This window comes from Genypterus blacodes, unplaced genomic scaffold, assembly GCF_046128005.1.
Source record: "Genypterus blacodes isolate CSIRO-AG114 ecotype Tasmania unplaced genomic scaffold, CSIRO-AGI_Gbla_v1 ptg000033l_1, whole genome shotgun sequence".
Classification (NCBI taxonomy): Eukaryota; Metazoa; Chordata; class Actinopteri; order Ophidiiformes; family Ophidiidae; genus Genypterus; species Genypterus blacodes.
The window spans coordinates 2,329,486-2,591,327 of NW_027466846.1; the positions used below are offsets into that span (position 1 = coordinate 2,329,486).

A 261,842-nucleotide genomic window follows, 5' to 3' on the forward strand; every position below is an offset into this window, starting at 1 on the left:
TGGCAAATTTGGACCCTGTCAGCCTGGATGGTCAGACTGATTGACAGCAGCCATCACGGAAGCCTCAAACAAATTGAAAATTATATTTTTGTGTGTATTTATATTTTATGATATTGTTTTGTTTACAGCGTGGAGTAATAGGGGCAAGTAACTTCATGTGTCAGAAGATGTCTTGCTGCCTTCTATTTAAAGTTGAATCTGACCTCCAGGTGCTCCACAACTCAAAATACTAAATGTAAACAGGAAACATGGATGAACAAGAGAATCTCATCTTCACGTGGCAAGTGTAGTAGAGCGTTTACTGCATATTACAATGAAATGATGGAGGAAAAATGAAGGATTAAATAACAGAAGTTATTACACATTTCTGTTTTGACCGCAAATCTGGAACACAGCATAAAAGTTGTGTGCACATAAACTTTTGAAAGCAGTTGTAATTGCCAATAGAGAAACACACACACACACACACACACACACGCACATGCACTAAGCAGTTTCGGTGAGACAATAGCAATTCTCTCCTCTATCTTTTGCTGCTGAAGGATCAAATACATCTGCTTTGCTTGCATTTGTAAATACTTTGCCAGACAAAATATTTACAAATCCCCAAATTGCATAGAAAGAAGCATTGCAAGCAAACAATCTAACTAAAACTAGCTACTGTTTAGCAGGCTAGCTACCTTGCAATGTGAGATCAAAGTAGATTAGCAAGTACAGAAGTAAATTAGACTTTTCTGGGCATGTGGAAGCCACAAAAAGATTCAAGATTCTTTTTATGACATTCATGCTTTGTTATTTTTGTACAGAGTGGAGTTATTGAAGAAATTAGCTAGTTTGAGTTACCTTTTAGGTTATATAATACACCTTTTGGCCACCACATGTGATGTCAGGTAACTGGCTGTGAGCATGTAGTTTTGGTTTTAAATGATACACATCAATGTATTCAATGAATTCTTACCGACATGCACAGTTTCTTTTGTTGTTTTTCTGAAGGGAACTGTGACTTTATCAGTGGACCTAACTGTTCTATTTGTGATTCCACTGTAAGGCCTTTATGCAGAGAGAGTTTTATGTGACAAGGACATACTATTAAAAAGAGCCAATGATATAAAAGTATAAAAGATATTAAGCTCCTGTCTTCACTTATAGAAACACAAAATAGTGTTGTTTAAGGCTGCTTAGAACTGCTTATTACCTGCAAGTGAACGAATTGATTCCAGCGTTTCTGAAGCCTGTCAAGGTGTTTGACATGCTCACACACATATTTGTCTCCCTTCATTGTCAACAGGCTGGAAAATTATGATGATTAAAACCGCTGTAATGCTAATGAGCATGAAATCTCAGAAATTCCAGGCAAATTAGACGAGATTCAATGCCGGATGTTCTAATTTAATTTGGCTATCTTCTCATTTACTTCTGTTGTGCAAATGAGAAGATTTCCGTTACCTTCCTATGAATATTTCAAACGGGCACTCAGACACCCAGGGGTACAGAGCCCTGTCTGCTTTACTCTTTAGCTCACAGTTACAGACAACTTCATTCACTCAGAATTGGTATGATTGCTACCACTGCACCCTCTTATCTAAGAGACGCATCACTGATGTGGCGTATTTGCAAAGCTATGCAACATGTCATTTTCTTGAAAAGGGGAAGATTCTTGTGGATATTTGTTATAAATGGTTCAGTGGCAGGTAACCACCAGACTACTACTACTATGTATCTACTTCATTTGTATCAACGCAACACAATTGCCAAATTAAATCAAACAAAGGGTAGCATGTAATTAAACTAAGATGTTATTTCTAAAGGGTCTTTGTAAAGCGTAGTCCATTAGGAAAGAACTTGCACATCAATTGTTTTCCCTGCTGGAAGAGGAGATGAGAAGAGCTTGATGTCTTGAAGAAAAGAAAGTTCCCTCGCTGTCCATGTTCAACAGACATTTATTCAGTTATTAATACATCAGTGTAAGGGCCTCGGTCCCTACAGACCTCCATCACAGTTCTTTAAAGTCATAACTTTTAACTGAATACATTTGGACTTTAAGCAGTGAGTACTTCAAGGACAGCCACAGTGGCTGGAAATAGATGTTTTGCACATGTGTGAAGCTGTTCTTTGTCGACCTGTTAGTAGGAATCTGTATTTTTCGTCTGTTACAGCTACAGGCTATGGAGGCTATATCACATGCTGAAAAGAGAACAGATCTGTTTCCGGTAACGTAGTTGCAGCTGTTGCTGAAGTTCCTCATGGCTTCAGAGCAACAGCAGAAAACTTGTTTTCTCCTTTTTTTGTCCATAAAAGACACACACAGTCAGGTATGGATTTTAGCTTCATGACATTGACAATTTGGTGGCGGTGGAGAACTGCAACCAATCAGAAAAGTAATTATTTTGTTTTTAATAGAAAGCAGGAATATGTTGCTACAGATTGATGCCATGTTAAAAGACCCAAAATGGATTTGGAATATAGCGATTCTGTTTTCATATAGGATGCAAGAAGGATTTTCTTGATGATGAGCAGGGTTGGAACTTTTGTTTTGGCTATTTATTTTTCTGTCTCCTTACTTGCCTGAAACTTAGAAACCTGTCAGAATGTGTGGAGGGATGAAGGTCTTGCAGTACTTCTCCCCTCTTGTCTCTTTGTCCACACATTGTTTCTCGTACATTCATGTTCTCACCAGTAGCAGTGATGATTGGTCTCCATTTCTTTATGCTGGGGGAAAAACTCATTATCTGCCTCCGCCGACCTTTGATGAGTGCTGATTTACGCATTAGAAGACTTTCTTTATTTTTGACTTGCAGCTATATTTTTTATTGCTTTTTCTTTTCTGACTTTTCTGACTGTCTTTAAAGCAGTTAGAGGGCCTCTTCTCTCCATCACATTTGAAAACGTCTCTTTCCAGTCTTCCTTGTTCCTTTCTATCCTCACCTCTCTGATCCTCCTTTCTTTCCTTTGCTTTCTCTTTGAACTCCTCTCCTATAACTCCATCACAGCCTCCTCTTCTCTGCATGCTAATAATGTTCAAACTGACACTCAGAAACTATCAATTCACAATGAATCTCTGGGGACGTGGGCACGACCAAGGGGCTCCATTTATAAAAATTTCCATTTGACTTGATTCGATTCATTGTGTTGTAGATGACATGAAAACAAATGGAAGTTATTTCCTTGATCTTGATAGATTCATTTATCATTTTCATTTATTGAGAACTGACTCAACCTGCAGGATGATTTTCATCTCTCATCTAATCATGTCTTTAACACCAAAAGGTTTTATAAATGAGGCCATTCGGAAGTCATTGACTACACATCATCTTTATTCCACTGGAATGTAATCCAATTTCTACTCTGTTGTCCAAAAGGTAGGGAGCAGCTCTATAATCCCACAACGACTCATCTATTGTTTGCAGTTGGACATCTGAACTGTACAATCTGAACAATAAACACGTCTGGGATTCTCTCCTCTCTCTTTCAACAAACCTTTGACCTCTCCCTAACCTTTCCCTTGGTCAACAGTGTAGCCTAGTAATAATGATCAAATAGTAACTATTATAATTCTGTTAAGTAAAAGATATCAAGTGCTGATGGAGCAATCGGATATTTTTCATAATGTCTGTAAGAAAGTTCAGATTTAAGCCCCAAGTAAGCTTATCTGGTCAAACTCTGCAACTGTCCATCCCTCAGAACAATGACAGGACTTGCACTTACACCTTTACATCAGCACGTGTCCTCAGCACTGGGATCGAAGTAGATGGTCCATTATGCTGTTCAAGCTATCTAACCCTCTCATTACATGGACCATTCATCCATTTTTTTTTTAGAATAAGCAACAACTTTTTTACATGGGCTGCCACTTTCCACATTCCAGGTGCTGATTCTTATTCATGGAATGTCACAGCTCCCATTCAAAACAAGTGTATCAATGCCAGTAAGCATTGGCAGATTTTATTTCATGAGTGTGTCCCAGCTGTATGGATTGCAGTTATATCTGGCTGTTTATGACAGAAATCCATAAAGTGAGCCAGACCAAATAAATATGTGGATTGTATTCTGATCAGTATGTTTAGCAAGCTTCTTGCACTATGAAGCATTTTTCATAATCCAGATAATGTATTGAGATACAGATTGCATGATAGTCAAAGTTGTAAAAAGGTTTCTTAAGGATGAAGTGGTGAAACAATGGTCAGAAGTGACATTTCACAAGGGTAAGAGGTTGAGTTTTAGTTCACCTTTTCACAGGTTTCTATTCTCATTACACTAACTATACTGCTTGTGCGTTCAGTGTAACCTTTTCAGAATCCGTGGTAATATTAATTTCTCTACCCCTCTCATTTTTTCCACCTCTCTCCTCTTCATCCTCTCTGTGACTCTCTTTCTTTATCCCTGTGACCAGAATACTTATCACATGCTTCTCTCTGCTGCTTTCTAAGAGGATCAGTGCCATTTGGAATCATCTTCATTCTCATTTTAACACCAACCAAATCTCGTTATGCTCCTCTAGGGAACCCAATGGTACATCTTTGTGGAATACTAAAGGAAATAATTAAGGTTTCATTTTCTCCCCCAAAACTGACTTTAAAACAGGGAAGGAACCTCACCTCACAGGAATGTGATAATGGACTGTTATCTTGCCATAATAAAATCATCAACTCACATCTAGACAGAATCTATCTGAACTTCCTCTCACCTTTAGGGTGGATAGGATTTGTGAAACCTTTCCAGACATTTTTCCAATCAAGAATAATCAGAATTCCAAATCTTTTGACTTTCCCTTTTTGGAGAGAGATTGCTATTGAACAATGTGACATCATCAAATTATTCCAGCAAGAGTAAGAAAAATTGTGTCGTCATATTTTCCTCATATTTTTGTCATCTTGTACCGCACACATACATTCCTCTTCTTCCCAGTATTGTCTCCATAGATTACCTCTGATAACGTTGCAAATGTTATCACATTCCTGAAGAATATCTCTCTAACTCTTTCTCTCTTTCACAAGTCCAATCAGACCTTGTAATAAGGATGTGTGCCATCTTGTAAAGCACATATTATTATTCAGTAAATGATGCACACAGAAATAATCCAACTCTGATGTTCACAACAAAAATCTGCCAAAATGTGTTTTTAACAAATTCATTCTACCATAGATCCACACTGCCCCCTTTGGAATGTTTCATGTCATACTATGTGTCCCTCATTTGCCATCTTCACTGACCAATTCTTGTGTTATCCACATGTAGATAAATTAGTTTGTGTTACAAGGAATTGTATTAGGAAAGTGTGTTAATGACATCCAATAATCAATTCTTAGAATTTTTTCAACATTGAGAATAGTCCAGTTACAAAATGTAGGTTAACACAGATCCTATCGTAATTTCGACATCTGAAGTCTCCATTCATGTTCATTCATTTCTTTCTTGTGTTTCAACATTTAAAAGGGTCATGGTGAATTTTGGATATGCAAGATTTGATTATGTAGGTTTTGTAACTTTGTAAATAAAGTAATAAGTAATGTGTGAGTGACAGTGACAGGACTAAGGACTAAAATGGTTTTTGCTACTAATACACCCTTGGGTCCAGCCTCTTGCCCTATTGTGAGAGCAGATAAAAACAGCTGAGACTCCCCTCTGGATCAGGTTTTCTCTCAGTTGTACATTTTCTCTCAGTCCTCTTTTTCAATTTTAGTCTTCTTTCTTCTTTCCTTTTTCAGTTCTTTTCAGTTCAGCTTTAGTTTCTCAGTTTTAACATGCCTGTAAGACTTCTTTTACGTTACCTATATTTGTTTTGCCAAGCTACGCACTGTACTTTCATTTTGTTCGCACTTAGTAACATGAAGTTTAGTTTCATTCGGCTGATGAGAGTATCCTTCATTGTTGTTAACTTAAATAATAAATAATTTCCTGTAATTCAGAGCCCGAATTACCAACCTTAAAGACCTTCTGAGATCTCAAACTGCCTGCTGCTCAGGAATCCTGCCACAGGCATTCCCATCCAGATCAGTGGTGAAAAATCTATTGAAACCTGCGTTTAGCGCTCTCAAGCAGGAATAATCCTCGCTGGGTGAATTGAGTAAGAGAGACCTGCTGACCCCCGTCACCTGCTACGCTGTGTTCAGAGAAGGACAACATTCTAGGAATACAGGTTTTAAAATCAACTGCATGCAATTCCTCCAGAGATTATCTTAATAGTTGGTGTCACTCAGCACTGATCAATAGGAAATTCAGACCACTTGATCATTTACTGACTGCGTTGAACTATTTTTCAATTCATTAATTTAATTTTTAAATTTTCTTTCCATCATTCGCCATTGTTAATTTCATCGTTATAATCTGCCTTAAATGTTCTGATGTGTTGATGTTACATTCACCCCTGCAGTGGCAAACGGTGAGTGTGACAGAGAGTGCACTACTTTCTTTCCCCTACACTCTTTGAGTAGTTGTGAGATGTTTGCTGCCTGGTATGGGTGTTACAAGCTATTGAAATTTCTGCTATTGCAGCTTTCAAAGAGGCTGATGTCATGTTTGCCCCTGTGTCCATTCACCTGTCCAGCTAATCTAATCAGGCATTTCTGTGACATTAAGGGTGGTTTGTGGTGTGAAAGGCTCAGAGTCTCTGCAGCCAATTACAACTCGACAGCAGAATTATCATGGTTAGTTTCCCACTGATGGTGTCTACTGATGCAACGCCAAATAGAAATAGAGAGAAGAAATTAGCCTGTCAAGACATGGCTGCTGCTCCAGCTGGATCCACCTGCGGCTCGACCCGGACACATGAAACCTCCCCGTCTCCAAAATGTAATAGCTGAGCTTATTTTGGTGCCAAGATGGAGTACATGCTCATCCCCATTAGCGTCTCCTCACTGCTCCTGAAAATATAGAAGAAGAGACATTCTTTTGCTCGGACTGACACCCATCCAGCCTGGGATACGCAGACAGATTTCTGGGGAAAACAGATTTAATTGCTGCTTCAAACATGACACATCTGTAGGATTTCCATCACAAGTTAGTTGTTAGAGCACCGCAGTTTGAAATTCTGAAGTAAAATTATGCTGGTGGTCATTTACAACAGAATTGGTTCTTTTTAGTGTCAATCAGGAAATATTTTCCTAGTTTCTTTGTCTTTAAGTTTATTCAATTTTATAGCCAATTCAAGCATCTTTCAAAGACAAGCTGAACTCTGTCACAAGTTCTTTTAAATCGGACTGACATATCCCAAATCCCAAATTGTACTGTAGCTGCGGATGTTTTAGCATTTCTTCAGAATTTTACATTTTGAAGGACTTAAAATTGGATCTCATGTTCGTGTGGACATTTCTTCCACAAGATTTGTGGATCAGTTAAAAAAAAACATTTTATTTCATTTGTAGCACTTTATTTTGAGTTTGTGAATCACATCGTAAATCAAGTTGTAATTTATTCTTGTTTTGTGAAAATTTTAGAAGTTTAAAGTTTTTCCCAAAGATTTGTCCCGGAATTTTTCAGTGCAATGTTTCAGATGTTAGATGAAAGGAAAATAACAAAAAAAATGTCAAAACTTCAGAGGATTGAATATGCCTTATCCGTTTGTGGAATTGATTATGTACGGTATCAGTTGCTCTGATGTTACTTTACGATGTTACTGCTTTTCTAGAGAGAGAGAGAGAGAGAGAGAGAGAGAGAGAGAGAGAGAGAGAGAGAGAGAGAGATCCCAAGGTCATTTTATTCCATTACAGTTTTCTTACATTGGGAAGTGAAGTTTGTCTTACATCTTTGCAGGGTTAATGCACTTATGTAAACCGTTTTCTACATGTGTTAAAACTGTGGAAATCACAGGTTCTCTGTGTGGGGATGAGTAATTACTTGTCACATTTTTTACTGCTTTATATTGGGATTATGTAATAACTAAACTCCTGTCTTTTATCTCCAGCAGAGTGTGAAGGCTTGCGTGAACAACCACAGCCCCTCACTGTTCACGATATTTAAAGATTTGTTATGATATGCTTACATTCTGAATCCAGTGGGTGATTTGTGCATCCAGGAAAATCTGTTCAAAACTAGTGGAGGGAATGTCTGCATACCTAAAGAACAAGTACTAGTAGTAAAATGTACTCAAGTAAGGGTGAAGGAGGAATGCTTTAATGTTTTTGTATGTATAACAAGATTATTGCAGAGGGCAAATTTGACAATAATAGAATATAAGGAGGGGAAATCTGAATCAACAACTACTCGCATAACTAAACAAATGAAGGGTAAAATTGATAGTACAGAAATACTCAAGTCAATACTAAATCAGGCACTTACGGTTCCCAGAGCTCAAAATATTGTACTTTTTACTGCTTTCCACCTAAAAGCGAGCAGGAAACTAATAAAATATGACTTCCAATTATTCTTTTTCATGGTTCCACTGTGGAAAAATGCTGTGTGTAGAACTTTCTGCCAACAAAGCAACTTCATCAATCAATCTTCACCCACACCGCCCCGTCATATTCTGTGTCAACCATAATAAAGGTTATAACGATCTCAAGCACTACCTTAGTCCCTGGAGAAATCATAACCCTGCTGTGGCTTTGACATGGGAGTCACTGCTGTTTTCCTTACTCCATCCGTCCCCACAGATCCTTTTCTCCACCCTTGCTTTCTGCAAGTGCGACTCTATAATTCATAGCTGCAGATGGAACCTGTCAGGCGGTGACAGCAGAAGGGGATCACCTGTCTTTAATCCCAAACTACAGTTCATTAGTGAGGTAGTATTGGCAAACTGACCCCATGTCACTGATCCATTGCACTGTAAATAGAGGGAGGAGAGGTCGGGGAAGCCTTAATATGTTGTTTTACATATATATTTTTATTTGATCTTATCGAAGTAAATGAATCTTATGAAGCCTTGTATGCATTGGATTATATGATTTATTTCAATAAATACAATTATCTTGAGTTTTGACAAAATGATTCAGAGACTAGGTAAACTGCTGCAAGAAGATGAGCACACAATAAAATATTTTTTTACTTTTTACCTTATATTATTTACCTATATTATTTACCTATTCAATTATTCATTATCATCCATCTATCATATTGTCTACTACTTAATCCAGGTCTGCCTCACGTAGGCAGCATGTGAAACAATGTAGCCCAGGTGTCCCTCTCCAGGTCCTCCTGAGCGATTCCAAGATATTCCCAGGTCAGATGGGATATACAAGTTCAAGTTCAAGTGAATATGTCATTTGCACAGTAAAACACAGGGTCATTCTGTACATTGAAATTCCTTGTGACATGGCAACAACAATAGCATATTGAAATGTTTGTGCAAAATGGAGTTTAAGTGCAGACCAGACGGAATAACAACAGAAAAAGATATACAGTATAAACTATTACAAATAAATATAAAGTGGCATGAGTGCTGCTACAGTATGATCCCTTCAGTGTATTCTGGGTCAGCCTTTGGTCTCCTCCCAGTTGGACATGCCTCCACCCCCCTGCGGTGAGCCACCCAGTGATATCAGTGATAATCCGTCCGTCACTGATTTTCCATGTTTATATTTTTTCACTGTGGCCTGCCAGCTTGCGGTTTGTATGTTGTAACCTGTTAACATGGGCGAGGAGCTCAGCACCGCTTCAGTGATGCATACACAGCCAGCGTGAAAAGTGACTTTTAACTCATGCAACGGTTGCATCCCACGTGCAATTATGGGAGTATGTGTGTTCTGCACTACCCACTACTGTTAGATATCTGTCATGAGACCAAAAGAAAATGGAAATAATGTACATTACTTTAACAATAAATCAGTGTAAGTCATGGTATTATTTGCACTACATGCCTACAGTCTACTCTGATATAAATTATCCTACCAATAAGTGTCACTTGTGTACATTGTGCTGATTGACGTATTGAGTATTGAAGCAATTAGCAACACAATTGACTCACTGCTTCAGAGGGCCTCATTTTTTACCATCACAACCTCCCACTTGGACACACACACACACACACACACACACACACACACACACACACACACACACACACACACACACACACACAGCTTGAGCAGGAAGTGGTAATGTCACTAATGATTAGGTCATTGGGTTACAGATTCCCCTGTCAGAGCTGTTGAAGATCTCAGAAATCCCTAGAAAACCACAAGCAAGACAGCTAAAGTTGTCCTTCTCTTAACCTCTCCATTTTCATCTTCTCTCTGGCCTCTATTTGCCTCTTCAATCCTCTAAAATCGCCACTAAGTAAGCCTGTTTTCCCCCTATGATTTTTTCCAGTATAAATGAGGTCTACGGTACTTCTATATCCTCTTCCCTAATTTATCTCCAAAATGTCTATCTACGAGGTTTTTCAATATCTGAGCAAAGTAAGGCATGATAAAGGCACGTTAACTAAAACTTCTTGGACAGCATTGTGTATCTGTCTATACATCCAAACCTCCTCCAACACACAACGCAACTGTAGACCCTCTGTGGTGGAGAGCAGCAAAGACAGCATTGTAGACTAGATCTCTGGATGCAACTCGTCTATGGGCCCCAATACTCATATGCAAGTGAGGGGCCCCAGAGAAGACAAGAGAGGGCTAAATAAGAAAGTAAGAGGACAGTGTGAGGAACAGTGGTTCAGCTGCTGTGCCCCATCCTGTGGTCTACTCATACTAGCAAGGCTAAAGTCTTTACTCTTTAGCAGCAAATCACAGTCTGAATATAGTGAGAATGTGTGGGTTTTAAAGATTGCAAGAGATCTGCTGTCTGACATTGGCCCCTTTGGTGGTTGTGTTGAAGTTTCCAGATATAAGCAGTGCAGTAGGATCTTTTGGTAAGGTTGAGAGATTGGTCATAAATAAAACCCTTTTGGATGCAACCAGCATTATCAAAAGTGTAGCAAAAAGTAGAGGCTTCATTTAGTGGCAAATCATTGTTACAGTCCAGTTGAAGGTGAAATGTTTTGGTGAGGCTTCCATTCCAATATACATGAGGCCAAAAACTAGACTTGACATGATACATGGACTTGAACACTCAACTTGACAAGCCTGTTACAAGACAAACAGGCCCAGGACAAGGGACTACTACATGAGGTAATGAGACACAGGTGACAACAATAAAGGGCGAGGCAGACGATCACAAGACATGAGTGACAGTACTTAACATAACGTGAGACAAGGACCAGACATTAAACACTGAACATGAACTAAAGTTAAACTATAACATGGCGAGACATGACATTTACTTGAGTTGGAACTTCTAAAAAAGCCTCAATCAATGGCTGCCTATACTTTTCCGTGCATTAAAGAGTTTACTTCAGTGTCATTAACTGTCCCTAACTGTATTGGCTTCAGAAGGGTGTCCAGTAAGTCACCCAGCTATTTCAGTTGGACAGATTTTTATCGGCAAGAACCACCAATTTAGAGCAGAATCAATATCGGATAAAGATCTATCTATACACTAACTGACACTATGTCGGTCAGAATGAACACATTCTCACTTAGTTGTACTCTTTTAAATGGCTTCCTGGTTAGAGAGTGTCCACTGACTGAAGGTCACAGGTTTGATTCTTTAAACAAAAAAAATTGTGAGTATTGATAGTATTATTTCGAAGGGACAAAATGGCTTCATTAAGGGTCGGCAATTGTTTCACACCCTCTTAAATATTATACAGTCCACTCACTCTGAAATCTCACCAGAGATTGTACTTTCCCTGGACGCTGAAAAAGCCTTTGACAGGGTAGAATGGGAATACTTATTTGCAGTATTTAAGCCATTTGGCTCCAGAAACGCTTACACTTGGTCTTCTCAAAAGTAGATCCCGAGCTGAAAAAGTGTGGGCACCCCTGCTGTACGCAGATGATTTGAACTGCTGATTGAACTGCTGCTGAGAAGGCATGATAACTTCTTAACATAGACCCATGGTGGTCAAAGTATTCAACAAATTTGATCTTGCTCACCCTAGTTAATGAAAGAATTATCCTGGTTGTGTGCCAGGCTCTTTATTTTTGTTTTATTGGTGTTTATTGGAATTTTTCATTGGATTTTATGAATATCATTTTGCAACTAAAAGCAAATTAAACCACTGAAATTGTTGAAAACTCAATAAATGAAATGAAAAATACCAACGTTGCTTTTTCAGAATAGAAAGAAAACCTTTCTAACTTTATGAGCTGATTTTTACTTTCTAACCCGAATAATGTAAACTATTATTTTGTAAAGGGTCCCTCAAAATAGCTTCTTAATAAATGCAGCAAAGAGGCAGAATATTTTACAGGTAAATAATAACTTTATTGTCAAATATAACAAGAACAGTTCTGAACAATAAAATTCACGTCACTGGACATTGAAAAATTAAACGATAGCTGAACAGAAAAAAACTGAAATTTTGTCAAACGTACCCAGAAAAATGTGTGCAAAATATGCAACCAGTACATCTGTTACAAGCTGAAATCGGTTGATAATATCAGCTTGTCAGTATATCAGTTAGACTCTAATTTTGACTGTGAATGGATCCAGAAACAGAGAAGAGAGAGTTGATACAATGGAGGATTGTTTTCTACCCTCTCTCTTTTCTCTGTTGTATATTCCAACATCTGTGAGTGTCTGGGCTCAAACAGTGGCCTGCGGCCCCTCAGTGACACATGAGGCAATGCACTGATTACATAAGATCTCTCCTTCAGAATAATGCCCATAACAACACTTAGTGTGGGATATTTTTCTGCCGTGCTCTCATCACTTACCAGCAGAAAATTTGGCTTTAGAGCTGAAGTTGGTTAATTAAGCGCTAACGAGTGGTCACATCATTACGCAACCATCAAAGATTAATTATTCGCTGTCAAATTACACCGGCTGCAATGGTCGAACTGATTGCTTGGATTATTATGGAATGTCCTCATAGCTGATAAAAGAAATTGCTAATCATGTTAATGTTTGTAGCATATTTAAAATAGATACTACTACTATTTAAAATAGATATAATAAGCATTACAGGTTTGTGTATGGAACAGCATTTTGCATTTACAGCATAACAGACAAGATTACAGTGTCAAAAGTTTTAAAATGATTAGAAATTCTCCAAACTCCATTCTGGAATTTCACAACCACATTAAAATTCCAAAAGCAAACCATGACACACATTCCTCCACATGAGAGATACTGTGTTGGATTTACATACCTGTCACATTTCTCAGGCAAAACAAACGCAGAATAATTTATCAAACAGGAAATAAATCCATTCCTTAGACTAGTTGCTCTGATAGATTATTCCCACTTATTTTAAGACTTTTAACTCATTAATACACATAATGACTCTACTCAGCATGCAAAAGTCTGCACTCTGCAGATACACAGCAGTCTGCTATCAATAACAGTGACTTAAATGGTTAATATTTGTGCTCACTCTCTCTCTCTGATTTTACAGATTACAATATGAAATCTTTATATTGTCACACAGATGTGATGCATTCAGTGGTGCTGGTCACACACACTCCACAGTCACATCTCAGAGCCACAGGGTACGTGTACGTTGGGTCGATGTTTGGCAGGCAGTTAGGCAGTGTCACTGTAACCTGGTGAGTCTTGTTGTAGGTGCAGACACGCTGGTAAGACTCAACGAAAGGAGGGTCCAGGACGGGCTTCTGAAGAGAAAAAATCTTATTTCCTGTGCTATATTTCTCAAACAAAAGTGATTAATAGAGGGTTGAGTCCATTTTAAACATCGCTTGTCATATCACATTTCACAAGGTGCAGATTTTTTGCCAGGAGAGGATATGTGACTCATACATATTTGGAAATTGCTGGCACGGCATTGCTATGGTGCGATACATCAGCCCAGGGTGATCATGTTGTCCTCTTGTTTCCCTTAAACAGGATAAAGTTATAATTTGCTCACTAAAGGATACATTACTTAATCATCAGCAAACAAGCAAACCTTTAGCTGACTTTCCTCGGCGCGTCGTTTTATTTCCTTGTCACCAAAGTGTGAAAAATAGAAAATGAGTATAAAATCAGAAATTCAAGCCATATTTCTGAAAACCACAGTCTGTGTCAGGAAACGCTTTGATATCATTTTTTTTCTGATTGGACAATCAAACCGTTTTTGAAAACAGATGGTAAAATTCATCTTTCAGTATTTGATTTGAAATGGAAATCCAATAGAGAGAAGATACGCAGACCTGAAATATTTTGATTTATGACAATGGATTTTCACAATAACCTATAGAGCTGTGCAAATACACATACAGTACAAACAATGTTTATGACTCACAATGGTTGTACAATTAAATTAATTTTAGAGATGTGTCTGATTTATAGAGAAACATGTATTCTTTCTACTGATTGGAGTTGCACATATTTTTATATTAATACTTGTAATACTCCAGAAGGAAGGCTTTCATTAGCTATTGTATCACAGACTCCTGTATCTGCAAGTTTAGGGATTTGACCCCTGACCTCCCTCAGTCTGTCCCTAAAGCAAGACACCGCGTTCTGACCTCCCTCTGAACAGAACAGACAAAATAATGAGTTTCCTCGTGGGGGATGAGGTGGATCGGAAAACAAAGCCTGAGCCTGCTGCCTGCTCACAGGCTGCAATAGTAAAGCCAGGAGAATCATGAACTTCCTTAAGGCTCATATCATTTTTGTAATCAGTATATAGCAACTTATGAGATCCAGCTGTCTATTTCATACAGAAGGTATTTGGAAAAAGAAACGACTACTGTTATTTCAATTTCTGCATCCCATGCTGCTTTCCATTCCTGCACGAGTGAACTCAATCTCATAACACTGTACTATTTGAATGCAACATTTACACTTCAGACTGCCATCATCATGTGACCATGATTACATCTCTGTGTGCTATTATAAACACAAATTGTATTTTTCTGCGGCATTAGATCACATGTCTATTTATTCATATATTTGTCTGTCTTGGGTATTTGTCAACTGAGCAGCTCAATCCCTGACTGGTCGACCTTGCACTGACCTCCCTGTGGAGAGAGGAAAGCAAGAACAAATTTTCTCCATGGGGAGAAGCCCATTTAGCTGCCTGCACACTGTAAAAAACACCCCTCTCCTGGTAACAAGCTTAATATTCTGTGAACCAGCCACATTTTCTCCAGTACAAAAATCTATTAACCACATATCTGATGTAATCCTGTTTATATTAGCAAAGAGATTAGGTCAAATCGCAATTATGACGATATCACTTAAAAATTGAAGGTAAGAATTGTTCAGGTCCGAGTCTGGTTTTCTCATAATACACATTTGTAAAATGACTGCATCCAATCCAATGTTTCTATTCAGCTACAGCGGAAAAACAGGCCGAACTAGACAGGAACGCATTAGGGCGTATGCATATCTCCGCCGAGGATCAACAAAACATTACCAGATCACTAGATCATACCAATTAGGAGATCACCTTGGGAAGATGCCTGAATTATTTTGCCGAGATCTATTTACTGTTGTTGGACAAATCAGTCAGAATGTCAAACACCCTATCTCATAGTTTAAAATGTCCTGAATTCAAATACAGATCTGGATCACTGTGTAGGTTTCTGGGGTTCCTCCCTGGAGCATGTCTAACAAGCCCACAAAGTTTCATGAAAATCAGTTCACAATTTATCAAGTAATCCTGCACATAAAAAACCAACATGGATGGAAACATAAGCTTTTTGGTGGAGGTAACTGGTATATTTTATTGTAAATCAAGCTCAATTACCTTCAAAAGTCAAATATTGTGCAGATTGTGATTTTTGGAAAGAGATGGAGATGGAAAACTAATATTGGATCAATATTTGCATTCTAGCTTGCGGTCTTTTTTGTTACGGTGTCATCTCCCTCTGTATCTACGTCTGAACCATCTCTTTAGATTTATTACACTGCTGCCCTGACTGTGCTGCTGTTCAGTAGTAACAGCTGCCTCTCAACAACTCACCTCCCAGGTCTCACAGCGCCCCCAGCAGGCATCGGTGGTGATGTGCAGACCCCCACAGCCGGGCTTCCTGGCCAGGAAGGTGAACTCCCGCACAGCACAGCCGATGAAGCGACCCAGGTTGACGGCAGAGGCCTCAGGTTGGACAGATATCCACAAAAGCAAACAGCATAGTAACAGCCAGGACCTGCTGGTACAGAGTGACATAAAAATATCACCAGAACCTTTAATGTGCCATTACTTTGATCCTTTTTTTTTTCATTTGAGCCTAAGTTCCAGATGCACCCAAGGCTCTGTGATCTGCTGAGTCTGTACTTGCTGACTTCTCACCATGCTCACCTGATTTGCACTCCTGAGACTTTCTCGTTAGGTGATGATGTCATTTTCTATTGAAGTTGTTTAATTTGGATTTCTATGAAAGTAGAACAAAATCCCTTCAGCATCATAGGCAGAAGTGGAGGAGTTGGAAGATTAAGGAATATGTCCGCTTTCAGACTTGAGGTTTGGAACTTCTGTAATGCTTCACCTCTATCTATGGTTCTGCTTCAGAGCCATGAATGAATACTTGAATACTCCAAAAGAAAGAACAGAAATAAAAAGAACAGCAGTGTCGTCATTGGTGTGGTCATTTGTCTTGCCCTTCTATTTGAAGGAAAAAGGCAACACCTGGAACATGTTAAGCATCAGATGACAATGACATTTCCTGTGGAGGATGTTTTAAAAACTGGGATAAAATCCATCCTGTCAGGTGGGAAGGAGATTTTTATATCTTAATAAATAACTGCAGCACATCTAAGTTTCGGCGTTAAACATACACATCACGTTTCTTATTCATTAATGAAATTGTCAGGGCACAGGATGGAGGATCTGTGGCTCAGAGTTCAGAGTGAGTGCTGAAAACCATTTTCAGACAAAGAACCAAGGTCATTTTACTTAAATGTCGTATAAGTTATTTCAATATCACATCAGTTTAGTTTCAGTTTAGCTATATGAGTTCAATTTTTAATTTCTTTTTGTTGACCATCACCATTTCTTTTTTTTTTAAATTCTATTAAGTTTTAGGGTTAGGGTCAGGGTTAGAGTTAGGGTTTAAAAAGGGAAGAACAAGACTCCCAAATGTCTGACAACAGAGCACAGAAATTATTATAAATAGTGGCAAAGCTATAATACATATTGAAAACCCTAAAGCATAATCATAAAAATACACAAAAAACATAAATACACCCTACCATAGAATATATTAAATCATCATCCCTCTTTAATGATACAGTATTCTCTTTCGGCTTTTCTTGTCTCCGTTTTCACAATTTCAACTTGAAATACATGTAAATGTAACACTCTCATCAACTTTTGAAAACGTTGCACTTTCAAGACTTCATGACTCAACTTTTAAGAGTAGGTGATTGATTTGAATAAGGAAGTATTTTGACCTAAAGTGAAAATTGTCTTTGAAAACCAGTCTAATATCTAAATCTAACATGTCCTGCTGTCTGCCTGAGCAGTTTTTCAGTATCAGACTCCACGTGTACCCTCAGTGTCAATCCTGATATTTCCCACTGACTTTGCAAGATGCAACAGATTTTCGATTCCAACCATTTTGATTTGATTTCAGTTTGTTTTGGACCTCTGCCCAGAGACCCTGATGTGACCTGCTGTAACTACATCAGAAAATACAACAAAACACGAGTCTGGATGCTCGGCCTTATTCCTTACTCACCACTGTGACCTTTTCCTCTGCAGGGTCATCTCAGCTGTGAGCAGATAAAGGTTGGTCACTGTGGAAACAGAGGTCAGACTAGACTACAGTGTAACCCTTTACAAACAGGAGGCTTCCCTTGGGGTTTTTAGTGCTCAGGCTAAGCATCCATCTCTAACATGAACCTCAGTTCCCCCTCAGTGTGTTTCACTCAGATCAGAACCACCTTTTTATCATCCTGCATCCTGCCAATCAGGCTCTAGTCTCTCTTTACCCCTGACTATGTGAATCCCTTTAGGCCCTCAAACCTGTCTCAGCCCATCGCTCTCAGCCACTGGCTTGTTCTCACGCCATTAGCTTGATTAGGGAAAGAGTCTGGCCTTTTGTTCATAGTCATCCGCACGGAAGAGGGGGAACAACATTGTCAAACAGAGGACCTGTGCCTGTTCTCACTCATCTGAGCCCAATTATTTGCTGCACACACAGACCTGAGCTCCTGTTCACACATGCACTCTACAATAATGAAACTCTTCATCTGCTCGTTATTCTTTCCACCCATTTTCTTTCCATTTCAGCTTTGAGCCTTTGGTTGCCAATAACATCACATGACACACACAGTAAATAAAGAAGTGCATTAATTTACATAGTGTGCTTACTGTAAGAGCAATTTCAAGGTACTTTGTTATCTCCCATTGTAAACTTTCCCCACTACATTTGACTTTATAGATTAGATATTGACATTACAACGTTATCTAAATGTAAGCAGAAGGAAACTGATTCACAGGATTGGAAGCTGCTATCACTTTTAAGTCTAATCTGAGGAAATGGAGGGCAACTTTACCTGTCTGTGGAGCAGTGGGAGGTCATTTGTATGTGCAACAGTAAGTAAGTTCCCGCATTTAAGTTTAAACAGGCTTTTTTTTCTGTAGTTCAGCACAAAAAAAACAGAAAACTGATAATGTATATTTAATGAAGCAAATCCTTTTACTTTATATGGAGCTGGACCTCCATTGCCATCCCGGAAACTGTTTCATGCAAAGATCTGGAGAATCTTGAGTGGAGATGAAAGAAAAATACCTCTTTATTTAAATTTAATTTGAGAACTTAGAAAGAAAAGATTTGTGGAGTTCTTAGATGAATAGACTATGTTAGACATTCCGTGGTTTTCTTTTTGATTGTTATTTTGCATGTGTTTGATCTGATTTTCCTCTCTGGTTTAACCTAAAATTTCCGTTTTGATTAGTAAAACAGGACGATATTTACACCTACCTTCATAACTTTTAAACTGTATGTCAGAGATTGCAAATTGTATTCCTATGGGTCTACCTGCATCCATTCCTGTGGGTCTATCTGCCCATTGCACCTTAATAGATTTTGCGCCATTCTTACACAAAAGTTTACATGTAGAATGTCTGGCAGTGGCAGCATATACGTTTTAATATTCATTCTTTTATATTCCTCAACCATTTTGTCACGGTGTTTCGCCATAATTGAGTGGTTGTGGCGCATTCATTAAAAACTGATATACACTATTGATTAATTGGTCTGTTGTAACCATACATGCATATTTGTGAAAAAATAATCAGTTGACCTGATGGTGGCATTATGATAGCGCCAGTTATTATATCACTTTGTCCATAACCTCTGAACCTGGCACCTTTTTCCTTCTAATCCTTGATATTTACACCTATTTTGAACGTGCTCTGATCCTTTCGTCAAATCCTGCAACATGACAAACTGACAAGACCATTCCACAGCTGAGAACAAGATATTTAGTTTGGTGTTTACTGCCTCCCTTATATGTGCACATCTACTTTGTCATTGGTCCAGCTGTTGTTTATCTACAGGCATTTGTGTGTGTGAGCGTGTGTGTGCTTTCAGTAGACATTGGTGTGGCATTTAGATTTTAATCTCCAGGCAAAAAAAGCATCTCGATTATGTATGTGACTGTACCTCAGACCTTTATGGTAAAAACAAATACGGGTACTTAGGGTATTTAAGTTAACACAAATTCATAAAATAGTGTGTGTCATCCTTATTTGAGCTTGATCACCCAATGACATTATCGGTTTTATCTCAAGCGGTTTAGAAGTTAAAGAGATCAGGTAATATAGGAGATCATGTAATATAATATAAACTATTCTTTTTCTTTTGTATCTTTATTGTAGTCCTTGATTTTATGGATTTTCATTACTGATCCTTTGCAGTGCTATAAGATGTATGTTGATTTCATTGATTTGTATTGACTTCAAATGAATAATTTGAGTTCTTTTTCTATTTTACCCACAGAAAGAAACTTGATAACTCATGTCATGTTTTCTAGGCTTAGAGCAGGATTCTGCACTTAGAGACGGGATTCCTTTTGTGAAATACATCACTCCTCACTGCAGACAATGACAGGAGGAGTAGGGGAAATGTGAAGAAGAGGGGGAATTGATTTAAGTGAGTAAGCAGCGCATCATGAAATTACTAGCATCAGAATCCCTGAGGGCAGTGTGCTGAAGAGCAGAGCTGCTCTCAAGTAGTTTGGGGGAATGAATCTTTAAAAGTAAAGTTACAAGTTAAAGCCAAGGAATTAAAGTTAGATTAGGCAAAATATGGGAGAGGATAAGCAGGGGCAGGCTCACATCCCTCTCACCCTCCTCACCCTTTCCTCCTCCCTGCTGTTAATATACAATGTGCATGGATATGGTTTCTGTGGGAATAACACACTGCGTGTAATTGGATAACGGTGATGATCACAAAAAGGTTTAATTGTAATCCAGTCCATGGGGAGTAAGACTGGACCTCCTCATAATGGACTGTTGCTGCTGGATTGTTTAAGGTTTACATTTGAGTACTGTAATGTTGGTATGTATTTTTCTGTGGACAAAGTACCTTAAATAGACGTATAAGGGTATGTTGAATGAACAAATATTGTGTAACTTAGCTGTGCTCCACCTCTCTTTTCCTCACCCCTGTGACCCCTGTGTGTGTGGATAACAAACTGAAGCATATAAGTGATTATTAAACAAATTACTATCACTGTAAACACTGTTGATCATCATTTATTTCACACAGCAGACACACATGTTGGGGGGAAATTGTCTTCTCACGGTTCTCTGTGTCTGTTTGGGCAGGAATCACTGATGTGTTGGAAACAGCATTTGATTGTCTTCAACCTCGTGTAACTGATGTGTTTGCAAGCCCATCACATCACATATTATATCATTTCATAATGAAATAGGACTTTAATAAATATAACTTAAAAAGCTCACACACGGCCACTCACGTTTGTACAAAGAACAACTCAAAATAGCTGAGCTCCCTTAACTTCAACCTGCGGCCAATCTGACTAACGTGGTTGTATACTGCCCTCTGCTGCTAGTAAGTAGTATTAATAATTTTCAAGGATCACTGAATGCACCATTGGCTTTGCTGAGCATAAACATACTGTATATATTTTTAGTTTTATGTTATCATTTTAAGCAATCTTTAAATACGATTCATTATTTTCATCATCATTAATTTTTTGCATTTTTGTCGTACAATTACAAACAACCCTAATGTTACATACCCAAAGATGAATAAGATACTAAAATATGAATACAATTACATAAGATTTGAAAAATAATGAATGTGTCAGCGAAAAGTTTTCATATTCTGAAGATATGAAAGATGTAAGTAAGTTGTGAAGACAAGAACTTCCTACAGCTTAGCAACGCTTTTGATATTGATATTTATAGATATTATACAGCTCCAGCCCCAATGGCCCGATTATACGGTCAATTATTTTCTGACACTAATAACACTGCTGAAAGTAATAACGGCCTGAGCAACTTGACTGTTGGCTGCTGTAATAGATAGCTAAGCTACCTTGTATCACAACAACAACAGTTAGTAGCTTCTTGACTGCATTCCTAGTTAGCTACAAACTAGAGTTGCAGGAAAACAATAAAAACGTGAGCATTTTAAACTGAAACCCGACGCCAAAGCACAATATCACACAATACGTCCCGTTCCCCTTATCCCATTTCACAGTAAATGGAAATTCAGTTTAACTTTAACTCTGAATAGGCTGATACGTTCAACTCTGTTGCCATTGTTTAAGCTAGCACAGAGGAAGGTAATGGGACTATTTTTCTAAGTGGGAGTACTGTGTAAAATAACTAATTGTGCTGCTATGTAGCTCTATAATCGTACATATTATATGGCTACAATATACAGTATCTATCTATCTATCTATCTATCTATCTATCTATCTATCTATCTATCTATCTATCTATCTATCTATCTATCTATCTATCTATCTATCTATCTATCTATCTAGCAATATTGTCATCCCTCTTCACGAACACGTTTTTTTAAATTGAACTTGCCCCATGTCTGCTTATCATATTGAGGTTCTCTACTTTGTTTCACTCATGACTGCTGATATCTTCACAGATTGTTAATTAAATGTTAAAACATTCTTGCAATTGTGTTTACTTTAGATTAAAAATAGCTTTGGCTCATTAAATAATCGCTCTCCAAACTCTCTCTCTCTCAACTCAACATATCTCTTTGGTGTAAAATGATGATCAGTTCTTTAAATGAGGTGAAGGTGCTGAATTCCAGCGATATCACAGTGTCTCTCTGGATTACATTTGAAATGAAAACTGTATCTCACTAGTTATAGCTGGACCTTTAGCCCAGGAGGGACAGCCAGTGCCAAATTGGTGGAGGGGGTGCGTGTGTGTGTTTGTGTGTGTGTATGTGTACATGTGAGACTGTTTTCTATTTTTAGCCCTCCAGTGAGTTTGCTGCTTGGTCTCAGCATGGCTCTGGCTTCTCCAATGTCAGTCCGGCCTGACCTGCAGCTCTGAGGACCTCGGTGCTTAGAAACAAACTTCAATCTTTCATCTGAAACAAACACCCGGCAGGATCTGTTCATCCAGAGTCCACGTATTTGACAGAACCTGCAGCTGCACCCTGCAACTCCATCTACCTTTCCTACATGTAAGTGAATATTATACATTTATCATATACTGGAGTTTGTTTTGTTGCTGTATTTGTGTGCTGGTTGACCAAATCCTGTTTCTTTGCGTGTTATATTTTTTAAAATTACAATCAGACAAAGCATGGATTCTTCTTAGCTCACTATTGGACCTGTTGGTCAAGCGGCTTGTTATCTGCTTTATAAAAAAAGTCGTGTGGTTCTCAAGGACTAATTCTGTGTCTCAGAGCTGATCTGAAAGGAGAGACGTCCACCGCTTCTATTTTTGGCCTCTGAAGCTTCATCACAGAGACACTATCTGACATTCCTGCACTCACAATTTGTACAACTGGCTTTGGCTTTAAATGAGTCAAAACAAATGTTTGTATTTGTAAGTAATGAACTAAATGTTGTATCAGACCATTCAGAATTAAATCAGAAAGTGCTCCACGTAGAATAATAAACCGTGAAACAGGAAGTTAAATACATCTAAGTATGTAATAAGTAATTTGCAGATACAAAGTTTTATTTACAGAAACCAATGATTTCTACGTTGCATTACATGTATTTCCTAAATCTCAAAATTTCAAAATCAGACTCAGTATGTCTGAATCATGTGATTGTATCCATAAATCAGATTGTAAATGACTGCACTCAGCACCATCTCTGACCCAGATTGATGTTTGTGTTGTGTTTGCATTAAAACAAAAGCAGAGGTTGCCTCGCCCGTTTGTTATTGTCACAGGTGCTGCAGGGTGTGTCGATGAACATTCTCAGGTTTTTTACTAAGCCTCTGTAATAAATCAACAGTAAGTGTTGCTTAACCAGTCAGACAGAAATCACCTGATGAAAATTCACAGGACGATGAAGAGTTGCCCTTTGAGTGAGGATCAGGAGAGGAAGATGTTAAGATATAAACACAATCATTAGACTTAACGATCCAAACGTGTCATCAATACATATAGACAAAATATCCATAGTTGTTTGTAGCAGATGAAAACAGAACGTAAAGAAGTCTTTTGACAGAGAAATGGAAAAATGCGTTGTGCTACAGAGGTAAAGCAAATACAAGGATCTTAACAGACAACAGCAACAGTTTAAGAAATATGGAAGGAAAGAAAATGTAAATAAGGAAGAACAGAGGGAAGGAATCAACCAAGCAAGGAAAGGAGGGAACAAACAGACAAAAACAAAGGAAAGCAGAAGGGAAGTAGGAGAGTGAGAAAGGATACATAAAGACAGGGATGCTGGGAAAAGGAATGGAAAAATTAAAGAAATAATGGAAGAAAGCAATGGAGCTACATTGGAAAGAAAGAAAGAAAAGGTAGAAGGAAAATGGGAAGAATGTAAAGAAAACTGAGATAGAAGGATGAAAGACAACAAAACTCTCTCTGTAGGTGTGTGTGCCAGACACTGCTCACTTCAGCAGCTGATATGAAGCCTGAGGATAGCTCAGATTACAAGCAATAGTTGAACACCCATACACACACACACATACACACACTTCCCAGTGTAGTTTTATTTCTGTATGCCCACATGCTCACATTAACGTTGGAGGGCAGCGTTCATTGTGTTTTTAGAAGTCACGTGCATGTTGTGTCTCTGTGAAGGTTGCTGAGCTCAAGAGGACAAACTTTGGCCAAACACTATTTAGGAACAGTCAGGTGACAATTTATGGTTTTGTTTTCGTGAACCAAATGGAAAACCCAATATTGATTGTGAGTTTTGGTTTGTACAAGGTAGCTGCTGTGTTATGAAACTATGAAAATGGGCACCCCATTTATTTAAATGCAATAATTCTGAAACATCTACTTAACGTAAAATATTTGATATTGCAAATATGGTTTGCAAATTTACAATGGTGTAGCACACAAATCTGCAGCATCTACTCATACCAGATTGCATTTTGTGTTTTTGTTGTGTGTTTATGTTTTGTTGTTGTTTCTTTCCATATTATCTCCATCAATCCATTGCTTTCTTCCACTAATGTGAACATTTTCATAACAACAAGAAAAGAAAGTCAGCATGATTGTTGTTTGTTTAATAGAGTCGTCTTCTCAGCAGTGCCTTGTGTTGAGACATTACTGTACATGTAAAATGGGCAAAAAATTCCGTTTGCTTTGTACAAAAACATAGGGAAACTGCAGCTGACCAAGTGATTTTGGTCAAATCTTCACGCAACTGTTCCTGAGCTGCTGTAGAGTTCCTACCCTAAAACTGTTGAGGAACTACATTTCTTTGTTTTACAGTAGTTTCTTGGTTGCTGGCAATATTTTTGTCGTGTGAAATTGCCTAAACATGGATCTGAATTTAAGACATGAGAGAATTTGATCATGGAAACAGGCTCTTTTCATTTAACTTTTTCTCTCTTCCATCGCTCCTATTTCTTCTTTTCCCTGACAGTTTAACTAAATTGTATGTTTTTAATTTTTTGTACTTGAGTATATGTTGCTGCTAAGCGGTTATGTAAATGTAATTTAAGTAAACATGGACATTCTGTGACCTTTATCTATCAAATCCTCTTTGTTTATGTTTACTGTGAAAATCAGATGGGACACGACTGAACTGTCATTGTGAATTAAATCAACTGGTACAGAAGGTGAACACAAACACTGGCTCTTACTAATACGTGACCTCTTCTGACATATTGGCGAGGTCTTGTTCTATTTCCGTTGTGTAATTTTGGCTTCTCTCACCTGTCCACTCTCCAAAGCTGTCAGTCATTTTTGTGAGCGGCCAACATAAAGGACCAAATCAAAGGCACCTTCCTGTTTCTACAGTATGATTTGTTTCAACAGGCACAAGTAAAAAAAAAAAAAATGTTTAAAGGCCACATTTTTTCACTGCAATTAGTTATATCCCAGGGCCAGACGAACAAGATAAAACAGAACCCATACGCTTCTATACACATTCTTGCCTATTTATTCTTGACATGGAGCTCAATGGGGCTAAATAATCTTACCAGACTGAACCTCTAACTAAGCAAAAGCTGGCTTTCCCAACTAAACTCTGGCCACTCAACTTCTGCCTGTCAGCATACCTGGCAGGGCTTGTAAAGTTCTTTGACACACTGTATGTTATATTGTGCCATATGAATAAAGTTGATATACATCCTGTGGGCAGCAGCCCTGCAGTCTCTCTAGAAGCAGCATGAGCCATTAATGAAGCCTCCCTCCACTGTCACACCCTCCTGAAAAGCCTGCTCTGTTATGATTGGTCAACTGCATCAGGTCTGAGGTAATCAAACAGAGAATTCCTGATAACAACCTCTGACCTTTCCTGAAGTGAGAATCTGTGCTGCTATCCTCATTTGTTTGATTAATCATGTTGAGATGCAAGCAATTTCTCACACACACACACACACACACACACACACACACACACACACCAGTCCCTCCCCTCCTGGTGACAAGAGGCCCACCATCTACATTACATTACATTACGGTCATTTAGCAGACACTTTTATCCAAAGCGACTTACATTACATTACATTACATTACATTACCACCCATTACAGAGGGGGGAGCAGTTGGGGGTTCGGTGCCTTGCTCAGGGGCACCTCGGCAGGGACTCGAACCGGCTACCCTCCGGTTCCCAAGCGGAAGCCCTACCAACTGAGCTGCTGTCTGCCACATCTAAACAGGGCATGCCAAAAAACTTAAGTTTACACAGTTAGTTTCCAACATGATCTACAACAAAACATGGTGGGATGAAGTATACTGCAGCCTTCAGTGAGTAACATCTGTCTAAGATCACACAAAGACACACTACAAGCCACCATAATATTTAAAATGCAATCAAATCCTTAACCCTGCAGTGATAATGATGTGGATTACATTTAAAGCTGACACTTTTTCTTCTTTTTCTGTGTTATGCAGAGCAGTGCCATGCTGTCAGCAGTCTGTGGATGAGACAGAAAGCATGGCGTCAGACTTCTACTCCAGAGATGATGTGGTGGAGAGGGGGTCTATCCCTCTGGACATTGACAATGTCCTCATGCTGCTGCAGGGTCAGTGTTTACTTCAAAATGTATTTATTTCCACAAAGAGTTTACAGAGGTGGTTAAAGGTCTTGGTACCGTTTAGAAAAAAACCTAAAGAAAATACAATTTTCTTTGAATTAGGTTGAAACGTACAAAAGTCGTTGGCATTATTTATACCATATTTGATAGAGGTGACTTTGTTATTAATTTACGATGTAACATATTATTTAAGATAATATATTAAGTGAGAATGGCATTGACAAAATGATGTATACCCCTTAGAAGTGATAAGAAATACATCATTGTGACATTTCAAGCAGACTATTTTCGTTAATTAGTACAACAGGTGTCTTCAATCAAACAATTAGTCTTTCAGCCCTAATGGCGAAAAGTTCTGCCTGTGCTCTTTGGTATCAATGTGTGCACCACACTGAACATGGACAAGAGAAAGAGAAGAATGGAGTTGTTTTAGAAGATAAGGAAGAAAATAATTGCCCCAGAATTGTCAAGGTGAAGACTATAAGAGCATTTCTAATTAATTTGATGTTCCTGTGACCATGGTTACTGCTATTATCAGGAAGTTTAAGGGCCATGGTACTGTAGCCAATCTCCCTGGTTGTGGCTGCAAGAGGAACATTGACCCCAGGTTTAACAGATATATAGACGAATGGTGGCAAAAGAAGCAAAGATGACTTCAAAACACACAAGTTGACCTCTAAGATTAAGTTACAGTACAAGTGTGGGGTTGCACCATCCATCACTTTTCTGACAAAAAGTGGGCTCCTTATCCTTTGGACAGATTGAACTAAATGACACATCAGCTGTATGTTTTAAAAGAACACCATCCCTCCTGTGAAACATGGTACAAAGGCGTTATGGGGTTGCTTTGCTGCGTCTTGAATCCGAGCAGGGCACAGTGAAATCAGAAGATTACCCAGGCATTCTGGAGCCAAACATACTGTCCAGTGTCAACGCTTTCTCTCAGTCGCAGATCAGGGCTCCTCCACCAGGACAATGTCCTTGAGAATGGAACAAATGAGCTCAGAAGTCTCATTCAGAGCAACAGAGCGAGCTTGATTGCAGCGATTGCCTCAAATGGTGAGCTCCAAAATATTACGGTCCAAATAATTTCCAGGCCATTTTCATTTGTTTATTATTAAAACAATATTTTAAATGAAACTCAAATCAAAAGTAAAGTGTCAGTTGTTAAATATAGAATAAGGAATGATCGATGCCAAATACTATAATCAGTTTCAACTTTTGTCAATGTTTGTATTGGAACAGTAGTTTGGTAGTAATAGTTTAGCCACATCCATATATGCACTTCAAAGAACACAGGGAAGGAGAGATACTTTTCAGGTAAATTGAGCTGAAGGTTAGAGTTCATGCAAGTGTAAAAGAAAAATCTCACTTACTGCAGCAATGTAACAACCAGTAAGGTTATCTGTCTCACTCATGGGGGGGGGATGGGAAGGATTACCTCATCTCTCCACTGCTGGCTCTGTCCACCTACAGGTTGTCCACACTTTTTCTGAGGTCATGTTCAATCTGCTGAAACTGAAACCATCTTTTTTTCATGAGTCATAGTGCAAAGAATCATCCTGAGTGAGAGCACAAGGGTGTGGAGAATAAAGCGTGACAGAGAAATGCTGCTCAGCTGTCTCTCATGGCATTTCTTAACATTTCTGTACTCAACAACACTCACAACTGTGCTAAACTGGATTTGTTATCCGATCTTGTGTTCTCTGCCTGCATGATATTTACAATCGTTGATGAATATTGCAAATTAAGTCTACTACTACCTACATATTACTTTTACACTGTCTGCATGTTTCTATGCTGAACTGGCTCTGAGCATTTTTGTTGTTATTGACCAGTCTCCCATTTCCATTAATGCTGGTTGGAAAGCAGTATTTCCGTGAATCAGCTAATTTCAAACCTATATGACTTCCATCTATTTTTTAATTTTTGTTATGCAATACCTGTATGCAACCACCAATCAGCATCCAGCTTAACTCCTCTCAAGTGAATTCCACAAAGACTGCTAGAACACGTTGCTTCAGTCTCTCGGTCATGCAAATTTGCCCTGTACAACGTCAGAAAAACCAGACCTGTCTGAGTGCGCAGCTGGTCCAGGCTCTTGTCATCACGCTTTGACTACTGTGACTGCAAAGCCTTACTGGCAGGTCTACCACCATGTGCATTTAAACTGTTTCAAATGATCCAGACTGTGGCAGCTTCTCTTGTCTTCAGCCAACCCAAAGCTGCACACAACGCTTCAGTGTCCATATCCCTCCATTGGCTCCCAGTCACTGTTTGCATCAAGCTCATCTCCTTGATGTTCACTCCAATGGCCTAGGAGTGTCTTGGGTTTACCAGGTAGGGCTGCCACTGAGAGCGAAATCTGTGCTACGTTGCTTAGCGTGCTGCCTGTATACCCAGACCAGAATAAGTAGTGGAAAAGGGATGGCTAACGTATCAGCACAGACATCTCTGCAGACATTCATACAGTTATTGCATCATCAGCTGGTTGTAATAACATAAACAAAACATCACAACTCTTCAACTTCTGGAAACATTTTTGGAAAAAACATTGTAGTCTAATGGAATCTGAAGATAGCAGTTGGGTCGACCACACTGAGACCCCTTTGGAGTGGTCTGGGTCTGGACTATGATTAGAAGAGGGGGGTGGCTGTGGCCCTTTAAAAGTACTTTGGTGGTTCCTTGAGGTGAAATATGAAATTTGAGTTAACCTTTAATGAGCAATGCGCTTTTGCTGAATAAGGTGCCCATGATGCAGCAGGAGCTCTAGCTTGTTGCTGTTCTTGTTTGGGCAAGTCTGAAGCCTCTGTGAGACAGATTTGAAAGAGGCGGAGCTGAGCTGAACCTACCTGCTTCTCTGCAGGCTGGAAGCGCAACCTGGTCAGACCAGAATTACTAACAAATCAGTTTATGTCTCTCTAACCATGGATCTGCAGCGCTCTGTTGTAGTTCTGGAAAATGTATTTAAAGGAGAAGGAAGTTTGGTTCAAACTGCTCTGCATTAGAGTTTCTTGTTCTGGAAATATTCTCTGCTGATTCATCATTCATCATTCCAACATGGGTGAGTTTTTTTCTCCGTCTTCACAGTAGTATCATGTATCTACATAAGATGGCGTATTACATAGTTGCAGTGGAGATACAGCAATGTTTTCTAGGTAACTGATTTTGCATTCTGTGCATTTGTTAGAGACAAATGTAAGATTGATCTATATTTAAAGTATTGAGTTAAACTGAAACCCATATTCGATCGAAATTTGTCATTAGGATCAAACATGGCTATTGTTTGATGTTTCTGGTTTACATTTTGTGTGTACTTTAATCTAAAACTACAGTTTTCTAATTTCTCGCCAATTACACTTGAGGCTGTATATATTTGTAGATGTATGTTTAATGATATATCACCTATTCTCCAGGGATATAGGAAATAGGTGCTAACTGCTTATTAGTGGGTCAGTTGGTTTTATTTGATTTGCAGTCAGTTGTTTTGTTCCCTGTTATGTTACGTAAGTAGAGTGCAGTAATTATGGATCAAAACACTAAGTGAGAGTTTGGCTGCCATCCAGTGATTCACTTGCAAAAACAATATCACAACAATTGCTCATCCAAGGTTTAACCCTTGTAAATCCACCATTGTCACTGGCTCTTAGATGTTAAATGTTGTTGTACTGAGCTCAGCCTTTCATTCAGCATCAAATACAATAAATATACAGTGTTGATATATACACACCATCATGAAAATGATGCACTTTTTACTGAAAGTTCAGCCTCTAGGGTCAAAAAGTTTTGTTTTACAGAACAGTTAGGTGCTTTAACATGCATAACTTAATAAGCAAATTTATATTGATCAAAATGAATGAATATATTCAGTAAAAACTCTTTTTAGAGGCATATTCAAAACTTAAAATGCTTTTTGTCTTGTGTTGCTGTTGTATGCATTTATATAAGGTATTCTCATGGTATTTGCATACAAGGTGAGGTTATGGTCCACTGCCAACCACAAACCTATAGCAGTGCAGTGGAGAGGAGAGGGGAGGAGTTTATACAAAACAGATTATTCGCACTTTCAGGGGCAGCAGAGTACGCTACAAACAATTAACTACAGTAATTGTTTACGTAAACTACTCAAGCATCCATTGCAGGGTTTTGGGGGTAATCTATATTCTATATTCTTCTCTTCATGTAGAATGTGAATGGTTGTGTTGAGATGTTTGTAGTCCACACCAGCAGTGTTATGTTTTCTGGGATGACTCAGATAAACATTCATCTTCATAAAGCTTTATTCTCATTCTTTGGCTTTGTCCTTACGCTCAACCTCCTTGTGCTCTGCCTTCAATCCATTTACGCATTGTACTTCAAAGGCTCATTTTCTTGCAATCTCTTTCCAGTGTTATGTTCCTCAAAGCTCAAACATCCTGCCATGCTCCTCCTTTTCCTTCATGGGTGAAATACCTATCCTTGTAACTTGTTGGGAAGCATAACGAAACCTACGTCATATCTTGTATATCCCAGGCTACTCTCAATCACATTATCTCATTTAAGTTTTCCTTTATCACTGCTGATTTCATCCCACTGGAACTCCAAATATCCATTGAAAAAGTGATTAGAGCAACGCTGTCACAGATAAGGTTGTAGATTTGTGTATACATGTTTTGATTCAAGTTTAGTAGAGCAATGCCCTTGAAATATTTGTTCCTGGCAGTATCTTGTACACACATTAGTGTCTGGTTCTCCATGCCAATACACTCTATTATTTTTGGTTGTAACATCTTCTGCTTTCTTACCATCCATACTGTAAGGCTCAACTCTTTTCTTTGCAGTCAGTGTTGATGGCAGCTCTTGTGCAGGTAGCAAACAAACTTTGAACAGCAGAGACATGATCAAACTGCCTGGACATGTTGGTTGTTCTGTTTTCTGCTCTTTTCCCTCGAATCGATCCTTTTCCTCTATCCAACTCACGACATCATTGATCCTTTTGGCCACCATTGGGTCTTGTACCTTCTGCTGTTCTGCTCTGCCCCTTTGGTATTCTCTCTCACAATATCAACTCTCTTTCCACCTTTAAATCCCGTCTCAAAACACACCTTTTCAAACTGGCTTATCTGGTCTGATGATGTTCTTATACCTTTATATTTTGATACATTGTTGCTTGTTTTTGCTGTGTCATGTAAGGTGTCCTTGAGTGCTTTGAAAGACATCCATTTCCTCCCACACTCAACAGTTGCTATAGTTTCTGGATAAAACAGTTTCAAGGGGAAAAGGTTGAAACTAATTGGTTTTTAGATGTCATTAGACTCAAAATAAAAATATGGATAATGTGTCTTCCTCTAGTGAAAGTATACATTTCTGCCTACGAGTCCAAAAAGTAAAGGGCATCTAGTGATCCATGAAATGACTGCTTCATTAATGAGACTAGGGGTCCTGGGGGCACATTTGTTGTCGTGAGAGGTCTTTAAACTGCCAGGGATGCAAAATATTGTGTTGCCATAATAGTTCTGTTTAGCAGAGTATTCATTAACACTTTCTTTTCTTTTGTGTTACCACTGTTACCTATGATAAAATGGACCAGAGTTACCTGCTCTGCGCCCTGTGTCTATCTCTCTCTCTCTATGTATACAATGAGTACCACAAGGTTTAGACCTTGGTGAAGCGCAATGCATGCAGGCTCTTCATAAGGTGTCTGCCTGACTGAGGAAATAGCAATTACAGATCAACTCCGCACACAAAGAATTAATTATTGAAGACCTCTGGAACTTATGAAAGATCACCCTGGGAGATTTAAGGCCATTCGAAAAACATTTAAACTAAGCATGTGACAAGATCAAGGCTATGAATCAATTGAAAAATCAATATATAATATATTTATGGCCAAATGCTTCCCTGGGAGAGCACATTGAACTAATTAAAGAGTCGAAGAGGGGAGAGTAATACATTTATTTAATTGAATGTAATGTTGCTGCACTGTGATCTATCACAATAGAATTTTATCTGATCTAACCTGTCTCTGTCGCTTTTTCTCTGTGTGATCAAACTGTCTTCCACGAGTACCACACAGTTTCTCCCTCCTTATCCCATGAGCTAAATGTCTGGCACCATTTCCTGTCCTGCAGCCATGATAAATCCTTTGAACTGTGAATTTTAATGAATCCCCATTCCCTCCTCCAACATTTTTGCGGTCATACATAAGGATGATTTACCAGAAGCACAATGAATGAAATAAGACAACAAGCAATAAATTCCATGAAAACAGAGATTTCACATGATATCATGAAGCAGTATGGAAAAATAATTGAAAATGTATGGGAAAAGGTCTTAGAAGTATATTTGCGACCTGTAAGTACTAATGGTGTTACATCTGAGCTCCTTTTCTGATTGTTGGGGTAGCAGAGATGTATTAATAGAGGCTACATGACAACTAAAATAGTAGCCCTGTCAAACCCTAATTAAAGCACCATGGTTGTGGTGGGGTTTGTTTAAAGAGGTTTTGGCAAATCCTCAAGTGTGTTGCGGCTCTCCAATTTCTACAACTACTTTTTTACTAAAATGTGCATTGTACATCTGGATGTAAAACATCTCAGAGGGTCTAATGGAAAGCAGCCACTCCCCACCTTCTCCGTTTGTGGGATCAGATTCGCTTTAATGAGGAAAAGCCCCTCTGATGCTGTGACTCGGATGTCCTATTAAGATTAGACTGAAGTTGTATTGAGGCCAGGGGTGACCTGCTGCTAAACACATTAAGGAAGTAAATAGACAGTATAACATCCCTTCATGCATCCCACAGCCTGAAAAGCAGACAGACAGACCAAAGGACGACTGAAGCTCAGAATGGAGGATGTCTGGTACCTTACTAGCTGATAGTCTCTTCATAGATTTAGAGAGGAACTTAGATTGAAAAGCAAGAAAGGTATATAGCTATTATGATATTTGCGGTGTTATTCGACTGGATGTGTTGTTTCAAAAGCTCTGGCTGTGACTCTCATTGAGTCAGAATTGAAGATGGAGATTGAGAACTGGATTATATGTGAGACTCTTCATACTGTGGATGACCTGAATGACTTTTTAGAGGTCTTTAATGGTGAGTGATGCCTGTTGTTTATAACTGGTCGAAACAAATTTGAGTGATGATGCAGTTTGTAGCTTAACAACTTTACAACCAGGGTGCTCACCGCTGTTCCATTGTAATTATGGCTTGTTCAAGCAACGTATTGTTTACTTCTCAACCTTAAAATAGAAATTATCAATATATTTTTGGTTGAACAGGGTCACATGTATGGTGTTTCTGTAAATTTGGCAGATAGGCAGCTAATATCAAGGTGCTGAAGATGATGCCTGCAATTTAGCTGTACTAAATTGTTTAACAGATCTAAACAGTAAAAGCGCAAAATGTTATATTGACAAATGCAAAGAAAGACATCAGATGACAGAGCTATGTGCCGTCTCTTTGCCTTGCAAGAGGTTTGGGCCAGGCTCTGTCAATAATAATTATGTACTAATGACCCTATCAATCACTCCTTCATATAGTTCATACAGTGTCTTATCAACAACACTTGAACACTTGAACCATGGTTGACATGCTGAGTGAGCCTCCCTATACCTCAAGTTGTATCTATGTGTGTCTCTTCTTGTTTAGGCAATGCACAGACTGAATGGCTTTGTTTGTAAGAATGAATGCAATGGATGCTTTTCCAATCTTTTCCACCAAAAGCTTGTGTTTTCAGTTAATGACCTGCAATTTAAAGATAAATCCATTTGTAGATTTAAACATTTGCATCACTTCACACGTAGTTGCCATGTGTCACCTGAAGTCTTGATGAGATGAGATGTCTAAATGACTTTCTTTTGTCAAGTTTGACAGCTTGAAGCCCAGTTTAACCTGTCTCTTGTTGATCACTGAGGTGTGTTATGTCCTCAGGGCTGTACGAATGCACACTGACTTTGTGAAACTGCGCTGCTGTGTACCTGTGTACCTGGCTGAACCCAGGGGTTCTCATTTTTTGTTTACTTATACTTAGATAGAGCACCATTCTGGCTAGAAAGTAATAATCTCAGATTTTGTTACAGCAGCCAGTATTGATTGATAATTTATACATATCACATTCTTCTGCTGATTCAGCAAATCCTCCTGGTTCTCCCTGAAATGTGAATTATTTTGCACGTACAGTTAAGTAAGCAAAAATTTGCAACATCACCAATCGGTGGAAGCCAGTCAAGGTCTGGTGTGTATCTGGAGCCAGGCAGAGACACAACCATGCAGTATAAAAATAGCATCTCCAGATTTGAGTGTGTATGACTCAGTGAAAATGATTCAGTATCAGAGAATGAGCTTAATGCCCAATTTACTGTGATTTACTGTTAGCATGTGTGCAGATGTATGATTAACTTGTCTTTTGTGTTTTATCTTTTAACAGTGGAACACGAGCAAATCCAGAAGAGGACCTTTACCAACTGGGTCAATGCTCAGCTAGCAAAGGTGAGTCATGGCTCTGACCTTTGACCTCTGTATCTCCAGTTGCCTGTAATGTTGCTGTACTGTTATCCTCACTATGAGCCTCAAAAAGCACAACTACATATGTCTACGAATACATGTAAAGGATGCCTCAAAGTTATACAGGTTCTTGCTTTATTTCTGCTGAATCTCTATTAAGTATCAGCACAAACAATAATCCTTATGATCGGTAACACACCAAATTCATGATGACACCGTGAATAGATACAAACAAAACAGAAACACATCAATAAACTGTAACATTCAATCCTGCCAAAAAGGAGTTTGACGTACTTTTCTTTTCACCCATAGTGTGCTTCTTCAACAAACTTCAACAGCTTTAGTTATACATTTTAATTTATTCAGTATCATTGCAAGGTTCCCCTCAGGTGTCAATAAACATATTTTTAAAAAGGTCATCTAAGCATAAATTCACTCTCCTAACCTCAGTTAACACAGCTGTATGTCAAAATGCAGGTGTGAGCAGAAACATGTAAGAGCACGATATGTTGGATCAGCTCTTGTGCTCACATGCATTTGGGATATTAAGGTATTGACACCATTTCCCAACTGCAGTCACACAGATTTAGTACAGCGTCAATGATGGTAAGATGAGAAACTGAAATACAATATGAACAACACTCCATTCTATTCAGTTAAACCAATAAAAATAACTTTGATGTCATGTCTATGGCTTTGGTCCATCCCTTCACATATGACATTTATTACCACTGGCAGGCTTTTCCCAGTCAGCAGGTTGTGTTCACAGTCAATTCAGTAGGATGTGAATGCATCACACAAAGGTCTCTTTCTCTTTCTAAAGTGATGACTTTGTTGATGAGGCTGTTGTGATGTGAGTTTTTTTTTTCCTAAGCTCAAGAACTAGACCCAACCTAATTGGCCATTTGTTGATGTGTTGACTGATGAGGCAATATGTGGTGTTCCCCACATTATCTGAAATTGACTCCATTTACATTACATTACGATCATTTGGCAGACGCTTTTATCCAAAGCGACTTACATTACATCCCTTCGCAGAGGGGGGAGCAATTGAGGGTTCGGTGCCTTGCTCAGGGGCACCTCGGCAGGGGCTCGAACCGGCTACCCTCCGGTTCCCAAGCAGAAGCACTACCCACTGAGCCACTGCCTCCCTTTAGGACAAGAGATGACGAGACGTATAGAGAGAACAAGTAACAAGACGGCTGAGAGTTTGATTATGGTGGTGGTGTATTTGGCCAACTCAGTGAATTAACATTAAAAAGTCTGATTTAATCTGTCAATGAAAGCTGATCATCAGTAGTGACCAATTCAAATAAACACAAGTATATAGTGACATAATCCTGAGACATAATCTTTGTGTTGCCGAGCTGTATTCATTGTTTGATATTTTATTTTATCAGTGAGGACCCGTTTTTCCAATTATATTATTTTAGTCATATCAACATTTTCTTGGAAATTCTGATTTGAAAGGTGATTTGGAGGACTGGCTGCTATAACCACAGTGACTAAATCAGCACAGACAGTTGACAGTCAGCTCTCGTTCTGCGTCATGATAGAGGTCGACTGTGTCAGAGGAGAACTTTAGGGTGGGTGTTGGTGGGTTGGGGGAGGGTGGTGTCGCAGGGAACCATGCAAAAATAGCATTGAGGAGCAAGGTTTACAGCACAGACAGACAGCAACAGACGGGTGCCCCCTCCCCTTTTCCACTGTTCACCCCCCCAACACTCACTCAGCATGTTGGACGTTCACTCAGCATTTCTCTCTCACCAGTCAGATCTGGATCCTTATCTGCCAGAGTCTCTGCCTGTAAACACAATAGTGGAGATATTTGTGAATCTCTGGGTGGTTGTTTGCATAGTGCATAAGAAACGTGTATAAGCATGTGTCCACTTATGGCTGGCTCGTATTCATCAGTCAATATTTGAGAAATCACAGGTTTTTGGGAAACACCTATAAGGCTTTTTGGGTGCAGACTAACCACACATTGGTCCCTGGTCCTTTTTGCTTACTCGTGGAAGGCTATTTTATTACAGACTGTGCCAAAGCTTCCTGCCCTTTGCCTTCACTGTTTATGTTTTAGTTCATACTCCACTATTAATAAATGAATATACAGTATGTCCCAGTATCATGATACAATACATGATCTAATTTTCCACGTTTATACAAACTATGCTTAACCGGCACTTGGCCCCCTCCCATGTTGACCTCCTCTTACACACCATATGAGGTGATGATGTCATCTCAGCTATGGGGGATTTTGTGTAATTCTATGAAACTGGGATAAAATCCTGCCATCATTGTTGGAAGATGAAGATTATTTCAAGGTTTTTAAACAAGGCTTAGACCACAGTCAACCCTAGCATAAAACATGGCAAAGGACATACTTGAACTAATACTAAAATGTGTGTGTTGTTGTGACAGAGGAGACCCCCATGTGTGGTCTCAGACCTTTTCAACGATTTCCGTGATGGCTCGAAATTGCTGGACCTGCTGGAGGTGATGAGTGGTCAACACATAGTGAGTTCTGCTCAGCACCCATCATGCAACAACTGTACCAGCCAGCAGTGTTAATAAGTCCCTGTGATAATTCTTGCCGTCTTTTGCAGATTCGAGAGAGAGGCAGAGGGATGTTCCAGCACAGGAGCAACATTGAAAAAGCCCTGGCCTTTTTAAAGAAAAAATCGGTATGCTTGTGCGCTGTTGTGTGCTAATCTATGTTGATGGATCAGCATTCTGAGTTTTAAATTATTCTTTTATATCTTTGACTCAAATGACAAATCCACGGGCAATTATCACCAAACTCTATGTGCTCATAGGCTCTCCAATGCTTTGAGACTGCATCAGCTTTTACTTTTACATTCCACATGCTTGCAATGTTCATTTATCGGGCCTCTTTCAAGTAGTACAAACAGCTATTTTCAACACCAACCAACTGACAGATGAAATGAATGACTAGCTGGTGACACATCCATAAAGATAAAAACAAAGATAAGAAGATTAGAACAAATATATTTACTGTATATAATCAACAAACCTATCTATAAAAGTACTCACTAGGATTATGTTGTGGTCCAATTCCTGGGGAAAAATATCTGGTTCTTCACAGATGCTTTATTTCTGTGCTAGCTTCTACTGTACCACTCTGTCATCCAGTGTTGGACAGGTAGTTCCTTGTGGTTTTACAGTGCATCTTGGTAAAAACCATTGAGAGGATAATATACAGTATATGATGTCTTTGTTACGTGGCACATGGTTCACTGCTTTTTTCTCTTCAGATCAAAATAGTCAACATACACATTCCTGATATCATTGATGGCAAACCTTCCATCATCCTGGGCCTCATTTGGACAATCATTCTACAATATCATGTGAGTTATTAAGGCTTTATGGTTTCACTTCTCACATAATTTGATTTGTTGTTGTTGACCATTATTTTTTAGCTTTAAAAGTTTAAATATACCAGAAATGTGACAGATGTGTTCATGGTGCTTTTAGATTGAGGAGCTAGCCAGCAGCCTCTCGTTTAGCTCCCGTCAGTCCTCCATGGAGTCACTGGCCAGTATAGACTCACGCTCCACCCTGTCGAGCCGCTCGGCCAGCAGCAGCCCTCTTCCTCCCAGAGGCTCACCGCTACACAACCGCTTTAAAGTGTCTGCCAAGAAGGCTCTGCTGCTCTGGGTCCGGGAACAGTGCCACAAGTAAGCACCCTAGCTAATTCAATAGCATATGTGAGCCAGCATCCATGTGAAGTATTCAGAAGCCTCACTTATTGATCTGGTCTTATTTGTGGTCTATTGTGGTCCAAGCCTGCAAGTGATGTATCCTTACACAGGGACCTCTTGGCCATTCTGTGGTCAGGGCAGAAGCCCGCAATTTGTTGTTGTCAGAGCCACTTAGGCTCCCAAAATCTATGCTGTCTTAGAATCATGTGACACAACACATTCCTGTAGACAGGCAAGACTTTTTCTTATGTAAATTCTTTGGTACATGTGAGTATTACCAATACAATAAATACATTTTTGTCTTTATGTTTCTTTGTTCAACGAAACAAAAAAAAGAGCCTATAAATAAGATAGAGATAAATAAAACAAATGACTAATTAGATAAATGTCAACTCATGTGGGTATAAGGGGAGCAAAGTTATCAAATGTAAAAGAAGATGATGAGTGACTAATAGTAGTAATGGAAGAAACTGTGATAAATTATTATTATCACAGAGCTGGGTGCACACTGAACGTGAAAGACTTCAAGGCCAGCTGGAGGAGTGGCGTGATCTTCCTGGCTGTCCTGCATGCTCTGCGACCTGACCTGGTGGATCTGTCCAAGGCAAGAACCAGAACCAACAAGCAGAACCTGGAGGAGGCCTTCCGCATCGCAGAGAGAGAGCTGAGGATCCCCAGACTGCTGGAGCCTGATGGTGAGCAATATGTTCTGCATTCTGCCCACTATATGCACCATGTGTACATATTGAGTTGCAACATCACTTCCAAAATTGAAAAACATTGATAAGGGGTCCAGCATTTACATAAAAGTTGTATCAATAATTGTAGTGGGGACATTAGTGGCGGGGTGACGCGTCGACTACCGGATTACGTAAATACGTCGATTTGCATAACCGTGCGCCGACGCGTCATAATGACGTAAGAAGGCTGCGCCAGGTGGCAGCACGCACGCAAACGGAGAACAAGCTGCGGCGAAAAGTCCCACGGTCTAAAGTGAAAGCATTGCGGAGCGCGTTGTCAAGGCGGCAGCACTTTGTGTCCCCGCCCACCAAGCGTGAGACACTAGGACTTGGGTGGCGAACACGCGAACAAGCGGGTCTTTGCCGGCTGACGTGCAGAAGCGTAAACTGACCTGCGTCTCCCCACCCTCCGTCAGACCGACTGATCGCGGAGCAAACTCACCTGCGTCTCATGTATTTTTGTTATTGCAGATTGCGCTCGATCACTTTTACTTGAACTGAATAAGCAATATGTTGGATTGCGAAACGGAGATTATCATTCAAAAGCTGGCTAGTTGTGGAATAATGCACTGCAAGTCTTTGTTACATTTGTTTGTTTTCAAAAGAAGAAAATATTGAAATATTAATGAGATAAATTTTGATATTTATTTTGGGGGAAATCATTGTTATATTGCGTAATAAATATAATCTGTAGATTAATCGACTAATCTGGAAAAAAAATCTGTAGATTAAAAAAATAATCGTTAGGTGCAGCCCTAGGGGACATGAATGGATTCACCCTAGCACACCATCAAGAGGACATTATGAATGGTTTGCCATATCAATGTTGAATTTGTTGGTCCCTTCCATACAATCAAGTATTTCTAAGAGTATGTCGATAAGGGAGTTGTCACCATTGAAGTGTGATATCGCCACATTCATCAATGCAAGGACAATTGACACTCGCTCATTGCTCACTCATTGCTCACTGGAGAAAGATTGAATACAAGATTCAGGACAGGTTTCTATGGTGACCAATCTTGCGATCGCAGAGGGCCAACAGAATATCATTTTCGGAGAAGGCCATGCAAAAGAGAGTCAAAAACACTACATTGCTGGGCTTCTTCAATCTAAACTTCTGTTGAATGAACAGAAGCAGGAGTGGAAAAGAAAAGTGAGGCAGGCAGATGAAGGACAGATTTCAAAGATGATAGGAACAATGTGCAACCTGTCAGTTGTCCAGGAAAATAAATTCTATTTGAAGCTGCTGCTGACTCATAACAGGTGTCCACTGAGCTATGAGAACCTTAATATCAATGAGGGCAATAAGTACAAGACTTTTAAAGCGAAAGCCTTTAACCAAGTTCATCTAGTTTTTCTTGTGATGTTGTTGTTCTTGAACTAGTCTATCACCATGTGAATCTAAATGAGTGTGTGCAGTGGAGCTGATTACTGACCAATAGATGGCAACACTACCCAGTGAGCCTGAGGGCAATGGGATGATGATGATTGGACAGTCTGGTGATGCTCTTAGTGGTTGTTCGGTTCAGTTTGATATAAAGTACTTTCTTGTTCAGACTCTATGTGCCTGTTAGGTTTTCATTTCAATAGCTGACTTTAAGAGGTGGAGGGATGCTTTAAAAAGCGGTTTGGCAGTTGTGGCAGTGGTGTTGTAATGTCAGACGGATCATGGAGGACTGTTGTGTCAATGCAGATGTGGATGTTCGAGACCCTGATGAGAAGTCCATCATGACCTACGTGGCCCAGTTCCTGCAGTATTCCAGAGACATGCCAGTGCCAGACGAGGACGTGCAGGTCTGTGTAATTTTTCGTTTTGCTTTGTTGTTTCATTAGACAAACAAATCGCCTTAACTACACAGCATTCCAAACGTTGTTCTAAGGGGTGGCAATCAGTGCGTTAATGAACTTCTACACGCCCTTCTTCTAACTTCTAAGACACACACTTAATAAACTGGTCTCCAGTGTCAAAGCAAAAATCTGAAAATGTCTCCCTTGAGTCGTCAACAAGTCGTATAAAATGTGCTGTATGAATAAAGTTAGCCTTGCCTTGCCTTAACATGTTAAATCTTGCCACTGAGAGCTCTGTCTGTTCCCGTCTTCCTCTTCCGCTATTCACTATGCTAATGATCCCGTTTATTAGAGTTGGACTTATTCTGGCATATGTTTGCAGATGCTAACAGAGATATGTACGTATAGATGTTTCAGATTATCAACTGTTTTGTAGAAAGGCTTCATAATCTCCCAGATGAAGATCACATGCTCTTTAAATTTGGTCATGGGAGAGTTATGACCAGAGGCAGGGTATTTTACAGATGAATAATAAACTCATTCTTCTCAGGAGCATCTGCTTAATGCTTTTTTAGATCCCTTCCTGCGGAGGACGTTTCAGTTCAGTGTACAGCCTGTAAAATGATGTTACTTCAGTCAAGTTACAGTTAGTCAATCTATTTTGCAAAGTCTTTGCAATCTTTGCTTTTTATTCAAAATAAATTATATTTAGATCCATCATATATCTTGATATACGCAGGCTTGAAAATCAAATATTGTGATTGATGTTGTATTATGATTACACCAATCTCCACCACATTAATATTGTTTCACATTATAAAATACATTCTGTTCTGTTTAGGTTTTTCTGTCTTTGTTATCTCCTCTCCTTTCCTCTCCTCCTCTCCTTTCAGACACATTACTTGTCAGCTGCTAAAAGTCCTTCTCCTATCAACCTGCCTGTTCACTACACTCCTGCTATTTCTGCCTCGCCTCTTCGCCAGGTAGTCCTCACCCTCAACTGTCCACCACTCCTTGTTTCTCTTGTCCTTTGCCTTCGTGCTTGGCAAAGGGCATCACCAGATGGATTAAACAGCTTAAAGAACTAATAATATAAATAATAACACAGCAACTAGTATCAGTGAAACTTACAGACGCCCAATGAATTACTGTATGAAATTATTAAACCATTCACTTGCCCTTTCGCAAGGCTTTTTGTGGACTGCTGCTAACTTATTAATGAGAGCAGACTTTGCAACGTTCAGTTAGGGCTTCATTTGTGTCTGTTACAATTAAAATCCATTGAAGTTATGCAGTCCTTGCACATTTCACCTGAATCAGAATATGAAAATTCAAGGAGCTACTATGGTACAAAATGAAGTGATTCTAGTGGCTAAAAGGTAAAACTTTTACATTTCTTCAGGTCTATTCTGGTTAAAATTAACTGGTGTTTTTTTGGTTTTTACTGTTGTTTTTGGAGGAATTTTAGTTTGTTGGTTGGTAATAGTGCTGCAATATTAAACAGCGTAAATGAGTAATACGAAAACCAGCCACAAATAAGTTTAGGTTTGATTGCAGCTCATTATGTCTGATACAGACGAGCAAGATGGTGCTGCATTGACGAAAGACTCAAAGCCAAGATTACCTTCAAATCACGTGGTGTTTACAAACAGGACTGATCATGTAATAAATGGCTGTTCAAATCTAGTTTGTCCTGCTTTCTGGGAACAAATCCAGAGCCAACGGGAGGGTGTGTGTTCCTCTGCAAGCCTCCCTGAGATGAATAAAGGGCTCACGGGGTGACTGGAGTGCAGCGATTCTTTCCACTGAGACCCTGCTATGTCGCCTATCACATGCACAACTCATGCCGGATCAGTCACACAACACCTGTCAACTCAGGCTCCTGATTAGATATCACGCACGTACAGATGTAGCTGTTGTTGACATTTGAGTTTGGAATATACTTGTTGCAATTCTAATTCACCCCCAGGGAAATTATTTTGGAAATGAAGAATAATCCCAGAGGCATTTTTAAGCATAAGAGGCAGGTTTGGGGACACGGAAATTAGAGTCTCAAAAGCGTTTTTGCTGTGTTTGATACTATTTCTCTATTTTGCCAAACCCTTTTGTTTTTCTCAGTGATTTAGAAAGATATTTCAGAGGACAGATCTAGATTCAAATGTATGTATGCATTTTGTTTACTAAAAAGACATAATTAACCTTTAAACAATTCAATTTACAGTGTATAGTATTGTGCCCATGTGTTGGCTCATGGAACATATTTTGGCACGTTCTTATGAGAACTGACAATGAAGTTGTTCCCAAAACAAACTGCGGTCTGGGCTTGGCACTTCCTTGTGTGTGACTTGGTGATCTAGAATGCTTTTGTCAAAACATTGGGAGTGCATGTGAACATCTCACTATTGTTCTCCAGAAACATGTGACCTCATTGTGATGAAGAAATATTAAGCTGTCCTTAAAATTAATATAATTCATCCACTAAGACTTTGGATGGAACGTTCTGGAAAGATAGTGTGACCGACCAATCCCCATCACACATCACGAAATACCACCAAAAATTAGAACCAAACATTGTTAAAGTAAATCTGCAATTTATTCTTACATTTTGTCAATAATGTGATGTGTGTCCTTAAATCCATGCTGCCAGGCAACACCCCACAGGAAGGTACAGGAAGTGACACGCTGGCTGGTTCAGGCCTACGATGAGCTGCTGGAGGGATGGGATTCAACAGAGGGAGAAAGTTACTCAGAGAGATACCATGTATGTATTCAGATTCTCTCAATAACCATTCAAACATTGTAACACTTTATATGTAGTATCTGTAACATTTTATGTGGTGTGGCCTTGCATAATGTTCATGAGGAAGTGGTGGAGATGATTTGTAACCTATTCCCTCCTCCTATTTTGTGCCATTATGCAACCTTCCTAACAAAATTAGATTGTAATGTAAATCCTTGATGTCCTGAAAACAGGTTCCTTTGTCGCTGTTTGCAATCCTTTACAAAAATGATTGTACTAAAGATGACATTTTCGTATGTCAGGTGTTTCAGACTTTCCTGGTGTCCTTCAATGAGCAGCGGCGTCCCATCATGCCGTTGTTGACAGCAATGAGACGAACATCCAAACTAAGCGAGGAGCAGCGTGCTCTCAGAGGGGCATGGGACAGCCTCTCTGAAAAGGTCAGTTCTACTCAGTTCCACCAGACAAATTACATTTAATAATGTCATTTACATTTAGTAATGTACGTTGTCCAATTTCTTTTAAAACAAGTATAAATATATAAAATGACTCACTGGTGATATGGGTCAAAACGTTTTTACCTGCAGTACTTGCCCATCTACAGACTTCTCAGTTTATTGAGACAGATTCTTCTCTTTCTTGAACCCAGATGCGCGAATATAAGCTCAAGCTAGATATGAGTCTCCCAGCCCCTCTGGACACAGTCGCTCGCTGGCTGCTGAGAGCGGAGGGTGTGCTGGCCGAGGAGGAGGGCGACCCTCGGGACCACGGCCGTGCCGCTGATGATGCCAGAGACAAACAGGAGCTTCTCAAAGTGAGTGTTGAAGTGCTAATAGATTGATTTTGTTTATTGATTCCAAACTGACTGAGGTACTGCAGATTTATAGTAATTAACTCGTGCAGAATATAATGTTATTCAAAGAATTATCTCTCTTCAAGGAATTTTGTATCCCTGTTGAAATATAAACGCATGCATGGACCTTTGCTCACTGCTGGATGTTACAGGTTTGCCTGGAGGAGATGCCCGAGCAACAGAAGGCCTTCCAGATGTTTCCGAACCTGGACGAGTATGGAAACATGCTGATTCCCACAGACAAGATGGAGGAGATGAAGAGGAGGTAAGTTAACACAGTTTGTAGGTCAAAAACAGGGTGTGCATCCATATATGTGTGTCTGTGGGAAATTGCGTGTGTGTGATCAGTGACAGGGAATATTTTTTTTAAATCCCCAGACAATTCTCAATGTATGACAGAACATTAGGGCCAATGCTGGAAAGGTTGTTGAGAAGAAAATTTAAAAAAGTAATAATATTACAAGCATTATGTCATAATGTACTGACAATTCCTCCAAGCCCCAGTAAGAGGGTTTCTAATGTCCTCATAAAATACTCTGTTATTCAGTATTTCCTTTCCTGAGAAGCACATACTTAAGTAAAACTTCACACACAATTCCATAGCGTTTATTTTTATATAATCTCACAGACTGCTATCTATCCGTTTTTTTTAACAGTGACAGTGGCAGATTTCACATCCCTCATGTTTAACTTTCATGTTTTTTTTCCAACAATTTGGTCGTTCACATTTCTTTTTCAATAACTTCAAATTAAACAATGCACGCAAACTAAAGTGACCCCTTTGAGACATCTCTGCCATGCCACTGCAGTAAGCTAAACCTAAACAATCCACTAGGAGTCACTGTCGTACAGAGGTAAAGACCTCTTCCTGTTCATGTTTTTCATACCAAGGCAATGCAGAAGCACTCTGCATTGTTGCTATGTACATTATTTGTGTGGAAAATACATTGGTAAGCTCATATATTTGGATGCACATGGATGCAGAGATGTTGATGAACAGCATGATATCAAGTTATTTTCTAAACATTATTTAAAAATGTAATCATCAAACAGTTGAAATGTATCAAACTGTATCAAACTGTATTGATTAAACATTTTTAATTACTTTCTCGGTGAAAATATTATGTAAGCTGTAAGCATTGGCTTAGAAATGCGAGCAATTCATTTCTAATTTGCAAATTGTTTGTATTTAAGCATTGAAATATTCTTGTGACCTAGCATTCTTGTGACAAAGCACTCTTGTGACCTGAAGTTCTTTTACCTACCTATGTTGAACGCACTTATTGGAAGTCGCTTTGGATAAAAGCGTCTGCTAAATGACCGTAATGTAATGAAATGACCTCACCAAGTTTCTTTGTGGATGTCTGCCAGGTTTACCAGTATTAGAGTGACTGCTAAGTACCATGGTATCAAGCTTGAGTACCGGGAGCACCGAAGCACAGTGCTGGAACTACTGGGTCAGATCAGGACTAAGCTCCGGGTCTGGAAGAGGCCCTACATCTCCCAGGAGGCTGTCAGGGTGCTGTTGCAAGAATGGCATGTAAGTGGTTTTTGTTTAGCTTCAGTGCTTTGAAAAAGGCCTTCCTTTGGACATAGTGATTATTGTTCCCAAGAAGGGTAGGCCTTTCTGTATTGTACACGTCATTTGCTTCAGATACAGTAATGGAAGACATACATATACTGTATAACAAGTATAAAAAAACGAGAGTTACTACAGCCAAAAGGACAAAACCCCTGCTCTAGTATTACCATGGCTGTGCAATGTCCAGGGAAACAAGGTTGCCATGGTGAGTGCAATCTACCTGATGACTCTGAGGGAAAAAAATCTGATCAGGTTTAAAAGAGTTGATTTTGGAGACCACATAAAGCAAGAGAGTTAGGGAAAGACGTGAACGTACCATTACAATGTCTATACCTGCTGCAATTTGTACCTTTACTGAAGCAAAACCTGGCAAATGAAATGCCACCATAGAGACACACAGCCAGTCACACCTTTTGGAGCTAATTTCCCAATTTATTCCGATAGGAGATCTTCCAGTAAGGTTTATACTCTTGTCAGGGTTTCCTGTGTTTCACCTGAAATTATTTCCTCAATCATTTAGTACAAAACCAACTAAACAAATCTGTTACTTTGCAATGATCACAATGATTCTCTCTTTTCATACAGGAGCTAGTAAATAAACAGGATCTACCTTCCTTGCTGGAAGCAGCCCTTCATAAACTCAAGCAGGTTTCTGAGAAGTATGCCAGCAAATCTGCCCTTGGTAAGCAATCTTAAAATGTTTATGCGAGACTCCTCCCTACCAGACGTATTCAGATATTAAGGAATTTACACATTTAAAACATTTTCACTTTGTTATCGGACTGTCTTAAATAACATCTACAATACGCATTCTTTAGTTCCCTTCTCTCTCTCTACCTCTGCCTCTCTCCCCTGCTGTATTTAATAGGAAATTGAAAAATAAATAGATAAACAATCCGTATATGGCAATGTGCTACACACATGGACCCAACTAACAGAAAGATGACAATGTGGCATTTATCAGAGAAAACATTTTCACTTTGAGTGTATTTTAACAATATGACTGTTACTGACTGAGCTCTGCGCTTCTCAGCTGCAGACTACAATCATGTTAGTCAGCAAGTGAAGGAGCTGGAGGAAGAGACTGCAATGATTCTGGAGGAGGTGACTGCAGCCAAGAGCACCATGGGACGGGTTATGTCTGCTTGGGACACCTACAGTGACTGCCTGAGCTCCCTGCAGGCCTGGCTGGAGCAGGGCTCCTCAACACACACCCACAGACACTTGGCAGAGGTACAGCATAATAAATACATACACACAGAGAGAGGGATGGGGTAAGAGAATATTTACTGTATCTATGTGTATAAATGTAATATTCCTGTGTTTCTGAAGGTGACGCCTATAGCTGTGGCTGAGTGGGGCTCTCGCCAGGCCCGCCTGAATGAGGTGGGTAACTTCCTGATTGAGGCAACAGATCCTCAAACCAGCAGGAGCCTGGCAGAAGAGCTTCGCAGACTCAACATGCACTGGGCGGAGTTGGTCAAGAGAACCACATTTGTAAGTGACTGAAGCTTGCTGAGGCACAATATGATTAACATGTGCTATGCAATTTGTTTTGGATATTCCTGGTCCCCAGAGGCTGGTCTCTGAAAGTTTGGTATTCCTCTTACGCTCCTCTTACACTGACTATAAACCTTCCTCCTGGCTCTCCTACTTTTTCTCCTTCATATCCAAAGCCTGCTGTAAGTCACTAACAGAAGCAGGCCACTGTAAGCACTTGTTATCTAGGTTTTGACTGTATCCGTCTGAATCAGAGGTAGCATTCAGACCCGTCTGCTCAGCCTGGCTTATCTGGCTTATACCAGCATACCAGGATGCAAGTGACCTAACCCCCTTACTCCATGGATCCTCCCCCTCCATGTACCCTGCAACTATGACTGGATCAGAACTGTAATTTGTATTTATGCTGTCTTGTATTGGGTTGCTTTGTAATTTGTCTGAATTTTCCCACCCTTCCTTTTTTGACTTAATAGTTAAGTTTAAGGAGAGCTTGGGATCGGTTGGGAACTGATGTTGTGAACGCGTCAAGGCCCCTTGAGACATTTGTATGTGATATTGGACGACACAAATAATCCTGACTTGATTTGATTTGACGTGTCTGTCAGGGTGCTGTCATGTCTTCTGGTCAGCATTTATTATCGTTTATTATTTTGTTACTGTTGGACTATGGATTGTTGGAATCTGATTAAATTAGCCATGTGCTTCATTCTATGCAATTCAATTAGATTGTTTGTATAATGATGATGTTTGTTAATTCTTACTTGTCAATTGTAGAATTTTGTTTGCTCGACCAAATCTGTAGCGCTTTGCATCTTATCTTGTTGACAGTGATGGTTGCTCCTTCGGTATGGTGAAAATGGTTTCTCTTTGGAATTAGAATGGGGTCGCTGGTTTATCGCCTTTGAGATCCTCTCCAGTATATTCTCAACATAGTTCTGGACAGACCATGTGTAGAAGACAGTAGTTTTTCTTTTTATTTGTTTACTACTTTGTACTATCAACCTGTGAAGACATGTAGAAAACCTTTATTAAGAATTAATATGAATTTGAAACAGTTAAGCATATGTCCACTACAGACCATGCCTGAAAAAGTTAATAGGAAACATGAATATTGACCTGTGGCCTCTGGCAGCTCCTTTCTCCTCTACTCACAATGCTAAAAAGTCAGATAGTTGTTAGTTGTTACATACTGTAGCCAGTCCCTACTAAGGTTAGCTTAATTATGTGGCTGCTAGCTTTGTTGGTACATCGTTGGCGAGCTGATTCATCCAACAATAACAATAACGTTAGGTAATTAGATAGGTTGCATCTCTTGCATTGCAGCTTCCCAACAGTGACGGCCACCAGGTTTATCTTAGCAAAGAAAATAGGGCTTGTTTTTGGCTTTAGAGATGTGCATACAAACAACTGAATCAGGTTTCCTGAACATTTGGCTCTGTTGGCCCTGTATTTACATTTACTCCAATGCTCTGATAGAAGGAGTTGATAGGCCTTTAAAATGGTGCCAAACCTTCAAGTTGATTGTGAGGCAAGTATAAAAAGTTTGATTGTCTCTGAAAATACGCTGTGTATAAAAGTGTTATTTTCATCAACTCAGAGAGTTATCCCTGAAGTTAATTCAGTCAGACTGTAATAACATTTCCCCATGAATGGAGGGAAATATCTATGTGAACTGAATGTATTATTTAGTCATTACTAGATGCACACAAGGCACATTGGAAATCACAAGCTCTTCATTAGCAATGTATACACGTTTTGATTGAGCTGTAATAGAAACAATTTGCTGCTTGAAACAATGGTTTGTCTTTTAACTTGATACTGCGAACACATTTCTGATGAGAGCTTGTGGTCAAGTTTGCCTGATTATGTTTGTCATGTTGTCTAAATCCTTTTTTTCCCCAGGACAGCGCAGCTGAGCCCAGCGCTGATGTCCCAGCCAGATCCCAGGACATCCAGGCTCTGATCAAAGAGGCCACTCTGATTCTCAAAGAGCCGCTGGAGTTGATGGCTAGTCCTCTGCGAACCTACAGAAAGAGAATACAGGTGAGTCTGATGGACAACTTAACCACTTCTTCACACTGCGGCATGGAGTCCTGACTATTATTATAAACTTTACGCTTGTGCAAACAAACTAAACATCGATATTTTCAGGAAATGCAAAAAGTGTAGCATTTCTGTTGCATTACCTTTTTTTCAAATGTATATTTGGGATTGGGTTAGATAAAAAAAGGGTTACAGTTCATTGCTGTTGAAGTTTGATTATATTGGTTTGATCTGAAATAATCTGTTAAGAAAGCACATCAAGAAAATGTAATTGGCAAGATAATAAATAACTGCTTGTTTTCTGATCTTCAGTTTGTAATTAGGAAGATAAAAGAAATGGATCTAGATGCTCTGGCACCCTCACCAGAATGTCCTTTGGAACAGCTACTGAAACTGAAGCTGGCTATACCTGAAGTACGGATGAGTTCTTTTCATAAGCATCCAAGTCTTTATTATAGCCATTAAATATCTAGTAAAAAGTTTTTTGTTTGCTGTGTGTGTGTAATTTTGTCTGGGTTTTACTATTGATGACGGCAGGTGATGCAGACCCTGTTTGAGGCTGAGCAGTTGTGTACCGAGCTGCAGCACAGTGTAGCAGGGCTGGATGGTCGCCTGGCTGAGCTCCTCTACTGGGAGATGGACGCCAGAGAGCTTTATCAACTGTTAAGGGTTGCAGAGCGACAGCCTCAACGGAGCCAGGACCCACGAGCCAGGGTAAAACAGAATCATAAAGAATCGGTAGATTTTAGCCTAACAAAACCATCCTGCTAACTTTGGTCTAGCACTGAAATAGTAATAGTATACATATAAGAACTCTGTTTTGTACATACATATACAATATAAAATATACCTTGCTTTCACTACAGTTAATTTAAGACAGATAATATTCTAGCTGTGTGTGCTTTTCAAGTGCATGAAACCAACAGTAAATTAAACTGTCAGCTGTCTTTTTTAAACCAGTACACATGATGCAATGTGATTCTCTAAGCGTGGCAGTTTATATTATTTTATGTATATAAGATATTTTTTTCTGCCACAGTAAAAGAACACAACTGGTTTGTGAGTAATCGTTGCCCTTTCACTAATGGGAAAATCTTCAGTATTATAGTACATAAATATATATTACATTGTTGATATAAGTGTATGTTAAGGTAGGATTTTATTTCAGAATGTTAAAGAAGCACTGTGTACTGTTTTGTTTCCCAAGAAAACTCTAACCTTGAGAAAACATCATCATTACGTCATCAAATCCTCTCCTTTTATATCAATAACCCTGTGACCCTTATTTTCATTGTAAACAAATTTAAATTTTAAAGTTTTCTAAATCTTATCGGGGCAGTTGACATTTGAAATCAGAAATCTTCCTGCAAATTAATTCTGTTAAAACTATTCAAATATTGTACCTGAGATCAGATGATGTAATGATGTGAACAATGAATCTGAATGACACCTACGTTTTTCGGGTTTATACACTCTGTAAGAAAATGTCTTAATTGTCAGGCAGTTGGAAGTGATCTGTCTGTGAGTCATTGGCAATGTATTATATATGTATACTGGGGCTTTTTTTCTTTTAAATTTGTGAGGAAAACATAATGATTATTAAAGCCAATTTATTCCCTCAGGTTCTGATATCCCGTGGTTTGCAGCTGGAGGGTCAGGTTGTGATGGAAGAGCAGGATCTACAAGTTATGGTGATGACAAGTCAGAAGAGCTCGCCGATCCAGTACCTCCATGCCTCTGCCATGCAAGACCGAGTGCGAGCTGCAGTCGCTCAATCACAGGTCAGTTAATTCAATTTGACATTGTATGTTCTACGCATGGATTTTGCTGAGGTGACGCATGGGAGAATACTAGGAAGAACTGATTAATGAAGTTATGCATAGAGAGATGCATAGTACCTATAGATGGTTGGTCACAAAACCATTCTAGGAGGCTAGGACAACTAATTCTGCTGAGGTTAATGGTTAGTTTTTGACTCAAATAAGCTCATCATAAGGACATAATAAGAACAACGAATTATGCCATCATAATTTACTTAAGTGCGTTTACTATTCTAGGAAGCAGTAGGTATGCTCAGCAGCCTAGGAGCGAGAAGAGACAGAAGTAGAAGCCCTCCGGAAGGACCTCCTCCATCAAAAGTCTTCGTCCCGTCCGATGAAGGACCTGAACAGACACCTATGGACACAAGACAGCCAACTCGGTACCCACAGATGACACATCAATCTCAGGAGACAATTGTGCCAAGAATAGTTGTGCAAGAATACAGAGGGGAAAAGATGAGTTCTCCTCCATTGCCATACACCTATGCACAAGCTGTGAAGCAAACAAGACCACAGTCACCTGAAGACCAGGGTAAGACAAAACCAGTAACTGATGCACAAAAACAGTCACATGATCAAGCATTGCAGCAGCAAGAGCAGTTAACAAAAGAAAAACAACGGCAACAAGAACAACAGAGACAGAAGGACATACAGCTTCAACAACAGCTACAACTCGAGCATCAGCAAATGCAAAAAGTGGTGCAACAACAGGAGCTGACACCAAAACAAGAGCAGGAACAGGAGCCTGAACATGACATGAAGCAGCAGCAAGAAGAGCAACATCAACATGAATCTCAGCAGCACATGGCCATGCAAAGACATGTTGAAGCACAAATCCAAGAGATTGCAGAATCCCAGAAACAGCCTTCACATCAGCAACCAGCTGTAAGGAAGCTTCTAAGTTCCAAAGAGCTTCAAAGCAGAAAGGCTAAAGCCAGGAGTAATCGGCCGTGGCTCCGGAAACAGGTTCCAGAAGAGGCTAAAACTCCAGAACAAGTTTCCAGTCCATACCCAGTGCAGACAAAGCCACTGCCAGATAGAGAAGCTGTTGTGTCAGTTCAGGTGCTTCCACAACACACAGAAACACCAAGGCCACAGGTCAAACCTGAGGCGCAGGTCAAAGCTGTTAAACAGCCACAACAACAACTACAGCAGGAGCAACAACATCAAAAGCTAGAACGACACCAACATCAATATGAAAAACAGCAGGAAGAGCAACTGCAACATCAGAAAAAACAACAAATAGAGCAGCATCAACAACCACACCAATCCCAAAAACAGCAAAGGCAACAGGAACAACAGCCGTCGCAACATCAGAAAAAACAACAAAAAGAGCAGCAGCAACAACCACAAAAATCCCAAAAACAGCAAAGGCAACAGGAAGAACAGTCGCCGCAGCATCAGGAACAGCAGAATCAACCAGAACGGTCACCGACACATTTGCAACATTTAGGTTCAGAAGCACAATCACAGACTGTATCGATGTCTAAACATCAGCCAAAAATGACTCACACTCAGTCACAGCTCCAAAATACAGTTGTGGAAGTGCAGTCTGCAATCCTGTCCCAAACTGCAACACACTTTCAGCAGCCATCAGAGACAATCGCTCATCCACAAACCCACAGCCCTGTGAAGACTCAACAACAGCAACAGCATCAGCTCCAGGCAGAGCCTCAGCCCCAAATGTGGGCCCCAGTCAGATGTCAATCTCCGACACAACCGCAGGGTGAACTCCAGGTTGAAGTCCATGGCCAATCAATAGCACAGGTGCAGACCTGTGCTCAAGTCAGATCTCTCACTCCTATGCAGACACAGGCTCAGGCCCAGCTGCCAGCCGAAATTCAGGCCCCCATCCCATCCCATATACAGCTTCGTAGCCATCCAGTGTCATGGGCCCCAGTTAGGTCACCATCTCCAAAACCAACACTGCCACCAACACAGACTCGGCCTCAAACCCATACTCAAACAATTGCAACACATCTAATTGTACAGGATCAAATCCATGGCCAACCAATAGCTCAGTCCCCAAAACATATCCAACCAGTGGTGCAGCCTCACACCCATGTTCAAGTAACGCCTCAAACCAGTATTCAAGCATTGGCACCGACTCAAATCAATACTCAAACAAACAAACAACCCCAAAGCCATGTTCAGCCAACGTTCAAGCCTCAAACCTTTGCTCAACCTGCAAGTCTGTCTCAAACCCATGTTCAATCAATTGCCCAGCCTCAAAGTCATGACCAATGTATGTCTCAACATCAGACCCAAGGTCAATGTCCTTCTCAGCCTATGAGTCCATATCTTATACCCACTCAATCAGTGGTTCATCACCCAAACCAGCTTCCTCAGGGCCAATGGCAGGCTTGGACTCATACCAGAGCCTCAACTCCGGTTTCCATCCAGCATCCCCAAGCTACAGCACAACCTCATCTTTACCCTGAGAATTTTACCCGGGCTCAGGCTCCTTTACAGCAATGGACACAACAACAAGAACCACAAAATCAGGTCATCTTACAGCAGATGGCAATGGTCCCTCCACACACATACCCACAGCAAAGAGGTCCTTCTCCTCAAGCTCAGGCTTGCTCAACAGTTCACGTTCTTCAACAATTGCCCACAACTGGGCTGTTTCAAGGTACCCCTGGGTATTCTCAAGTAGGATCTCCATACCAGCCTCAGATGCAGCAAACCCAAGTTCAACCCTGGGCTCAAACTCAACATCAAATGAGGAGCCACAGCCCCATGCAACTACAGCATCAGATGTATAATCTGGCTCATGTACAAACACAACAAGGTGAAATTCAGCAACAGTCCTGGATTCAGGCTCCACCACAAATCCATTTTACATCTTATCCCCAATCCCAACCTCAGCAACATTTACAGAGTCATCACCAACCTCAAATTCAGTCTCAGCCTCATATTTATACCCAAACACTATCTCAAGCTCAAATTGAGGATCAGTTCAAGACAAAGATCCAGATCATCCATACTCAACCATCTGCACCATCAAAAGCTCAGTCTCAGTCCCAGCAGGATCAACCCAAGGTTAAGCTGCAGCAGACATCTCTTCAAACCAAAGCCCAGGTCCCATCATCACCACAATCCATACATCAGCCACCAACCCAACCCAAGGTCGAATTATCACCACAACCAAAGCCCACATCCAAAGCAGTATTCCAACAGGATCAGCCCAAAGTTCAGATGCAACAGGCATCTCTTCAACCTAAAACCCAGGCCCCATTGCCACAACAAACCATAGCTCAATCACCAACACAACCCAAGGTTGAAATTCCACCACAACCAAACCTTCCATCCCAAGCAGGATCCCACCAAGATCAGCCCAAGGTTCAGCTGCAGCAGGTATCTCTTAAACTTAAAGCCCAGGCCCAATCACCACCACAACCCATAGCTCAGTCACCAAATCAACCCAAGGTTGAATTACCACCACAACCAAAGCACCAATCCCAAGCAGGATCCAAGCAGGATCAGCCCAAGGTTCAGCTGCAGCAGGCATCTCTTCAACCTAAAGCCCAGGCCCAATCCCCACCACAACCCATAGCTCAGTCACAAATCCAACCCATGATTGAATTACCACCACAACCAAAGTCCCTATCCCAATCAGGACTACAACATGAAGTTCAATCACCAACTCAACCAGCCGAACCACAGCACCAACAGCAGGCCCAGCCACCACAACCAGCACAACCCCAATCTCAGGCTCAGTCACCTCCAAAGTCAAATGTGCATACACCCTCACACCAGAACTCTCAGATTCAGTCACCACTATATCCCAAAGTCCAGTCTACACCACAAACCCAATCTTTCTCACAACCTAGACCCCAGACCCAGGCTCCTATACTGTCAAAACTTCAAGCACAGTCACCACTGCAATCCAAACCACAACAGCCCCAACACAGTCTCCTCTTTCAGGCAAATTTGCTGCCTCTGTCCCAGCCTGAGTCCTCCGAACTTTGCAACATCAAACTTCCGGCCCTTGCTCAGGCACCCCCACAGGCATACACAGAGGCCTATGCCAAGGCTCAGGCTTTAGCCAGGAATGGATTTGAGGAGGCTAAGCACTGCCTGCAGGAGCACATTCTGGAAGCCATCAATGTCTTTAAAGACAAATGTATATCAGCTGAACACGCATCTATCAAAGAGGTAATATAAATTATTATTGCTACTTCAAAATTTGCAAGATTTTTGTTTACTTTAAGTGATCATTGGATGAATTGCTTCATCATGCTTGCTTTCATTGATAAATCCATTCATTTTCATTAATTTAATTTCTATTTAAGTCAAAAAGCATTTAAGCATTTGTTTTTTCTCCCAGGAAACTCTGAGGACACTTGACCCAGAGCTGCTGGAGGAGTTTTTGAGAGCAGCTGAGGGCATGGAGGCCTTTTGCACTCCTTCACAGCTTAGAGACTTGGAATTTTTCACCCAGTCTGTCAGGACACAGTGGGAGGTAGGGCATGAAAACACAGTGTGAGAGTGTGATTTTTGAGATTTTGATTGCTGTTACCAGGGTTTAAATTTATATATTTCAATTTAATGAGAAAAATGGTCATGCTTTGGGCCTTTGGCAATTGTACAGCCTTTGGCCGTGTTCTCTCAGAAAGATGTGTCAGGTATACACTTGTGCTTGCTTTTATAACATTAATGTACTAAAACTGAACAACTGAACTAAACATTTTGTGTCTTCATCTGTTACTTAACATGTCAGTAATTTTCACATTCACCTGCTTGTTAAGCATTTGTGTAAACTCACTGTAGAGTTCTGTTTTCTAACACATCTTGCTGTTTTATTCATTTTATTTTATCAGGACATAAGAGCAGAGATCTCAGGCTTTTTGCAACAATTTCGGTTTGAGGTTACAAGGAGAAACCTTAACACAGCTGCCCTGCAGTGTGAGATGCACTTAAACACCACGTTAGCAAACCAAGACCAGGTAGCTACAGTAAATTATTAGAACTACACTCTCGTCAGGTGTGCTTTGGTGGGTGGTTATGCAGCCCCTTTATCTGCACTAATTTTGAACATTTTCCCTTCCCCTTTCCATGCCTTCATGGAGACTATTTCAAATGGACATGGTAATTGTAATCCTTCATTCTGGTCCCTCAGTTGCTTTTTATCCTGGGATTTCTTTATTGTATTGTGACACTATTGGTGGTTGGTACTGCAACTTGCTAGGTCATAATACAAAACAGCAACAATATCCACAAAAGAATAGATAAGACAAATAAGACAACCACATAATGAAATCATCTGTGTTTCCATGTCCAACACTATACAGAAAACATCACAAAGACAGAAGATGTGTCTAAACTTGAAAAAAGTGAGATTGTGAGATAAATGCTGGTTAGAATGCCAGGCAGAATAAAAAAATGTAAAATACTGAACAATCGCACAGAATCCAAACAGACCAAATTTCATCATAAGATCTTTTAAATAATCTTTTTTGACATAACTGACAGATGGACCTAGAAAACAGGACCTTGAGTAGGTTTGAATTGGGTCAGGCAGTATTTGTCATTTAGATTTAAATGTGAATGTAGCTATTGTTATGTCAAATTTCTTGACTATTTTTGGTCTGCTCTATTGACCAGGCTTGCTTCTCAGCGGATGGCAGTCTTGCCCAAGCCGGGCAGCAGCTTGAGGCCCTGAAAGAGCTGTGTGACACCCTGAGCCCCGAAGACGCCCACCGTCTGGCGCAAGCTCAGCTCAGGGAGTGTGAGAAGAGACTGGCCGCCATCCAGCGGCAGTTCAGTGGAGACCAAGACATACCTGACTCGAGGTGAGACACCTACCGTCACCTATGTCAAACAATTTTGTTTTACAGTAGCTTGGGTGCTGTAGTTCTGAAGGTTCTTTTTGTATTTGAGCACAACAGTGCTAACGTACAGGGTTGGGAACCATTGTGGCAGTCCAACACAACTGTGCTTATTTAAAAAGTGAAACATTAATACCACAGTTGGCTGTCAAACAGAGATGTTTTGGCAACTAAGAAAACTAATATGTTCAATAAAAGTGAAACTGGAAAATGATAGTGGACAATAAATTGTTTTTGTATTTCTGTTTGCCAGGATTCCTGTTGACCACAGTCATGATCTGAGTCTGCAAAGGGAGTCCACAAAAGCTAGTGAGCCTCAAGTCTCATTGGAGGTATAATTTACACCATGAATGTTTGGACACATCGGTTTAATGAAGGGCATTTTACAAATGATAACCTGTTTTGCTTTGTTAGTCCCAAGTGACAATGAAGATAACTACTGTGGAACAGAAGGAGGAAGAAAACCAGGCCTCTGTAGAGGAAGATACAACCAAGAAGGAGGTTTTAGACAGGTACACTCAATTTTATGACTTCTTAAAGCTGAAACAGGTGAGCTTTGATCAGGTGGACAGACAAATTCCAGAGTCACAGACACAACAATACCTGTCTTAAAACAAGCTTGAACATTTAATGAAAGGATCCAAATTGGATATTATTTTGATTATCTTAAGTGTCACCTCTTCTTTTCATGGGAAATTGAAACTGAGGTTGCAAAATATATCTACATACTGTATGGACAGTTTTATATAGAAGTTTGTTCAGAGTTTTGGGACTCAAGTATACAGGCAAAAAACTGTAAACTGTGTAAAGTTATGTGAAGCTGCAAAGTATGGTAATGTTTCTAAGGGGGTTTGGTTTTACAAACAACCTTCACATTACATATTATTTGATTCAATATAAAACTTCTTTATGGTTTGGTCATAAGCTAACATTACATATATTGCCCAAAACAGCTTGGAAGTCAAACTGTATTGGTTTTGTCTTGTAAAATCTCCAGATATGAGAACTGTAAGCGTACTCTGCACACCCAACTGGCAAAAAATGAACAGAGCATCCAAGATGCCCCCTCTGACTCCAGCTCTCTGAAAGGGCTACATACACGGCTACAGGAAGTTCAGGTAACATACAAGTATGAATAATAGCAGTTATAAATGGGGATACAGATACACCTGTCATACAGTTGTCATACAGTTTTTTAAAGCATATAAAATGCTGATTATTTTTACAAGATTAGTTAAATGATTGGATCTGATTGAACAAACTAGTGTCCTATGCATGAAAATAATCCAGAGTTGGTTTTTGCTTTGACCAGTTCCTGAGGCAGGAGACAGAGTCTCTGTGGTCTGACTATATAACCCAGAGCTCCCAGTGTTCCCAGTTGAACAAGAACAGTGGTCTGGAGCAGGAGAGGGTTGAGCTGCAGGAGCAGTGGCGTAGCCAACAGCTCAACCTTCAGAGGAGAGGCAGCTCCTTAGGTGCAGCGCTCAGACAGATTGACTCCACTGAGAACCACATGGTGGACTTCACTGACCGTCTGGATCGCTACCTCAGACAGCCCAAAGACATCACAGCCTTCACACTGGCCAATACCAACATCCTGAGAGATATTAAGGTCTGCTATCAATAATCAAAGTCTTTTCTCAAGGACGTTTCTCAAATGGCTATCAAGCTAATGCATATATTATTATTTCCTCTATGCTGAGAAATACAATTATTGCAGGGTTATTTAATTGGACTTGTCTAAACTGTTGTCAAATCAGATATTTACTGTGTGTTTAGGAACTGGATGATAATATTGAAAATGAGCTGGACCAACTGTCACGTCTGGACTCTGAATCCAGTGACCTTGATCCCAGAGACTGCTATCCACTATCCCGTGAAGTGGAAACCCACAGAACTAGTTTGGACCAGCTCCGACAACAGGTCCGTAAAAGTGAGGCAGCAGCTCGTGCCCTGGACCGCTTCCTCATGTCACTGCATACTGTAGACGAAGACATCTCTGGAGTCCAGGGGGCCCCCTGTAATGATGCTGTGGTACTGCAGGATTGTCGCTCCAAGTTTGCTCTGATCAAGCAGAGCATTGACAGTTTGAAAGACAAAGCTCCCCAGCTTGATTTGCTGCTGCAGGGCGCACGTCTGACTGTTACCAGGGATGGGACCCCGGTCTCATGCCTGGACATGGTGGCTGCCCTGGTGAAGAGGCTGGAGGAGGCTGACCGTGGGCTTGCTAGCCAGCAGCAGAGTCTGAAGAAGGAGACACAGAGCAGATCACTTGGCCTGAGGAAGAGGACTCTGCTGGGAGAGCTGAGGAAGCTGCAGGAGATGGCCGAGGCTCAAGGCCTGAAGGAGCCCACCATGCCTGCTGTACAGCAAAGGTGTGTGCTTTGCATGTTTCTGCTAATACTCAAATGCTTCTGTTATTCTTTTGTGACAGTTATTGAAAGAAAATAACCTACATAAGAAAATCAAAAAAAATTTATGATGTGTATATACATGTGTATTTTCCAGGCTCCGTGCCCTATCAGACATAGAAAGCCAGGTGCAGACACAGCACGCAGAATTCCAGAGTCTCTGTGAACTCCAGGAGAAGGAGGGGGGAGGAGAAAATATCCTGCTGGAGCTTGAGACTCAGTGGAAGAAGACCCAGAGAGTCTTGACTAACAGGTAGATCACACCCATTTTTTTTAACACTTAATGTCCAAAAGCTTAATGTCAATACTGTTGCATGTGTAAAACATTTGGAACAGCCTTTTAAAAATGTTTTGGCACATTTATACCTTCTATGGCACATACAGTTGGTCAGACTGTTTACCAGATCAATCCTGTGCTTCATGTGCACGAGCATCCATGTCTATTCTGGTAAAACACAAGATACAAACAATATGGGGTACCTGTGCATTAAAGATTTTTCTTCAGCACTGCTATATGTAAATGTGAATTTCTAGCTGATCTAGTCTTAGTTTCTACTATATGAGTTGGTCTCAGAAATTTTCACTTACAACAATTTGTTGGTTCCTTCCTCCAGGAAGGATCAGTGCAGCATCTTGATTGAGCTTCTCAAGAAATTCCAGAGTTGCCGTAGTCACCTGAACAACACCATGCAGAGAGCCGAGCAGACTATTGGTGATCAGGCTTCCTACATGGGCAAAGACAACCTGCAGAGACTCATATCCAAGGTGGGTCTTGAAAAATCCCACCTCTTTGTGCGAAGAAAATATGCCTCTGTATGCCATGGCCATATTTGATTAAGTGTACTTTATTTTCCATGTGTGTCTGTCCAGGGCCATGCTACAAAGGAGGATCTTAGTGGCCTTGGGGAGGGTATGGAGGAGATGCGAGGTGTTTGCAAACAGCTGCAGTCCCACCTTAAGAAGATCCCAGACTGCAGTGAGGCTCCATTTGAAGCAGAAGCTGAAGCACTGATGGACAATTGGCTGGATGTAAGAATCCAACATTAGAAAGGAGAGACCAGAATATATTTGATATTGTACTTATCAATGCCACCTTTCACTTAAACCTTACATATGAAAAGGATAATGATGCTTGACAGATCCTGGCACATTGTTCCTTCCAGCATCTGTGCTAATCTACACATTTGCGGATGACTTGTGGATGAAACTTAAAAACGTAACAATTGAAATTTCTTCTGACAGGTGACAGAAAAGACAGATGCGTACATGGATAATCTCCAGGTGGGGCTGGAGCTTTGGGAGAAGCAACTGATGCTGGGTGCAGAAGTGGACAGCTGGGCAGGAGCCAAACTGGCGCTGTTTGCAGAGAGTCATCCCTTCCACAGTGAAAAACAAGTGCTCGCCATGAAGGTAAGAGTTCAATAAATTCATTCTTTAAGGTCTTGATGAAGCAGTGACCTTATAACAGTCTGACGGGCCCATGGTTCGGGATATAGAGCTAACCTTGATCTAGAGTAGGTATATATATGTGCAATTATTTTTCTTTTCTAAGGAGGAGATATATGCCAATGAGGAACACATTGAGCATTTCAATAAGAAGTCTGTGGAGATCCAGGAGATGCTGCAGAGTCCGGAGGCTCCACTGGAGCTTCAGGTAAGTTGAACAATTGAAAAAACTTTCCCTGCCTTCTATTATCTTTATAGAGACAAACATATTGTTACTGATGCAGATTCACTGACTACTAGCGGTTTCTGGATTCAGTATGTTTTAACCTCTTCTCCACCATGATCTTTATGTTGTCCTCTTGGTCACCTCCTCTCTGATCCTTTATCCCCAGGTGATGGAAACCCAGCTGAGGAAGAGGATGGAGCAGGTGAAAGAACTTTTTACAGATTGCATTGATGTTTTTGAGGAGCTGGTAGCTGTGAAAAAACACCTTGCAGAGAAGATGGAGGGCTCCCAGTCAGCCATAGAAAAAATCCAGTCTTCCCTCAATAAAATCAATGCTACAGACCCTAAAGCCAGCACTCAGCTACAGGTAGACCACTTTTTCTGTTGGAATGCATTATTTTTTAATTTTACTCGATCATACTGTTGGTTGTGGTTTAAACATAGAGGTATATATAGAGGTATCTATGTTTAAAGTGCAGTAAAGGAATTTAAAGTTAGATAAAGTCCTGCACGTTATGGAGAAAGTAACATTATTTGAAATCAGTCACCATTGCATATTGGCATTGCAGGTTGGCCATTGTTCGCTAATGTTGGATTCCACTGTTACAGGATGTGAGTGATGATCTGGAGGTGGAGGAGGAGCAGGTTGAGGCTGTGTTGAAGGAGGTGGGTTTGGTGTCCAGAGTGGCCAGTCCTCAGGTGACGGAGCCTCTGTCTGCAGAGTGCAGCCGGCTGAGGGAAGCCATCAACCACACCAAAGACCTGATCCAACTAAAGAGAGTTGAAAGGGAGAAAGGCCTGCTCAGGGCCATCAAAGGTTAGCTTATATCTCCTCCTATCGCATCTCTTCTGTTTCAAACTGCTTCTGTGGTGATTCTGTTGTAGTATATGACATACAGTGGGGACAAGAAGTTTCATGGATAATTCCATTACTTGGTTTCACACGTGAACCACACAGATTCTTAAAACCTTACACTGGTTTCCAGTTGTTATTAGTTTATTGGAAATAAGAATTGTGTGATATGAATACAAATTCAGCAGTTTTCAAATTGATCAGCTAGTTTTGACTGAAGTCTCTTACAGTTAGCTGCTTTTAGTCATCATGCAATCACAAATTTAGACAAAATGTAATGTACTTTTGCACTTATCTTACTATTGTCATATTTTTCTTCTTTATTTTTTAGATGAGAGCCAGTCATTTGAAGAATGGTTCCAGGATTTGCAACTGTCAGTCAACGAGTGTTTTGAGAACCCAGAGAGCAGAACAGATGTGGAAACATCTCTGCAAAAACTGGCTGTAAGTAGAAGGTTGGATGGATGTATAGTTTATGGTTGAATGGATGGACGTATGAATGATGGATAGATGATGATCTTGGAACAGTTCTTTATTGATCCCCAGTTTCTCCCAATAAGGCTATGGTGTTTCTACTGTCCTCAGGGTTTCTTAGCATCTAAGGATGGAGAGAGACGCCTGGACCAGCTGAGAGCCAAGCTGGAGCGAGGCAGCGAGCAGATTCCTCCCCAGCAGCTGGCTGAGCTAGCTGACTGGCTGAAGGAGCAACAGCTTGAAGTGGCCACATTCAGAGAACACTGCCACAACAGACAGCAACAGATGGAGGCAGTCCTTAGTACCTTGAACAGGTAGATGCTGCTTCTATCATCAGGGGGCTAAAGTGAAAATCATTGCCTTCAAGTTTCCCTGTGTTGGACAAATCTAGACTTTTTAGGAGTTTTTTTCTCTAGTTTGCAGGAGCAACACAACAGCTTCCGTGATTGGCTGCAAGCCAAAGAAAAAGAGCCAGTACAGTCAGAACGAGTCAAACAACATCTCAAAGACCTTCAGGATGAGAGGTAATCTCCAACATCCATACAGCCAAGAGCTCACATGCACTTTAAAACAAAACCATCTGATGTCATACAGAATGTCTACCTAACAGCTTAGTTATTTACACATTTACCAATTGAGAGTTTTCAATGTGACTCCAAAGAAAGTCTGTTTTTCATTCTCTCTTTCTAAGTACTTTTTTAATTTTGGTGTCCTTTGCAATGCTTTGATCGAAAATAGGACCCCTAGATAATGATTACAAGCAGATGAAACTTTGTAAAAACAAAAAGGGGGAAAAAAGGGCTTTTTTTGTTTTCCAGGCCTCTGTTGTTCTTGATTAGAAGGGTTTTTAAATTTTAAAGAAGCTTATTTTCCACTTACACAGTACATATAACGTGCCTGTTCTTGTGTCAAAGTGAAAAGGCTGAGGCCCTCATTGAGCAGCTGGCAGCAGTACGGAGGCATGGTGTCAGAGCTGACAACCTCCTGAAGGATGGTGATAACCTAATACAGCGCTACAGAAACCTGGAAGCCAGACTGCAAACACAGGCATGTGCCCAAAGTGCCCTACAGGGGGAGATTGACAGGTTTAAGACCGAGTCTGAGAGCACCCAGACCTGGATCAATGCCCTGTCGCGGTCCCTGATATCCAGTGGCAGAGACACACCGGCTGAGGAGACTAAACACATGTCACAGGTAAGGGAGGATATCACAAACCTTATCAGTATCAGATTTTAAAGGAATTTAGTAAGACATGATACTGTGCATGCTTCCAAAGCTTTAAAGCCTGTAAAGCTTTAGCCGAATTTTCTATTTTTCTATTTTGTTTTTCTTTATTTTTTCTTTATTGTTTATTAATATTTTAAGTTTTGGAGCCCAAACTCTACTTAACTAAGAATAATCCATAACATAAATGTTGAATTTAGTGTGAATTTTCCCTTTTAAATTAGAATTCAGAACATTTAATTTCAGTATAGCCACAAATTAAAAGGGGGGGATGTAGTTTGCCTACATAAATGTCAGTTAGTCTAAAAGTGTGATTTGTCCAAATTTTCTACTAGGCCATTCTGAGCTCCAAATCTGAGGGAGAGACTAAGGTGAACAACCTGAAAAGAGAATGCAAAAGTCTGTGTGAGCACGAAGACTTGGATGAGAGCAAAAAACTAGAAGTTCAGCAGTCAGTCAGAGACTCAGAGGAACAGTGGAGGAAAGTATTACAGGCTGCTGAGGACACACTCAACAAGGCTGAGACACAAGCCCACTTAGGCAAGCAGTTGGATGCATTCAAAAACCAGAGTGAAAGTGTCCAGTCCTGGATCCAAGAGCAAAATCACAACCTGAGGCCAGCAACTGGTACTGGAATACCATCTCAAGAAAGGCTACAGATTGCACAAGTGAGTTAAAATATAAGCAAAAAAAGGCGAAGCAAGGTAATTTTATTTATATAGCATGTTTCATACACAAGGGAGAAATTTGCTTCATATAAAAACATGAAAAAATACATTTTCAGAAATAATAAAACAGGATTTAAAAGAATGCATAAAAATACAGTTGAATAAAGAATAAAAGATATTATCAAATCACTTATCAAAGTGAAAGGTTTTCAGCTTAGCAAAAGTCAAGTCAAGTCAAGTTTTGGAGTTGAAGAGAATGCAATGATGAACACATTACATCACAAGCATTTAGCAGATGCTTTTATCCAAAGCGACTTACATTACATCACCACCCAGTAAGTTACAGAGGGGGGAGCAATTGAGGGTTCGGTGCCTTGCTCAGGGGCACCTCGGCAAGGACTCGAACCAGCAACCCTTCGGTTTCCAAGCGGAAGCTCTACCACTGAGCCATTGCCTCCCTACACACACGTGTTTTTAGTCTGGATTTAAAACTAGTCAATGTTGTCCCAAATCTGCTGGTAGTTTATTCCAGGTATTTGTGGCATTGCAGCAAAAATGTTTCTTCTCCATATTCAGAGGTTCATATTTAAAAAACTGACGTAAGACTAGACATAGGACTAGACTCCAAGGCACGTGGTTGACATGTCTTGAGGCCTTGATATCCATTCCTTGATTGTGGTTGACGAGACAAACTGGATACATTTGCAGATTTAGCCGAAGAATAAGGATAGAAGAGAGGTTGGTGGAGGGGGCCATTGTGACTATTTGAAGGTCTTTGCCCAGCAGGGAAAGGAAATAGAAACTTGTTGGTAATGGGCATGGGGCAGGGACCTTGTTGACCGCAAACATCTTCTTTCCATCTTCTATGCCTGCGGTAATACAGTCTACTAACATCCAGTGGTGTGACCAGCATATCCTGGGGTCATGTGGGGAAACAGATTTGGAGACTGATTATCAACAGATTGACCCTGAGGTTGTTGTATTTTGCTGCATTCTGCTGTGTGTTAGACTTATACAGATGGATCATTAAAAGTTGTTCATTAATAATGCGACACCATTAGTGTGGAGGCCTTTTTGGTCTTGCAACAGGCTTGTCCCAGCGGTTAGGTTTCCCAGATACACCAAAAGCCTTTGTTGGTTTAGTTTCACACAGTTCGGGAAAAGTTATAGTGTCATTAAGAGGCAGCAGCCCATTTAATTCTTGTCCAGTTCTGTTCTGCTGTACCAAATGAGTAGTAGGTGACACCAGAAGTGTGTCGTGGTTCTAAAAAGTTTTCTAGAGCAAATAGTATTGTTTCAAGCACAGTAATCTTCTAACATGTGCACCAAACACTGCTATTGTTTGTTTGAGTAATCAGTTGTTGAGACAGTTCAAAGTGGTCTAGGGGAATCCACATAAATAAATACCACAGATCAATATCTGGGTAATGTGGTACAAAAACATATATAAACATATAAGAAACATGCATAAAGCAAAAAAGTTGCTGCTTTTTACTACTTTTTACTGCTGCAAAGTGCTGGTATCGTACTCCTGGTCTATGTATGTATGTGTCTGTACTATACAGTATTTCAATCCAAAAGCCCACATTGAGGAACTACCTATTTGTTTTGCTTGCAGGATGTGTTGGCTTCCAAATGTGAGGGGGACACAAAGGTAAATGACCTAAAATCACAAAGTAAGAGTCTGTCTGAGCACCAGGACCTGAACGAGAGCTGGAGACAGGACGTTCAGCAGGCAGTAAAGGACACAGAGGAGCAGTGGAAGACGGTTCTACAAGCTGCTGAGGAGGCGGTCACCATGGCTGTAAAGCAAGTTGCAGTAGAAGGGGAATGTGATGCTTTCAAAATTCTCTCTGAAAGTGTCCAATCCTGGATCAGGAACCAGAAGCAGGAGCTGATGTCTCTCGGTGTACACATACCTGAAGAGAGGTTACAGACTTTGCAGGTGAGTTCAGAAATTAGGTTTGTTTGTGAATTAAACTCTCCTTTTGATTAGCCATGCCAATTATGCCATTATTGGGGACTCTGAAAACTGAAACATCAGAAGAGTATAACCAATGCTGCTTAGTGCTAAAAGCATCCACTTGAGGTGGTTTGGGCATCTTATCAAACTGGAAGGATTTCGTCCAATCTAGTTAGATTCAAGAGGACTTGGATGTGTCTGGAAAAAGAGATTTGCAGTGATTTGGGCTCCTGTAGCCTGATGTCTCTGCAACCTAGATGTAGATAAGTCAATGGATGTATAAATAGGTGGATGGATCGATACTACACTATGAAAAATAGAAACCAATAGAAAACCATTTATAGTTTCAAAAAATCCCAGTACCTTTGGATTTATGGGGTTAAATTTAGTTTTACAAGGGGTTTTACATTCACTGGCCACTGGTTTTCCTGTTCAGACCTTTCAGACAAACAAATCTGATGGAGAATGCAGGATTCGGGACCTGAAGACCCAAGGCCAGAGTCTGCTGGAGGGTAAGGAACTGGAGGAGCGCCGGAGACAAGAAGTACTGCAGTCCCTAACAGCCACAGAGCAGCAGTGGAGGACAATCCTGCAGATGGCAAGACAAGCAGAGCTCCACAGCCTCTCAGACAACTTTGACACACAGAACAAAAACACACAGTCCTGGATGAGAGACAAGCAGCATCAGCTACAGTCAGTGGGCATTCACATGCCGCCTGACCAGAGAGCTCACACAGCCAAGGTGTGTACTCGTAATTTGATTCATGAATTAAGATGAGTTGGCTTTAACTAGGTTATTAATGAAGTTGTGTGAATAAATAAGGGACTGAATGTAATGAAAAATGTATGTTCAAGTTATTATAGTATAGTGTTTATTAAAGTGTTGTATTTTGGTGGTGGCAGACCATCTTGAAAGACAAACCTGAGGGTGACTGTAAGGTGAACAACCTGAGGAGGCGAGGTCAGAGTCTGTGTGACCTTGAGGGGGTGGAGACGAGCAAGAAAGAGGAGGTTCAACACACAGTCAGAGACACAGAGGAGCAGTGGAGGAGAGTCTTGCAGCAGGCTAAAGAGCTGGAGGCAGCCGCAGAAGCTCAGATCTCAGAGCAGACTGAGAGGAGAATGTTGGAGGTACTTACACTTTGACATTTATGACATTGCACACATTTTCAGTAGAAATACTGTAAGACGATGATCTTCCTATATTACAAATCAGTGAACGAGAGAAAACCTAAAGACTCTTTGTGTGACGCCAATGGGAAAAAGTCAATTAATATTTTGCTAATTGTACATTTCTGCAATGTAATCATTAGCTCCAGGTGAGATACAGAATGTGAGACAGTGTATTGCTTTCAGGGATGGCAAACCTCTGTCAAGGCTGAGCATTTCTCTCTAATTTGCAATAACACCCAAAACATGCATTGTGTGTACACGTTGTATGTGTACAAGTACATAAAAGGTATGGTGGTAAATAATTCAGTAATTTTATTTATATAATATAAATAATAAGTTACCATTTCACCCCTTGACCTTAGTACCCATAGTAGCTTTAATGTTATCTCTATCTTTATTCACTAAATAAGAGATGATAATAGCAACCGATAATCCAAGAATGGCTGAGCTATCATGGATGGAGCTCTGTAACTATTGAAGATACATTAAAACAGTTTGTACTAGGATGCTGGTAGTTGCATATTTGTGACTATCTGGTGTCTGAATAAATATAGCTCCTACATAATCGGTATTCACGTTCAAATCCAATCTGCCTCAAAGGTTTACAAGTTGATCCCTGACCCAAGACTCTACACAAATTTCATAAAAATCCATCAGAAGCTTTTTGATTTGTCCTGCTAACACACAAATTAACCAAAGCAATCGGACCTTTGACTGAAGGTTGACATGTGATTCTGTACGTCTTTTTTTTCTTTTCAGCTGAGAGACTTTGACAGCCATAGTCAGGGTATTGGGACCTGGCTAAGGGACCGGGAACAAATGCTGGACTCATTGTCCAGCCAAAGCAACGCTAAAGACAGACTTCACACAGCACAGGTAAGCCTTCATAGCATTAGGAGTGAGAGTCAGATAACGGCGAGGACAAAGATATTTTCATTGGCTGCACATTAGAGATGAAAGTGTTGACATTTGTGGTGACCATTCAAGCTCTCAGCAAGGCCCGATTTACATCTTCCATTAATTCAATTAAATCATTTATATTAATACACACACACACACACACACACACACACACACACACACACATATATATACAGTGTATAAGTCCACATGGAGACTTTTTACTAGTTTAATATAAATAGATATAATATATATGTCACAGCTTATAGAACAGAGGACCCAAGCACAGATTCACAGAAACACAAGAATTTATTGAGACGGGCAGAAGTATCCAGGAGAACGGGCAAGAGGCGGCGTTGGGGACAGGCAGGGTAAATCTGAGGGTTGGCGGCGAGAGACAGGGTCGAAGGCAGGCGTAAGTCCGAGGGCTGGAGATAGCAGACAAGGTCGGGTGCAGGCGTAGGTCTGAGGTCGGGCCACCAGACAGGGGAGGAGACAAAGAGACACAGGTGAATCACATTAGGGAAGACAGGTAATCAGACTGAGGAGACACACAGGAGGGTAGGAAGTAAAGACGCCGGAACATAGACAAGTGAAGGGAAGACGAGTTTCAAAGTAAAACCGAAAGTGGCACAAGAGACACACCGTGACAATCTACTCTATATACTGTATATTAAATTATATTATTATCCCCTTTAACTGGCAGAAGCTTCATGCAAAACCGGACTCTAGGTTGGCGGCCATCTGCCTTGACCGGTTGGGTTTAGATAGAAAGAGAGAACGAGAGACACACTCCGGGAGGCACAGCAACAACAGAGAAATAACTTCAACATTCACATGTGGTGTTTAGGTGGAGTTTTCAAAAATGTGGGGCTTTCGAAAACTACAATTCATGACTAAAGGCCGACTAAAATAACTGTCTTTTTCCTCAATACCAGGGCATTTTCAGCTCCAAGGCGGAGGGAGACTCCAAGCTCCAGGAGCTCAGAAGACAAGCTCAAAGTCTATGTGGCCATGATCTCAATGAACACAAGAAACTAGAGATTCAAAAGGCAATAACAGATGCTGAGAATAGGTGGACGAGAGCCTTGGAGGCTGCTAAACAGGCCCTGGATCAGGCCAATAAGCATTGTATTCTGGAGGGGCTAATTAGAGACTATGAAGCCCTGAAGGAAAACACAAGAGGCTGGTTGGAAGAAAAGCAGCAGTGCCTCCTCTGTCTCAAGAGTCAAACAGATCCAGAAAAGACAATAAACACTGCACAGGTCCGTCTAACCAGAAATTTGAGCAAAAGTGAAGAAGTGAAGTAATTTAAAAAGAGACAAGAGATAACTTGTTTTGTTTGATCCCCAGACCATCCTGGGGTCCAAGCCTGAGGGAGATACCAAGCTGACAGAGCTAAGGAGACAAATCCAGAAGCTGTGTGAACAGCAGGACCTGGACGAGAACAGCAGGCGAGACTCTCAGCAGATAGTAAAAGACACAGAGGAGCAATGGAAGACAATCCTGCAGTGTGCTGAACAGGCTGTAAAGAAAGCTGAGCTCCAGTACTCAGTCTCTAGGGAGCTCGAAGCCTTCCATACCAAGGCAAGGAGCACTCAAGCCTTGGTGAAAGAGCTACAACATCAGAGTGACGACCAGGGCAGTGGCACTCAGGGAAGCCAGGCCCAGATAGAGTACAGACTCAACACTGCACAGGTGACAAAATACTAAATACTGTGTACATAAAGTCCTTTGGATATAAACAGCATTTCACATTCACACTTCATTGTCTTTTTTTGGAGAGTCATGTAATGATTATACACTTAAAATTTCAAGCAAGTACTACAGTTTACATTTTTTGTTCACGTGTTTAGTTTCCAGTATCATATCTGTTGAAAAGTTTGCTTTACTTTCTAAAGCATGGAAATTGATGATAGATTATGGATTATAGATTATGGAGATTGTTGTGGTTTAAAAACTGCAAATGATTAAATTCAAAAAGGCTTATATTTAGGCAGTGTTACCTGTTCGTGCCTGTGTGAACTGACAAATGACTGATGATCCGAATTTACCAATCGTGCATTGTACAATCTTTACATAAGGTCTTAAAGGGATGATGCTGTTGGCAGTTTAAATGAATTCTGATTTACAACAGAATATGTGTCCCGACAAACAGCATCTGGTTTTGTCCTCAGGTAATATTAAGCTCGAAGTCGAATGGAGAGGCTCAGCTGTCAGAGCTGAAGAGACGAGCTCAGAGTCTTTGTGACCACGAGGAGCTGGAGGAGAGCAGTAGACAAGAGATTCAGCAGACTGTCAATGACACAGAAGAGCAGTTGAGGAGAATTCTGCAGGGAGCCGAGGAGGTGCAGAGGTATGAAAAAGTATCTTCCTGCATTTGCCTTCAATAGAAACTGTGATTGACCCCATTGTAGGTGTAAGTGTAGTTTTAATTGTAAGTCTCTCAATTGTCTTACTGAGATACAGTTTATTGTCTTGCTATATTGCCTTCCAGAAAGCTGAAGCCTGTTGTGGAGCACCTGGTGTCCTGTCAGTGCCAGCTAGGTCAGGCCAAGGTCCGTCTGGCTGAGCTCCGGAAGCAGATTGCCGACCTACCTCGTCTCTTTCCCTGGCCAGGACTGGGAGATCGGAGGCAAGCTGTGGAGCAAACACAGACCCTGCTGGACCGCAGCACAGCCCTATCCTCCATTCTCTTTAAGCTCCACACACAGGTGACGCCCAGACTGGAATGAGAGTTTAATGATACGTTCCCTTGTGTGCCCCCAAAGTCCCAAATTTGACTCCCAGATGTCTTACCACAGGCTGCAGAGGTCTTCCAGATCACCCAGGACCCAGACTGGTCTGAAGAATCATTGGTTGCCATGGAGGAATCGATCCCTGCTCTGCTGGCGGACATGACTGTAAGTCCAACACTCTGTGGTGAAGGGGTATTTTTTTTATTTTACATGACTGAGTTTGTCACCACTACTGCTGAAAGGTTTGAAAATGTACCACTTAATCAACAGAAACAGTTTCTGATACTGTTTCCATCCATTCCTGTCCTCTGCATCTTTCTCTCTTGCACCAACACCTGCATGTTCTCTCTCATCGTTCCCTCGTCAGCATCCTTCTCCTGATATGTGTTTCTCACTTTGTCACCAAAACATCTGACCTTGGCTGTCCCTCTAATGTACCCATTCGTAATCCTGTCCATCCTCTGAACTCCCAACGACAATCTTAGCCTCTGCAGTTCCCCCTCCTGTCTTTTCGTCAGTGCCACAATCCTCCAAACCATACCACATAGCTGGTCTCTCAAATGTCTTGTAAACCTTCCTGCCATTTCTAACCCAGTAAGGTGTTGAAAACTCATCCATGTGTTTATAAAAAGTAGGCTTGACTGCTGCAATACCCTTTACTGGCCTTCCTAAAAATTCAGGTGACAGGTTACAGTTGATCTAGAACTCTGCTGCTAAGCATCTTAACAAAATTAAGAAGAGAGAGCACATTACTTCAGTTCTGTCTTCCCTGCACTGGCTCTCCATAATATTTATTTTAATTGTCTACAAAGCTTTAAATAGCTAAGGCCTAGCCTATATTGAAGACTTTTTACAATGATATGTCCCTGTACAAGCCCTCAGCAAATAGTCCTTTGTTGATACTCTGTGTGTGTTGATCCCAGGGTGCAGGACTTCGTCTGGAGAAGGGCATCCAGACTGAGCGACAGTGCACTCAGCTTGTGGAGCTGCACGAAGCAGCCCAGGACTGGCTAAGGGAGCATGTTAAAGGCCTGGGGGCTCCTCCAACAGACAGACAGGGTCTGCATAGCACCATTAACACATTGAAGGTCAGAGAAGAGAACGTACTCATTCACACACGTGTGTGCACACAAACCCACACAGACATTATTGCACTGTATCAGACCAACTATGAGTGATTATGTACATGAGCACATCCACAACAAGTTAATTTGAATGCAGTGTCACTAAGACGCTTCTGTCTTATTTTGGTCTCTCTTTACATGAATGTGGTCTGATCACACAACATTTTAATTCAATTCATTCAATTCATTAGAATCCCTCTCTCTCTATTGATAATTTTAATTTACAACAATATACCTCACAATACCATGTACAGTATAATCATATGTTATATATACGCATCTATGTGTTTTAGATATATCTATCTAAAACACAGATATGTAAATATAATATGTATATACGTATATCTATGATAATTTAGATACATATATACTGTATCTAAAAGACATAATGCTAAGAAAAAGTCAAAAGGCTTTTTTTGAATTAGTTTTATTGTATTTGTCCTTACTAATTATTGTAGAAATTTGGCTTCCGGTATGAATGTTCCAAACACACCACTGTCTGAATATTGACTTAACTGTGAAGTCCTTTTCTGTCTACATTCTAATAATTTGGTTCTCCTTCTTTGTGACAGGCCTTGCTTCAGACAGTGGACAGGGAGCAGAGGGAGATGAAAGAATTGGACTCGGCAAGAGACAGTTTACTCAGACTCTGTACCCCGGGAGGTCGAGACGCTCTAACCCTGGAGGTCAGCCACCTGCACGAGCTCTGCACCACCTCACAGGAGGAGGTGAGGGAGCGTTTGACTGCCTGCGAGGCCCAGCTGGAGGAGCTGGACAAGCAGCTTGCCATGGAGGTGCACGGTCTGAAGGAGAGAGCTGCAGCCCAGCAGTGGGAGCTCCGCTCACTGGATCAGGCCCTCGGTTACAGTGAATCACAGAACAACATAAATCAGCTCCAACAGCACTGGCTCAGCCTTCAGGTTATTAATGCTTTATCAATGGTTATTAATGCCCCAACATATTATATAACTGAACATATGGGTGTTGGGGATATTGTTGTTGATAAACAATTAAGTTGGCATTGATGAATACTTCATTTGGTAACTTCTATGATAATGTCACCATGTGTATTTAGAACTGTGAGAAGTCTCTACAAGATTTGGGTATGAAGGTTCATGACCTGTACCAGGAAGTAAAGACAGCGTCCACCAAGAACGAGCTGCCAGCAGACATTATCACCATGGCAGAATCTTTACAGCAGCAACGTGAAAGGTACTGTATTCCCTTATTTGTATTTATAGTAGTCTGATCAATAATTTTTTTTAAATCAGATTCTTTGTTCCAACTGTTAACTCCACACTCAATAATCAATTTGATTAATGATGAAAATATGGAAAAATGCTACACTTACAAAATGTAAAAAACAAAACTGCAAAATAGTAAAAAATAGTTTATTATTTAATTATTTTTAGTTTAAGATTTAAATATGTTAAAGTAACAGTAGATTAATGTATTTTTTTCCCAGTAAATCATAAAAATGTTTAAATTCAAATTCAGAAGGAAACTGTTTGATTATATACATAGATACATATACAGTACAAATCTGTCATTGCTATAGCTTAATTTATCATGATTTCAGTAATCACTTTTGACCAGGTGCAATGATTACATACTCAGTCCAGGTTACCCAGGTGAAACCAATTTATAAATCACATTGTCACAATCATTTCATGAGCAGAGGTCAAATATTTTATTCCAACGTTATGGGCAACAGTGTATTATTTGCCAATATATAAACATGAAGCATGTTTGTATAGTCTGCTCACTGACCACTGAGGCATTTTTTGCTGAACCCAGCTCAATTGTACTGATTCATTTTTGATTAATTCTCAGGTAGCTCACTTCTATTTCAATTGAATTTTTCATTAATTTTACAAGTCAACAACATGCTGCTGTAGGTCAATCTGCTCTTTGTCAGTCACATGGAACACACTTCAGGGTTATTTGCTGTGAAATATGTGCATGTTTTCTGTTCTTGTAATTCCCAATTTCTAGTTTCATTTTTCAAACTATTTTAGTTTATCTGTAATACCAAAGGATGCAACTCAGTAGATGTATTCTAATATGGTACCTATATATTAGTACTATATATATATTTCACTGGTGTTACTTTACTTTATCTTTATGGCTGCAAAATAGGAGACATCAGGAACTCTGAAAAACAGTCAGCAGTCTGACATGCTGGCTATGAGACAAGTTTTAGTGAATTTATGAAAGCCAGACGAGTAAATCCTTCCATTAAGTTGAAATCTGTGAAATCCTCAAAATCACTAAAATGTTGTGAATGAATGAATTGACATCTTGTAAATCCTTCAAATTGGATGTAAGTTAAACTTTAAAGATCATTTTGGACTTTTGTTACTTTTGAAAAATGGGTACATTATGCTGCAAAGTACTATACTGTACTTTTGCTCAAATTGTGAATGCTTCACTCATAATTACGGTAGATATTTTTAGATGCTTTGTCCCTTGGGATGGTGGGCGTCGATACATGTGTGACTTGTTGTACCTTTGCCAAGTACTGATACAATTTGCTTATAATATTTGGTATCTTATCGACAGTCTGGCATCTAGGCTGAGTAAGAGACAGAGTACCTGCTCTACAAACACAGCTTGCTGCTTGAGGGAATGTCTTCATATCCTGCAGCAGTGGAACCACACCAAACCATCAGAGACTATTTATTCTCTACAGGTATGTTTTAATTGCATTTACCTTGGTAAGATTTGCCAAGTAAGCGCTTTGTTTCAGAAATAGTTAAATAAAATAATTGAATACTGCCAAGTTGAATTTAATGGAATAGACCATTTCAAGAACTCATTTGCAAAAATAGATACCTAAGTTGTATCTAAGTTGTTCTATTATGAAACAGGTGTTGGGTTAAATAAAACAAATCTAGATCAACTAAAACACACACATATACATAAGTTTGATTGATATGACTAGTAGAACTGCCCATCATTTAAATACAGTGTGGCAGTTGATAGAAAAATTAAGGTTCTCCGTCTAGCTTTAGGACTTGCTATTTAGTCTTGTAGATGTTGCCACTCATCAACTCATGTCACGTTTGATGTTCCGGAATGTGTGAAGTGTAATAATGTGGCTTGTATGTATGTTCACTTGACAGTGTGTACAATATGTCACGGCCAAACACTGCCTTTGTCTCTTTGTGTTAGGAGACAATAGATGAAGGTGAAAAGATGCAACTCAACCTGCGAGAGGTGCTGTCTCACCAGCAGTTTCTAAAAGACTGCTTGACATCAGATGTGTTAGATAATATGGAGAGAGAAACTTCTGAGACACTCAGAGAAGCAGAAATACATACCGCTTCTCTCAGTCAGAGCTTGAAGGTACAGTACGTCTTTCGTATGTATATTTGCAATCCATTTCTGACAAAGTGCAGTAAAACTAAAGTTTGTAATTGTTGACTACATACTCTTTATTAGAACTTTTTGAAAGTGTTTGAATAATTGCACAAATCCAGTGTAATAACTTATTCAAATTACTTAAATTCCAGGAAATTGATCAGAAAAATAAACAGAAACTGCCAGGTCTTCAGTCCACTGCCAGGCCTCATAGTGTTCCAGAAGAGAAAAAGACACCTGTGATAGCTCCTCCACGGAAAACCAAGCCCTCACCGGAGAATAAGCGTAGCCATGCTTTTCAGGACAGCAACCAAAGTGGTCTCCAGGAAAGCAGTCTTGTGATAGAGGAATCCAGTGCTGTGAGGAATGTGATTACAGTTTCTGCTGACAACACGAAATCTGAGTCTGAAATATTTATGCCTACTCCCAAAGCAGCCGTTGAATCCAGTACACTATCTGATGTTGCGCAAACCAGACCTGAATCAACAAAAACAAAATCTCCAACAGCTGTTCGACAACGTACTACTGTACAAACTAACACCACCTCTGTAGAGGCACAGGTTAAGATTATAAAATTGGATATCGCTCCTGACCCTCTTACAGCAGGGATGACTAAAGCAGCTCCTAAGGAACCTTCAATAATCAAAGGGGAACACGTGATAACTGAAAAGATTGAGGAGATTGTCACTCCAACGACAAAACCTGCACCAATCAGGAGAAAGACAAAAAGCACAGAATTTGACCCTGTTGCCAATGCAGAACCTGTAAAGACCAGGAAGGAGGTTGAGAGTCCACAGGCCTCCTCAACTCCTGATCCTGACACTGATTTGACCATATCTGTTTCTGAGGAAGAACCTAAACCTTTGCCTTCCAGGAGAAAGTCAAGGGCACCAGCTATTGATACAGAGTGTGCTAAGGTGCAGCCTGAAATGCTGATATCTTCCATTACTCAACAGTCAGTCACTACTGTACCTAAACCAGTGACTGTTAAGTCTGAAGTCACTGAGAAAGAGCACAAGTCTACAATTTCTTCAGATTCAGCTACAGAGCAATCCAAAAGTGCAGCTGTTGAACAGACCATGGCCTTACCTATCAGGAAGAAGTCAAAGAATAAAGAACTTAGTGATGGAGAGCATTCACAGATCAACAAAGGCCCTCAGAGTGTAGAATCTGTTTTAACTTCAGAGTCTGTCAGAGAAATTGATAACCAGCAACCAAGGCCTGTACCAAATAGAAGGAAGTCAAAGAGTCCAGAAATTGACACAACTTCAGAGCCAGTTGCTGCCGATGGTACAACTACGCAGCCTGCAGAAACAATGAAAGACAGTGAGAGTGGAAAGTCCTCTTTTACTCAAGAATTGGTCACACAGACTAAAACTATTATTGTCGAACAAAGTAAGCTCTCACCACCCAAAAGAAAGTCAAAAACCCCAAAACTTCCAAAGAAGGAGCTGACAGTTACTAACGTAGATCCTGTTAGCCAGGAATCCTCAGTGAGTTCCAGTGAACAAACTGGAATTGCTCTTGAGCAAGAAACTGACCTCATACCAAGCGGGAGCAAGTCAAAGAATATCAAAACTTCCACAGCTCCAGAGTCAGTCTCCAACCCTGCTAAATCAACTGAAAAAATCAAGCAAGAAATTAAGTTTTCTTCAACTGCAGAGTTTGTCACAGTGCAGAGTGAAACTGCTGTTGACGAACAAAGCAAGGTTGTACCACCAAAGCAAAAGCCTAGAAGTCCAGACCTTCATCTAAAAATTACTAGGAAGGAGCAAACACAGACAACAGATGAGCCTAAAGGCCAAATGCCTTCTGGAGAGCAACCTGAAACTGTTGTCAAGGAAACAAAATTCACATCACCCAGAAGAGTGAGCCCTAAACATTCAGAGCATGTTTCAGAGCATGTTCCTGTCCATGTCATAACTAAAGAAGATGAACATAGAGAAACACAGAAAGCAGCTGAGACTGTAATGTCTCAGTCAGCTCAAGTCGTCACAGGGCATACTGGAACTGCTGCCGTTCAAAAAAGTAGGCTTTCACCTCCCAAAAGAAAGTCAAAAAATCAGAAGCTGCCTCAAGAATTAGTTAGCCAGGAGCCTAGCCGGGCCAATGAAGAACCTGCTTGTAACAAGTCTTTAATGAGTTTCATCGAGAAAGTAGATGCTGCTTCGGTAGATGAAACTAATCCTCAATCAACTAGAACAAAGTCAAAGAGTCCAAAACTTTCTAAAACCTCTGAGGTGGCTGTTGTTCCAAATAGATCTGTGGGGTGTGGTCATGCTGCCAAGGAGATGGGGAGTCCAGAGATCTCCATTGAGTCTGACAAGGATACACAAAAAAGGAAGAGTGCAGGGCCTTTTCCTGAATTAGCTCAAGCCCAAAAAGTTGCCGTAATTATGCTAGAATCAGTCTCAAAAGAGATACAAGCACCAGAGACTGAGAGTCACAAAGTCGAGGTGCTAAGTGATGTTCTAATTAGGGGGTGTGATACAAAATCAGCTTCAAAGGAGATTCGAATCGGTGTACAGGGCATCGGGATAGTATCTGAAAAGAGGAGTGAACAGGATGAAGGCACTGATGTCACTCGGGACCAAGCAGAAAAGAAAGTGGCCTCAGTTGTTCTGGACACATCTGACATCATTATACAGACAGAAGGCACATACCCACCCATGGCCACAGAGAGTGTACAGACCATGTCCCCTGGGATGGTGGGGGTCGATACATTTGTGCAGCCATCAGATCAGTTGAACACTGAATCTCATCATGTTGAGCCTCGAAAGTCTTCAGTCTTACCTAGTTCAACCTCACTTTCTGAGTTACAGGAGGTGAAAGACAGAGCCAAAGAGAGTTCAGAGAAAACTATCACACAGCCTACAGAGAGGGACGTATGTACAGAACAGACACAACTGCCTCCCGTCCAGCTTACCGACACACCACACAGGGCAGATTACATTGACGGATTGTGGAAGAACACCTCAGACATTCAAAGCAGATACCTGGTACTTAATGTGCCTGAGGTAGAAGTCATAAGTGATGCAAAGGAGAAGCGAGAGGCAGACCAACAGAAGGAGACAAAGGAAGAATGGGAGAGGAAAAATGTTGGGGGTGCGGAGGTGGAGGTCAAGACGAGAGTTGAAATCTCCAAAACAATATCCACTGAACAAGCAAAACTGGAGACAAAGGACTTACCATCCCTGACAAAAAGTGTAACTCTTAAACAGAAAGAACTTTTACAAGAAGTTGCTAACTTAGAGCCAGCAAAGCCAAAGGAAAAGCCTGAAGCACAACAGTCATCTTTGAGGGCCAAGGAGCAAACAAAAGCTGTTCTTGTGGATGAAACACAGCTCACATCAACCAAACAAAAGCCAAAGTGTGCTGAGCTTCCCAAAGCTTTGGAGCCAGCTGTTGCACATGACAAAACTTTGGAGCCTGAAGATATTAGGAAAAGACCTGATAGTGTGACGTCTCTTTCATCTCAAGACTTTGTAATATCCCAACCCATTTCACCAACCAAAAGAAAGTCAAGTCACAGAAAAACAATCAATGTACAAGGAAGGCAAGCTGACCCAGCAAAAACCATCACGCAACTTACAGAGACAGAATGTGCTAAGGTGCAGCCTGAGACGCTGACATCATCACTTAGTCAAGAATCGAAATCAAACAAAATTGCAGATGTCTCACAGTCAGTCACTACTGTGCCTATAACAGTGGATGTTAATTCGAAATTGACTAAGAAAGAACACCAGACTCAGAAGTCTCTCATTTCTTTGGTTCCAGTTACAGCACAAGTTGAAGATGCAGCTGTTGAACAGGTCGTGGCTATACCTATCAGGAAAAAGTCAAAGACTCAAAAATTTACTGATGGAGAACATCCGCATATCAGCAATGACCCTGCAATTGTCACATCTCATTCAACTTCAGAGCCTCTCAAAGAACCTGATAATGAGCAATCAAGGCCTGTGTCAAATAGAAGAAAGTCAAAAAGTCCAGAAATTTCCACAACTTCGGAGCCAGTTGTTGCCTTTGGTACAACTACTCAGCCTGAGGACACAAAGAAAGAGAGTGGAAAACAGACCAAAACTGTTATTGTAGAACAAAGTAAGCTTTCACCACCCAAAAGAAAGTCAAAGACTCCAATATGTTCCAACAAGGAGCTGACAGTGACTAAAGTAGAACTGGTGAGCAAGGAATCTTCACTGAGTTCCAGTGAGCAAATTGGAGCTGGTCTTGGGGAAGAAGCTAACCTCATACCAAGCAGAAGGAAGTCAAAGTGTCTTGAAGCTGCCACAGCTCCAGAGTCAGTCTCCATCCTTACTAAATCAACTGATACGAAGCCAGAAGAAACCAAGCAAGAAGTTGATATCATAAAGTATTCATCAACTCCAGAGTTTGTCACAGTGCAGAGTGAAACTGCTGTTGTGGAACAAAGCAAGATTAAACCACCTAAGAGAGAGTCTAAAAGTCCAGACCTGCATCTTCAAATTATGAGGCAGGAGCAAACCCAGATAACAGAGGAGCCTGAAGGTCGAATGCCTTTTGGAGAGCAACCTGAAACTGTTGTTGTCAAGGAAACAAGGAGAATGCCAAGGAGCCCTGAACACACTGAAGTGTCAGAGCATGTTCCTGCCCATGTCATAAGTAAAGAAGTGGAACAGTATGAAACAAAGAAAGCACCTGAGACTGTTGTGTCTCCTTCAACTCCAGAGGTGGTCACAGAGCATACTGAAACTGCTGTTGTAGAAACTAGGCTTTCACCTTCCAAAAGAAAGTCGAAAAGTCAGAAACTGTCTCTAGAATTAGTGAGCAACGCGCCAAGTCAGGTCAATGAAGAACTTGAGATTAACAAGTCTTTAATGAGTCCTATAGATCACGTAGATGCTGCTGTGTTAGATGAAATTAATAATGACCTAGTGCAGCTTGTGTCACATAGAAGAACGTCAAAAAGTCCAGAAATATCCACAACTTCAGAGCCACTTGTTGCCTTTGGCACAACTACTCAGCCTGAAGAAACAAAGAAAGACCCTGAGAGTGAAAAGTCTTCGTTCACTCAAGAGGTGGTCACAAAACAGACCAACACTGTTATTGTAGAACAAAGTAAGCTTTCACCACCCAAAAGAAAGTCAAAGACTCCAAAATGTTCTAACAAGGAACCGACAGTGACTAAAGTAGAACTGGTGAGCAAGGAATCTTCACTGAGTTCCAGTGAGCAAATTGGAGCTGGTCTTGGGGAAGAAGCTAACCTCATACCAAGCAGAAGGAAGTCAAAGTGTCTTGAAGCTGCCACAGCTCCAGAGTCAGTCTCCATCCTTACTAAATCAACTGATACGAAGCCAGAAGAAACCAAGCAAGAAGTTGAGATCATTAAGTATTCATCAACTCCAGAGTTTGTCACAGTGCAGAGTGAAACTGCTGTTGTGGAACAAAGCAAGATTAAACCACCTAAGAGAGAGTCTAAAAGTCCAGACCTGCATCTTCAAATTATGAGGGAGGAGCAAACCCAGATAACAGAGGAGCCTGAAGGTCGAATGCCTTCTGGAGAGCAACCTGAAACTGTTGTTGTCAAGGAAACAAGGAGAATGCCAAGGAGCCCTGAACACACTGAAGTTTCAGAGCATGTTCCTGCCCATGTCATAAGTAAAGAAGTGGAACAGTATGAAACAAAGAAAGCACCTGAGACTGTTGTGTCTTCTTCAACTCCAGCGGTGGTCACAGAGCATACTGAAACTGCTGTTGTAGAAACTAGGCTTTCACCTTCCAAAAGAAAGTCGGAAAGTCAGAAACTGTCTGTAGAATTGGTTACCGACGAGCCTAGTCAGGTCAACGAAGAATCTGGGATTAACAAGTCTTTAATGACTTCCATAGAGCACGCAGTTGCTGCTGTGGTAGATGAAACTAATCCTCCATCAGTTAGTAGAAAGTCAAAGAGTCCAAAACTTTCTAAAACCTCTGAGGTGGCTCATGTGGAGTGTGATCATGCTGCTAAGGATAAAAAGAGTCCAGATATCATGATTGATACTGACAAGGATACACAAAAAAGGATAAGAGCAGAGCCTTTTCCTGAAGTAAAGAAAGGCCAAAAAGTTGCAGTAATTATGCTAGACTCTTTCTCACAAGAACTACAAACACCAGCGAGTGAGAGTCAGAATGTTGAGGTGATTGTTGCATACGGTACTAAGCCCGCTACTACTATTCAGCCTGCAGCAGTAGTAGCTACTCAGCCGGCAGCAACAAAGAAAGACCCTGAAAGTGGAAAGTACTCTTTCACTCAAGAGATTGGCTTTGACTCTGCTCAGCCTGTGTTTGCTGTTTCTGAAGCAGTGCATCAACATGAAACAAAGACAGAATGTTCTGAGTATAAACTAGAACTTTCAAAAACAGCAGAGGGACAATTAAAAGAGATAAAGGAGGACCAGGGTAAAGCACCAACTCATGACTTGACTGAGATTTTGACTTTGCCGAAGAACCTAGAAGAAAAGTCTGTTGGGAAGGGGGAAGTCGACACAAGACCTGAAATGCAAGTTAGTATGGATCAACATGAAGATATAATCATCAGAACCGTAACAGTTGAGCCAAGGGGGGCTATAGATCAAACAGGTGTCCAATTTGAGGCAGTACAAAAATGCAAGAAGACCGAAGAACAAGAAAACAGTACTATATCCTTGGTCCAACATAGTGTGGCCCCTGACACACAAACAGATGCAAAGGAGGAACAAAGGGAGATTGAACAGACAAGGGGAGCCTGGGAGAGGAAGAATGTTCAAAAAGAGGAGCAGGAGAAGGCCAGGAATGTAGAACTTGAAGAAATGCCTCTCCCACTCACCACACATAATCAAGTTAGCCTGAAGAGCATGGATTTTGAACCAAGAAAATCAAGATCACCAGGAGGTTCTCAGACAACAGCAGACATGGAGTCAGCACAGAAAGAGGAATATCATGAAGGTCGACAGTCTTGCTTGAGCCCCAGCAAGCAAACTCAAGAAACTGCTGTTGTGAATGAAGCAAAGATCAGACCACCCAGACCGACAACAGTTCCTCCAACAGCTTCAGAGTCAGTTGCTGCAAATGATAGAACCACTGATGTGGAACCTGATTATATTAAGGAAGAACCTGGCATTGTGAAATCTACGTCATCTCCAGAGGTAATCACAAGGGACACTGAAACCGTCATTAGAGAGAGTAAGTCAACAAGCCCAAAACTCTTCCCGGAATTGTCTGCTAACAAGGAACCCACACATATGACGAAAAAAGACACTGAATCCCCATCAACAGTCAGTGAATACTGTAAAGCAGCAACAGCCAAGGAAAAGAAAGAGGAGGAACAAAAGGAGAAAATGGACGATTCGGAGAAGGTTCAGGAGGAGAGACTGGAGGATAAGACAATTGTACAACTTGAAGAAATTCCTTTCTCAATCTTGACAACATCCACTGATCAACAACCTTCCTTGAGTTCCAGGGATCAAACGGAACCTCCTTTTGCTACACCTGATAGAACCACTGATCTGGACCATGAAGATATTGAGAAACAATCTGACAGTATAAAGGCTCTGACAACTGAAACTATCATTGTAGAAGAAAGCACACTTTCATCAACCAAAGTAAGATCAAAGAGCACAGGACCTTTCCCAGAATTTGCCAACTTTCAGACTGCAGAACAAGAATGCAGCACTGATTCCTCATCTGAGCCAAGTGTTGTCCCAGATGCACCAACAGTCAGACAGACAAGTGCAAAGGAAAAGATTGAGGCTGAACTGAGGGTGAAAGAGAAGAATGAGGGAAACGGGGACCTTCAGGTAGGATAATATGACACTGCTCAGCTTATCAAACCATATCGAGACACAGTGAATGTAGAGTCTGCTTTCTTCAAGTTATAAATCGTATATTCATCATATGCATTCGCTTGTATTTTTACGAGTGCTATAGATCAGTAGTCTCCAACCCAGTCCTACAAGGACTGCTATCCAGCAGGTTTTCTATCCTGCCATTAATAAATTGCATACTCATACATATATTATTCTCACAGAAGTCACAGTAAGGCTGTGTGTACTATCATTCTAGAGAAATAACCTGTTTCACATAACAGAACTCCTTTCTTAGTGATAACAAAACTATATCTGATTCAGAATTTTTCTTTTAATTAATATTGTTTTATGTTTACAATTGGAACAGGAATGCATTGCAGACAAGACAACGCCAGCATTACAACTGGCAGTTCAGGAAGCTTCAACTCTGCTGGTTCAGAAAGCCCTGGTGGAAGGAGTGTCCACTCAGGATGAGGCAGTACCTAATGTGTTGACTGATAAAGTAGTTCTGGAGGTACCAGAAGGACCAACCACGAAGCACATTTTCTCAGAGATACAGCTTCTTGCAAAGACAGGACCTAACAGTCATTTCATTGAGGTATTCCATTGATATTTCACAGGTACTGCATTTTTGAAAAATGTTCTTGAGACATCCCATGAGGGCAGTGGTCCAATATGCCCAACCAGTTTGTGTATTTTCAGCATAGGTATGGATTGAGAATGAGTGTATTGAGCTAATAGTAAGTCAAAAGTGGATTAAAAATGTTCTCCTATTTGGTCATTCTGATACCTTTTCCGACAAGGTTGATTCTGTTTCAACTACAACTACTACTTACTGACCTATGCCTAGTTGATAGACTATGGATAGGCCATAACCAATGTATGAGTATGGAGTGGCCCATATTTTGCCCAGGTTTCCCCAAATTTGGCGTACCTCAACCTTGCCAAATTTTGCAGCCATAGTCAAGTGGTTACCGAGTCAGTCTGACTACGAGAAATATGTGAGACAACAGGCTCAAATGTACTCCTGTGTCTCTCTAAGGCCCAACCACTTGATGATGCTGCTGACGTTCTGGTTACAACCATCAGTGATTTGGAGGCACGTCTGAGCAGACTGGTAACCAAAGTCCTCACCTGCAGGAACCGCTCCACTGAACTCAATCCACAAACCATGGCAAAGCAAGTTGAAGAGGCTGAGGTGAGGCTCTACATGACCGTGTGAAACAGAAGACCAAAAGCTGTATTATATAGTTACTTTGTGAGTTAGACAGCAGGTTGGCAGCTTAGGGCGAAATCCATCTTGTTACTGACATCTCCTACCAATGTCACAATGGCTGAAGGATAAGGTGTCTCTAATGCATATCTGTGCCATTTGATAGCCTACTGTTGTTTGTTACTGTATGCCTGTACAGATAAGCCATTCGTGTCCATATATGTGTGTTTTTGCAAATTACACAATTACTTACTTGTCACTGTGTTGTTGCTGAGTGCAGGAGTGCAGAGAGGCTGCCCAGGCCAATGTGTCTCTGCTCTCTGAGTTTACAAGCACTTATGCAGAGGACGCAAACTCTTTGGAGCATATGGAGGACCAGTGGAGCACTGCTGTTCAGGATGTGACCACTGTCATCCAGAATAAAGAGGCCGAGTTGCAGCGGGTGACTTATTATATCAGACAAAGCCAAGAAGCTAAGACCACAGTGCAGAGACTGACAGCTCAGCTGGAGGCTAGGAAAGTGTGAGTTTTTATTCCATGATTTTCATTCAAACTCTAAATTGATGGTTGCGATTTGAAGGAGAACATGCACTGCAATAACATTATATAATGGGATCCTTTTTCATTATTTGTCAAAAACCTGCTGCATTGTTAAGATGTCTTGTATCAAGAACATATAATTTATATTAGTGTGTTTTGAAGATTTTGGAGTCAAAAAAGGAAAGCAAGAAAAGACGAGACATTAACATTAATAAAATGACTCTGTAGTAATAATTTTACATTTGAAGACTTTGCTGTGTTTCATTGTCAGATTTCCAGAGGAGACCAGCTACAAGGACGTAGAGCGACTGTGCTCTTTACAGAGAGATATGGAGGACAAGCGGACTGTCCTTGGAGAGCTGCTTCTCATCCATACCAAGCTAGGCCCCCACCTCAGCCGGTCTGAGCAAGCATCTGCACAAATCGAGCAGGAGAATCTGCAGGCGATGTGGGTCGATCTAGAAAGAGCCATGGAGAAGACTTTGCACCACACAAATATCCATGCCCAAGAGACCAGGCGGCTCCAAACAGATATAATCGGTCTTCAGGAACATTTGGAGACAATTGGCAAAGATCTAGAAGCCAAGTCTCCTACTGTTGGTCAGTGGAACTGTAAGAGAGCTCAACAAGTGATGGCAGCAAATGCTGAGGTTAGTGCTGCCCACCAGAGATACATTCATCTTCAAGCTCTGTCAGACACACTAGTCCACAGCTCACATTGGGAGAAGGAAATACAAGATACACAAAAAGAACTGGACAGGGTCAAAGACCAGCTTTGCCATGTAGATGAGCTACTATCCTCTCAAACCCAGCTCTGCTCCAACCCTACCGTGGAGAAAATTATGTTGGTGATGAGAGATGGTCTAGCCTGGGCTAAGCAGACAGAGAGTGACATAGAGGGCAAGAGGAAAAGGGTTGCATTGCTTCCTGAGGAGGTGCATCGGCAGCTTAGGGAATTGAAGAAGCTCCAGTCTGAGGTCATGAACAAACAGGGCCAATTGGAGGCATTGGTGGAGGATGTGACAGAGCTCCTTCCACAACTTGATCAGGCTGAAGAGGTACCCATGGTGCGCTCCTTGCTGGATTCCCTTCAAGAGCTCTCCAAATCCACCACTCAGAAACTAGGCAAGGCAGTGAGGGAAATAGAGTCAGGACTACAGACCAGGGAAAAGCTTTCAGAGCAGATTGCGGACCTAGACTCATGGGTTGCGGCTCATCTGCATAGAGAGGCCTCAAAAGGTGTCAGGGGAGACATCAGAAGGCCTTCTTACCATGATCATCAGGTTCATCATATCCAAGAGACCCTGAGTGAAGCTGAGAAGCAAGCCGCTGTCTGTGAAGCTCTTTTAATGAAGAGCAAAGACATGTCCTCTGAACTGAGCGTCACTGAGAATTGCCTGTTGTATGATAAGCTTACAAGTATCCAGGAAGACATCAAAGCCATCAGCTGCAACGAGAAAGCCAATAAACAAGACATAGATGAATTAATTCAGAGAGTAGATTCCTCCAAGAAAAACCTGCTCACCATTGAAAAAAGTCTGAGACAGATGTTGATAGATTTGACCAAACACAGATTCCTTATTACCAGAGAGTCTCTACAAGCCCTGGAACCATTCAAACACATAATGCTGGAGCATAAATGTAAATTGGACTTTCTTCAATCCTGTTTTCCTCAGGAAAAGACAAAGGAACTGCTCTGTATCATTTATGAACTTCATAGCAAAATAGTTGTTCTGGAGAGGAAGGCCAGAGATCACGAGAGGTATCTGAACATGAGGCAATGTTTAGAGGACCTTGAGGAAAAGGTTAAGGAGCAAATTTGTCACACCAAGGAGGACAGCAGAGGCCTTGATGAGAGATACAAGACCTGCCAGGTCCTCCTTCTCCAGTTCCCTCTGATGAAGGCACTCTGCCATGAAGCTGATTGTAAACTCCAGAGCATCTCCACTGACCTCTACCCTTCAGAGCTGAACTCTGAGCGACAGAGACTTAATCAAAACAAGGAAAAAATTAAAGTTTGGGAGATGGCTGTCAGCAACAACCTCAGCATCATAGAGAGGAGTTTTCTGATTGAAGTGGATGTTGTCTCAGAGCAGAGAACCATCCAGGCCTTACTCAAGGAGATCAAAGAGGAGCGACTACAACCCCCCATGTTGGAGCCAACGGAATCAGCAATTAACAAGGACTATGAGAGAATAATGTTTTTGAAAAAGACTGTAGAATCAAGAATGAGAGCACTGGAAGTTCTGGAGCAAAAGAGACCAGGATGTAAATCCAAGGATCTGATGGATTTGAAAAATACCATCCTGACTGAATGTGACTCACAAATGGTAAGTTGTCTTTTTTTGACAATCAGAAAAGTCCATTTACTTTCTGTCTGACAACTTATTTGATGCAGTAAAATTCAGTCATTCATTATAAATACATTTATTTTAATATTATACAAGTAATTGGCCAAAAGTAATGATTGAAGAGGATGATGAGAGAGAGAGAGAGAGAGAGAGAGAGAGAGAGAGAGAGAGAGAGAGAGAGACACACATACAGACAGACAGACAGACAGACAACACTACTTGTACACATACAGTATATCTTGCAATCTCCAGGTAATTAGAATTTGTCAGTTGTATTAAAAGTTTAAATCTTACTTGCAGTGTTTGGTAATGTGTAAAATAATTATTTCTTACCTTTTATGCAGTTTTATAATAGACAAGAAAATAGCAGTCAGTGTTCAATGGCCAAGTGTTCAACTCAGATTTAAAATAGTTAAAATGGCTGCTCTCTGCTCCATTGTGTCTCAAGACACAAGAGTGTCTCAAGACTAAGACCCTATGATTGCATTCAGTGGTCAACATATACTGTTGATTGTATTTTAGGAGAATTTGCGCCAGGCCAAGGAGTCTTTGAGGAGATACACAAGTGCTGTCAGACATGCAGCACAGTTCTTGAAGGACACAGAGGCCTCCTTGCTGCCACCGTATGGCTTTGGTGGACTGTGTTCTCAAGAGCTGGAGGAGACCCAGCATTCTTTGGCCTCATTAGAGAAGCAGTTTGAGAACCATGTGGACCACATCCAGAACTGTGTTCCCCAGCATCCCTATGTGTCCACCCATTATATGGAGCAGCTCCAGGGGAACGTTCTTAGCCAGCTCCTGGTGCGGATGTCCATGCTTCAGGCACAGGGCAGCATAAGACTGGAGTGTCTCAACAGGTGAGGGTCTCATTTCACGCATAATCTGCATCACAATCAAAATCGTTTATATATTTGATACAAAATAGGTCAGATCTAACATCAGGGGGTGGGTGCACAGCTATGAGTTCATCATGTGGATAGGCCCTTGATATGCAAAGAGAAAAAAATGTAGTGTTGAAGCCCCATCACTAACTTGTGTAGGTACAATTTGCAGTTCAGCATAGAAAGAAAAGAAGGCAAAGAGCATCATGCAACTATTTTTCACAGATCCAAGTTACGTGATGTCACACTTTTATAGTTTGGGAAGAAACATTTTAAGTGTGACGATAGACAGTGGGAGACTGCACATTTGGAATACACCCCATTGTTACAAGTTGGTTCTTTTTGATTAAATACCCAGGCCTCCATAAACATGTCAATGTACCCTTCAGTGTGGATACCATGTTAACAGTTTGCATGATACTACATGGATGTTATTTATCCAGATGAAATATCCCAGGGTAACACTTCACAGAAAAGAGGACAGTTTTAGACGTTCAATTAATCATAGAATATACTGTATATACGATACATCATTCAGAAGAAATACTTTTTTGCACCACAAAGCCAACAGCAGAATTATTTATTCTTATCAGTTATAAACAGTTTGCATTTTTGCAATTTTTCAGGTGCTCAGAAAATTACAAAAAATACATGGAATGCCAAGATGAAATCATCCAGAGTGTGAGGAAAGCAGAGAGCAGCCTGTCACAGTGCATCTCTCACAAGGTCAGCTGTCTTGCTGACTGCACTGAACAGCAAGATCAGTCAATGGTGCGTATGCAACTTCAAAATGTACTGTATGTACATTGTAACTCCTCATTTTTACTTTACATTTCCTAAACTCAAAAAAAAATTTACACTGCTGATTTTTTTAATTTTGAAAAACATGCACAAGCTTGAAAAAACAAACTCAATTATGCTGCCACAACATTGTCTTCCTCAGGCTCTGCGTGAAGAGGTGGAGTGTTTGCAGAGGCGCCTGGAGGAGCTGATGGAATGGTGTCCAGAGCAGAGTTGCCGTGGAAGCAGGGAAGCCACCGTGGCTTCTCTTTGGAAACGGGTATCAAGACTGTGCCGCTGCACCGAAAAGCTGACAACACGAAGCAAACAGAGGATCACAGAATGGAGCAACATCACCCAGAGTGTAAGAAGATCTATTAGATACAAACATAAATGTCCAACTTCATGAGTTACTGTTTGTAAGGCTGTATGGTCTGTCCTCTCAGGTGGACAAAGCCTCCATGGTCCTGGAGCAGATGGAGGCAGAGCTTCCTGAAAGCTCTGGAATGCAGGCCTCGACTGATGAGCTTCAAGAGCTGCTGCAGTCCTGGGAACAGCACCAGGAAAGCCTGGACTGTGAACATCGGGCCCTGTCCGCTCTAGAACTACGTATCGCCAGGCTATTGGGTGTCCCCGCCCACCTGGAGCACGCTCCTACCACCCCACTCTGCCAGAAACTGCAAGAAATGCATGGTCGATACAACAGGTAGGACAGGATCTCCTGTCAAAGGTTTAGACATTGCTGAAGGTTATTACAGATATGTCCCATCTGTTCACACACTGTGTGTATCTGTATGTCCACAGTGTGAAACAGAGTAACAGACAGGGTTTGGAGGGATGCAGGCTGGAGCTGGAGGAGAGACAGAAGGTTCGGGAGGAGCTGCAGGGTGTTCGTGTTTGGCTGGAGGCTGCAGACAGTCTTCTGTCAGAGTTGGAGATCAGCGGCAGCACACAGGAGCTGCAGGTGAGTGAAAACTTAGTCTGAACAAAACTAAGTCTGGATAGATGGATGGATGGATGGATGGATGATGGATGGGTAGGTGGGTATCTTGGTCATTTAATTGAATAATTAAACTGACTGTCTGTGAACTCTCTAGACAAAGCTTTAGGTCTTAAACTGGCCTGAAAGCTGTTTTGATTGGTCCTTCTAGATCATGTCGGCGACAACATGTATTTTGGCCAGTATTTTTGTTTCCCTCAGTGAACACAGCAGTGCTGAAGCATTGTAGGATTGAGAGAAGTTAATTTATGTGTAAACAATTAAAAACACGTGTGTCCACCACACACCAAAAATTCTTAAATATAATTTACATTACATAATACTCGTTTACTTTTACTTAAGTCTAATTTGTTGTTTTAGTAATTAATGGTGACATCAGATGAGCCATGATCATCCAGGACAGTATCACAGAAATTAATGCAGCTACTGTCAGCTGTGCCTTAAAAAGCTTGCTCAAAACTAACCATTGGTGTGGACGCGCACACACACACTCACACAAACACACACACACACACACACACAAACACACACACACACACACACACACACACACACACACACACACACACACACACACACACACACACACACAGACACACACAAACACACACACACACACACACACACACACACACACACACACACACACACACATACACACTCCCCTTCCCATCGCAGAGGATCTGTATTGGTGAAAGACACAACCACCCATCCCACCCCTCCAATAGCAGACACCTTTTGTTTTCCGCTGTAAGTGGATCCTGCAGGTGGACTCTGTGTCTCAGACCAGCAAACAGTCACCACATAGACACACACAAACACACACACACACACACACACATACACACACACACACACACACACACACACACAATTTCTCATGCACATCTCTCCCAATGCCTTGTCTTCTTGCCGTTCTCTCTCTCTCTCTCTCTCTCTCTCTCTCTCTCTCTCACACACACACACACACACACACACACACACACACACACATACACAGAAAACAGACACACAAACATACTCAGTATCCCATTGTGATAACAAGATGCACCTCCCTCTTTACCAGATCATTGGACATTTAAATAGGCATTCTTCTCATGATTCTGCTATAGATTTCTGTGTGGACACATTTGTACAATTTCATCTACTGCACAATTGCAAAAAAGAGTCTATTGTTATGTGAGAGGTGGAAGGAGCACAGCTGAGGGTTAAGCTGTCGTGAATGGAGTGCAGGATCGATTACACAGAGCTTAGAAGAGGTTGTGTAGTGACAAATGTTGGTTTATGTCAGCTAAACCCTATATAATGTTCATGTTAAAGTATTTTATTTAGATTATAAGTTTTTCTTGATTGCTGCGAATGCAAAACCACCTCTAACACAGTAGCAGTAGTCATCGTTTTGCTCTGCTTGTCTTGGTTTTTCTTGTCCCCTTCATTTACACATTTACTTTGTCTCTGTGATTTCAGGAGGTCCACAGTCAGCTGTGTACCCAGAAAGCCATGCTGCAGCACATCATGGACAGTCTGAGGATGAAGTACTCTGACATGTATGCTTTGGTCCCGGTCGAGATCGAAACCCAGCTTCAGGAAGTCACTCAGTCACTGCAGCAAGTAGAAGAAAAGGTGCACAAGATGTGAAGTTCATGCATGCTTTGGCCTTAATGGACATTTTACTTTGTAACAGCAAAACAAAGTTGACAAAACAAAGAAAAGTACTGAATATCATGTATGAGAGTATTTTGTACAGGAGTCTAGCAAAATTGTTACATTTTGGACAAGTAGAATAAAATGGAATGATTAATTCTGTTTTAAACAAGCAAATTATTTGTGGTTATTTTTCACAAAATGTGGGTGAAAGTTGAGTGCTCCTTTTTTAAATCTGGATTTTCTTTATTTTTTGTTGAAAATTGGTGCAACAAAAACCCAAATGATTATTTAATTATACACTGTTAGTAAATCCAATGCTTTAAAAAATGTGTTGTATTGTACTTATTTGAATAAGTTTTGGCCCTCAGGTGGGAGAAGCTGTGGAGAGGAGTGGTCCAGTCCACCGGCTGGGTGCTAAGATAGCTGAGATCCAGGCTGGCCTGATGTCAGTCCAGAACAAACTGGAACAGAGAAGTCCATCTGTGGCTGAAGCAAAGAGCACTCAGAAGGTGGGTGAACATGGCTGAGCTATAGCTCTTCTTACTGCTCTCTTTATACAGAGATGGCCAAGAAGTTACACAAGTATGTGGATATCAAGTAGCTGGTACAGATACTGTCCAGGATACTGCACCTTTGGTCTTCTTCATACTGCTGTAATGGACAATAAAGTAGGTCTTTGAATGTCTGGTACAGGATAGTGGACTCTCCTTCGAGATTAAACCCTCTGTTTTAGGGACAAAGGACGTGAGAATCTCCACATAAAATCCTAGATCAGTTTTCCCCTTTCACTAGGTTGAATATATTATCTAGATATTGCAGCTAGAAATTCCAACATTTCTGAAAATAGAGTTGAACATGAACATCTTGGAAAAATCATGGATTTTTGGGTCTTAAACAAAATGTTTTGGGTTAAATAGCTGCATCATAAACATTTTTAATAATTATCCGAATCTTGAAAAGCCGTGCTAGAAACTGAGAAGTAAAAACAATTACGATATCTCCGGACACCAGTCAATGGCGATTTCAATAAGGATTTGTTTGTTGTTTGATTTGATAGTTTTTCAATGTCTCAATATCTCTTAAATTTATACTGGTACAATGTAAGAATAGTTGTTTAAATAGGTTGCTTTATTTTTAATGACAAACTAAATTATGAAAAAGCCATTTACAAGTGTTGGCAATAGATAGAAATAAGTGAAGAAACCCTATTAAAAATTGAAGTACAGTTTTTAGTACTGAGGGTTTTGTTTGTCTTATTTTGTGTAACACATCAGCAATATTTACAAATTGGCTGCATAATAAAATGTAAGGTAAAGATAATGCCCAGCATGTTGAAGCAAATACAAGGGAAAAGGCACACAATAATAGATCTGCAAGTTGAGGTCGAGTCAAATGATTTATTTTTCATATGGATGTGGTGACTGCTGAAAATTAGAAGCATTTTCAAAATGTGATCATTTTTTGCAGACGTATTCCAGGCATTTGGCGAAAATATTAGGAAAAAATTAAATTAAATTAGCTAGATTTGTGATTTGTGCTGTCATTAGACCATTAGACTACTTGCTAATCTTAAATCTTAACATAGTAGTATCTCTGCTGATATGATGACTCTGTGATCATTTATCATTTGTGGATCTTTGTAGTACTTGGTGAAATGTCCATTTGATTTCAAATGGATTTTGTGCTTGAAACCCATTTGTATCTTTGTACAGCGTGTTTGGGATGAGCTGGACATGTGGCACTCCCGTGTGGCGGCTCTAGAGGTGGAGATGCACGACCTGGAGAAACCAGAGGAGGCACTGATCATCACAGAGAAACTGGTCGAGGTCCAGCAGCTCCACTCACACTTGGCCAAACAGGCCGAGCAAAGGACCACTCTCCTCAGCAAGGTTCAGAATCAGGCCTCGGTGGAAGTGTGATGGATGTAATATTTGAGTATTTTATGTCAGAATATGGTTGGGTTATAACATTTTCTGTTGGCTCTCAGATCCATGCATGGCTCCAGCAGCACGAGGAGATGATCAAAAGCTCCAAAAGTTGGATGGCTGAGGCTCAGTCATGGCTCGCTGCCCCCTGTACTTACACCAAGGCTAAATGTCTGGCCAGCCACGTCCATGCTCTACAGGTTAGTGCACACAAATTCTGTTGCTAACAAGCTGATTCTTTGATCCCAACAAAGGGAACCTGGCATTAACAGTAGTATTTTGTTGCAGTTGGTGTTGGATGACTCGGCACAGATCAGGACCACCCTGCAGAGTTTTGATTCAGTGCTAAATGAAATGTCACAGGTTTGCGATGTCACAACTCTCAAGCAGCAACTGGTTGAGGCCGACCAACAAGTGGAGAGGGTTCAGAGCAGCTTTACAGCTCCTCTGTCTCAGCTAGAGCATGCTGCTGCTGTGAGTGCTTTAGCCTTTCATGTTTTCTTTTACATTTCCATGAAAGACCAAGCATTTATTGGTGGTTTGATTGTTCTCTAGGAGGTTGAAGCCATTGAGAGTGAAGTCCGGCATATGGAGGGTGAGGTAGATGACATCAAGAATTTATTAACTTCTCCTGAGACTTTGCCGAGCCCCAGAGAGGAACATCTCAAGGTGAGATCATGCAGTGTTTTATTTTATACGAGCACAATGCAATTGTCAATGAGAATTAAATTAAAATGTGTTTCTGATGTACCATAGCTTTGTGTGATGTTTTGTATGCATGGTCTTCGGTCATTTTTACTGGCTCAGATCATGGTGAGAGAGAGCTGAACCTGAATTCAAAGCTCTGATTTTACAGGTTGATGTACGTTCCAACCCTCAGCTATGGTCATACGTTCAGTGTAGTGACAGAAGTGACAAATTCAAGTGACTGAAATGAATCTCACATGTAGGGTGACGGGATTCTTCTGAGGTGGCTCAGTGTGAATAAGACATAACAAAATCTTAGTATAGACTTGTGATATAGAGAAGCGGTTTCTTGACTTTGAAAGTAATAATAGCAAGAAGATGAAACCTTTCTGGTCATTGTCAAAAATTCAACTACAGCGACAACTACAGCCTAGTGCTTGGTCGAGGGCTTTGGCAGAAGCAGTCATCCTAACCCATATGTTTTTTTGTACAGATGGTTGAACAGAGGATCCAGTCTATGAGGAGGACCGTAGCTGAAATCCAGAAATGTAAACCTGGCCTTTGCCTACCAGACAAGGCTGAGGAGACGTTGTCTGTCTTTTCTGTAGTAGACCATCTCCAGGCACTTCTGCTCGAACTGGAGAAGGTCAGTTGGCCAGTCAGTCAGTCCGTCCATCAAGCAATCAGTCAGCTTTTAAGTGGCTTACACTATGCCCTTTGCTCTGCTGTCTTTGTAGAAAGTTCCTGCTCTGTTCCTCCAGCAACCTCCAACACCAATCCAAGCCAAGATTGGCACATCTGTATCAGCATCTGTCCAACAGCCTCCACTCCCAGCGGCAAGACCAGAGGAAGCTGAGGTATGTCTAGTTATCATCATCATCTTTTTTGTCCATTGATGTGAAGATTTTCAGCCTCACATGTTGGTTACAACATCCCAATAACTACAATATATTACACAACAATACATTTCATAACATACATATATATACATACATACATATATATACATATACATAATCAACCAAAAAAGGGCATAGAAGCAGATGCGTTGCCGCAGTTTGTGTTTTAAGTTAAGGTTTAGCCTCGGTGGTGAAAATCCCAATATGTTGTAACAACTAAATTGATGCTTTGAGTATGGAAAATGTCATGGCTGGTGTGGTAGGATGGTTTTAAGAGTTTAGTAGGGTTATTTATTATTCCTCTACTTCCATCAACAGGCTGATCCTCAATTAGGATTAGTGAAAGGCAATAGCAGACATAACAGGAGCTCACAAAGACCAGATCCTTGGTCTTGGCTAACATTTACTGTCCTTGCACTATCTGGGTGTGGGAAAGGGAAAGCCATTGGAGAGGACAGATTCCTCTGCACAGAGGGCTGAGGGTGACATATAGTGGAGAGCAAATCCTAGCTTGGTCTTGGTGTATTCAACCCAAAAGGAGTGTATGGTATAAAGGAACTGTGAATAGATTTTAGATGTTACAAAAAACGTGCTCTTTATCGTTTCTCAGGGGGATAGCATGGAGGAGGGACAGGTAAGAATTGTTCGAGTTGAAGAAGATGTGCTCAAGAAATCTGGAGCCACACTGATGACTGTGGAGAAGTCTTCACCTGAACAGAGACAGTCCTGGATGCTTGGCAGGACTGAGGTAAGGAGGCAATGACACCATATACTGAATCTGCCATGGTGAAGCTCTTGTACCTTAAACCAATACACCAGCAATCGAGTTTGTTCATAAATTATGTGGGGCCAATTGAAGAAAGAGCTTTAAGAGAATATGTGGTGTTTCTTTCTCAAAATGGTTTCCTGATCGTCCAGGGGTTCATCACAAGCAAATGGACCAGGTGTTAATTCTCACCGTGACTGAATTCACGAGAAGTTAGTGTAAATGGATTAGACCATCGGAGACTTCAAAGTCTTGACAAAAATTACAGCTATAAACACGAAGAGTGTAAAAGTGAACAGTGAGAATGCAGCTCAATCTTCCAGACTTATTTTTGCCTCCACCCTCGTCTTTCCATGTCAGCAGCCGGAGCATCTTGGCGTGCTCGATGCTGGAAAGAAAAGAGAGAGGGAGAAACAGTCATTGGAAGAAGGTGGAGGAGGTGTTCTATGGTGGCTCTGGGACGCTTTCCTGGGCGTTTCTCCAGAGGTAAAGAAGATCCAGAGCCGCTGTCGAAAAACCCAGAATCCTTGTTTTTTTCTCTCTCTTCAATCTTGTGGTCACCTCTCCTTCCTCTTGGACTTCACAAAATATCTTTGACAGAGCATTTACATTTAAGCCACTTGAATGCGTGGTGGGCCCATAAAGCAAGGTCTGTGTCAGGGGGTCATAAAACACATCAGAATTGGAGTTACATACTCTATATAACAGGAATTTTGTAATGACATTTGAAAAAAAGAATACCCTAAACAACATTAAACAAATAAATAAAAAATGATGGTTGATTAATAAGTTTTGTGGAAGTTAAGTTCCAGAAGCTAAGTTAGCACGTTAACATATGCTTACACTTGCAAAATGTTAGCATGCAGGAGAGGTCAAATTTCAGAGTTTACATCAATTCATGATCATTTCAATTTAAGTATGGTGTTCAAATGATGTTTCAAAGTTATTGCATGTGTATAATCAAAGTTGTAATGTACATGTAAACATATTGAGTGAATTGTACAAAATAATTCATTCAAAATAGGCCAACATAGTGATTACATACCTGTTGGTTGCCAACTGTGTTTGACTTTCACCTAACTCTGTCCAATCCTGTTGGGTTTTATGAGACCATGTGGTTTAAATGTTAAAGTAACATTGCCACTGAAATTAAGAGAGGCCATCCAATATTGTCCTTTGTTTTTGAATTGCTTCATTACCAATACAGAACAGTGCTATAATGAAGCCCATTATAGTAAAATCTTAAAAGCTAAAAGGACACAAGAGATGGTTTGATTTGTTATGATTTCATCAATGGACCCACCTGCAGCTCCAAGCATGTTTAAAGGTTTCTAATCACTATTTCATTAAGTTCTTACACGTCATTCGCCACCTGGGTCACTCTGCTCTCAATTTCTCTGCTGGTACAGAGTTCCTCCACCTTCATCACCTCATCATCCCCTACTGCTTCTACCTTCTCCCTTTTAAAAAATTCTATAAACTCTTGAATATTTTTGATGAATCACTCTCTTTTCTGATGACATTCTTTCTACTCCTACCATCTGTGTCTGCGTCATCTGTGTCTGGACATTTTCTTCTTCTTAGAGGGCATTATGGATCAATATTTGCAATGAAAACACATCCATTGTCCATTATGTAACACCAATAGATGTTCCTCTTTCAGTCAGTTTCATTTTGTTATGAGGTTTCTAAGTAATGTGTTTATATATTTGTTAAATTAATTATTTTGCTTGTTTTGATGCTGGCATTAGACACCTGATGTTGCTGTCACAGAAGAAGTGGAATTAGCCAGTGGACAAATCACTGAGCACACAGATGACCAATCTGAAGAAGACAAAAAGGTAAAACAACACCCTAAAGTATCATTGGCTCTAATTGAAACTGACATCATAATTTGTTCTACTTGATTCAAATGCCATATTACCAAATTACCAAATATTACATTGGACCATTGTTTCCTATCATACCTTGATTTCAGGTTTGAAATCTGAGTTCATCCTGGTGTTGCAGTGATGACACTTGGTGTCGTTTTCCTTTCATACAAAATTTGTAGATTAAAAAAGAAAGAAAAAGAAAGCATTTGGAATGTGTGTCCATAACACTGCGTAACACGAATCTTTAACTGAGTGTATCAGTAACTGTCTGACTCCCTATGTGTTTGACTAAATGATTAATAGAGTTAATCTAGATAACACTCGGTTGATATTCTAACCCTGCTCATGTTTCTTCAGGATGTCGCTGGTCCTTCAGTCACCACAGGAGCAAGTGCATCTGAAGTTTTTTCAAAACCCCTGGTCACGGTCAGAACCCAATCCCTGCCTGAGAGCATGGTAAACACGGCCTCCACCGAAAAAGTCCCCAAATCCGACTCTGCGTCCCAGACGAAATGTGTAGTCTCCTAGGGTTACAACTTGTAGAACTAGAACCTTTCACTTTTTCTTAAACATGAACTTCCAGCTTATTTAAGACCAAAGCCTTGAAACTCCCAGACCTCTTAAGAAGCACGCGAAGATTCCACTGCTTCTTCAAGCATCAACCTACATCAAAATTATTCTAAAGCAGACTTCCTCTACAATCAACTCCAGAATTCACAACCTCTTTTACAATGTAGCTTAAAACTCTCATTGTCTTCCAAGCTAGAAGTCAAAACATAAAATCCTTACAAAATATAGAGAATATAGAGAATTCCAAATATCCTCTAGATAGAATAAAGCCTAGAAGTTACTGCTTTGATTTTAACTTTCTAAAACAAACCTTAGAAGTCCCGGAACCAACCTGCAAATATTTATCCTCTTTTAGAACTTACCAGCCCATCAATAGCACATCAATTTGTTTCTGCAAGCAAGCCAAGAAACTCCCAACTGCCTAGAACATGACCCTAGGAAATTTCCCACTATCATAACTAAGTACATTTATTGATTGCCGGTTTTAGAACCTACGCTGGAACTTCAACAGGCTGCAGGACTTCAGACCTCTTCCAACTAAGGGCTTTAATTTTTTTCTATGCAAACAAACCAAAACATTTAACCCCTTATCGAAGCAAGCCTGGAACACAGGTTCTTTCGCACTCTTAGTGCATATCTGTTCAGTGCATTTGCATGGCAAGACTTTCAGACATTATATTGGTTTCCAAGACTGACAATTGGGTGGTTTTGCAATTGAATATTTTATTTCAGAAATTTGGATCAGAGTAGAATTGAATTACATAATGATATGTCAAATATGGAATAGTAATTTACGCTAGTCATGAGTAACAGGTCTTCCTTTAGATTTCTTTCTGTATTTACATGGATTGCTGAGCTCTCAGTGAGCAGGTTTGGCGAGAAAACCACCACAATGATCTTGCATGTGGTTAATGGCTGCTGAAAGAACACATTTTCTGCAACTAAGTGAGAAGTGACAGTTTTGATTTCTGCCAAAAGTAAAAGCAGTCTGGAATAAGCTTTTGCATGGACCTTAATTCTGATGGTTTACTGTTTTTATGAAAGACATAAATGTCTTCTTTTTTTTCAAAATGTATTAATTATTTTGTGAATCGTGTTTTATAATGTATCGTGTAGACTTGGTAGGGAATGCTATTTTACATAGGAAGTAATATATTCACTTTTGTTTGATTGTTAATTGATTTACTATCTGAGTTTATGTACCAGCTACTGTTAAAATATCCCCTTGTTTAGAGTATGCTGTTTACAGAATTGATTTAAAGAGTAATAATGCTGATCAATTACTCAATCACTGCCTGGCAGCAGGAGAGTATGGAGAAATCCTCCACACTCTTACCTCTTTTATACTGTAGAAATTACCTTTCCTAAGATTCCTATGGGCCATGAAAATGCACTGGGTTGATATTTAACAAGGCACTGTTGTCAGATGAAAACCATGAATGCTCTCCAACAAGAATTGATTAGATGGAGTCCTCTAAGAACAAAGGAAATTGTAAAACGTTTGTGCAAACCTTTGTGAGACAAGCATTCAATTCATCACTGTTCTAAACAGTCCTGCAATAGTGTTATTAAAACTAAGTAAATATGCATGGAAAGCTTTTGGAGATACAAGGTTTTCAACTGAAAGCAGAAGTTGTACGTCGTCTTACTTTACATGGCATGTGCTGTACTATACACTGTTCCACTTTTGTCTTTCCATGCTGTCAACATATGGCCTCTCACCATGTGGCCAACTGAGCACAAATCTGAATAAATCCACAACAGAGATCAACTCCTCCGTCTCTCTTTTTCTGTGTCAGGAGCTCATGAAGGGACAGAGGGGGCTTGCATGGAGGGGGAATGATGACATTCACCAAGACTGGCTGAAGACATACAGAGCACAAACACATGACATGCATACACATGCCAAGCTCTCAGGTACATGTAGTGAGAACATAGGTCAGAATCCAGCTGTCACCACAGAAACTAGCAAGGTGGACTGTGGCATTTGGCCAACAGAGACATCAACGGATCTGTTTAAATTAGGGGAAAAATCCTCACAACCACAGGTTGCATCCTGTTCAGACATATCCCAGCCTGTAGAAACAGCACCCACAGCTTCAACACTAACTACCACCAGGACACACACACACTCTCAAGTCAGTGAAGCATCAGCAGAACATGCAGTGGTTTATACCTCTGAGCCCCCGACCTCCATCACCACCTCCAGCCTCACACAAAGCACCCATCCAAGCACATTCAGACCACAGCATCAAGAGGGCAGTGAGGGCCTGCGTCCTGTAGCAGCCCCGGTAAGAAAAAAAGGCAATCACTCTAACCACCCTGGTTCTCGCAGAGTTTTCCTCCTAACCCTCTCTAACTGTGAAAGGTGAATTGGTTGCAGATTTGCGGTCTTGTTGCACACAAATACTCACTGATGGTTTGATTTAACAGTACTGCTACTCAGAGATGAATTCTCTGTTTGACCTGTCATACAGGCCTGCATGTGGGTTGCACCTTTTGGGATCTACTCACTGCCAAGCCAGGTGGCTGCTTGTTTAATTATTTCACCTTATTTGAATGCGTTTACATTGAATTTTAGAGTCAGTGTGTACAATTTTAGAAACAATTTGTTTTGTAGATATTTTAAAGGGAACAGAATAATCTGGTCTGATGTTTCCTGCTCTAAGAGGACACTGTTCACCCTATTCAATAATTAAAGAAAGTCCTTTAATGGTGTTACAAGGCCAAATGCAGAGAGGAGTAGAATAAATGATTGCATATACTTAGGCCGGTCTTTAGGAGGTTCATGTTTCCTTCTTGCTCCATGGATGAGCTTCATCTTTAAAGATAAATAACAAATAACTTTTTTTTTTTGCATGTCCTTGTTCACAGCCCAGGTGCATGAACCCATTCATTGCAAGTCACACTATGGGATGGAGAATCTCAGTCACACATCTTTAGTATGAATGACTTATCTTTATATTCAGTCTAGCTGTGTTGACACCTGTTGTTCACCTTCTATTGAATTTGCATCAGATCCCAGTGTTTTCTTTGAACATGTATGTATAGCACAGGAACATTGGCTCTCTATTGCATTATGGCTTTTCAATAAGTGTGTATTCAGCTTTAAAAAAAGAATTCATTCATTCACTCAGGAGGTAGAGCAGAAAGAAAAGAGTGAATACTCAAGCCACAGGCAAAAATGAATGGGAGATGAATGAAAGATAAGATGACGTGTATAACGTGTAAAACAGTTCAAGGAGGAACTAAGCCAGTGTGTGTGGTTTGTTTACCGCTTACTCAGCAGTAACCCAGCCTCTTGTCTCGGCTCCACCCCTGTAGCCTTGGCCTCTATTGTTTCTCTGTGTCTCTCTATCACTCGCTCTCCCTTTGTGATAATGACTCGCTGTCACTGGAGCCACTCCAGGAAGTGTTTTCTGACACAGGTGGGTGGAGCAGTATGGGACAGGAGAGAGACCGGCTGAGAGGGAAAGAAAGGGAATCTATGTAGGATAACTAAGTACATTTACAGGTCAGAATATCAGGTGAACTGAATACTGGAAGTTCAAACTTATCAGGTGGTGTCAGCTTAAACTTCCATTTAGCACAGGACCAGGTTCAACTTGCACTCTGGAGGAAGGAGGCTTAGCTGGATGTGTTGTCTTGATGTCCCAGGCTCCAGGGGAGCCTCAACAGCCGGCTGAGTCCCAAGTTGGGCCCTGCCCCAGTGAAGGTCTCCTCCATGTCTGCCTGGAGAAGGCCGCTCAGTTGGAGCTGCGGCTGCAGGAAGCCCAGCGCAGCCTGGGAGCAACCAAAGCAGCCGGGGAAACCAAAACAACCATTCAGAACAGTGTGGAGAAGCAACTCCTCACCTGTCAGGTAGGAGACACTCATCAGGACAACGCTGGCTTGGAGGTTTTTAAAGTGATACATATAAATAAGTTTTTGTTGTTGTAGTATTGTGGAGATACATGACAGGTGACATACTGTATGAGCAGGTCAGTATGGAACACTGTGCCTAAACACATGAACGAGCCACAGGGATCCATACAGATCCATTCCAACGCCTGCAGACCTGGGCTCTGCAACTTCCGATTGCTTCACTATGACTTTAAGTAACAAATACAGGACATTATATTGTTGTCTACCTATAAATGTTTCCACAAGAAGCCGCTGAGAAATATTTAGGCACACTTAAAAACCTACAGAAATGATAAGCAAAGTGATAACCAAAGAACACACAAACAAACTTTAACCGTCAAAAATATAGCTGCTTGCCTTTTACCTGATAGCAGCAAAAGTTTTGGATGAAGTATTTTAGGACCATTATCATGTCATCATATGCACTGAGGAGTTAGTTATCAGCTATCTTTATCTAATTTTCCTGTGTTTCTGTTGGATCATTGGTCAGGTCATGTGACTTTGCACAATGTAGTTTCACAAGCAACAGATGTCTCCTTTAATCCTTCCCTGGTTATCCCTGCTTATCGTACCTCTTGCCACACTCATCACTGTGTGCCCTATGTTGTCATTGCTGTGAGACAGTGATATATATTTTTCCATAGAAGCATCTTGTGTGACATAAGAAAACAAGGAGACATATAAACAGACAAACAGACTTTGAGATAGATGGCTTATTTATACTTGTCATTGAAGTTTATCGTTATGTTGCCTGAGCTTACAACCCTGTTACTGTATTCATAGAAAACTGAGAGTATGACATTGTTGTGTGAGAAATCACATCCTTGTTGTTGTGTGTTGAACCATGGGTGGGGAAAGTCCAAGTGATTTTTGACATCGTTCCCTGGTGGATATACTAATTCAACTTCCTTATTGACCTAACATAAAGGAGTGTGTGTGCAACTGTGAAGCCATTATGAGAGTCTGTGTAGTTCATGAACATCAAGTATAATCCTCTCCTGTTTTGAGGCATCTTTAAAATATTATATTATTATTCAGCATTGCTCATGGCCGACTTTGCCATTTTGCAGGAGTCTTAGTCCACAGGTTGGCTGGTGAGTTGGGCGCACAGTGAGGAAGACTGTGCAAACATGATGCCAACATGCAGCTGCTGCTATTTGCATTGAGGGCGCATTAACGGTTTAAACCATCAATGCCACAGACTGAACCCGCCTGACTGTACAAACAAATTTGTCTTGAAATTCATAAAGCCACACGACGAGATTAGCAAACAAGGCTTGATTGATAAGTCCTGCGAGATCTCTTTCCAACCCACTGCTGGTGCCAACAATGCTGGTGTGATTTCCTTTTTTTCGTAATTTCAAAAAAAATTCCAAAAATGTGATTTTTTTCAGTTTTAATCCTGTAGCCCACATCAGAAGACAAAATTCTGAAAATGATGCTTAATTTTCACCAAGCTTTTTCTCTCCATTGACAAATATCAGGGAGGGGTCGGGGAGAAACAGCAGTTGAAGGTTTAGTACAGTTTAGAGTAGTGTAACTGCCAGTTGCTCAACATCCTCATACTGTACTTTATCATGGTGCTTGAGTCAATGTACTTGGTTTCTTTCCACCTCAGGTCAAGCCAGTGTGTATCTTTTTAGTCATACTATTTGGTATTGACATGTGATATTTGATGATCTTACAAGCTTCCTTATCATGTTTAGTTTGAAGCATTTTCCACCAGTATTTAGTCAGGGACGACCTCAGGGGTGAAACATGAGCCTCCATTAATTTTTCACAGGTTAAACATGGCCCACGGTGTCGTGCAATATTTGAATGGAGGCTTTGTGTGCCAACTATCTGATGGTATTCTGTCTCCTATTCAGACATGATAGATATTCGGTCAATTCACATAAACACGTTCATGACCTATATGTACCTTTTAAACTCATTTAGCCACTGTGCTGCTTTGTTCACTGACCTCAGAATCAAACCAAATCCATTTTTGCTCGTTTTGCACACAACGGAGTTACAAGAGAGACGAGCCTGAACTGAACCCTCTGGAGTCTAAACCCAATTTTCCTTGAATTTGTTTTTTGTCTGTACTTACTCGTTGTTGTTTAAAGTTGTTTAAAGTTAGTTGTTGAAATCTTGACAATCTGGAAGCCAGTTAGCCTAAATAAAGGCAAAAAATATATCTAACTACAGAAAGGTGTGTAACATGGAGCTATGGAACATAACTGGTCTAATTTTGGAAAACCTGTAAAGACATGGATGGAAACAAATTATAATAATGATTAAATCGGTAAATAATGGATTATGGCAGTGGTTCCCAAACTTTTTCTTTCTTTCTCAAAAATGTATCAGCATAAGCCTTCTTGTAGATTATCTCTCTAAATGTAAGTATTACCAGAATTCTTTGACCCCTGGGCGACTACAGTAAACGCACCAAAAATGTATCAAAATATCAAAGTTCAACATTATTTAAACATTAATTGAGGAGATGAAGACAAATATTGTTCCAAGGCAGGTTGACTTTTACGCTAAGGGGATTATTATTATTATTATTATTATTATTATTATTATAACTGTGATTAAAGAATTGAATTCAAATTTAAATGAGTACAACATAGTTTAACTATTATATGAACACTCACTGTTTGTGGATGGATATGAATAAACAATATCCACAATGTTTATTTGATATCTGTTACTGTTAAGCACACATATAATACCTTTGATTACAGTTTAAGATATAACTAGGTAGCTTTCAAATACAACTTAACACAGGCATTGGAAAATATGGGCTTTCTCTTATTGTCAGAAATAGGACAAACTCATTAATTATGGCAGTGACTCAACTGAGGGTTGGGGCCACTGTTGGAAAAAATAAAAAGATTTCAGAATAATATTGTGAAAAAGTTAGTTTTCTAAGGATAAAGTCTTTATATTTGATTGTGTCCTGTGTATTTTGCATGTAGGAGATGATGTTGGAGATAGAGCAGAAGGTGTGTGGCCTGTCAGTGCTCGGTCAGGCCACTGAGCAGCAGCAGCAGGAGGGACTGGGAGCAGTGGGTGGCCAGCAGAAGGCGACAGAGCTCCTCTCCTCCAAGCTGATGCTCCTCAAAGCCAACCTGCTCTCCTTCCAGCAGCTGCTGCAGGAGAGCCAGGAAGAGGAGGAGAAGACAATCCCCCCCACACAGGTACACTCTTCATCATGTAGATACATGTAGATTTAACTCGATATCAGCTTAAGGTAATAGGCACTGATTTATTTTAACTTAAAAGATCACGTGATGAAATTGACAACGATGGCAAAACATGTTGTTTCTCCTCCCCCTGTCCCTTTTCCCCCCATTTCTCATTTAGGCATTACCTCAGGCTGAGTGCCACCTAAAAGCAAAGCTAAAGCGCAGTGCCAGTGTTCAAGAGATGTTTTCTTCACCCAGGAACAAACTGCTGAGGCAGAGCAGCCTGCAGCAGCAGAAGGTCTTGTTTATGTAACAGTAACTTGTGTCAATTTCAGAGGAATACTTTGGGTGTGGCAGACATTGTTGCTGTGTAGACAATTGTTGTTGTTTGAATGGGTTGGAGGGTTATGTCTGCCCTCTGCTGGACGTGTGGTGAGACCGCATCAGTGTCTCCTCCACATAAAGCTCTGGTATATATTTTGTCTAGATAGATATATACATATGGAGAGAGAGACAGATAGATAGATAGATAGATAGATAGATAGATAGATAGAAGTTAACTTAGACGCTGGACTCAGATGTTTGTCTATGCTCCGATTAAGGCAAGAAAAAAGAAAGTAAAATGGAGTAGGACTTAAAATGAATACTGAATACTCCAGCACAACCACACTGATCCATGCCAAATTCAATCTAATTATGGTGTTTACGAGACGTTTTAAAAAAATGTGTTGCCTTTATTAGAGTATCATTGGAAATTTATTTCATTTGGATCCCCGAGGGGAAATGACATTTCCTCACTCAGTTGTTATTTTACATGCATCACTTATACACGGGTACACACAACATGCAGAGACCCACACCCCACACAGTCCGTGTACAAGTAGATGATGGTGGAGAGATGCAGAGTGAGGATGGTTGCCCCTTGCAAGCGCCCAGGAGCAATTTGGGGGTTAAGGTGCCTTGCTCAAGGGCTCACCTCGGCAGTGGCCCAGGAGATGTGCTGGCATCCCTCCAGCTACCAGCCATCTTCCATAGTTTTGGTCTTTGTGGGATTCGAACCAGACCCTCCAGCTTCCAGCCAAGTCCACTCCAGACTGAGCCACTGTTCAGTAGTCCAAATAATGACCAGTCCTACTCATTATTCTTTATCTCTATTGATATGTGAGGAGTATCTTTTCCGGCTGTATTGATCAGTGATCTGCAGCTGTACATAATAAACTGCTGGTGTTCCTGTGCAGGAGTTGGAGCAGGAGCTTAGTGAGCAGAGAGGACTGACCCAGGCCATCGCCAGGCAGGGCAGCAGAGCTCGACTTCACAGCCTCGAGGTGGACCAGTGCCAGCCATCGCCATGGTAACTAGATCTACGCCAATGTAAAGCAGCATTTATTTGAGATGTTTTAAACACAATGTAATCATGCTTAATTTCCAGTTTTACTTTCATCCTAAAGAAAATTAGAAAAACAGAAATTGTATCAGTGATATTTTATGAGCTCATTGAGTGTAAAATAGGAACAAAAGCAACTACAGACAAATGGAGTGCAGCGAAGGAGAGAGAGGCAAGAAGAGAATGTTCCAGCAACTCAAATGGTAATGAAATGTAGTGTTCAAGTATCTAATTAAATATACTTCAGATAAAAACAAAAGAGTGGGCTAATGGAGAAGAAAGAAAGAAAGAAAGAAAGAAAGAAAGAAAGAAAGAAAGAAAGAAGGAAGGAAGGATGAAGGAAAGAAAGAAAGAAAGAAAGAAAGAAAGAAAGAAAGAAAGAAAGAAAGAAAGAAAGAAAGAAGGAAGGAAGGAAAGAAAGAAAGAAAGAAAGAAAGAAAGAAAGAAAACTAACTAACTAACTAAATAAATAAAAGGAAAGGAGGGGGAGATATTGAATTTAAAGAATAAAAGAACGAGATATGGAGGTAAGGAAGAATGGAAGTGGGTAACAAAGGAACAACAAAGGGAAAAAGAAAGAATTATTAATTTACACACGTTTCTCTCCTTGTAGGCGGCCTCCTGCTGGGGCTGATGTGGACTCTCCTCATGAGTGGGACCTCCTCCATAGTGGACTGGTGGCCCTGGAAGAGAAGTCTCTACGTCCTACGTCTGAGGTACACGCCCCTCATCCAGACCGGCTAAAGGCATGATTATCACTCCTCTCTCCCAAAAAATAGTGGTGGTGCTCCTGTCAGGATGCTTGATTATCACCTCCTCTGAGCATACGCCACTTTGTTCGTCTTTGTTGTGATGAGAACTCCCACTGAGCCGAGCCTGATGAGAGTTGTATGCGACTCAGAGCTTTTTCGAACCCCCCCCGCCCAACCTCTCTCTTTCTCTCTGAAGGTGGCAGACTCATCTCTCAGGTGTAGTGATGGAACAGCAGGACGTATGATTGACACACAAACCCTCAACGAGCTGCAAAGCCACATCAGCCATTTGACAGAGCTGGGACACACGGCTGCAGCACATCTTGGTCAGGTGAGGGAGCATCTTCTATCAGAGTATAGAGAAAAAAAGCGGGCACAAGGCCTCTGGATAGTTCAGGTTGTTGGTTGAGTTCTGCAAGATTATACACTGTAAAAACATCACAATATCCCCTTCGTAAAACAAGCCAGATATTCTATAATGTGGTAATAATTGCTAGGGTTAAGTCAAAAACAATTTGCTAATACGGTAAAAGAAATTCTGCTTTAATAATCTTCCTTCATAAAGTCAATTAGTTGTTTGTGTTGAACATTGACCTCAGCATGGTCTAGGCTGCAGATGATTGCTCTGTATGTGAAAGGCTGTAGCAGTTTTGGGTTCTCACTGATTTGTCTGTCTGTCTGTCTGTCTGTCTGTCTGTCTGTAGGGAGAGTTGGACAGTGCTCTGGGTGGAGTTGACTTCACCTGTGAGGAGCTGAGGAGCAAGCCTGAGGTGCAGCAGCACTATGAGCGGCTGATTCAAAGCCTAGAGGAACTCCTTGTTCTGGGCTCTGAACGCCTCGCACTGAGACCCAACACGGAGCTCCACAGCAGGGCTCAACTTCAGCACCAACTCTGCTCTCATAAGGTGGAACAGACTGACCAAATACATTTATAAAAATGTATAAATGTATGAATATATATTGTCAAATTTTATACAATTAGGGGTCTATACAAATCTGTGGTTGTGTAGTTGCACATGCAGATTGTTTTCGAACAGTTATAGAGTCCAAAAATACTAAAATATATGACTTATCATCACTATGTTTTCTATTGTCAGAAATTCTTCCAGTTTCTGGCAAATCATTTTCAGAACGTACAATACCTGATCAAGGGAGTCCCAGAGAGCGCCCCCCAGAGGTGGGAGGACATAATGATGAACCTGCAGGTTGAGGTGGCTCAACTGCAACAGCACGGACTGGAGAAATGCACAAACATGCAAGCAATCCTACAGGTACAAGGTGTATTGTTTTATATATTATATATAAATTGTAAAGTGAGAGTGAGGTAATGGATAGCAAAATTCACACATAAATATATAACACCGGTTTAAAATACCGGATAAAAATAATGAGCGATGGTTTAGCAACATTTATTTTTATCTCTGTCATCTTGTGGCTTCTGTCTCAGTTGTGGTCTCAGTGGGAGGAGGACAGCATCTGGTCCAACACACTACTGAGCAAATTGCAGTCATCACTTCCCAAGACGCATGAGGGAAAGATGGTGGAATTCTCCATCTACAAGGTCATTTATTATTAATACATGCTGTATGTTCCTTCTGACTGTCTGGGGAATGTTTTGTATTTTCCAATAAAGACAGGCAGTGTATTTTTATAGTGTTCCATTCTGCTAACTTTGGATTGCTTGCTCTGCCCATGCTGTTCTTTGTGCATGGCACTCAAAACCTGATTGGTTCAATTGAATACTAGCCAATTGGTTGTTTTCTGTTGAGGCACATGATGTTCTCCATGTTCTTGATGTGAGTTATTAGATCTCCAACTAGAATTCATTCATTTGGTTCAAACTTCCTACGATGCTTTGCCATGGAATTGGAAATGTTTTTCAGATGTTTCAGCTGTCTGAAATGCAGTGATATTTCTCAGTTAAACGTTTTCGATATGTTTTCAAAATTTTTGACTGTAACTAACTTTATAATTAACTTTTTTTTTGAGTAACAATTTCTTTTAGATTATTTTCTAAACATCAGTTACCATTTCAAATCGTGTTCTCCCATACATTTTCTTCCTTAAGAATTTTCCTGGGGAGCTATGGAATTCATTGCTAGAATTCTTCAATACTTTGATTTGAGAATGATTTTGATAAAGCAGATATTCTGAATACTGTCTCAAATCAAGTCATAGATTTGTTATGAAAAATATAAATTGTATTGAATTGAATTGTTAGCTTTATACCTTGATTTGAGAATTTTGTAGAATCAAATCTAGAGGGATCATTTGAGAGTCAACTTGTTTCATCTTCAAAAACATTTCAGAATCAAGTGATATTTTATTAACCAGGTTTTAACTTGACCTTCTCCTACTACTGCAACAGGAAGTGGTTGGGGTTTTGGAGGGAAAGAAGGCGCGGTTCAGCAGAATGCTGGAGGCGGGGCTACGATTGCAGAAGGCTGGCTGTAGAGGAGTGGGCACAGCCAGTCGGGAGCTTGAGGCTTACTGGAGATCCCTGCAAAGAAGGGCGGGCCAGAAATGCGTCGACATGGACAAGACCAAGAGGCTGTGGAGCAGGTGACACCAGGCTTATCATAATTTTCTGCTGTTGCTATCATTATATGCAATCAAAAGGAATATACACCTAGGGGTGAAAATAGACGGAGGAGAGAAGAACGGTAAAGAATCATTGCCGGTAGTAGAACTGGCAAAAAACTTCTGACCTATGAAAGGGGGGCGCGAAAGAAAACGTTTGGGAACCACTGCTCTACACTATTCTTAGAGTGTACAATACTATTTCCTTTTCTTAATATCATTTTCATTCAATTTTTTCTTCCTTACACACATAGCACATGGAAGGGTGCGTTTGATTTAACCATACCTCCAATTTCTTTCTCGACCAAACCATACACTTTATTGATGTAATTTGCACAGGGCTAGGAGGGATAATTAATGATTCCACCAAAAATACCAGACATTTTTGTAGACGACTGGCACGTTACCTGCATATCTGTGATTTGTTGTTTCATACCTAGTTTAAGAAAAACATTTTGAAGTAACTGACCTTTTTTGAGGAATTCCATTTAACACATACATTAGCAGGTGGCAAAAAACAGAGCGATGTGGGAGAATGTAGTGGTGGACCACTGCCCAGGAATTAAAAGACAAAGACTTGTCAACTCTTCAAATGTTGATAATTTTTAAAAATCTTCTTCTAATATAAAACAGAACATATTGTCAAGATATAGAATTAAAAAGTTGTGTGTGTGTTTCAAAATGATGCTGTGGTAGTAATACCAGCAATCAACTTTCCCTGAGGTTCCCCATTTTTCAATTAAAAGAACATAAATAGGGGTTGTTCTAATTTCCTCACCACACAAGTGCTTTAGCTTGCACTACATCCCGTTGCTTTAGAACAGAGGTGGCTGCTGTCCCATATGCCGTACACCCATAACCATAATCAGTTGCAGATCTAATGATTACCTTGTATAATTAATATCCCCAGTCAGATGCTACCAGACATTGTTGACTTTCTCACACTTTGTAATTGTCTTCTCTACATGTACCTTCCATGTCATTCTTTCCTTCTCCTTCCTTCCTTTCAATGGTCTTGTAATATAGCCTGAGGTCCTGCTGTGATGTTTAAACTTACTGAAATTTTCCGACCACAGTAACCAAAATAAGTACCAAATAGTACATTTTTGTTCTTCTGCGTGTTGAAGATATGAAACAAACAGGAGGCCGCAAACACATCGGAATGTTAAGTTTTCTTAACATAATTTTAGTCATCAGAAACGTTCAAAGTACCCTTTCCATTTCTATATATATATATATATATATATATTTATATTATTATTGATCATTATATTTAACAAAAAACGGCTGCTGATGTAGGAAAACCCTTCATTTTTAAATCAGTACTGAGTCATCTGGTACTGATGAGCACAAAGCTTGCTGCCTCCCAAGTCCTGTGACATGGCTATGGCTTCTTCTCCTTCAATTCTGCATATGATTCCTTATTTTCATCCCTGACGTTCTGTATGAGTTCAGTCTTAGCATGATGGGGGAATCCGCGAAATGCAGCCAAATAATTTCCCCCACAATTACACCATTTAACTTGTCACTCTGGAAGCGCATCTCCTTGGAATGTCAGCAACACCGGGATTTCTTGCCTTTTTCTGGTAGGATTCTTCTCCATGTGTATAGTTTGAATCACTCTTCCTTTCACTGACAGACTGATTACGCATACCACAATTCCCACTTTGGCTTCTCAAAATGTCTCAAAATGATGGGTGGCTGCAGCAGACTGCCAGTCTGAGCCTGTTTGATTCATGTGAAATTCTGTTCCATTATCAGCAATCGATCCCTGGCTACCTAAAACACCAAGTGCAGATCTTCACCAGAAAAAAAGCAAGAAGATAATGTATCAAAATCATTTTATTACTGGACTATTACTGTTCAAGTAGACTTATCAATCTATAATACATTTGTTTATTATTTAGCTTCACAACTATACTCGGTACAAAGGATATGAAACATTCCTCTTCATTTCTTTCTGCATTTCACTAAGCTATATTGACAGTCAGTTTCGTAATAGTTAAGTCTGAGAAGAAAGACACACTTTATTTTATCACACTTTGTTCCACATTCAAATACATGAAATTTACAATTCATGCAGTTTATACATAGATGCCTTCCAATGTTTCACACAAGGCAAACCACACGCATCTGCCTACACACACACAAACACACATGCACCAGAAGGGGCATGTGGTATGTATAGAAAACCATATGATCCTATTTATTTTAGTGTGTACAAAGCTGTGACAGGGAGTCTGGACATACCACGAAAAGAGACACTTGTATATCAGGAAGTTGTTGAAGAAGAATAGAATGCAGCTGGATGCAACCGATGGAGATAACGATTAATTCGCAGACTCTGCCTCTGCCTAGATCTCCAAGTGCATCGATGATGTCATTCCGAAGGACACTGTCAGGGGTTTCCCCAACCAGAAACACTGGGTAAATGGCGAAGTTCGTGCTAAGCTCTTGGCAGGTTGTCCTCAGAGCATGCGCCGACCAGCTTGGGGGTTTATTCACCTCTATCTTCAACCTCTCCCTGAACCTGTCTATAGTTCCCACCAGCTTCGAACAGACCACTATTGTCCCTGTACCCAAAAAAACCCTCCATTACTTGCCTGAATGACTACTGCCCTGTAGCACTGACATCCACCATCATGGAGTGCTTCGAACAGCTAGTCAGAACCCACATCTGCTACTCCCTCCTTGACACCCTGGACCCCCATCAATTCGCCTACTGGCGTAACAGATCCACCGGCGACGCAATCGCCCTGACTGTGCATACCGCCCTCTCTCACCTGGATACAGTGGACACATACCTGAGGATGCTGTTTGTAGACTACAGCTCAGCATTCAACACATTGTGCCTGCCAAGCTAGTCCCCAAGCTCAGGATCCTGGGTCTTTACAACTCCCTGTGCAACTGGATTCTGGACTTCTTGACGGGCAGGCCCCTAGTGTTGAGAATGGGTAACATCACCTCCTCCAAACTGACCCTTTGCACTGGAGCCCCCCAAGGCTGCTTACTCAGTCCCCTTCTATACACCCTTTTTACACATGCTTGTGTGGCCACATAAAACTAGCTGATGACGCCACCATCCTGAGCCTCATCTCCAACAACGATAAGACCGCCTACAGAGAGGAGGTCAGTGCTTTGGCCACCGGGTGCCAGGAAAACAACCTCTCCCTCAACGTCGGCAAAACGAAGGAGATGATTGGGAACTACAGGAAACAGCAGGAGGGGCACGCCCACATTCTCATCAATGGGGCTGAGGTGGAGAGAGTTCCTCATTTAAAATCCCTCGTTGTGCACATCAGTGACAATCTCACCTGGACTGGACATTCTGTCACAGCGGTGAAAACTGCCCAGAAGCACTGTACTTCCTGACGAGACTCAAGAAGTTTGGCATGTCTACAAAAACTCTCACCAACTTCTACAGGTACACCGTCGAGAGCCGGCTGAATTACTGCGTGGTATGGCAACTCCAGAGGGTGGTAAAGACAGCAGAGCAGATCATTGGCTCCAACCACCTCCCTGTGCAAGGCATCTACCACACACAATGCCTTAGAAAAGCACGGAAAATCACCAAAGACCTCAGCCACCCCTCACATGGACTGTCCAACCTCCATCCATCTGGTAGACGCTGCCGGAGCATCCGGGCTTAGACTACCAGACTCAAAAACAGCTTCTACCAGGCCAAGCCATCCGGCTCCTGAACCAGTGACTTTTCACCGTGCACTGTGTTCCATCGGCACGCGTGTCACTTTAGATTTATTAATTAGTTATATTCTGTTTTTTTATATATATTTTTATTCTGTTGGATATAGACTGGTCTGCACTTTATTCCATTTTCTCTTATACTAAGTAGTTTGTACAAGCTTTTTGATTGCACTAAATTCAGTTCAATTTCAATATGCTGCTGTTGTTCACGTCACAAAGAATTTCAATGTTCAGTATGACCTGTGTATTACCGTGTACATGACAAATAAACTAGAACCTTGAAATTTGAAGAGGTTATCCATCACTATGCTTATATCAAGTCAATCAGAACTAGACACGTTTAGAACGGCGTGTCACTTTTTTACATTTGTATTGCCAAATACAGGACACAGTCAGACAAGTTCTTGCATTGTCAGAGATACAACAGCAACTCAGTTTAAAACAGATTTGAAAAATTGGGACAGAATTCAAACACATGAGGAATAGTTCCGACAACGCCAACAGTGATCCCACAGACTTGTAGCAGGGACTACGGAACTAATCTGAGCACAGAGGAACCTCTGCCTTGACTGTAACTATTGCTGTCTCTCTTGCTGAAGATCTAAACTTCCTCCATGCACACTTTGAGGCTGTGTTGCTTCAAATAACTTTTTGTAGTAAAGCTTTTACAACAGACTGAGCAGCTAAACGGCTACTCTCTGGTGTGGATTTTCATGTGACGATTCAAGTGTGTTTTTTGACTGAAGTTTGAACCACAAACTGAGCAACAAAATGGCTTCTCTCCTGTGTGAATTCTCATATGGATTTTCAGAGATCCACTTTGGGTGAAGTTTTTACCACAAAATGAGCAACTAAATGGCTTCTCTCCTGTGTGAAGTCTCATGTGGACCTTCAGCGTTGAACTTTGACTGAAGTTTTTACCACAGACTGAGCAACTAAAAGGCTTTCCTTCTGTGGGGTTTCTCATGTGGACCTTGAGGTCTCCTTTTAACATTAAGATGGAGTTGGATGGAGGCTCAGCTTCTGTGTTCTCCTCACTTTGACAAATCTGTGAGGACTGAACTTTCACTTCAGCATCTTCACTCACCACAGACTCCTTCAGACCATGAAGCTGCTCTCCCCCCTGACCGATCCTTAGTGCCGCATGTTGCTCTTTAAAATGTGGGTTTTCTGACTTCTCCTGGTTCGGACTAGGGCTACACGTTTGCTGCACAAACAGCTTCTGGACATCAAAAGGCAGTGCTGAAACAGACAAATACACAATGGAAAACACATATAGTTATTTTTGCCTTAGCTTGTAGCTCAAAAAAGTCATGGTTTGCTATGCAGTGGCTTCACATCTTATACATAACTCAACTTAAGCAATCAACATAAAAAAAATTTAAATACAATTTACAAGTAACACATTAATACAAATTAGGTGGAATAGTTGACAGTTAAATCATTTAGCACTCTACATGGTACTTGAACATGTGAGCATTTCTGATTAATTTCATAAAACATCTTTCCCATACAAAATGCTTTGAGTGATTAAATAAAGCTTCACTCTCTTCTAATCGACTGTTCTTGTGTATGCAAGTTTAAGGTCTGACCTTGGAAAACTACAACTTAATAATTCAATTGCCTCAAACTACATCAAACATAACAGAATGAAATTATCTTTGGGGTGGTCTGCCAGAAAAGCAGAGCGTTTACATTGTAAAGAAATATGGCTAAAGTTCACATGTTGCAACTCTTTCCTCCAGAAGCTATACTGCTAATTTTCTAAAGCTACTGCTGCACCATTACAGCGGAGCTTTCATGAGTCCAAGCAATACAATGCCACCCTGTTTGTATATCAAATGTTCATTTTTGAAGTATCAGGGGTCCCTTCTTGGTGTTGGATTGCTCATTGCTTGGATTGCAAAATTTATGTAAGCTTCACCAACATTCTATACGATAATTGTCTGCAGACTTTTACCCCGCAAAACAGTATTAGGTGACAAAAGATTATATATACATTTGGGAACCCTCTTTATATTGTCATTAAAGGGAATGCAACTTATATATCAAAAGAGACGTGAATGAAAATATTAACTAATTTTAAATATTTGGGAGTATACGTTTCAAATTGTTGAGATAGCTTAAAGATAAATGTTATGAAACAGACATTTTGTATTTCTGATTTTTAATAATTTTACATTAGAACTTGGCACCTTATACCACACCATACCTAATTCAAAGCATTTCTGAGGACTCCAACACTAGGACCCCATTCATTTGCAGTAATCAAATGCTGCTGTACAGTCATTTGCCATACTTCACTAAATATGAGGTGAAAGAAGTTTGAGCTAAAATGTAAATTCATAATTATGTCTGCATGCTTCTTCAGCTTCATCTTGTATTCAAATGTTGCAACATCATCAAACGCTCAATCTGAAGCCATCTTTTTCTGGTTGTAAATGTAATTGTACTCTTCTTTGTTTTCAGTTTCTCAAAAAGTTCAACCATGTCATTAAATATAAAAAGTGAACAAACCTATTCTGTGCAGCCGAACTTCCGGGTTGAGGGCGTCAAGCAGTCGTTTTCGTAGTCTGTTGTTCTCCTGCTGTGACTGGAACAATTCGTCCTCTAAAGCTCGTATCTCTCCTAGTGGATCTTCAACAGCCACAGTTGGTCTCTGTCTCACCAGCATTTGGACTCTGGCCATTTTCACACAAGGGCGGAAACTTTTCTAGTTTTTTTCTGGCTGCGTTGTGTTTTCCAAGCGACCAGGCTAAACGAATGATGAGACGTAAAGTAAGTAAAACATAAAGTGTGAAACAGTGCCGTCTATCCACACAGATGAAGTTATACACACGTAGTATCTCACGCTTCTTACAATGGAATGGGGAGTCGAACGTGTCGCTTGTCGCTACCCGATTTGAAACTGGAAACTTGTCGCGGGCCACGCATGAGCGTCGCATTTAGGATCGCGTCTCCATCCGGTCGCAATTTTGTCTGTTACGTCATCTGTGAATGTTCTTTGTAAGGCATTAAAGAAACGTTACAACGTTAAAATATTGCATCACGTCTCCCGGTTTCAGGTGTTCTTAAAAACCATGAACATTAACAATAGTCACATGATCACCTTATATATTGACTTTAAATATTTGACAGTGTGTTTGCCCAATGTCTGCTTGTTCCTTCGCAAACAACAGCATGGTATTTGGGCAAGGACTTAGTATGCTTGGAAGAAATTGCTGTGCAATCCCTTCACAGTTAAAGTGGAAACAACAACAACAAGTCCCTAGAAAATACTAAAATAATTGCACAAAGAATAATAAGAGATATATCAGTTTAAACATTTGCCAATTTATTTAACATTTAACACTAAGAAGTCAATGCTTTTACAGGTCTCCAGTTAAAGTTGTCAATGATGACTGATCCTTAGTGCCGTATGTTCATATTTAATGTGTGCGTGTTCTAACTTCTCCTGGTTCAGACTGGGGCTTCACATTTGCTGCACAAACAGCTTCTGGACATTGAAAGGCAGAGCTGAAAGAGACAAATATACAATGGAAAACATATGTAGTTATTTTTGCCTTAGCTTGTAGCTCAAACAGGTAGTGGTTTGCTATGGGATCAAGGTTGTTTGGTCATGGTGTTGTTTTGATATCGTGTATACTAGGGTTGAGACGGTACAGACATTTTCCTGCCATACTGATAACAAGTTCAGTTATTGATAGGGTGCCCTTAAAAACATGGAAATGCTTTACAAGTCATTACATTTAGGTGTTTGGATTTATAGCCTGAAAATAGAAGTTGCCTGTTTCAACTTTGATAATTTCTTGTTAAGTGGTGTCTTCACATCTTATACATAAATCAACCTAAGCAATCAACACATGATGTTACGTCAACATTTTTGATTTCCAAAATTCTTTTTTGAAGCATTTTCTTTCCCATACAAAATGCTTTAAGACTTTAAGTATGAAAGTATCAAACAGTCCCGTCTATTCACATCGATTAAATCATACACGCGGAGGATCTAACGCTTCTTACAGTGGAATGGGGAGTCGAATGTGTCGCTTGTCGCTACCCAATTCAGACTGGAAAGCCTGTATTAAGTCCCTTGATGTTAACCAAAACCATTGGGGGTTTTACCAGACCCCCAATGGTGAAGTCTTCTCAGCCCCTTGATCCTTTGAAAGAAAAACCACAGACTGCCAGAGCCAAATCCCTGATTGTATCTCTCACTGGCGTCTTAATTTCCGCCTTACATTACTACAAATTAATTCACTATGTTTTGTTATATTTCAGTGGCGTAAAGAGCAGGTATTGAAGTCTAATTTGAGCGTGGTAGTTACGAGTTGTAACAGAGTTAGCATGGGGTTTTTCAGCATACGTTAGAGTCGCTAAAATCATCCTTACAACTAGATGTACAAATATGTGCCTTGTGAATATGCAACTTCAGTTTGAGGGTACTTTTTTGCCACAAACTGAGCAACTAAATGGCTTCTCTCCTGTGTGGAAAACTTGAGATTCCCCCTATTCAATTAAAAGAACATAAATAGGGGTAGTTCTGACTTCCCCACCACACAAGTGCTTTAGCCTGCACCACATCCTCTTGCTTTATTTTTTTTATTTTCGTTCATTTGAATAGGGACAGGTATGTAACATAGCTTGACAACCAAACAGAAAAAACAGCACAAGATAATACAATTAAGCACCATAAAACAGGAAGCATTATGCATGAGTACAGGACTGCTCCCTCTTTCTTAACTGTTTCAGTTTCAATTTAAAATGATCCCAGTCTGGATCCAGTTTACAACAGAGGGGGCTGCTGTCCCATATGCTGTACACCCATAACCATAATCAGTTGCAGATCTTATGATTGCCTTGTATATTATCATTAATATCCCCAGTCAGATGCTACCAGACATTGCCAGACATTATTGACTTTCTCACACTTTGCAATTGTCTTCTCTACATGTACCCTCCATGTCATTCTTTCCTTCTCCTTCTCTCCTTTCATTGGTCTTGTTGTATAGAATAGAATAGAATTTATTGTCATTGTACATGATAATACAACGAAATGCATTTGTGCTGTGCCTGAATCTTTGAACAGTGATAAATGAACAGCAATAAACTATAAATAAACAACTTAAAAATAAATAAAAAATAACAATATATAAACACACAGTTACATTCATACATTAAAACATAAGTGGTCCCAATAGCTCAAGATGTCTTATATGACATGTCTCCACATCACCATATGACAACATGACATTATTTGACATCACACATGACATCACGACATCCCACATGTCATCATGACATTCCATATGACACCATGATATCACAACATCACACGACACCCCATATAACATCACATGATATCATAGTTGAAGATGACCATAGCCCAAGATGCCCAATATGTCCAGGATGCCCAATATGTCCAAGATGCCCAATATGTCCTAATATGTCCCAATATTGCAATTGATTTTTGGGGTACTAACTTGTCTAATGTTTGATTTTGTTTAGCTCACTTATGGCCCTTACAAAGAAGCTGTTCTTCGGTGGTGCGCGTGTTCAGTGATCTGTATCGCCTTCCAGAGGGTAACAGACAGAACAGGGAGTTACAAGGGTGGGATGCATCTTTCAGGATGGTGTTGGTCCTGCGGAGACAACAAGTCTTAAAAATGTCCTCCAGAGGGGGCAGGGGAAGTCCAATTATTTTTCCTGCTGTTTTAACAGTCCTTTTGAGTTTTTGGGGATCTGCCTCAGTGCAGTTTGCATACCAAGCTGTCAGACAGTATGTTAGGACGCTTTCCATACAGCATTGGTAGAAGGCCTGAGGTCCGGCTGTGATGCTTAAACTTACTGAAATTTTCAACTAAAGCAACTAAACAGCTACTCTCCTGTGTGTATTATCATGTGTATCTTCATGTCGGAAACTCTTCTGAAGTTTTTACCACAAACTGAGCAACTAAACAGCTTCTCTCCTGTATGGATTATCTTATGGTCATTCATTTGTGAATTTCTACTGAAGTGTTCACCACAAACTGAGCAACTAAATGGCTTCTCTACTGGATGGACTTTCATGTGGTCTCATATTTCCACTACAAGTGAAGCTTTTACCCCAAACTGAGCAACTAAATGTCTTCTCTCCTGTGTGGATTCTCATGTGGGTCTTTAAAGTTCCATGTGTGGTAAAGTTTGCACCACAAATTGAGCAACTAAACAGCTTCTCTCCCGTTTGGATTCTTATATAGACCTTCAGGGATCCATTTTCTGTGAAGCTTTTACCACAAACTGAGCAACTTATTGGCTTCGGCTGGAGGCTGGACCCTCACCAGTTTGCCTACGGCCACAATAGGTCAACTGAGGAAGCCATCTCCACGGCACTTCACTCCACACTGACACACTTGGACACCCTGTTACGCCAGAATGCTGTTCATTGACTTCAGCTCAGCATTCAATTCTTTGATCCTCTCCAAGTTGATATCCAAGCTCAGCCAGCTTGGTATCGACAACTGCCTCTGCAGTTGTGCTCTGGACTTACTATCTAACAGACCCCATTCTGTTAAGAAAGACAACCTCTCCTCTTCCACTATCACCCTGAACACCGGCTTGCCACAAGGTTGCGTGCTGAGCCCTTTCCTTTACTACCTATTCACCCATGACTGTGCTCCTATCTATGGTTCTAATTCCATAATTAAGTTCGCAGATGACACCATCGTGATAGGCCTGATCAGAGGCGACGATGAGACGGACTTCAGGGAGGAAGTACGGCACCTGACCACGTGGTGTGCTGACAACAACCTGGCACTCAACACCAAGAAAACCAAGGAGATCATCGTGGACTTCAGGCGGGCCGGGAGCCATGCACACACCCCCATCTCCATCAACGGAGCTGCAGTGGAGCCCAGCTTCAAGTTCCTTGGCATCCACATCTTCGATGAGCTCACCTGGTCCATAAACTCCTCCACCTTAGTTAAAAAGGCCTTTTAACCAGGGTCAAGCCTTTCTTCAAGCCTTAAGAAAGCTCACCTTTGTCCCAGCATCCTGGTGAACTTCTACCGCTGTACCATTGAGAGCATTCTCACAAACTGTATCACAGTATGGTATGGCAACTACTCCACATCAGACCGGAAAGCACTCCAGTGGATGGTGAAAACTGCCCAAAGGATCACCGGTACACAACTGGACAGCATCAGACAGATCTACCGTCGACGCTGTCTGGGCAAAACCAGGAACATAATAAAAGACTCATCCCACCCCAAGAATAAAGTTTTCACCCTCCTCCCATCCAGCAGGCGTTACAGAAGCCTCAGCTCTAGCACCAGAGGGTTCATGAAAAGTTTCTTCAACGAGGCAGTGACCCTGTTAAACTCTACTCCATTCCCCCACTCAACTCCATCCTCCATCTAGCATCATCTTGCACTCCACTGCCATTTGCACAACTTTCTGTTTTGCACTGATCGCTTTCATTTCACTTCCACTGCCATTCGCACAGCTTCTGTTTGCACTGTTCAGACTCCTTGCACTATTTATTTACATATTTATAGTTAATATATATAGTATACATAGTGTATATAAACATTGAACAAAAAAATCCGAAATTTGTGTTTGGTAGATTATTTCTCTGGCAATACATTTATACCGTTGGAAAGCGTGTTTAGTCCCCTTTTAAATGGTACTCCATTTGTAAGGAACATGCATTTGTGGGATGAGCAGCACAGCTGAGTATGTGGGTTGTGCTCATGACAAATTTGCCAAATCTCTGCCAATGCCAAACAGCTTATTCTGCTGTTGCTATTGACCCTTGTTTGGTGTTGTTGTTTGGTGGATTGGATGATTGAAGTCCATCAGTAGCAAGGAAGAAGCAAGACATATTGGCAATTTTACAATTTAATCATTTAACAAACAGTCAGGAGCCTCAGTAGCGTGTGGAAAAACCATACACAGCCACAACAGCCTGGCACCTTCTCCTCATGCAGGTCACCAGCCTGGTCACACACTGCTGATATCGAGATGAGATTCTGCAACCAGTGGCAATCCCATATCGCCACAGTCTGGGACCGAACTCCATCCTCCAAGATGACAATGCTCACCCCCACAGAGCGGGGTTTATCAGAGACTACCTCCAGAATTTGGGAGTAGAGAGAATGGAATGGCCTGCCAACAGTCCTGACCTCAACCTAGTTGAACACTTGTGGGATCCACTGGGGCGTGCTGTTCGTGCTAGAGTGACCAACACAACCACGTTGGATGAAATGCGACAAATCCTGGTTGAGGAGTAGGATGCCATCCCACAGCAGTGTGTGACCAGGCTGGTGACCAGCATGAGGAGGAGGTGCCAGGCTGTTGTGGCTGTGTATGGTATTTCCACACTCTTTGGCCCCTGACTGTTTGTTAAATGAATAAATTGTAAAATTGCCGACATGTCTTGTTTCGTCCTTGTTACTGATAGACTTCAATCATCAAATCTTCCTAACAACACCAAACAAGAGTCAATGGCAACAGCAGAATTAGCTGTTTGGCATTGGCAGAGATTTGGCAAATTTTTGATGAGCGCAACCCACATACTCAGCTGTGCCGCTCATCCCACAAATGCATGTTCCTTACAAATGGGGTACCATTTAAAAGGGGACTAAACAGGCTTTCCAACAGTATAACATGTATTACCAAGGAGCATTGTTACAACAGAGAAATAATCTACCAAACACAAATTTCCAAACTTTTTGTTCTATGATTAGTTTATTCTGAATATATTCTATGAAAGTACACTTTTGCACTTCTGGTTGGTTGCTAACTGCATTTCATTGGCTTGTACCTGTACTTGCTCATGAACAATATAGTTGAAACATCTAATCTTCTCTCCTTTGTGGATTCTCATGTGGACCTTCAGAGGCTCCATTTTGGACGAAGTTTTTACCACAAACCGAGCAACAAAATGGCTTCTCTCCTGTGTGAATTCTCATGTGGCTATCCAGGTGTGGCTTTCGAGTGAAATTTTTACCACAAACTGAGCAACTAAATGGCTTCTCTCCTGTGTGGACTCTCATGTGGGCCTTCAGCACTGAATTTTGACTGAAGTTCTTACCACAAACTGAACAACTAAATGGCTTCTCTCCTGTGTGGAATCTCATATGGACTTTCAGGCATCCATTTTGGATGAAGTTTTTACCACAAACTGAGCAACTAAATGGCTTCTCTCCTGTGTGGACTCTCTTGTGATTATTCAAGCATGATTTTCTACTGAAGTTATAACCACAAACTGTGCAACTAAATGGCTTCTCTCCAGTGTGGCTTCTCATGTGGTAATTCATGTGTGCATTTATTCTGCTATTCGTAAACGATAGCGTGGTATTTTGAGATATATCAGTGTAAACAATTGCCATTTATTTTACATATAACACTAAGAAGTCAATGCTCTTACAGGTCTCCTGTTAAAGTGATGATGACCGATCCTTAGTGCCGCATGTCCCTCTTTAATGTGTGCGTGTTCTAACCTCTCCTGGTTCAGACTGGGGCTACACGTTTGCTGCACAAACAGCTTCTGGACATTGAAAGGCAGAGCTGAAAGAGACAAATATACAATGGAAAACACATGTAGTTATTTTTGCCTTAGCTTGTAGCTCAAAAAGGCCGTGGTTTGCTATGGGATCAAGGTTGTTTGGTCATGGTGTTGTTTTAATATTGTGTATACTAGGGTTGAGACGGTACAGACATTTTTCTGCCATAGTGATAACAAGTTGATGTTGATATTGATAGGGTGCCCTTAAAAAACATGGAAATGCTTTACAAGTCATTACATGTTAGGTGTTTGGATTGGATTTATTGCCTGAAAACAGATTGCCTGAAAATAGAAGTGGCCTGTTTCAACTTTGATAATTTCTTGTTAAGTGGTGTCTTCACATCTTATACATAAATCAACTTAAGCAATCAACACATATGATGTTACATCAACATTTTTGATTTCCAAATTTCTTTTTTGAAGCATTTTCTTTCCCATACAAAATGCTTTAAGACTTTAAGTATGAAAGTATCAAACAGTCCCGTCTATTCACATCGATTAAATCATACACACGGAGGATCTACCGCTTCTTACAGTGGAATGGGGAGTCGAACGTGTCGCTTGTCGCTACCCAATTTAGACTCGAAATTCTGTATTAAGTGTTGCATTTAGAAACGTTCCTGTTACGTCATCTGTGATGTTCTTTTGAGGCATTTGAAAACGTACAATTGTAAAGGCTGTTTGACTTGTCGCTTTTTCAACTGCAGCCCAACAATAAGGTCCTTAGCCTTCTTTTTGTCTTTTACAGGAATGTTTCCTGATATTTGCTGACACGGCATTACAAGCAAAACTGTATCACATTATAACGTACCTTTCGCCGACTTAGGTATTCGTAAAAATCATGAACACAAGCAAGAGTCACGGGATCACCTGCATCCTTCTTTCTGATTCTACCTAATACAGAGAGTCTATTTCAGCTTCTGTCAAAAGCCATGACAGAGCAGGTGGCCAGCACATCATCAAATCTTTCACTCTTTCTTTCTGTGCGGTTTCCTTTTTGGCTTTCCCACCCCTTCCCTAGAGTGAATGCTGCCCCAACAATTTTGAACAGCTATTAAAAACCTATAAGGTACCGTAGCCCAGTAGTTCAGAGATCATGTGTTCCTTCTCTGCACCCCATGTTGATAAACTAGTACAAAAAGTGATTTAATCTAATTATTGCGATATGTTTTTGTAAAATCAGGTTTGGACATGACTCTGCTGTACTGGCTGACTGGATGGGCAGGGCCAGAGGACTGATTGACAGGTGCAGTCAGTTCATTGTACAAGCCAATGAAGAGACAGAGCTTCAGCAGATTCGGCATCATTACCATCAGGTTTTGGTAAGTATAAAAAAAATTACACTACACTGACACTACATGTCTTGATGCTCAATTCAGATTTCTTGCTGAAAGTACGTTTGATTTATTTTAATAGCTTTTTTTTTTTTTAAGCAGCCTTTATCCACAATCTCTCTTTACACAGCACAGACGTGAAATGATCTGCAGTTGCAAACAAGGGTTTGTGGAGAAGGAGTGGAGAATGTCTTTGCAGCTAGGGTGTGTGCAGCATTTATCACTGCTGTGTCATTTCCTGGCAGATCAAAAGTAATCTATGCAAGTTTGACAGGCAAGGAAATTCCAATCATTTAAATGATCACTTTGACAGATATGGATCCAGATTTATCATATATTGTAAAGAGGAGGGTGCAACAATTTAAACATATTTTCTCATATCAATGTAGCCTAAGTTCTCCAATATTCATTCATTGCATTAGTACTGAAGTCCAAAATAGCCATTTATCATTGAAAATGTGTTTATTGACTTATTTACTTTCAAGAATCGATCGGGGGACAAAGTAGCCTGCAATGGAACTAGACTGTAGAAATAGTAAACATTGTGTAACTTTAGACACATATAACACACATTTAATACATAGGAGAGTAAGATAAGAGTCACCCCTCCAAGTTTTGGCACAGAAATCAGGGGTGTTGATGCACTTTGCACTGATACACAATTGTGCCACTCACTGTGAGCTCACGGCTTGTATTTCTGAGACGATGCTTATATACATGTGCCTCTTGTTGTTGTTTATGTACTGTTTAGAAATATTACTGTTCATTGGTTAAAGTGTTTATTGGAGTTTACTCAGTTTATGAGTTTATGAATTTGAGTCCTGTGCAATAAAATGTTTGAGTATTTTATTTTAGTATTTTTCAAATTTCAAATTTTCATAGTTAATTTGTGCCAAAGGTGAATAATTACAATTTTTGCAGTCAAATATAATAATAATAATAATAATAACAATAATAATAACAATAACAATAACAAGAATCATAATCATAATCATAATCATAATCATAACAATAACAATAACAATAACAATAATAATAATAATTATAATAATAATAATAATAATAATAATAATGGTAAAAATGATTATTCTTGGTCAGAAAGAGAACAGATTCGTGAAGCCTTGAAACATTGCTTGGTTTGAGTTATCAAGAATATCTGATTCCAAGTTGATTTTTTTTTTAAATCTCACATTGACAATAGATATCTGATCTGTGCTACATCTGAATCTGTACCTGATGTAGTAATTGTAGTATTACTAATCACAATTACAGTCAGACATAAAAAGTGGATACCTTTTTTGATATTACAGTGGACAAAATCTAACTAATGCTCACTCTCCAGGAGTTAACCAAAGAGTTGGGGGTCAGAGCTGGCCTGAAGGTGGCAGTGATCTGTACTGGTGCTCAGCTGGTTCAACTGAGGGAAGTGGACAAAGACTCGGCAGACAAACTGACCTCAGATCCTGATCCAGAACTCTTCACTGTCAACGGTCAGCTCAAACAGATGGAGCTGGATTGGTCCATCCTGCAGGCTGATGTTTCTGTGGCCCTACAAGCTCTGCAAAAGGTGAGGAGATTCCCCTCCCCATAATAAAGTCATTATGAATTTAGGGTATTTTCCGTTTCAGAACATAATTTAGTTAAAGCTGTAATCGAAAATTGCCTAGATTAGCACAATTTAAAGACATTTGTTGGACAGATTTTTATTCCACGTTATTCCAGGTAATGTCAATCAAACTTAATGTCACTTTTGTGTGTTTTTCTTAATGTTATTTAGATATGTTTTTAATTTAACCCATCATTGATTTGATTTATGTCACTGGGAATGCACAGTGAAACAAATTGCATATCTACCATTGTTAAATGTATTTTAGAACAAGATGTTTGTGTTGCTTGTGTGTGTGATTGTGCAGTTGTGCGTGTGCTAGCAGGATAAGTCAAAACATTATCCATGGATTGTTATTAAATGGTGTGACCCTCAATCCAGTTGGTATAAGGAAAGTTTGCACCTTGGACTACAAGGCTCAAATGATTCATTACCTATATTTTGGGTAGAAAAATGGGTCCTGGTTCCTTGGTGCAAAACCTGCAGTGTATTAACAACTTGACAACAATGTGTGGTACAAATTCAATTTACCTTTCTTGAGTTATTGCTAACACCTATTTTCTAATAATTTTAAATAATATTCTTTACTTTTAATATGTTTTTTCCATTTTGCTTGAGTAACAAGTCTTCATACACACACACACACACACACACACACACACACACACACACACACACACACACACACACACACTGCGGCCTCACTGTCACCAATTATCCTTAAACCTCCCACTGTGCAGCACAAAGTGTTGTAAGGATTCTTCTCACTCTTATTGGTGTGAAATCATTCTCCCTTCCATCTGTCTGGATCTCCTTTTTTCTCCTCTCACTTCACTTCAGTCTCTATTCCGGACATTTCCTCTCAGCTCCTACCTCTCTCTCCCTTCCCAATTTTCTTTGTTTACCTCCTTTTCCCTTTTCTCTTCTTCTCCTCTCCTCTCTCATCACTTAGCTTTCCCACTGCACATTATACACTGCCTCTCTTCCACGTATTTTTCTTGTTTCTCCAGTGGTAGAAAGTAACAAAATAAATGCACTAAACCACTGTACTTTTCAGTACAGTAAAATGTTGCAGCATTGTCATTCAGTATTATTGAAATGTCCTTTTACAGTACAGTACAGTACACTACCCATACTAGTGAAGGATTTACCTTTTCTTCGTCCCTATCTCTTTCCTCAGCGGTGGATCGAGAATCTGACCCAACAGGGGGCGCTGGAGGAACTGCAGGCCTGGTTGGGAGACACTGAGTCTCACTTAGAGGAACAACACAAGTGGACCTCCTCCACCAACAGGGATCTCTCTGACCTCCTATGTTACTACAAGGTACTGGTAGTAATAAAGTGTTGCTACATCAATTGAACATCAACCTTTTCTTTCACTAATGCAATAGTACTTTTGTAAACTTCAATCCCCAATAATCCAATAAATTCTACACTAACGTAAGGTAACATAATCGACACTTCCAAAGTTTTAATGAGGAAATAGATTTATTTGCTTTTAATAACCTAATTGGTACCTCGTTCCATGAACGTGTGTGTGTATTTGTGTGCGCACTCGTGCTTGTGTCTGTCTAACCAGGTGTGTAGGCAGGTAAAATGGCATGTGTTACAAGTTAAGGTCAACATGTTGCAAAAGTAAAGGACCAACCATACAGTATTTTGCTTTGCAGGACTTATGTAGTGTATTTCTATTTCTAGACACGAACTTGCACTTTATTACACTATAAACATGAGGGAAATAACCAAAAGCTGGCCCCTCACATTTATTAAAGATTTTAGTACTTTTAATTTAAATACTTTCTGTGACTCTGCAAAGTACAGGAACTTTTAACCATCTAGTGTTAATGGTAGTGTCAACACAGGAAAAGGAATGCCTGTCTATGGCCTAAAAATATGTTAAACAGTGTAATGATCAATATATACTGATTATGCCTAAAACTCTGCCTAATGCCTAAACTATTATTTATTATTATTATTATTATTAACTATTATTCAATGACCCACAACCCAAATCTCCATAAACTTTCAAAAAAATATTTCCTTAACCCTTTCAGTTATCCTGTCAACACATGCAGATGGACACACACAAACTATGGCAAAAACATCATGAGGAAATCATTCTCTCTCTCTCTCTCTCTCTCTCTCTCTCTCTCTCTCTCTCTCTCTCTCTCTCTCTCTCTCTCTCTGTCTTTTTGTCTCAGGACTGTCAGACGGAGATGTCTGCCCACCAGGCTACATTGGACTATATCAACCAACCATTACAGACATCTGTGACCCAGGAGAGCATGAGGGGGCGCTATGAACACAATAATTTTGCAGAGGAGCAAGGTCACCTCAACCAGCGGTGGTTGAGTTTACAAGAAACCCTGAACTGCCAGGTCAGAACTATCTTTTGATTATTTATACCAGAGGTTCAGTGAGGTGAGTGTCAGGAAGCTTCAGGAAGAGTGTGTTTGTGGTGTTCAGACACAGGACATGGAGCAGGAGCTCAGGAGCAGAGAAGACTTGGAGTCCAGAGTAAAGAAGATCAGAGGCTGGATCACAGATCAAAACCACTGGATGAGTTCAGCTCAGACACCCTGCAGCCAAACGGAGCTGCACACCAGCATCAGCTCTTGTCAGGTATCAAAGAATATGTATGCTTCACCTGTACCTTTAAAGATGAAATATGGAACACCAACAAAAATTAATACTGCAATTACAAAGAACATTCTAAGAGTTCCAAAGAAATTCACAGACTTTCATGACAACATAGCAAGAATTCTAGATACGGAGTTTGGTTTTGCTTTCAGGGCCTCAAGGAGAAAATCAAACAGAAATCTACAGCTCTCCAAGAGATCAGAGCAGAAATCAGAGGTCACGACTATATCTCTCAGGTTGATGGAGCTATTGAGGCCTGTGAAGCTCTGACACAACAGGTACATGACACAGGAGAATACAGCAGTTCAATGTAATATGCATATAATAATATGCAACATTTGTGTCTTTACAGTTGTATCACATCCACTATATGACAGAAAGAGTTCAACCTGCCGTTTACCTGTTTTCTGTGTCTTTAGTATGCATCTGTGAAACAGAAGCTGATGCAGGCTCAGAATCTTTGGGAGTGTCTGCAGCAGAGACTGAATGACACGATGCTGAAAACAGTGCAGGCGTCCCAGAGTCTGGATAACTGTGGCCCTCAGCTCTGTCTGCAGGCACAGAGAGCGTTGCACTGCCGGGTGGAGGTAAGAATTGGACTTTTAGGCCTGCTATTATGTTGGTGGGCCTAAGATTTTACCTTCAGTCATCATCAGCATAAATGTACTAGTTTGGACATTTTCACATTTCTTGTCCTTGCCCTGTCATGCAAACATACTGCAAGGCATTCAATGTATTTAGTTTTGACATTTGCCTGACTTTAACACTCGGGTATTTGTTTTTGGTGGGCTTGGCATGGTTTACTCTGTTGCAACCAGATTCTTCATAAAGATACTTCAGCTTTGGAAGTCCAGTGGGAGGAACTGAATCAAACTCTCTCTTCGCTGCAACTCATCATCAGTCCAACCGCTGCCAAACTTCTGAATGAACAGCTGGACACACACAAGAGCAGGTAACACACACAAGGAGAGGTAACGCATTCAGAGACAGGCACCACGCACAGAGACGTCTAATTCATGCAGACACGGGTAATTCACACATGTATCTGTTTGTTTTCCAGTTGGACTCTTGTGGTTGAAGCTCTGGACAAGGAGGTCCAGAGGAGTCAGGCTCTGCTGCAGGTTTGGGAGGTCTACGCTCTGCTCACCTCCTCTTTCTCAGAGCAATTACATACCAACCAGACTGAGGTCACAAATGTCCTGAGTGACGCTCCAGGACAGAGCAACACAGTGGAGCAAATAGCCATGAAAATACAGGCATTTCAGGTAATTAACACACAAAGAAGCAAAAACATTCTGAGGGAATTCAGTAGACAAAATGGTGATGAAGGTTGCCAAAAGTATCAACAACAAGTATCCATACTGACATTCCAAACCTATACCAATTAATTAAAAATTGTTAAAATTAAAATTTATTGAAATTCGGATTCTGTACTACATGCATATGAAATGTGCTTTCCATTTTGTACTTTTTTACTGCTTACAGAATTTATTCTTTTATGGTTAATAAAAGATTGGACTGTTTGTATGTATTGACATTGGAATATAGAATACATATATCTTAAAGTCTTTTGGACAATCTCAATGAGCCATAACCCTTTTGGCTACTGTTAGTGTCTTCTGATCTGAATCTGAAAAGAATATAATTCATATAGTTTGTTTACCTGTTGAACAAATATCCTCAACTTTTTGTCTTAACTCTAGACCCTCAACCCCCCCCCCCCCCTTAACAAAGTCATGCATTTATACAGTCATTCATACCCATTTCTGTGATATTTCCATCTTTTGAAAAAACAGAGCACTCCTACTTCTAAAAATATGATCTTAACTTAAATCTAAAGTTTTAGCATTCTAATTTTTAAATCTTTACACAGACACAACATACTTATAAGCAGGGTTACTATGCAAACAAACAGATAGATAGATAGATAGATAGATAGATAGATAGATAGATAGATAGATAGATAGATAGATAGATAGATAGATAGATAGATAGATAGATAGATAGATTTGTTTGTGCAATCATTCTTTTTTCTTTGCTTAATAAATCCTCTATATCCACTTCTGATCCAGGATCTCCAGGCAAGGACAGACATTCTGCAGACTGACCTGGAGGGGGTGCTACAGGCGTCCAAAGTCTTGACAGGCCACCTGGATGCTTCAGCTAGTAGTCTTGTCCAATCAGAGAGCAGGTTGTTGTCACGTGGAGTCCTGCTGATTAGCCAGAAGCTGTCGGTAAAGCTGGGTCAGCTGCAGGTACAACCTTCCTCTATGAACCACGTGTTTGTGCCATGAAAGCATCTTGAGACATTCATAGTGACTGCATGATTAAATGAATCAGATATCTGACATCAGGATGGTGTTTGAAGCTTCCCATTGGTTCAGGTAGACAGTGTGAGTTCAAATGGGTCAGCTCCACATACAGTTGGGTTAATAATTAACTTTCCATGTTTCCAAAACTAAACTTAGACCATGCTCTACTTAAATTAATTCAGTGTTTTCTCTGTAACTTTTTACTGTTCATCACTTATGTTTGTATAGAATAGCTGAACTCTTACACCTGGTAGATGTATCATAATTGTTGTGCAATCTAGGTCACATTTTAACACACATTACACTCTTTTATGTTTTTTTTGGTTTCTGAATCAGCAGCCTAAGAGCACTAACATCTTAGTGACCTATAAATTAAGACCCATATCGTCTGTGTGCCATGTGTAGGAGGAGCAGGAGGGGCTTCGAGAGTGTGACAACATGATGGACTCAGTGGACAGAAACTTGGAGGTCTGGCAGGAGCAGCTGAGGAACGTGGATCAGAAATCACAGCCGGACTCGGCAAAGGTAAGAATGAATTTGAGTTTTTGTGACATTTCCTTTTTTAAATAAGTGTGCCTAGTTTGGAGAACCATTAAAAGATGAACATTACAACTCAGTGGCAGAAGAATAGAAGAAGAAGAAGAAGGTAGAAGAAGCTAGGTTTTAATTGAGTCAACTTAGAAGGAGTCCACCAACAAACGTCCAGATTTCAGGTGAAATTTCCATTAAAGCTCCTGACTTAATTGAGAAAAAAATAGGCATTGTAGAAACAAGAGTGATCTTAGAAAGAGTGATCCTGACATCAGTAGTTAATTTTGAGTTTAAGCTCCTTTTCCTTAGATAAGTTGATTTATTTTGGGAAACACATTTAAATAATCAGGACTCCATTAAAGATACTAATTGTAGTACTTAATTATTTATCACTACTAGGCCCTGTAGTCCGAAAAGACATAATTAATATCCTTGTTATATGTATAGAGTATAAATATATAATATAAATATATAAACTACTATTGTTTAGGACTTTATGAGCTCCCATGCTATGACATTTGTAGTATAAACACTATTATATTTATCATCTTTTATTCATGACCCATTGGCACCTGACATCTACCTTACATTTATTTAGCATGAGACGATATAACTGTAATATTGAAATCTTGTGGAAAGTAGAGACAAATGGATGCAAAAAAGGAGAAAAAAATAAACAACACCGCGTGAATAAATGAGGCCAGAGGAGCTCCTACTTGCAGTGTTTTGGTTTTTAGTTGTGATATTATGAGGCAAGACTGAGTGAGTGATGCTTCCATCTGTTGTGAAGTCTGGCCTCCTGCGGCTGAGTGGCCTGTCTGCTGACCTGGATGTGCTGAACGAGCTGAGCTGTAGCCTGACCATGAGCGATGCTGCAGCACGACGGCTCCAACACCTCAACCGCAGCTGGACCGACACCTCCAGCAGAGCCCAGGAATCCTGCAGGTCAGTGTTAGAGCAGGCTGGGGGTGGAGGGGATGAAATCCGTAGATGAATGAATGAATGAGCGAGCAGATGGGTAAATGTAATTGGCTTACAGATTAACAGTTGCACCATCGTGTGGCTATTTTTAAAACACAAAGCATGTTTCAGCTCAGAACTCTTCAGATGTGACAGCAAAGTCATAAGCAAAGTTTGAGTTTGTTTGGATTACTTTGTTTAGAAAGAAACATATCGTTGTAATGAAGTTATTGACAGCAGGACAACAGTATTCAGGAATCCCAGATGTCACCTTAGCCACGTCCTCAAGCTCTTCCCAAATCGTTCCTGGGCCAGGTGGGATGTATAGTCCCTCCATTTTAACCCCCTAGTTAGATGTACCTGGAACACTGAACCATTTTCATGGTGTCAAAATTCTGCCATATAAAAATAATGAGCTGGCATTTGGCCTATAGGTGGCACTACAGCAATATGAGGGATTTCAATCACCATAACTGCACACTAACAGAGACTTGTTCCATCAAATTACTTTACAGCCACTTTAGATGGATGTAAGGGGAGAGCAGTTGGAGTGTATTTAAATCACTTAGTACAGTGTTCAGATGGTGTGTGTGTGTGTGTGTGTTGTTTTGTGTATGTACAGTCAAGTGCAGGCAGAGGCCCTGAGGCTGCAGAGCTTTGAGCAGAAGTGTGAGAGCTGGATGAATTTTCTGCAGAGGATGGACGACAGTCTGACTGTAGATCTTTCCGGAAACTACAACGGCCTCAGAGAACAACTTGCTACACACAAGGTACTACAATAACACCACCATCTACTGAAAGGCTGATTAGATTACTTTACACACTGTGCTCTCTCACTACACTGGTTGATTATCTTTTTTACAAACTTTATTTATTGGCTTTCTGTTACTTTCCTTTCTTCAGTCCTTCCTCATTTTCTTAGTCCTTTCCTTCATTTTCTCCTTCACTTCGTCTTCTTTTTCCTTTTATTAGTTCTGTCCCCTGAATTTCTTCTTTCCTATCATCTCCCTTTCCTTCATTTCTTCTTTACACCCTACAGTCTTCTTTTTACGTCTTTTTTCCTTTCCTCCCTTCTTTTGTTTGTTTCTTGCCTCTCCATTGCCTCTCTATTTGTCTGAAAGCATGCAGAATGTTTTTCAACTTTCTGTCTTTGTTTGTTTTTTGTTTGTTTGTTTGTTTGTTTCGTTCGTTCGTTCGTTCGTTCGTTCGTTCGTTCGTTCGTTCGTTCGTTCGTTCGTTCGTTCGTTCGTTCGTTCGTTCGTTCGTTCGTTCATTCGTTCGTTCTTCTTTTTTTTTCTTCTTTCTTTCTTTCTTTCTTTCTTTCTTTCTTTCTTGAAATTGTGGCTTATGCTAAAGCACTTAATCTTGCTTTAGCAAAACTAGCACTTAAACTTGTTGTGTGGTGTTTCAGAGGTTCCAGTCTGAGCTGTCTGTTGGTCATCAGATCCTTTATTCAGTCATTAGTGAAGCTCTTCATCTGCTACAGAGAGGACAGGTGGACGACAGGTGAGATGTTTAAATTATGAAGCTTTCTGTTCTGTAAAAGCGAAAAACACAGTTTCTGTTTAGATGATGCTTGGAAGTTGAGTTTTCTTTGAATTTTGCTTTCATTCCTACCTCAAAAGCATAGCCTTGTCCATATAATTCATATTGACTTTGAATACATTTTGGCTGAAAATGTTCTCTTGTGAAGTGTTCCAAGGGAGCAAGACAAAACATTCTAAAACTTAAAGTTGAAAAAAACAAAAAACTTAACTTCTATAAATTAATTAATGAAAAATAACATCAGACTGAAACAAAATAAATGACTGTTTTTGATTTCCTAACAATAGAAAGTTTGAGATCTTTGAAAATATAGGGAAATCGCAAAAATAAAAACTAAATTCTGGAAACATTTTCCCTATTACGCTATAAGAAATGAAGGCAAACATGGTCCCTGACAAAATGAATTGAAAAAAGATTGCATCTATATATGATGAGGCTCTTACGTGTGTGTGTGTGTGTGTGTGTGTGTGTGTGTGTGTGTGTGTGTGTGTGTGTGTGCGCGCGTCCGTGCGTGTTTGTGTGTTTGCGTGTGTGTCCGGACCTGTGTCCAGGAGTGACTTCATCCTGAAGCTGACCCAGCTCAGAGAGCACTGGCAGGGGGCAGTACAGCGGGCTGACCAGCGGCGCTCCCTGGTGGAGGGTTTGGTGAAGCATTGGCACCTTTACAGCCGTAGTCTAAGAAAGCTGCAGAGGTTCCTGTCTGACACTCAGGCCCTCATCCCCCCTGCCGGGCCGGCCCGCTACAGTGTGCAGCAGCTGCGATGCTCCAAGCAGGACCTCCAGGTTTGTCTGGAATATCATGGAAGTGAACCATACTGGCTTTAATATCATCTTTAAATTTGACTTTTCAATTAATTTGGCTTTGATTTGCTGACTAAATTACACATTGTTAAAACAGACAGAGAAACTACAGAGAATAGCACATTTTATCTGGATATTTCTGCCAAACTTGTGCACAATAAATGAAGACTAAGGAGTCCTTCAGAGTCCTTCAGAGTTCTCCTCAAAGAGAAGCTGAGCCAAAGCAGTGATATCAGATGTTAACAAAAGAGAAGACAGCTGATGATTACATTTCCACTGTGATAACAATGAAATGAGAGTGAAGAGATTAGTGTGAATGATTAAAGTGAGTGATGAAGAGTGGTCCTTTCATTCAGCAGCTGCTCAATAAATGACCGACCCAGAACAAACCAAAACCAGCAGCAGGAGTCAGTGCTTAGCTTCTCTCTCCTTCTTTTCCCCAGCAAACTGAGCTGTTGCTACAGAGGTATCAGTGCACTTTCATCCACACTCTGGAACTGGGCAGGCAGCTTTTCTCCATGGGGGACGAAGAGACCCAGACTCAGATCCAGACAGATCTGTGCACCCTGCAGGAAGAATGGGAGAACCTCCACAACCTGCTGGGGAGGAGGATGGACCTTACGGATGTCATTGTCAAGGTCAGTCAGTGGAAACTTGTGACTCATGCTGGGTTTGGACCATTAAGACATTTAAAACCCCTGGTCTTATAGTTCTTAACTCTTTTCTCTGGCAGACTTTTTTGTCCATTTGAGTCTCGGTGCCAGAGCCACACTAATAAGGCACATTACGGAACAATAGCAAAGTCTCCAATGATCCCCCACTCTGTTAAGGTGTATGCAGTTGACTCCTGCTGCTGCTCTGCGGAGTATACTGTAGATCTAATGCATTAGGATTGTAAGAGCAGCAGGGTAAAAAGCAAAGAGACCCAATTTATTGTTAGATAATTCAAACAAGGTGTGCAGGTCATTTAGTTGTAGAAATTGCCTTCATGTGATGACAGATGACAGATCAGAGAAGTCTGGGATAATGTCAGGTTGTGGAGGAAATCACATGAATTTGATAACAGCTGGGTGATCTCAAACAAGTACAGGGGGAAAGATGGAAAGTAACCCAGCTCACTATTCATCTGAGAGTAGCAAACAAGCCTGCAGATCATCTATTATGCACCCAGACTTTGATGATAATAATAATCATAATAATTCAGGTAAACGTTCAAGTAACTGACAGCCATTGGGGTGAAGGTTCTTCCTGAGCAGGTCCTTATGGCTAGAGGGTAAAAAGTATTTGTGGTAAATATCCTCGATGGCAGGCAGCTGGTAGCCGTGGCGTGGATGGTGTGTTGGGCAGATTTAAGTACCGGCTGCAGGGCCTTTTCGGTCAGAACCGGAGCAGCTGCCACACCACACAGTCACAATGTTACTCAGTAAACTTGCTATCGTGCAAATGGTGAAGAAAGGTCGGGCCATTGTGTTTTATTTCAAGTTAAAGTGACTACCCAGTGTAAGAAAAACACAATGTGTTTGTACTGGACTTACAGTAGCAATCAGTGCTGCGAAACATTTGAAGCCTATTTTCACCAGTAAAATAAATAATGCAATGATTAACATGCACATGGATGTGCAGGCAAGATGTGGCAACAAATTCAGTGACATTAAATTGTACTGATCTAAAACCCTTCTGAAATATGTTATTGGTCATTTCTGAGCACATTTGCGCCGTTTGAACAATTTTCTCATTTACCTTGAGCCTTATTGAAACAGACACAGAGACATTTTTATGGCTCTCTGACCTTCCAGAGGTCCATCAGAAATTGAAGTACATTTTTAGTTTGAATGAGAAAAGAGGTTAGCTCTGCTCTTTTGTCGGGTTTTCCTTCTTTTAGTAATCAGTCTGACAGACACATTGATGTGAAATAAGGCAATCTGTAAGCTTTAGTTTCAGTGTCAAGGTTTCATATAAGACTTTTCACTCGAGATACAAGGAATGTGACTTGTATACAATTTTCTGGAGGAACAGCATTTTCTTTGTTTTTGACTTAAAGCTCTAGCAGTAACCCAAGGTAAACAGCAGTTAAGTGACTCACAGAAAGTTCTTAAGAATGATGTGATAATCATACGACTCACAATCAAAGTAACAATGAATTAATGATGATACACAAAAATAGAAAGACTATGTAACATTGATGAAAGACTTTAGAGGTTTGAACTAAAACATCTGAATCCTCATTCCTCCATTTCTTGGTTTGGTCATTGCCTGAGAGTAGCCAGGCTAATCCAATCTTGTCTAATTAACAAGGGGTTATGTTTAGGCAAACACAAGGTAAACAAATTAGATTTACAATCCCATCAGTCTCTTAGCTAGAGTGCTTTGATAAGAATTCACTTCATTGATGGTGTCTGTGTGTCACAGAACTGGGGGTGCTGCGAGGCCAGACTAGCCAACAGCATGCTGCAGCTGAAGGATGTGAAGACCAGACTCAACCAATCCATACCAGAGTTTGACGATGACCTGCAAAGTGCTGAGATATTCAGCAAGGTAAAAAAAAAAAAAAGGGAACACAAAGCACAGCACACAGCAAAACATACTTAAAAGCCTACAAGACTTTATTCATTGTTTGTAGTATGATTGTATGATACAGATTTTGAACTTTTGGGCAGAAATGCACAATAGTATGTTTGCATAAAAAAGAACTCCACCCTAACACCAAAACTCTCTCAAAGGTCTGTCACTTAAGCTTAAATGAATGAAGTAATGTGGAGGATGCTGTTGCAAAATACAATCAAAGAAATGGTTTAACAAGTAAACTTTTGGGTGTTGAAATGGCATTCATCTCCGTTTCAGCTTTTTGCCTAAACTAAACTGGGATATTCAAATACACCTGTGAAGGTTCTCAGTCATCCAGGTCATGGTATCTAAGGAAAGTTGATTCCAAGTCTCTTTGCCTGAGAATCAACTTTCCTCGGGTATTCTTATACCCAAAACTCAGCAATGCAAAAGCATCCAGTGTGAACCACCAGTTTGGACACAGTCAAAGGCTGCCTTGATGGGGACACTGTCTCAGTCCTTAGCTAATGTGTGATTATTTGTCACTTGTGACTCGGCCTTCTAAAGGTTCTTTCCAAAGCAAAACTAAAACTAATGTCCTCAAGCAGAGCCAAGTCTGAAAACAGGTTCAACCAACAACACAACTCATCCCTTCTGACCATCATGGCCTTTATCCTCTACCCCTCCCCCTCTACTCTAACCCCTCCCTCGTCCCGTCCCAGCCCTGCAGGCTGTGGCCCTTAATCCTCTCTTGGGGCGGGGAGAGAGAGACAGAGAAAAAAAGGGTGACAGAGAGCTGTAGAGAGAGAAAGCAGTCAGTACAGCGAGAGAGAGACATCAGAGAGAAGTTGTGGGAGTGAAAGAGCTGTGGAGGGGGTCCCTGACAGTTTGTTGTGGTGGTCTGTGTGTTATGGTATGCAGGAGAACGAGGATTCCCTTGAGGACTGGGCTAAGAGTCTGACGGAGCTTTCTACCATGAAGACGGATTTGTCCCAGTACATCATCACTGACGACGTCCTGCTCCTCCAAGAGCAGGTGGAGCACCTTCACTGCCAATGGGAGGAACTCTGCTTCAAGGTGAGTCTGTCTGTCTGTCTCTCTCCTGTCTAAGGCCAGTAAGACATCCCATCACTCGCTCGTATTTTACTAACACGTCTCTGTTGCACTTGGCCGCAGCAGCCTGATTATTACACTGAGGTGCTGACTGTAAGATTAGACCCAGGGGCAAGTAGCAAGTGACCAGTCTCGTCTGAGTTGGTGAGACTTTGAATTTATTATAAATGACTCTTTTAAAATCATTTTCTCATTAGCTATCCCACATAAGAGTAAGGTCCTAAAGTTCCAAACATTTTCTATCATTCAAAGAAATAACTTTAGGGAGCTGTGCAGTGAGTACTCTGAGCACATTGCTGCTTTTAAGTTTGTTGATTTCATCACTGGTTCTCCTACCTTATTACATGTCTGAAATGTAAATATCCTCAATCTGTAGTTAGATGTTAAATGTGGCAAACCATCGACAAAGACACAGCAATTGTGTCAGTGGTCCCCAGGTTTAGTTGTAGAATTGCTCTGATATAAATGCACCCGAAAGAACATTGTATCAAGTTGTCACTTGTGCAGAGATGGACAGAAACCCCCTTTCAAAATCTCTGTTATGCCCCTGTAGATTCATTCTAGACAGGAAACCCTGCAGGACTACAGAGTGAGGAGACACCAGAGAACTGTTAGGGCTCACAGTCAAGAAGTACTCAGGTGTAGGACCAAGGGACAGAAGTTGGCGGAGAGACAAAAGGAATGCAGCAAAAATATTTATTTTATGAAATTAGTACCTTCTGGAAGAAGTTTTTTTTGGCAGCTCTGACAAATGTAGAGGTCAAATAAAGAAACAATATAAAGTCCTTAAAAGTTTTATAGTATACTGTATGTACTGTATGTCCTTTCAGAAAAGGGTTTTTTGTAATAAAACCCCTTTTCTAAATAATCTGAAAGGACATTTTGTGTTTAGATATATTGTAATGTCTTATAACTAACAGTGAAATCATCATTAAATTGATGCTATACATTTTAACATATATTCTTTGTAAGTCTCTTAGTAATCACTGTCAAAGGGCTAAACCCATGAACTAGGAGTCAAGTTAGTAAATCTCTGCTCGTCTTTTGAGGGGGCCAACTAGTCTGGGTGGGGGTTGTGAGTGGGGTGAGGGGCCTTGTGGGAACAGATGGAGAAATGAGCAGAAGTCTCAGGAAGAAGAGCATTTGTATTTAAATTAGTTCAGGGGGTGGGGGGGGGGTTACTCTCACTCTTAGTGTAGATGTGCCAGATGTTTGTTGTTTTGTCTCAGGCCACGCCCATACATACAATAACCTTATTTGACAACTTCCATAAATGTCCTGTAATTTATCAAGACTGATAACATTTAGGAATACATGGCCATACACACTGTGTGATTCAAAAACATCACTGTCTTAGCAGCAAGGTCTCCAGAGCAGAGTGACACACTGTCTTTACAATCCTCTGCATCCCTCTCCACTGTGCTAATAAACTAGATGTGTGAAATGTTAGTTTAATGTCACTGCTACTCTGCATCCCACATAGATACTGTAGATTAGGTGTCAAGCTTAAGACATTTCTGTCTTCATGTTGTCTATGTCTTAGGTGTCTCTACGTAAACAGGAGATTGCAGACCGCTTGAATGCCTGGATGATCTTCAACGAGAAGAACAAGGAGCTGTGTGAATGGCTGACGCAAATGGAGAACAAAGTGGCACATAACTCGGACCTCAATATAGAGGAGATGGTGGAGAAACTAAAAAAGGTAGGGAGCTGCTTGTTAAAATGAATTTTGAATGAACATATAGAGTAAGCACATACACTTGTTAAGTTTTTGTCCAGTAAAGGTCGGGCAACGGGCAAAGTTTCATCAACAGTAACATTTTGGAAAATAGCTTTTTTTTAAATCAAAAATGCACCTCAGTATTGGAATTAAAGCTCCATTCCTTTGTTATCAAGTAAAACTATTTCTGCTAAAATTTTCAGTTTGCAATGCCATTCAGTCAACACAGTGCAATACAAGCTGCACTAAGTTAGGACTTATTTCGGACATGTTGTGGACATGTTTGACACTGAGACAGACGGTCTGAGCTGGGAATTGTCTCTGATTGTGAAAGAGCCAACAGCTGTTCCTGTCTCAGCAGGAGCTTGCAGGCTTGTTTTGTGACAAACCACTGCCCCTTTCATTTGTTACGGTGTGTGTGAGAGAGAGATGGAGAGAGAGAGTGAGATGATTTTGGGGTGTGGAGAATGGTAAAGGTGACTGCTCTAACAGAAACCTAAACTTATTGCCTGGCATTAATAAAAGCACCCCCGCCCTGAAAGTGTCTGAAAAGGCTCTTGGACTTAAGTGTGACATTGTAAATGAAGCCCCCCCCCCCACCGGCACCAAGCTCCTGCCGCCTCCGGTCACCTCCTTTAACTTTATTGCTCTCTGGAAAACATCCAAATCATCAGACGTTTGCTCAAACTGTACCAAATTATCTAAAGTTGAAGATTAGATTTATTGTTGGGTGAAAACCTCATGACTCCAGAAGAAAAGAAGGAAATACATGCAGGTAAACAGCACTCACTTATAACTCCGGTCTCACGTTTTCCACCAGGACTGTATGGAGGAGATCAACCTGTTCAGTGAGAATAAAACCCATCTGAAGCAGCTCGGAGAACAACTCATCACCGCCAGCAACAAAACCAAAGAGACAGAGATCAACGACAAGCTGAAAGACATCAACGACCGCTGGCAGCATCTGTTTGACCACATAGAGGCTAGGTAAGGAAAACGGAATGAAGGAGGAAGCGGTGAATTGTTGTATTCCAGGGAAAATGATTGTATATTCAACTTCAAGTTTCAATGCTTGTGAGATGTGATTGGATAATTCATGATTGATCCAGGCTTAGGGTTCATCATACATTATTACTTTGTGAGGGTTGATGATCATAGGAATTATATTTAGAAATGGCAGAAAATCTAGTTAGGCACAAATGGCATATATGGATGGAAACAGATAGAGCCCAGAAATCCTGGAAAATCTGCTTCTTTGACTGCTTATGGTTCAAATTGTATTGGCCAAAATGTAAAGGTGGACACTACAGTGTCACCTTCAGACCAACTGCTACCGAAATGGATTAATGGCCCACTAAGTTTCATGAAAATCAAGCTGACCACCATACCGAGGTATTCATCATCATACACCTGGCAAAAGCAGGAGGAAGGAGTAGTGGAAGGAAGGAAGGAAGGAAGCGCTGAAGGAGTGGGGGTTTCATTCAAATCAGATTGTGGCTTTTTCAGCTTCTATTAAATATTATCAGTCACATAGTCACATGTTCTTACCTCCTGTGTCAGCGATCTTGCTATATCATGTCTTTTCAAACTGTGACGGTTGTATTGATCGATTACCATAAGAAAACTCTTCTTTGATCACGGCTTCCCTTTTCCCATTGGTGTTCATTTCAGTGCCTTTGACTGTTTTCATACCTGGGGTTTGCACTGGATTGCGACCTTTAGTTCCATTATATCTTTGTTATTTTGTTGGGTAGGTTTCTCATTGCATGGATATTAACCTGATCAGAGGAAATGAGTTGTTGAAGGGCATGCCTGTGATGACGGATCTGTCAGTCATTGGTCTGAAATCATGCTTGACTTAAGGGCAAAATAACAAGAAAGAAGCTTGGAGCCTTGACAGCATTTCTGCTTTGGCGTTCCTACCAAACACGGCTATCAAATACTGCTCGACATTGAAACCAGGGAAAACTCGATATATGTTCAACACTGTTTTGTTTCGCACCACTCCTGCCTGTCCAAACGAATCCCTGTCATAGTGTTAACACATAATGGCATGATTCAAATGGATTAAACACTGCAGGTGTGAAATCAACCTCAGAGTACCAGGGTTCACTTCTTTGGTCTGCATTGCATGAGAAAAATGATCCAAACAAAGTTAGGTTGGTGCAGTTAGGTTGTTGGTTGTTGTTGCTGCTGCTTGACAAGCCTCTGTTGAACTTCTCTACAGACCCCACACTTTCATCAGCTGTCATTAAAGGAAAATTGAGTTTTTGTATGTTTGTAGGCACAGTGTTGTAGATTTTGTGCCAGAATGTTTTTAGTATTTGAGAGAAGTTTTTTTGTTTTATCAATGTTTTTCCTACAATTCTTCTGTTTGCTTGACAAAACAGAACGAAAGACTTTGGTTTGAAGCTAAGCTGATGTGGAAGCATGGCTACTGACGGGATAAATTTAATGGTTTTGCTTACTTTGGTTCATTTTTATGAGCTGTCTGGAAACATGTCATTGCTTTACCATAAAACAGATGTTTTGGTATTGTCTCTCATGACCAGGGGTTATGAATGGGACAATATAAATGACCCACATGAAGATTTGTTGCTAGGTGTGGGCACTTGTCCCCCAGCAGAAAGTGACAAAGTGAAGCCTGAATGTGTAAAGTGAAGAGGAGGAAGTCTGTGAATGTTCCATCTTTTGCTTCTTGTTGATGTTTATCAGCAGAAGGTGGGCTAAGTTGTTGGTTTCCTCTCTCAGGCCACATCTGTTCTTCTTGCCACTGTTATGGCTGGAGATTAAATCTGAAAAGCTCCCAGCCAACAGGAGTGATGGGGCATTAATGTCATTAATCCATAAATGCAAATCCCATTCCTGCACAGAGGGGAGCGGTCACTATGTGGAGGGACATTGTGCAGGCTTAGTCCCACTGTACTGCTAAGCTACACGAGAACAGCATGATGAGATGTGACAGACAAAAATAAACACAGAGAATGATTTTAAGATTATTTAAGAGTCCCTGAGTTCTTGAAAAGGTGTGAGATGCACTTAAGGCAGTCACGGAGGCAAAGGGAGAACAATGTTCATATATTCCCCTTTCTACTCCTCTCCACACTGGGACTTTTGTGTTTTATCCATTTTGTTTTATGATGTTTAAATGCATTTCTCTATTTTAAGGTCATGAACTGGATGCCTTGTTTACAAACGACCTGAAAAGACTCCAGGTTGTATATTTGAGGCTCCCTCACCGGAGAGGTCTATGCTGTTTATGATGTTTGACCGCTTGATTGCTCAGGCTTGGTGAGAAGGTTCAGATTTGATCTTGTGGTAGCACACCTTGCTGCTCCCCCTCAAGGCTGATCTCTGAAACAAATATGCAACGTGAGCCGTCGCTTGTGACCATATTTCTCTCCTTCACCCCCTGATGTGTTCCAGGAAGGATGCAGGGTTGTTTCAAACTGATCTTCACATTATTCAGGTTCACAAATTCACTCAGCATTTTGATTCAGATCGAACTGAAGTGAGCTAAGCTGCACTACAGGAATGTGTTCTCGTAGCCAGATGGGTAAATCAGTGCGGGTGGGGGATGGCGGTGACTTAGATATGCCGTATGGCGGCTGCTCAGTGGACAGGCCTGCTCTCTGGTACTCCTTCAAATAAAATTGATTTTATTTGTCATTTTTCATAAACCAAGTTATCATCCACCTAAGAAATCATGTAGCTGAAATAAAACAATAATGATTAAACCTGCAGTCAATTTAACGTTTGTATTCTACAACAACAGATCGTCTGATTCAGTTTTACTTTATCCTGTATCACCGTGACTAAATTATATGGCGTCTTCTTTCTGTTTTGGTAATCTGCAAACCAACACATTTATGCTGAGGTGGCTGATAAACACTCAAATAAGCTTTACTGAGAAGGTCAAAAGTTTGCAAGTCCAATCAAGACAAAAAGAGGGAGGATCAAGACGCTGAGCACAGCAGAGGGCGGAGCCTCAAAAGCTCAGCCATGTGGCTCAGGGGCGGGATGTGGACGAGGGTCTTCATTGATTGTCACGCTCCCTCTCCATTCATCCCCTACTCTATGGTCAAAGACAGAGGACACATCTCTCTACTAATGACGTCCAAAGAGCGGTGGGTCTGCTGCCAGCGCCCCCACCTTGGCCTGCCACCCTGTCCTCCTCAGGGTCTGACCGGCATGCTGACACTAAGCCTGTTAACAAGACACGAGCCACGTGCTATAATGGAATGTGAGCCTGTCAAACTCTTAGTTGTATTGTGCGCCAAAAGAGTATTATCCCCTGCGTATTGTCACTGAATTTATACGATATGAATTGTGTTGGGTAAGACATTAAGTCCAGATTTCTCTCTAGCTAACTAGGCTCCCAAATAATCCTGTAATTATTACATACAACCCACAATTATGACTTCCATAAAATATGACACACAGTAGAGGAATTGTGCCACCGTGTGTATCTGGATTACTGAGTGTCACTGGTTGTGATGTAGAGTAGAGCTGACAGGACGTCTTGCAAAGGCTGCTGGCAAGGTTAAGTGATCCATGAAGCCCACTGAGCTACAAATCCACTTTTAGCCACCAACACATACACACTGAAACACCTCGATGGATGGAGCAGTCCCATTGAATCTGGCCTCCATTTGCTGCCCTTGACTGTGCTGAAGCTTGGAGAGAACGTCACGTAAAGAATTCCTCCTTTGCTTAAATCACCACCAGAATGCAGAACACAGAAGTGAAGCCGCGCCAGTGTCGCTATCTGTCCTGTGCCACTGACTCACATGTTTGCATAAGCGTGGCAGAGGTGGAGAGGAGCGGGGAGATCGTGTTCATAGTCAGCAATGACTGTGTTGATCTTCATCCTTTGTCTGCATCTCGACTGCTGAGCTTCGCCTTGCTATGGGATTAGATGTGTTGACACTGGCCCACTGGTCGCTTTTGTCCCCCAAAACAAACTGGGTGCTCCGTCACCCTGCCCAGCAGCTGCTGTCTGCTGACACGAGCCTTTGTGCCGCAGGGCCCTCAGCCTCAGGGACCACTGTTAGCCCAGGGCCACCACGCTCCCTCCTCACTCCTTATTGTCTGAATGAGAAGCACACGAGGCAGATGTTTTTTTCTTTCAAGGATCACCCTGCTCTTCTCTCCTTTTCTCACCTCCTCGCTCCAGGAGTCTGCCACAGACCTCCATTATCGTCACAGTTTTTGTTTCTAAATTCAGTTAATTTGACCGACTCCGCCGTTATACTTTATTTATGGTTGTGTTGTTAACACCAACATAAAAAATCAAGCACTCTGCTACTTGCATCTATTGTCAAGTGGTAGTAGATCTGGTTACCATCGTGATGATGTCATGTGTTTCAACGGCGTCTCATGTATTGCAGGCTCTGTTGCCACACTGATTTATGAAGATTGAACAAAGGAGTGTGTGACTGAGACTGAGAGTTGGGGTTGAGAGTTTAGTGCCGTGTGTGTGTGTGTGTGTGTGTGTGTGTGTGTGTGTGTGTGTGTGTGTGTGCGTGTGTGTGTGTGTGAGATCTCAAGCTACTCAGGGATTTCTGATGTGTTTGTGTCTGCTTCTTATTCAAAATCATTAGTTGGCAAGAGGACACAGATGTTTTGTCATAAAGCTTCCTTGAGTTTAGGCTTTGTGCTGACACGTTTGCATTTTAGTTGTTGGTCATCAGTAAAAATGTTAATTACCACTCTTTCATCTTGGAATTTGAATAGATATATTTCCGAATTCTATATTTTAGCTATTGCAAACGTGTATAAAGATGTGAAGCAAGAGGAGGGAAGGGAAGGATAGAAAGACAAAGAATGAAAAGAAAGGAAAAAAGACAGCTAAAGCAAAAAAAATAGAAGAAGAATAGAAGGAAGAAAGGCATATTGAAGATGGAGAACTTTCTGAATCTGTAAAAGTAACTACACCTGTCAGATAAATGTAGTATTCTCCCCCCTGTCAGCTTTTACACACTTAACACACTCTTTCAGACCTGTAATATACGAGTACCGCACACCCCGGGCTGGTTTATATGAAAGCAAGTAAGGTGGCAGATGGAGGTTTTCCAAGTGGTGGTTCCCTGCTGGGTCCGCCTGTGTCAGCGGCTTCGGCCCTGTAGGTGGTAACATCCACCGTCGTGTCTAATAGCACCAACAGCTGCACCTGTGAGCCAATAAAGACCTGGACTCACTGTAATGAGCCTTCTCACTGTGTCCGCTGCTCTGATGTACATGCTCCACTCCTTCAGATTGACATCGGGTGAAAAATTACTAATTTACAACATTTAAAAACGATACGCCTAGGTTACTGTCATCTTTTTTTAAATTCTGTTTTTTTAGATGGATTTTCGGAAAAGCCTCTAAAAGTGACTCTTCGAGACATGATAGCTTCTGTTAGGAGCTTACTATCCTATAGTCACACCCAAGTGAGATCGCACACCAGTTTGCAGCTTGTGAGATGTTGTCGTGTTGATAGTAGTAGAAGGAATGCTGTGCAGCTATACATGCAGGGTGTCGCAAGAGAAACAAATGATTTATAAGGTGTTACCATCGTTAGCATTAGCATTAGCATATGATACGTTTTTATTGTTGTACCTTCAATTATTTAATTATTTTCCTCCTTTGGTGTCCTCGAGTGAACTTGTGAGACTGCATCAAGCCGTTTGGTGAGGCTGTGGAAGAGGAATGAGGATGTAGGAAGGAGGAGGGGACTGCAGAGTAGGGAGGTGTGTATGTTAGGGGGGGGGCTGCCGGTTGCTAACGGATGCTTAGCGGATGAACCATCGGCATGGCGTAGTCTCCTCACCAGGCTGTAAGTACCGCTCACCCTGATCCTTCATTTCCCACAGCCTGGCACACGCGACAGGCCAGGGCGGGACTGGAGAGGCTGCGAGGAAAGAGCAGATGTGTTGCATTTGGTGGTCTGTGAGAAAGAGAGGGAAGCGGAGGAGAGCAGGGATGGAGGGGGATGGGCCGGGCTTTTGTCCGTGCGTGCATGCATGTACGCGTGCAGGCATGCAGTGTCATTTACAGCAAATTCACTATGTGTGAGTGTGTGTGTGTGTATGTGCGTGTGTGGTATTTCTACAAATTGGCAGCTTGTGTGTCTTCCATGATACATAGAATGTCCATGGAAGACACTTGTAGTAGGTCTGAGTGTGATGGATGCCATATATGCTGCTGTGATCACATACCCTCCAGCCCACATCTACATACGCACACATGCACGCACACACGCACGCACACACGCACGCACACAGAAGCATCAGCATTGATCCTTACTGGCCACAAATGGGTACAGGTCGATTCTCTGCCTGTCTATTTCTTAATTACCATAGCAAATTACCAAAAATGTAAGTAAGACACAGGCATGGACTGAATGCAATGGATTATATGGTTTGCTGAATGTTGAGTGGTTGGGGTATGAGAAGTAAATACAATGATTTATTCTTTGGTGTTTACATGACAACACTTTATTACCTAAACAACCTGAACAACTTGAACAACCAGCTTGTTGTTTTGATAACCTAAACAACCTAAACAATAACCCGTTCCATTAAATCAAAAGATTTAATGGAATGGGTTTTGCAGTTCAGTTGGCCTAATGAACAACAGTGTCATTACCTGAAATAGCCTGTTTTCACTCGGTGTGCAGTAGTGCTGCAAAGTAATGCATTGCCATATTTTCATAATAGCGTCTAAATTAAAAATAAAATAATTCACAGCTTTTTTCCATTACAAAAATTAGGGAAAATAAGAAAACGTTTTTTTCATCATCTTTAATTTTGTCAGGGACCTCGGCACAAAAAGCAGGATCCAAATGCGCGACTCGCGAAGGGGTTCAAATAACAACATCCTTTACTCTTAATAAACAAGGCTTTACAAAAATAAGCATGAGGCCAGAAACTAGACTAGACGTAATACTTGGACCTGAACACTCAACTTGACAAGACGTTAGGAGACAAACAGGCCCAGGACAAGGGGAGACATGGACTACTATACATGAGGTAATGAGACACAGGTGACAACAATCAAGGCAATCAGGGCAGACGATCACAAGACATGAGTGACGGTACTTAACATAACGTGAGACAAGGACCAGACATTAAACACTGAACATGAACTAAACTATAACATGGCGTGACTATGATTTAAGGACATGACTTGAACACTGAACATGAACTAAAGTTAAACTATAAAACGTGGCATGACATGACAAATAGCTCCAGTCACAACAACAACAACTAAAAATACGTAAGAGCTGTGGGTGCGGCAGAATGCAGACATGTGGAGCTGGACTGGAATGCTGGAGCTCCACATTCTCTCCCCGACAAACATGTAGGTCAGTCTGCAGCTCAGTAATAATGGCTCCTGTTGTGTCATAGGTGGGAATGAACGCAGGGCTTCCTAGACATGCTGTTGGCAGCCCATAATGCTTATATGTAGATGAAGCTATGGGGTTGAACTCTGGCAGGGTGCAGGCTCTGATTCTCAGTGAGGCCAAGCTTCACTCAACTCTCTAAATTAGTAAACACACACACACACACACACACACACACACACACACACACACACACACACACACACACACACACAATGATATAGGAATCCAAGTTGAAATTAAGTTATTTGCTTTAGAAAATACAATGTTTTTAACATGCATATATAGTTTACATGTACTTTTAGGAACTCTGCTGCATAATTAGCAGTTAATTGCGTGTTCTACCAGTTCTACCTCTCCCCTCCAATCCTCACACTAGATCCACTAGGTCCTCATTTCTGTAAACTGCAGTGAAGTGTTTTGTTAAAGCAGGAAACACATTTTTTAGGTATTCTGAAATATAAAACACTGAGAAAACTATCTAAAGAAAATATATAACACTGACAAAACAGCTTGCCTTAAAAATAACATCTACCTTGATGTAATGCCAGTTGCATGAGTAGTTACTGAGCACAAAAAGACAAGCAATAGTGAATATTGTTAATGAGCAGAGCCCCTCCAAAATAAGAGTTCCCTCCATTGTTATCCAGAATACAGAGCACTGTATCTGCCCTTGAATCAAATAATTGAAAACTCATTATCCTACAATCAATGAATGCCTTTCAGGTAAGCTAGCCTTTTTTTAAGGAAAAATGAAGAGAACAAAAAACTGCAATACATGCAAAATACAAGCATGAAGACGCTTAACGAGTTTTTGACTGTAAGTGAAACCTGTCCAAACTGATTGAGCCCCTTTTGTTTTGTGCAGGGTGAGCAAGCTGAAGGAGACGCTGGTGACGGTGCAGCAGCTCGATAAGAACATGAGCAACCTGCGGACGTGGCTGTCTCGTATCGAGGCAGAGCTGGCCAAGCCGGTGGTCTACAACATCTGCCACAGCGAGGAGATCCAGAGGAAACTCACTGAGCAGCAGGTGGGTGGAGACTTCCTGTTCACTATTTGCTCAATAACAAGAAAAAAATATTTCATAAGCAAAAAAGCGATCCACCTCTTTGGCCAAACATTTGTCTGTAACTTGCTATACCACCCAAAACCTTTTCTGTGTACATTTGTCTTTTAAATTGAAATTTATCAGCACAATCTCAATTAGATAATGGTGGTAGTTGCCTGGATTAATATAGATCTTACGTATCTTTAATAACACACACACATGAAAACACAACAGAACACTGTTGGCAGATGTAATTTTTTGGCAAAGATCCCTCAGATTTGATTATTAAAAAGTTTTACAGAAGCTGAAAAATGTAAACTGTATCAGCATTTTTCTGCCCCTTTGAGTTTGAATTATATTAAGTATTAGCATAAAATAGTTTTTATTTGGTATGTAGGCAACTTTCTTCTGTCTCTCTCTCATTTACCATCCAGATCATGGATAAAATAATATAAAAGCCTTGCAGTCCTGTGGGCAGGGACCTGGGCAATTTGTCCTGTTTTGAAGCTGCGGCTGCGAGTGAAACTGAGAGAAGAGCTCTGTATGATTCAGCCTGGTTGTGAAGAATTTGCCACATATTCTCGCTCAGCGTAATGACAGAGGGGAAGACTAATATGTGCTCAAAGTAACGTCTCAGCATGTTGCAAAAAAAAAGACATTTGTAGGTTCAGAGCTGTGGCAGTGGGCTGAGGGCTGTGAAAAGCAGAGGGTGGACAGACCAACATGCCAGAGGAAATGGACTTTAGTCTGTTTGTCCATTTGTTGTGCTCGTTTTTAAAATTTTGACTGAAGGTTAAAAGGTTCCGAATCAGAAATTCAACATTTTAATTGAATGGAGTGAAGCCTTAGTGGAGGAGTTGTAGTGTCTTGGGGGTCTTGGGAGTCAGGATGAGGTGTGATCTGATGTATGTCACAGCTGATCCCCTTCTAGCTGGGTGCAAAAAAATGACTAAATCCACATATTTACAGGTTTGCCACATTTGCCGTTCAGCTCCTATTGAATCCACTAACAGGGAAGTTCAGGAGTTTCTTGTTCTGAATTGATTCACGTCACATGGTGCGTAAAACAAACTTCATAGGTGAACTTTCTTTTTTTGGTGACTAAGACCTGACCCAGGATTCGAGTCGTGCCCACATTATATCCACAAAACGGGGTCGGGTCCCATGCCATGGCTGCTGGTCTCGGGCTTGTGTGCTGATAAATCTAGCCGAGTGTACCCATCAGCTCTGAAAACATCATGGTCACCACAGGAGCTTTTTGAGGTGAACTGAAGTACAGGAAAATGGAGGTGTTCTGAGCCAATGTGAGGAACACTTTGAAAGAATCCCTGCATGTAAATTGGTGGAGCTCCATTCTGCTGCCAGTGTCTGTGTTCTGTCTCAGTTTGGGTTGAACACGGCGGCAGTTGCTCAGTCGGTAGGGATTCCGCTTGGCAACCGGAGGGTCGCCGGTTTGAGTCCGGTATGGACCAAGTAAGTGGACTGGTAGCTGGTGAGTTGCCAGTTGCCGAGGTGCCCCTGAGCAAGGCACCAGACCCCCAAATGCTCCAGGGCGCCGAATAATGGCTGCCCTGCAAAAATTGGAAGTCGCTTTGGATTAAAGCGTCTTCTAAATGACCGTAATGTAATGTAACACATTTTGGACACAAAGGTCATATTTGTCAACTAATGATGAATAAAAACTGAAAAGGGACTTAAATGGATCACAGCAAAAGTTGAAAGCTTGACTGTCTTGACCTCATTTAGGTTTAAAATGAGCTGCAAATATTCTTTATAGATGAGTTGTTGTTTTTGTGACCGCAAGCCATGCTGGCTGAAAGAAACACAACGTCTCCTGTTCCCACCGAAAAGCTGCGAGTTTTGTGCCATTACTGATCGAAGGGAAAATAAGTCCAGGATGGATGGGCTCTTTGAGCTTTCATCTGTAACCAAGGCAACTCAGAGAGGACAAACTTACTACAAACAAGTGCTGATAAAAATGCTCTCAGGTCTCAGGAGTGACACACACACACACACACACACACACCCCCCCCTTGGAGTAAACCATTAACCACATAAACCCAGAGGGTAAAATGCCCCTTTTACGCTGTCTGTCTAGCTCTTCAATGAACTCACTCTGGCAGGCAGCATTGTATAGTTTGTCTGTGTGTTTAGGAGACCTGTATTCAAAGTGAAGACGGTTCAGTGTATCTTGGCAGAACTAAAGAGATGAAAAAACGAAGCTGCAACTTGTATCAGCCTCAAAATTTCACACTCAAACTAGATGTGTTGGAGCTGATTTGTGTCTTTTTGACCTCCAGGACCTGCAGCGGGACATTGAGCAGCACACAGAGAGCGTAGCATCAGTGCTGACGCTGTGTGATGTGTTGCTCCACGATGCTGATGCCTGCGGTAGCGACACAGAGAATGATTCAATCCAGCAGACCACACGCAGCCTGGACCGCCGATGGAGGAACATCTGCGCTATGTCCATGGAGAGAAGGATGAGGTGGGACATTGCAGATCATAACTAAAGTTAGAGGGACGGAAGAATGCTTTATTTTGTTAATGTCTAATGCACAGGGCAGAACCCCAAATAAGAAAGAAAAGTGGTGATTAAAACAACCTTAATTGACATTTTATTGACATATTTTAACATTTCCCTTCCACCTGTAAATTAGCCTGTATACAAACAATCTGACAAAAGCAAGAAGCAATGTCAGTTTGGCACAAGGTTTTTCCATTAGATTAGTCTGCCAATCAGTCATTCGATACAAAGCACTTCTCAAAATGAAACAACAAATTAGCATACAAATGAGTACATTCTAAATAAACCCTTTGCACCATAGATACATAAGATAAGATAAATAAAATGATCCCCATCACTGTTTGCAGGATTGAGGAGACTTGGCGTCTCTGGTGTAAATTCCTGGATGACTACTCTCGCTTTAAGGACTGGTTGAAGACAGCGGAACTCACCGCGGCCAACCCCGACTCTGCCAACGTCTTGTACACCATAGCCAAAGAGGAGCTCAAGAAGTTTGAGGTCAGTCAGGCCATTCATAACCTATTACGCAAGACATAGTAAAGCATAGCTGTCTGCTTCATTACATCAACATGATGACTACATAAACTACATGTGTTGTGTATGTGGTTACTTGTAACATGATAAGTAATATCTGCATTCCTTTTTTTTCACTGTAGCTCAAGATACTTAGTCCAAAATAAACACTCAGATTAGTAATGTGTGCTCAAATACTTACTTTACTGCAATAAACAAATATTGTGAGAATGTACAAATTATCCTGTCAGAAAACCACCAAGCATGTGTAAACCTTCATGGAGGTTGCATGTTAAGTCACCCTGAGCACTGGTGGGACTCTAAATTGTGTCTGGCATTCTTCCATTGTGCACCAACAAAGGCTAGAGGTCTTGTGCCAGCTCAGGTATCCTGATAACCTCTGATGTGTCACTGTGGATTACAGCACAGATTACCCGACTTTAATCTGTGCTGTGATGAAGTGCCCACATCTCCATGACAACACAGACCCTGTGTGGATGGTATTGTTGACCTAATTGTTAGAGGCGCAAGTCACCAGAGGGTTACACATTCAAATCCGTGGATAGACTGGAAAAGGTATTAAATCCTTTGCTAGGAGCCTGCAGCAGAAGAGCTTTCATGGTTTGAGAAGATTCACAGTGGGAATCTGTGTTCAGCTTGAATGTGAGGAAAGTCAGCGGAGAAGAAGATGAGATTTTAGTTGTGTAAATTGGAATATTTAGAAACATTCCTAGATGCAAGTAGTGATTAGAAACAAATTATGTGAACTATATGTTTTGTTAGCCGTAAGTTTCATTACAGGACATAATTTAAATACATAATGCAATCTGACAGTATGTAATGTGAGTATTGCTTTTAAAGATTCAAGTGTTAGCTGGTTTTCCTTAATGAGTATTTAGTATCATAACCAATAATAATAAGGCTCAGCCACTGAAGTCAGTTTGATGAGTTTTTTGTGTGATATTGGATTTTTCTGGCTAGCAAGCACATCAATCATGTTGGGATTGTAGCTAATCTCCAACATGCTTGTGTTGCTGCCCTGGAGGCAGACAAGCGGAGAGAAAAGCCAGTGGAGGATTTCCCCTCAACCTGTGTCTGCTGTGCGATTGTGCTCTACAATTATAAATAGTGTATTATCATCAATGAAATGCTTCAGTGTGTTTTTCAAAGACAATTGTCTATTCACCTCTTTTCCCCAGGCTTTCCAGAGGCAGATTCATGAGCGACTGACTCAGCTGGAGCTGGTCAATAAACAGTACCGACGTCTGGCCAGGGAGCACCGCACAGATGCTGCAAGCAAACTCAAAGTCATGGTCCATGAGGGAAACCAGCGGTGGGACAGACTACAGAAGAGGGTGGGCGCAGTGCTCCGCAGACTCAAGGTGAGATAGGATATTAAAGATGTTTCCTACTGGTTGATGCAAATCTGACAATCCTTTGGTCAACATGAGCTAGCAGTGATAGGCTGAACCAGCAGCAGTGTTGGGATGTTAGTAGGAGTATTGCTCATTGTGGTGGGATGAATCTCTCAGCAAATGCTAACTTGTAAATTGCTAGAGCACATGGTCCATTATGGTTAAGTAGTGCCATAGTAAAAGTAAAAAATATTGTAAAACAAAGGGCCCTAAAGCAATATTCTGTATGTCCAATACAAAGAAAGAATGAAGGAAAAATAAACATTGAAGGAATCTGGATTTATGAGTTCGGTATGGACCTTTCAGAACAAATCTGCCTGAGATGAATTAGAGGATCAGCCAACCAACCAGGATCCTGCTGCTCAGTAAAAGCAGTTTATCCAGAACCTTTGCCATCAAGATCAGACTGACCAAACATTAAAAAACACAACCATTAGAATGTGAAGGCAGGACCATGTGCTCCACAGTTTGACAACCAGATCTTTAAGATTTGAACCTTTCTGTGATGTAAATACATTGCTAAAGAGGAGCCCTGGAGTGATGTGGCTTCTTTGCATCCTGATCAGAACACCATCTCTCCATTCACATTTCAACTATCAGTGAACAGTGGAAGTGTTTCTGTAGAGGAACTGCATATATGTGGTAAAATACTTCAATACAAAACCTCCGTGATACACACAAATATTGCCTTACCTATTGAGATACTACCAGGTACCTCTGTGCTAGTACTAGCTTCATAGCATACAGCCACTGTAGACACGTAACACAACTACTACTAGTAGGAGTATACATTGTATGCACACTTTGTGTGCATACAATGTATACTCCTACTCTCTCCGTATATTGCTGATGAATATAAATGTTAACGTGAATGTGAACTGTCACATTGGATCACGCTGAGAGTTTCATTAACAAGCTCTTCTCTGTGCACCGCGCAGCACTTTACCTCACAGAGAGAAGACTTTGAGGGGACCCGTGAGGGGATCCTGGTCTGGCTGACCGAGATGGACCTTCAGCTCACCAATGTGGAGCACTTCTCAGAGAGTGACATCGAAGACAAGATGAGACAGCTCAATGTAAGTTTGCTCTGGTGGGCGCACACACACACAGACACACACACACACACACACACACACACACACGGATAGAGATGTATGTTAACTTGCTGAGGAAGACTTAAGTATTACCTATACTAAATGAGGAACTTGGTGGTGCCTTGTTCACTCCCTCCCTCTATATCTAACTTCTCAAAAATTACATCCACTACATTTGTACTGACAGACATTTGAGCTGCTGCTTTCTTAAAGTAAGTGCTTCGCTTTGAGGGCAGCTTTCCCTGTCCCGGCATCACAGGCATTGAAACCAGCGTCATTCTGCTTATTGACTTCTTTACGGATTGGACTACAGGTCTTGGGATCTGTTGTGTCTTAAGAAAGCGTTCTTTGCTATAAACCATAAGAATGTCTCCCCCATCTCTCCTCTCTGTCCTTCACAGGCCTTCCAGCAGGAGATCACCCTGAATGCTAATAAGATCGATGCCCTTATCGTGTTTGGGGAGAACCTGATCCAGAAGAGTGCTCCTTTGGATGCTGTGCTGATAGAGGACGAGCTGGAGGAGCTTCACTCTTACTGCCAAGAGGTGTTCGGCAGGGTGGCACGCTTCCATCACCGCCTTGTTAACAGACGACCGGTCAGTAGCACGAGTCATAAGGTCTATATTTATTATGCTGTTGAACATGCAGGATTTGTTTGTATCAATAATCTTTCACTGTTTCATTGAATGAGAGAATCTCAGTCCATAGACAGAAAATGTGAATTTAGAGGTGAAAGTGGACCTATTTGTTGGTTAAATTAAGGTTCTGGAGGAGGAGCGGGATCTGTCAGACCATGACACAGACCTGGAAGACTCCCCTGATTCGACCAGGACCTCATCATGGATGGAGGGCAGAAGGAAGGAAGAGGATGGAGGTCCCATAGTGGGCGAAGTGTCGGTTGGAAGGCAGGCCATGTGCCACCTCCTAGCTCCTCCTCTGGACTGTTCGGGCCGAGAAACACCTGTTAGCGTAGACTCCATCCCACTGGAATGGGACCACACTGTGGACGTAGGAGGATCTTCATCGCACGAAGATGACGAGGATGCCACCTTCTTCAGTGCTCTGTCAGGTGATGATCACTTATGCAAATGAGATGAGATAATCTTGTGAGAAGAACTGCATCAGTTTACTTCCAAGTAAAAATAAATTGTAATGATTTTCAGGACGTTTATGTTTGAACTAGGTCACTGACATGGTTGATAGAAAAATAAATATTTTGGAGATATTTTGCATTCCAGAATGGACCCTTGTGGATCCACAGTACATGGGACACGTGTAAAGCCTCTAAAGCTACTCTACATGTAGTTTTAAGTTTAGTCAGTACAAAAATAGTAACTACTAAATTCTTATTAGTAACTTGCAAAAACACAACGTCAGCAACCTAGTTTGGATATCAATTTTTGTAACTATCCCTTGATTAATTCCTAAAAAGCCTCCATGCTATAGTTCAGGGAGTAGCAGGCAGGTGGCGCTGACTCACATTCTCTCTTGCAGATGTAGAGGTCACAGAGAGCTCTGAGTCCTTTGCTAAAGCGACTGCCAAAGCAGTGAAAGCAGCCTCTGGTAGGCGCTCTGCATGCGTCTGCATCACCAAAACCCCCATTCATCTTTATTAACCCGTCATGCTTCAGTGGTTTTATCTTTCTTCTTCTTCTTCTTCTTCTTTTTTTTTGCCCTCATGGATCACAATGAATGTCATGTATTGTTTACATAAAAACATGACATTTGCATGTATGGTGACGGACGTCATTTATTTCTAAAAATGGATCTGTCATCTGTTTTTGCTGATGGTTTTGCATGTTATTGGTAAAGATGTTATAGTGCAATGCGAGGACAATACTGATATCGAGATTTGAAAGTTAACAAAATATGTTAACACATACGCAAATATTTTATTTACTTGACTCCATACCACAAGAGTCACACTGCCTCTAAATCGGCTGTCATTTGTTTTTGCATCTGCCAGCATATACATAGCAACAGCAAATTTGTTAAAAGCCAATATTGTTCCCATTCATAGCGATTGGTTGAGGTCTGAACATGTGGTTTGTGGTTATGACTACAAACTGATGTGAAAAGCCAAAAGAATCCATGATATCAGTGGTATTTCTCAGTTTTTCTCTGTCTCAGTGCTTTTCTCAGTAAAACACTGGCAGACCTTCCTCCTCCTCCTCTTTCTAAACTTGCTGTCCCTCCCACAGTGAAGTCAGTGACCGATGCCCCCACCTGGCACCAGCCTGGCAGCCCAGGGAGGAAAAGAATCCCCCAGGAAATCATCCGAGGCCTGGGATCCTCTCCCACTCATAGTACACCTCTCCACCAGCGGGGCTACGTAAGGACACACACAGTTATTCATGTACACAACATCCAAGGTAGACAAAGTACAGGAAAGACATTTAAAAAAATTATGATTTAGAAATTCTTGCCACAAACTGGGTTGTTACACTTATTACCCAATTCAATTCCAAAACCTTTCCATGGTGTAATATTTTAAGCAACCTTTAAAATAAACTAGTTACATAGGTTTACAGTGTAATTTGAAGAAACACAAACTACTCCATGCAACTACTCCACGCTGTGTTCTTGCTTGACATGTCAAGATTATGATCGTAACTTTAAAAATTCAGTAACAATAAAAAACAAAATAGGATCAAAATTACACAACTCCAGGCACTTCATGACTGCAGAGTCCAAACACAATTCATGTGGACTTTGAATGAATGGATTACTCTGTGTGTTCAGGCCAAGCTGATGTCTGAGTGCAGCGGCAGCATCAACAGCGTGAAAAGAGTGAAGCTGATCCTGAATGACGAAGAGGAGCTAGACTCACCAGGACTCACCGGCAGCACCGCCAACAAACATACCTGCACAGGTACAGCTCAAAAGTCACACAGCATAATGCACAGGGAGATGTGTCACATAACGACTTTACAGAGTTCCCTCCAGTGATCATGCCCACAGAGAGGCACTTCCTCTGGGACAGTCACTATACTGCATTCCAATACCTTCCATTTGCGCAGTGCTGCTCAGTGCACAGTCTGTGTTTTGCTCTTTATTTCAGGGTACCCGGAATTCCCCCCTGTTTATAGTCAATTTTATCAAATGACCCAGTATATTATAGTCTTCTTCGTCTTTCATCAGTGGCTGAGTTTCAAAAATATCCACTATGAGCTGAGAGGAACTTGTGTGGACTTTGGGCACTATTGGACCTTATAACAAAATCAAAGTGTATCTTTAAATAGTTTTCATAGCAAACCAAATGTTCAGTACTTGTCATCATCCCTGCCCACATCCAATTTTTAGGTGTGATTGAACGCTGGGAACTGCTACAAGCACGGAACTTCAATGAGTTGGACATCAAGGATCTGGAGCAGTGGCAGAAGCTCAACTCTGATCTCTGCGATGTCACTTCCTGGTTGGGCAAGGTTTTGCCAGAATTAGAGAGGCTACAGAGGATTGCACCGTCCACCAGCATCCGAGGCATAGAGGCCAACATCAGGAAGCTCAAGGTAGCGACAATAATGATAAAATACAATCACATTTCAGCTTTGAGTGTCATTCCACGTGTAAAAGCAACTCTGTCTGCCCTTCCTTCCCCGCAGGAGATGCAGAAGACCTTCAACAGCTACAAGTGTCTGATGATCTCCATCAACCTGAGCAGCCGTCATTTTCAACATGGAGACAGCGCCGAGCTCAGGGAGCTACAGGACGCCCTGAGCTCAGCCAATCACAGCTGGACGCAGGCCTGCAGTGGCTTGGAGAGTTGGGAGACGACACTACACTCTGGCCTCATGCAGTGCCAGGTAGGGATAACATGAGTGCTACCGCCTCTGAAATCCTCTGAGTATCAAACTCTCACCTCCTGTAATGTTGTGAAAAGCTTTTAATCTCCTGGTTTGGTAGTAAATAGCAGCCATACTTGGTTTTGCCCTGCGTTTAGTGCGTTCCACACTTGAAGTTGTAGAATGTCCATTGAATGTTCTCAAATCTTTCCTGCGTCATAGTCCACTTTGTTACTTCTGTGTTTCAGTCCTTTCACCACTATTTAAAAAAAAGTTAAGGTTAGGATAGGTGGAATAGTCTGACACTAGACTTGCAAGGATTTATTGTTAAGTCGTTTCCCATAATGCCGAGCGATTGGAGGTCACCGTGTTTAAACCCGCTGAATTGAATAAACTCTTGACATTCAGATTAAACATGTAAATTGTTGAGCTGCTGCTAAGATTTGCCCTCTGCCCTCTCTGTAGGAGTTTCATGAGATGCTGCACTCCCTGCTGCTGTGGCTCGCTCAGGCGGAGAAAAAACTCTATGTGGTCAACATCCACCATGTCTCCACCTCCTTCAGTGCTCTGCTGGAACACAGAGACAGGCTGAGGGTGAGTGGAATGAAAGATCCTTTCATGTGTCACAGTATGTATCTGAGCTGTAGAATCAAAGCTCAATCAGGAGATGAAGGTACTAATCAGATAGAGGCCACAGGTTTCTTTCACTTCTTTTTGCAGTTATTATACAAAGGCAAAACAATTAACTGATCCTACACTTAAAGCCTTGTGATTGCACAATTTACTAGATTAAATTTAAAAACAGACACCTGATCCATGAACATTGACAAGATGTTTGATGATTTAAAGGGTCTGCAGGAGGACCTCAGCAGCCGCCAACAGGAGGTCTCCTCGCTGCAAGAGATCTCCTCCCAGCTCCTCCTGGAGCCCACAGGAGAGGACAGTGTGGAGGCTAAGGAAAAGGTCCACGTCATCGGAAACAAGCTGCGTCTCCTCCTGCGACAGGTTGACAGCGAGCTGCACTCACTGCAGGGAAAACTGGTAAGTCAACATGAGGGCCAACGTAACCAAGTACATTTACATTTACTCAAGTACTTGTATTATTTCCATTTTGTGCTGCGTTCACCCCACTACATTTGATGTGATGACTGTGCAGATTACTGTAGATTGAACAGAATTTAATCTACTGCATGTAATCTTTCAACTAATTTGAAATTGTTAAAAATAGAAATCTTTTTGTTACTAACTGTTACTACCCAATTTTAAGAGTGGGATAAGTAACCATGGTGACAAAGTGCGGTCAGAAGTGAGTCAGCTTTGTGACATTGAAAAATCAGACTGAACCAAGCTGACTAACCCGTTGATCTGGCTTCGTAGTACAGGCCTCTGGACTGATCATCTGTTTGTTTACTTTATTAGGAAACCAGCTCAGAGGTGGACGGCATCAGTCTGGGAATGCTCAGCTCTCCTCTGCAAAAGGTAAAACTTCTTTGTATGGTTCTACAAGTGGTTCTCAATGCTGGGAGGGTTGGTCTTGATTAGCTAAATCAGGTTTGTGTATAGGAGGGGAAGATGCTGGGGGTTGACCACAAGTTATTTCACCAAAACCAAAACACTTGTCTCCAGCTCCATCAGTTATGGTTAGGAATGGGCGATGTTATCCGGACCAATTTCACTGTTAGCCATTGGGAGCAAAATTTTCATTGTGCCAATGCAACATTGGCTTCTGTAAACAGAACCTAGAAATGAAACACTAGAGATTGTTTTGATATTTTATGTTTACTTCTTTTTTCCAATTTTTCAATTCACAACTTCAAATTGGGCAAAGTCAATGAAAAAGCAGCTTGTTTGACCAACAGTAAACAGTACGGCAGGGTTCAGGTGTGTGACCGCCCTCAGGAAATTCTCTTGTCTGAGTGGAGGAGTCTGGGAAAATAGTCTCATCCTATCCAAGGTTAATAGAGGACCAGGATTGGGAACCACTGCTCTATGTGTTCTGATCACTGTTGAGCTCCTGTCAATTGATCTACATTTTCCTACAAAGGTTGCCGTCCTTTTGCAGGAATAAGCAGGCATTGCTGCTAAGAATTTGTTGGTAGTGCAAGTCAAAACTCCCTGAATTAATCAGCTAAGAGAAACACCTGTATAGTGTAAATTGCTCCATTAAAACATGTTTGTGTTGTCATATGTACACAGCTTTGATCTTGTTGTATTGTTTGTGTATAGCTCAGTTCACACTTACCAAGTGATTTCTGTCTCTGACTCGTTGTTCTTTGCTTCAGGAGGAAGCTGGGCAGGCAGCTGGAGTTGGACAGGCAACTATTAGAAGGTAAGAACATTTTAACCTACTGACAAAAATGTATTCTTCTCCACTGACTTGTGTTATTGAGTAATTTTGTCAAAGCAGCACAAACAAACACTGATAGCGATGTGTTATATATTAGTATACAGTAGTATGTATAATAGTATTAATGCTTATTTGAATTTCAGTTTGGTCATAAAGTTAATTTTAGAAGAAATTGCTGACCGAAATAATCTTGCTAGTTGCTATTTCTGAAATATAACATAAAGGAAGTGAACTTGATGATGACAGTTTTCATAATTGGATTCATTCAGAAAGCTATACAATGGATGTTCTTCTTACTTTATATGTTTTGTGCTTTGGAGCTGTAAATCTTATCTAATCTCCTAGTTTTTACCTTGTTTATGAGGGTTACACACTTTATGACTTCCTGAACATTACATTACAAAACATTCATTGCTCATATCAAGTTGTGTTTTTCAGTTTAGTTCCTGTATTTAAACTCTGAACCACTTTGGGAGTGATAGCACATTGTTATTGCCATCTATACACATGGATAAACATCTGGTTCACAGATTATAGCTGCTGCTGGTGTTTTAGATCTTTCAGGCCAATTTTTGTTTTCAAATAATGCGGAACATTTGAGTCTCTGGCGAGGCGGGAGTGTATTAAACATGTGTGCTCAGACACAAATCTTGGGGTACCTTGAACATATTCATGTTTTCTGTCAACATTCAGGGAGGAGAGAAGAAGCTCCTCTCAAGAAAGACCCTTCTTCTACCGGGTGCTGCGTGCTGCCTTCCCCCTCCACCTCCTCTTCCTCGTCCTCCTGGTGCTAGTCTGCCTGGTTCCTCTGTCTGAGGAGGACTACAGCTGCACACTTTCCAACAACTTTGCCCGCTCATTCTACCCCATGCTGCGTTACACCAATGGCCCTCCTCCCACATGAAACTGCCACGGACCTCAGGCTTTGACATTGACAAAAATTGACATTGATATTCAGGAGTGATCAACACAAACAACCTTGCCTCCCAAAAATCAGCGCCCTTCATCCCTGAAGGCCCAGTGACTGTAAGGCCTTTAATCTGTGTTTTTGGAATTCGAAATTGTATTGTTTAAAATATATCTATTTATTTACTGTTTGTCGAGCTCATGTCAGTGTGGAGCTCCACCTTTTAACAACAAGAAGCCATATCACTGGTTTGTTTTGAAGTTGTGTGAGTTTGATTTGTAGACCACATTTGCCAGTAAATGAACCCACCGAGCATCTTCAATAAGAAATGTTTTCAGATTTATTTTGATATGTATATTTTCATATTTATATCATTACGCCAGTCTTTGGGATGTACCTTAATGGATAAAAGAGAATAATTACCAAAGCATTAGAAAAGAAAATCAAAAGTACACTAGCCATTTTCTACCACAAACGCTATTTTTACTGTGTTTCTTACAAGACAGCTACATGTGGATAGCACATTTTGTACAGAAATAAAGAGGGATGTCTTCAACGGATGAGACTTTCCCTCGAAAATTGGTAGTTCATCATCAGCAGACACCTTTCTGTAGCCATCAAGTTTGAATAGAGACAAATGTCATCTTAAGCTACCAGTATTCTATAAGATATCATTACGATTGTACTGAACACATTTTGTATATACGAGGAAAAACTACTGAAAAAGAATAGATAATTTATTGTGTGTATAAATGTGTGCTTGTGAGTGTGGCATTGAAAACCTGGAATTACACCTTGTGAAATATTACTTGGGAGTGCTGCTTGTTACAGTTACAGAGCTTCCTTTCTCACATGAAGGTAATTAAACAAATCTATATGATATTTTACCTACTGGGGACATGAATATGATTTATGGTAAAGACTGCATTGGAAATCTGCAATAAACAGCTCTGTAACTGTTCTTCTATGGGCCAAGTCTGATTTAAATTTTCGTCAAATTACACTAAGAGTTTGAACTGAATTGTAATCAAAACATGAATACAAGCCATACGTCTTTTCTCTGCAGTAGCCTTGAATTTCCCCAATGGGATGAATAAATCTATCTATCTATCTATCTATCTATCTATCTATCTATCTATCTATCTATCTATCTATCTATCTATCTATCTATCTATCTATCTATCTATCTACCCACCTACCTACCTACCTACCTACCTACCTACCTACCTATCTATCTATCTATCTATCTATCTATCTATCTATCTATCTATCTATCTCTATCTCTCTATCTCTCTATCTCTCTCTCTCGCAACACTAAATTCATGGATCCATTTTCCACTTTATTACTTTGTGTCACAACAAATGAATAAAATAAGGCAACATACAATAAACACCAACTATCGAGTAAACGCAGAGATCTGGTTACTGCGGGAGGTGAAAACTTTATAGGCAGGAGAATTGTATTGAAATCTCATTAATGGAAAGTACAAAGACATTTATCAGAGTGTTGAGCCATTAGGCCTCAGAGAGATACTCAACAGCAAAGTTATTACTGATCCTGAGCCATGCTGCATGTTTAAAAGCAAAAAAAGCTTTAATCTAACAGACACATCATTGATTCATGTCTGAAATGGGCTAGAGAGTTTGACATGAATGTAAGTGGGTGGGTGGGTTTCGGTGGAGGCCAGTCAAATGACTTTCAAACACTTCTCAAACATCATGAATAAACAACAGTCATTATTTTGTAGCAGGCCATTCAAACAGAATATTCCTTCAATTAAAGGGACAATTTTATTTAATGACGCAGGGTGAGAAAAGCTCATTCTCCAGTGGTAGTATCGATGCATGCATATTAACATTTTTCAGTCCAGTGTCCTCAAATTTCCCTGCTTGAAACTTGTCCGGTGCCGAATGAGCATTTTTAAGCCACTCACACTCACATGAAATGCGTAAAAAAAAGATTTTTTTTTTAAATAAATAAATAAATAAATTTGATCATAAAAATAATCTTAATTAATAATCACAAGTTCATTAGGGCTAACATGTTGACAAATAACTGCCTGCTTATACATCCAGCAGACACTGGGCAACATGAGCATCTCAATGGAATTGTATCTCTTTCATCTACAATATTGTCTTCTCTTCACTTCTGAGAGAAATATTTTGTAAAATGCTGAAATTTACAGGCAGTACTGGTGAAAGCTGAGACGCAAGAAAGATTATTCTCAGCTTTAAGAAAAAAAACACGATTTAATCAGATTCTAATCCAACTTTTAATGTGTTTGTTAACGTACTGACTATCACCCGGCTAATACCACCTCATGTAACAAATGATGAATTCTCCACTTCTTTGTGATTTGCAACTTTAATTAATCTATTTCAGTTGCAGGCATGAAGCTCCAGCATATTAAAAATGTGTTCAATATTCCAAGTCGGAGTATCATGATGACAGAGACAGACCCGTGTGTTTCTGGTTCTAATATACATGTAAGATTTTACCTGAATGCTGCTTTAAAACACACACTGTTCTCTCAATCTACTATGAATGACATGAAACTAAACATCAAAGTAAGCGATCCTTTGGCACTTAATGTAGTTGAGTCATTTACAATGTTAATACTATTGATCGTAATTCTTAAGGGGGAGGGATTGTGTACATAATTAAATTCTGGTTAGCTAGGTTCTCCTCCATTGCATTTCAGTGAAGGAATAGTTGAGTTATGTTCTGTTATGTTGCTGCTTCAGTCCTGAAAGGGGAGACTGATTTTATTAAGCCTTGATTTAAAGAGTATAAACTGGGTGAAACTCAGCATTTGATCCTAGTATCTCATCTATTTTATATTCATATCCATAGAAGTACACAGTTTTATGCTGCGAGGGCTAGTAGAACAGAAAACAAACAAACAACAGTGGTGTGTACAGTTTGATTTATTTTGTGAGCTCTTATTTATGGGATTATTAGATTGTCACTATTTTGATTGACAATAAACCGTGTTTGCCATGATTCACAGTTGTGTGTGTGTTTGAGTGTGTGTGTACATATACAGTATCTGGTGTACAGAAACACCCCAGCGAAGGGGGCAAAAAACTTCGACATCTGACAAAGATCTGAGACACGACTGTGTGTATCTGTGTGTTCAAACTGTCACAGAAAGAAATGTTGTGTGTTCATGCACATACAAGCCACAGATAGTAAGAGTAAGTGAGGATAGTAGCATTATCTGGTACTAAGGCAGCATTTACACTGGCAGGTGAAGTGAAAAGATTAATATATCATTTGATATAGGGCGTTCATGCGTGGCACATGTGGTGTAGTTTATCCCAAATACTAAAGATTTGAAGTGCCTCAGTTTTACTTTATCTGACCAGACATGGACAATATCATTTGAATTTGGATGATGATACATAATTGCAACACGTCGTCTCTTTCTTCTCTTTATGGGAATGTACAACGTAATCCAAACTGACCACACAAATAAGCCGAACACTGTAGAAATTCACTAAAACGTTAGATAGGGTACATATGATCGCTGTAGAATGTAATCATACCCTAACATAACGGCACAAACTTTGTTTAGCACTAACCAAACAAAATATTTTCCTTTTTTAAGTGACGTATTTTGACATTGACAATTCATCATACATTAGTCACAAAACATTGTAAAGTTTTTTCTTCTAAATTGGCCAATTAGGTGCCACTTTAAATGTTATTGGGAATGTTAGGCTTTAGGAATTGCTGAGACTTTCGAGACTCAGACAGGAGATCAAGAGCACTCGAGAATCAGGATTCGTAACTCACATGGTTAGATTCACAAGCCAAGAGAGGAACTGCAAAAAGTTTTCAACTTCCTTAGCAGCAACATTTGTGTTGAGTGACAGAATTTAGAGAGAATTAGGCAGAAAATACTACCAGCTAGCATTAAATGGGGTGTAGAGAATATCTGGTTAAGAACTTGAAAGTAAAACATCACAACCTATGACCTGAGTACAAAGACATAAGAATGACTTGCAAAATCACCTCTATGCTATTTATGGATTTAGTATTGCAATATGAGGGAAGAAGTGTCTGTGTGTTATAGTTGAAATGCCTTTTGACATAACTGACCTCTTATTCATATCTCTTACTGTCACTTGCCAGAACAAAGAAGGACTTCCTGGACATGTGCATTAAATTCCCCTTTCACACCTTTAGAGACGAGACAACTCTGCTCTCACTTAGAGACCAAATCCTACTTTATATAGGTATAGGTATGTTTTTGGATGAATGTGGTGCATTGTAAATCTTCCAAAATTGCTTTCCTCCTTCTCTGTGCCACATATTGTCTGGATTCAGATGTCATTTTGGACCACCAGTGTAAAGCTGCAGTAGTTTTTCCAGATGAACAGAAGCGGAAGCGCATTAACAGTCATATTATTGAAAGGCCACAAACTGCTGCTTCTTCTTGACAGATGCATCAGTTTTTACAAAGAGAGACAGAATCCTGAAGGAACACTCACAGATTACAACACATAGTCACTGGAGACTTACACCAAAGTAGAAGTTGGAAAAAACAATGCAGCACTATGTTATAGAAAAACTCGACCCATTTCTTAGCTGCATGTCTCTATCTACCTTTATAGAAATGTATGTTAACCCTTTGGGTTACTAGTGCTTGGAGTCAGTCTGCATAAGTTTTGTTACAGTGAGCTTATTCTGTCATACACTTTATTTTGTACTTTAAGTTCAGACTCTACCAGGGCTTTGGATATCATCTGTCTGCACACACAAAGTTCAGTTTAGGTGTATTAAGCTTTCATGTCAATTTTGATTAAATCAAATCTGGCTTATAAAGCCAGAGTCATTTTCGCAGCCAAGGTCTCCTTAACATGCTTTCCACCAGAAGGTGAGACCGGGCTCAATGTGAGACAGACATGAAGACCCTCCTATGAAAGGAGTGAGTGAAGGCTGCGTTGCTGGTACCAACCAAGAAAAGCAGAAAATGAGAAAGAAAATGAACCATTATATCCCGTGGAAGTCTCCACACTCAATGTGTCTTGCTGGTCTTTTGTGGTAACGCTATTTTATGCAGTTGTACAAGCAATCTCCAGGTACTTCCACGGGCTGTGGGACGAGGCTCTGTTTTGTTTTAGCATCATGCCATGCATCCCGAATCACCATGAGACACACCCAAAAAGTACAGCAGTTCTGTTTGGTTAGTGAATGAGAAACGAGCTTGTGAAATGCTACACATCAGCGCTTTGGACAGCCATTGATAGCTTGTCTGTACATGCAGGGATCCCAAAGGATGAACTGTTAAAAACATGCAGTTTTATGTGAGTCACTGTGGATGGTATGGCTTGTTCTGAATGTTACACCTAATTGAAAAAGAGATACAAATACATTATCCAAAAAAGTGCACGTTCACAAGAAAAATATACACACATGAAAAATACATTCAATCGAGAAACAGGTTCATTTTTACCCCAAAGACGGAAAACATCTTAACAAGAGCAAAAACTTGAATATTTACCTCACGATGTGTTTTTTGTATTTTTTTTTCTCCTTTTCTCAAACTTTGGAGAATCGTGGAGATTCAATGAGCCTCCGGAATTTTTTTTTTTTTTTTTTTTACAGTTCAGTGAGTCTTTTTCAATCCAGTCTCCCCTCAAAGTTGGTTTCCATGGCAACACGATTGGTGATGATGTAGCCTGAGACTTCAGTGGCAGGACCCCCGTCTCCTGAATCCAGTGGCCACTGGTTTGAGTGCATGTAACTGAAAGAAAGGAATTCACACAAATTGCTGGGTGATCCATCATTTTACAGTTATAGGACATATATTTTAGTACATATAAGACTGAAGTTGTCCTTTAGTATTGTTTCCAACACTGCAACTTACTCATTACTCTGTACAGCCGTGTGAGCCCCCGCTAAACTCTGAGCTGGAGGTGAAGATTGAAGCTGGGGAGCCTGGAGATGTCTGTCCAGGATCCGGGCTTCAGCTGGAGCATGGGCGGCCACGGCAGGGTGCTCAGTGGCGGCCTCGTCTGGACCGGGGTGGGTTTGGCTGTACGGGTGATGGTCGGTGTAGCTGTCAGAGCTAGGTGAGGATGCATACGTTTGGCTGCTGCTGGTGGATGTGTGTGCATCCAGCATCTCCAGCAGCAGGTCGTAAACCAGCACAACGTTCTTCCTCTTCATGGTGGACAGATGGTCCATGCCTTTGTTACTGCAGAGAAAAACACCAAAATCAGGCCAACGTCTTACAGTTTGTTTGTGGTTATTGAGGGCAGAGATGACTATGATAGCTTTAAAATGCAAATAAGTCCTCTCATTTTGGGTAAAAATGCACAAATGTTGAAAACACATAAGCTTATCCATGCATATGTTAAGGCCTCATAGTGGTTCATCTGACCATCTTTAAGATAAGACCAGCCTTAAGACTTACTGTAAGGTACATGTGAATCTGTGTATGTGATCACACTAGCCCACCACATAAGACAAGACAAACAAACTTTCCTAATGTGTGTTTGCTGTCCGTCAGCATGTTTGCTGATTTAATCAACTGGTGCCGTTTCAAGGGTTCCTGTCTTCGTCTCTTTCTCTTACCTGACATGGCGGATGTGGGAGAGCAGCATGGTGAGGTGGCCGAGGCGCAGAGTCTGCTGCTGTGTCGACAGGCCCAGTTTGGAAATGGCCCAGACCAGAGCGTCAATCACCAGGTCCAGCAGACGCAGGAGCTTGTTCCTGCTCTCCATCTCCTCCTCTGTCTGTGGGCAGCTCGTGCACAGATCTGGAAAGAGCACGAGAACATTTACACATATTCCACTGGAGTAACGAAACTCATTTTCCACTCTTGTCCTCCATCCGTCTATCTTAACAAATCGTGTGATTCACACGATTTGTTAAGATAACCTCCCTGCTTGCTTGATGTTTCAGTCTCATTTTTTCATTCATGCACAATCTATACTCTGTTCTCGCCCCTGTTTCATGGCATACAGTCAAAAGAGAGAAGAACAGCAGCTGTGTGTGTGTGTGTGTGTGTGTATGTGTGTGTGTGTGTTTGGGTGTGTGTGTGTTTGGGTGTGTGTGTGTATTTGGGATGAACATTTTTAAACTTTGTGTGGACACACTGAGAGGTCAGTCACCTCGATGAAACCTGGTTGGTGTTGGTGATGGGGTGGGTGGGTGGGTGGGTGGGGGGTGATGGGTGAGGACGCTGTGACCTCTTGGGACACATGAGAGGTTCACAAACAAAAGCCACATTGCAATAAAGTCAAATCTTCAGAGCACATCTGAGCAAGAGACATTTTATTGAAACAAGTGGAAGGTTTTTTCTGGTTTGGATAATGTACAGATGTCTCAAAACAACACAGCTTTTTGATTGTGACTGTTACATTAACATTTTCAATTTTCGGCACATTTTCATGCTGATGCAAGAGGTCAATCGTTGATCATTTTGGTTGTTTGATTGGTTTCTTGTTTGTAATTTCAGAGGGGGGCACTCATTTCAGGTTGTCAGCCTCAACTGTGTTATCAAAACTGTAATACAGGAGAGTACCTTAGCTGAGAAGTTCTGGGTCTTTGTTTACACTGCAGAGGACAACTGATAGTAGTTTTGAAGGTGTCCTGGTGTTGACCACAGACCGTGTTTCAGCCCTCACATTGCCCTCTGGTGGATAAAGTATTCCATCCAGATTAAATGAAAGTTAGCAGCTGAGTATGTGAGTAGCCACAGGGTTAGGGTAAGGGTTAGGGTTAGGGTTAGGGATATGTCTGTGGAGGGTGTTGACCAAACCCACAGCTAACCCAGCGGTGACTACATGATGGACAGACATGGTACACCCTGGATAGATCAGCACACTATAGATACTCACACATATGTGCAAGTTAAGAGTTTCCAACACACGTAGACTGAGTCGGTTGGAGTCGAACGCTTTTCACGCTGGATTTGAACACAATTTAAACAGTTAACTTTGTCAGTATATCACCTATGAGTCTCATTAGAGTTACTGGATAGTTCATGAAAGCCACACAATCCCAGTTTAGACACACCGTGATGACAGTGATAGACAGCTATAATTAACAATATACTGCACATGTAACCACCCACATACACATGACCCATGATGTCATGTGTAAATGGTCGATTGGAATTAAGTAGGAAAAGACAAACAACACGTTATTATAAGGCTCTTTGTAACTCTCAATTCTGATCTGGTTAATAGCTGCAATGAGCAGTCAATTACCTTATAATATGTCTCACACACTATGTATCACTCCACCAACAGCTGCTCTAAAGCTGCATCCAAGAGCTCATAGTAATGTGGTATCTAGCACTAAATTGCATTGTGAATCAAGGCAAGAATGGCCAAAACACAGAAACATAACCATGGAGATGCAGAACATTTGCATTTGGTCTTTTAAGTACAGAAAAACACTATTTCTCCACTGCAATTACTAAAATTGTTTTCCCCAATTTCCAATTTTCTGTATTGATGTCAGACACTGGACCTGCAGCTACACACAGCCAGGCTGTAGTGACTGCAGCTGTGTCATGTCTCGCCATGTTATAGTTTAACTTTAGTTAATCTTCAGTGTTTACTGTCTGGTCTTTGTCTCAGGTTATGTTAAGTACTGTCACTCATGTCTCGTGATCGTCTGCCCCGCCCTTGATTGTTGTCACCTGTGTCTCGTTACCTCATTCATAAGTAGTCCATGTCTCCCCTTGTCCTGGGCCTGTTTGTCTTGCTACATCATGTATATTCTTGTAAAGTCATGTTAAGGTGGGTGGCAGTAGCTCAATCGGTCAGGGCTTCTGCTTGGGAACCGGAGGGTCGCTGGTTCGAGTCCCTGCCGAGGTGCCCTTGAGCAAGGCACCGAACCCCCAACTGCTTCCCCCTCTGTAATGGGTGGTAAGTCGCTTCGGATTAAAGCGTCTGCTAAATGATCTTTTATTTTAAGTTAAGTGTCAAGTCCAAGTATCATGTCAAGTCTAGTTTTTGGCCTCATGCATATTTTTGTAAAGCCTTGTTTATTTGAACCCCTTCGAGAGTCGTGCATTTGGATCCTGCGCCTTTTGTGCCGAGGTTCCCTGACAAGCTGACCGATAAGCTTTTGGTCCTAAATGTTTTGGTTCACCGTGTAAGACTGACTTAGACTCACTGCAGAGCTCTGACGAGGGACTATTTTTCCTCCGCAGAAGCTTCTAACTTTGTAACCAAATTCATTAAAAATCAATATACTGTGTGAGATGAAATGTTTGCGTCTTTTGTTAAGTAGCCTTTGAATCCGAAGGAAAATGTAATGATTAATGTGTACTTAAGGGCTGACAGGAGTCTCCTGTATCACCCTGACAACACACTATCTCTTACTTAGTTCATTCATACTTTATTTGGGGGAAAGGATCATCACATCTCTGGCAACATATTAATATTGTTTTTTCATCCTGCCTCTGTATTTATTGTTTTACTTCATTTCCTTCTTCAGCAGAAGCGGAAAAGATGGGAATGATAAAAAAGCACCACTCAGCAATGTGGTCGTTCATTTTGTTACTTGAGTATGTGTAAGACCAATGTAAGACAATGTGCATAGTGACCACTGGAGAGGAATGCTGCTAGCTTGCCGCGTACCAACTCAAGCGTCAAAATAAGATCCAAAGTAAAGTGAAGCTGTGGTTTCTCTGCGTGTGTGAAACTCACTGGAGTTGAGGAGAATCATGGCTTTCAGGCAGACGTACTCCTCCCTCTGTAGCTTTAACTCACGGAACCGCGACGTTGCCGCCAGAAGCATGTCGAAAATCTCCATGATGCCCTCCACACACTGGCCCTCCTCCCTGCGGAGAGGAAACAACACATCATGCCTGTCAATACATTAGGATTACTCATATCTTGTCTGCTGCTTTCAGGGAAATACTTATTTCTGCCCTCTATAGCACAGACTGTCTCTTAAATTCAACTCAAAGCAATATAGTTTTGTGATTAAGAAAGGTTGCTACCAAACACCATTCAATACGGCATGTAGTAACACACATTTGATGTACGAGCAGGAAGGCGTGTCACACTGTGCAACACGGGTATAACAAAGTTTGACGTTTGTGCGATGAATCAATCAGAAAAAAAACTTCACAGACAGAAACGCATGTCGTCCTTCTGCATCAGTATATAGACGTGAATTTTTAAAGCACTAAAATCAAGAGATTGTGGTTTTTAATCAACCTCGACCTCATCATAGTTAAATCGGCCTTCGATGGACATTTTTCACAGCAGTTTTCAACTACAAATCATAGAAATGGTTCAGCAGTAGTTGAAATAAAAATAAAAAAACCTTTGAATATCGTGGATTTTGCCGTGAGTCAATAAAGAAGTCATTTGCTAAACTGTAATGGACACAGACATTGCAAAATTAGACATGAAACACAGTATATAGTGTTTCATTTCCAGAGTGGGGTTGACAGATGTTTACAGAAACAGTTTTGTGTGGACTAAAAGAGGAGACAGACGTTTTCCATTACAGAAAAGGAAGTTACAGTTCTACTAGCCAGAAAGCAACAGCGACAATATATCAAGAGCCGCAAGAGGATCTGTATGACAAAACCGTGGCATTATCTTACTGCCTCGATGAAAACCCTCAGGAAAAACAGAAGAGGACATTTAGTAATCTGAGAAGATGGACAAATATTGGGACAAGAACCTTTAGTTACTTTACAGCTCTTACTATTGAAGTTAAGTGTCAAGGTAACATTGGCATGATTGATTATTAGCTGCGTTGACCACTCTGTAATGCATGTGTGTGGGTAAGAGGGGGGGTTTCTTCTTCTTCTTCTGAAAGGTTACTGTACTAATCGTGGCCTCCAGTTCATGAGGGGCATGGACAGATTGGAGGACATAATGACCACAATGGTTATTAATGTATCATGCTTACTACTAGATTATGGAAAGGACACACCTGGTCATAATTGCACATTCCAGGATGAGAAAAGCAATCCTTATTCACAAACATCACGCAGTTGAACTTTGTTGACTTAAACAGAATTGCCAGAAGAATGGGGACAATTAGAAGATGGCACTGATCTCTGATGATCTGAAGCGGTTGGATTTGCGTCCAGGATGTTTTTCTCTGCCGCCCCAAGGAGAAAGGGCTACCACAGGCCAACAAGGGCCACTAAACAGAGAAGGATAAGCCTGTGTTATGAAAACACACCAAGGTTAACCTAAGCCTATAGTGATAGTTTCCCTGGTAGTGGAAAAGAACTCAACCCAACAGCCCCATGTCCTTCATAAAAACTAAAACTCCAGCTCTCCGTCTCTCTTAGTATCTCACCCTCTCCTCTTGTCGCTCAACACACAATCACACACGCATTCAAGTAGAAAACGACATAGAGCAAAACAGCAAATTATAACACTAAGAGAAATCACTGATCTCAGGTAAGATAAGAGCATTAAACTGATTGACTGACTTCACTTTTTTTCTTAGGGATCTGTGCAATATGATCCAAGCTCCTCCACATGAATGAAACTTTTGTGATTTAGTAAAATGTCTCTATTTTGTGTATCTAAACAGTAACTTCCTGGTGCCTTCTCACATCAGTTCTTAGCTGGTGAAAAGAAAAGGAAATCGATTGAAGGTGATACCATCATCATAGCGTATAGCAGTTATATTTGGAAATCGAAAAGATGTGTCCGTCTTTTAGTTGTGGAAAGACATGGGAAATTTGGGGGGAAAAAAAGGAAATGCCCAGAAAGGAAATGTCTCAGGGTAGACGGGGTTAATTAATTAGAAATTGTTATTCTTCTTCAACACTTGATCAAAGTCCTTTATAGATTGTTTCATGCTCAACAGTGTGCAACTTTTCATTGTGGCAGAATAAAGGCATTTCTCCTTATTGCATGTGCTGTATGTTTGCCATTTAAAAACAATGAGCTGAGTTGAGTACACTGTGTAATCACACACAAACACACACACACACACACACTTAATCGCAAAATAATTGGGGAGTTGATTCAGACCTTGAATGTGTAAAGATATCAGTTTGTGTGCTACAGATATATCACTCATTGTATTTGGCAGCTGCTTGGCAAATATCTTTATCTCTCTCTGTTCTCTTCTTGCTGACCTTCAACTTTGGCCAGATGATGGTTTGCTGTCTCTGACTCTGCAATTCACGTTCTGTATTCAAGGTAAACATAGAGTCATTAAGCTATCACTCTACCAGCACTTTGGATTTCCTGCTGAACCAGAATAAACGGATTCCCAGAATTTGCTGGCAGAGCCATTATTGGAAATCATAATCCTCTGAAGACAGTGAACAGTTGCCTGGTGATCAGAGGAGTGTGGAAGAAGATTTTTTCTCTAGACCCTATCATCATGTTTGTGATACATAGTAAATAAGCGGTACTGTCTGAAAGTTGACATATGATCCCAGATAACCATATTCTTGTTTTCATTTAGGGTCTAATCTATTCTAAAGACTTTGCAATGCTTTAATTTTCAAAAGACATCTTGCACATTGAATGAAAACAAGCAATTCTTAAGTACTGTCTCTTTAAGCACCCTTTTCACTGAACGCAATGATTCAGATGTAGTATTGAATTTAATTGGTGCAAAATAAAAATGTCTTGTTTTTATTCGTACAACTCTTTATTAATACATCATAGAAACACAGCTAAGCTGTGTAGACACCTTCAACATGAGATTCTACGTGTTGAATCATGAAAAACATCATTATAATTGAAAATACTGGTAAAAAACCCACACATTTTTTCAATAAATTAACATAAAATTGTTGTACTTTCACATCAATTTCAACAGGAGTCATGTTTCACCCTAGAAACAATGCATTTGTGCAAATTTGAGTAATATAGGCCAACGGCTAGCATTGTTAAATCTTGTTTTACTACAGTATGGTAATTTTCTGAGAGTTTGTGGTGAATACTCTTCAAGAGGGCTGAAATGTGTTTTATAATTCATATTTTCACCCCAACAATGCTCAAAATCTTCAATTGTACCTTCCTTCCTGGGCTGGCCATCTGAGCTGGCTGACGTCCTATCAGGCGAACAAGGTCCGATTGGAGCAAGCAATATATGCAATATGAAAGCTAAGAAGCTCTCTGTTATTGGTTGAAACTGACGATCAAGTAATCAAATATCCACCCGGAGTGATTGGTCAGTTTTTCCCCATCCACCATCGCTCTGATGTTGTGATTTGGGTTATAGCTTGAGATAACATCTTCAGCTTCAAAATGACAGTGAGATTGCAAAATGATAACATATTTTGGCAGCGTTATGGCTGAGAATGTTGTAACTAAAAGTCAAAGTTTAAACCGCCTCCTCTGTTGGTTAGCTTTGTCGGGTCGCCTGGCTGGATTCTCAAGCTTTGTTGGACGCTAAATGCTGCTTGGCCCGCACAGCTAGGTTGCTTATGAAGCTGCTGCACTGAAATATTATGTTCAAACACTTCTATGATCCATAAAATCGCTTTTGTTTGAAGCTTGGCGTGTGTGATGTGATAATACTTGTGCATAGAGGGCTCACACATTTTAATTCAGAACTATAGAACCACGACATGTACAAAGATGTGCTTTGGATCACGTATTGTTGCCGATGTCCTGATTATACCCAGCGGCGTTTGTGGCGGTGTTGCTGAAGGAATAGTTTGATTGATTAGATTAATTATGAGCGTGGCTGTGTCTGGATGCCTACGCCTGCATCTCTGTGGTGCAAACGCAAAAAGAAAAAGTCTGATACTTTCCCATGTAGGGCACAGTGACATTTGCTCAGTCGATCACTGATGCACTGCTGATTACAGGCAGTTGCTTTCAATTTTGCCTCCTCACCTGTTGAGCTTGAAGTCTGGAGAGAAGATGAGTTTTCCAGGGTGATCCACAGACCTCCACATGAGGCCCAGCATCAGGATCTCCAGCCAGCAGCACTTCAGCAGGTGGATCTGGTCTGCTAAGCTCAGCTCGACAAAGCCTATAGTGAAAAGCACACAGACAAAGAGGCATATGTCAACTTACTGTCATCACCAAACTAAGCGAAGGGAGACTTCAAAGGATGAATTGAGATCAAACTAAATGAAAAAATACAGCAGAACATTCATAAGAAGAGTCACTGAATTCTTCAGTCTGAAAAGCTCATTTTCCACAGGCCTGACGTGACATCATGCACTTCAAACCCAGATGGCCAACGGGCTACTTTTACATTTTTCTTGTCTCAATAAAGACGAGCTGCAATGTTTGAAATTAAGTTTCTAACTTTGAACTGGACATACACTGGCAAACAGAGACCCAATCTAATAAGGTTATCTGTATTGCCTTACTGTATCGGTTTTATGATAGCTATTTTCCAAAATATGGTTTGTTACCAGCGATAGAAACAAAAATAAGGTCTGGAAACAGTCAAACCTACCTGGGATCTTTTTGGCCCAGCTGATCATGAGGACAAGCTCCTTGTCTGCTAGGTTGGTGAGGGACATCATCATGCTGGTCTCAGTGAAAGGCTTCTTCAGATCCTCCATGAGGTATATCTCTGGAGGTTCTGCCTCAATGATGCGGGAGATGAATTCCTCTGGGCTCATGGATGGGTGGTGACCTTGGTTTGTCTGTGGGAGAGGAGTCAGTGGAGTAAGAGGCGCCTCAAGGTGGAGGGGCCGCTGGTTGCGTGAACCCGGTCCAACCCTGACCAAACTCCTCCCGGTATTATCACGAGACTGGAGTCCTCCGCGGCGGTGCCTGGATCCACGGTAGCTGCAGCGTTCACGCCTAACACCTATATTTATGAACACAGTAAGGGAAATATATGACATTATATACATTATCATGTACATTTTTAGACATTTCAGCTTGTCACTTAACTAGAGAAGCTTAGGTTTGTTGTCTGAAATAGGAACAAAAATGAATGAGAGATGAGTGAGTGCCTACCACACTTCATCATGCCCACTTCATAGCATTTGCGTAGACGGCAGGCCTGGCAGCTTTTGCGGCGGTTTTTGTCGATAGTGCATTGGTTGGTAGCTGGGCAGATGTAGTCATTGTGTCCTAACAGAAAAAGAAGAAGACACATTGTAGATGTATGTTTGGTGGATGAGGGAGAGAAGGGAATCCTTAAGTTTAACGTGGAAAGAAAAACACATAGATACACAGAATAATTGATTTATTCGTCAACAGACCTTGGATACTTCTCTTAAAAAAGGCCTTGCAGCCTTCACAAGACCACACGCCGTAGTGGTAGCCGGAGGCATAGTCGTGGCAGACGGCGCAGAAGTGCATATCGGCCTTTACTACAGCAGCTGAACAGGAGGAGTTCACTCCGTTCACTCCTTCCTCCGATCTCTTCCCCAGCAGCTTGTTACAGCTGATGATGGGGCTGCAAGAAGGAAGCAGGACACTGTGAAAGGGCCAACATGACATTCTGAATTCTAGCCCTTCAGTCACATGTCAGGTTCCTATGGGTGCTTTTGTAGATGGAAATATCTCCACAATAGCCAAGGGTCAAATAAAACCTTCATGCATTTGTCATAAAAGTGTTTTAATTTCTCTGAGTAACATGGATGTTTGGCATGCACCTCTCAAGAGTCATAGAATTGTGTTTCTGTGCAGCCCCACAGTCTCCAGATGGCACTATTGACAACTGCAGTCGTTTCTATTCCAGTTTAGACAAAATAGGCAAATTATGACAGTCACGGAAATTTCAAACGCAAAGACTGTTTCAAATGAGGTTTGCAAATTAGGCTTGCATTTCACATCCCATAATATCGGTTCAACATTAAGCTAGCTTTCCACAAATCTGTTCTTTGTTTGAGCGCTTTCTATTCGGGACATAGCACTTGCCAGTATGAAGTGGCAAACTCTGTTGGACAAAGAATTGATTGATTGGTGATTTTCAGCTCCTCCCCAAGCATACTGAGGTTTTTTATCTTGTGTGGCAATTTTTAGTTTACGATTCCATACTAGTACTCACTCATCAAAAAATCATTTTCTTATTATACAGTGTAAATAAAGTTGTGGAAATCTGGCAAATGGAAAAGCCATTGAAAACCTTTTGTTTCGAATTTTGCAACAAAAAAAAAAAAATGTTCACAGTACATATTGTGATTCGGACAGTAGCTGGGTTTTCGTTGCTAGTTTTTGTTCAAAATGTGTTTCCAACACACGTTTGAAATTCAAAACTACAAATTGTGCAAATCAAAAGTCAATAGAAATCCAGCTATTGACTGGCTGCATTCATTATCATCATTATGGTTATGCTAATAAGCTAGATGTCAGGATTTGTCAGCCTACCTGCTGGGGGTGATGCTGTGAGACTTGGGCTCCAGCCAGGGTGCATGTGGGCTGGGCTCATTGTATACCAGAGGCTGTGGGCAGCGCAGAGTCAGTGAGGGCATGCTAGGGTGACCGTGCGATGGCCAGAAGGCAGAGGGGCTGAGAGGGGGGCACAGCGACGAGGGGCTGTCGGTGATGGGTGGCCTGGCGTAGCTCAGCACAGATGGGCTGTAGAAGGTTAAAGGTCCATGGCCGTGGTTGTACTCATGACTACTGTCCGTGTATGGAGAGGGAATGCAGACTGTGTGACCGTCGATGCCCACAGAAGGACTGTACACAGCTGACAGGAGTCCGGGGGAGCTCTGCCTGTCTGTTGCTTTGCTGGAGTCAACCTCCTGGAGCTGAAGCAGGGGTAATGGGTCAGTGTCAAGCCCAGGGGAAGAGGCCATCTCCAGGCAACACTACTCTATGATGATTATAGGTTTGAGGAATATAGTGATGCAGTCGGTCCTGCTACTGCATCTCTTACAGTGGACAAGTCCTGTGACACATGAAGGAAACAAAACTGTTAACAATCTGATATTGTAGGCAAAACCATTCTGCAGATGTGTTTACAATAGACAGGTAAGAGCAACATGAAGAGGAAGAGTTGTGTTTGCATTAACAGCAAACATAAGCAACAAGCACAGGTAGGTTTCTTACAATACATGAGGAAAATATACACAGAAAAGCTTTTTTGATTTGCTTAGGAAATGAATTGCACTTTCTATTTTATTGGTAACATACTGCTAGGCTTCATTGAATTCACATATCATATTCAGACTTCTTATATTCTTATAACATTGGAGCCATTATGCGATATTATTGTGTTGTTTCATACTTCATAGTTTGTTGAAAATTAATAATATTTGCCTCCCAGGAAACATTCCTTATGTGATGATCAAGCTGAAATGCTTCATGTATAATGAGACACTATGAGTTTAAGGAAGTGACACCAACTTAAAAATATTCAAGCTGTAATGATTTAAAGGAGGGGAGCCATTACTGACAAAATAACTTTTAAGGAGGAGAATAAAACAACGTTGTTGCTCAAGGCCAACAGACGCTACGTGACAAGCAGGACGTTCTTTAATGTTTTGCTTGAATTTTGTCTAGACTTTATTAGGCTCTCTTTCAGGATTGTACTGTTGTGACTCACATTGATTCATCGAGAGTTAACAGGAATCCTCCTGTTGCCAGTAGTGTTTCCATTATTCAAGGACAAACAAGAAACTTCACGAAAACTCAAGATAATGGGATGCTTTCATTGTAGAGTAAAGCACAGGCAGAGGACAGAAGGAGTTCCTGCTGCTGCACATGTAAACCACCTCAACAATGAAACAGACAGCGTGATTGTGACTTTGATATACGTTTTTGAAGGCTGTACAAACCTCTAAACCTGTGCAGAGAATGTTAATTTAACTTTATTTCTTAAATCAGGCAATACACCCTATCAAGGAATATTAGGCCTGGGTTCAAGATTCTTCAAACTACATGTCGAACACGGGATTAACCTGATACATAATGATTTTGAATTATGCGTTTCATATTGTTACCATTTTACTCCAAAAGCAAACACTCACAAATCAATGGACAATTACTAATAGAAGAGTGATATAAAGAAGTAGCTGAAGTCATGAAACTTTTTCCAGTGCATAATGGAGGTTCATTGACATGGTCACATTACATATTTTGAATTTCAGTTTCAGTCTGGTTGTCTCTAACATCACATTACACACTAATACACTCCCTGTGTTACACCAAAACTCCAGGATGTTAGGTCAGATTCAATTGCCAATATTGTAAAAATTTATGATTTGAAATCGGTGTGACCCTGACAGGTTTCAAAACTGTTTGGAGGAAGTGAAATCAATTCTGAACAAACTTCAAAGAATAGGATAATCTGACAACAGAAATCTTAAGACACATTAAGAAATCAGCAAGTCACAGACCTAAGGTGTTGTATAATAATAGAGATTGTAAAACCCATTCTTTACACTTCTAAGCCCACTAAAACATGTCAATTTAAATTTCGCTTTGCTGTAGCGCCACCTGCAGGCCAACTACCATGAAATTTGACAGGATTGCCGCAAGTGTCATCTAAATCTGTTTGCGATTACATGCAACAAGAGTAATGTCCATTAAAATTAAAATGTGCCAGACCTGCAAGAGTTTGGCAACTAAGTAAAGATGCCAAATTCTTGAAGTTAAGAATTGAAAACTATCCAACAATCAGATGAAATCTTGTTTTTGTCCAATCCAATCTTACTATTATGGTTTTTCATCTTTTTTTTTCTTTTCTTTTCAGTTACTATATGAATTGACTGGTTGTTGAATTTGGTAACCTACTTTTTTCTAACACAGGTCTTCAAATTCATCACTCTCTCTCTGGGGTTTTGGTGGAGTTTCCCTTTCCTCTGATCTTTCATGGCACTGGTTTTTTGGTGGATAGACCAGCAGCTTCATGGGGGAAAAAGTCAGGCTGTGCTACTACAAGGCAGTGGCTCCAGCATCAGGACCTTGTTTTTGGAAATGTCACTTCATTTCCCATTATTAGCATTAATAGCACACAAGAAAACAGGGAGTCCTAAACTGGTAATATGTTCCTCCAGACTTAAAGTTTCATTGTGTTCACGCACTTCCTGTCACATACTGCATTGATTGCAATCATCCAGGGAAAATGATGAAACAGCTCTGTGTCAAAAGGACAACTCTGCATTTACTGAACATTATGTGCATGTAAGCTTTGTTTGATCTTAAATGCGCTGTATGACAGTCATTCTCTCTCCCTGTTTGTTTCTCTGTGACTAGATTCCTTTTCACAAAATCCCGAACCTGACCTGTGCCAGGGGAGCTATCAGCTGCTTCATTGGTGCCTGGATCAACATCAAAACAGGCACAAGCTGAAAAAGGGGCACAGGCTACTGGGATGCCTGGGAACTTTGGGGTGATTCCTTTTTTGTTAGTTTTGGCAGTAGTTGATATTCCACTACACGCTGGCGGGATAAATTCTAAAGGAGAGGATTTACATTTTAATAATGGACAAACATGAGGCATCTACGTGGTACAGAGGCCTCTCAGATTTCACAAACCAACAAATACATTTCCAGACACAAATCCAGACGGCACAGTGTACAAAAATACTTTGACAATGAAGTTTTAGAGTCTCGTCATTTCGCCCGATTGAGTCCAGTTCATTTTGGCAGGGCGCTTAATCAAAACCAGTTTGCACAAAAACGAATGCTGTTGTGCTTGGAATGGTTAGAATGGGGTACAAACAATCTTGTATTAGGACTACAAAAAAAACCACTTATCCCTGAAGTGAAGAGATATTTTCCTCTACACTGTGTTCTACGCAGGTTTCTGAGGATGCACAAGAATGCTACAAGTGCTCTTGAAACATGTCTAGAAAGTTCTCAGTCAGCCAGGTTGAACTGAATATTTCAAGGCTGTTTAGACTAGAAGATGTTTTCTCTTCTAAGTGACTTGTCGATTTCTAAAACAATGGTGGACAAGAGACTGGCATCTAACATAGCCTAGGCAAGCAAGTGTAAGAACAACTGCACTACTTTAAAAACTGAGCCGACCACTCAAATTCTACAAAAGTGAATGGAACACAAGCTGACACAGAGACGTTACTCCTCTGTGCAAAACTCAGCTGCCTGCATACACCTGAAGGACAAGGAACTCTTTGACTTAACTTAAGTGAAGTTAGGACAGTTAAAACAGATAATGAGCCGGATGAGATGAGGAACCCGGAAAACCATTCCTAAACAGAGAGGGCTGTGAAACCATCCCCTCAATCATGGTCTTTCACGTGAAAGGTTATTAAAACAATGACCAGATTTATCAGATCTTCCTCCACTCTGTTTCTGTCAGCCTCTCTCTCTTTTTATAATCACCACTAATTGTACACCTGCTTCTCTCTACAGGCATTACATTACATTACGGTCATTTGGCAGACGCTTTTATCCAAAGCGACTTACATTAGATTACCACCCTTCGCAGAGGGGGGAGCAATTGAGGGTTCGGTGCCTTGCTCAGGGGCACCTCGGCAGGAACTTTTATGAAGGTACTTGCTGTACAAGGCTGGGTTTTATGTTTAATATTATGTATAAGCTGACAGCTAACAGAAAGATATTGCTAACGGTGGCTAACTTGGATAAATATTTGGCTTGGCAGAGTCAATCTCTGTACACATTATTTTTTCCTTTAATGATTAAGTACTATTGACACCTGTTGTGTCATCTTCAATGCTGCTGTGCTGCCGCTGTGAAATAGTGTAACAACATGCCAGCAAGAAACTATGTGCAGAATGAAGACATTATCTCAGACTATCGCAAAGCTTTGCAATGTAATATTTGCATGCTCAAACACTGACAATACTCATTGTGCAGACCTGCCCATTATGGACTTTGGATTTAATTAATTGATAACAAGGAACGTGGTTCTGACTGCTTATTTAATCCTCTGGATAGATTAATTTATGGTTGGGATTTACTACAAGCATTGAACCACATGCTCTCCATAGTCTTCAGCTCATCTGAAGACATGTTAGGTTAGCATCATATTGTTATCACAGCATCTGTTTGATTTGCGATGGATCATCAAAGCTGGACCTTAACTGTGGTAAATGTTGTTTTACGACACATTTGTGTTGTTTTTACGACACATCTGATTGTTTTAGTGTTTATCATAATACGCAACCCTTCCTGGTTTAGAACCAATTTATAGATTTCCCTGTAGTTGGTTTGGGATTAGCATGAATTCTGATCGCTACAAATAAACCTGTACAGAGTTAGTGTATGTGTTCAGTACTGACAAAACAAACCGTACCGATTGTGAAACAAATAACCAAGTCCAAACTAAAATCTACAGCAACTATATCTTTTCAACAAAGCTCTTTACACTTTGAATTGGTGGATAGACGCTTTATAAGGAGTTGCAGTGAGTTTGGAGAAAAATTCATTGACATAAACTGTATCATAAAAACCCTTACATATTCAGAGTGCACCGGTAACAAGAAATGATTTACTAACTCAAGTTACTTTGCAAGGTGTGTTGTTTAGTGTGCAACTCTGGATCAAGCTGTTGTTAATATCAGATTCAGTTTATGTGTTAATGTATCTGTGAAATGTCAAAGTTAATATGTTGAACATGACCACAAAAAAGTTCTGTAACCCAAAGCAGCATGACAGGATTCTAATTTGATACTCTGTTTGAGTTGTGGAAAAAGTAACCTTTTCACAGAACATTTGAAGATACACAATAATAATTGTAAAACTTAACTTTGTAATTCTGGTTGACATTTTATAATTTCCAGATTCCACAGTTTCCGCAGTTCGTCGCATATCACATGAGTTTGTACGGTTCAATACAGACCTTGACTTTGGCTGGAGTTAAAGCACATACTGAAAATGCCCAAGACCTTAAGTGACATTTAAAAGAGGAGACAACGGACTTACATTCCTTTGTGGCTGGGCGGAGAGGCCTTTCCTCACCGACTCTGTGGCAAGCTGTTTAATCAAAATGTTTGTGCCCAAGTTTGAGCTTTGGACAGACTAGTACTTATGGCAGGCGTCCATGGTAAACCATCAGCCTGGCAACAAAGGGTCAAAGGACAGTGTCTCCATGCAACACTTTCTACTATTCCGCTGCTTTAGTCATATGAGCGTCATTTATCACAAGTTAGTTCTTCCTGTTCCTGCACACCTCCACTATATATCAAAGGGAAATAAACTTCCCTGCACTACATCATTGATTTCACAGCTTTACTTCGCAGTTACAGTGCAGATTTTACATTCCACAATATTACATAACCTCCAAAATCATAAAAGTTTGTCTATCTTTCTATCAATTTTTCTTTCACCTTCATTTCACCATAACGTATATATGGCTTTTATAACATATCAGACTCAGAGGTAAAGGGTTTCATGAAAACAAAACTCCACTAATCGTACTTCTCCGTTGGATTCTTGACATTTAGTGTATATCACTTGTGTACTTTTATGTGAATAAAATTCAGTCAGGACAACTCCCACAGAGGAGTCCTGACTGACCCCAATTTGTGTTTCTTCTACTTTTGGGATGTAAAAGCAGAAACGCAGCCAGGTACAGACAAACTCAGTAACCACACACACTCTGTTTCAAATGTCCCGTTCTGCTGATATCGCATCTTTGGAATAAACAAAACTAAATCAAGGTTCACTAAACTATCTACTATCTCCCATTTGTCTTTCATGTTGTACAACAGCAACACACAGCATGACAGGTCAAAGATCACTATGCTACTTCAACACCTGGGAAAACAGTTCACCAAAAGCAATTTGAATATCCAGGCTTCAATAATGTAAACTGAATTCATCAGAAGGAATAAATCTGCCACCGCACTGAATAATACCTATCCATATTATTCATTTATTGATACTATACATGATTGGGTCAGCATTCCTGTGGAAACACAGAACTGATATGGCATGACGTCTTTACCCGTATTTTACAGATTTCCATGTTGTCAATTTTATTTAGAAACAATTCTGAAAGCTTGGTTTTCTCCAATATGCAAAAACATGAAAAGAAAATCGGCATATTAATGATGTGCTGAATATTGAACATTCTTAACACTGGCCCATCTGGTGTCAAACCAAATGGATTTGTCAAATAAGCATAAGAAAATGTTCAAATGCGATAGAATGTGTGTGTACACTGGACGAAACAGCGCACAGGAGTGGGGTGTGTGAGACGTGTGAGAGATGCAGGGAGGAGAAGAGATGCAGGGAGGAGAAGCTGAGGCTTAAGGAACGGGCACAGTGCTTATTTCTCTTAATGACATGTTAAATCCATTGCTATGTTTTTTAGAATGAACCCCATGGAAACATTCACATAAGGCAATAGCAAGTGACCTGATCTAATGGTACTAGGGCTACTATTCTGAAGATATCAACATCACATTCTAACACTTTGGCAGTGTACAACACAAACTCATCAGTCATTCAAAAATATACACGAGGCTACAGAAACATTGAATGCAGGAAATTTGAGAATCAATTCAAATTTCAATTCGGAACATCCTGCAGAGACCAGCCACAAGCTCTGCTTTCATTGACTTCATTCACCATGGGAGAGCAGAGCAGACATTTGTGAAAAACAGGTCACACTCCATTCACAACATGAGTCTGAAATACTTTAAAATCCCCTTTCAAAATAAACCTCATAGGAAAAGGACTCACAACACATACATCTCATATCTCCTGTTTGATACCACTGAATATCAATAACCTGCTCTAAATGGCAACCAAAAAAACTGTATAAAATAATGGGTTGTTCTCCAATCATCTCTTTTAATGTCTAAATCATTACATAAAACATCGAAGCAACTGTGACACACCATGTTATCTCTCTTTGTGTCGGACCTAAAATGTAGCTCAGCTCCGTTTTTGAACAGAGGATGAGGTCAACGTGTATTTCCACAAACACAAATATCTTTATAGAGCTGCTACTCTCTTTACCAGTTTAAAAAGATATAAAAAAAGTGCCCATTCCCTCATTCAACAGAGCATATGACGGTCCGGAAATATGCTGGGTCATAAACATGAAGAACACGAGTGTGACCGGAGAAAGACAAACTTGTTGGACACAGAAAGTGGTGTGCAGCTCAGTATATAAAACAGGTTTATTCCATGTGCGCATAAAGGAGAGAAGAGCCGCTCCCCTCCTCAGAACACAGCTCCCAGGCAGCAGCACATAACAAAACACAAAGACCCCCCAGCAAAACCATTAGCCAGCCTCTATTAGTCCAATCTCCCACCCTCACAAAACCAACAAGGACTTTTTTGGAATGAAGGAGTTGTGTGGAAGTAAAGTGGAAGGCAGAGTAGGACTCAGAGATTTTTGGCTGAGAGGAAACCTTTGCAGGAGACAGGATGATTATGGTGGAGGAAGTTTTGGCTAAATTGACCTGTCAGTGTTGAATTGTCAGTCCACTGATCCGCTGACAGGTCTGTGCCATTTACTGTGTACTACAAAAAAAATATGTATCGCACAGAATCCCTCTGCACAACTCTCAAAAGGTCTTATTTTATTCATAAAAAAAAAAATTAAACAACTCCAGAAACCAGCATCCACTATTTCTCAATTTGCGAGGGTTAGATCCTTCAGAGGGCGTCGCCCGCACAGATTTATACTTCAGTGGTTCTCAGAGCTCTGCCACCTCCACTAGAAATGGCTCTGTAACATCCCAGAGCCCACAATCTCTGTCCAAAATCACCAAACTATGAATACAAGGGTGAGACACAATCAGACACACAGGTTAAACAATCATGTTAGACAGCGGTGGGACCGTTCACAACATTGAGAAAGACTTCAGCACTTTCTTATCACGCTGTTGCTATTTACAAAGATTTGAGTATTTCCTTTTCTGTTGTTCCAAGAACACAGAAGGGGAAATCACTCCAGCGATCAAACAAACATGTTTAATAAGAACACTCCCTGATACAACACACAATGACTGCATTACAACTGAGGCAGAACCCCCTCCCAATGCCTCTCAGCTGCCAGGACAGCAGTAGTGGCTGAAGGGTTCATTGATCATTTCTGAGCCTCGCATAGAAAGCTGGAACTTTTATTTCCAAACATAATCACTATCAAACCCTACACACTTCTGCCAGTGATATTGGAAGAATTTATCAGCTGATAAGCAACCAAATGGGTTCCAGCTAAAGTTTTCCTGCTTGAGAAGAAGTGGAAGAACTGGTCAATCCCTACATTTCCCCATTTCCCCAAACTTCATCAAAGGTTTAAAACAGCTCAGAGATTATAGCCACTGGACACTTTCTAATCCGTCAGACTGGAAAAGTGTTATAATTATAAAATACAATAGAATAGAATAAGCAATAATAGAAGAAAGTCTGCAGCAAAAACTGTGTGAGCTGTTTCAATATCACTTTCACGCATGTTAGGAACAAGAGAACCCAGAGATATTAGAGATGTAAAAAAAAAAGGTGTGGCTCATAATCAGCATATTGACCCTTGAGCAGTGAGTTGTATAGTATTGGTGGATAGATCAATATTTCAGAGCAGAGACACACAGAGTAGGTAAAGGACGGAAAAGTCTCCGGCATATTTTTGACATTTTTGGAGGACTGTGGATCGTAGTCACAAATTTTCCAATCTAGTCGTACAGAAAAGGAAAAAAAAAAATCACAAGGTACTCACTGATAGCAAGTATTATATCCTTTAATTGTTGAGCAGCGTGACCTTGAAGTGTTTTTTAGGGCAGGTCAATAGAATGTGAGTGAAACCCCGGAGAACGGAAGAGGACTTACTCAAAGTCAACCCTGTCCGAGTTCTTATTTCGAGCAACAGCAGGACATCCCTCTATCCTCCCCTCCACACACACACACACACACACACACACATACTTTCAACTCCCCCACAGCAACATTTATTCCCGAGTGGAAAAGGAATCTGATATTTACAGCAACAGCGAGATTATTATTACACTGTGAACAGTCTCAAGGCTACGGAGAGGAGGCTGCCAAACCTACATCCTTACTCATTTCCACTGTTCAGCCAAAAGAACACAAGCAGATAGGACATTTTTTGTTGATGTGATCAAATAATTATCAGCTATGTCAAAAGATTAAAGTGTAAACTAAATATCTACACCGTTTTCAAATGTAAGAGGAGAATCCCAACTCTGAGTCCTTCAATAGAGTGTGTGAGCTACAGATGCGTTAGTAGTACAGGGGTAAAATAGTTTAAGTCTTATTTGATTCAAATGAGCAAATTAATTTACCAGTGAAACAAGATTTCATGCCAAAACAACTTTTTTTCCAAGAATTTCCATTAAAAAAGGTACATTTGATTTTTAGATCATTTCTTGAAATACGTAGATCGTATTTTGAGAATTCTACAACTCGACAATGTACAAAAATGATTTGATTAAAAGGATTTTTTGTAGTGCATCAGCAGAGACAGACAGAGAGGACAGCTAATTGGGTGCACTTTGTGCGTGTGTGTGTGTGTCTGTGTGTGCGAGCGCGTGTGGGAGCACTCCTAAAATCTGATGTTTGATGTGATGCATTTTGTCAGATTACACGGTTATTGTTTAGAGTTTTCTAAAGTAAGCTCTTATCTCAAACATATTGTCAGGTTTATAATTCCATTTTATATCATTGTGGATATGAATGCAGCTTTATTGTTTGAATGGCATTTCCGTTGTGAATGAAGTAGTAACATTTTAGTAGAAAATACTGAATATGTTGACATTTTAAATATTTGGGAACAAATTTTGGGCCACTGAAAACTTCCTCACAAGCCTGTTTTAGTCAACATGTTCTTCTACAACATGCTCTCATCCGGATCACCGCTAAGGAATGAAAAATAAGTGAAGTGTTTCTATCTGTGCAGTTGGACTCATGTTGATTTTTGGACTCCACAGGTTGAGACTTTTCTGTTTTCTTTTGAACCCATATAAAGAAAGGCGGGGTCAACCTCACCCTTACACACATACTGTATATTGTCTCATATTAACCCTATATTAACTTAAGCAAATTGATTTACCCATTATACACAGATGTTGATTTATAGAGATTTGACTATTTGTAATATTTGAATATGGACTCATCTTGTGAATTTGCCCATCATAGTTGAACCTTGAAGTTTATCAGATTTGGGAACATCTTTATCACGAAGCTACCACTGCAACAGGGATTATCACATATAAACATGAATTGTTGCAGTTGTACTTTTTAGGGTTTTCTTCAAACAAATTAACGTCGTGTAAACGCGTATTTATTTATGAAAGAAAAGAAATCTAAATTCTACATAGCAATCTAACGAACTCTTCTACAAATACAATCAGTGCATCAATTTATGTTTTATTTAACCCTTTGCTTTCTTTGCAGCTACAACACAGCAGCTGTAACAATCTTTAACATAGTAAGCCTCTTCCTAAAGCGCATATAAAGGCGAATTGGAAGAGAAAAACGCAATAAAACCAGTCCCTCCTGTTAATTGTAATGAATAAAAGCAAACAGGACTCGTCATGAAAATAAGCTGCACCTGTTAGAGTTCAGATCTGTCTCTCTCACTTTGTCTCGATTGAAAACTTCTACCTTGAAATGACACGAGAAAAAACACACACTTGAAGTCACAAACCTTGTACTGTGTTGAAGAGTAAATCTGTGTTGGCAGATGTTGTTGCTGCTGCTGCTGCTGCTGCTCACCGGCGGCGGCGGACGGAAGCAGAGCGGTGACGCGTCAAAGTGAAAGTGTAAAAGCTCATCACAGGTACAGGCTAATATTCCCCTCGCTTATTGGAACTTCATTCCACGCGTGTCACTGATGTTTCTCGTCACTCGTCTCCGTCCACAAAGTGCCTGGTTTAACGTTTGACCGACTTGGAGACGTCACCGTCACTGGCCACGCCCACCTGGAGACCGACCGGCTGCCTTACGCACAGTTGCTCCAAAAAAAAAAAGAGCTCCAAAAAAAAGGCATCGCGTCTTTGTAATGAAATGTAAAAATGGATTGGTAAAAGATAGTTTTGTCATTTAATGATGGCCCAGTCTTCGTTTATACCAGAAACTAATCGTGGATTCAAGACCAGAAGATTGATCATTTCATATCGAGTTCAAAGATAAGAATAGGCCACAATAAAACACAAACATAACAGAGAAGCCTTCAAATCCTCATCTAACAACTGAAATGAACACTCTGGATAATGATCACACAAACACACCTTTATACTGCTGCTCTGTCTGGCTCTCTCTCTTTTAGAGCTTTAGTTTATAGCAACATAACCAGGTTAGACTTTATGACTTCAATGATCCACATTAGGTGGATTGATTGTTAAATCTCTCTCTGTAATGTACGATAATGGTGAGACCGTGTCATGGCAGGTCAAAAATAAGTCATGGCACTTATGTGAGGTCCAAATCAAGTCTAAGTATGAATAGAAAGTCAAAACCGCCAACTCCAAGTCAAGTCACGAGTCCTAAACTTTGAGTTTCTGGTCCTATACAAGTCCAATTGAATTGAATGTCAGAGTAATAACTTGTATATTCAATTTACAATACTTGTGGGTGCTTTTAAAAATATGTATTTATATATTATACTTTCCAGATAAATGTAGATAAATGTAACTATAAGATTTAAATAAGTGAAATATTTAAAAGATCATTTGTAATCACTGTCTGAGGGAAGATGTGAAGTGGTTCTTAGTCAACGTTTGAAGAAGTAACTTATATTTCATATTGTAAGTAGGCTTCCTTCCTAGGCTTCCTTCCAACAAGGCTTCATTGAAACTATATTGAGTTACACATAATAGCTCAGTCACTACAGCAGCCTGTGCTTCAGCCTGTTTCAATTTCTTAAATATGTTAGAAGATGTTAAAGTATTCTTACTCCAACAATGTATGCTAAAGTAAGCTAAATGCTCCATTTGCTTATAAATTCTAAATACAGTTTCCTATCCATTCCTATCCCATGTTCCTGATGTTGACCTAATTTCTGTGAGTGAGTCATAAAAGTTTTCTTATCACTCTAATCTCTAAAGCTACATTTATAAATGACCCAATTCTGATGTTTTGCTTGCGTGGCACATATTAGACATGTGTTGTAGACACAAAACTGCTAAAAAGTATCCACATTAACATGCGGTAATAAATCTAAATATCAGATATCTACCAACACATCTGTCATCTAAACACACAGATCACAATGACCTAGTTGTTTGAAATGGTACGATATTAAATGGAAAGCTTTGGCCTTTGTTTGTGAATTAAGTAATAAAAGAGACTGAAACAAGCACATGTAAGTTGTGGATCCATCTTTCATTGGGATCCATCGATTGCATGCCTTTGTTTACCTTGTGTAAGAAACTAAACGCTCATATACTCAAGTGTGTTGTTTCAGGTCTAAACTGTGTAAAACAGCAGTGAGATATGAATCTGTTAAATTCAGAAATCGGGCATCAAGACCTGGGAGGAAATTGCACGGTGAGTTTCTGCATTCTCTGAGATGGGAGTTTGCTGACTATCTAAATAAATCAGATAATAATCAATCACCAAGGACAGGTTTTGATCAACATTAGATCCAGGTCCTTTCCTTTGCTTGAACATATCTCCCACTAGCCAGGATCAAACATCCTCACAGCTGATGTCACACACAGGCTATCAGCTCAGTTGAAATTAGATCAGTGTTCTAACAGTTTACCTCTTTAGCCACTTGGAGCCGCCAGTGTGAAAAGTTTCCTGTGGTGTAGCTTTAACACTGAATGTAAGATTAAAACCTGATCATGCCTTACTGCTGTCCGGCTGCATGGCATGTGCATGAGCTTGAGCCTTTGTGGATTTTGACTCGGACTTGGATTTTGATTTTCACTTTTACGCCATCATATTTCAATACTAAATAAATTCCAAACTGAGCACATTTAGAATACAATATGTAGACCTGTTAATCTGTCAGTGAAGTGCTTAATTACGATTTAACAAATTAAAATTGTCATAATTATTTGGATTTCATGCTATTAGTCATGTTGCTTGCGTAGGTGTAAGGCAAGGGGACATTCAGTTTGTTTTGAAAGCTTTGCAAAGTATTAATGTGACAAAAACACACTTATGTGGAACCTCACTGTAGCACTGCTGTCCACAATGAGTGAAAACGGAACATGTTGGGTTATTTTGTGCTGTCTTTAATTCCCCTGTGTTCCACCAGCTTGTAATTGCATTAAAAAAAACAAGGGGAAATTTTAAAAAAAAGCACAATTTGTTCCCTTTATGACTTATGAACAGCCTGCTTTATAATTCACCGGGTTTTATATATAATTTGAATTCATCTCAGCACTACAACATCATTTTCCTTCATTTCTGCTGCTGCCGCCCCCCTTTTGACCTTGTCAGCACCTTCACATTTCTTTACATCTCTACAATAACGTTTGACTCTCTCTATCTGTAAAAGCGAGGCTGAGATGGTCCGCAGGTTCATAAATGTCTTTCTCAGCTGAAATGAAACCAGTTAACTCCACACAGGGTTTCTATAATCTCTTTAAATAGTTTTTGAGACCAGGTTACGGCTCATACTGGCCTTTTATTGAAAATCTGATTCCGGCTGGTCATTGCGACGATGAATGTTAAGAAGGAATTGGAGTCTTATTGGGCAAAAGGTCAAACGGGGCAATAGTCTACTCTCAACCATTATGTGGCAGGAAATTCTACTTTTAAATGTAAAGTGCACAAATGTTTAAACTAAATGCAGTAAGGTAATAAAGCTTATTAACTTTAGTCTTGTTGTCACAGTCATTTTCTTGGAATGTTTTGGGATGTCTTGTACATATTCCACAATGGAGACAGCTATGTTCCAAGAAACATAACAAAGCAGATAAAAAGAAGGAAAACACTACAAAACTAGCACTACATTGAAAATTGAGTTTTCATAAAATCCATCTTTGTTTTCTTACTCCTTGGCCTCTCTGCCTGTCCATCACATCTTCTCTGGATTCACTCATTCATTTTTTCTGGTCCACGTGAGTCAGAACACTTCTGATTCATAAAACTCATAAACCCTTTTCTCTGCTCTGTTCTGTTTTTCTCTGCCTCTCTCAATTATCTTCCGATAAAACATGATGTACAATTATACAATATGAGGGAGCAGTGGAGGACTATTTCATTTCTCAAAAATCCTGACGTTCTGAAGAGAGGAACGGTGTGTTCCCTCTTGTGTCCTCGCTTCTCAGCTAGCCTTTGCTCCAGTAGCACAGAGACCAGCCAGAGATATACAAAGATAGATGTGCCCTCCCCTGAGATTGTGAAATATCTGTGTGTGTGTGTGTGTGTGTGGAAGGGCTCTCGCTTGATTTCCGTGTATGTTGGAGTGCACATATATATAGATATATACTGTAGTTGCCACTGGAGCTGCTCATCCAAATTCTTTGCACAGGCAAGTTGATTCATCCTTAGCCCAGATTTTTCCCTTAATCATTTCTGAATTACTCTCATTGCCCCTCTGTGCTCTGGCTGTATCGGCAGTAATGGCAGACAGAGAGAAGGAACTGGATTCCAAGCGCATTCATCCGCCTGCTGCTTATTACTCCAGTAATAGAGCCCATATTCAGCTGCATGTCCTGTGAGGTGAGGGGCAGGTTAGGTCAGGAGGAGAATGGAGGATTATTGGCATCAATATAAACGTATCTGCTTAAAAACAGATACAGGTAGAGAGAATGGTCTGTGGAGGGGGTTTGGACCAAGTTCTAATGTTTCATGAATTCCAGTCTAGTTTTGGGAACTCTTTTGAACTTTAAGATGAATTGAAGTGGGGAAACGTGACATTAAATTGCAATTTTAAGCACCAAACAGGCTGAACATTCGTAAAACAAACAGGTTGAATTTTTCCATTTCAAACAGTGGCTCGGCTGCAGTTGTGGTGTCTGTCTGTCTCTGTGTGTGTTTTATATTCATTTAAGGAGTCCAGCACTGGACTCCTTCTGTTTCTGATTGTTTTGATTATTTTTCTTCTGATTGAATTGCCCCAAAAACAATTCTGTGTTTTCTCTGTGTTCATGTTGTAGGCTATGAGGCACAATTTGTGGGAAAGATCTCTTGATACTCCACTGAAGCGCCCACTACAGTGCATAGCAGTGCAAAGTTCTCACAAATACACACAGACTAACGTACACACCAACAAAAATTTAGATAATAGTACAAATAAGATGAGGAGGAAGAATACGTAGAGTGAGAGAGTAGTAATGTGTGTTGCCGAGGCAGCACACACTAATTAAGATTCAGTTTGACAACTCAGCAAAACTCAAGTACACAATGTGTGCATATTTGGAATTTATCAAAAACAGAAGTTGGCAAAAGTTTTGGGATTACGCTCAAGGTTAATCTGTGTAGCCAACAATATGGATTTGATTGTATGTGTGTATTTTGTCATTCTAACATGTTCAAGTGTTAAACTCATTAATTCATCAAATATTATGTTTTCCCTAAAACTTCTCAAAGCATAATCAGATGCTCCCGTCAAAGAAGATGATACATAGTATATTGATCATCATTCATACTACTAATGAAGATAAAGTCACTATATATCACACTATACAAAGTAATCCTATCCTAAACGGAGAACCTCCTTAAATCCTACCTCAAACTGCACCATTTCCTCTGAATGTTTCTCTAGCTTTTGCCGGCTTTTAATTTTTTTCTGGCCACACAACTGTGAGCCGTGTGGGAGTGAAGAGGAGCGGCAGGAAAGGTTACCTTGAACTCTTGTACCTCCAGACTGCTGGAAATCCTTCTCTTGTCTGGAAAATTTAGGGCCTTTTCCAAATTCTCTGGCAGGACACAGGCTGCTTTTCGGTCCTTGACCAGAAGCAGCCAACTGATGGCCATCTTTCATAAGAAACTCCCTGTTCCACCAGGATGTTCTCCATGACGGGAGGTACAGTTAACTGCTCTAATTCACATGGAGAGAAACTATAGAACAATGAGCAACACTACACACCTCCAGAGTGAGAGTAGCTGTTGGGTAAACATACAAAGCTTTTATTTCAATGACACTTTATACCTTCTATCACATTTTCTCAAGAAACTGTCAGTTTATCTGCCACTAAACTCACTTGAAACCACAAATAAATCCACCAAATTGAAAATAGATAAAGAGTGAAATGCATTGTCTAAGTTGACAGTGAATTATTGTTCCACAACTTAAATTACTGGAACCAAACAACATTGGAAATATAGTGTATGTTGAATCTTTTTATTATGGATGGATTAAGATTGAACATTTGCAAACATTTTGATTGTAATGGATTGTATTTATATCTCTACTGTGGCCTTGATTGATCTTCTTATTTAAGGATTGGAGTGTTTCATCCACTACTTCACCATGGAGTTCGCTGAGTGACAGATGTAATTAACATAAATCTGAAGCAATTAGTGATTCATATATACTGCGGACACCCACACACACACACACTTCATCCAAACACAGTTGCACTGAAGGTCTAAACAGGAACTCGTGGATCCACTTTGCCTCCCATCCATGCTGTTTACTGGTGCCTGTGTAATATCTGCTTGTTGCTATGGGATTTTAGCACTCAGCCGTCTCTCGCCCACACTGCCCTCCGAACCAGTATGAACAAACAAACACAGGACAGGAATAAGCAAAACACAAATAAGGGTTAAGAAAGGGAACACAAGACCATTAGGTACCAGTGCAGGTCCATATCCTCACTGAGGTGTGTGTGTGTGTGTGTGTGTGTGTGTGTGTGTGCACACAAAGTTGAAAGAGGAGTAATCAGTACTCTAATCTGTTTTTAATGAAGAGTTATCTGAGTACACTGTCAGTGGAACTCTGTACTTTTTTTGTATTTATTTTCACTTAGGCAGTTTCTTGGGGAAGAACATTGGATTTAACTTGAAAGGGACTCAGGTTCCCTTAATTTGAAGGATGTAAAATGAATGATCAATGACGCTGATATTCATTTATTTGGAGTGGTAGAATCTATCTATATTTGAGGATGTCTCTTATTCATTCCAATTCATTCCAAAGGCATTTAGCAGTTGGTTTCAATTCCACATGCTACTTTCTCTTGTGACTCTGATGTCACTCGATTATAAGAGATTGTTCGATTTAATAGGTGTGGTTGCATGTATAATGTTTTGTGACACGCTAACTGGGGTATATCTAGCGTACAAAGGTGTTCCTCGAGGATCACATTAAGGAACAACAAATCTGACAAATCTGGTTTAAAGACTGCACAACTGAACTTGTTAGTGCCCTGGTGACTGCCGGTACTTGGCCCTTCTTCTTTCCTCACACCTGCCACAGCACATTGAGCCTGATGATAATGAGCCTCTTGATCCTGGGTGACCAGACGACAATGCAAGGTCTCTTTGTTGTTGCCACACTTTCTGGAAATACGAGCTGTTTGCCCAGACCAGCCACTGTACTGCAGTCTGAAGCTTGACTCAAGATGTTTGTGTTTCATCCTGTAAAAACGGTACCTATGAGATCATTGCATCAAAATCACTGATGCCATCCTGGACCCTGCGTCCACACTACTACGCCATGTTCTCACAACCTTCAGCGGCCGTGGCTTTCAATTTACTTGTACTTTATATTGCCTATTTTGCTTCAGGGTCAAAGTTCTCCCGATCTGACTCTCTGCCTCTCTTAAAAAAAAGTGAAACAACAACAATAATAATAATTACAATAAATACAACCCTCTTTCCTTTTCTCTAAATCTCCTTTCTTTACCCCCCTCTTTCTGTATAAAAATCGATCTTCCAATAACTGTATGCGCACTGTCATGTCAAATGCTTGCTTCAATAAAAATATACAACAAAAAAAAGAGGGATGTTTGTGTTTCTCCCTGCTGGCTAATTGACTGTTTCTGGTTCATCCTCAACAAATGCAAGCGGCATTGGTTCCTAGTTAGTTGCCTTGGTGTTACATTTGTGCTCCTCCTCCGGGAGAATGAATAAATATTGTGAAATGTAACCTCAGTTAATGCATGTTACTGTCAAAGAGTTCAGGGTAAGGGTTTAGGGTTTCAGAGTTAGTGATAGGGTTAGGGTTAGGGTTAGGGTTAGGGTAAGGGTTAGGGTTAGGGGAATGAAAATAAATAGAATGGTTGCACCCCTAAACACTGTATTTTTGAAAATATTCCTTTTCTCATACCTACACCGATGTTACACAATGTTACCACAGAACATTCCCGCTTATTGGTTTGTGTTTTACATTTTTTTTACAGAGTATTTACAGGATTGATCTGAAAATAATTCCTTCTCACTGTATATTTATTTATTTTTTGTCCCATCTGAGTGTGAGGAAGTAAGGGCACACATTTCCTGAATGAAATACAAAATACACACACAAATACACACACACGCTCCACTCACACACAAATGCATTTATATGTGCCCCATGTACCCCTTTCATTTCAACACAATTAGAAAACATATTTTTTTAAAAGAGCTGTTTGTGAAAAAGTGAGACTTGTTTCTCCACATTCAGCAGATGTCTCTTATCTCCGCTCTTAACATGTACCAGATAGGTGAGCGCGCTGACCTCTCACAAACTTTTATGGCAAATTCAATCAAATTCTATTAGAACTCAATACAGGTAGACAGAGAGAAACAGGGGAAGGATGTTTCTCTCTTTTATGGTGATATTGATGAAGACGGTAAGTGGGAAATGTGCTTGACTATGCGAGACAAATCTCTCTCTCTCTCTCTCTCTTTTTCTCTCTCTCTCTCTCTCTCTCTCTCTCTCTCTCTCTCTCTCTCTCTCTCTCTCTCGCTCTCTTTGTGTTTAGAGCTGATGGCGGCTGAATATTCATACTTAAACACAGCCTCAAAACAATGGAACTTGGGCCTGGGCGTAAAAAAATATATATTACGAATTCAATATAGTAATATAGCAATATAGTAAAATGGCAGTTGAAATGAAATTCACTCCAGTACATTTATGGTCTCTCTGTCTGTGCACACCAATGCCTCTTAGGATCAGATTACAGGATTACCGAGGTCCACCGTATCAGCCAGGTGATGGCTTTGAAACAAGGTGCGCTATCTTACATAACAGATTGATTAATTCATGTGATATCCTTCAGAGCTGGATCATGTATATTAAACATGCTATTCATAACAATTCTCTGACAATTTAGTATTTCCATTCTGTGAGACTATCCCCCACTTCATTTCAGTATGAATTATTGTATGTTTTACTGGGAACTGCAAGAGACATTCCAGTCTGATGTTACAACGATATTAAGTTGCTTATTCAATATGTATTGCAACTTATTTTGGTCAAATGCTGTGATATATCGTGCTGATTTCATTTTTAAAACAATGAATCTTGCTTTAATTAAAAAAAGGGAATTGCTATGTGCTTTGAACATCTTTTAGTTCTGTAATACAACATTTTACAGAGCATTACAAACATACATGTAATCAACATTTTCAGTTGATAATTTAAAGTCTGTATCACTATTTATCATTTTTTCATCAGTGTGACAGTTTAAGAATGATTTGGCTCAAGAAAACAGTATTTTTTTCCTATTAATTACTATTCAGTTATGGTCTTCATTATTGATCATTATTGATTGCTGGCCCCTGACCTGTCATGTCAGTGGGTATTTATTAAATATTTATTAAATACACACTGACATGACAGGAGATCTTAAAGGAGAACACATATGGTTAAATACTAACCATATGTGTTCTCCTTTAAGTGTGTTCTCCTTTAAGATCCCTGATTAAAGAGCTGATTGGCTAAATGTGGTGCACCTGGGTGACGACATAGCAGATTACCGTAAGCCGTACTGCTTGACTCCTCTGTCCAACCACACAGGACCCAACTGTTAGGGTCACACCGAGACAGATTTGGACATCATTTATAAAGTATTTTAAAAGAAATTATTACTATAGATGAGAAGGGAGACTACCAAATCATCTTGACACCACACTTAGTTGATGTAAACACACATGCCACTCCACAAGTCTTTACCTGACAGCAATTTGCTTCCCTGGGTTAACCTGTAGCTGAATGATTGTGTCCAGGATGATGTCATTCAGCCATATCTATGTGAAAACAAAAACACAGCAGCCACATGTGACACTCTGGATCGTTGTCCTTAGTGTGATATCCAGTTAATTATCCAGGCAGGACGGTTGGGGTTGCCGCTCTGTTAGGGTTCGGGTCATTGCCACCACTTCCACTGTACTTGCACAAGAAATAATTCTTACAGCACATCCTCCTTTAATCACAAATGAATAATAAATCCCCCCTGAAAAACCCTGAGGGATACAAGTGCTTTTGACTTGCATGTTGTGGAGTGGATAGTGCCTTTTTAAGTATAAAGGTGATTTCATTTCATTCATATCGTGTTGTGGGATGGGTTTAACAATGTTGTCTATTCTTCTGTATCAAATAATCAATTTGATACAGAAAGAAGTGGAGTTTTAGCCTTTATCTGGGAGGCATCAGCTGCTGATCAAGCTGAAGACACCTGATTTCCGTAATCACATGTGGGTAGAGCAGGGAGAGAAGGAAAATATGCAGTTCTGGTTACTGATCAGGATTGAGAAGCACTGTCTGGTCAAGTGGCCCCTGTCCAGGCCAAGATATTGGGTTTTACGATATTACCCACAGCCAACAATGTAAAAAGAGCTGCAGCAGTTCTTCTGGATCGCTGGTCAAGGGCCAGTCAGAAAAGGCAAAAGGAAAAGTTGTAAATTGCTGTAATAAAGTTGCAGCATTTGATAACAAATGACAATAAATCCAAATAAAACATACCAGAAAAAGAACACACAAAAATTAGGGCCCAAACTCCAAGGAAGGTCAACTAAGTCATAAGTAGCCATCCAACCTAAGACAACCTAAGTAAATGGACCTAGGGTCTGTACTGCCAGGTGACATTAAGTTCTTCCAATGCCAAACAAGATTGAGATTTTTAAATTCAAGATGCCCCTTTTTGCTAACCTACAACTAACTAACTGACTTAACTTTTGTTAACTTGAATTGTGTGTAGCCAAACAAGAAAACAAGCTCATGACTTGAATAAAGTGTGTGTTTTGGCTAATGTCTTGGTGTAAAACGTGACCATATTCAAAAGACAACTAACACTGTGCGCATCAGCTGATGCATAGTACGGACGCCAAAGGAAAACACAGCTGTGGCGTACATTGACCACAACCCTTTGACCTTCCTGCACTACTGTAGTGTCCAAATGAGGTGATCATTGGTTTTCCAGGCCTACAACCTTGGTATCCACCATAGTAAGAGAACATGTAACGTTGTACCCTTTCACGAATGCCTGCCTCAATTTGCTCCTTAGGGTACCAGAGCTGATGAGGTGGGACCAAGGCTGCAGGTCGGTGCCAGTAGGATGAAAAGTCAAAGTGTTTAGGGAGGTATTAATGTGAGAAAAATAACATGAAAGGGAAAGTTTGTGATTTTTTTTTGCAGGTAAAGAAAATGATGAGCAGCTCATTCATGGAGCATGTTCAGGGAACATGATGTTCTACCAGAAGAACAGAGTTAAATTACACAAACATGCTGTGCAATAGCTCCACCTCAATGGTGCCTGTCATAAAGGTCATTTTTGCACTAATGTATCACATAGAGCAGCTAAACATCCCCACATACTTAAGAAGATGTGAGAGAAAACTACAAAACAACAGGCATCCTAGAAGACTGTGCAGTATAGTCCTTATAATGGTGCTGATAATGCCTACTTTTTCAGTTCTCATTGTGGGGAGGAATGGTCGTGACTCACCTTTTACTAGAGCCGCAGTAAAAGAGCCGTATGCTAGGTCTGATTTCATTGGACACATCCTTGAAGCACATTGCCTTGTGACTAAGTGTTGTAAATGGGATGACCTGTAAAGACTCCATGATGCATCCCTTGCTCTGCTCTCACCCAACCGCCCATAACTTCAAAACAAAACTTGTTATTAATGCCAACAAGCACTCCTAGTGATAAATTCAGTTTGTTCAATGGACATCAGCATACCATCCTTATAGTTTGTTATCTTCTTGTATAATTTGAAGGATTAAGTCTGACACTATTGCTTCATGGGAAAATGCAACAGTTTGTCAGAAATGTGAGGCAAAGCATATTTGGAACATCACAAAATGTATAGTCTTGTCGATGTTGTCGATGATGTTGGCGGTCTTCTAAGGATGGTGCATGAAATGAGACAGCTGAGGGTAAAATGTATTTAAATAATATATAAGATAAACCACTGCAAATAAGGAGATTACGTGTTCATCCTCTAAATCAGAGAAAAGCCTGAAAGTTTGATCTGAACCTGTCAGTCAATATTGATTTGAGGTTGACCTGACGCATACAATAATGTTTTAATTAACACAATCCAAAACCAACGGAGTCGTCTTCTGGCCTGATAGCTCCAAGCCTGGAGAATACTGTAAAGACTGTCTAATCCTTTATGCTTAATAACTTGATCAGGATTGGGAAGCACTGGTAGACCAATGTCAAGATACTGGCTGATGGGATATTGCAGCATTGCAGCATTGCAGCAAATAATAATAATAATAAAAAAGGTTATTATCCAACAGACAAATGCGCTCCAATCTTTCTTGCCGACATTCCTGCAACATCTTCCCGGTGATATTTAACAGGTAATTGTTACTGGACTGGAGATTTGTTCGCGTGAGCCCATCTGTAGCGCTTTGCATTGTGGCTTCTGATGTCATTGACACCTCATGATGTCATTAGCAAGCGTGACATTCTAGGGTGGTTCCATTCATGTCTCCCACTGCTATAATTGGCCGACCTTGTGCCAATGGCGGACCTCTGAACAATGTTTCTGGCGATTGGAGGAATTCTGCTTGAGTATGGATGTACAGGGAGGCAGTAGAGCTTCCGCTTAAGAACTGGAGGGTTGCCGGTTCGAGTCCCTGCCGAGGTGCCCCTGAGCAAGGCACCGAACCCTCAATTGCTCCCCCCTCTGCGAAGGGTGGTAATAAATGTAATGTAAGTCGCTTTGGATAAAAGCGTCTGCCAAATGATCGTAATGTAATGTACGTAAATACATGAACTCCCCAATCATGGTGAGATATAAGAAATATAAGAAACTCTAGAACTCATCTCTTATACCACTGTGACTGCTGCTGGCAGGGTCTGGGCAGCTCGGCTGAACAGGAAGCATGAAAGTTTGAACCCAGCATGAGCTCAATGAGTTTTGTCTGAATCCGGGCTGATGTGAATCATCGGGTACTCGAATTTGGACAAAGACTTCAAGCTTTAAATAACACCAGGAAGCAATTGTAATAATTTTCTGTTCATTTAAGAAATGTGGGGTTTTAGATGCAGGATAAGGATGAAGCATTGGAAGTAGTGCATGAACCGAAACAAATGTGATATTTGGATCAATTATGACCAGCTGGACTTCAGGAAAGAACACACAAAGAGAACAAATCACCACGTCTACAAAACAAGACGTCTTTTTGTTTAATTGCTGAGCTCTTCATCTCTAATACCACTTTAAAATAACTGATTATGGATTAAATGTTTTCCAAAATACGGCAAAATCATTCATATTCACAGGTGTGGCAAAAATATCAAGATTTTGTCCAATATGTTTTTTCACAGTACAGCTCTTTAGATCCCAGAGTGTCAAATAACAAAGCAAACGTTTACAAAAGAGATGATTTTCCCCTTCACCTCTGTAACTTTCTTTCTATTTGAGTCTTGAAAGGTGAGAGATTTACAGTACAGTTCAGGCTTATCTGCTCCATTTCTTGCACATGAAGTCATCCAACCATTTAGTCTCATTAATTCTGTGCCTGATACAGTAAACACAGTTTTTATTACAGCTCACGGGCTGTAACCAGAGAGGAATGTTTGCTCACTTTTAATAAATGCTCTCTTAAAATCCTGAGGGCTTTATAGGAGAAAGCGAGAGAAGCGAGGGGTTGAATATTCATGTAAGCAAATTGCGAGAAGATGTAATTCCCCACATTGGACTGAGGCTTTACGGCTGAATCTACTGTCAAACAGGTAGGGTTTCTTTTTTATCCTTACTTTGCTCTTTGTTTCTGTCTCGCTCACTCCTTCCTTTCACAATAACTGTCTTCAATCTGGACTGACAGACACTTTAATGCACCGAGCACGCTTCTCCGCCTCACAAAACCAATGACACTATTCAGCTCTGACCTTTCTCCTCTGTTGGCGCTGCAGTATCACTGACAATAGAACAGGAGGAGGTTAATAAAACTTTGGCGGTAGCAAAAGTGTATTCAGAAAGGTTCGATTTCTCCTCCACTCTCTCCTTTCTCGCTCATTGTTCTCTCGTCGGACAAAGGAGCTTTATGATGGCCAGATGTGATGAAAATTGAAATCCAGAGGAAGAAAAAAAAAAATAGGGGAATAGTGTGAAACACAAAGGAGGAGGTCATTCAATCAGGAAAAGTCCTCCTCTCTCTGCTTATGATGGGAATAAGAAGCCATCAGACTCCAAAACCTGGACTCCAATACAATACTTTGTATTATGGTAAACTGTACATATGTACATTCACAGGCGCCATACATTCTGCTGGTGTAAAAACCCATTTTCATTGATGTTTTGTAAGAAAATCTGCTGCGGTATGACCGTCAGATCTGACTTGTAATGTTGTGGTTGATACAGAAGAATTGGGTCATGTGTGTGCCATTTAAAATAAAGGAAGATTAATGAATGCATCTCAATTATTGTGCGCACATTTAGCTTGTGGCTGTGACAATAAGTATTGACTGCTCTGTGTTTGGTGGACTGGCTAAAGTATGAAGCTGTTACTCAGGTGGGCTTGTGTGTGGCCACCAACAAAGATTACTGCACTTTCACTTACTTTGTTGTTGAGGTCATGACCCTGCCTGCCATGTTAGCTTGCCAAGAAAACTTGTAAAGATTGTAACAATTGTGAACCTGAAAGTTAGCAAGCTAACGTCTTTGTTAGCATTAGCGTCACTGAGGCTGTTTACTCCTACTTTTGTTTCATTCTTATTACTTCATAATTAGGGACTTTTTTCTTCTGCATTGTTTTCTTCTTCTTTATTCTTTCATTCAGGTATTGTTGTAAAATAATGTCTCTACCCTCTCCTCTACTGTTATTCACCTTACATTATCCATTTAACCTTCATTTACTTTGTAGGCATGTTATGTTCTGACCTAGTTGATTTTTTTTTCATACAGGAATCTATTCAATTTATTATATTTCTATTGTTTATTCAAGTATCTTATCCCCTTGCTCGGTCAGATTTTTAAAATTTAGTTCTGGCATTTATCTTTGTACGTACATACAATGTATGTTTTTTTCCACCAACTTTGATTTGATCCTGTTTTGACTCTGGTTCTGAATTAAAAGTGCTACACAATTATATTTTTGATTGATTGATTGATTGTGTTACACTATTATATTCATTATCTTTACAGTATCTAAAACAGGAGATGTCTGTTAATATGAGCGTCATTGAGTTCTATATTGATATTAATATATTAGTATCAGTAAATTAATAATATATTAATATTAATACAATATTGGTGCATTCAGTAGATATTTACGAGTGTGTGCGTGTATGTGTGTGTGGTGTGGTATAGCACAGTTCTAAAATGATTCAACATATGACATCAATCTTCCACAGAAATCTTTAAATTGCGAAAATTGTGCAACATCGAAAAATTCAAATGCAAAAATAAGAAGTCTGAAATAAATTCAAATAAAATCTAAAGAATATAAATTGTAAATAATCCAAGTACAGTCACTTGTTTATATTGTTTTAATTACCTGTCCATGTTTAGATTTTTCACCTCTAATTCGTTCGATTTCATAATTATTTTTCAGAAAATTTGAAGAAAAGTTTCTCATCTCACGAGAAGAGGGAATATTTCCAAAATGATGCCGAAGCTCAATGGCGCCATCTGTTGAAAGGCTGCCGTCAGAGCTTACCTCATTTTTGAAGCTTTTGGTTTGCATTCTATATTCAAGAATTTGTAGCAACCTCATAAAAGTAATTAAATTATGTCCTCACTACTTGTTTTTTTCATTTTCCTTCTGATTCCTTTAGTTGCTCAGTTTGGACATTTCCTCTATTTATTTCCTCTGTTTAGAAGAATCAATAATTCTAATTCCCTAGAAACAAGTACACATTTATGCAGACAAACCACGACATGTGCAAATAGGTCATCTTTATAAATGTGTGATCGAAGTGTTATCTTTAAAGTGTAGGTATTTTTGTGGCAAATACTGACTCAAGTGAATTTTCTGTCTAGTTTTTTTTATTGAAATTTATTTCTTCCTGAAAGTCTTTATTTTGCACATGTGCAGTATTTGAAAATGCAGATTTCATCCGGTGCCACTACTTCACTTCACAAACAAAGTGATTGATTGTCTTGAATTGAAACAAACGGTGGAAGGACAGCAGATAGATTTAGTCCAGGCTTGACAAAATGATGATACTTTCCCAAATCTGATCCTTTGAATTTCAAGACAGGAAATTATGAACACAAGACAATATTTTAACAGTGACAGACAGTGATCTTTGTAGAGTTTTTGTGGAAAAAATCTCCTCTGAAGCCCATACAGTCAATCCTCAATAAATAAATCCATTTTAGCCTCAATATGTGTCAGAGGACTTGATGTACCTGACACATGCCATGCCAGGCTGCTTTTCTAGGAATCTACTCTGCCAGCTTCCCACAATCTCACTGCAGTGTTATTATCAGTCATAAATATTCCCAGAGTAATGTCCGTCAATTGTCCTCTGCTATGGACTGATAGAAGCAGATGATTGCACCTGATAAAGATATTGAGATAGAGAAAATGCTGATGATACTGTTTAAGCAAACTGACCAATTCACTTAAAAGGTTTATAATTTTATTTCACTCTGGTATGAAACATGTTCAAATTTAGCCATTAACAAAAATCACAATAATTAAATTAAAATCACTTATTTGATTAAAACACAAACACATGCAAATAAAAATAAAAATAAACCTTGTAAAATATCCATGCACTGCAAATCCCTTTGGGCTCTGAAGATCCAGAGCCCATAATGTGCTCTGGATCTTAACCCTTGGCTACTTGTGGTGGTACTTGTTTCAAAGAGTTTGAGAACTATTAATACTCACAAACAAATAAATCTACGATTGAGCAAATGGTTGCTGATAATATCTGCTAGCTTATATACAATATATGAGTCAAACCTCAATTTTGAGGCACTGGTACGTTCCTTGGGTACAGTACATATGTGGGGATTTTACTGTTTGTTTCCTTTTCCTCTACTACATGTTAGAAATTGTACTTTTTACTTTTACATGTACTGACTTCACATACTCCACGTATCTGACAGCTGGAGGTATTGGTTACCTTGTAGACTCGGATATTACATTCAGTATACATTTTTGAGTTTCTTTACTTCTGTTGTGAAAGTATGAAAATCTCCACTCAACCCTGTTACCTGACAGTGAAAACAAATCTTTCTAATGTACCACGAGTACCTACTTTGGATGCTCCATCCCACTTTATTTCATGTATTTAATTCAATTGCCATTTATTTAGATTTTCTTTTGAACAGAAAATCAACTTTTCATTGATTTGTATATTTTTTATAACCACAAAATCAATGTTTTCTTTTTAATATCCTCTTGACATTTTGATACTTAAAATGTCTTGTTTAAACATTAGTATTTCCATTTGATTAACACATTCTATTCGTGTTTTTTAAAATTAAATTTGAAGATATTTACACAATGTAAACTTGGTCCAATATTCTTTTTGTTATGTCTCGCCATGTTATAGTTAAGTTCATGTTCAGTGTTTAATGTCTGGTCCTTGTCTCACGTTATGTTAAGTACCGTCACTCATGTCTTGTGATCGTCTGCCCCGCCCTTGATTGTTGTCACCTGTGTCTCATTACCTCATGTATAGTAGTCCATGTCTCCCCTTGTCCTGGGCCTGTTTGTCTTGTTGAGTCAAGTTGAGTGTTCAAGTCCAAGTATTACGTCTAGTTTAGTTTCTGGCCTCATGTATATATTCTTGTTAAGTCATGTCAAGTTGAGTGTCAAGTCCAAGTATCATGTCAAGTCTAGTTTTTGGCCTCATGCACATTTTTTGTAAAGCCTTTTTTTAATAAGAGTAAAGGATTTTGTTATTTGAACCCCTTCGAAAGTTGTGCATTTGGATCCTGCGCCTTTTGCGCCAAAGTCCCTGACACTTTTATACAAATAAAAAACTATAATAGCCCCCTTAAAAAAGCTTCAATTAGAACTTGTTTGACCTCAGATCATGACATCATATCAGCAGTATAGGTGGATAAAATGCAGGCAAACGAGATGATACTTCATAATTACAGAAGGAGATGATCGTTTATCACAAAAAATGTAATATCTCTGACTTAGCTTTCTATTTTAGGCTTAAAACCTATCAATCAACCCTTGTAGTAACCTTGATCCAACACAGGAGTGCAATGTGTGCTTGCATATAGCAGTGTCACTCCCTTAGCGTGCTCCAGCTGCCCTCAGGGTGTTCTTACTGTAACAGTCAGAGCAGAACCGTTGTTTGGTCTGACAGAAGTTATTCAATCAAATTAAATTTTTATGTGATGCATTTAAACATCAGCCACGAAAGGTTCCACTCTTGTAATGATTCTGTCTATTGTGTTGATATTGGTAAGAAGCTGCTGATCAGCCACATCGAATTGCACATGTGAATCTGAATGATCTGTTTTTGAACCTAGTTAAGATCAGATTTTTCAAAACACAGCTCAGGCTCAACTTGATGTAATAAAAAATGCTCGCAACAATTTTGACATCACTGATTTGTGACGTGACTTGGACTTGAGCCTTTTGACTTGAAAATACCCAAACCAAACATTAAAAGGTTATAGAATGAAAAGCGTGCTGTGAATCAGCTCTGCATGTCCAACAGGTCAGCAATTTACTTAATAGATTCAGGTTCAGCCTATCGGGTTGAAAACGCAAGTCAAAACACCAGTTGAAACTCCTTTTATGTGGAGTTGTGTTGGAAACTTCTTTCTCACATTTATGCCAATGGCCATGTTCAATTGTCTGCTGTATTCCTTTTATTATCAGGAGAACAACCGTGTCTGTGTGTGTGTGTGTGTGTGTGTGTGTGTGTGTGTGTGTGTGTGTAACCCAACAATGTGCACTGTACTGTTATATTCTGTACTTGGACATATACAGTATACATGTATATTAATACACATGTATATACACAGTGAAGTTTATTTTAAATCTTACTCCATCTTGTCTTTTGCATCACTGCATTTGTAAATGTGAATATCATGTCCAGTCTCTTGCAATCAATCTCCCTCATACAGTAATGTGTAACTGGTGTGTGTGTGTGTATATACCATACAGACAAAGTGCAGGCATTACATTTTCAATATTCAATCATTGTCACCGAACCGTTAGCTGTTTACAAAAGAGTTAAGTGTCCATTGATAACATGGCAAAGCATATTGATTATCTTGTCTGTAATTTAGGACGCCAGCACTTGAAATTCTTTGGCTTTGACAAGTTCATTGACATATACTGTATATATAATAATACAATATTCACTTTTGAGAGATAAACTAAAGATTTCGTGTAGGTGTTTGCAGGTAATCCATTGTGTGTTGTTGTTTGTATGTTTGTAACTGTTTCCAGAAATGCACTGCAATGCAAGTATTGTAGCTGAGAAAAACTGTAAGCTTTGTAATCATAGCTATGTATGTTTTCATCAGATTAGGAGCATGACATGTGTTTCATAACTTTTCTGTGATGTAAACTAAACTTGTTAAATGAAAGGAAGTATGTAGTGCAAGAGTCTTAAACTTGTAAGATCACCATAAACATATTTTTACATGTTTTTTTTTCTAATTTATATTTTCAGCATGTTGTGGATGGGGACTTGGCTGAATCACCTTTTCAGTGTCGCATGGCAGTTAGGGAGAGGATGGATGGAGGGATGGATAGATGGATTGATTGATGGACAGGTGGATGGAGAACAAATAGAGCTCATCTATCCATATACTTACTGTACTTCGCCCACCAACCTGTCCACCAGCAGCCAGTCCATCCAATTGTGCATCATTTAATGGACCTACTTTTACAAAAAAAGAAAAACAGACTTTGCCAGACCTGCTGACTCGTCAAAGAAGATAGCAAAAGCTGCTCATCTAGTCAGAATCTAGTGATTATCTAGTTCATTTTCACCATTTTCATGCCAATTTCCCTTCCCCTTCAGCGTGTCCTGGCCATTTCCCTTAAGTATATTAAGCACAGAGGTGTAGAAACAAAGTATTTTTGTTTGTGACTTCTGTAGTGTCTTACTCCTATATTAAAAATATAATCAAGTCATTTTTGTTTACCCCCAGACAATTTTTCTTGTCTGAAAAACCATTTCACTTTGTGATACTTTGTTGTTAGGTGTAGTTTTTGCAGGGATTTCATTATATGGAGAAGCGACACCCTTTCCTTGCCCAAAGCAGTAATTTGGAGTCAGTTTCGGCCACTCACACAGCCTGAGAGCTCCATTAGTCTAATTGCCTTTACGACTGGGAAGTAATGGCACCAGCCAGCCCCGGACCAGATCCTACACCGGTTGTATTTCACCAACTAGCACTGCACTGCAGCATCAATTCAGCAACTATTCAGCCCTCTCAAATCCAATAAGTGGTCCGATGAAGCGGTTAATTGCACAGCTCATTGTGGTGTGTGCAGTAAAAACTGCTCATGCTTGCATTGTTTTCACATATCCATGTTTTGTTACCATGACAGGGGGGCATGGAAACGTGGGGGTTAGGCCCTGACCCATATACTGTATTTTCAATAGGAGCTTGGCACCAGCTTGGCTGAAACGAAACCACGCTTCCTATTCTCAATGCTCGGAATTGTCCCTCCCCTCTCTCTTTTCAACCACTTCAATTACAGAGAGGGACACACATGTGACAGTGGTAGGATTACACCACGGGGAGATGGGTGGGGGGGCAGGAAAAACAGTCCCTCTCCCCTGCTATGTTATTTGTTGGTGTCATGTGCTCTTTAAATGCTTTGAAACGGCCATAATAACATACTTAGACAACTACCGTGCTCTGTGCCAGTGTATACTTCTACTACACACATGGATAAAAAATGAACATACAGCATTTTTTTTTACTGTCGCAGTTGCAACAGTTTGGCAACTAGTTCTATTGTTAAGGGTTAGGAAAGTGCTTTGCGTAATGACACTGTAGATGATATTCTCAGAGTCCAAAGTGTGAAAATACCTAAAGTGGTGCAACTGCTACTACAAGCTGGTTTTAATAGTTCACATGGAAAGACTAAGGTAACAGGACATTGTAAAGAGGTACAAAAACATTGTTTATGTACATTGTGAAAGTGACTAAAAGGCGCACAAAAGTGTTTATAATACAGGGTTTTTATATGTTTAAGTGTTATAAGGAAAAGTTTGGGTTGGACATAGTCAAAACTATCCAATTTTAGGTTGATGCCTATAAAAATGCCTCTAAAAAGATAAACCAATTGGTTCAGAGCTGCCCTGAGTGTGATTGGACTGGTCCATAACTTTCTGTAACATGCTAACATCCACATGTAACACACATACATTTACAGCCACCACACCTGGTTAGACATCCACATGCCATTGTTTGGTCAATATCTGTGTTTCACAGTCCATGGGTGTTGGAACTCAGGTCTAATCATGGAATAGTAGAAGTGGATCATTGTGTTTTTGGACATCAATCCATTGGATGTGTTAATGTGCCATTAAATTGACATATGAAATAATATAAAATACGAATAAAGACAGTTATGTCACCTTTAAATAACCACATAATGACGCTGTTGGAATCTAATCTTGACAAAAAACAAATTACAGGACCACAGTATCTGCTGGGCTTCTCTGACGAGCTAATAACAAGACTGTTAGTTTTGTAAGGCCTCGCACACACACAGGCACGTGCACATGCATGTGTGACTTTAATGGAATTGACACTAGACACCAATGAATCAGTGTGAGCTCCATTTGACCCACTCCGACCTCCTGCTGCTGAACTCTCAGACCCCTTGCCACCTCCCATTTGGTTTCTACAGCAGCCAGGAGCCAGAGCAGCACTGTGCCGTACAGAGCTGTGACCATAATGGCGCCCGCAGCTTACCCACTCAGCACACAGAGGTCGCACAGGCATGCATGTAGCGCTCAGTGGGGCTTGGCAGCGCTGGACCACATAATAAGCTAATCACTGTAAAACAAACAGGCTGACTTACCCTGCATAAGCCCACACACCCCCTACTGTTCCCTGGCATGATTTAGGAGTCTGTGGTGAACGCCGGGACCAAACTGCAACTGCAGACCTCATTTTCACTGTGGCTTTAAATCTGAAGTGGATACATAGTCTGAAGCAGTGGAAAGAGTATTTATACTTGATTTGTTTCACACTTTCTTAGCTTTTTTCGTCATATTCCTTAACTCGCAGCGTCTTCAACACAGATTTTCTGTATATTTTGCACTTCAATTATAGTCCAGTTAGTGTAAAGCATTATAAAATGTGGCTACTAAATATGCAGCAACATCATGCCGGTTTTCATTGGCTTTCACCTGTGACACACTTTTCAATGCCATTTTGATTATTGGACACTGCATAATTAATTAAAGGGATGATTTATGGAGGTTAAGTAATAACTTCAGAAATATGAATTCATACCCAATATTTTATAATAAGTTACTTCTTTCAAGGTGAATGTTTCAGTATAAACCATGAGCACTTTTACTCCTATAAGCCTATAATTTGCCCAGGCGGGACTTTTGTTTTTTCAAAATGCAGTTGTGAAAAATTATTTTCGTAAGGAATTCAGCAAATGCAGTGGCAATAGCTTTCTGAATTCTAATGAGATCTAGTTTTGTCTCCAACATTGAGTTTTACTCTAAAGTTGTGAGAGCAGCAGTTGTTCATAGACTTCAATGACAGATATCCACTCTGTGGTCGCTTGGCTTCACCAACCAATGGAAACAAAGAATGAGGGAGGCAGGGAGGGTGTGTGTGTGGCATGTGCGTGTGTATGTGTATGCACATATTTGAATGTGGACTGATGGCAGCAATTACAAGTCCATAAATTGTGAAACTGAAAAATTGCGAGACGCTGTTGGTCAAACCCCGCTCCAATCAGCTTTGGTGGATTTCCTAAAACAAACTCCCAAGTTCTAACAGTTTACAACTGGGATTACAACTGTATTTACATAAGACACAAAAACACGAGCAATTTTTAGTGTTTGCTTTTTCCTAATTTCATGTTTCTTTTAACTTCAGTAAATCACACGGGGCATTTTTTTGGTTTATTTGAGCACACAAAGGTTCTGCTCCAAAGGTGTTTTAAGTTTCCATATAAAACTTTGTGCAAATCAAGCGTTTCCTCATAAAGTTAGAGCCGTTTTTGCAGTCCTGGTCTGTTCAACATGCTGTCAATCAGAAGATGTGAAACTGCCAACACAAGGATAGATGAAAATGGATGACCCTAACAGGGAAAGCTGACTTGCGGCATGTTCAACACTGTAAAAAGCTTCTTCGTTGTATATGGTGCTTCTCTCTGCATTCAATCAATGGGCTGTAGGACACACTACAACATGGCTTGCAAGAGGCTATGTTTACATTTTTCATCACACTACATTTAACTAATCCTCTTGTGATACACCTGGAAATTCATCGCTGCCCTATGGCGGCTCTTGTGGGCCTATTAACGAAAAACTAGTTTCATGCGATAAGTCTCCACATTCAACAGAAATTAATGGCATGTCTCCATGTGCAAGGACCAGTGCCTTATTCAGAGGGAAACATTTTCAGTGTGGCACTGAGCTGATCGACTGTGGGCGGTTAATTTGATTTAAAGTACACACTTTTATGACAAAGAAAACAATGTTTGTTGTTTTATCTTAACACGGGATACTGTAACATGTGCACAAGCTACTTAATGTATCAAACTAACCTAGATACCTAACACGGAGTTGGCGTCTGTATTTTCACAAGGTCCTCAAGGTCTACGCCCTAGAATGGAAATAACCTACTTGTCTGCAGGTGATACATTTTCAGTGTTCTCTGATGAAAATCAAATGAAAATGCTTGAGGTGTTCTTAATACTAAGATTAGTGTTTTGGGCTTTGAGGAAACCAAGCCCTTGTTTCAAGTGAGTGAGGGTGGATCCTCCTCTTCTATAGATGTAAGCACAGGCCCCTAGAACATGTTGGGTAACGCCTTGACAAACTCCAGTCAAGGTGTCAATGGGGAGATTAGCTAAAGATTGTTTTCACACAGAGTCGCGTGTCTCTGCTGGCTTATTGATCAGGAGTCAGCACTCCAGTCTTACCATATCCTGAGCCTTAGGGCCTGAGAATCACCTTCAGGTCCAGACATGCTGTACCCTTGACCTCAAAGCCTTCCTACTGCATCTTTATCGGGGCAGAGCTACAGGCTCCACCATTCCTTGGCCTCGAAAACTAAAATGCAACATCCAAATGGCCCTGCAGCTGAAATCTGTAGCATCAGTTTGATACGCAATTTTTAAGGCATCTGTGTGGCAAAAATCGTGATAGATTTACTGAGGTTAAGCATGGTATTTGCTGATTTGTCTAATTTATTTGGATAGCAGTCAAATCCAGTGCCAGTCCAAACACAGTGACTTATTTGTACTGACATGCATTGAAATCTAGTCCATAGCAAAATAATGGATTACTTTTCATCCTTTGCGATAGATGAAAGGAACTGATAATTTCCTGCAGGAAACATCAGAAGGAGATGTATCAATGGCAGGCAGGGAGAATTTATACGTGTATATATACTTGATTATACAGTAGTATATGCATAACAATCCAATGAAACTGTATTAGGCTTGTTTAAATCCTATTTATCAGATCGATTTCCGTTTGTACATAAATTAATAATTAATTATAAATCCTCCATGCACACGCAAGTTAGGTTAGTTGCGGTGTTCCTCAAGGCTCAGTGCTTGGGCCTATACTTTTCACTTAATATCTGCTTCATTTTTTGTAATATTATTTGGAAACACATAATTTCCCTTTGTTGTGTGGATGATACACAACTTTATCTATCAATGAGGTCACATGAGTCCAGTCAGTTAAATATACTCCAGTCATGCCTTCAGGACATGGATGACCTGCAATTTCTACCTAACTCGGACAAAATTGAAGTTATTGTGCTTCAAAACACATTATCTGATCCATAATCTAGTGTGGATGACATTACCATGGTCTCCAGCCCCACCGTAAGGAATCTAGGAGTTATCTTTGATCAGGATATATTCTTTCATTCCCACATAAGACAAATTTCAAGGATGGACTTTTTTCACCTACGTAATATTGCAAAAACAAAGAAGGCACATTTTGTTTAAAAAATATGTTAAAAAAAAGTCTACACCAGTGTTTCTCAAACTTTTTACATCAGGTACCACATAAGAAAATATTTGGCTCTCCAAGTACCATCACTATGGCCGATGTTAAAATACAGTAGCGTAGGCCTACCCTATTCAGCTGCTATGCAAAATACACGCAGGAAGCACATTTATTCCTCATAAGAATATTAATTAATTTGACCTTTGTCAGTCACAGCCACATTGTACAAATTGGTACTAGAACTCTCTCATATGAACAACTTTCCTATATGGGGCAGTTCCTCTTACACCCACAGCATTTTCAAACAAACACACACACACACACACACACACACACACACACACACACACACACACACACACACACACACACACACACACACACACACACACAGCATGTGTGAACATTAATAACAACTGCATTTTTTATTCACAAACACGCATACATACACACACACACACAGCATGTGAGAACATAAATCAAAAACACAACCAACTGTACTTCAAACACAAAGCATTTTGGCAACTATTTATAACTCTTATAGGCCTGACAGAACAGAAAGTCCTCCTAAGCTGCACCATCATGCTCATATCTGACATAAACAAGTCAATTGGCAAAAACTGCATCATCAGTAGTCTCGTCCAGTTCGATGGAATAATAGCGACTATTTTGAATGTGTTAAATCAGTGTCGTCTTAACGTCATCTGCCATGGCTCCTATTCTCCGCGACACTGTGTCATTTGAAAGTGGCACCAAATTCAACTGTTCGATCTTCTCACCACACATAATGTGTACCATCTCTTTTGCTAATGGTAAGCTGTTCACCAACTGTGTGCGGCTTACCTGCTTTCGCTATGCGGAGGCTGGGCCTGATAAGAAGCCTCCTGTGCTTTAACCACAGGTGCACCACGGAACTGAATTGCGCATTTGGACTGCCTCAGTTCATCACGTTTGCGTACAAAAAACTCCACTGGTTTGTCTTTCAGCATTGTGTGTTTTGTTGTAAGATGCCGTTTGAGATGCGATGGTTTCATGGACTCATTGCTGAGATCATCACCACATACCATACACTGTGGCTGTGGCTCGTCCTCCGTCCCGCATTTTTCCGTATTGTTTTTTGCTTTTTGAAGCCAGCTACCGGTGCTGTGGACACTTCACACCACTTATGTTGCTGCTAAGGTTCGCACTCCGTTCACCGTCGTTCAGGCTGTTTAAGATATCATCCTCCTGATCCGCAGACTTCGTCCTTTTAGTTCCCCTCTGGAGCCACGACTTAAGTGGATTTGGACCGCTCATACTCCCCCCCCCCCACATCTCCGCTTACCACCTTGCCATCACAGTTAAGTTTAGCCTGTAATAGTCAGCTAATAGTTCACGTTTGCACGCAGCGCCACTATCGGTAAGGGGTAGTAGTGTGCCGTGTGCAAACATTTATTTTAAGTCGCGTTTAAATGTTTTCATGGTTCAGATTTTTCTTTTCTTCTGCCACGTACCTCCGCGTACCACCAGTGGGAGCCCGCGTACCACCGCTGGTACCACAGTTTGAGAATCACTGGTCTACACCTTACCTCTAGGCTGGCTTATTGCAATGCATTATTATCAGGTTGACCTAATAAGGCTCTCAATACTCTCCAGTTGGTCCAGAATGCAGCTGCACATGTACTTTACACTGACAAAAACCAAACAGTCTGGGCAGATGGCCGCCCACCTAGAGCCGGGTTCTGCCTGAGGTTTCTTCCCAATAGAGAGGAGTTTTTCCTTGCCTGTTGCCAAGTGCAAGTTTTTTTGTGATTTGGCGCTATATAAATAATTTTCAATTGAAATGAATTGAATCAAAAGTCTATATAGCCTTTTAGGGTAAAGACTTAGGGTTAGGGTTGGGGTAGGCTTATGCTGCCTGGATTTACAACTATATGGCCACAAAGCCGAAACAGGGGTGCAACATTTCAGAGGCACAATTTTTCTGAACTAAAAGCTCTTACAGAACAAAGATGCATTCATCATTTTACAGCTGCTACACACATACAGTACACCGAATCAATAGAATAGAATCGAATAGAATCGATATTGGGTCAAATCACACATGCAAACACGGCAATCTGAAATTTGTCTTGCGTGCCCCTCTAACACACACACACGCTTTTACAGAGGGGTCAGCGCAGGGCAGCCATGATGCGGCGCCCATGGAGCAGTGTTGGGGGTTCAGTGCCATGCTTAAGGGCACCTCGGCAGTGCCCTAGAGGCAAACTGGCAGCTCTCCAGTCCACTTTCTTGGTCGATACAGGACTTGAACCAGCGACCCTCCGGTTCCCAAGCTGAGTCCCTATGAACTGAGCTACTGCTGCCCCAAAAGGTATAGTTCCCTGACCGGGAATCGGACCCGGGCCGCGGCGGTGAGAGCCCCGAATCCTAACCAGTAGATCACCACGGAAATTGTCGAAGTTCATTTGTAGTTCTGAATCTCACAATAACAAACATCAAATTAACAGTCTAATACTGTTACTAAGATTGTTACTGTACAAAGATTTGATCATACTAATCTTTCACAGAGTGACATTCAGTGAACTTGTATCGTTATACCGAACAAAGCAAGCATGTTAACCAAAAATGTGTGTGTGTCCTTAAGAAACATCTCGATAATTACATCTGTTGTGGAGCTAATGAAACACAGGATTACAATGTCAAAGCAATGAAAACATTTCTTCATTCAGACTATAAAAATTACAAGGAAGTGTTGGAGCCTTATTGATTTGAGAGGAGCTGCATGAGTCATGATGATGTATATGGCAGTTTCTATTCTCATTTTGATTCTGTGTATGTTAATGAAAAACTGATCAATATGGGCTGTGGGACCTTCAGTGGTTTTGGGATTTTGAAAAAAAAGTGTTACGGCAGATTAAAACATGCAGAGAAAGTGACCGATGCTGGAGAGATGTGATGTACTCAGAAGTTATAAAACACATGGAAAAAGCACATTTGATGGGCCTGGTGCCACTGTGAAAGCTTGAGCGTCTCCACATTGTCTTGAGTCTCAGCTTTGTCTGTTGTCCCAGCCTGACTCTCTCTGACTGACTACATCATATCTTGGCAGGCAGATTAAAAACCTTTGGGAATTCTTTTGGTCATAAAATGATAACCACATGAGGGTAATTACAGCATTAGAAACAATTACAGCCATTCCTACAAAGACTGTCTGGATCAATAAATCAAGCTGGAACGAGCGTTGGCTCCTTAAGACACTAGATGTGGTATAGTTATATGAGAAAATGTGTTTAAAGGGCAATTTTACACATGAACATGGAGTGATTGTGGTGGTGCGCAACATTTCAAACACATTCAGTCACTCTGTCGGAGTAACGAAGGCAACCTATTGATTGTGAGATCTTGCATCACAATTGGGATTCACGAGATAGGAACAATGAGAGCTCAAGCTTCCTTGTGACAGCATTGATCAACTTCCTGTGTTGAGAAAAACCCAGAAAAATGAATGTCACTTACCTGGGTCAGAATAATGGGGGCAACACGCTAGTAAAAGTAGCCCGGTGTACCAAGGGAGAGGCAAAATTAGACCAGATGCTAATTTACTTAGCCCCAGATATCCCAGACACTGTCACTTCTCTACCAGTTTTATAGGAATTTAGCAATGTAGTTGCACACTCAGTCAACATAACCCAAAACTATACTAAACAACAATAAACCTGAAACTTCACTTTCAGGACAGTTTTCAACACACAGTGCCTGTACAGAAAAACATACAATAATAAACCAACCTTTTGTCTGTGGACTACATTTTCAGGCTGATCGTTTGGGATTGCCAACAACAATGGAGATCAAATTTTAGACCTCCATCCCTGAGACCACAGTGAGGTCAGAGGTAGCAGGCAATCCCTAAGAAGAGGATGAACAACTGTGAAAACAATCTTATTAAACTGTACAACCGTTCCCTTCCCTGGCCTCAATCTGGGCCCCCATTACTATACAACAACTGAAAATGCAGTAAAGGCGACTGAAGAGGAGACAATAGGATCAACTTTCAGCAGCATCTGTCCTCCTGTCTACAAACTCCCATGAGTCTGTGCTGCTGTGTGTCTGTCTATCACACAAAGCAGGGATGTGCACATGAAGCCTCATGATGCTTCTCTTTCCCAACTCCTCCAATACAGACACTCTGTAGCTTCACTATCTAGATGCAAAAGGATAACATGCATGCTCATAATGTGACACACACACACACACACACACACACACACACACACACACACACACACACGCACACATGCGCACACACACACACACACACACACACACACACACACACATTGAACTGTACATACAAACACACCACAAAGCATAGATCATACTCCGACCTCTAGGTGGGGCTCAAAGGATGCCTGCTGTCATTTTGCTGTTTTTTGTACAAAGGATATAAGAAATATTGCTTCATTTATTACACTCTGAATCATAATCATACCCATAACATAAGGTAGTGCCGAGAAGAAAAAAAAAATCAAACAACAATGATGAAAAATGATGATCTCGCTAATTGAAGCAATTTGGACGGATGGAATAGAACCAGGACCATAGGACCGTTGGTATGTTGTTTTGTTGTGTTGCGGGAAGGCATTTGGGGCGCTTGCTCAAATGATCACAGTGCTTGAAATGTAAGCATGGAAGTCACAGTGTAGGAACCATGTATCCTATCTACAGATAGTTCAGGGTAAAGTAGTTCCCAATTGAAGCCATACTGCACAGGACAGATGATTCAGTATAGATGGGGGATGGGCGGATGTCCCTCTATGATGAAATAAGATCAATGCAATCCAGAAAATGCCACTTGATTCTAGAAAATTCCTACTCAGTTGCATAGTAAAGCCAGAAAAAAGATCTCACTTGAAAGTTTTAGCTTGTTTTAAGAAAATAAGACTTAAAGACATAATACTTATGGAGAAAAACCGTTGATAGATGGATCATGCATAAATATTTTTTGCAGTGTGTGTATTTCGAACAACCTTCTTACGGCAGGCGGATGTAAGTCAGTGTAAGAATTTTGTTTGAACTGGATTAGATGTACATGAAGAACAATACACGGCTAAACATTGTGCCAAAATAGAAACAAACATACACACATCAGACGATGCAGTCTGTCAGTTCTGTTGTCACTTCAAACTCTGCAACATCCATTTCCTTCCACAAATCTTCTCATTGTGAGCTGATAATTATACAGCCTGTCAGATAAGACAGGCAAGGATTCAAAATAAACACTCTCTTTTCTTCCCACCATCAATCAACTGTGCCCAGCATTTGGCTGTTGGCAGAACCGGCACGGTGGTAATTATGCAATAGCAGAAACAAACCCAAAATAACAGAGAGCCGATGAAACGGATAGTCAGGGAGAGTGAGACAGAGGAGGAGGCCGAAAGATGGAGGGATGAGACATGGATAAGATAGAAGATAAGATGATTAGAATGAGGAACGTGACATGTGAGTAAGGAGGAGAGAGGAGGCAAGGAAGGGAAAAGAACAGAGGGGGTGGAAGTGCGATAGAAGAGATAGGAAATGAGCTATGAAAGAAGATACAAGAGATTGGGATGGTTTGGACCAAGTTAAAAAAGTTCTGTCTTTAGGGTCCAGAAATATTGAATTGCTTGAGACGCATTCCTGTCCCCAAACTCATGGCCACTTTGTTTGCATTTAATGTCAACAACATAAGATTGAAAGAGAGGGGAAAAAGAAGGAAACATTTATGACAACAAGGATATAGGAGTTGGAATTAGGTGCAAATGGAGAGAGCACATAACCCCGTTTCATGTGTAGCTGAATTCAAAGGCACAAGCTAAGAAGAATGTGCAAATAGCCAAATCTGTGAATACATCTGCACAGCAGTCCTCTAAACTTGGGAACACTGTCAGTGTGCTGCTGCCTGGCCATCTGCTTGTACAACTGAAGTCTTTCTGAGCACAGACTAGATCAAAGACTAGAGCAGGAACCTAAACAGCAAGCACCGTTGAACACATTTTAATATCTACCCTTTTAAAAGTATTTTTGTATCACTCAGTCAACTCAGATGCTGATCCAGTTTAATGACTCCAGATACAGAGGCGCTGATTGGTTTTAACATTACTGAGGTTGCAAAACATCATGGCGGCGACCTGCGACGCTCCTGATGCAAATTTCCTTATTAGTATCATCTGTTGGAACGGAATTCAGTCATTATCAAAAGGAATCTTGTCATGAAATAAACTGTTACAGAAGTGGGCTTTTTGACAAATGTTGTTATTGAAGAAAGCAAACTTTTTGAGTCTTTTATACATTGAGAGTATGATTCAATTATGATAATAAGTAAGAATGTAATTGTACACATGAAGATGGATGAATTAGGAGGATAACAGAAAAGATATTTGCTAGTTATGATGACATCACTGTGTTCCACTTAGTATAAATGACATCACTGCTGTTAGTTAGATGATATCATTGCTACATGATACGATTTACCATTCCAGATGAGTCAGGTGAGAAAGAAATGGGCGGTTGTACATACAAGTACATTTTTTTGACCTAATGCCGAAAATCTAAAGTGGAGGGATCAGTGAAGTCATCAGTCAGAGCGAGAGCCAATGAAGAGAGAAATAGATTGGAGGAGAAAAACACGGTAAGAATGACTTGATAGAGAGGGAGCAGAAAGAGAGAATGTGTGATGGGAAGAGAAAGGAGAGAAGGTGTTTGAGAGAGAGATGAAGTGATGGATAAGAGAGACACACACAGAGGCAGAAAGAAAGGGAGGAGTGCCATTGTCACCCCACCTGTCTGTGATGGCAGGATTTCCGGCGCTGGCGGTTTTGGTTTCTCTCCTTTATTGTGGTTTGCAACCCTCAGGATACGGTGAAGCACTGGGATATCTTTACACACTTCCTGTACAGCACAAAGCAGCCCGGCCTCACTGTGCAGATCACAAGATAATCCCAGTGCTCAAGTGTGTATTTAAGTGAGCCCTGACAAAAACCCAAACCATGAGCAGCACCAAATAATGATGTAACTAGTAGGTATCATATACACATCACCTACAAAATCAAACTGTTTAGCCAATGTTTGACACCTGAGCTCTTCACGACATTGTTATTATATGTGTCTGACAGAAATACAAATGTTAACCCCCCCCTGTTTGTCTGTATTGGTATGACCTTCAGACTTTGTGTACATGCCCACCATTCTCAAATTCAGACTATTAAGGAGTTCCACAGGTCTCTCAATATACATGAAGCATTGCGTAATCACAGTTTGAGAAGTCTAGTATCCAGTATAGAGGTTTCTTACTTACTACTTAGCTGAGTAGATGCATTAACAATCATGCAATCTTGGTCTGCTACCCAGAATAAGTTTGCTAGATTTATGTGGATATATGGATTTCAATATAATTATATCTATATACTTGGAAGAGTTAGGGTTAGGGTTAGGGTTAGGGTTAGACTCTGATATCAATGACTGGTAGCTGCGACTGCATCTATAAAATAATCCAGTAATGTGGTGTCAGGAAAAGGTAGTGGCCAGTAACTGTCAAGGTAACAACAATAGCCTCCTTACACATTCATCAGACTTGAGTGGTATGATATATGCAGCAGAAATATGAAGCCTCTGTGATGATCTCCCCTATCTCCTGAAAAATGCCCTCATCTTTGCTAAATATAAATGAGGTAACCATACACTCGGTAACATCAGGTAACCATACAACTTTTTTAATGGCTGCTCCTACAACTGGAAATGGAGCCAATTAAAGCCACTAAGACACAGCTATACAGCTAAGGGGTAAGCTAAAAGAACAAAACAATTATCTAAATGAGGCTTTAAACTCATGCTCATATCACTATTTTTGGGAAGACTGTTAAAAATGGAAACCTTCCAGTTTGCAGTTGAACGTTTTCTGACTGGTGAACCACTTTATCCTGGATGGAAGAGGTACTGGGCTTTTAATTAAAAATTGAGATGGCTCTAAAATAAAAAAAACAGCACTAAATAGATAAAGAAATTAGTTACCAGATGATAAAGCAGACCTTCAGCTTCCCTGAAATAAAATAAGTTGTGACCAAGACGATCCACTGAGTGGTGCTGTAGCACTGGCCAAAAGGTAGACAGAAAGGGGAGACTACTACATTCCTTACCCAGAGAAAGACTCTCCCCACACATGGCAGCTGCTGCGGCTAACTGGACGTACCGCTGTCCAGTGTTCAGTGGAGTATCAATCACACATTGCTTCTCAGTCCTCATAAACAGAGAAGACAACCACTCAGCAGCACTGGCTCTGCTCTAAGATAAGATAAGATAAGATAAGATAAGATAAAAGTTCATTATCCCGAGGGAATTACTCTGTAATGACGCTGCTAGAAATGGATATGACTTCACCTAGACAGAAAGATGACGCTGTACACATGCGTGACAAGGAAACTGTTAATATGATCTCTGTTTTTCTTGTATTTTCAAGATTCTTCCGAAAAGCTCTACATCCAAACTGTCCAAAAATGCTGTCACCAGAATAAAGTGAAATGAAAAGAAAATCTGAAAATTGCCAATAACACGAGATGACAACAACACAACAATACAAGCAGAAAATGGAATGAAGACTGAAAGCAATAACACTCCCTGTACAGTTCCAGAGCCTCAGATAAAGACTTATATGACAGCAGCCACCCCTCCCTCTTCTTCTCCTTTCCTCTGGCAGGACAGTTGCCTTGCGGGCTGCATAAGCAACCACAAGAGAACATCATTTCATTCAACCTATAGAGAATTCTCAAGCCACTGCGGTCTAAGTTGACTGATGCATTTGTGGGGCTGAATAACAACACTTGTTGGCTGCACAAAGACAGCTGGTAGCTATTGTTGCCAAAGATGACAAGCAGAATCGCCTTACTCCTCCTCGGACAATGGAGGGCAGCGTTGATATGGGATTGTGTGTCAGCAGTTTCTGTGGCTATCCTGTTGTTTTTTAGGTCTCGGTGAGGAGGTGCTCTGCCATCACGCAAGATTTAATTTCTTGTGAAGCCTCCAAACAACAAAGAAGCTAAAAAGCACCTGAAACACTTCCCCTTTCTGCTCAAAGTCAGGAGGTGATGAATAACAAACAAAGCGTTCAGGATCATAGTGTTACTGCTGTTTCTTAAGAGGCTTACAGGGATAATCCAACTTAAAACAGGAGACACCGCCATTACTTCCTGTGATCTACAACTGATCATAACGATGATCTTCCCTCATATGATTGTGGATACTGAAATATCAACGGCTCCTTTGCAAATCTACCAACAACAGAAGCGAGACTGTCTTCAATGATGTCATCCAGACCCAGAACCTGCAGCTGCTTCACCATTCATAATACACAGTACAACAGTCTGGCACACTGTATCCAGAGTACTGTACTGTACTGTTCACATCCCTTTATAGGTTGACTTAAACTCACTGGTTGTCTCTGGTTGTTTTCAGACATACAGGAAAAGAGAGTAACAAACTATTGTATCAAGAGAGTGGCTTGGTACAACTTAAAAATCAGGATTAGCTTGTCACGCTATCATTTCATAGTAGCGTCTCTACAGGTCTTGATATGTTTTGTTGTGTATCATTTATCACACCACTTGGCACTGTGTTATATTGCTTACAGATAAGTATTTGACTAATAACATAACTTACAACTAAGTATTTACAAAATTGAGACTGATTTAATGTCTAAACAAAATAATTACTCTAGCTAACTGTTTGCAAACAGCTTAGAAAGTGTTAAACTAAACTTTCCTTTCTTCAGTGTAGCAGTTCTTAGAGTTAGTGATGTTTATTTCCCTGGTAAGGCTCATTTGTTTGTGCTGCAACCTGAAAACGCACACGCACACGGGCGCACACACACACACACGCTGGTTACATACAAAACATGCAGAACATGCATTTTCGCTCACACATTGACGTCTCTATTTTTGCTGTCTCACACAGCAACTGCAGAGCCACCATGAACACTCTGGGAGAAAATCAATAACATGTATCCAACCCCCCACCCCACCCCACACACACACACACACACACACACCACACTCACACACCTCCAAACCCACTGACCCCCCTCCCTGTGACCAAAGGACAGGTGATCAGCCGCAAATGGGAGAAATGAGGGGGAAGGGAGGGAGACAAGCCATTCATCACCCTTGGGTCTGCCACATCTCCACCCCCCACACCACCATACACACACACACACACACACACACACACACACACACACACACATACACACACACAGACACTCACACAACCCTGCACACATCACCATTTAAGAACACTTGAACAGCAGCTAAACAAACTCCGGCCCTCAGGTCAGCCGTTCAGGGGCCACACAACTGGGCACCAAGCACGGCCAGCGAACAGGCCAGACTCCTATTAGGACAAAGTTCAAAGGAGACGCACGCTCACACACATCTTCAATCACAGGCTACACAGTGGGTGGGGCATGTGTGTGTGTGTGTGTGTGTGGTGGTGGGGGGGGATCAAAAGCAGTTTGTTGTGGAGTAAATGGGTGTCATATGTCGGTGTGATAATTGAATAATGTAAAATCGGTAGTAGACGAACTCCTGTAATGTTTTTCTTACTGTATTGAATTTTTAATAGATGTATTTATTATTATATTTTCCTATGCTCATCAAGACTATTAAGAATTACAATAGATTATACGAGCACACATTTGTGCTGAATAACATTATTCATTCATTTTAAAAGAGCTACAGTATTTGAAACTAGAATCAATAAAATCGGATCTTTTATGTAAATGTTTTTTGCTGCCTTTTTCGTTTCCAGACTGCAATATTTGCACACTGGGTAGGTCGGCCAACGGTGAAGTGGGAGGTCAGGCCGGCTGTCTGCCACTAAACATCTCGGTCTAAAGATCACTGACCTCCTGACCTCCATGATGAGACCACACTTAACACCAAGTAGTAGAGCTGGAAGAAGTCATATCCTTCAGTCCATATGTTTACGTGCACTCAGCACTCCGGAATATGTAAATAAAGAAGGAAACGAGCAAAAAGGGGAAGAAGAAGAAGAACAAGAAGAAGAAGAAGAAGAAGAAGAAGAAGAAGAAGAAGAAGAAGAAGGAGGGAACAAAATCAAAAAGGTAGAAAAAGTAGGAAAGAGAAATTAAAGATGAATGCATTGATGGAAAGATGAGATACTGAGAGGAGGTAGAAGGTAGAAGGTCTCTCAAACAGAGTCACGATAAAAAAATAAACATATAAAACTAAACTCCACACACAGGTATGAAGAAATGACACACACTGATTGTCCTCTCTGCTTTTCCACCTGGTGCCGCTGTTGTCGGTAGCGTTTACAGGCTGGTGCAGTGACAGTTTGGTGAGGTCATCTCTGCTCTGCACAGGCATACTTACCCATGTGGTAAAGTTGGGGCAGCTACCTTGGACCCCCAAGTCCCCAGGACCCCCTGTCAGCCCCTGTTACGTACATGAACAGGTACTTTTTATTCAGACATGCATAAAGTTATCAAGGGTACCAAACCCGTTGGTTGAAGGATCCTTTTAAATACTGCCAATTTTGTGTTACCAATGTTCAATATTCTCTTGATATAATCAGAATACAGCCCACAAAACACCACAATGCAGCAAAAAGTACAAGAAATCGTTAAAACATACTTAATACTGCAACAAAGGTGGGTACTGGTGTTGAAGAGGCCTCATTCCTGTCCAAGCCGCAGATTAGGAACTCTGCCCCCGGTGTTCTGTCTGATTACTGCATGCTGAGGGGGGAAAACCGGCACAGGGCAAGTCTTCGTCCAGGATAAATCTCATAAATGCAGGCTGGATTTAATGTGTGTTTATGCTTGTGTGGGGGAGGGTGTGATTATGGCAGACGGTGGCGTCACAGAATGAAACAGTCAGCAGGTGCAGACTGACCAAAAACTCGCCACACACATGTCACATGCATCAAAATGTCCAGCACGGTCATAAGAGTAAAGCTCCCTGGTTGCTGATAACAGTGATCACAGCTGATTTCGCTGCCACACAGAGACAAATTACTCTGATGCTGCAGAACAGAGTGTGTGTTTGCGTGTGTGTGTGTAGTGCTTGATCATAGGAGCAGTACCCTAAAATTGATGGATACACCTTCATATTATTATTTGTCATAGCCCGACACCTTAAAGTCTAATATACACCTTGTAGGCGTGGGTTGCGTTTTCCTAGCAGGCTACATTTCAAACATGGGACTTACCTAAATTAAGAATTTGGTAATCAAATGTTGTCTCCAACTCTTATAGCAGAAAGGTGAAAGCAGGACATCTGGGCCTGTTACACTTTACATTAAAGTTTCTTTGCATTGCGTTGTCGTATAATGACATTAGATGTAATGGGTTACTCTCTGCATGGACAGTGACAAAAGTGACAAAAATAACAATTGTAAAAGTGAAAGGTTGTCCATGGATGTAAGGACATATACAGTAAGCCGTAAAGTTAAGTCCTATCATCAGACATTCAATAAGGAAACACATCACATTTTCGGTTGTTTGCAAACCTCAGTCTTCACTAGAGATTGACCTTTGGTGACATTGTGCCTTTTTTTATTTGATTCATTTGGTTTCACATTGCGGTAAAGAAGTGAACCAAACTAATCTGGGTGTTAGCTGATCAGTCGGGTACTTCAAGTACTCTTGTTTATTTCCTCGTTTCCTCACTGCATTGCAGTTTCATTACAACTAGCTGATGATGATGATGATGATGCAGCAACTGTACAGCTGTCATCAAGTGGGAATTTGTTGTGTTTCATCACTCAAACTACCACTTTTACAGATGACATTACATTACATTATGGTCATTTAGCAGATGCTTTTATCCAAAGCGACTTACACTACATTACCACCCATTAAAGAGGGGGGAGCGATTGGGGGTTCGATGCCTTGCTCAGGGGTGCCTCGGCAGGGACTTGAACTGGTGACCCTCCGGTTCCCAAGCGGAAGCCATACCGACTGAGCTACTGCCTCCCCATGACATCACAGACCTTTAAAACAAATGTGTAGGCATTTTAATTTGTTACATTTCTTTGTTTCAATCTTTCAACATAGTCAACAGCCCATCTTTACAGAAGGCACTTTTTCTATTCTTCCTTCCAGCTGCATCCACAGCTCATCAAGGCTGCTTTACTACTGGATGTTTCCTGTACAGTACCCATAATCCATAGAGTTCTTCCTTTGATTTGTCCAGGTATCACTTTGGTCTGGACTATAGTAACAATGTGTTGTCACCTGCAACAAACCAAACCGGGGTTCTCTTAGAAGCGGACTGATCCCAACCATAACCAGACCAAGATTCAAATATTTGGTGAGCAGTGAGAATTCATTCCTACTGAATTAAAAGAATTTGGTTGTTGTGCTCCTTCTTTTTCTAATTCTTGAAAATAAATGTTTGATGTTTACAGCTTTGTCAGAAATGGCCACAGACTCTCTCACCAAAGAGCTTTTTATCTTTTTAAGGGGCAAATGAAAACCAAATTCATTGCAGTAAAATTTGAGACATGACATCAGACTCCAGAGGGTTAAAGCCAGGACACCCACACGAGCCGTCATATCATTACTAGAAAATCACAGAATGATGGAATTCTTCTTGATTACAAATATACATTTTCCCATGAATTGCACATCACATCCACACCAAGGATTTATTCCTAACGTTTGACCCCGCTCAGGCTCAGGCTCAGGCTCAGGCTCAGACTCAGACTCAGGCTCAGACTCAGGCTCAGGCTCAGGCTCAGGCTCAGGCTCAGGCTCAGACTCAGGCTCAGGCTCAGGCTCAGGCTCAGTGCTGAGTGTTTGCTGTGTGATTAGTGTGCAGGTCTGCTTTTACCTCGCTGCACTGCCACCAAGGTGCAGGAAGTAGCCAGAGGGCAAGCCCAGACATGCCAGCTGACCCTGCTGGATATCTGACGATCCAGAGGAATGCAAGGGTGGAGTGGAGGGGTGAGGGTGCTGGCGGTGCGGAGGAGGTTGGTAGACTGAGCAAAGGTTGCTCTGTGTCGGAGGGTCGTCTTGTAGGTTTACACAGGAATGTCTGCAGAGTCGTGTTACGCCACCTTAAATCATGTTAGCGTGTTTACGCGGATGCCTCGGTGGCATCAGAAGTCTTCATTTTTCATCGGCCCTCACACACACATAATCACACCCCTCCTGGTGTATTACAACTTAACATAGATGAGTAACTGTAGACAGTGAGATGTTCCCACTCCTGTCCATGAGACAGACAGATTCTGCTATTAGTCATGTTTACAGTGTAATATAGTAGGAGATTGCATTGAACACTGTCAAAGCTTGAAAACTTGAGGTTGATGACTTGCATCCAGTAAGATAATCCCCAAGGTTCTGAACTGCCCTGAAAGCTTTGCTATATTGGTCCTTTACTTTTTTTTAACATTGTGACATCATCATGTAGCATGAATTTACCTGTCGGACACACCCAGCCGGTACACAGTGTTTGATCATCTAGCATCTGTGTTTCACCATGGAAGACAGGTAGGAGGGAAGGTGGATAGAAATGAGAAAAGATGTGTGATAGACGGAAGAAGGGATGAAGGAAAGAGATGGAAGTAAGGAAGGAAGACAGAAAGAATCTTAATGTTCCCACATGTAGTGATTTTCTCTCCAGTTATAATAAAAGAAAATACAGTGAAGGCCAAACCTCTGCTATTAATCATACGGTAGCACTCAGACACAGACACACAGAGAGAGAGAGAGAGAGAGAGAGACGGGGTAGGATAGAAATAGATTTTTCTCCTCCAATAATTAGCTTATCAGACCTTTTACACGGCTAAGAATCATTAGCAGCACTTTAATGAGGTGTCTAAAAATAGAGGTCACATAAAGGATTAGGACGCCGTTGCTGCTGGAAGGCGCACCTCAAACACCACACACACACCACAGCGCTCTGTGTATGTGCTTGTGCGTGTGTGCACATCACTGAAAACAAGTTTGTTCCTATGTGACTCTCCAATTTTTATCTGAATCATAAGTGTGTGCAACACCTATCCACCCAGTTACAGGGCAGGCTGTAACTCTGACCACTAGGCTGCGCTGCAATGCCATCTGATACAGTAGACATGTTTCCAGTCTAATCGCTGAAATCTGGAGGTTTAAGGGAAATCAAATGGAATGAAATGAATGAAATTAAATTCAAATTAACTTTGAAAGACCCTCCATATTTTACACTAATACAGATTTTTAAATTTAGTTTAATTTTTATCAATCTTTACTTATTTTTTTTACCATGGTGTACCTTTATATAGGCACAAAATATAATGATTATTGTTATAATCATTCAAAGAAATAATGGAAATATCTGTGACTTCAAGCAGATAATTAGTTGCCAAGTGCTGTATATGTTCAGTCTCCATGTCATTGGAGCACCGACATGCAGAGTTTCAACGTACATGCTGACACACACGGTATGAAGAGACCGGGACCTCACAAAGTGAGACCACGAGACACACGACACCACGCATGATCTGCCAGAATCATTTGATCAGGCTCTGATGTGTTTACAGTCAGAGGCGGGTTGCTCTCCAATCACTGAAGTGACGTGAGCAACTGTTTGGGCTGAGGGGGTCAAGTAGGGTGTGTGTGTGTGTGAGTGTGTGTGTGTGTGTGGGGGGTGGGGGAGCTGCCCCAGTCTGGGGCAGCTGGAGCAACACACACACACACACACACACACACACACACACACATACACACACACACACACACACACACACACACACACACACACACAAACACACACACACACACACACAACCAAGCCCACAGAGACAAACACACACTAGTACAGAAGCATTCTGTTGACGTTTATACTGCATGGAAGCTAATCAGTGCCAAAAGTTTAGATGACGTACAAAACAAATTCAGCCATTTTTTGCTGTTTTGTCCGCGACCGGCAGATCGCTGCGCAAATTTCGAAGCGCTTTTCACATAATTAAAACCCTCCGTATACTCAGATCGGCAAGGTGTGGCCTCAATTGCAAGAACCTGCTTGATTGACTCTAAAATCACAATAGCGAGCGTTGTCATTCTACTTCGGTGCTGAACTTGTTAGCACCACTGTCGGGCAACAATGATTTTCTGGATGCATCGCAGCAATATGTGATATGAGGGGAGGCCCTAGGGTAAATCCCTGTTCTTTGAAATTCAGAGAAACGTATTGGTATAACTGCTAAAACAGCACCACTACAAGGGAGAGTCATTGCACAACGAACATGCCTCAAAACAATCGCTGGATATAATAATAATGGTCCAGTTTATTGATTTTCATCCACTCTCCCAGGTTGCTGCCAGGTTGCTGTGCGTGCAGGGCTCCATTCTTTGGACTTCCCATCTGCTGTTGGACGTCCACGCTATCTAGAAGTTCGATGTAGAAACGGCCACAAACTCCCTCTAACATGAAGAGGAAAGGTTGCCCAATATATTGTTACTTGACATTTACTCACTTTTCGGTTCATTTGATACTGATTTGTTCAGGTAAACTACGTGTATGATCAGCAGAATTGGGTTGAGGATAGATGGGATTACTGTGTGATTTATGCAATATTCCTCCTTTTACTTATGTTGTTGAATTTCTGGACCAAAACACTGCAATCAGTGTAAGTGGGGTGTATGGTGTTGGTGGTGTGGAGGCAGTGAAACGACTCCAGCCTTATCTTGGCCTTATCCAAGTCCAGGCTCTAACCGCTGCTAAAACTAAAGCTGAATGAAACAACTGCAGCCATAAGTCAGGCAGGCCGCCCTGAAGGCAGCCCCTCTGTTCCCTCTGAGTGGCAGCCGCAGCCTTCAATACACCCCCACCCGGGCCAGTTGTGTGGGATACACACTTGTGTCGAGTTAAGAGTTTCCCGCCCTAATCAAGACTTCCGAGCTCATTTAAACATTTTTGACACCAGCTCGGGTCCAGAAATATCAAGCTAGGCTACAGTTTGAGCACCGAGGAAAACAATGTTGATTGAAATTGCAGGATGGGGTCTAATTTCATCCCAGTGGAATGTTTGAAAACAGGCACTGTAAATGTATGTAAATTGAAGTGTAGAACATTGGCTCTCATACTGTCTGTTACTTTATAAGTTGAGAAAGCTTCCCATTTTGTCTCTATGTCATTGCGCTGTGACAGAGATTTGGTTGAAATGAGTCTGTGGCTAAGGGATCCCTTTTCTTCTTAGTGCATCAGCCAGTTTCTGTGTCTGTCCCTCATCTTTGTTAGTTAGGGAACATGTTCTTTTGGGGCCAGTGTATAGTTAGGGTATAGTTTGTTATTTTGCCTATGTGTAGATATGTGTTAGTGTGTGCAATGTGTGTAATATGTACACACATTGTCTCTACACATGCATTCCTGTGCAAACACAAGACGCGTAGCCTCATGCTGCATTCCAGTGGTGTTGGAAGTTAGGAAATACTTACTTTACAACTTGGAAATTGCGATACTCTGTTGCATGGCTCCCACTAAGATATTAGGCTGTCTTGGTGAATGCCTGTAGTAGATATAGAGATATAATTTACAAGTGCTGTTCAATGTATAGCATTTTGTAATGGATAACATTCATTTTATATATTTATGTGCATTTTTTGCTTTCATCGTTCCAGACGTATTTGGACCTCTAATTTAACAAACGTTTGCGTATCCCTGCCATATGAGATATACAAAATAATAGCTGTTTTTTCCACTGTTTCAACCATCATTTACATTTGCTTGGCACTTTCATAGGAGCGAAGATGGAGAGGAGAGTGAGAGTTTCTCTAACAGTACGCACACATGCATCCAATTGGGTTGTTTGTTCCTTTTGATTTGGGTTGGAGGTTGCCTGTAACATTATTTTTCATTCAATTTCGGTTGTGTTCGTATTGTGGTGAGCTCAATATTGATTTTTATATGAATATTTACACAACAAACCACAGATTTCGAACTTACAGTAACATAAAACACACATCACAAAGCCAACAACAATCCTAAAACAACCAAATTAACCCAAATCAGTGTATTTTAGAGATTCTTCCCTACAGGTCTTTGCACGGCCACTATAAAACGTTGGTGTAATGGTAGTTTAGGGGGAAGGTAATTATTATTAAAATTTCCTCTGACATGTCGTAAGCATTGCGAGTTCTGTAAGACACAGGTTCGATATTGATACAGTACACCCATATTCAGAAATAACAAACAGAGGGTTTGTTCTTCCTTGGAGCTATGTGCTTTCTGTGTGTTTGATACGTCATGCTAGTGTAAACTGTAAATGAGATGTGGGGTATTCCATCATGGAAAAAACAGCTGTGTGTCTCCAGGTGGAAGAAAAGCTTTTGTATGGTGCACGGCGGCGGTGATGATTTAGCGGGACTGAGTGGTGGTGTGGATGAGTTGTTAGCTGGGAGAGGCCTGGGATGGGAAGTCTGGGAAAGTCTTAATGACAGACTATTGGTGAGACGAGACACAGAGCCATAACCATGAATCACATGGTAATTAATGACCAGGTTCCCATGGTCGGGGCTTGTTTGATGGTAAAACAAAAGCTATCTGGACCACGCAAGCATTATTTACACACGCATTAGAAAAGATTACGATAGGGAGATGCCGAGGAGAGCAAGGTTAAAGAGCCGCTTACGTGGTGTTGGTGATAAGAGAGTCATAGTAACATGACAACCTGGGTAAAGTGGAGTCTTGGTAGACTGGAGCTAATGAGGGAGTGCAGGACCAGCTGGCTGCTGCGGTGCAAAGTGTAGGGGAGGGGCAAAGCTCCTTCTAATGATAGCCCAAGACCCTCCAAACTACACAGGGGTCACACTCAGGGGCAGTAGAGCCAAAGGCCTGCCTGTACTGCTGTTGCCATGAAGACGTTACAGTCAAACATACTCAGATGATGAAGTCATCTATCACCCGTTTGCTGACATTCATCCCGATGACTCATGAAATCGGTTTCTCCCATGAGAAAAGCAGAGGTGTTAGCAAAGTTGCCAAGGTAACTCTCAGTTAATATAAGGGTGCAGTGTTACTTACTTAATACTTAATTCTTTGACGTCTACAGTCTACCTTTAATTGCTGCCTGCTTAAAAAGAAATAAGACAGGACAACACATTTTAGGCTGCCAAACAAACCAAATCTCTCACAAATCTGTAATAGATGTATGAGGAAATATTATCTTTAAAACATCGAGAAAAAAAAAAGATTAGTCAAATAGATTAGTAGTAGAAAGTTTCCATTTTCAAATTGTTTTGTTTTTACAAAATTCTACACAAATGCCGGAAAAGGAAAACAAGATTCTGTACAATTCTTCTCCACTTCTTTGTAACATGATTATGTCTTTGGTGGACTGTGTACAACAAACAATGAAAAGGTTTTGAGGCCCATAAGGGCTTATTTGTTGTTTACAGGTTTGCGCAGAAATGTCGAAAGCCAAAACTTGCAATCTTGTTTTGTCATAGATTTATTTTTTTTACTGGAATATAATGACAAACACACCAAACATGTTCCAGAATTTATTTTATGTCCATGAAAGTCGGATGGGCCAAATCAGGTGAGTAGGGTGGATTCTGAACTACACACTGGCTTGTAATGTTGGAATAATTCTTTATTCCAACTTAATGGCCAAACGTGTAGAACAAAGTCATAATCAAGGAGCAATCATCAAATCTTCAGAAATGCCGCACTGCTGGAATATAAATGAAATCAATGTCACATACAAATAATCAGAATTTTTTATGAAGTTTATTCAAATGAACTGGGCTCTGGTCTGTTGTTGTGCAGTTATAATTATAAGCAAAATCACCATAACTAACAAGACATTTCTGGTTGAAGTCACTCCATACAGCTCTCAGTTCAGATGCACTGCCTTTCACAATAACATACACCACACAAAGATAAAAGTGTATATTGTATGCAAAATAAGCTGTTTAAGACACAACCCAATTAAAGGAGACGACCCGAGCAGAGGGTGTGGTCCGACCCGTTAATGGACAATAAGCAGGAAGTCCTGACAAGCGTGAGAACAGGAAGATGAAAGGCTGAGACACAGACACACAGACAGACTCTGACACACACACACACACACACACACACACATGCACACACTAGTGGGACGTTCTCACATTTGCAACCATGCTTGTTGAACAGCTGATTGGCGTGTTAACTGTTAAATTTTGTGACACATGCACAGAATCAAAACAGCCTCGCAATTACAAGCTCATACATGCACACACACGCACACATGCACACACACGCACGCACGCACGCACGCACGCACCCACACACGCACGCACACACACACACACACACACACATGCACACACACACGCATGCACGCGCGCACACACACACACACACACACACACACACACACACACACACACACACACACATACTTTGTGTTAACTTTCCTGGTAGGCAGACATTAAAATGAACACTAAAAACTAAAGGTGGGATTTTCCTTTAAGAGAAGCTTCCACCCACGGCGGCGCTCTTGTTTCATATCACAGCCTCACAATGATTCTGTAAGAGCCGCGCGACTACAAATACACACAGATACAGCGAGAGAGAGAGAGAGAGAGAGAGAGAGAGAGAGAGAGAGAGAGAGAGAGAGAGAGTGGGAGCTATTTTCAGCAGGCGTCAGAGGGGAGCTCTCTGGAAAAATGTGAACAGTGTGTTAGCTTGGGTGTTTGGGGGGGGGCCTCAATGTGTGGTGTGTCTGTGTGTCTTTTGTGAGCGGTATGATTCTGTCCATATACTGTCTCCTACCCCTTCATTAACATGGTCACATCCAGTATGGGTTGAGAGATACCTGTGCGCTTTTTTGTCTTCAGTGCAGCATTGAGTTTTGCTGGTTCTGGGTAAATACAGGTTTGTAGTATTGGTGCCATGTAAGAGTTCTCTCTCCTCCTTGTTCATGAAGTTCAATGGCACAACCACCATTTTCCTCTACACAGGGAAACAGCAGTAGTGAGGTTTGAAAATATTTCGATATAACCATTCTTCCTATTGCTTCTTCTGTTGTTTGTGTGGCTTGGTTTTGAAATGTCACACTATAAATATCACTAAACACAAAGGTATGCAGGGTCCTGATCTCCTTTTGCCCACTACTCCGACACTGTCCAGCTATGTATTTTTTCCCACACTCAGCACTTTGCATCTGCACTAATGAAAACATTTTGTGAGTAAGACATTTGATACAAAATATTATTTTGTGCAGATACGTATGCATCCTGTGGTATCCAGTTTAAATGGCTGACATGTAAGCCAGTGCCAACACACTCTTAGTGACAGCTAGCCAACGACTCAGCTCAAAGGTCAGCAGGCTTCTGTGTGACCAAACCACCCATCGTTGACTAACTGCATCCTGCTGTCATCACAGCAGCCTGTAGGGGCAACACCAAGCAGGAACAAGCCCCGACCAAGAGAAACACAGAGGGTTACCATGACGCTACCAAACCTACTGTGACTGTTGTGTTTATGCGCAGGGAGCTGGTGGTGTAACTTTTGTATTGATGCACAGTGGGAGCATGATTGTGTTTCTGTCTGTGTATGTGATGGAAGAAGTGTTCAAATGTGTTTACAGTACGTATCACGTATAAAATTACATCTAGTCGGGTGAAAACCGAGTATTTCTTTGGGGCAGAAAAAGCATGGAATAGTAGAAGGAAAGAAAAGAAAAAGGAAAAACCTATTTGCAAAAGGAAAGAAGGAAGGACAATAGAAAAGAAAGAGAAGAAATAAAGCTAGAATATAACGATTTAGACAAAAGGTAGGACCAAAGGTAGGTAGTAGCTCAGTGGTTAGAGCTTCCGCTTGGGAACCGGAAGGTCATCGGTTCGAGTCCCTGCCGAGGTGCCCCTGAGCAAGGCACCGAACCCTCAATGGCTTCCCCCTCTGCGAAGGGTGGTAATGTAATGTAAGTCGCTTTGGATAAAAGCGTCTGCCAAATGATCGTAATGTAAAGAAATGAGCGGGAGGGAAGGAGGGAAACGGGATAGTAAAAAAGACAGATGAAAATAAATCAGGGAAAGTAAGGGAAAAAGGGAAGTGAGTCAATAGTGGGGATCTATTACAGAGGTTATGTCACATTAAATGGAAACCCATAAGTGCAGCTGTAAAATGTTCTGTGAAAGATAAGAAAAAGAACAAAGTCTCCAAAATTGGAAATATTCAATTAAAGTAGGTAGTTTAAATGTAGTTATCATGGTAAAAGTATGTTTTTTAAACCAGGCTGTATTTTATTATGCCTGAATTTCCAAATATTGTTTCACTGTCAACCATCACAACATAATTGTTTTTAATAACTTCATGTTGTCGGTTCACATTGATGTCTCCCTGATAACGAAGGGTACTCCACATGGCTCAGACAACCAATCAGACTCAAGTGTTATGTTGTGGTTTTTAGGTCCGTGCCAGATATCTGTAGCGTTGCTCTCACCTGTCCAAATGAATAAAAAAGGATTAAACACCCACAGCTTGGATGAAACACCACCAACATGTCTGTGAGCTGCCCCGTGCAACTACAATCAGCTGCGCATGCACATGCAGCCACTGACAGCAGTAGCGTGCTATCTGTCAGTTAGCTTTTTTCAGTGTTTGCTTCGTCATTTGTTGTGAGTTTTTTGAACACTTTTATTACACCATAACCAGTTTTAACAGCTGTTCAGCCTTTTAATGTGCACTGACATGGAGGGGGACTTTTATATGGTGTCGGGGTTTACATATTACATGGTGAAGGGTTGGCACGCTATTATACTGGATCTCTAAATTAATCCCAATATTGGATGATTCTATATGGAATCAAAACATTATAAAAGTATTTACATTTGAATGGAATTTGTCTACATTTAACATTATGTAGTAGCTGGATACAACTGGAAACTGCTAGTGGTCCCATCCATGAGATGTTGCATGTGTGATGTAATGCAACTTGTCTGGATAATCCATCATGGCTGCACTGACCCCAACAGATGTTTGGACAAAAGTATATTAATTCCCTAAATATACAAAATAGAAGTTGAATCTGGAGATCAGAGTCAACATCCAGCCCAACAAGATACATTTCTGTATTTATTTGACAACCTTAAAAGCAATAGACCACTTTTGGACCAGTGCAGAAATGAGGAAATATAGGGAAATGGGGGTGAGCACAATGTCATCTTGTATTCTGCTGCCCTCTATCATCTTGGCCTACCAACCCTCACCCTAACCCACGGTAACAAAACCACCAAACACCAGGGTCGAGTTCACTACCAACTTCTAGCAGCAGTTACAGCAGAAGTAAGCAGATAAATAAGAGCCATGCCAGGCTAAGTCAGGACACATGAAGGAGTGTAATCGAATCTGCACCAGAGTGGAAAGGATGTTCTGCCAGTCAGCCACTCTCTTATTAGGACATGTGGGACCAGCTGTGTGTATGTGTGTGCGTGTCAGTGTGTGTGTGTGTTTGTTCCTTCGCCTGACTGAACACATCCACTGAGCAACTGAAGCTTGTTTGGCTGCAGACAGTGCAGAACACAAACGCACAGATACAGAGGTACACTCACGCATGCATGCAAACACAAACACACACGCCGGCAACCACAGCTACAGGTGGAAAGTAAAGCCCAAATTATATGGCACATAGGGTTGCTATGGTCTCTGTGACATGAATTTGACAATCTGCTTACATCAGCGAATGTATGTGTGTATGTACGTGCCTGCAGCAAACAATTCTTTGTGACCGCATGGATTGGAAAACTTAGACTGCACATGCGTAAGACTGTAAAGGGATAAAAATGCGTACAGGTAGAAGTGAAGGTAGGAAAAGAACTAAATAGAAGACGCGGATGTCAGCTGTTTTCATATTTAGCTGCTTTCTGGTTTTATAAAACACTGGGTTTTACCTCCCATGGTCCAAAGACAGGAAGATTTGGGGAGATGCAAACTCTAAATTCCCTGAATGTGTGAATGACGTGCATCTGTGTGATCTGATAGCGTTTAAATGCACCGCATGAACCAGTATAGGATAGCAGGAGCTGTGCTGCATGACCTTGTATAGTGTGCAGACACCAAAATGATGTATTTGCATGTATCTGCTTCCTTTTTCAAGTAAAAATCATAATGTAAACCAACAGTCCTTTGATAACAGACTGGAATACATTATATATTATCTGAAAATCAGAAAATGGTTTATATGTTTATCTATATGTTTTTATGAGAAAATAGACAATTCAATTCAATCAAAATTGCAATTGAAGATACAAGAAAAGATGAAAGAACCGTGGATATTGATGATGACACTGAGGTACACATGTTATTCTTTCAAGCTGCACTCAGCCAACCAACCAGCAGTCAACCTGAACTCCTATATAAGACATTTGTTTTTCTAGCTATTAAACCACTGCAAAATTCTGATAAAGACATTAAATCATACAAATAATTTCAAGTAATCTTCACATAACCCTTAATAGAGATGTCAACCAAAAGCACTCACCATGATATCTGTGACCCTGACTGCAATCAGCTGTAGAAAGTGGAGTCAAACCCACTTGGTCACACGCCAGTTTCACTGCTTATTTTTGCTCCAGCAACACAAGTCAAGGAGGTGGAATTTCACCTTATCTTCTGTGGGAACAGCTTTAAAAACAGTCATGTACTGTTGACCACTGAGCAGTTTTCTATCGTGCTCAATAGATCTTGGACAGCAGTGGACTGGGTGGAGAGATGTTGATGAGAGTTGTTGATGTTCTTATCTTGTAACCACTCACTTTCAAGCCTCCGTCCCAATTCACAATCGATTTAGGCAGCTAGTTTGTAACAGAGGCAATGCCGGGACTTGCAATTCATTTATTATTGATGATAAAATCCTAAAATATATCTGTTAATGCATCACAGATCCACTCCTAGACCCCCTTCAGTTCGCCTACAGAGCCAACAGGTCCGTCGGCGATGCATTCAACATGGCCCTCTACTTCATCCTCCAACATCTGGACTCCATCACCGTCATCCTGGCCCTGCTGCAGGAGAAACTCTCCCATCTGGATGTGCCTGACAGTAACTGCAGGTGGATTGCCGACTTCCTGTCTGACAGGAAGCAGCACGTGAAGCTGTGGAAGCACGTATCTGACTCCCTGACCATCAGCATTGGTTCCCCCAAGGCTTGACCTTTCTCCACATCGCTTCTCCCTGAATACAAACAGCTGCACCTCCAGTCATCCTCCAGGACACTGAGGCGAGCAGGAAAGGCGAATGCCCCCCAGGACATTACACATTATATTATCAACAAGTATTGCCTCTTATTTGCACATCTGTTCATGTCAAATCTATACTTACAACTATACTTACAATTTACAATTGTGTACATTAACACCAGGTCAAAATCCTTGTATGTAAGCGGATTACCTATACTTGGCAATAAAGTTGGTTCTGATTCTGATTCTGATGAAACCTCCACAGCAGCGTTTGGTACCGGGCCACACAGAAACAATAAATAACTTTTTGTATTTCCATTTTATTGACTGCAGGGTGTTTTACTTTCCAGATTATCTCCCCTTCCCCTCCATCTGTGCGTCTTGACACATACCTGTCTCTGTCAGAGCTGTGATGCCCATAAAATTCAGCCCACAAGCTAAAACACAAATGACTCTGGAGAGTTTCTTCGAAAAGCTTGAAAATATGCCAAATGACGAGACAGCAGAAGAGCCTTAAAACAGCCAACCAAAAGAATGCTGCATTCAAAAGAAAATACCAGGAATCCTACTACTAAAATGCAAATTTTTATCTACAGGTGTTTTACCTGCTCCGAACCCCTCGGCATAACATGAGGTGACAGGGTATCAAATGAGCTAATGAAGAAAACTGACAGCATCAATGAAGCCTTTCACTTATGGTGTAGAGTTGATCCCACCTGCTGCTAAGGACATTGGCCGTGAACATTTAGGAGAGGCTGCAGGTAAAAAAAGATAACACAGGTTCCTCTTTCGGCTAGCATCACTAGGTGGGGTCTTCAGCAGTATCAGCTACCAAAACAAAATGACGGAGTACAGGTGCAGCTCAATTAATTAGAGTATCGTGGAAAAGTTGATTTATTTCAGTAATTCATTCAAAAAATTCAACTCTCATATATTATAGATTTGTTATACACAAAGTGGAATATTTCAAGCCTTTATTTGTTTCATGAAAACCCCAAACTAAGTATCTCAGAAAATTTTAGCATTGTGAAAAAGGTAAATATTGTAGACTCACGCTGTCGAACTCAATCAGCTCATTAACTCAAATCACCTGTAAAGGTTTCCTGAGCCTTTAAATTGTCTCTCAGTCTGGTTCAGTAGGCAGAGGAAAGACAATTATATTCTAATTTATTGAGCAGCACCTGTAGTGTGTACATAAGGAACACACTTCAGTCATTGTCTCCATCATCCTTAGGTGGAACCGTGTTGTTGCAGGGAAACCAGCTCAGGGCTCCTACTGATTCTACGTTATGGTGAATTGAATTTATTATGCACTTTATGTTTGTTTGTTTTTATGCCAAATCTTTATTCCGGCGGTGAGTTTTACTTGTTCCCAGGAATGTTTCTTTCTGTAGTAGATTGGTGGGCTTCACAGAAATGTTGAGGTTTTCACAAGCCCAAATGTGTTTCCCTGTCAAACCCTGTGTGAGTCTGTAAAGCCCTTTGAGACATTTTATGTGATATAAGAAGAAAGAAAGAAAGGTACTTTATTGATCCCCTAGGGGAAATTATGTTTCCTCACTCAGTTATTATATTGGGTTGACTTGACCAATAGGCACTGGAGGAGGCATTGTGATCCAGCCCTAGAAAATGGGTCTATAAGCAGGACAGCATGTGGTTAGAATGAATCCCCAAACAATATAGAGAAGGACACCTGTTCATGTGGTGCCTGGTGGGTTGTGAGGGTCTAATGTTATTTATGTTGTATACTGTAAATCTGTCAGTCCCTGCTTTTAAGTCTATTTTTAAACCCATGTGCCTGACACAGACCTCCATATGCTATCAGTGTAATGGACTATAAAGTTGTCAGTTTTGCAGGATGGATGAGTGATTGTTTAGAAAAGATGGATGTGTGACAGACAGGAGACATGGTCTGGATAGAAGCTAGAGCAGCTTGGAAGCTATCCCGGATGATGCATTGGCACGGAAATTCCATGAATTATTCCATGAAATTCCCAGTCCTCCAGATCCCCCGTGAACAGAGGTAGAGTCCGCCTATGGAGATGTGTTTAGTGTTGATTTGGGTTTTTTTTGTTTTTTTTGGTTGCTTACAAAATTTCATGATTTTCAGTAATGTATACGTTAACAAGGTCACAGATTGTGTTATTTTGAGGATTTACCACTTTAGACTCCCTGTGCTAAACACATTGAAGAACCTCTTAGTTTAGCAAGAAACAAATATCTTCTCTGTCCACTCATTAAGTGTTTTCCTTTGACATTCTATCCTGAAAGGTTTGCAAGGTCTGTTGCAGCTGGTAAGTGTCTGTCTTTTACATTACAAGCGTTGCTGGAGTGTTACTGTTGTGGGACCCAGGAGGCCTTCGCTCACACACTGACACCATATCAGCTCAGGTCTTCAAAGCTTGGCGGCCTGAAGATGATAGCCCGCAAATTTGATACCATAAACAACAATATCTACATATGGACCCACAAGCCATGATGTTGCCCTATTCAGCCTGTCTTGCAACAGGCATGCAGAATGCACGGCTCACGCTATGTTTCTGGGACGCTTTGCTGCGGTGTACCAGCGGGCAATGTGAAAGCTGTAACTTGTTTACATGCCGATGTGAAAAAGGCCAAACGGTCCACTTACCAGGCCTACCGACCTTGTAAATGAATGCCAAATATCTCCAGAATGCTACAACTTCCAAAAGATAAACAATATCAGTGACCTAGTTAACACTTAAATGAATCATACATTTTTGTCTCACTTTAACGCAGGTCCTGGCTGAATCTCTCCCCTGGCCTCTGCCCTCTACTATTGGAACCAAGTGTAAAGGGGGCTGGAAGTGTGTCACCTCTCTGGTGGCTGATATTCAGAAAGAGGGGGCTTTGGGGTGGATGGGGTTGCTGATGTGCTGTTGACAGTGTGTCTGGGACAGAGGCAGCTGGGAATGCAGAGCCAGCACTCCTCTGTGTCACGCTAATGAGCCTCTGCTGTTGTTGGCTGCTTCTAAATCCTAAAGTCTTCTTTCTTATAAAACAAAAGGCAAACGTTGATTTTGTTCAGAACTTTTTTTTCCCAAGAACATTCCAGATAAGAATAGTGTGTTTATCAAGGAAGGCAACGGCAAATATATGTACTTTACAGAAACAGAACAAAAGTATTTTCTATGCTTTCCTAACATTAAATGAAGCTATTTCATGCGTATATGATGTCAAATCTATTCACAGCACTTCAAACCTTTCAATAGTCCTAATGAATGGTACAAGATAAGGCATAGTTAAAATGTTCATTATCCTGCAGTTGTGTGAAATCGCTTTTTAATGGGCTAAATCAGTGGTTCCCAAACTTTTTCGTGCCCCCCTTTTATAGATCAGAAGTTTTTCGGGACGGCTGATCGGTGTCACGGAGGGAGACGATATAAAACAATACAGAGCGGCTGATCTGTGCAACGGGGGGAGACGATGTAAAACAATCAGGACGGCTGATCCCAAGGCAAACGCCCCAAAGTGGGGGTCATGCCCCACACTTTGGGAACCATTGGGCTAAATGTTTTGTCGCACACACTGCATTTCCAACCATCAACAAAGAAAATAAATAAATAAATCACAGACTTTGATATCAGAGAAAACATGGCGGAATATTAATTTTAAGAATACAATACATATAAAGTATATATACTGCTGCCCTGTGGACAGCACTTGTTTTTGCATAGAGATGTGTTTGAAAGCGGCCTCAGTGTTTGAAGATGCTCATAGGGCTGATGTGATGTGATGTTACTGATTGTGCTCGTCTCTGTTGCAATAAAAACTATTTTACACTGTTTTGCAAATAACCTACTGTTATTGAATGATTTTTGTCTTGCAAAACTTAAGCAAATTCAGTAATCACAAGATGTCTCAAAGCATCTGTCGGGATAAGAGAGCGTATTTTCAGAAAAACAAAATCTCTCTCTCCCTCTCTCTCTTTCTCCCAGAACACATTTGGGATATTTAATCATTCCCCAAAACACAATTTCAAATTCCAGGACTGTTACAGGGTTTTCAAGAGCATAGTAATCTAAAAATCTTCTGCTTATCTCATGTAGGAAGTGAAGAAGCTACATTGTAGGTGCGGCCGTTTGATCATGGCTTCATCTGGTTGTTGATGGATTGTAGATGAAGATTATAAATTTCATCTTTTAAACAGCATCTTAACTTGTCAATTTTGCACAGCAACAATGCGCTGATGATCAAACACACATGCAGGTTTGATGTTTGAATCTTGCCTAAAGCTACACAGGCATCCAAACTCCTGTGAGGGTAAATCACAGATCAGAGTCACTTTGCTCCTTCACTGGAGGTCTTTCATGGTAATTAGTCTAGCTTACAGAGGATCTCTGCTAATTTTCCAGGCAGACACTGAGGTAATTGTTGCACCCCAAGATGGCACAACACAGGTGAACAAATAGTCCTCAGAAACAACTCTACTGGTGAGAATTGTTTTTCTTTTCTAAGTCATAATCAAACTAGATCTTGCTGCTTAGAGACCTGCCCCAAACTAAACACACTCGCCTCAGAGGAACACAATAAAATCCATTTGTCTTCATTTACACAGATTTAAGGGTTACTTAACTTGGCAGATTGATGAAGAACATTTTGCCATTCACAAAAAAGATCTTTGGAGTAGTTGTAGTGGAGTCATAAGCTGGAATTCTATTAGTTCCTATGCAGAAATGTAGGATAGTAAAAGCAATCCAATAGTAAATGAAGAGGTGAGCTGGAGTAATATGCAGAACGGTTTGACTATATAATATACTAAAACAAATAAAATATCATAAAGGCTAATATAATACAAAGAAAAAGGGGTAATATAAGCACATGATCACATTTAGCTAATATTTACAGCACATGTATGAGTGCAATCAGTATAATTGGAATTAACTATTTGATGATGGTGTTTACATGTCACGTGTTGTTAAAATCCACTTATTGCCTTAATTGTATTAGAATCTAAATTTTAACGTACATTAAATGCTCTGATACTTGAAATCTCGTGGAATGTTTTCGTATGCGCTCTTGCACCTTTGACCTAACATTGAATCATGAACTTATTCCTTTTGAATGCATTGATGATTTAACCAGTTGAGTTTGGTGTCCAAACCCCTCTTTGCTACTCTATATAAAACTCAAGGCTTACACTGTTGTGCACTGTGAATAGCACATTGGGAACTGTACCCACAAGTGGAATAAGCAAGTGCACACTTAAAGTTAGACCACATGTTGACACGACACTGAGATTGAATAGAAATAGAACAAGTGGCACTGGGAGGAACCTCTCTGATGTGTATTTCCTGGTTTATATAAAGGCCCTCCGTGTCTCATAAATCTAATAATACTCTGTTACCAATCTGAATGCACTGGGGCCTTCAAATGCAACATTCTCCCCACAATGCAACACAACAGCCTGTGCGGCACGTACACATGTGAAGGCTTTGTGCGGTTGTTTGTTATCAGCAGGAACCTGGGTCTACATGAGGGAGGAAATGTTACTGGTTCCCACCATAACTCAGTGCAGGCCTAATCAGCAATGGTAGGTTGATGAATGGAAGGCTACGGTACACACAGGCCTTTGTCGTGAGCTGTAAACATTGAGTCAGACTGGTATATCTGACAATTATAACCAGCCTTCAAGGACTTCTTAACATATCCAAATGCGGTGTTAATCCCCCCTCCGCACACACATCCCCCTCCTCCTCCTCTTTTTAGCACCAGTCATGTGGTTTTGTGAAATGACAGGCTCCACGTTCTCACACACACTAAATCAGATAGACACACACATAACAGTATATCAATGTTGGTGTTTACACTGTATGACCTCCACTGTGCTGTATGCAAATGTCAAAATACAAAAGTGGCAGCAAAAAAACAGAACATTTAAGGAGCAATTGTGTTAAATGATAACCCCCGTGTTCTTACACATTGTAAGTCTCGCCAACACATAGTGCTTTGACCTCTGCTGTGTTCTGTGTAGATCTCTGACCTCTAGATTGGAGCAGTGCGGATGGAAGTCTGCAAAAGCCGGACACAGACCGGCACTCTTACTGAAACACACAGAGACAAACATACAACAACATAGAAATCCATGCACACAGATTGGTAAACTATAGGGTGACAAAACATTCAGTCAAAGCCCACACTCAAGGTACGGTCACCTGAAAGCCTGGATCCATAATAACATAGAAGCCATATCATTAGCATTCTAGTTTATGATGTTACATGTCTTTATGCAGTGTGTGAAACATTAATTTTACAAAATGAGTAAAGGATAAGGGCCACTGATATAATCACACAATAAAATCTGTCAAGCAATAATGGGAAACTTCAGAGGTAATACATTAATAAACAGTGATTAAGCCACTCCTTTTATCAAACTGTATAAACAACAGCCCTTTGTCTTTAGTGAGATAAATGTTTCCCCACAAATGGATAAACTCTGACATTGTGTGAAATACAACTCCCATATATTAGAATCAGAGGTGACTTCATGCTACTGATATGGCTACTGTGTTACTGGCCCAAAATGGAAATACAATGGTTCAAATATTGGTATGTACTAAATTGTATTTGTTGCTCAAAAATGGATTACCTTTTTAGTTTATTTAGCAGTTACGACACAAAATAAATACACTGCTACAAACAAATTGCTAATCATCATTTGTAATACCTGGGTGGAGGCCTGCAGGATGAATGACATGGCGTTACAGCGGCATACAGACATACCCCCGTTTTTGTGTTACCATAGCACCCAGCTCGCTAAATAAAGCTGTGTTTTTCTTTATCAAGTGTTGTTGTTATATATCTGTCCTAGTTGTGTGCTTCTGCCCTTTCTGTCTGTCAGCTCCTTTCTGTCTCTCTCTTACAGTATTTGTTGAGAGTGGCTGTGTCTGATTTCAAGGACCACACCCTTGGAAGGAAGCGCCCTTTATTATTTTAGATAATGAAAGCAAAAAGTAAAAAAATAGACTGAACTATTACTCAACATACCGAAGCAGCAGTCTTCTAGACACATGCAGCTGCAGCTGCAGCGGCCTAAGCAGCGCTGCCGTTAGTCACCCTTATGGAAGTCTCCCTGTTATCTGGAAGCTGAGCCAGCACCCGCTATACTTCCACAACCAGCCGATCCTGAATCCATCTTAATCATCAGTCGCGTCTCCTGTGATCCTGTGTGCGCCCGAGCCATTCATGCTGCCTGACCCACAGCTTGGGCCATCTGCTCAACCTATCCAACATGACCAGTCCCCAACGTTTGCATTGACCAGTATCCAGCGCTTAGACGGTCCGTCTGAGCCATCACCACTGACTGATCTACGATGCCCGGACCATCTGAATGAGTTGCTAGGCCTAACGCCAAACCATTTGCCTGAGCGGCCCATATTGACATTCTCCTGCCCTCAAGATGTCTGTTGGATTGATGTAATGGGTGCATGGTGTATATACATATGGTACATAATGGGTGCGTGGTATTTTATACTATTATTATTGTAAATGTAACTGCCTATATAATAGGCAGTGGTGGGCCGTCAGGGCCAGCAAGGCCTTCTCTGCTAGCCTAAACATCATCAGCATATGAATTTAATCTCTTTTTTCCACAAATATGTATTAAATTATTCCCCATAGTCTATTCTCTTCATTTCATAGCTTTCGTCTTTGTTGCGCTGCTTCCAGCCTCAGAACGAGATTTGGAGGGCTGGCCTTTATGTTAGAGCTTTTATCCAATCATATTTCAGCCATAATGTGTTGCCAGGGTCCAAGAAATCTGCCCTTAGGCCGTCAGAATCAACAGTGCGGTCGCCTATAGCTTAAAGTGAAAGGAAACAAAACTGTGGCATTAACCAATCAGATTTGGAGTTGGCGACAATGGGCAAGCTAGCAGGTGTACGATAACGTTAGCACGTGCACGTTTTTTGATTGGATAGGCACTATTGAGAGGAAGAGCTATGCTGCGCTAACGAACTGAACTTGAACGAGCTAATTTGTGTAGATTTCTACAAGCTGTTTTTTTTTGTCAACCCACAATGGCTGAAGGAGGAGAAGAGATTGATTTGGTCGCAGATATGATTACAACGCCATTTTCAAGACAAACTTTTCAAGAAAAGCTGACCATGTTAAAGTGATGCAACGCCCGGTTACACTGCGTTTCTGTCCAAATGTATAGTATCTAGAGCCATGGCGTCATGATGATGGTATTAAGAGGTGGAATAATTCAGGTAGGACTGTGTAGGACATCACTAAAGGCATAGGTGTGAAATGCACGGCCCGCCACTGATAACAGGTGCAATGTAGGCTTTATATGGTATTCATATCGTCTTATCATAACAGGTACATGATTATATTTTCCTTCTTTTATGATCTGATCATGATTTGGAACAGTGCTCCTGTGCACACTTGATAATACTATATATCATAATAGCTCTCTTTTATAGCTGCATATATCAGCTGCATTGTAGCATTCCAATTGTTAGAGCACTGTAACCATGTAACCAACTATTTTCTTTTCTTTTCTTTGCTTTGTTTGTATGTCGTTCGATGTTCAATTGGCGATTTGGCATAAATCCAATCTATGACCAGGACCCCAAGTGCTAATAGTCTTTATTAGTTGTTCTGCTACTGCTTGATAAGTCACAAGTGTATTTGTTTGCTGCTTGCCACTGCTCTTGTATTCTTACTATTTGCCTTTGCATTAGAGATACATTCCTGGATTTGATTTTGCAGTGCTTTTGGGTGTTGTGTGTTTAATGTATTCCATGTATAATATAAAGTGCCCGAAGGTCTTATTGCCAGCTTTTTAAAAGGGGATGAAAGATTTGTATCGTCTAGACTGTCGTTACTGAGATCCCATGTCAGATCTTTTGTGTTTAACCTCATCCTACATTGTTCCAAGTAACTGGGTAATTGTTGTTTGTTGAATACCAATCATTTTGGGGAAAAATAGTGCAGTGGTCAAATACTACTGTTCAGTACAGCAATAGATACATATTTACCTTGTATCACATTCCGGGAAAACAATTCTTGTCCATTCACAGTTCCTTATGGCACTTAGGGTTAGTTAGTCAGGACTTTCCTTTAAGTGCTGCATGTAAGTACAATTAATTAAGCTTGCAAAGTGAGTGTAAGTGATGGGTCTATATGCACCAATGATGAAGACAGATGTACAGAGGGAAGAAGATTTACTGTATGTGTTATTGTACTGTGTTATTGTATTAGCCGTGTGTAGTAATGACGAGTTTATCGCTTTGCTCTTCACTTACCTGGAACTTGGAACCAGGGAGCACTGATAATGAAATAAGGTGTGTGTGTGAGTGGATGTATTAAAAAAGTCTATATGTGTGTTCATGTGAGTGATAATATGTGCAGGTGAGTGGGGAAGAAGTCATGATACCCAATAAGCAAATGTAGTAATACTGCAGGGAAAAACCCCAGAAACCATGATATCAACAAACAAATATTAAGAGTAATAATATCTTCGAAGAATATTCAAGCACTACAGGACAGGCTTCCACAACAATCTGTGGGACGAGAGAGAACAGAAAACTCTGAAGAAGTAAAGTTAGTGAAATGCAGTAATGATGCAATAACATAGATACGCACTGATTGAGAGAGGAAGAGAATAGAGGAGCTCAGTGCATCATGGGAAGTCCCCCAGCAGTCTAAGCTTGTAAGCAGCCTAACTAGGGCCTGGTACAAGGCAGGTCTGGCCGCCCCTTACTATAAGCTTTATCAAAAAGGAAAGGTTAGCCTTAAATGGAGAGATGTTGTCTGCCCCCCCAGACTGAATCTGGAAGATGGTTCAACAAGAAAGGAGCCTGATAACTGAAGGCTGTATTCCATTCTTGTTTTGCAGACACTAGGAACCACAAGTTAGGCCAGATTCAACATGGAAGAATAATGTGATGAGATGCAAACAACAAAAACAACTGGGACACAATGTCAGTCGGGTCGCCCATAGAGTTAAGTCAGATCAAATTTGAATGAGCTTTTGTTCCTGCAGTTGTCCAGTTGACACAAGTAGTTCTCATTACTGCAAGCTTTGAATTAAATAAGACAAATATGAAATAAAAATGTGTGCTCTTCGGTTTTTAGGCAGGTCGTTTGTTTTAGAGGACTGCCTACTGTTAACTGTATCGTGAGTAAACATTGAATTGCCAGGGAACCTCTCCAGCAACAGAGCAGAAATATTCTGTGATGTTTTCTCTTTTTTTCATATCTTCTCTTTTGGCAACTTATTGTCCCCATGCTGCAGGGAAAGAGCATGGATTCAAAATCTCCTCTTGTAGGCTGGAATATTGGTACTGTTGTCTTCTAGGTTGGCATCTTTAGGTAGAAGGTTGTGAAAGACCCATATAGCTTTCACTGCTGCTTTTACACTCTCTGGGAAGAGCTGTGGAACAAGACTTTTCTTGACCATTCTCCAAGCTGTGGCTTGTGACAGGTAATAATTAAATATTTGCCTGGCTGCAATCAGAGTCCTTCCTAGGATCTCATCAGATCATGTTAAAGAGGGAAAGCCTCATCTCCAACAAACACACGGGAACAGGTCCCATGTGTTCAGCTTGTGCGTGAGAGGAATCCTCGGGAGGGTTGAGTTTTCCCTCTCTGAGCGTCCATCCAAAAGCAGAGTTAGATTTGACCCCCATCACTAATTCTGCCATAGGCGCCAACATCCAGCACCCTGAAATGCTGCACAGCTACATACTCTCCATCTATAGCACCAACAAAGTGAGGAAAATGACTTTATTATTTTCAAATCCTTTGGTTAAATCACTCCATTCTTCGTTAGTAGGGGGTTGTATTAATCCGCTAAAATGTACCAGATTGCCTGATTCACCTTGACAATGTTGCTAAAAACCTGAATCACAAAATATAATTGCTCTCTGTTTTGTCCCCTACCAATACTGATTTTGAGAAAAATTGGAAGGACGGATTCTGAAAAGAGCTTAAGAAAGATAAAGATAAAAACAGTCAAGGGTATAAAGAAGTTCAGACACCTGACAGTGGGCAAGATGAAAATAAGACTCAGTAGGATGAGGATAGCCAACAGAATGAAGACAGCCTGATGAGGAATGTATTTCTGAGTCCCAGGCCTTTATTTATTCCAGGCCCACAGCCCACCAGCCTTCAACATCCCAGGAAACTGGCTTCTAGAAAAGAACACAGGAGCTTAGCTGAGCTCGCATGGGAGCAGACTGGTAAAGGTGCTATTAAATCATCATGGCCGAAATATGAAGATGGGCTTTTTGTCCATCACAGCGTTTCTATGGACAGAGGCTCTGTCCATAGAAAAAAACTTTAAAGAATAATCAAAGTTAAATTGTTATTTAGAAGTTCTGTACAGTCTGGAATTTGAGTAAATGTGTTGTTGATTCTGAACGTCCTGCTTTTATATTGTTAACTGTTGACCCAACCCTATTTTTAGTCAGGTCAAGTGCCCACCAGCCTTTTTGTTTCATGATGAAGATAACTTGTCAAAAAATTCTTATTTATTCTTTGGAGAATGTTTATTAATCCAGTGGAATTTAGCTGTGGTTCAGTATTAGCACTTGTGTTTATACATACAAATACTTACAAATATAATGTAATAAATCATTGTGTAACTTTAAATTCATGTCAACCAATGATGTTATTTAGCAATTTAGGAATGTGGGCAAACTGCCAGCAACTCTTGGTGTAGGGATACAAAGTAGCAACGCTCTGTGACACAGCAGTGAGCACTCTAGTCGGCCGTATGACTGAAGCTCAGCAGTAATTCCTTAGAAAATGATTAACCCTAGAATGCAGCGATTGACCAATCAGCATTACGCATTACAGGGAGCTGTGTAGCCGTAGTAACTAAAACAAAATGGTTACTGGTATGTTTAATGATTTTAACATGGAATTACCAGATCACCTTCAGAATACTATGCGTGCACACACACACACACACACACACACACACACACACACACACACACACACACACACACACACACACGCACACACATACACAGTAATTGGGGATTTTTCTAGCATGATAAGTAGTTTTCAAATCCTTTACACAATCCTTACATAAGTAAAACTAGCAACCTTTTAGAATGTGAAAACAGGGGTAAAATACGTCACCAAATGATTATGTACCCAATTCAGTTATGAACTTTAAGAAAGATAAAGAAAAAATGAGATTTAAGTAATTCTGGAAAAGCTTTGTATATAGACTCCAAAATCGCACCACCCCCCCTCCACACACACACACACACACACACACACACACACACACACACACACACACACACACAAACACACACAAACATTGACACACTTACACTGTGTACCATGCAAGAACAATCATATATTAGTAACGCCGAATTGGAAAGCTGGCAGTTCATAAGAGCACAGGCATCACACACATATAGACACACACAACCACTCCTTCACTGACATATACTTTCACTCGCTTCCTGCTGAACCACACCCTCTGGCTTTATGCCTCTTCCCCATCCTTAACAGATTCAAAGCTGACAGATTATTTGAACGTATGATGAAGTAAGTGGTTTTCAAACATTTTGCAAATCATCAAAAACTGCAAAGTGATGCTTGCCATCCAGGCCGCTGGAAACGGAGATACATATTGCACCACGCTTTTATGAAGCCATTCATTTCCTGAGCCAAAGTAAAGTTAACATGTGATAACATGACTGCACGAGGCCATTACAGACCAGCGAGTACTCTCAATCCCAGCAGCACAGAGGTGGGGACTTCAACCACTGAACCACACAACAAGCTGACTTTGTTCTCCAAAACAAGCCTCTTCCTCTGGGAACTTTTGCGTACGACTGACTGACATGCAGTATTTCAATGGTCATAAATCACCTCCGCAATAAACTTAGAAGTATAATTACGAGTGCTGGGATAAGCTATCTAATTGTTTTCCTCAAGCCAACTTGGCAATATGACTTCAATGTCTCACAACCAAAATATACAGAGTACAAGTAAGCACAAATCTGCAGTAAAATGTACTGCAGTAAGCATTATGAAGAAGAAGAGAAGAGTGTCATGCCTTCACCTTTCAGGGCATTAAGGAGCAAGGGTTAGGGTTAGCTGAAGCAAACTGAAGACTCACTGTTTACTGGCCGTGCATTGGAGATTCACCAAGGTGTGTTGATATCCGCCCTCAACCATAACAGCAATGCGATGACTGGCTTACACATTTCACCATAACAAACAACAAAGAGATTGAAGGGTTAGAGGCGTTAAAAGACCTAACAATGCTTTTTCCCCCTCTATTCTAACTGTTTACATGAATGAAATCCCAGATTTGGAGGTCTCAGTGTGCACTGGGAGATTCGTGTTTAGTGTTTGCTGTACTGCAAATGGAAAAAAAGCTGCTGATCCTGTTATATAATAAGTGTTTTACAATATATGCTTATTACACAAGTTATGATATAAGTAAAACTGTAATGATTTGGGATATAGTTTTGACTGCCTTAGTTTGATCTCTTCCCTTTATAAGCCACTGTCTAGGACCCACGCTCAGCCTGCCCTCTCCCGGGATGTTCTCCTTCAAAGGCAACAACACTTGAGCCATGCAGAGACACAAAAGTGCTAGTTTGTTACAGCTCTACATTGCCCGGGTAAGATTCCCTAGCAATGGAATGTTCCTGCATGATCATCCAAATGTCCTTCTGGTCAGCTCAATGGGCCCTATGGTTTCTGACTGTTCATACCTAAGTATCCCCCCTGGTGTGACTTTGAACTAAAATGAACCCCAACGCTGACTGTGACCTTTACCGTGCGTGATAGAGATTCCCTTTTGTCATTTTTGCCCCCGGACAATTCTGCACACTACTAATCTTTGTTTGCATTGAAAGAGGGACTGCGCCACCATTTGTGAAAATTCTTTAAGCAAACAACATTCTATAGACATTTGTTGAATTCACATATGCCATTCATAACATGTTAACAATGAATCATAGGATTACATGATCTCAAATACCATTTACTGCAGTGCACAGGATTTTTGTCAGGCAAGGCTTATTTCAAGGCAAAGTAAAGGTCAAAGCATTATGGCGCATAGTTCCTTTCTTCTCCCCTCAGAAGTTTCTATTCTTGCTAGATCTTTACAGGAAGTTGCTAGTGAAACATTGGGATAGGGGTGTGCCACCGGTGGCCTTTCCTTTCCATCAAACAGAGAGAAAAAGCCAAATCGCCCACTCATGGAGGCTTTCTTGTTGAGTCACTCATACAGCACACGGGCGCCTGCAGCTATATGTAAAAGATGTTTATTCTGTGCCAAAATATTTCACCCATCACATAAAGCACTCTCAGTCTCAGGCTGTAGTTTGCCCAGACAAGCAAGAAGAAGGCACGTCGAAGATGGCGTGTTGAGGCAGGGTGGAGGTTTAGTTTGCTGACAGTAATATTCGAAAGGGGAACAAAAAGCACACATCAATATATTAATCACTCATAAGTCTCTGCCACATTGAGTCGTCTTTCTCTGTCATAGGGGATCAGTGACTAAGAAAAAAGTATATTTGATTTAAAGCAATGCTGAATAACATTGGATGGATGCACATTTGTGTTGGCAGACTTCTCCGTGTGTAATCATCGGATTATTAGGGACTCCACATAGAAATACAAAGTATGCTTGACCTCATTACATTACATTACATTACATTACGAGCATTTAGCAGACGCTTTTATCCAAAGCGACTTACATTACATTACCACCCAGTAAGTTACAGAGGGGGGAGCAATTGAGGGTTCGGTGCCTTGCTCAGGGGCACCTCGGCAAGGACTCGAACCAGCAACCCTCCGGTTTCCAAGCGGAAGCTCTACCACTGAGCCATTGCCTCCCACACATACATTGTTTGTGGGTGTTCTGGTCTATGGATGTTCCCTGAGAGTACATACCATTGCTATCATTTTCTCTGTAGATACAAAATATACTACTAATAAGCATTTTTTTTAAAGGCTTGAGTTGATAGAGAGCTTTTTCTATACCTCAGGGCCTTTCGGATTTGGCGAAGAAGAGAAGAGAAGAAGAGAAAAGGTGCTGACACGTTTAATGTCATGGTCTCAGATCACCTCAGACCAAACAAGGTTTTCATTTGCAAAAACAGAAATTACATTTTTATAAAAGGTTGAGAATTTTACAATCCATCTGTAAAATAAAAACAATTAAAATGTCAAAGTATCACAGCATTAAATATCACATTAATAATCTTCTATTGGCAATCATCATAGCTCTCAGTCATTCCATGAGTCACCTTTGCAGGCTTTTACTGCTGAGAATCAAGATCACAGTCATTTTTAGTCATTTTGGAAGCTCTAACTCATAATTGACACAGACCTTTTCTCTTGTTTTTTAATTTTGCAAGAGGCTCAATGTGAATACTGGACTCACCGATTTGTATTGGTAGTCCTCCAGCTTGTTTAAGGATATTCATTAGATCAACACAGAGAATCCATGTAAAAATATAAAAAAATGTATCTCCCACGCAGAGGATCATCTCTGCAAACATAAAACGTTGCTGTTGCTGCCCAAGGCCGTTTGTGAGGAAAATATAATTGTTGGATGTGGAGAGTCATTTGGAAATAACGAACCCTTGTTTTATGTCTACAGATTAAAACATGGCCAACAAAAAGATTGTTTCTTTTCAACAATCTCGAAAAGTCCTCATGTGGTTTTGGTGAATTCCTTGAGAAAGTTTGTTTTCACCAAATTACAGGCTGGATATTATTTAAAAAGAAAAAGAAAAAGATTAAAGCTGGTTCCCATGCAGCAGATCGCCAAGATAGTTTACAGATCTGTTAAGACAAGGAGATGAGTAATGAAATGGGGAGAAATACTGCTTTGCTAGATTAATCACTAGATTTTTGTGACAAACACAAAGACATTTCCTAATCACATATAACACAATATATACCACAAGGTACATACAAATATTATATTTAAAATATAAAAACAGGAATTAAACCATATTAATGTGTCACAAATCACAAGTTATAATAAATCAATGGTAAAAATCACATAGATCTACTCAGTGCCACGATAAATATGTGCCACAAGGTCACCGAGGCTCGGACGTTGGTAATTATTTGAGTGAAAAAGAAAAAGTGTCCATATAACTATATAAATAAGGGGGTTGAAAATGTCCCTTTTAAGTGTCTGTCTGGCAGCTATTAGAATGTGTGTGTGTGTGTGTGTGTGTGTGTGTGTGTGTGTGTGTGTGTGTGTGTGTGTGTGTGTGTGTGTCAAGACTTCAAGACTGCAACCTCTGCAAGTCGAGCCAAAATAAGAAGAAGCACCTTTAACTGAACATTCCAGAGCAAAGAAGCATTATCAAAATACGAGTTATGTAATGTATTTAAAATCAAAAAGAGGGAATTCTACTGATGGCCTGTAATCAAGTTTGGATTCCAACAAACCTCCAGTGTCTGGCTGATCCAGGAACTTCACCCTCCTTGTACACTCCAAGTTCATCAGCTTGGTGTAAACAGCCACAGTTAATCAATACCTTAATTATAGGAATAGGTTGAATAGTAAGTGAGGTCTGGGGTTTGGGTGGGTGACATTCAGGACTCTCCAAATCTGGGATGCATCTGACTACACGAGGATCCAGTGAGCCCTCCACGGAAAGATCATACGTGCTTTGAAGATAAGTAAAAACAAACTTTTATTGATTAACAATATTATTTAATTGATCAACCTTACTGTGTCTGTATCTGTTTTATTTGATGTAATTTCAGCGAGGCACAAGAGAAGAAGTGAAGGGAAAGACTGTTCAATGTTCAATCAACAAAGGTTCAAGTATTCACACACACACACCCACACACACACACACACACTGACACAAATAATGGGTTATAATGATGGCTGATGGCTGATGATGGCTGTATGTGTATTGTATAGTTAATGGGTTGTGGATTTTATTGTTTGTACTTAAATTTTATTTTCTACATTTATTTTATGTAAAAAATATAATTATAATTATATATATATATATATATATATATATATATATATATATATATATAAAAGATATAATTAAATGGCTATGGCTTTTGTAATTTTGGTATTATTTTTGTTCATTTTCGATGTTCTTCAGATGGTTTAAAAGAAAGTCAGATAGTCTTTAAATCCTCTATGCAACTGGCACGTGCAACTATTCCGCCTGCTCAAAAAGCATCCGTGTACAGAGCATGAAACTGGGTGATTAGTAGTATTGAGATATATATTGAATACAGTGGGATGTTTGACAGCTGGATTTTACAGAAAGAGCAAGAAACACTGTTTTATTTTCTTTGTCTGTGGCTTGAGGAAATGTTGTTCTTTTTTTTTTTACTAAATATGTGCTTTGACACACCTGGAAGGGAACATAGATAATGATTTGCATGTTTTGGCTTGTGAGTTTTGATTTGTGATAACTCCGAAATTGACTTGAAACTTACTTGTGACCTCTCTGTTTTATCTGCAAAGCTCTTTAAGACTGCATCATAATTATTTTTACTGTAACATGACTTAGTTAGTTGCTTGGTAGTTGTTGCAGTTGTTGCAGTTGTACGCAGAGTTAGCTGATTTATTCTTTGGCCTCTCAGTTTACGGTCATTAGATATGGAGATATAGCGAGTCAGTGGAAATGAACTTGCCGTGTTTCCAGGTTACAGATCCAAACATGAACTGCTAAGCTACTCTGTGGGAAGTGTGATGTGAGAGATGATTAGAGCTGATGCAATGTCTTGGACATGAGCCTTAGTTTACTGTTTGTTGCATAAAGGTCACAACACCCAGGCAACATAATGAGCTAAAGAAAGACTATATTTACACTCTCATTCAATTTCTCGGATTTTCCCTGCCACTTGTATCCAACATAATAACACAGCTACTCTTTAATTCAAGAAGTAATAATTAATAAGTAATAAAATAAAAAAGAAGTAATAATTAATTTAAACATTTGCTGCTTTCTTTATTTAAATTTCCCTGTACTAATATAGTGTTTTTCTCCAAAGTGCTTTTCAGTGACTTTACATTCTTCCATTCATATACTGATTGCAGAGGCACACCAAGTAGCCAACCTGCACATCAGGTTCAGTGTCTTGTGCTGTAGGAGAAGCCCCGAATCAGAACCTTCCAATTCCAAGACGACCGCTCTACCACTGCAGCAGCTGCTGTTATCTTAGGCACTTGTTCAGTCATAGTCCTCTGCCTGCATCTTCTCGCATTCCAGACAGCCACCTGTTGCTTTGCTCTTTGTCTAGTCCTTATGTACGACGGTAGATGTGATTTATTTGCAGCAATTTTCCCAGTCGACAGTCACTAAAGTTTTGACAGTCAACAATGTAATTATGCGTACACTCACACATCAGGCTCTAGCAGGCAATGGAAACAGAAATGAAAACTCGTGATTTTGATAATCTTGGCATTTTTTTTTATGAAACATATGGGGTAAAATGTGAAATTATGTAGTCAGTATATTGTAAAATTGGAAATTATGCACTATCGCAAAAAATGCGATAGTTTGTTGTTGAATCATGAAAGTAACTGGGCTGACGAATCAGCAAATCAAACAGTTGCTGTGAAAGGCTTATAACATCAAACCTAAGTAACGCAATACATAACTGGACGGAATGATGTTAAAGTTGAATTGAATTAAAAGTTAAATTAAATTCGGAGGGCTAAACAGGAGAACGGAGCTCATAATGTGCATGTACAAATCCATGCTAAACTTCATTTATATAGCACCAAATCCCAACAAATGTTTTAGGTAGGCGGCCATCTGCCTTGACCAGTTGGGCTGAAAAAGAGAGAGAGAGGAGATACTCGGAATACCAAGTAAGTCTGCAATCTGGGAGTGCAGTGTTCTCGTGGTGTAATAGGGTACTACAACGCTTTAAGAGCTTTGAAAGATTTTACTGGAAGCCAGTGCAGCTAAGCTAAAATGGGAATAATTTGAGAACCCTTTGATTAGATCTTAGTAGATGTATGCTCTTATAAAAAAAAAAAAGAGTATGCTTGGGCTGTCACTGTCCTCTGTCCAGATGCATATTTATACCAATCTGTTACTCCCTGGCACTACTTTACAAATGATAATAAGCAGAGATGAAAAGATATGGTTTGGTGACAATTTCAACTAACTTGATCACAGGTGTGCCCCTGCTGCATTTACAACTGATAACTAATGACAGAGAGCTGATCAAAATACAAGCTCGCAAAATGAATACTCGTCATGTCCTTTAATCCATCCGTGTTCCCGCAGTCCACACCAGCCTGAAGACCAAATGCTTGGGCTGTAATGAGAGAATACGCCATCAGCAAGTTTGTGATGCAGTACTGAGACATAAATGTGTCTTGTCAATGTTACCTTAACTGTTGATAACAGTTGAGTGAAGTTTCTTCATGCTGTCTCAATATTTCATCCAAGATCCAGGATTTCACAAACCTGTCATCACTACTGCCAAATTGTGGTTAGTTTGAGAGACACTTCATTTGCTCAAAATCTACTTAAGTACAGCACTTGAGCATCACACACACACTAGCAAAATCCCTGCAATTATGTAAATGTGGTAAATCAGCTGTTGAGTCACTCCATCATAAGAACAGGTGGAATGAAAGAGGAGCACAAAACATCAGTTCAGAAACTCCAGGAGTCAAAGTTGAACACACTAAAATGACGTAGAAAGCAGAAGACAGATGATGACATCTGATGCTTGCACTCCTCGTCCAGCTGTTCCAGCAGTCGAGCTTCAGAGGAGCTATGCAGCTATCACGGCTTGTAATGTTTTCTCTCCTCGCCACATGGATCTAGTAGCTATTTCCTGTTTGGAACAATAAAAAAAACATTTAAAACTCATAACAGGGTCACAGTTGTCTTGTTCAATTTAGCTGTACCATAAATGGGTGCTTACGACTAAATGCAAGCCAAAAGTGAAGCTTCAAATAAGTTGATGACAAATTAAGAATTATTAAGAATCCCTATATTTTACACTTTAAGTTCGGACTTACCCAAGATTCAAAAGATGTTTTCACAGAATAAGTTCTGTTAAGATGTTTGGAGCTTCCATATCCGAAGGAAAGTTAATCTTAGGCAACTGTCCAGCCTGCCTGCCTGCTTGCCTCACTCTGTTAACCACTACTCCCTGCTTGCTCCTTCAGCTGCCCACGCCACCTCCCTCATCATCCTATCCTCCATTCCCTGCCTCCCTGGCATAAAGCCTTTCATTGCTCTATACCAGTCTTTGAGTGTATCCTTTTTGAATATAACAGAACAATCTGGCCAAGACATAGACTCGGCAAAGTCGGACGATGTTACCCCTGCCTTGAATCATCTCAGCAAAACGACAGAGAATCTATGTCAGGCTCTCGCCAATCAAAGGAACATCATAGAGAATCATGACCAAGCAAGTAGAGAGGCAGTGGAAACATTAAGGGACCTCTCAGTCAGTGTGTCTTGGATGAGAGTCAGCTCAACTCTACTCCCACACAGCATTAAGATCCAACTCAAGCTCCTGTTATGACAGCTTACCTGCCGATAGAGCCACTTGTTCCTGCACTACCCTAGCGCTAAAATGGAGATTTGGGAACATCCATGTCCTTCTTGCTCCAGTGTTCCCTGGTGTTGGAGCAGCAGCCACATACATACTGCACAGATTAAACAAACATATAGCCTCAAATGAACATCCTTACAGTAGAAAGGATAACCCCAATGACAGTCGTCTACACATGGCCAAAGGGGACTCCAACGATTCTAAGGACTATCGTCACAGCAGCCAGGACTAACAAGGAGTATTTATGATCCCAGAGGTTAAATCCTGGAACCCCTGCCAGCTAGTCAGAACTGAAGAAGCCCCCAGCAGTTACCAACCACATGCTGGTCTGCTACGATCCCTGCCTGTTCCAGGTCGACTTGAGTCTCATTTTGCATTAGACTTTGTTACTGAACTACCACCTTCCCCTGGTAACTGAGAACATTATTATATACTAAGCCTGTACATTTCATGGCTATCATGATTTAGAGATTGTGTTTACGTTTTATTGTAGTCTTTCTGTCCATCTGTCTGTTATCCAGTATGTCAGTCATTTAGATCCATCTGCTGGCACACTGGTGCACGTGAAAAAGCATCTGGAATCATCTTTTTTTTCTTATTCTCCAGCAAATA

At 40.6% G+C, this 261,842-nt stretch overlaps 4 protein-coding genes and 1 pseudogene across 8 annotated transcripts; 2 read left to right on the top strand and 3 right to left on the bottom strand.

The window, feature by feature from the left end:
- Positions 1-13,397: 13,397 nt before the first annotated feature.
- gphb5 (glycoprotein hormone subunit beta 5) lies at positions 13,398-17,629 on the bottom strand. The gene is made up of 3 exons (XM_076146761.1): positions 17,601-17,629; positions 15,887-16,073; positions 13,398-13,589 (listed from the first exon to the last, which is right to left on the bottom strand). The coding sequence occupies exons 1-3, from the start codon at positions 17,627-17,629 to the stop codon at positions 13,398-13,400; spliced, it is 408 nt and encodes a 135-aa protein (XP_076002876.1).
- An 11,804-nt stretch (positions 17,630-29,433) lies between these two features.
- On the top strand, positions 29,434-100,927 carry syne2b (spectrin repeat containing, nuclear envelope 2b). Of its 3 annotated transcripts, none has more exons than XM_076146717.1 (76): positions 29,435-29,618; positions 34,963-35,024; positions 37,461-37,556; positions 37,646-37,723; positions 38,315-38,407; positions 38,535-38,737; positions 39,257-39,456; positions 41,195-41,295; positions 43,937-44,050; positions 44,332-44,469; positions 44,679-44,843; positions 45,035-45,147; positions 46,254-46,422; positions 47,050-47,146; positions 47,498-47,697; positions 47,797-47,961; positions 49,867-50,007; positions 50,320-50,421; positions 50,545-50,721; positions 51,630-51,788; positions 52,065-55,988; positions 56,161-56,295; positions 57,438-57,625; positions 57,915-57,993; positions 58,076-58,173; positions 58,659-58,779; positions 58,974-59,273; positions 59,441-60,036; positions 60,170-60,325; positions 60,687-60,837; positions 60,943-61,101; positions 61,315-61,482; positions 61,625-61,726; positions 61,911-62,111; positions 62,354-62,561; positions 62,929-63,041; positions 63,183-63,385; positions 63,488-63,595; positions 63,986-64,265; positions 64,631-64,963; positions 66,582-66,908; positions 67,363-67,668; positions 67,830-68,057; positions 68,859-68,975; positions 69,938-70,264; positions 70,353-70,697; positions 71,177-71,355; positions 71,497-71,713; positions 71,804-71,902; positions 72,661-72,825; positions 73,434-73,781; positions 73,937-74,073; positions 75,424-75,553; positions 76,036-76,209; positions 76,377-84,014; positions 84,391-84,621; positions 85,066-85,221; positions 85,517-85,758; positions 86,048-88,106; positions 88,650-88,984; positions 89,635-89,779; positions 89,952-90,152; positions 90,235-90,494; positions 90,593-90,752; positions 92,256-92,411; positions 92,804-92,944; positions 94,148-94,324; positions 94,423-94,560; positions 94,649-94,834; positions 94,916-95,029; positions 95,541-95,693; positions 95,785-95,904; positions 96,557-96,694; positions 97,073-97,198; positions 98,464-98,553; positions 98,944-100,927. In XM_076146717.1, the coding sequence occupies exons 1-76, from the start codon at positions 29,615-29,617 to the stop codon at positions 99,112-99,114; spliced, it is 26,436 nt and encodes an 8,811-aa protein (XP_076002832.1). In that variant the 5' UTR covers positions 29,435-29,614; the 3' UTR covers positions 99,115-100,927. The 3 variants fall into 3 exon arrangements, with proteins under 3 accessions (XP_076002834.1, XP_076002832.1, XP_076002833.1); XM_076146718.1 differs by having other exon boundaries at positions 97,076-97,198; XM_076146719.1 differs by lacking the exon at positions 97,073-97,198 and having other exon boundaries at positions 29,434-29,618.
- Positions 100,928-102,594: 1,667 nt separating this feature from the next.
- LOC142995604 (nesprin-2-like) lies at positions 102,595-164,287 on the top strand. Of its 2 annotated transcripts, XM_076146720.1 has the most exons (47): positions 102,595-103,017; positions 106,023-106,244; positions 106,411-106,530; positions 107,471-107,583; positions 108,230-108,332; positions 108,565-108,699; positions 109,073-109,273; positions 109,466-109,639; positions 109,816-109,929; positions 110,737-110,930; positions 125,381-125,519; positions 126,874-127,098; positions 128,318-128,461; positions 129,339-129,515; positions 129,604-129,759; positions 129,930-130,055; positions 130,197-130,364; positions 130,596-130,729; positions 130,838-131,042; positions 131,850-132,032; positions 132,495-132,614; positions 133,411-133,565; positions 134,203-134,350; positions 134,992-135,086; positions 135,677-135,908; positions 136,370-136,564; positions 138,336-138,461; positions 139,392-139,547; positions 141,127-141,285; positions 142,124-142,290; positions 150,561-150,723; positions 153,042-153,229; positions 153,616-153,766; positions 154,981-155,163; positions 156,135-156,272; positions 156,692-156,886; positions 157,053-157,359; positions 157,785-157,853; positions 158,492-158,622; positions 159,033-159,162; positions 159,594-159,799; positions 159,893-160,093; positions 160,538-160,666; positions 160,922-161,113; positions 161,492-161,551; positions 162,355-162,401; positions 163,113-164,287. In XM_076146720.1, exons 1-47 carry the CDS (start codon positions 102,805-102,807, stop codon positions 163,321-163,323), a joined length of 7,500 nt encoding a protein of 2,499 aa, XP_076002835.1. In that variant the 5' UTR covers positions 102,595-102,804; the 3' UTR covers positions 163,324-164,287. The 2 variants fall into 2 exon arrangements, with proteins under 2 accessions (XP_076002835.1, XP_076002837.1); XM_076146722.1 differs by lacking the exon at positions 157,785-157,853.
- LOC142995631 (uncharacterized) lies at positions 115,255-123,953 on the bottom strand (annotated as a pseudogene).
- Positions 164,288-166,236: 1,949 nt separating the features above from the next.
- esr2b (estrogen receptor 2b) lies at positions 166,237-190,979 on the bottom strand. 2 transcript variants are annotated; one of them, XM_076146622.1, is made up of 10 exons: positions 190,765-190,979; positions 179,584-180,106; positions 178,473-178,669; positions 178,225-178,341; positions 177,713-178,072; positions 177,139-177,277; positions 173,005-173,138; positions 169,913-170,096; positions 169,203-169,532; positions 166,237-169,079 (listed from the first exon to the last, which is right to left on the bottom strand). In XM_076146622.1, the coding sequence occupies exons 2-10, from the start codon at positions 180,012-180,014 to the stop codon at positions 168,956-168,958; spliced, it is 2,016 nt and encodes a 671-aa protein (XP_076002737.1). In that variant the 5' UTR covers positions 180,015-180,106; positions 190,765-190,979; the 3' UTR covers positions 166,237-168,955. The 2 variants fall into 2 exon arrangements, with proteins under 2 accessions (XP_076002737.1, XP_076002735.1); XM_076146620.1 differs by lacking the exon at positions 190,765-190,979 and adding an exon at positions 185,070-185,179.
- Positions 190,980-261,842: the final 70,863 nt, after the last annotated feature.

Bases quoted from the DNA above. Each gene is read 5' to 3' on its own strand.
- gphb5 (XM_076146761.1), bottom strand. From the start codon at position 17,629: ATGACCCTGCAGAGGAAAAGGTCACAGTG. The intron at 16,074-17,600 runs GTGAGTAAGGAA...ACTCTGTACCAG, and splicing joins CAGAGGAAAAGGTCACAGTG to CAGGTCCTGGCTGTTACTAT. The intron at 13,590-15,886 runs GTGAGTTGTTGA...TTTTCTCTTCAG, and splicing joins GGCGCTGTGAGACCTGGGAG to AAGCCCGTCCTGGACCCTCC.
- syne2b (XM_076146717.1), top strand. The intron at 57,626-57,914 runs GTGAGACACCTA...TCTGTTTGCCAG, and splicing joins CAAGACATACCTGACTCGAG to GATTCCTGTTGACCACAGTC. The intron at 63,596-63,985 runs GTAATCTCCAAC...CTTGTGTCAAAG, and splicing joins AAAGACCTTCAGGATGAGAG to TGAAAAGGCTGAGGCCCTCA.
- esr2b (XM_076146622.1), bottom strand. From the start codon at position 180,014: ATGGCCTCTTCCCCTGGGCTTGACACTGACCCATTACCCCTGCTTCAG. The intron at 178,342-178,472 runs GTCTGTTGACGA...TTTTTCTGTTAG, and splicing joins TTTTAAGAGAAGTATCCAAG to GACACAATGACTACATCTGC. The intron at 169,080-169,202 runs GTAAGTTGCAGT...CCTTTCTTTCAG, and splicing joins ACGGCTGTACAGAGTAATGA to TTACATGCACTCAAACCAGT.
- LOC142995604 (XM_076146720.1), top strand. From the start codon at position 102,805: ATGTCCCAGGCTCCAGGGGAGCCTCAACAGCCGGCTGAGTCCCAAGTT. The intron at 133,566-134,202 runs GTCAGTGTTAGA...GTGTATGTACAG, and splicing joins AGAGCCCAGGAATCCTGCAG to TCAAGTGCAGGCAGAGGCCC. The intron at 141,286-142,123 runs GTAGGGAGCTGC...GTTTTCCACCAG, and splicing joins TGGTGGAGAAACTAAAAAAG to GACTGTATGGAGGAGATCAA.